Genomic DNA, 224,864 nt, shown 5'->3' with positions numbered 1-224,864 from the left:
AACATGCATTAAAGGGAAGAGATTGTATGCTGGTCATCCCTTTTCTCAGAGGTGCAGATTTAAAAGGGATGAACCTACAGCTATAGAAATTTAAAAAAAAATCTGCAGCACGGTAGTCCATTATTTTACTAGTAAAATTAAATCCTGAGCTGAAATCCTGGAAGAACTGATCAGACGGAATGCATCCACCCCGAGCAGAAAAGTATATTGACAGCCAGGTCAATATTTGCCTTTGTAGGAATGTTGATATATGTCTGTGAAAGGGCAAACAGTGCAAGTGAAAAAGAAGTATCCATTTCAAAGATATGGAAACTTCTGAATGGTTTCTACTGGTAAACACCAGAAACATGACCATATTTGCTAAAACTGTGAACAGATTAACCAACTAACCTTAATGTGAAGACTGCAAGTAAAAAGCTGCATAGGGTTCACTGGCACAAAAAAACCAGTTCTGTGAAAGCTGAATACTTTTGGGGGACAAAAACTGTAGAGCAGTGTTTCTCAAACTGTGGGTTGGGACCCACTAGGTGGGTCACGAGCCAATTTCAGGTGGGTACCCATTCATGTCAATATTTTATTTTGAATATATTAGCTACCATGATATGTGACTGCATTTGGGGAAATATTGATGATGCTACCATGCTATGTGATTGCATTTGGTTACAGACCTGTACTTTGAACAAGCTACTATGTATATTCTTTTAGCAATGATAGTAAATGGGACGTACTCCTGAGTAAGTGTGGATAGGATTTCCGCCTAGGATTGTTAAAAATTTTCCTGCTTAGTGATGTCATTTCCAGTCATGATATCACCTCTGGTGAGTCCTGACAGATTCTCATTCTATAAGTGGATCCCAGTGCTAAATGTGTGAGAACCACTGCTGCAGAGCAATTTTCATATCGCATGATTTCCAGAGTTTGACTCAAGCAGGTTTTGCTGGAACTGCTTGTTTTCTTAAGCACAGCGAGTCCCAGTGATAAAGCATCCCACCAGCAAAGCATAAAGGTAAATGAAAAACAAATATGAATGAAACATCATCAAGAAGGCAAGCATTAGCAAGGAAGAGAATTGATTGTCAGGCACTGAATCCTAGAAAGATGTCTGTAGAAACCTAAAACTTTTCAGCTCTGCTGTAGCAGTTGAAGCTTGATTGATTGCACTAAAATTTAACCAGAAATCCAGATTAATCCTAACAGGTTGAGGGCAGGGTGACCAGTGGAGGACAGAGTGCCTATACCTTTAACTATTGTATAGAAGAGGAAATTTTGGTAGGTGCAGCTCAACATGGAAGGGTTAAAAAGCTGCACCTGCCAAAATTTCCTCTTCTATGCAATGGTTAAAAATATAGGTGCTCTGTTCTTCATTGTATCTGGTCACCCTGGATGAAGGGAAAACTGGAACATAAAGTGAGAAAGACCACAGTGCAGATTTAGCTACAGAAAAGTCAATTTATTATTATTCCTGTTGCCATAACTAAAGACAGATATTGTAGAGCTAGAGAAGATACAAAAGATGGCAACCAAAATGATGAGAGAGCCAGAGGATGCTCCTTACACAATTTTGGAGCTTTTTAGCTTGGAAAAAAGGTAATTAAGGAGAACATGATTGAGACATAAAAAAATTTGCAGGGTGTAGAGAGAATGAAGTTTTTCTCCTTCTCTCACAATACTAGAACCAGGGTCATCCCATGAAACTAACTGGCTAGAGATTTAGAATGAAGTAAGGAGGTACTCCTTCACACTGCATATAGTCAATCTGTGAAATTCATTGCCATAAGATGTGGTGGTGGTCACTAGCTTGACTGACCTTGAGGGAGGACTGGGCAAGTTCATGGAGGACTGGTCTATCAACAGCTTCTAGTCATGATGGCTATGTGCTACCTCTGAGTTTAGTGGCAATATGAGTCCAAGTATCAGTGGCAGAGGAGTAATGGCTAGAGAGATGTCTGTCTTTCTTTTCTGCTTGTGGGCATCTCAGAAATAGTTGCTGGACTAGAATAATCTTTCTCACATTCTCTTACTGCAAGATACACATCACCCCCTTATAAAAGAACAGACTCATTCACATCTATTCTTTTCATCCACAAAGAGGTAGCTACATTCTGTATATTTTCATACATACCTACTATGGCCCACACAGGGGCAGCACAACTGGGGACGCTGCCCACCACTTCTGCCATGGCATGCTGGGAAGAAAAGCCTCTTATGGTGCTCCGTTGTGTGGTTTTTTGAATCCTGGAACTTTGGGACTTCTGGGTTTTAGCTAAAGGGACTGAGTGAATGAAGAAGTTCCTTTTTATATATCCCTGTAAATAAAATTGAAACTCCCGCACTTCCAGAATTGCAAAAACTGCATGATAGAGCAGGGTAAGAAAGCAAATGATCTGCTTCCAGCTTGAGCAAGTGGGAAGTGAATTGCTGCAGCTCATGTTTGCAACAGACTGGAAAGGGGTGGTGGCAGACTTGGGGTGACCACCCCCCTGAATCCACTGCCCCCTTGACCCCCTGGCATTTGCTGCTGACACAAGCTGCATCAGTCTGCTTCATGGCTGGGCCCATTGTGGGCACACAAGGCTCCTGTTCTTCACCAAAGTATTCAGGGAGAAGTGTGAGCTGCAGCAGGGAAATCTTCTGTGGGTGGGGGCAAGGGGAATAGTCTTCACTGCTGCAACACAACTTTGATACAGGACCATGATGGCACTAGAACAGTGTTTTCTCAACCAGTAGTATGCGTACCACCAGTGGTGCTTGAGATGGTGTCTGATGGTACTCGCGGGATCTGTGGACACCTGCTGCCCAACAGCAAGACTAGGAATGTGCCACAAAAAGTGATAGGAGTCTCAGGACAGTGGGCAGAACTCCAAAGCATGCTTTCCTGTGCTTGAAAAAGCCCTCCTGTCCACCCTGAGCCTCTTGCTGGTGTTTGTGGTATTGCATCTCGCCTCCCAACCCAGAAGTATCTGGCAATGATGTCATCGCCAGTTATTTCCAGTGGTACTTCCAGTAGGTGGACCATATGAAGTGGTATGGTGCATGACAAACGTTGAGAAACTGCACTAGAACCTAGTTTTGGATGGGATTTGGCAAATCTTATCCTGCACACAGGGCCTCATTTGTACAAAGGAAGGCAAGAGGGCTTATGCATGGGAAACCAGCTGATGACATAATGCAAAGCCACTACCACCTCCATGGCAACTGCCTTTGATAACCCTATTCCACACTCAATTTCCAACATAGCTTCAGATGCTACATCCCAGTGAGACTTGACTTTACTGTGCTGGATGCAATGACTTGAGGCAATTGATACACGTTTTTCTTTCAGTGCTTTACAGTCTACACACACACACACACAAGTTGATCGGGGAAGGAGGAGTTCCAAATGCCATAGTTGCTAATGCCTAATAATAATAATAATAATAATAATAATAATAATAATAATAATAATACAGGTATTTATATACCACCTTTCTTGGTCGTCAGATTTCTCCTCAGACTTTATTCAAGGCGCTTTACATAGGCAGGCTATTTAAATCCCCGTAGGGATTTTTACAATTGAAAGAAGGTTCTATCTTTCAAGAACCACAACATTTCAGAAGTTTCTTTCTGATCTGGTTTCACATTCTGGCCTCCATCCTCCCACGCTCAGAGCAGATGGAATAACTCGGCTCAGCTTGTCAGCTGCTCCAAGGTCGCACGGTGCCGGTGGCCTCGAACTGGCGACCTGCAGATGTTATATTCAGGCAAATGGAGGCTCTACCCTCTAGACCAGACCTCCTGCCCAGGACCAAGTAAAAAGAAACCAAGGTGTTTGCAGCAAAATTTCAGATAGTCCACAACTGCTCACCAGGCTGGATGTTGAACAAAACAGAAGGAGGGGGAACCAGACACAGCACAAGAACCTGAAAGTAACTGTCTTAAGATGGAATTCAGGAGAAGTTATGCAGACTCACAGGACAATCTTCACTAAATTCCCCAGTGCTTGTGCTGGCACAGGCTCCACGGCATCATGTAGGAGAATTTTGGTTGCTGGAGGTCTCCTCAGAGTAAGGGGACACTTGTTTGCTTGCCCCAGGAGCTGGAATGGGTTAACTCAGACCTGCATCAACTAAACAGCTGGTGCAAGTCTGCATTGATCCATACTGGTGGATCAGGCCTAGAAAGGGGGATAGGATACAGCATGTGCCAGTGCTACTGGTCCCAGACTCCCCCCCCCCGGCCCAATCTGCCCTCTCCACTCCATAATCTCCTGCTCCGTTCCACACACTCCTCACACTTGACCTGGTCCAACCAGCCTATCTTTATACACCAGTACCAGTGGGAAGGCTCTGGTCTTCCCACTGGCACAAGCAACCTTTTCAAAGTGTTTTATGGACTTTTGCAACAGGATAAAGCCCTGGTGCATCACTTGGATAGGTCTGGGGCCTTAACCCATTTCTGCCCAGCCCACGGGTGTACACATTTGATCCTCGTTGCGTATATGCAACATTGGGCAGAAATGTCTTAATTTGATTAGTCTCACTAGGTGCCAGACATTGATTTCAGGATGCATGCAGAGCTACTGGAATAGAGGAACCATGTTGGTTGTTCCCCCACTTTGAGAAAACAAAAGCTAGCAATTACTTGGTTCTGCCTCCAGCACTAATCAAAGCATATTGGCCAGCACCTGGTGGAAACATGGAATAAGTCTGCATATCTCCTGTGCTAGTCTGAAGACTCTATTAAACTGATGGCCTTGGGATCCTAACACTATGCCCAACTTTTCTGCCTCCCCCCCCCACACCTCAGATTCCTTTTGCTTTACTTAACATCCAGCTTGCTTCTCATGACTTCGTGTCGTTGTGGTTGGCGCAAATAAACAGCACAGCTTTTGAATTTTCTCATTCCAAAGAGATCTTCTTCATCTTCTCCTGAGACATGATATTAGTCATCATTCCTGGAAGACAAAGGGTCTGATGTTATCGTTGCATCCTGAATCTCTTGCAGATTTTAGGTCTAAAGTCAACTCTGGCCAAATAAATAAAGCAGAGCTTGTACAAGTGGTGTTTGATCAAGAGCAATTCATATCTGGTTTCTTGGACATAAAAACTGCATTCATTCCATGCTGTGTAAAGAACAAATTGCCACTATGGGTATAAGAACATCTGCTAGAAGAAGATGTTGTACTTACCCTGAATGTATGTTACCTGGATTTTCAGAGACCTTGGCTAGGGCATCACTGCATCTAAGGGGCAAGCACTGTTACAGTCATGTTTCATGTTCTCTAGACCCCTATAATAGTTCGTAATGAATTTCCTGAATGCCTGTCCTAAGAGTACTGCCTGCCTGTAGTAGTCTGTTCAGCGTCCATACAGATAAACCTACAGATTTACAGATATTAAACATGCAGATACCACTATTTCCCTTTACTTCCCAGTTCATTTGTGTTCAAAATCGACTGCAGTGGAAAGTCAAAGATTTGCCAGCTGCACGCAATTGCTCATCTGTCAGCAACATTTGCTGAAGTGCTGCTTCCTGGATTCGATGGCAAGCAGCTATGTATTGTGCAATAAACAGTGGGAAGTTTTAAAGAACATGTTGGTTGAGGCCAGCTCTTTCCCTCGGAGGGGTCTGCTTGTAGGAGCAACCAAATTTTGCATCTGTAGTGCCAAATGGTTGATTTGCTGAACTAATTGTGCCCCAGGCACCAGCAACACTTACTGGTTTGGCTAGTTAGGTTGGTCCCAGGGTACACAGTGAAAAACCTTGCACGGTCTTGACTACTGATATGACTACAGGGCTCTAAATGTGGCAAAATGCAATGGCCATGTGTTGACAGCAAATAGGCTGTCTGTGCCTCAAGTGAATTAATCTGTATAATTGTGTGGTATGCAACCAACAGCTACAAGCATAAATCTTTTTTTTTTTTAAAGTAGTATCATCAGCAGCTGAATTTGTTGAGGGAGTTGGATTGCAGCTGCTCTACAAAACAGCAGCTCTTGTATGCAAAGCATCTCTGACTACCAAATGGCAGAGACACCAAAGATTTCTATGGCCAGATTTATATGGTCACAAGGTACACTTGTGACTAAGGGATTGTCCAAGATAGAATTCTGTTATAGTAAAAGACATTCAGTCTGACCAGTAGGATATTCATGTTTCAATTAAAATTGCAGATAATTATGGTCCTTAAGAAACAAACAAAAAAAACCCAAATCCCACATTCTAGTAAAACAGGACGGGGGCTCAGCCATTATTGACTATTCATCTCAGAACCAGTAGGAGCAACCTTAGTGAGGCTGGTCAACATTAACCTGCATAAATTGACTCATAAGAACATAAGAACAGCTCCACTGGATCAGGCCATAGGCCCATCTAGTCCAGCTTCCTGTATCTCACAGCAGCCCACCAAACACCCCAGGGAGCACACCTGATAACAAGAGACCTCATCCTGGTGCCCTCCCTTGCATCTGACATAGCCCATTTCTAAAATCAGGAGGTTGCACATACACATCATGGCTTGTAACCCATAATGGATTTTTCCTCCAGAAACTTGTCCAATCCCCTTTTAAAGGATTCCAGGCCAGATGCTGACACCACATCCTGTGGCAAGGAGTTCCACAGACCAACCACACGCTGAGTAAAGGAATATTTTCTTTTGTCTGTCTTAACTTTCCTCATAAGGAAGGTGCCCCAGCCCAGTAATCATCTTAGTTGGCCACTTTTGAACCTTTTCCATTTCCACTATATCCTTTTCAAGATGCGGCAACCAGAACTGGACACAATACTCCAAATGTGGCACTATCATTGATTTGTACAACGGCATTGTAATATTAGCTCTTTTGATCTCAATACCTTTTCTAATGATCCCAAGCATAGAATTGGCCTTCTTTACTGCCGCCGCACATTGGGTCAACGCTTTCATCGACTCGTCCACCACCACCTCAGGATCTCTCTCCTGATCTGTCACAGACAGCTCAGAACCCATTAGCCTATATGTAAAGTTTTGATTTTTTTGTCCCAATGTTCATGACTTTATACTTACTTACATTGAAACGCATCTGCCATTTTGCTGCCCATTCTGCTAGTTTGGAGAGATCCTTCTGGAGCTGCTCACAATCACTTCTGGTCTTCACCACTCGGAAAAGTTTGGTGTCGTCTGCAAACTTAGCCACCTCACTGCTCACCCCTGTCTCCAGGTCATTTATGAAGAGGTTGAAGAGCATTGGTCCCAGGACAGATTCTTGGGGCACACAGCTGTTCACCTCTTTCCATTGTGAAAATTGCCCATTGACACCCACTCTGTTTCCTGGGCTTCAACCAGGTCTCAATCCAGGAGAGGACCTGCCCTCTAATTCCCTGACTGTGGAGTTTTTTCAATAGCCTTTGGTGAGGGACCGTGTCGAACGCCTTCTGAAAGTCCAGATATATAATGTCTATGGGTTCTCCCGCATCCACATGCCTGTTGACCTTTTCAAAGAATTCTAAAAGATTTGTGAGGCAAGACTTACCCTTACAGAAGCCATGCTGATTCTCCCTCATCAAGTCCTGTTTGTCTATGTGTTTTGAGATTCTATCTTTGATGAGGCATTCCACCATCTTACCCAGTTTAGGTGCTAGGCTGACCGGCCTATAGTTTCCCGGGTCCCCCCCTTTCCCTTTTAAAGATCGGCGTGACATTTGCTATCCTCCAATCTTCTGGCACTGTGGCCGTTTTGAGGGACAAGTTGCATATTTTGGTCAAGAGATCAGCAACTTCATTCTTCAATTCCTTAATAACTCTTGGGTGGATGCCATCAGGGCCTGGTGACTTATTGATCTTTAATTTATGAATGAGGTCTGAAACATCTTCTCTTTTAACCTCTACCTGATTTAATTCCTTGGTCAGGAAAGGCTGTTCAGGCAGCGGTATCTGCCCGAGGTCTTCTGCCGTGAAGATAGATGCAAAGAACTCATTTAATTTTTCTGCCATCTCTAAGTCTCCTTTTATTTCCCCTTTCCCTCCCTCACCATCCAGAGGGCCAACCGCTTCTCTGGCGGGTTTCCTGCTTCTAACATATTTGAAGAAGCTTTTATTATTCCCCTTAATGCTGCTGGCCCTCATAGACTGTTGAGACTGTTCCTATGAGACTGTTCCTCATAGTCTCGCTTGGCCTCCCGTATCACCTTCTTACATTTCTTTTGTCACAGTTTATGTTCCTTTTTATTCTCCTCATTAGGGCAAGACTTCCATTTACGGAAGGAAGCTTCCTTGCCCTTTACGGCCTCTCTAACTTGGGTGGTTAGCCATACGGGCACCCTCCTGGACTTAGTCGAGCCCTTCTTCCTTTGCGGTATACAATTCTGCTGGGCCTCTATTACTGTTGTTTTGAGCAACCTCCATGCTCTCTGTAGAGACTGGACTCTTTTTACCTTCCCTTTCAACCTCCTTCTAACCAGCCTTCTCATTTGAGGGAAGTCTGCTCATCGGAAGTCAAGGGTTTTATTCCATCTTAATACTTACAAAATGCAGGTGCACATACCCCTTTTTGCTTGCCTTTCTCCATCTAGCCTGATAAATTTGAAAGCTTTCTGCTCAAAGTTGTTTGTCTTTTTGGTTGGCTCTAATAAAGTTATTACTAGAACATGGCTTTTGGGGGTGGTTGAAAGCACATGCAACTCCAAAAGTAGACAAGGCTAAAATTTGTCCTTGATCATAAAGTTCTAAACAAAAGTCTGTATTTTAAAAATAGAATTCAGAAAACATGAAGATCAAGGTATTAAAGTGCTAATGGGGAAAAACAAACAAACAGGATACATCATAGTACTTTGAGGGCAAGACATTAAGGATACAGCGTCCTGTGGCACAAGGTAAAATAATACATCAATCAATACGTGGCTCCTGATCAGATCTTGAGAAAGAATACCAAGCCTGTTTAGGGATTGGGGAAGAACACCATACAGAAAGTACTGGAAGAATGCTTTTGTCTTGGACAATACTATTAAGACTAAATGGGGAAGTACTGTACATTTATTCTCCTCAATTTGGATTTTATATTGGACAAGAGTACCTGTTAATGGGGCTGACATGGGATCTTCCATTTTTAGAGTTGTGTCGAATCTAGTACAGTATAATGGTTACAATTCTTCAAAATTGGAAAGTACATTGTTCCCTGCAGTCTTCTTGCCCAAGCAAAAAAACCTTATAGCTATGTAAAGATATGCAAAAAAGGACTCATGGAAAAAATAGGTAACAAAGCTCATTAGTAATTTTTCCACTGAACTGATGTTCTCCTGCTAGACAATGGACTTCCCCTAAGATGTTACAGTATATCCCAGAGGAAATCCAAAATTACATGATGAAAAGCCACATTTTCTCCTGAATTTGACAGCTTGCCTCTGCAGACAAATGCCAAATACATGAAGAGCAGGAAGAGTGGCCAAGAAGTGCAGGACCCATGTATAGCCAGCATGTTCTTGTTGTCCCTCACCATATCTCAGGGACATAACATACAAAGAGGCCAGCAGTCCAATATAGTTGGTGTCCAGAGCATTCGAATAACTCCTAACAGAGTTAAGTCAGGCTATGATGATGGAAGGAGATAAGCATAGGGGAATTAGATTGCTTCAGGCAGCACTAAAAGTATGCATCTTGTCAAAACATGGAGAAAGGACCCAGCCATCGTTGCAACTTAATATTGTCCACCAATCATTAGAACTCTTTCAAGTAGACACAAAACCCCAGCTTGGATTGAATTATGTTGCTCACGCTCCATAAAATTTTAGGATTTTAGGGCTGTTATGCAACAGAAAATCATGCACAAAATGTACAGTGCAAATATTCTTGTTTACTCATAAAAACAGCAAAAATATTGGCAATTAAATAAACACACAAATTCTTTATCAGCATCTTAGCTGGTTATTCTCAGTTGCTTGAAGTGCACAAGCTTTACAACTGCAGTATATTCCAGTGTTTGGAAAGCCCTACTTTCACCCCAAATGAAGAACATTTCCGATTAAAACTATGCATATGCTATAAGCTTGTTTCCCCATCCCTTAAAATTTGTTTTAAGTTAAAAATTAAGATTAGATTAAAACCACAGCTCACCATTTTCTGCTGATTGTTGCATTCTGCCTCTCACAGAACAATTCACATGTGTTTTATTTATAAATAAATATTTATATTTATATAAATATAAATATTTATTTATAAATATATATTTATATTTATTTATTTATATTCACATGTGTTTTTATTTATAGTCATACACACGCATGGATGACTTGTGTGTGAGACCGATCTGAAGTTCATTTCTATAGAAATGAACAAGAGGTTATTGCAGATACATGTGCACATTAAGGTGCAGGTGTATGTGCGCATGTCAGGGGAGAAAACCCTGCAAGTAACTGTCACTGTTTTAAAGCAAGTCTTCTGGGGATTACAGTAATGTTGGACTAACCTAAGCTTTATTTCAAGTAGACAGAGTATGGGGGGGCCCCCTGATATTTGCAGATCCTGCACCTACAGATTCACTACTCCACAGACCGGGTCTGTGCGCACCCTGCCCCACACTGCAGCATGCACTCTCTGGAGGCAGAGCACATAACTGTGGGGGTGTGTGTGTTCCAGAATGGAATCCCCGTAGATATGGGGGCACACCTGTACCAAGCAGGAGGGAGGCCATATATTACTAGCATGCAGATTTCCTGGTCATGCTATATTACTGCAGCTAATTAAGAAGCAATAATTCAGAATCAATCAAATTCATATAAAGCATTTAATAAGTAATGTAAAGGTATTGTACTACAGATTAACCTTAGCTCTGATGAAGGGCAGGTTAACATGAGCCACCTCCAGCCCATAACACGAGGTTTAGAGCTGTGCCTACAGTAGCTTCTATGGAAGCACATTTGTGTAAAGCTTAGATGGGTGGTATATATTCCTGCACTAGGATAACAGCATAGAAGCAGCTTGAAGAACTCCCCCCCCACCCATGTATACATTATCCATGAGGAGTTTTTGATCCACACCAAGGAAGCATATTCTACATATCTTCATGGCATTTCCACATATTTCAGTGGTGACTGCATGGTTCTTAACTATCTCATATATCAACCAACTCTAATACTATGATTCTATGTGTGTCTATTCAGAAGTAAGCCCCACTGTGTTCAGTGGGACTTGCTCTCAGAAAAGTGTGTATAAGACTGAAGCCTCATAACAGTTTGCAGTAAGACAATGGCCCAAATCCCAACCCACTTTTCCAGCACTGGCATAGCTGTGCCAATGGGACATGTGCTGCATCCTGCAGCTGGGGGGGGGCACTCAAGGAGCCCTCCTCAAAGTAAGGGAATGTTTGTTCCCTTACCTTGGAGCTGCATTGCCCCTATATCGGTGCTGGAAACTGGGCTAGGATTGCGCCCAATGTGACCTAAGCTTTCATGTATAGCATATATGGATTTAAACAAGTATGTTTTGTGAAATGTAACTCCAGTTCGCATATATGTATTTCTGTTGTATAAAAATACCAATCTTTGGATGAATTAAAAATATTCTTCTACATGTAGAAATATGCATTTGGAATATCTAGCTATACAGTTTCCTCGCCTATTTTACAAAGCCCTATTCACTTGAGCCGGTTTGTATCATGCCTTTATTATTCCACGGTTTAAAGTTTTTTGCTTTAAAATCGGTTTTGCAGTATTTTACATATCACAGGGAATAGCGACAGGCAAGTGGAAATAAATGAATCAGTTTGTTGAAGACTTCTCTAAGCATCTGTTTGATATCACCACCTTTATCATCACCTGTACAATTTACTAGACCTTTCTTCCTTCACTGAATCAATGAGGCATCAACAGTTCTCCACCTATGGATACATGAGCAATCTATATTGATATATATATATATATCAATTGGGCAATATAAGGGCAAATATATATATTATATATTTCCTTCATCTAGCATTTTGTTGACACCATCACAGAGTTTCTGCAAATGAGACTTGTAAGATCCGAATGGATTGTATAAGGCAGCCAAAAATTCACAATCTGAGAAGTGATCAAACACATTGTTGACACGTCCGTGAGACTTTGCAGTTAAGTGACGCTGGATGATTTGATGAAGCAGCTCTCTGCACTCGTTCAACAGTTTTGACAAAAAATTCCTGTCAAAGGTATAGTCCACCTGATGGAAGCTAACCACAGTCTTAGCCAGCTGGTGAACCTTCTTCTTGAACTTCTCCATAAGAATGATTTCTTCCTGATTAAACTGGTTATTCCTGTAGAGGATGGCTAACTTGATAACAGTCTTGATGAGATTTTTAATGACCTTCTCGGCCTCTTTCTTGTTTTGTGTGTATTCCCTTGTTACTCTGTAGAGTTCGTCCAACACATCACTGCTAGTATCATCGATCAAAGCATTTGCTATCGATTTGGATGCCATTTTGCCAAGGATTTTCTTCTGGGCCTGAATGGCCAAACTTTTGGAATTGAAGACATCTGTTGCCACTGGAAGAAAAAAATTGAGCATGGATAAGCGACTTCAATTCACACTATATGATTTCAGATTAAGGGCGCAATCCTAACCCCTTATGTCAGTGCAGCTCTGAGGTAAGGGAACAATCATTCCCTGACTTTGAGGAGGCCTCTGTGAGTGACATCCAACTGCAGGATGCAGCACATTCCCCATTGGCACCGCTATGCCAGTGCTGGAAAGTACTGACATAAGGGGTTAGGATTGAGTCCTAAGACAATTTAAATAACCAAAAGTCAATGTAACAGAAGATTTCAATTTTTTTTCAATTTTCTACTTATGTGTCAGATATTTTTTAACCAAAAAGTCAAATCATTCATGAAACCATTAAAATATACTAAAACTAAAACTCACTAGGACCTTAATACTACTGAGGTTAGGATTTGTCTCTAGACATAGATATAATGGCCTACATCACAACACATTCAATGGCAGCCCAATCCTACCTGCGCTGGTGCACTTGGGCCAAGTGGCCTACACCATATCCAGCACAGGTTAGGAAAAGGCTGGAGGTCTCCTCTAGGTAAGGGAATATTTACTTCTACAAAGTGCCCAGATGTTCCAGAAGCAAGAGAAGTAGTTACTTGGTAAAGCACATAAACAGATATGGGAAACATATCATGTAACAAATGTTCAACTAGTTTGGTAGAAAAAACAAACCTTCATTTATAATTTGAGAACTTGGGAAAACTGCAGAATATAGATAATTGGACCCCCAATGTTGCACTGAGACACCAATAGCAGGTGATTGTGTGGTATGCAGGGATGTTTTTGTCTGAACTCAAGCACCAGGTGTCTATGCCTGCGTTGATGTGCCCTCACTCGCTCCCTCGTATCAAGTCCATTAGAAGATTTGCGTCATATTTATAATGCCTAACCTCAAAAGACAAATATTTCCTGCAATGCTCCTGTTTTTAAAAAGTAATCTTTAACTAAATGTTTTTGATAGGAAGTTATCAACTAAATTTTAAGAAATTATAACTATAGATTTTGCTTCAACATGTTTGTACTCAACTCTCATTTCATTTTAAACCAGGCAATGCTTAAAAAAAAAAAAAAAGAACGGTCACATTTGATGTTTTAAAATATCTCTTAACACAAACATTTGTTATGCTTTACTTGGTAGGAAAAAAAAATCCTGTTTCCAATAATGAATTCTATCCCAGTCACCAAACAAATATGTAGCAGCTCATGAAAATACAGTACTTAAAGCACTAAGTATAGACTTCTAAGTTCACAAGGCTACAGCAATAACTAGTTTCTGGATTGTCATTCTACTATTCCATTTTGGATTCATAAGAAAGTTGTGTCAGCAATAACAAGAGGACCTTCAGACTTCATATACATTCATGTTTTCACATTCACATGAGCAACAACTAGTTCATAATTTTTTCCATGATACAGATATACTACATAATTAAACTTATAATTAACACAAAGGTGAATTATTCCCTGAATTCACGAGTCTTGTTACAGCAGTCTCATAAGCCCTGTGGGGATCAGGAGCAGATCATTATCTTTCAACACACTGCAAATGTATCAATGTGACAATGGGGACTGCACTCTGGCTGAAAACTATTGTAGGAACCAACCTTTATATGCATCTCACGCTATATTTAGTCGGAGAACATCTGTCTTGTATTCAAGGCCCATCAATACAGCATCAACTCACCCGTAATGGTTTTGTGGTTTAAACAGAACTGTCGTTGAGCATTTTGGATAGGTTGTATCCTATACAACCCAACAAGTCCACAGGACGCTGCTTATATTTGGTAGGCTCACATAAGAGATACGTAAGGTACATTCCTCTGTATATTTCTAAGGTAGCACAGTCAACACATGATAATTTTAGCAGCTCATTTTCACCCAAGGAGAATTGTTTTTCCGCAAATTGTTCCAGTATGTAAAAAAAAAGAACACATACATGCACCAAAGTTTGAAAACAATCCTCCAGCCTAGACCGTGTTATTCTGGTTGATAGAAGAGGGCTATTTCAGACAAACTCCTCGAAAGTTATGTACATCCAACATACTGGAGAAATACATTGAAGGAATATATATTACCAGCCCACAGAAAGATTTGGATTTTTGTTCTGCAACATCCAGTGCGAATATTTCTCCATCTGAGATAAAAGATTGCCAAATAACCAAATACATATGGATTAGCATCAAATTTTATGTGTATGTCTCGCCTAGAGGAAAATATTTGTTCAGACTACTGGCGGATGAACTGTAAGACTGTATTCCTTGTTCAACTACCACATCTGGGGAACTCCTACAGATCATATTCTGTAACTTGGAATTTTTCCAAGACATCCTACTGTGCTCATGACAAAGATTCTGCTATTAGGCTCAGTCTAAACAGTATATTTTAAACCTCATATAAGCTGTGCATGTCTTTTATATCCTGATTTTCACAGATGAGCTTACTCTAATGCTAGAAAAACCATTGTGATCTATTTTGTGAGCAGCAACTGAGATCACTTAACAGACAACTTTATTTGAATCATATTGCTCTAAGAAAGAGTAAGGATGATAGGGCGCAATCCTAACCAACTTTTCAGCACTGGCATAGCTGTGCTAGTGGAGCATGTGCTGCATCCTGCAGTTGGGTGGCAGTGACAGAGCCCTCCTCAAGGTTAGGGAATGTTTGTTCCCTTACCTCAGAGTTGCATTGCCCTTATGTCAGTGCTGGAAAGTTGAACATAAGAACATAAGAACAGCCCCACTGGATCAGGCCATAGGCCCATCCAGTCCAGCTTCCTGTATCTCACAGCGGCCCACCAAATGCCCCAGGGAGCACACCTGATAACAAGAGACCTCATCCTGGTGCCCTCCCTTGCATAGGGGCTGCAGTGGCTTAACTGGGGGTAATGAGAAGAGTTTCCCCTTACCTTCGGCTGAGCCACTTTGCAGCCCTATCTCGTGCTGGATACAGCGCAAGCCTCCCAGCTTGCCTGTTCCAGCGCAAGATGGTTGGCAACCTTCAGTCTCGAAAGACTATGGTAGAAGCCTACAGCACCCGGTATTCCCAGGCGGTCTCCCATCCAAGTACTAACCAGGCCTGACCCTGCTTAGCTTCCGAGATAGGATTGCGCTTTAAGTCATTCATTTCAGCAAAAGCTTCTTTGGACTACGTCGTCCACTTCATCTGATGTGTGCATGATCCCATTAGCATCTCATGATGAACCTGTATCAAATGAAGTGGATAGTAGTCCATAAAAGCTTGTGCTGAAATAAATTTGCTAGTCTTCAGTATGTTAAAAGGGTCTTTCTTGTTTTTGTTGCAACAGACTGTTGTGGCTTTGAGTAGCCTTCCACCAGCCTCTGCTCTGATAACTGATGCTGTAGTCGGTGAACTCATCAAAGATATTGAAGCCCCAAGCAGCAGATTGAGGTTCACTGCTTATGTCAGATGACTGCACAGAATGCAGAGTTGATATCCCTGAAGAGTGTGCGTGTGTGTGTGTTAGGTGAGGAACGTTCATTGATGCTGTGAGATAAATGATTTTTGGCACGAATAATACAAAAACATTACAGAGTCTGAAAAAGTTTCAAGCAAATCCCATTTACTTGTGCTAACACTGATCCATGCAGGGGTACCTATAAGCATTGTAAAGAATTGTCACAGGCCCCGAAAAGACAGAATCTAAGTGGAACAGACAAGATCCCTCTGGAATTTGTTACTAGGAACACTCTTCAGAAAGAAATTACAGCACATTGAAAATCTATCTCTAGTGGTATTTTTCCCCTTGAGAATATTAACATCTACAATTCCTGCTCATTATACTATCAAATAGTGATAGTCTGACAACATAGTGACATTCATGTTCCCTAGCACACCATGCTAACTCAGTTCTAAACTGTTTCTCATCAGCCCTCACTACTGCATGGTGCTTAATAAAGGTTTTGAAAAGATAGGTTTCCAGTTGATCTGATGGGCAAGGAGTATCTTTGCAGAGAGAGAAATGTCCTCTGTACCGACTATGGGGAACTTTCATCCACATTTACCTCCAAGGTTCTGGTGAACCCTGCTACTTCGCTGAATTGATTTTCAGTTGGCTTTTCTAAACTTTTGCAATTTGAAAACAGCAGTTTCAATTCCTTGAACAAAACACTGAAAGGAAATGCCACTGCTGAATAAGCCATGATAAATGTGTAGCAGTGGGCAACTGCAACGGTGAAGCAGAATACAGACAAACTTACAGCCCAATCCTAATGTGCACTGGAGCAGGCAGGCCAGTGAGCCTGCGCTGTATCCAGCGCAAGTTTGGGGCCAGAAGTGGCGCAGCCCCAGGCAAGAGGAAAACTTTCCCCTTACCCTGTGTTGCACTGCGGCTGGCCCCAATGGGTCTATTTGGATCTGCCAGGGAATGGCGTCAGGATTTGGCATAACTGCTGGATCCTGGTCCTGCCTCCTACTCCCCCGCCCCCGGGAATGCCCACTGCCTGCCTTCTCCCCGCCCGAATCGTCTCCTCCCTACATCCTTCCTGCCCTCCCCCAGAACCCTGCGTCGGCCAACGCAAACTTATCTTGCCAGACCTGGATCCGGTGCAGGGAGGCCAGTGCAACTCCTTGCGCTGGTCTCCCCAACTCTAAAGTGACTTGTGCCGGCCTAAACCGGGGGTTAGGACTGCACCCTCAATTCAATGAATGAGAACTCAAATTCCATTCAAGAAATTAGAAGTGGGTCTTGAAATAAACATTGGATTGAATCCCTTCACTTTATCAATGGTCTGCAGCAAAAAGTAAGAATTTACACATAAATGAGAATGGACAGACCTTCTATATCACTTCATATTGATACTTTTCAATGGAATGTTGAGAAATGCAACTGGGTAATGTAACTGCCAAGCTCATTCCTATATAAACCTCCCCCCATGCAGCTGCAGCCTGCACCATCAGAGTACATGCTTCATGCTCAGAGGGGAGAGGTCCTACAAGTTTCTTCCAGGTAAAGAAATGTTTGTTCCCTTGCCTAGGAGTAAGACTCCAATGCTGCAATAGGTCTACTTGGACCTGTACGAGTGATTTTGCTGGAGCTAGTCTGAGTGTACTCAGGGAGGCAGATCAAGGCCAAGAAAGAAAGCAGGATATTGGAGGCACTGCTGCCACCCTTTTCCAGTCTTCCCCCTGTTCTGCCCACCCCTTGCACCAGCTTACCAGCACTGAGGCTTCTTTGCAGAAAGCTGGCTTGCGGGCACTTGCAGCAGCACGCTGGCGGCATGGAACGGTGGGCTGCTTTTTGCAACCGCCATAAAGAATGCTGCACTGCCGGAACATGAGTTCCAGTGGTGCAGCAGGCCCATAGCATTGGGCCCTGTATGTGCGTATGAGCAGTAAAGAGTTAATATAAATGGGCACTAAAAATTACCTATGGATATGTTCTTCCTTCTAGACAACGACTATCAGATCTGCATTCTCAAATCTGTAAACTTTCCAAATTATATTTACTGCCTTGCAATTTGAATGCTCTTACTGGGCTTTTACTGGTTCATTGCCGAGAGCAACAAATCCACAAATTGCAGAAAGTCCTGACTGAAATTAAAATACACATCACTTATATATCTTATGTAATGTAATGTATGTAATATTGTAATATGTATGTAATGTATGTAATATTGCCCCTTATATTGGAAATACAGAGCTTCACAAATATCTGCATCATACAAAGACTGTGTAGTAGAACACAGGAAGGCAACCAAAGTATATTAAACCAATAATAGTTTGCCCAATTTCTCCACGGAGCTGCTGACAGAGATACAACAGGCCCGTTTGGTGACTATCTGACCAGAATGCTTTTAAATCAAATTTAATGGTACAAAGAAAAAGATCTATCTTGGGGTTAGGACATTTATCACTATAGGTGATGCCAGCCCACCCCATCCCACCCCTGATCACTCATGCTACCATTTCATTTCAAACTGCTACCATTTCATTTCAAACGAGTTTGGGCAGTATTCAATCCAAATATAGGACAACTGATTTACATAGTACTGTATTTTCTCTTATTTACATGAAGTCTATTTTTTTCTGTGCAACAAATAGCACTTCTGAGAACAAAGCAATGAGGAGAAATTAACAGCCTAAATTGAAAGAAAGAAAGAAAGAAAGAAAGAAAGAAAGAAAGAAAGAAAGAAAGAAAGAAAGAAAGAAAGAAAGAAAGATCAGAGATAATATAATAGTGCATTTGGATAGAGATAGGTTAAGGAAGCGGACAAGCAGGAGTAAAGGAGTAAGTAGCAGTGTGTATGAATACCAAGATAAAAGATAAGTTAAGGCAGGAAGGAAGCAAGCAGAAGTGAAAGGAAGAGGAATTAGACCAGAGCACAGTTTACTACAGTGAGGAGAATGCCAAGGGAAATTGAAAAATTGCAAGTGAAACTTCTAGATCCCACATTTCAAGAAGCCAAAGTTTAACAGCCACAAGACAACAAAAATAAAGTCTATAGCAGAGCAGTGGGGAAGAATGACTCTAAGTAAATGCATTCATCTAACTTGTGTTCCTGTTGAAACATCTTGTTGCATCTCACAGCTCCGCCAAGAGGCTTGTGCTGTATCCAGCGCGGAATAAGCAGCTCAGTCAGAGGTAAGGGGAAACTTTTCCCCTTGCCCCTATGGGTCTCCTCAGACTTGCATCACCTCCTGAGGTGGCACAAGTTTGAAGAGAGCGGAGCGTGACCCGCTCCAAACTCCCGGGGAACGGGGGGTTGGGATCCGACATAACTGCTGGATCCCAGCCCTGCCTCCTGCTGCCTGCCCGCCCACCCCTGGGGCCACCCACCCTCCCCCAGCCCAGGAACGCTGGGCCAATGCAAGGCTCGCTGCATAAGCTGGCACAGAGGCTGGATTCAGTCTCTGTGTGTTGGCGCACCTCTGTGTGCCGGTGTGGCTTACACCTGTTGAGGCGCAAACGTGCTTTATGGCATGTTTGCGACTCTTCTGGGCCGGCGCAAGGGACTTGCGCCAGCCCAAGTCCTCCTCTGGATTGCGCCCTTAGTTTAACAAATGGTCTGACTCAGTACATGGCAGATTCCTAGGAAATTATATATCCCAACTACCTGGACTTTTCAAGAAAGCTATTCTGTATCATATACTGCTTTTCAATCAATAAACATGCAAAAGTCTCTATTTCACAGAAGTTTATACAAGTCTGCCTCCTCACACATGCCTTTGTTAGTCAATTCTAATACAGCTGTGGCCTGAGCGGAGAAAAACATGAATCCTTTTGAATTTACAGAAGTCTCTTGCCTGGTCATTACCTCTCCTACAGCATTAGAAAAGTAAGTGTATTAATATTCTACTAACTGCTAGTTTTATTTTATGATAAGCTCTTTTAATGCACAGGGAATTTAAATGGGAATTATAGACTTTCCATTTAAGGTATAGGTTTTCAAGAATTTATAACCATGTTGCTCCAGAATACATTGGCAGCAAAGTAAAATGCTATACATGCAAATTCTAGAATATATGTAAAAATCTTCCTTAAGAGAGGAACTTAACAGAACACACAGAAAGGCTCTAAGCACTCTTTTCTCTCCTTTCTGGCAGAAGTGCTTAAACTTCTTTATTTCTCCATTTAAAAAGTATAAGAGGCTGTGAAGGAAATTTGTCACAGGATGTGGTGAAGGTGTAACAGAGCACAAAAAGGGCTAGAAAAATTAACGTACAATGACGCTGGTGAGGTCTAGCAGTCATTCACACCTGCATCTGTCTGAACCATGCAGGACTAGATAATCTATTCCAGAACTGAACATCTTGCCACTTCATTTTATTTACATAGCCTACATATAACCAGTTTAGCTGGATCTGATGTCCTGAGGCAGAGTTGTATATAGACCCTTATTTTCCCCTGAAACCCACTCACTCATAAGATTTGGAATTAATAAAATTCCTGACACAAACTCGATAATCAGTATTTTTCCCCATACAAATTGTTTAGCGTCCAGATCAGCTGGAACTTCCTCTGCCACACTCCCAACATCAATTTTCTATGTGTAAAGAGAGAACATGAATGTTATTGAGAATCTTCCATGGACTGATGTATCAGTGATTCTTAGTTTGCAACTTACAAGTTGGCTATTACCTCAGGTAGCAGGGGGTTACTACCTTCACAAATAGCATCTTCTCTGTTATGCATAGATCTATAACTAAAACAGAAGAGAAAAGGCTTCTTAAGCAGCTGTCAGATATATCAGCAAATACATGTACATGTCACATAACATCCTTTGGGCCAAGGACAGACCACATATATGACAGTGGTCCCATACAATTGTAATGGAGCTTAAAAACTTTCTGGGTCTTTTGTAAGCTGTGACCAGTGGGTTGCAACTTGATTCTTAGTGGGTCATGGGTCAGCATTGGCTGTGGTACTGCAGGGCATTCTAGTGTGCTACCTGGCCGCCAGTCAATTATGTTTCAGACAGCTCTGAATGAGCCTAATGATGCATTTCAGAGAATGTATCCCCATTGTTAAGTGACGCATACCTGTACTGGAATGAACTGCAAATCTGAATTTCATCCAGGAAAAAAATATATATTACAACATGTTCATCTAAAAAGTGGCATAATGGATTTCCTTTCTGGGAAAGGAGCAGGGAGTGGCAGGAAGGAGGTCAGATTGGGATCAGGTAAGGGAACAGTTTGTACAGCAGCAGTACATGCTGAAACCCAGCCCCCCTCCTGGTTCCCCCACTCAGGCTGACATGCACTTCACTGGCACAGGTTCAAGCAGACCTCATGGATTGGCTTATCCTGTTCAAACAAATGTTCCCTTACTTGAAGGAGGCCTCCAGTGGCTGAAACTCCCATGCAGGATGCAGAGGGATGCCACATTGCCACTGTGCAAGGAGTTGCAGTGAATTGAGCTGTCTATCAGATAAGATTATTCTGGGCTTCTAGATAACTGCCCACCACGGTCATGCTACATTCCAAATACACAGACTCATACGTAGAACTTTGCAACCACACGTAAGAAGCTTATAGTGGTTGTAAGTTCATGCTTTCCATAAACTCCTACACAAGTCACATTTTTGTTATTTATAAAAAGTACCATACTCAAGAAAACACGGCACTTGGGAAGTGGCTACGGGCACAATCCTAACCTACTGTCCAGCACCGACATAAGTGCAATGCAGCTCCAAGGTAAGGAAACAAACATTCCCGTACATTGAGGAGGTTTCTGTGGTAGCCCCCCAACTGCAGGATGCAGCACTCGTCCCATTGGAACAGCTATGCCAGTGCTGAAAAGTGGGTCAGGATTTGGGCCTAATGAACATAAGAACATAAGAACAGCCCCACTGGATCAGGCCATAGGCCCATCTAGTCCAGCTTCCTGTATCTCACAGCGGCCCACCAAATGCCCCAGGGAGCACACCAGATAACAAGAGACCTCATCCTGGTGCCCTCCCTCGCATCTGGCATTCTGACATAGCCCATTTCTAAAATCAGGAGGTTGCGCATACACATCATGGCTTGTAACCTGTAATGGATTTTTCCTCCAGAAACTTGTCCAATCCCCTTTTAAAGGCGTCTAGGCTAGACACCATCACCACATCCTGTGGCAAGGAGTTCCACGGACCAACCACATGCTGAATAAAGAAATATTTCCTTTTGTCTGTTCTAACTCTCCCAACACTCAATTTGAGTGGATGTCCCCTGGTTCTGGTGTTATGTGAGAGTGTAAAGAGCATCTCCCTATCCACTCTGTCCATCCCCTGCATAATTTTGTATGTCTCAATCATGTCCCCCCTCAGGCGCCTCTTTTCTAGGCTGAAGAGGCCCAAACGCCGTAGCCTTTCCTCATAAGGAAGGTGCCCCAGCCCAGTAATCATCTTAGTCGCTCTCTTTTGCACCTTTTCCATTTCCACTATGCCTTTTTTGAGATGCGGCGGAAATGGTGGAACACAAGCTTCGGAAGCAGAATACTCTAGGTGCAAATGCTGAGACCAAAAAAGGAACTCAGGTAACAAGGCTGGGAAAATCCTGTCTAAACTTCTAGAACAGCGTTCATCAAACCACAGCCCACAGGCTGGATCTGGCGCAACACTGAAACCCTTCCCACAGTGAGCAGCTATTTACTATTCTGCCATGCAGCTCACAAAAAGCCCCTGTGATCTCCATTGCGCAACCCTCTCCACAGTTGCGTCTGCCAAGAAAGCCTGCAGGGCTACAGAAGCAACTATCTAGAGCAGGGGTGTCCAAACATTTTGGCAGGAGGGCCACATCATCTCTCTGACACTGTGTCAGCCGCCAGGAAAAAAAGAATTAATTTACATTTCAAATTTGAACAAATTTACATAAATGAATACATTAAAGATGGAACTTATATGAATTAATGAAGGTCTTGCAGTAGCTCAAGGCTTCTAAAAGGCTTTGCACAAAGCAAGGCTGGTCTTTCCTTTGCTGCTGCTGCTGCATTACAGATGTGAAACAGCAAGTAGTGGAGGGAGCCCTCGTCCCACAGCTCATGCGAGATGTTGAACAGTCACCCTCACGCTGAGAGTGGTTGCGTTGGGCCAGTGTGTGCTCCAGCAAGCCTCCGGAGGACCAGCGGCTCATTGGAGACTGGGGGCTTTCTGAGGGCCGAATTGAGAGTCCCTGAGGGCCACAAGTGGCCCCCGGACCAGGGTTTGGGCACCCCTGAAGTGTTGTGCCCAAGAGATCACAGGGGTTTCTAATGAGCTGTACAGTGGAATGGTAAGTGCTGGTCTGAACAGGGACCATTTTTGTGCTATGCAGCAGTTGCAAGTTTGGTGACTGCTGCTCTAGAATACTGCTGTGGGTAGACTGTGCTGGGCTAGAAGGACAACTTCGTGGGACAACCTTTTCATTCTTTTACTAGACAGAAGTTCTTTATACAAATGGTTCCTCCACAGCATGGACTCTTCCTCCATAACAAGCAACTCTAAATGCTACCCTTAATAACTAAAGGCCTCACTTCTGACTAAAGGCAGTTATGGACTGTGCATTATGTTGTTCTGCTTTTAAAAAATGAAAAGTGCACGTGCTTCAAAATAGCAGGTGCCCACTTAACTCAAAAGTGCCCACTCACCTGTAAGAGACTATTTATCCTCAACAAAGCAAAAGGTGCTGCAGTATTAAACAGGTTGCTTCAATATTCCAGTGCTGCTCATACTACTTTGCCCTGCTTCGCTTTTTTTAAAATCACATATACTGTAACCAGGGAGTGTGGGAAGTGCATCCCAATTGCTGTAGCCCCAATCGCTGATGTAGACATCACTGCCAGTTACTTCTAGTGGTACTTCCAATAGGTGGATCATGAAAAGTGGTACGATGGGGGACAAACATTGCAAAATGCTGGTCTAGGGCCTAATCCAGGAAGCTTAACAGAAGTCAAAGCAAACCTCAAACCTGCAGTTCTGACTGGTCAAGAGGCTAACTTCCAAATAGTTATTCAAAACGTCCTCCAAGAGTTCTCACTGGCTTTTAACTGTGGTTCAGTGATCAGTGGCTTTGGGAGACGGCATCTTATGATTGGTCACAAAAACTGAGGACAAAATAAAAGGGACAGCAGAGCCAGTTAAAAATGCTGGGTGTTGGGTTTTCGCGTGATTTGAGAGACACCATTGTCAGGAAGATGTAACCCTTAACTGTGATCAAGACTGAAAAGAGGAAGTGCATAATTGAACTCAAACAATTTGAGGTATTATGACTGTACCAGCCTATGTACTAGGCCAGTTGAGTTAATCAGGTGTCACCACTTAAAGCGATTATTTGATATGTCCTATTGTACCCTGCTACTGGGCAAAGAGGCACGTTTTCAGGGGCTGCTTCTCTTATATTTTGCAGGGGGAGAGTAAATGTCCCTCATCACCCAGCACAGTGTCTTTTCTAATGGCTATTTGCTGGTGATCTTTTGCATCTTTTTCGACTGAGCAAACTGAGTCCCTTTCGACTGAGTCCCTTTTTGGAACAGGGAACCATTATTTGATTTTGTCTATACACCACTTTGTGAACTTTTTGAATCATCACCATCTTCTCCTTCATAATATCATTATCAATACTAATTCTCCACCTCTCAGTAATAAGGCCTAGTGGATTCGGAAAGCAAGCAAACATGCCTGAGTTCAAACTTCAGACAGAGGTTTATTGAGGTTAAGCACTACTCAATCAATGAACATAGGGACACAAGACGACTCCCTGCTGGGGGCCAGATCTGGCCAAAGTTAACTACACCAGCATCCTGTTTCCCAAGATGTCCAGCCAGATATCGCCAGGGAATCCATGAGCAGAGCTTGCTTCCAATTTAATGTGCAAAAGCTTGGGGTGAAAGAACAAAACTGGGTCAAAGTAATAAGCCTATATGGAAAGATCAAACAAGAACATAAGTGCTAAATATGTTCTTTGACCAAAGCACCAAAATATTACTACATCTACCAATTTAGTTCTAAATCATATATTGCAGATTATGTTCAACCACCACTGTTCAATCCTTGGAAATGCAACTTTATCTTGATGAAACTGGAAGTGATTCAACTCACACAAAGAAGGCAATAATTATGCAAAATGCCCACATTAAGCAGTGTAGCTGAACTGTATAATATATGCTTTGTCCAAATTGTGTCGAGAATGGAAAACCAATTGCAGTGTTGGTTAGATGGTTTCAACTGAAACCAGGAAGTGCTGTTACAGTTTTTCAGATCCTGGCTTCATTATTTACGTAGTTTGCAGCCTCAACATTCAGTGGTAAGACTACTGGGGAATCCTTAAGCAGATTGCAACTCATACACTTGCTTTCATTTCATTTACTCTTGCAACCTGAAGCATTAAAATTAGATCTATTAACCCATTTCTCCCACATTTGGTCCCTGTTGCATTTATGCAACATTGGGCAGAAATGATTTAGGGCACAATCCTAACCCCTTAGGTCAGTGCTTTCCAGCATTGACATAAGGGCAATGCAACTCTGAGGTAAGGGAACAAACATTCCCTTACTTTGAGGAGGCCTCTGTGAGTGACACCCAATTACAGGATGCAGCACATGTCCCATTGGCACCGCTATGCCAGTGCTGGAAAGCACTGACATAAGGCGTTAGGATTGCGCCCTTAAATTGTTTAAGCTGCTTAGCTCTAACAGTTTATACTCATACATGTGCACAAAATAGTTCTGTTTCTGTCAGTACATCATGAAACAATTTTAAATAGCATGATAACCACAACCCGCTCTAAACAGCATCAAGTTCGACTTTTGATGTCCATACAACTGTGCTACCTGGACAGATAAGTCTAATAGCTTTGCTATCCTGGGCAGGACATTGCCCTTTTGGCAAATCTTGTAGAGCACAATCAATAATGTGGTTGGGAACTCTACATTTCCTTAACCACAAAGCACTTGGGTTCAACAGATTCCATAAGAGAAAAAGAAGCCTTCCAGCACCAATTTGTGTAGCCCAGCAACTGAACTGTACAAGTTCAGGTACTAAAACAAATAATGGACATTTTCTTGCATAAAAGCACATTTCTTTGCCATTTTTTTAGATTAAATGAAAGCAGTATTCCTAAAATTACATTTATTTTTATAAGCACTGATCTTTGCAATACATTTGAGTTGGGCAGGTACAAACAGAAAGATCTGTAATAGAAAGATAAAGGGTGGGGATACAGTTTGAAATAAATGCCTAGTCTTTGTGAAGTTATAGTAGTTTAATCTCATTGAAGCATTGTGTAATGAAATCAAAGTGCAAAGATGAGTGGAAGTCAATTCTCACTCCTCTGACAGCAACTGATGGCATTTAACAACTGCTGTGTCTACTAGAATACGCACATACAGAAAAAAAACCCGACTTTCAATCCATGAAATGAACTAACTTTCAGCCCTAGTGGTCTATATATGATTGTGTCTGTTCTCCACTTTCCCAACTGTACAATGAAATGGAAATGCATGAATAATAAGACAAGCCACAGACTTAGGGCCCAATTCTATCCAGGTTTCCAGCATTGATGCAGCTTTGGCATTGCACTGGCATCCTTCAGTCTTGGAAGACTATGGTAAGTAACCACTCTGAAAAGTAGTTCTGGAACAGCGTCTAGTGTGGCTGAAAAGGCCAATTCGAGAGTGACAATCCCTTCCACACTGGGAGCAAATGTAGTCTGTCCCTGGTGTGTCTCCCTGGCTGTGGGCCTTCCTTCTTTGCCTCTTTGCTTCAGTTTGTTGGGCAAGTGTCTCTTCAAACTGGGAGAGGCCATGCTGCACAGCCTGCCTCCAAGCAGGATGCTCAGAGGCCAAGGTTTCCCATCTGTTGTGGTCCATTCCTAAGGCCTTTAGATCCCTCTTGTAGATATCCTTGTATCACAGCTGTGGTCTACCTGTAGGGCACTTTCCCTGCACGAGTTCTCCATAGAGGAGATCCTTTGGGATCTGGCCATCGCCCATTCTCACGACATGACCAAGCCAATGCAGGTGTCTCTGTTTCAGCAGTGCATACATGCTAGGGATTCCAGCTCGTTCCAGGACTGTGTTGTTTGGAACTTTGTCCTGCCAGGTGATACTGAGGATGCGTTGGAGGCAGTGCATGTGGAAAGCGTTCAGCTTCCTCTCCTGTTGTGAGCGAAGAGTCCATGACTCGCTGCAGTACAGAAGTGTACTCAGGACGCAAGCTCTGTAGACCTGGATCTTGGTATGTTCCGTCAGCTTCTTGTTGGACCAGACTCTCTTTGATGCAGCTATGCCAATGGGATGAGCACTGAATCTTGCAGTGGTGGGGGGAGGGCAGTCATGGAGGCCTCCTCAAGTAAGGGAATGTTTATTCCCTTACCTTGGAGCTGCTGGAGAGTTGGATAGGACTGAGTCCTCAAACTCACAAAACTGTTTATCATAAGGCAACTCTTTAGTAGAACAAGCACATCAACTTATGCACCCCCTTTCACTTTCCATTCTCTCTCTCTTCTCATTATTCATGAAGTCAAGGAAGCTGGAGACAACATTCTTCCTGACTCCTTAGCTTGCCTCTGCCCACACTGGGTTGCAACACCACTGCTTTGTGCAACATGGAAAAGTACAACAACCAAAAGAGGTGGAAACGTATCAATTCTAATTAAATAAAAAGCATTTTAACAGGAAGGTAATTTGCATGTATCCCTACCATCACCAAGTGCCAACAGATATCCAAGAGTGTTAGGTTTCAGGATATTTAGCTTAAATTTCATTGTGCTGTATCTATTTTTTTCTCCCAATACAGAGGATACCTATAAATAGTTTGTGGGCCAAAATTTAATGGAAAATATAAACAAAGCATATTTCTATTGATTCAGAAGACAAAACACTGTGGTTTGGAAAGCAATCTAGTGGTTACAAGATTCTGCAGTTGCTACCCCCCCCCACCGGTGCTGACGCTGCCTTCTGTTCACGAAGAGACCATGGTCTCTTCTCCTCCTCCCACAACCTCTCTCACCAATGCCTGCTTGTAGCTCTGCTGTGCTCCCACCCCACCCTGAGTGCACCAGCATAGCATTCACGGATAAGAAGAACAGAGTTGCAGATAACAAGAGTGGATGGCAATTCTGCCCCTCACTGTATCTATTCACAGTGAAATTGCATATAAAGAGAACTGACTGTATAAGCTGATAGGTTCTGAGTTCTCTGTAAGCTTAGGAGAGAGATCTTGGGTACTGATGGAGAGCTTGATGAGTCAAGATCCGATCCTATCCTATCCAACTTTTCCAATCCAATCCTATCCAACTTTTCCAGTACTAATGCAGCTGTACCAACATCCAGTGGTAGGGGGGCAGTCACTGAGGCCTCCTCAAGGTACTTGATCCTTGATCAACTTGATCAAGGAACTTGATCCTTACCTCAGGGCTGCTTTGCAGCTGCATTGGTGTGGCGGCTGTGAACAAGCCTGTAAAGCAATTCATGTATATTATCTTAATGTTTTCCTTACAACAACCCACTATGGTAACTTAAGTTTTATTGTTTCCCATACTGAAGTTGAGGATAAGAGGGAGTAGCTTATCACAGGCCATGTAATGAGTTCACAGCAGAGGTGAGAACTGGGGAAATCCAAATTCATAGAACAGTCTCTTAGCCACTAAGCCACACCAGCTCAAAAAGGAAAAGAACAAAAAGAAAAAGGGAGACACCTTTTTGTTGCTGCTACTGAGTGACAGAAACCCTTGCATAGGTGCCACAAGTCACTCTTGAGGTCTATCAGGAGATCCTACCCTTCTGCAATTAAAGAACAATGTAGAAGTACAGTAAAATTGAAGACAAAACAAAAAATCCAAATACAGCAAGCAAACAGCCAATAGAAGATAAGGGACAGCAGGAGAGCAGGCTCAATGAATTTCCTTAGGAAAGCATCACTATCAAGGTGACAGCCCCTTGTAGTTACCTGCCTAACTTAAAAGATGCAGGACTGAAAACAATCCCTGCATCCTGCATCCAAAAGGGATGGAATACTATCATCAGGACCAAAGGCAATGCTTTTGCAAGCAGTAAATTAGGGCCCAATCCTATCCATCTTTCTAGCATCGATGCAATCACAATGCAGAGACTTGATGAGGCCTTTGTGATTGCCCCACCACCACAGAGTGCAGTGTGCAACCCACTGGCACGGCTGCATCAGCATTGGAAAGTTGGATCAGTTTGAGCCCTTCATTAGCAATCCTACCGTCACCTGGGAGTCACCTAGGAGTGAGCCACAATGAACACAGCAGAACTTCCTTCTGAGTAAACATGCACAGGTTTGGCCTACATATCAGTGAAAGTGCCTAATAATAAACAAGCTTCAGACTGAACTGAAATACTCTTTTGCATGATCAGCCGTTTGATTTTATCGTTTGTTTCCTTCCTTTCAGTTTTATTTTCCTCTCAAGATAAGTCATCTCTTCTATCTTACCCAAGACTAATGACAACCTACAATTTTTATTTAGCTCTCAAACATTCTCCAAATATTTAGGGCTATTTAGATAACAGCATAACTTTAAATTTAGACACAACTCAAAACACACACACATTTTCATTGGCACCAAAACAAGTGCTGCTATTCTTCACCTTCATTACCCCCCCCCCCCAAATAGAAACTACACACCCAGTTCCCATGTTTAAGACAGTAGTGACTTTTTTTTTTACAACTGTGCTTTGCACATGTGCACGTACACACAAATACACAACATATGCACACTTTGGAATCCCAAGATGCACAAATCCTTTCACTACTTCTGGCAAGTAATGAATCTCCCAGGACCATCACTGCAAAGCAGACACTGTCTGCACAGTTTAGTGAATTAGCATTTCAAAGACTGCAGTCCTATATGCACTTTCCTGGGAGTAAGTCCCATTGACCACACTGGACTTACTTGTGAGAAGACATGCTCCGGATTAAGCTGTCAGACCACTTTTCAAAGAATTTCTTCTAAGCCTGGTGTCATGTCATGACATGCTTGCTGCTTATTCATTTACTATATAAAAGGGCTGGGACTTGTGCGCTGCCAGAAGAATGCTGTGCTCAAGAGTTGCCATAGGAGAAAGGTTTAGTGCAGCTTACAACTGTTTGAGTTTGGATTCAGGGTTATCCCTTTGTTCGAAGAGGAAAGGGGAGCATGTGGAAGCTCTCAGCATTACAATCATTTATCAACACATTCAGTTATGCTGCAGTTCAGGTCACATGGCTTGAGAGCTCATCAGAAACACACATTTGTTCAGCTTAGCAGGATAAAGATCTATGCTGAGAAGTTTCAGAGGGTGGGGGTGGTGGGCTGCAATGGGACAATGAAAAACCTTCCTGCAGTCATGGAAAGGAGTTCTTAAGCTACCATTCTAAACACGCTGTCCTGGGGGCAAGCCCCACTACCCATAGTGGGACGTGCTCTCAAACATGCATAGGACTGTGTTGTTAGTTTGCTATCAAACTGGTGATCTGGTTAGTTAACAGTAGCCATTTACTGAATAGAAACTTGTCTGGCTTTCAAAGAAGAAAAGGGGGAAAAAATCAGGAAATTCCAATCATGTAAGCATACCTACATTTTCTAAGCTACCCTCCCTTCCCATACCCTTCTCTATACCTTTGGTTCAAATGGCTTTTATACTGAAGATGTCATGAAAACTCTTCTTTGCCTTCTTTCACCAAACACTCCACCCCACACCATCCCAAGATCAAACTGGGAGATAACTGTGTTTTCCTGGAATACTTTCAGCTCTTCCACATGCTCGTCTCTATACGATAGTAAGTGAACTAGTTTGTTCATATTGCCAAGTCTCGTTTCAGTTGTAGTGATACCAATTTAAACACATACACAAATACATCAAGCAGTGTGTACTTGCATTGGAGGGGGGGGAAGAGTTGCCAATACTGAAAAAGCTCCTTCCTAAAATAACGATCTTTCAGTTCTCAGTATTACACAACTTCCTTTTACAAAGGAACAGTGCATCTGAGTTTAAAAAGGATCTTCCCCTTTCCAGCCATCAGTGCTAGCGGAACAAACAAGCATTCAGATTCCCACTTTATTAATACTGTGCAGTGTTTTATAGTTATCTTGGCACAAACAGAAAAGCAAGCCTTGATGTCGAGGGGCTTTGCTGGCTGCATCGCCACTGAAATCTGAAGAGCAGTCTTTGGATGCCTTTGCTTTCTCCCCTCCCCTAAGAACAGTTCAGTGCTACAGTGAGCACAAATCTCCATTCATCATCTTCTGTTCCTGCCAGAAGCTGCTCTGAAAGCAAGGCAGACTTTTCCTGTAAAGCAACACCCCCCCCCCCACCCTGAGAAACTTTAAACAGCCATACCTTCTTTCGATTCATCTGCCTCGGCACTCATGGTTATCTGTCTAGAACAGGAGATTACAGCTGACGTGCGTATCTGAGAAGCAGTAAGTCAACTTCTCAAGAAAAGGGGTAAAAAAAGACAGAAAGAGGAGGAGGCTGGAATTGTAAGAGGAAAAGTTTGGTGAAGTCAACGAATCAGGGCTCAGCCGTACAAATCAGATTCCGCCCTCTTCTGAATGGCATGTGAGGGACTGTCTGGAAAGGAGCACCTTTGCAGACACCCATTTTATTTGCCAAAAGTGTGGCTCATACATTTTAGTCGCCCCGTTTAAGCCGTTGAAAGTGTGAGGTTTTTACTTGTTCCATGTTGTCAAGCTGCCTGCCTGAGAGAAGGGGGGAAAAAGAGCACAAAGTGAAAAAGGAGTTGAGACAAAAGAGCAGAAAGGAACCAGGTTTTAACACCCCATTTCTGACATGCTGAGAAGTAGCAGGGCCTACAGTCTCCCAAAGAGGCACATTTTACACCTAGAATAACACTTTCAACTACCAGGAATGAGCTTTGCGGCAACTGAGATGACTTCACTTTACACAAAAAGCAGCAAGTAGATTATCCAAGAAGAAGAAGACGAAAACACACTACACAGAAAATTATTGAAACAAACTCAGTACTTTTCAATACAATACAAATGCAATACTGTAACAAAAGCATTGTTTCTTCTGTATTTTAATTTTGTGTTTCTGCCTACAGCCTTTTCTTGGTTCATTCAAGTAGCAACTTCTGTCGACATTCATACAAAATATTTTTGCTCTCCATCCAATTATCAGTGCATTACAGGTCTCGGTCCACTGTTGAACCCAAGGTTCCAGCTCAGTTCAAGCATTGGACCAAATCATGGTTTGTGCTTCCAACTCGTATACCAGACAAACCATGATTCAGAGCATCTTGACACTTTCACGATCCTCTTGCCAAGACCTTGCAGCACTTACAATCGGCATGCTGTCTTCAACTGGCTCAGAAAGCTTTTGTAAAGAGCTGCCATTAAAGCCTGATCTTAAAATGCATCCTAAAAATTGGAAATGATAAAAGTGATTGGGTCAGAGCACAGAAATAAAGTAGCAGCTAAATTCATAATTGACCAAGTGCAAGCAACACTGCATGACTGAGACTTTGTTTTCTGATGCAACTGCAGCCCACTCTGACGGATGTAGGATTGCAGTGGCTCAGTGGCTTGCTGCAATTGTGCACTAACATGTATGGCTCAGTAGCAGAGGCGCTGTTCATACAAACAGCAGATGAGACAGCCTTGAAGAAGGAGGAAGTCATTGGGACAACCAGCTGTAGACCAATAACGCCAACAGCAAAATGGCCAGTTGCTAAAGTCTCTTATGGGCAAGATGTTTAACTCCAGACTAGCCTGGATGACATGAATGAATTAGATCAATCTCAAATCTGGTTTTTGGCACAAACTTTGGTGTGCCATACCAGCTACAGCTTCAGGACTTCCCTAGTTCAAATCTTGTCTCTGCCATAAACTCACGGGGTAACATTACACAAGCCACTTTCTCTCCGTTTCCCAGCAGCAATATGGGGATGACCGTACTTTGAGCCAGAACTGTTGTAAGGGCTACAATGAGATAATACATGTGAAGTGCTTTGCATGTTTAGAAAGCACTATACAAATGCTAAGTAGTAGAAAAAGATACCCTGGTTGCTCTGATCTACAACCAACACTGGGAAAGCTAGATCCCATTTAGGACACAGTCCTATCCAACTTCCCAGCACCAATGCACAACCGGTCATGCACTTCATCCTGCGGTGGGGGAGGGCCATCATAGAGGCCTTCTCAAGGTAGGTGAACAATTGCTCCCTGACCTCAGGACTGCATTGGTAGTGGAAAGTTGGATCAGATTGGGTTCTTAGGGCCCAGTCCTCTCCAATTTCCAGTGCTGGTGCAGCCATGACAAAGGGGCAAGCACTGCATCCTGTGGAGGGGAGGCAGTCACGAAGGCCTCTTCAAGGTAGGGGAACATTTGTTTCCTTACCTCAGGGATTCATTGCAGCTGCAATGGTGTTGGAAAGTTGGACAGGATTGGACCCTGAGTCTCCTGGACTGCTCGGTGGCTTGAAGTCATTGACCATGATATTTTATCTATTGACTACGGTATTATCTGCCCAGAAATGGAGTTAGAAGCACTGTTCTTCAGTAGTATCTTGTCACAAAGATTCCAGGTGCTGCTGGAAGATTTCTGGTCCATGGCACTTGGAATGCCACAATATTTTGTCCTCTCTTGCCTTCCTCCCCCTTCCAGTTTATTTAACCTCTATAAGAAAATGACAGAGAATTCACCAAGAGTTTGTGGTAAAGTGCAGCAGAGACATCCAACTCTATTGCCCTTTTTTAATCAGATCAGTGAGTGGCAATGAGTTTGCTGAACCAATGCCTGAAGTTAGTAAACGGCTGCATGATGAGGATTCATAAAATAAGGGCACAATCCTAACCAGGTCTACTCAGAAGTAAGTCCTATTTTGTTCAATGAGGCTTACTCTCAGGAAAGTGTGGTTAGGATTGCAGCCTAAAATTCAATCCAAACAAGATGGAGCTTGTGTTGGTGGAAAATCTGCTTGTTTACGGAAGTGATGTTCAGCCTGCTCTGGAACTAGCTGCAATCCTCTGCAAGAGCTAGTTCACACCTGGGAAGTGCTTTTAAATGGAGTATTTCATTTTTGTTGAAAAACCTATGCTGACTTTCTGTACGTTTCTTAGCTGGTTTTGACCTATAAACGGCCACTTCCAGGAGTTAGGTCAGTAGCTACTGGAGACAGGGTCTTTCCTGTTGTGGCACCCTGCCTCTGCGGCACCCAAAGAAGCTCTGCCTGATACCTACACAGATCTTCTTTAGTCACCAGAGGATGAAAATGTATTTTCCTGGATGTTTTCCAATTAATTTTGTCTTAAATGTATTAGAACATTTTTATGCTCTCTACGTTTTTAATTGTATTGCTTGCTTTATTCAGCAAAATGAAAGTTTCTGCATGCATTATTAGTATTAGTAATACATATAGATTCTGTATGCTGAATCTACATGCATTCTATTTTGCTTAGGTGTCAGATTGGTTTTATCAACTGGAATTGAACAATGACTGTGGTAGATTCTTTCAAGGCACATACTGAAGTAACTCAAGTTCTTGGGTTCCACAAGTTTGTCCTGGCCCTGTAATGATTTTTGAGGATATGCCAGCTATGCTGCGAGTCTTAAGTCTATTTTGGCCTTCTACTGATTTCTTTGTAGAGAGTACAGGATTCAGGGCCAGTGCATAACTGGGACATCTGTTATGATCATTAACAGACTCTGTTCATTGTTCTGTGTACTTTTCCTTTTGTAGCAATTCTAGCTATCATGGGTCACCTTTCTATGAACTTACTTCACACTACTGCATTAAGAATAGATCTGGTGAACACTATGATGTTTCAGTTTGTCCTAATAAAATACAACAACTCGTATTATTTTTAGACTCTTGACTTTCACTGCTGGTAGCTGAAGGCTGTCTGAGCTATCTAAGAACTTAGAGCCCAATCCTATGCTTCCCCCCCCCCCTCCTACCAATGCAGCCGCACTATAATGGCTACTGCATCCTGCAGGAGTGGAGGTATTCTATGCACAAGGGAACAATTACCCAGGTGTAAACTTCTGCAGCGCCTGGCAGAGGGGGGTCTACTTGGACCTGCACTAGCAAAATAATTAGCACAGGTCCATGTGGACCCGCGCCACGGGATTGGGCATGGGAAGTGGGTTAGTATTCAGCAGTCACTGCTGCCATCGAAGCTGCCCCTTTCCCTGACCCAATCTGCTCATCCCTTGCTCCCATCGCTGCCTCATTCTGCCCTTGTTTCACCCTCTCCTCACCCCTCCCACCTCCTCTGCCACCTTATCTCCATCAGTGGCATCTTCTCGCTGTTCTGGAGTGCACATAAAGACTTTGGCCTTCCTGCTGGCATTATAGCAGCATGCAGCTTCGCAAGCTGTTGGAACGCCTTTTACGACTGGCGCTGACTACTTTACAGCAGTCAGCACCAGTGGACGAAATGTGCTGCCATTGGTTTGCCCAGGTTGATTGGGCTGTTATTCTACTTCATGCCTGCTAACTGTGCCTGGCTATTACTGGTTTTGGAGGGTGCTGGTTTAATGATTTACGAAGAAAAAGTTTCAGAGGGGAGTATATTGCCCATTATACAGAGGAGATCTTAGCTACAACGAGGCCTGCTTGTATTCCAACTTAATCCCAAAGCCAGTTTCAAATTATGCTTTCAGATTTCAGTGAAAACAAGAACACTGGCTGGTTCTAAATCACTGTTTTATCAGCAGTGTAAGAGGAGATGAGAGGGTGGAATTCATCTTCCTAGGAGGATGGCAGTACGCCAACTGTTGAACCGTGACTCAGCAGCTTTGCTGAGTTTGTGCTGAGATTAATTAATAAGACTAGTAGAACCAGAAAATTGTTGCCTCGTAAAAATAATACTTTAGGCTACACTGATTGTTGACAACTGTAGTATCAGATTTCACAAGTTAAACATTTACACAATTTCTGACTGTAATGGGTTTTCTGAACAGATACATTCAAAGCTTGTGGGGGGGGGGGAGCCAGTGAGGTTCTGCTCCTCTCCACAAAATCTCTTATCAACTTTGCCACAGTTAGAGATAATATTTGAACAGTCATAAAAACAGAAGTTTCTCAATGAAATTGCTGCATTCCATGTATTTTGACTTCAAATACATCTCAATGGCAGTAAGAAAATCAAAGTGGTTAAGCACAATTCTTTGATATATTTCATGCCCTCACCTTTTCTTTCCAAAAACATGCCAAGTCACTAACAATTAAACATAACGGGATACTCTGCTGAGGGTCAGGAAATTCAATTTAGATAACATCTTATTCATGTCATTTTGCCTAACACAGAAAGTAATTTAAAAAATCCACTACTACTTCTAACAGGCATTTCAGTTTAATGCATATTAAAATGTCCATATTTGCTCTTCTGTGTTGGCACAGCACAGTTCCCTAACAAGTTCTATCCCAGTACAATGTATTATTTGTTAGTCTATTCTGGATCTATTCTGGATCCTCCCTCCTGATTTCAAATTGTAATCAAAGCATTCATGTGTTTTCTATAATATGTCCATGCTTATGGCACAGTCATAAGTAGTAGTCAGAGCTTCTGCAACATTTATGTCATATGAAAAGGTTCTTCAGTAAAACATATTTTTGTCTCCCCCATCCAGATGACTGACTTGGAACAGAATTAAGGACTTGAAATGTAAAATATGGGTCTGAATGTGAACACCAACTTTCATCTGATATCTCAAATTTCAAAGTTATCAAGTTACAATGTATTTGGTATCGTTCTTTCACTCCCGTAATACTCATGGGAATTAAGGTGAATATTGTGGCATACACTAGTAGCCACTGGCAAGCCAGACTATTTCCTAATGAAGGTGCACAGACTTCCTAGCTGCAGTTTCTCCCTATAATAGAGGTTCAACAGAATACATGAAGACTTCTTTAAGGCCTGATAAGGCTCATGGGAAGTTACGAATTTTTTTAGGATGCTTTTTTTCTAGAAAATGTAAGGAAAAGTTAGATTTTCATATAGCTCCTCGATTTCAGTGTGATAAAAATAAACTTAATTGGTTTATGTCCCCACAGATGCAAGATAGGGCAAAATGAAGTTTCATCTGCACCATAGATATTTGAAATAGGTCAGGTAAATTGCCTGCTATCTCATAGGAGACTGAAAATTAAGAATAGCATTCAAGACTTTTGGCTAACTCAAGGGCTTCAATTTTCCCTGTGAGATTTCAGAAACACACACAACTTATCTAAAATAAAACAAATACTTTTCCTTTAATAGATGAAAACACCCCCCACCAATGTCATATTAAAAGTTGTTTTTGAACCTTTTCTTATCTTCAAAATTTTTTTGCAATGAGTAGTAGCATTTTTGTTATTGGCTAAAATTAGGTAGTATTCAACAACATCAAATAATCCCTCCCCCCGAAATCTGCGTAATTCAATAGGCTGATTGAAAATAAAATAACAAACCACCTGCAAGGTCTAGGGTTCACCTTTAGAAAAGGCGCATCTATCAGTAAGCCACTAGGTGGCATTGCATCATTAAGACAGAATGCCCTGTTACATAGCGTTTTTTTCCTTCAAAAACAGGTTTGTGGTTTAGTATACAACGATTGGAAACATTAAGACACTGCAATAGCTTCGGCTTTAGTAAATTTCCTCAAAAGGAAAAGAAATTGTGTCAACACTGAAAATTGTTCTGACAAAACCAGTGTTTTCTTGATTACCACAAATTGTTAATATAATTTTATCTTCTTCACTGATTTCAGCATAACGCACAAAAGCCATTGATTTTCAAATTAAAAACAGAATTTACTCAGAGTCATAAATATCATGCAGGTACGATATGAAGAAGCATTCATATATTACAGCAAGGGCATAATTTAACTCCATTACAGTTAGGAGGAGGTCTAGTCTAGAGGATAGAGCCTCCGTCTGCCTGAAGATAACATCCACAAGGTCACCAGTTCGAGGCCACCGGCACCCTGCGACCTTGAAGCAGCTGACAAGCTGAGCTGAGCTATTTCCATCTGCTCTGAGCGTGGGAGGATGGAGGCCAGAATGTGAAGCCAGATCGGAATGAAACACCTGAATGTAGTGGTGCTTGAAAGAAAGAACCTTCTTTCAAATTGTAAAAATCCCTATTTAATAAGGGATATAAATAAAGCCTGCCTATGTAAACCGCCTTGAATAAAGTCTTGAATAAAAAGACCAAGAAAGGCGGTATATAAATACCTGTTGTTGTTGTTGTTGTTATTATAGCCCTTTCTATTTGTGAACTTTTAAAAAATTTTCCGATTTATAATTCATTTTGACATATGGCTTACAAGTTGTCCAATCCTATTCAACTTTCCAGCACTGATGCAGCTGTGATACAGCCCTTGAGGAGGCCTCTGTGAATGCCTCCCCTCTCCCCCCAGAATGCGGCACATGCCCTGTTGGCACAGCTGCATCAGCACTAAAAAGCTAGATAGGATTGGGTCCCCTTCAGATATACTGAAAACCAGATTTAACTAACCCAAAGCTATTTTGCAGGTGTCTTATCTGACCTCAAAATTCTATTTTTCCTTGTTCAAACCAGATTATTCCAATGCCATGTAACAAAACTTATTCATAGTACAAACAAAGAGAACAAGATCAACAGCAAAATGAAAGTGTTTGGTCAATAAAGGAAAAAGGTGACACTTGTTTTACTACACATTTAGTACCTCCTTGGGGAAGACATTGTACAGGTTTGTATTTTAAAAGCAGTTCAAACTTCAGTTTTGCAATGGAATCACAATGCTAGCTAAATATGTTAGATACATAGGTTTGTGAATACAAAGGATAATTCAAAGCTATTCTCCATCTGGGCAGACAGTAAACAGGATTTCTGGAATCTAACTCTCTTTCTCATCTATTGGATTAGACACTTTCTGCAAGAGTTACAGTCCAATGCTACATTAATCCCCACTTAGTGATGCAGTGGTGCCAGCTATGATGTATCCTGTGGGGGATTTTTGGCTGTTGGAGGTCTTCTCTGGGTAAGGGGACATTTGTCCCTGTAATGCAGGGGTGCCCAAACCCCGGCCCTGGGGCCACTTGCGGCCCTCGGGGGCTCCCAATCCAGCCAGCAGGGAGCACCCAGTCTCCAATGAGCTTCTGGCCCTCCAGAGACTTGCTGGAGCCCATGCTGGCCCGACACAACTGCTCTCAGCATGAGGGCGACTGTTTGACCACTTGCGTGAGCTGTGGGACAAGGGCTCCCTACACTGCTTGCTGTTTCGTATCTGTGATGCGGCAGCAGCAGTGAAGGAAAGGTCAGTGTTGCTTTGTGTAAGGCCTTTTATAGGCCTTGAGCTATTGCAAGACCTTTATTCATTCATATAAGTTCCATCTCTAATAAATTCATTTATGTAAATTTATTCAAATTTTAAATGTAAATTAATTTTTTTTCCTGACCCCCAACACAGTGTGAGAGAGATGATGTGGTCCTCCTGCCAAAATGTTTGGACACCCCTGCTGTAATGGAAGATCAGAAAATCATCAGGTGGATGATGTGGTGTTGTCAGCGATTCCATGTTTTGACAGCTGGTTGACAGCTCTGGGAAGGGCAGGGCTGGCTCCATAGCTGTAATCGATCAATGCCAATGGAGACTCTGATGGACACCTGAGCTTCATTTGACCTTGATGGGACTTTGAATGGACATGGTCTGAAGAGATGGCTCACCTGAGCCTAATTTGGACTTAACAAGGGGCTGCAGGAATAAAAAGCAGTCCCAGAAGGAACACACACACACACACACACACACATGGACGGACCCACACCCACACAGGGAGAAGGGGACTGCCAGGACTCTGCTGGAGCACACAAACAGGAGAGGACTGCCGGGACCCTGCTGGAGGACTCTGACACAGAGGAGGAGACTCTCTGCTGGAGAAGACACAGAGGAGGGACTCTGCTGCAGTGGACTGCTACTGGGAAGATTGGACTGTGCTTTGGAGATTGGACTGTGGACTTTGACTGAAGGCTTCAGACCTTTACCCACTAAGTTAACTAGAGTTCTGGGGAGGGGAAAGCCTCTGGACCAGAGAAATTCCAGGGAGTGTGTTTAGAGCAATAAATTTTGTTAATTGCTCAAACTGATAAGGGGTTCTGTTCATTTTCTTTGCACACTGCAGATGTTGCTCTTGGAGAAGGGGAGGTATTAATTAGCCAAAAAGTTGGCATGGGAGACAGAAATATTTGGACGGGACAGTCCCCTTGATTCAGAGTAAGCTCCAGCAGGTGCAATGGGTCTTCTTCCCCCATCAGCTGTTATTTGCCTTAGGAGAGAGGTTCTTATTGTGTTCCCTCCTTGGGAGAGGACAGATCTGTACCAGAACTGCAGTGCAAAGGCAGAAGAGTTAAACCCGTCCTTCCTGCACACCATGCTCCACAATTCCTCCTGCAGCTATGTAAGCACCTCATAACACATAGACCAAAGGAAGCTTTAATGCAACAGGAGTATTATCCCTTATATCAGGGGTGTCAAACTCATTTAATACGGAGGGCCAAATAGCATTTGTGTTGCTTGCTGAGGGCCAGAAGTGACCTCATTAAACAGGAAATGATGTAATTAACCAAGTCATGACCAGAAATAAGCACTTTTTTCTCACTTAAAAACTCATATACAAATCTTGACAATATTTTCAAGATATGGGACTCTCAAATTATCATGCAGGCTGCCCTTTCAGCAATGAGATTTCAATACAGCTCAGCAGCTGAGAGCAGCTGATGGTGCAAGGAAAGCCGGATGGCCGGATAAAGAGCTTCCATGGGCTGCATCTGGCCAGCGGGCCTTATATTTGACACCTCTGCCTTATATTGTTCTTTAGACAGCATTCTCAGCTAAAATGAAACATTTAGTTAGAAAATGATCATCTATTCACATATATTTCCATTAGGACTATGCATTCCACCTAATATGGACAAGAAATGAGTGAGAGATGTAAAAAGTAGCATTCCAAGACCTTTGCCATATTTATGAAATAATTTATAGTACAGAATCTCAGCCAGTTTACAGGAGATTTGGGATTAATCAATCTTTTGGGAACCTCTGAAAGAGGAAACAAGGAGGTTAAGTTCCCAATTAGTTCCCTGAATAATGAACTAATCTTAGAACACAGTCACAGTAATTCCTAAAAATATCACTGTGTTATAGGAGGCAGAAAGGGAAGTTCAAGATTTGCATACAGCACTACTGCTATGATATTTAGAAGAAAATGCTTCGTATAAAAAAAATTAAAGACTCCTGCTAATGAGATATAAAAAGAACTTAATTCAGACACTTTAGCTTCCATGTGCAAGTCCAAAGTTAAGGGCTCCCCTCCTCATAAAAGCTGAATGGCAATAATACAAATTCCCTCTTCCATTACATTATAACACTTGCATGAGCAGCATAACCTACAAATCCAAAGAAACTAAGTTATAAGAAAATTTACACAGTACTGTATACTGTTTTTCAACAAAGCAGTTCACAATGCAGTTCATACAGCAAAACATAAATAAAAGATTCTCTATCCTCCCCCTGCCCCAATATTCAGAATCTAAAATGATGAAAAGAATAGCAGAAGTCGCTAGAAAAGATTCTATGCTGGGGTTGAAAAGAGACAGTTATTCTCTCTCCGATATATCTACGAGCACTGCTTTAGAAGGTGTCTCTTATATTTAGGTTAATTCAATTGCAGTACTATTCCAGACAAGGTATCACAACTGTCAAATAGTAACCACCAAAGACCAGTCTGCATACCACATGCAAACAGAAGTAGGCTAACTAGCTTTCTACTACACCAGCCTGCCCACAGTCACCATCTAGGTATTCAGAACCAATATGGAACCAGAAGCGACCCCTATATATGATCCCACCTAGAACAAGCAACTTCCTAGTCAAAGAGTAACTGGATCTCCCAACTTATCTGCACCAAATTAGTTTACAATGGAGTTAACCCACAGGTGTCTCGCACAAACAGAAAAGCACTTTTGCCCATGCAAGGTAGCACTCCCAATTTCTGCCAATTTGCCCCTCCTGTGACAGCTCCCCTGCATCCCATCCCATCCCATACTATGTTAGAAGATCCTGTGGTCCTCAAAAGTGGATAACAGCAGTAACCTACAGCAGAAACTAATGTGATGAACTCAAATTGGGCAAAAGGCATCAAGGAGAGCAGAACACTGCTACAGAGTGCAAGAACAGAACACTAGTCAAAGAGGGAAAGTATGATTTGCGGCTCTGATCTCATTTGGAAAGTATGCAACTACAGCATTTCTATTGGTATCAATGGCCAATGTTCATCCATTTGGCATATACATGGACACACTGCAGTAAGCTCTATATTGTGTGCATTTCCCAATTTAGCACTCTGCAGAAACCACCCTCCAACACAGTGTCAGCTGGTGGAAAAACACAATCATCAAGAACAACAGAATTTAAGCCCTAGACAATGGGCCTGGAAAGAAACAGAAACAGAAAGAAAAGCTAGTGAGACTGGGGTGAGTGGGGTGTGAATATACAAACCATTTGCAATAGTTTTTCTTTAGCATGAACTGGGATGAATTAAACATCAGACACAGCAAGGCAAGGTTCCCTTACACCCTTAGGATGCTGAGTTCTATTAAACTAAGTGGGTGAAAGCAGCAATTCCACCCCTTCCCACTTTCATTTGGTATGCTATGGATTCAATTAAAAAATATTCAGCAAACAATTCATGCTGTTGTTTCAACAACCTCAGTAGAAATGCGCGGCAGGCAAAAAATGGACACAGGTTTTGTCCAGAAAACCTTCCAAATAGTCAAATTAATCTTGGGGCCCAATCCTATTCAACTTTCCAGTACTGATGAAGCCACAATGCAGCCCTACAGTAAGTGAACAAAAGTTCCCTTACCTTGAGGAGGCCTCTGTGATTGCCCCTCTACAGGATGCAATGCAGTGTAAGTTACATAAGAACATAAGAACAGCCCCACAGGATCAGGTCATAAGCCCTTTTAGTCCAGCTTCCTGTATCTCACAGCAGCCCACCAAATGCCCCAGGGAGCACACCAGATAACAAGAGACCTCATCCTGGTGCCCTCCCTTGCATCTGGCATTCTGACATAACCCATTTCTAAAATCAGGTGGTTGCACATACAACCATAAAATTGCACATACAAGCATAAAGAAATGTTGGCAGAGCTGCATCAACGTTGGAAAGTTGGATAGGATTGGGCCCTCAGTTAAACTGGTTTTGAAGACAGCGCCTAAGGCTAAATTCACATATACTTAAAATTATATTGTAAATCCCTTAAATCAGTGGATCTCAAACTCACCAGGAGTTCGAGAACCCTGGTAAGTCTTTGCAGGGGCAGAGGAGATGGTGGTGACACGATCGCCAGGATTGCACAGCTGCCAGGAACCAAGAGGCTTTAAAAAAACTTTTCCCTCTCTGTGCTGGCCTCTGAGGGGTGAGGAGAGTTCTCTGTAGGGCTCCCCATGCCTCAAAACAATGAAAAAATGTGTTTGCGGCCCACTTCAGGTTTTGTAACCGCAATCTGGAGGCCGGCGCTGAAAGCAGTAAGTTTTTAAAAGCCTCTTGGTCCCTGGCTGCAGTGCAATCCTGGTGATCAGGTTGCCGCCATTCCCCCATGCCTTAAGGGGGTAGAGACAGGGCTTTCTGGGCTGGTGAGTTGCAACCCACCAGTCTGAGAACCCCTGCCATAAATCCAAAAAATACATACTGACTCTTTAAAAAACTACAAGAGGGTATGCAGGTACCGAGAGCAACTGAAGGAGGACAGATTAATTCTCCCATATCATGCACACTCCAGGGTACATACTCAGTGACTAGAATGTCAGGCAGAATCCCACATTATTTAAATTCTTGTTTTTTCTCTCTTGTTTACCAAGCGCATACATTTGAATTTGCACATGTAAAGTGGACATAAGACATGGGCTGACTACGCTCAAATTGTTTTATTTGCATCTGCAGCATAAAGTTATTTCCCTACTAACTCTTCAAAGGGAAGGGCCAAAACACACCTACAAAGGTGTGCAACTAAATATTGAACCATTAATGATACACACTACCAGTTGATTAGCTGGGTCAGGGGGGATCAATTTGTTATAGAAGAAAGAGTGGCAAAGATATAGGAAAAGTCATCCATCTAGCGTGTCCCTCCATCTTCCTCCCATGTTTCCATTTGCCTTTTTGATTTTCAAAGAGCAGATTTAAGAATCTTGCATTTTCTGATAGACCCAAGAGCTGCCAATGTTTAAGCATAAAGAAACATTGGGCCCCCTCATAAAAAAGGAGATCTGTAACCTGCTGTATTTGACTGAATACTTTGAACCATGTTACTGCTACTGTTCACCTCTCTGCACCATTTTCTACCAATATGCATTCTGTGCCATGGTGTAATATTAACCCCTGATCCCTTCCAAGAGGAGGATCCTATTCGTCCTGCTTATTAAGAGTATTCTCTAGAATTATGGATGGGTTTGCATTTAGCCTACATAAAATTCTACATACATACAAGAAGATTAAGCAAATCTCTTAAACCCACTTAAAACAACTGTTTTGCAGTGTTATGCTTGAGGGCATTAGGTTATTAGCATTCCTTAAAGGCTTCTTATTAAATGATCTACAGTAGTATCCAGAGTTGTTTACTCTGGAGGGAAGGAAACTCTGGATGCTATCTCTCCCTAGAAATTTAATATAGAGAAAAACATATTTGGCAGGTTTTCATTATTTTCTTGCAATATTCTGACAGTGTCCCAAAGATATTCTTACTAGAAAATGCCATGAAATAAAAGAAAATAAGTTGTTCAAAAACTCTGGGAAAATAACATTTTCTGCCTAACAAGGTCTGCCTAATTTTCTTCTTACCTACGCACAGTTGTCTAGCAGAGTTTTGATACCTGAAAAACTGTGTTAAGCAAACAACAAACATTTTGAGAGTTAGAACTTTTTCTTTCCTTGTGAGCAGACTTCAGATGCTTAATTCTGCATATGAAATATCAATCTGTTATTTCCGTTTGTAGAAGTTATCAAACTATCAAATAAGATACTAAATGCTCATACTAAATAAACATAAACCCAAACCCTACTTTTACAGAACCCTACTTTTCCTTCATCACTAGCCCTCACTTGTCCTATTCTATATGATTTTATTTCACTCCTTTAAAACACTTATAAAGATAATAACTTTACAGGGCTAATCTGAGGTGCTTTTCTAGTCACTGGTCACTGCTCTTGACCAGTCTACCACCTTCAAGAGTTTCAGTTATTCTTCCCCGTCCTTCCAGGACATTATTTTTTTCATAGCTCTTCCTGTGCTTCTCCAGCACCATATCCTGTTCTTCCATCCCCATCCCATAACCAATAGTAATCATGAGAATTATGAATTCATACATCATGAGAATTATGAATTCTGTCATAATTATGAATTATGAATTCTTATTTATCAAATAAGTATGTTAATTTTTATTACTGCAAATAAGCCGTAATAGAGAGATTCTTGTGAAATGTCTTGAACTGTATGCAAAATGCATTCTTGTACTTTGTTCTGCAAACTACAATGAACATTCCAAATACTTTTAGGGGCAGCATTTCATTCATGGAAAACATAACTCAATTTGTGATTAAGGCAGGATAGAGTAAGTGTATGCATTTAGCAGATGACAGAAGGCTGAAACTTCTGGCACCCTGGTTGTCATTTGCTAGAAGCAGGAAGTATTTTGCAACAGTCCCTTCCTTTTGACAGTTTTATTGGTATCTGATGACTCCAAGCCAAGTGGAAGTAAAATTGCGAAATACACTTTTGAGATAGCTATTACAAGAGATGGCTGTGGTCTTAATTACTAGTCTTGGAATTTCTATTTCTGGCTAATTAAACAACACATTATCTTCTTAACAGGTTTTGTTTGTACAGTACATTCAAGGCAACAGAATGTTTATACACTAAAGGCAACTAATGTCTAAAAAGTAGGCTTTAAAGTCTAGCTAACTAATGTGTTTAAAGATCAGGATAAACTTCTCTATAAATGTATACGTAATTTAAAACAAAACTTGCTGTGCTTGTTCAGTTCAAGCATCCATTCAATCCAGTGTCCCAAATCCAGCAGTGGCCACCCAGATATCTCTGACAGCTCATATAGGGCATGGTTCACAGCTTCTCTTTGTTTGTTCCCAACATCTGGTATTCAGAAGTATATTGCCTCCATAAACAGAGATTTCATTCAGTTATGGGTAGTAGCTATTGATACAACATGAATTTGTCCAACCTATATGGGTGATCACATCTTACAGCAGTTAATTCAACAAGCTAAATACACGGTGTTTGCAAGAAAAATAAAACTGAACCCTCTTGTCTCTCCTAAACCTACTTCCAGTCTCTCTCATTGAATGACCTCTAGTTCTTGTATTATGGTATACAAATAACATTTTTGCCATTCTTTAGCTATGTCAGCAGAGTAAAAAAGACATCTGCATTTTCAGTTTTCGTCCAGCTTCCCAGCATAGGTTTTCAAAGCAGGTACTGGTTATAAGAAGTATATATATTTCTACAACAACATATTCCAGTTTATCAACATCATACACTCATAGGTCCAATTAATTAAAAACATGATCCATCTCTTGCTCTCTAGTACATATTGAGAATTCACTTTCAATACAAATGAGTGACTGAACTCACTCATTCCCACACCACACTCTGTCCTGTCTCTGCCCCTTCCTCATTCATAACCCCCCACCCAAAAGCCACTTCCTCATTTCAGCCTATCCAAGCATGTGCTGAGAAAACCATACCTATGACTTTGGATTAGCAGCCAACAGACTGATGCTGCCCCTCCCCCCCCCAGGCCAATTGCAGGGTTTTGGAAGGAAGCAAGACTGACTCAAGAGCTTCATCAAATTTCCCAGGATCAAGTTAAACTCATTACAACCACCTTTCAACCAGTTTGCTGGTTGAAAATACTATAGTGCTTGGCCTGGTTGTAGGCATGGTAATATAGCAACATTGGATCAAATAAGCTTGATCCGAGCAAATGGTTTTGCTCCCATGTCCATTCCTGGGGCTAGGACTGAGGGAAGGTAATGTAACAGGCTGCATTCTTCCTATGCCCAGCCCCAGACATCAGCAAAGGAAGTGATGAACACCTGCAGGTACATTAATTTCAGGGAGAGTTGGGTAAGGGGGGTTCCTCTTGACCAAGGGTGCCCAAACCCCAGCTCTGGGGCCACTTGCAGCCCTCGGGGGCTCCCAATCCAGCCCGCAGGGAGCACCCAGTCTCCAATGAGCTTCTGGCCCTCCAGAGACTTGCTGGAGCCCATGCTGGCCCGACACAACTGCTCTCAGCATGAGGGCGACTGTTTGACCACTTGCGTGAGCTGTGGGACGAGGGCTCCCTGCACTGCTTGCTGTTTCGTATCTGTGATGCGGCAGCAGCAGTGAAGGAAAGGTCAGTGTTGCTTTGTGTAAGGCCTTTTATAGGCCTTGAGCTACTGCAAGACCTTTATTCATTCATATAAGTTCCATCTCTAATAAATTCATTTATGTAAATTTATTCAAATTTTAAATGTAAATTAATTCTTTTCTTTTTCCTGGTCCCTGACACAGTGTCAGAGAGATGATGTGGCCCTCCTGCCAAAATATTTGGACACCGCTGCTCTTGACTGTAGTCTGATTTATTGCAAGGGATATTGTCTCTGCCATTGTCAGAGCCTCTGTCTAGTCTCACTCTCCTGTTCTGTCCTAAGTTGTTTACATGCAATTAACCAATGTCATTATGTGGCAGGTAAGCCCCCACAACTTATCGAGCATAGTAAGTACACACTTTGCATCAGAGCTCATGCTCTGTTTGTATCGTTTGCAACAGTGCTCAAAAGCAGAGCAGCCGAGAGCACAGAGCACAGTATATATTTCAATACAGCATGATGAATGGAACAATTTATTTAGCAGAACATCATGGAAACCTACTGGGCTCGCAAGATTAGACCTTCCAGACTTCATCAATATCTATTTGCCAGTCTTCATTTCCAAACATCAGGGCAGGTCACATGAAAACATGACATAGCACAGTCATTGTTTTGCCTTAAAATATTTATTGTTCTTTGCTCCTTAAGGCTCCTTGCACCACAAGCGCAAAACAAAAAGTTACTACTATGAAAGTAAAATCTTAAAATGTGCAGCGATTCTTGTCATTCCTACTATGAGATCTGTCTCTCCGTCACACACAAATGTAATTCTTCTTTTGCTACCACAATACAAGTTCCATTCATTGCAGCACAAACCTTTTCCATTCTGCAAATTTCATAAAGTCTCCCACTAATGAACTTCACAATACACTAATTGAATGATATGTTTACTTTCCTTGAGCAGTGTGTCAACAAATTAGTTTCTAAACCTACTATGCAAATCTTAGGACAACCTTGTTTGCATTACTCCAAGTAAACAACTGATTAAATGACAATATGAAATAGATGCTTCAATTCAAATACTTTCCACCTGTTTTTTATAATGCAAATGCTACTATTTTTTTCCCTTTCTATTACACATATGCTATAAAATCTTAGACACATTCTATTTATAAAAGCTAAAATTGACCAAGAATGGAGCAGACAGAATTTTACAAAAGTGACAGTTGGGGTGAAAGAAGTCCGATGATGCCCAAGATGCCAATGACCATCTCTGAACTCCAACCCTAGTGCAATCGAAACTTTTATATCCATTACAATAACTGCATACAATGGGACAGCCTCAGGAAAGTGTGGATAGGTTTGCAGCCTTAGAGCCCAATCCTATGCATGCCTACTCAGAAGTAAGCGCCATTATACTCAATGAGACTTACTCCCAAGTAAGTGTGGATAAGATTGGGCCGTTACACAACAACTTGATATGTGAGAATTTCAGTCAGATCATGACTTCCACAGAAGGGAAAAACACATTTATATAGACACATGTAAAGAAAGTTCTTATTTTATACAAGAAGTTCAGAAACAACTTCAGCAACAGACAGCATTCAAATTACAGTAACTTTCCTTTGCAGCAACACCAGCAATCCCTACAGTAACTGAATGTCTATTTCTTAATCATGCCACTGGTACAGGAAACGAAGGTTGCAATCCTATCTACTCTCTGTTGGGAGTAAGCCTCAGGGAATGCAGTGGAAATTACTTCTGAATAAACATTGATCTGTAAACAGTATCTCAACACTAATACTGATGGATACATAAGAGGGGTTACACACCACCACTCTACCAGTGGAGAACTGGTATCCCTATAAGGAACTAAAAGGGGAAAAAATCTCTAGTCATAATGGCCGTGGTGTCTCCTGAATCTACACCCTCAGGCAGTAGACTGGTTGGAGGTGCCCATCTCTGTCTACAGCAGCGATTTTCAACCTTTTTCATCTCATGACACACTGACAAGGTGCTAAAATTGTCAAGGCATACCATCAGGTTTTTGACACTGGACAAGGCACACCATGCTGCAGTGGGGGGCTTGCATCATCCATTGACCCTACTAATAAATGACCTTCTCCCAAATTCCTGTGCCACACTTATGGACCACTCACGGCACACCAATGTGCCACAGCACAGTGGTTGAAAATGGCTGGTCTATCGTGTCTCTACTGCTCCCACTTCCTAGAGAAAGGGGAACAAGAGGAAGAAGAAAGGTGGAGGAGACAAGATGATGAGTTAGAACACTGGAGAAACAGACTGGCATATCATCAGGTAAAGGGGGTAGCATCTGGCATGCTACCTCAGGAGACCTTGAGTCGGCCCTGCTTATCCTCACCCCTAACAGTGCCATTCAGAAACTCATTCCCGATCCCAATTGAACACTGGATAACTTCTTTGACTCTTTACTGCCTCTCTTTGGATTCTCCTAAGTACACCTCTATCAAGCATTTCTTCTGTTTGAGATCATCTGCTGTGCTCCGAGGCTTTTTGCCTATCCTATACAGTAATTGCCACACATTTCCTGGATCCCATTGCCCCTTGAGGAATTCTCTGCATTATGATCACAGCTGTAATTATTCTAAAATCATACTTCATAAATACAGACATTGGGATCAGCTACAGAATTCAATAACATGTAAATTCTAGCCTCTCCCCCAAAACCACCCCCAAGCAATGTTCTAACCCTTAAAGGTACAGAGTAAAGTGTGCAGCCATGGGAAAAGAAGATGGGTACTCACACAGATGTGTAAACAGACAGTACAAATATATTATTATGGTGCTTTCAACTTGTTCAAAATTGTTTGGTGTTAGGAGTGAGCACAGAGGCAGCCTACTTATGTGGTTGCATTGCAGTGAGGCTTTTTCTTCAAGGGGGGGGAGGAAGTCTCCTTAAAAAGCGGGGGGGGGCTCAACGAAGGAGGAGCTGTGCTGGGGACAGTAGTCTGAAGTCTAGGTGAATTAATATTTTCAAAAGGAATCTCCAAATGAAAAATAATCCTGCTGAAATGCATGGAGCTTAAAAGCAATTAACTTTAGCTGGTTCTAAGAAATGAACAAATATAGTGAAAGTGTGGGCTGTCCAACACCTAGGATTCTAGGACATCAGCAGGCATTGTGTGGGAAATATTGAGATGTGTTTTATGTTACGAAACCTGTAGTTTCAACAGTGAAATTCATTTGCTCACATGAACTTAACCATAATCAATTCCACCAATTTCTGGTGGAAGCTGAATGCCAAGATTTGCCCTACCAAGTTCCGATTGATGGTTCCGTTGTGGAAAGGTTTTGTTGTGATGTTTTGAGCTTAGAACTGAAATTTAAATGTTCTCAAATACAAACAAGCAAGCAAACAAACAAACCTATCTTTATTCACAAATAGCGAATAGCTTTGGAAATCAGCATTTTGTAGACTTGACCACGCACATGAATGACTTGAATCTCAGAATACAAGGTCAAGATAATCTTATCTATGACATGCATAGCCAGATGAAAGCATTCTGGCAGAAACAACTTCTTTTTGAGTCTCAACTGAAGAATGATGATCTTGCTTGTTTTACATGTTGTGACATATTCAGCCCAGAAACTGAGAATGTTTTCTGCCCTGGAAAAATAGTTTCAGGAGTGTTTTTTCTGACATGGACAATTAAGCAGGAGAAATAAGGATCCTTCAAAACACATTCGATTGCAGTGGCAAAAGACAGCCATCTGAACTTCCATGAGAAGTGATTGACCTCCAATCGAAAGACAAGTTGAACGACAAACATAAGGAAGAGGATCTGGTAGAATGCTACAAGTGTCTGCCAGGCGATGAATTCTTTTTTCTCCAAACATTGCCTATGGCTTGATTTCAGCCTTTGACACTATTTACCTATCTGAGCAATTTTTTTTCAAAGATGAAGTATGAAAAATCCAGCTATATGTCAAACTTGCCAATGAACACTTAAAATCAATGATATTGATTGGGGCCACTACATTGGCACCTGAGTTTGATGACATTTTGACAACAAAACACTAGTACCATACCTCTCACTAATCAAGTAAATTTGTGCCAACCAAAATTGTGAGTTGTTATAAATTAAGTAAAAATTGATGTGACTTTTGATAGCTTACTGACCTACTCCTTTCAGATAGGCCCCTGTGGCTTTGCAAAAGCCATGGCAGGAAGGGAACCAATTGCTGCAGCAAGATCTCACTGGCACCTGTCGGTTGGATAACTTGCAATGGTGCTGCTCCTCAGTGATCATGAGCCCCTTCCTCAGTGAACATGGGCAGGTAGTGGCAGGGGGTCAGGAAGGGCAGCATACTGACAGCCATGCCCCAACAGATATCGGTAATCAAGCACAGAGTATGGTGTCTGTGTGGGTAGGTAGCCCACTGGGTAGAACCCTGTGTCACATGCAAGCCCAATGACTGTTTATGTAGTGTTTCTTTTGATGGGTCCATATGCTATGGTCCCCCAGTCAAACTTGCCTGTTTGCATTGATACAAGTTGTTGAATGCTAGATGGGGTGCCTTTTGCTTGTCTCCTGCTGTGGCTGGATGGTTCGAGAGCAGCTCTGTGGAGTAGCTGGTACATATTCTAGAGCTGTCTCCCTCTCTTCTTCTAACCCCTGCCATGGGCGTTTCTGGACACTCATGCACAAGGTGAGTAACTTGCTGGTTAAGGTAAGACATTTGGGCTTGAATGTATTTTACCTGACTCCCAACCTGTGTCTTTGTACAGCGAGCCACCAAGCACCCTGCTTTTCCTGTATGTTTCTGAGGTTCCCCTTGTGTCTTGTTCAGTCCCTCGCCTGGCATGAGGGCTCCTTCCATCTGGTGAATAGCACCACTTGAACTTGAGCCCTTTGCCATGGAGAGGCTTGTGTGTTTGTTTCACATGGTTGCCTTCTTCCAAGGGAGCTGTCTTTCTGCCCTTGCTCTGCTCAAAAAGGTATTCCGTGGATATGTATGTCTGTGCAAGTGAAATGGAACGACGTGACCCCTGGGTGCAGGAGTTCCTAGGAATTCTTTGCTTTCCCCCCTTTGTTGTTGATGCCACTGATACTTGTAGGAGGTGGGGTGTCATGCCATCCTTGTGATGTGGTACATGTGTGTGGTGTCCTTGAGACATCTTCCCATGGTTGGTGGTGGGTACCTGTGGCTGTTTTGCTCATTCCTAGTGGCTGGCAGGAGGGTGTCACCTCAGCACAGGCCATGCACTTGACTCTGCCCCCTGTTCAGTTTATCCTGGTGGTGCTTCTCTGGTAGAGCTTTTTGGGACTGTCTGATATCCCACCAATGTCACATGGTTGGTCTCTGCTGTCAGGATGCAGCTTTGTGGGTAACAGGCTATGCTGTTGTTTCCATAGACTTGGCATTTGGCCATTGGTGAGCCAGTGTACCACCCATTTGGCATTGCCAGTTCAGCCTTAGGATATGACAGACATCACAGCAGAATCCATGCAATTCGGTGTGTTATTAGAATAGGCTTGAGGAGTAAAGCACTGAGCAAACAGTCTGACACCTCATACCACTTTCCTGCATGTAAACCCAATTGAATACAATGAGACTTACTTACAGGGGTGCACTGTAAGACACCCACCAAACACAGAGAGCCTGTAAATAATATAAAAATATAATTTCGTATTTTAATAAGTGTTTGTAAATAGTATATTTTCAGAACTTAAGCAAGTATTTTGGCCAACACAGCGTTCACACAGTTGCATTCTATCCCATATTTGTCTTACTCCACCACAGAAGCAGTTTATGAAATCTCATATTATAATTAGATCCCAACTTCAAAGCCTGCAGAATGGCACACTTTTATTGCTAAATGAAGAGAAACTTTATTAATGTACCTACGCCTTAATATTTGTCCACTTTGTATTTAAACAAATGTATTTAAGCCTTAAGCAACTATTTATTTCAAATAATTCTTGTTTTCAAGAGAATTATCAATAATTCACATTTTTGTCCAACTCCCAGAATGAGTGGCTACTCCTTGCCTTTAGCTTACTTAAATGGTTTTTCTTGTAACCGATGAAGCAATTGCTGATTTATTTGGATAGAAATAAATACACCCAGATGCTATTTCACCCATCAAGTAGAGAATACAAAGACATCTGCTAGTGTTTTTCTTGTACAGGCTGTAGTTCCCATTTATTGCACATTATCACATTACTTTGCATGCAGAAATACAACCCTAATTCAGATTTTGGTTAATTCTTTTTTTTTTCTCTTGTGAAAGGGAGAAAAGAATGATGAGCAATGAGCAACTCAGCTTCAGTTGTCTGCCGCAAAGGAAGTTGAAAGACTACGGCTGCACTCCTATACTGTACAGTACACACTTTCCTGGGAGTAAGTCCCATTGAACATAATGGGACTTACTTCTGAGTAGACAGTCATAGGATTGCACTGTAACTTTAATACGCACCCAATGTCTAAATCCAAATCACAAGGCTGCAATTCTGTCCTCTATAGTCACACTTACAGGCCTCTGGCCACTAGTTTCCAAGGTGGATAAACATGCGGCTGAAATGCACACTTCAAATGGACATTTTTTCTTGAACTCTCAAGGCAGTTGTATAATGAAATCAGGAAAGCACCGAGAAGAGGAGGCGGGAACTGCCAAGGCTCCAGGTTACCAACCTCTGGAGACACCACAGCAGCATAGCACCTTCACATCTGCACAAACCAACTTGCTGCACCCTTGGGCTTTGAGCTGGGCCACCTTCCTTCTCAGTGGGAACTTGGTGATTTTTACCAGAGCTGTCAATTCTCTCAAGGATCTGGTTCACTTTTAGTGGTGAACATCTGGTCAGCAAAAGAGCACTGAGCACATAGTCTGACACCTCATCATCAACCAAAAGCAACAACAGCATAGTAACATCTTTACGTCTTCCCTTCTTTTTTGTTCTATTACAGCATTCCTCAGCATCTGCCTCTCGCCCGCTGCACCATTTTGCATGGCCCACCTCTGGGAAGTACAACTGGAAGTAATTGGAATGACTTTATCACCAGTTATTTCCATACTAAGAACATAAGAACAGCCCCACTGGATCAGGCCATAGGCCCATCTAGTCCAGCTTCCTGTATCTCACAGCGGCCCACCAAATGCCCCAAGGAGCACACCAGATAACAAGAGACCTGCATCCTGGTGCCCTCCCTTGCATCTGGCATTCTGTCGAACGCCTTCTGAAAGTCCAGATATATAATGTCCACGGGTTGTCCCGTATCCACATGCCTGTTGACCTTTTCAAAGAATTCTATAAGGTTTGTGAGGCAAGACTTACCCTTACAGAAGCCATGCTGATTCTCCCTCAGCAAGGCCTGTTCATCTATGTGTTTTGAGATCCTATCTTTGATGAGGCATTCCACCATCTTACCCGGTATAGATGTTAGACTGACTGGTCTATAGTTTCCCGGGTCCCCCCTCTTTCCCTTTTTAAAGATAGGCGTGACATTTGCTATCCTCCAATCTTCTGGCACCGTGGCTGTTTTGAGGGACAAGTTGCATATCTTAGTCAAGAGATCTGCAACTTCATTCTTCAATTCCTTAATAACTCTTGGGTGGATGCCATCAGGGCCCGGTGACTTATTGATCTTTAATTTATCAATGAGGTCTGAAACATCTTCTCTTTTAACTAAGCAGCCTTAAGCATACGAGTACTAATAGCTAATAAGCATACTAATAGCTACTAAGAGGTCAGACATGACGCAACAAACAAGGGTAAGAGGCTCAGGCTACAATCCTATCCACTTTTTCCTGGTAGTAAGTCCCATTGACTATAATGGAATTTACTTCTGAGTAGACATGCATAGGATTGGGCTTCCAGGGTAGATGGGAGGCTTTTTTGAGTGCAAGAAAAGCAGAACTGAGCCTCCTACACTGTTTGTTGCATCGTATTGCTGGTCTCACTGCCAGGTGGTGGAGGTCTGGGGGGGTCCTGCCATGAGTACCACTGGGCACCACCTCAAGTACCACTGGTGGTATGAGTACCACTGGTTGAGAAACGCTGCTCCATTACTTTTACCGCCCAGCCCCAAAAAGAATTCCAGTGAACTCTAAAGCTTCCCCCTCCAACTTCCAATGCACGTCTACTCAGAAGCCCCAACAAGTTCAAGGGGAGTTGTTGACTTCTAGGGTTTGAGAGAGAATGGCAGCCTTGAAGGACAGTTTCACTAATAAGCAAAAAAGTACTATGAGGGGACTGTTCTTCTAGGTTGCTTTCCAACAGGCAACAGCAGATATCCATCACTTTGGTCTACTCTAGTGGTGAGTCTCGCACAAGTTTGAGGGCTGCTACTGACCAGGGAGTGCAAAGCAGGGGCCTGCAGTGGGTGGGCAGGCAGGTGAGGCAGAACCTTCCCACCACAGTCCTTTGAAAGTGTTCCAGCTGTGTAGGTGCCCAAGCACCTGGTCTGCCTGCCTGGTCCTCTGCCCTCCCTGCTCCGTGTGTGGGTTTTGGGTGCTTCAGCACCTCACACATGGCAGTGGTGCTTTTTGAAGGACTCCAGAGGGGAGGCTCTGACTCACCTGCCTCACCTCACATGGTGGTGGCGCTTTTTGAAGGACTCCGGAAAGGAGGCTCTGCTTCACCTGCCTCACCTCACATGGTTGTGGTGCTTTTCGAAGGACTCCGGAGGGGAGGCTCTGCCTCACCTGCCTCCCCACCCACCACATGCCCCAGGTGCAAAGAGCATCCACAGGGCTGGTTGCACTCCTGAAGCTTCCAGTCACCACTGCCAGCTCAGAAGCCTGCCAGGGCGCCCGCCTGCACCGTGTGCGCACTGCGCCCTTATCCAGGCAGAGACAGAGGCGCACTGCTGCTCCCCTCCAGGCCCCCCGCGCGCGCCCTCCTCGCCAGGCAGCCCCCTCCCTGCCTCACTCACTCACTGTGTATCGCGCAAAGGGAGCGAGAGGGGAACCCGGACAGCAGCAGCAGCCTGGCGACGGCGAGTCTGCCTGCCCTGGAGGCGCGACAAGGGTTGAGACGGGACAGCCGAGGCGGAGCTCGCCGCTTGGGGCCAATGACCGCCCTGCAGAGCGCCGAGGGACGGGCGGGGCGGAGGAGGAGGGCGCAGCAGCAGGAGGGCTCCCCTCTCGCGCACTTTCCTCTCCCGGCTGTGCCCCAGCCTAGGCAGGTCTACTCAGAAGTAAGTCCCACTACAGTCAATGGTGCCTACTTCCAAGGAAGCGTGGAAAGGAGCCTTCAGTAGTTCCCTGTGTAAAGGCAGGGGGCACTGGGTTTCCAGCGCAAGGAAGGGCACAACCCTAAGCCGTCCTGCTGTGGCAGCAGGGACCTGAGGTGGGCGGGGAGGCAGGTGAGGCAGAGCCTCCCCACCAGTTGTTCAAAAAGCACCACCACCGTGTGAGGTGCGCAAGCACTCACAACCCATGTGCTCAGGTGGGTTGTGAGTGGCGGTGGCGCTTTACAAAGGACTCCGGTAAGGAGGCTGTGCTTCACCTGCCTCCCCACCCACTGCATGTCCCTTGTGTCCAGGAGGGCTCACTACTCCCAAGAAAGGGAGTACAGGTGGGACTTCAGTATCCATTGATTTGGTATCTACTGATTTGACTCATTACTGATACTGGTGTTAGTCTTGTAACAAAGGGGAAAAAAGCACAAAAAACCAATTTCCTACCTTTGTGCTGTTAAATAATTATAATTTCATTCCATAGATTCCATTATTCACCCCATCTAGTGGCTGAATGCGGTATAGTGTCTATACCAATACATTCTGATGCAACAATAGAGCAGCAAGAAATCTGGAAATGGGTCTTTAAAGCTATTTGTCCACTGATTTGGTATCCACTGATTTTTTTATCCACTGGGAGAGGATTACGAGGCATGAGTTGTATATAGGATTGCAGCCCAAGTGCATTAAAAGTACAACAAAGTTTTGCAGCCGCTTAAAGGCTAACTTATTTCAGTAGAATCTACTCCGCTTCATCTTGAAGGCACTACAGGTCTCTTATGGGTGCTGCAAGTGACTAGCGCAGCTACACCCTAGAGTAGAGGTGTCCAAACCTTTTGGCAGGAGGGCCACATCATCTCAGACACTGTGTTGAGGGCTGGGAAAAAAAGAATTAATTCACTTTTCAAATTTGAATAAATTTCCATAAATGAATATATTAGAGGTTGAACTTATATGACTGAATGAAGGTCTTGCAATAGCTCAAGGCCTGTAAAAGGCCTTGCACAAAGCAAGGCTAGCCTTTCCTTTGCTGCCGCTGCTGCATCACGTATGTGAAACAGCAAGCAGTGGAGAGAGCTTTTGCCCACAGCTCACGCAAGAGGTCAAACAGTTGGTTGTCACAGTAAGAGCAGTTGCATCAGGCCAGCGTGGGCTCCAGCAAGTCTCCAGAGGGCCGGAGGCTCATTGGAGACTGGGGGCTCTCTGAGGGCCAGACTGGGAGTCCTCTGGGGCCAGGAGTGGCGCCTCAAGTGGCGCCAGGGCCGGGGTTTGGGCACCCCTGCCCTAGAGCAGTATTTCCCAACCAGTGGTACTTGTACTGGTGTCTGATAGTACGTGTGGGACCCTCAGACTCCCGCCACCTGGCAGTGAGGCCAGCAATGCAACATGACAAGTAGCACTTAGGAGGCTCAACTCCATAGGCACAGCTTCAGCATGTGCTTGTTGTGCACTCAAAAAAGTCGTTCTGTCCTTCCGCCCTGAGCCTCTTACCAGTGTTTGTGACATTACATCTTACCTCCCAATCTGGAAGTAACTAGAAATTGACAGTAACTTCTCGTGGTACTTCCAATCGGTGAACCATGCAAAATGGTTCAGTAAGGCACAACACTGAGTAACACTTTCCTAGAGAGGTAAAGTCTGTGCTCCCCCACAGGAGGGCGGGCAGGCAGGCAGACAGACACATGTTACCCCAGTGGCATTGATGACTCCTTGAAATCAGTGTTTAGCTAGCACCTGCGAGGACTAATCAAACTAAGCCTGCCCTTAAAGACTATTAGAAAAGACTATAAGAAACTGGTCTAATTTTCTCTGCCTCCTCCCCTCACTCATGATGCATTGCTGAATCTCCTGCTTAATAAAGCACTGTGGACTAGACTTCCTGTTCAAGGCTGTTGTTTTGGTTGATCCTAATAAAGACAAGGCCAGACTGTAGCTTTGCATGTTGTTCAAATTGACCAATATGCCTCGCTACGTTGTGTTCTCCTTTTGGTGTTTATGTAGACAGCTCATCTTGCTTGGCCAGTTCATTACTAGTTGGTGGTGGGTCACACCCACTGTGATGGGATCATTTTACTTTTGATAATCTCATTTTCATGAGTGCTCATGTGGGCTCTGCATAGTATTAGGGCACACCTGTAGCTTTCATGGCTGGGCCTTGTTTTGTACTAATATCTCTTTCTCCTTCTTTCACTGAACAACTGCCAGGTTCAAATCTATAGGTTTGTACCATAATCCCTCCCTCTCTCTGCCACCAACCTTGTGCAGGTGGCTCCTGTATATGCTTAGAAAGATGTCATTGTTTTCCGTGAGAGTAGTTTCACTAAAGTGTACCATGCATGGGGGTTCTCCCTTTCCATACATGTATTCCACACTAATCAGTGATCACATTCTCTCTTCTGGCATTTAACCAGGCCTGAGGTTGATCGGCAGCCTCATGGTGGACCAACCCCAAAAAATGTCCCATTGATCCATTTTGGGCTGTCTATGTTCTATATCGGGGTGCCCAAACCCCAGCCTTGGGGCCACTTGCACCCTCGAGGACTTCCGAACTGACCCTCAGGGAGCCCCCAGTCTCCAATGAGCCTCTGGCCCTCCGGAGACTTGCTGGAGCCTGCACTGGCCTGATGCAACTTCTCTTAGCATGACAGCCAACTGTTTGACCTCTCGGGTGAGCTATGGGACGAGGGCTCCCTCCACTGCTTGCTGTTTCGCCTACGTGATGCAGCAGCAGCAAAGGAAAGGCTGGCCTTACTGTGTGCAAGGCCTTTTATAGGCCTTGAGCTATTGCAAGACCTTCATTCATATATATAAGTTCCATCTCTAATATATTCATTTATGCAAATTTGAAAAGTAAAATTAATTCTTTTTGTTCCTGACACAGTGTCAGATTTGATGTGGCCCTCCTGCCAAAAAGTTTGGACACCCCTGTTCGATATGATACACAATAGGAGTTCTTGGGTGAGAAAGGTACATGCATGCTTGCTGGTGGCTAAAGAGGTTCCACAGAGTATGTAAGAGACAATATCTTAAGTATATTTTTGTACAGAAGAGAGGGAGGGGTGGTGTTTTAGAAGTAACTATAAATGCCTTCTGTTCTGCTTTTGGCAGGTTTGCACTCTGGCTCTAAGCTGTATGTCGCCCACTTGGAATAGTTTTGTTCAAACATTTATCTAAAATTTGTGCTTATGTGTTTACATTAAAGGCAGCACAACCCTGCTTCTAATTATGTGGTTAGACAAGTGGGAGCGGTTCAGTTTTGCAAAGGTGTTCTCTCAGCGCAAAGGCTCTTCACTTATTTTATGAAATTGGTTCCTTGTCATAGGACAAACATTAGGCAGGCTCAGAGGAAATGAATTTGAAACAAAAGCTCACAACCAAAATAAGGGAATCCTTTAATGTTGTGTTGTTTTACCAAACGATACAGTCCCAGTAATCTTCTGAATCCATACCCATAAGAGAGAATTTTTAGAACAAAGCGCAGTAACATATACTATAGTAACAGCTAGTTTTAAATATTAATAGCTTACAATGAACAGGTTGTTTACTATCACGTGAAAGTAAAGCTGTGAAATTACAAGCACTATTTACAGGGGGAGCAGGAATGTAGATAGTTATGTAGGTATGTGGCATACCTACTACATTGCTTAATCCATTTTTGCCTGGTGTACGCATTTGGTCCCTGTTGCATATATGCAACGTTGGGCACAAATGGCTTAAATTCAGGATGTCTCAAAAATGCACATGTTAGCGAACTGTAATTCATTGTAGAAAATGTGCAACACTTGAACATCCAAGAGAAGCAATTGAAGTAATTTGTAGAACTCTCCCCGCACACATGGTGGTGGATACCTGCAGAAACTTTAGTCCATGTCAGCACTATAGACAACAATGGGGAACATCTTGAGCACTTGGTCTATTTCATTAACTAGGTTACTGGTATACATAACATGCAATATGTGTGTGTAAATAATAGTAAGTGTAAACCATAGCTTCATAAATTTGAATTTTTAAAGTGTGTGTGCATTTTGTTGATGCTCTGTAGTTATAGTGTAGATTTCAATACCTGATTGTGTATAGATTTAATAGATAGGCAGATAAAGTCCTTATTCTTTTCCACTTCTTGCTGATACCTTGAAATCTTTTTCAGGTTAGTGAGGCCAAAAACATGTCTATATGAGTTGTAAGAGACATAATTTTCTTTAATTATATATGGATAGCGGATTTGTATTAGCTGCGAATCTAGGCAGCCTCTATGGGCAAAATGAATGTTAGATCTGAGTAATCTTCTATCTCTTCCATTGATATGAAATTCTGTAGTAATATAGGAGTCAGTGGGAGAATACAGGATATACCAACAATTAATTTGGAAAACAAAAGAGCAGGTATGTTTTCTAGGAACTAAAGCAGGGGTGTCCAAAGCTTTTGGCAGGAGGGCCACATCATCTCTCTGACACTGTGTCGGGGGCCAGGGAAAAAAAGAATTTTTACATTTAAAATTTGAATACATTTACATAAATGAATATATTAAAGATGAACTTATATTAATGAATGATGGTCTTGCAATAGCTCAGGGCCCATAAAAGGCCTTGCACAAAGCAAGGCTGGCCTTTCCTTTGCTGCTGCTACTGCATCGCAGACGTGAAACAGCAAGCAGTGGAGGAAGCCCTCATCCCATAGCTCACGCAAGAGGTCAAACAAGTTGCCCTCACGCTGAGAGCGGTTGCATCGGGCCAGTGCGGGTCCAACAAATCTCTGGAGGACCGGAGGCTCATTGGAGACTGGGGGCTCCCTGAGGCCCACATTGAGAGGCCTAGAGGGCTGCATGTGGCCCCAGGGATGGGGTTTGGGCACCCCTGAACTAAAGGATTGAAAGATTGAGCTGTCCTTAGCAAAGTTATTGCACTGTCCTTTTAATACAGCAGTTCCCAAACTCTTTGGGAGCTTTGGAACCTCTTTGAGGGGGAGGGGCAAAGGCAGTGACCAGAGTGCCAGGATTGTGCTGCTGCCAGGGACCAACGAGGGTTTATGAACTTACCATTAGCAGCACCAGCCTTCCAGGGGGTGCAGGGAGCCCACAGACACACCTGCAGGGCTCCCCAAGTCTCAGAATGTCTAAAAACAGCTATTGTGACCCACTTCCAGTTTCATGATTGCAAATTGTAAGTGGGTCACAATCACTATTTTTAGACATTCTGAAGGTTGGAGTCCTGCTGAGGCGTTCATGGGCTACCCACAACTCCCATGAGACTGTGCTGCTAATGGTGAGTTCAACACCCACTTGGTCACCAGCAGTGGCACGATCCTGGCAATCATGTAGCTGCTTTCCCCATCATCCTACCCCTTAAGGGGACAGAGACAGGGCTTCTCTGGCTGGGGTGTTGTGACCTCCCAGTTTGGGAACCTCTGCTTTAACCTAATTAGGCATTTTTGCCCAGGAGGCATAACTCTTTAATAGGGATTTCTTCTTAGGGCAACATCCTACTCTTTACCCTTAAGTTAGTGATATTACTGCCATTGAGCATTTGAATATGCTTAGTCAGCAGTCTTTCATGAAATTATTAGGCACAGTAAAAACTAATTTTGGACAAACTCCAGAAGTTAGTGGTAGACGGGGGGGGGGGGGGCTGGCGTGCTGTGGTCCATAGGATCTTGAAGAGCCGGACACAACTTAACAGCAGAACAACAAAAGAAGCATGTGTCTAATGAAATGGAGTCTCCAAGACAAATGGCCTGAAGGTCCAACCATCCTGACCTCTAAAGCCTTGTCAAGGTTTAAGGCAGAAGTTCAAAAACATGCAATTCTGCATCTTTGTAAAAAGTAAAGTAGACATAGGTCAGCACACCCCCTTGATTCCATGGATGAAAGGTGGGATATAAGTGTAATAAAGCTACACACTGTTACAGTTAAGGCAAATTAGTATTTTAAATGCTCCCATTGTTAAATGCTTCAGGCAGCTGTCTTATTTGAAAACCTAAAACTTTTCAAATAAAGCTAAGGCTAGACTAGAGAAAAATGGCCGCCCAGCAGGTCACCTTTGCTGGCCGCTCCTAGTTGTTTATATAATTTTTTCTCTTCCGATAGGACCTTCAGATAGGATAGGAAAAAGTTCAAACTAACCCAAAGAGGTTTGTGCAGCAATGAAAACTCATTTCTGGTCATTAAAAGTAATTAACTTATTTCCTTTCCAATTCTCTCTCACCTAGAGACATGTAAAAATGTATCTTATATAAAATAACAAGCTATAGGAAGGGTAGTAAGAACCTGCATTTTGATCTACTTGGACCTGTCTGTTTCTTTCCGTTCTATGTAAAGCTCCTCGCACACAGATGGCCTATATAACACAGGCCAACACACATTTTGCTTACTTAAACGTTACACCAATTCCTGAGTATATTTGGGGTGCTGATTAAAAAAATGGCATCCATTTTGCCATATCATGTTCTAGTTTTGGAGACACGGCATAGCCTCTTTAGTGAATGGTTCAAGCAGCTTCCTCATGAGGAAGGCTACACCATGGCTTCCTCATGAGGAAGCTGCTTGAACCGTTCACTAATGAGGCTATACTATATCTCCTAAACTAGACGTGATAGAGCAAAAACGGATGCCATTTTTGGAATCAGCACCCCAAATTCATATCAAACCACCATAAAGTTTGGGAAAAACTTTTCTGACCCTCAATTTTGTAGGCCTGTGTAATCAATAATGCCTACTGTTCTTTTCCGTATAAGAACCAATGTGAAGACACTTCAAATGAGTTGGGGGGATGACAAGATAAATCTGCAAAGAAAAGTGATCATGTTAAATCATACTTATTCATATTTTATATAACTTCCAACAAGGATTGAGATTAGTATGGCAGAAAGGCAGCACACTTTTCCAAGAAGGGAAAAATTAGCCTGAGCAGGTTGACACAGAAAATGTTTTTTTTCTTTCATGGTCAAATGTACCACTTGCTTCTATAAAGAGAAAATGCAATAATTAATTTGCCTCTACAAGCTGTGGTTGGTTCAAAACTCCTACATGAGCCATTTTCAAAAGTAAATGTATTGCATCATTTGAACATCATGTGTTCCCACTTCAGTTTCCTTTTCAGTAATGTGGTGAACACACATTGTTGCCAGTTACATGAAATAATGATGTGTCAATCATTTTGGGACCAGATCCAAAAGGGGAAACGAGCACACATTTGACAAGCCAGCCAAACAACGTTTTTGCTGCCCATACTCCATAAGACAGAAACTGTCTGTTTAAATGTGAGCATGACTTCTGAAAATCAGAGTTCCTGTGTTGGGACAGGTATTCTTTCACATATATCTCCTCTCTGAATCTCAGCCTTGCTATTTTAGATAGAGAAGCAATGCTCCAGATATGATTGCATTCAACAGAAAAATAGTTGCTGAAAAATAGAAGCTACTCATAGCATTAAGCAGCTGTTAGGCTAGATTGCAGAAATTGGTATTCTGCAATATAAGAAATATGCAGGAAGTCTTGCAGTACCTCCAAGGGATAGCCTAGCCATCAAGTTCACCTGACTCCTGCTTTACCCAATAGCTCAGTGGTATTTCAAGAGCTTTTGTTTGGAAGGCACCAAGAATCACCTTGACAACTGTAGGAGTTAAGTTCCACTGGTTAATAGATGAAGGCTACTCCCACAACTGTCTTTTAAAAATCTAGAAAACCTAATTGTAAACAAGAACCTGCTTCCATATGCAGCAGTTGCTGGATACTGGCAACTATGTGCATGTCATGAGTACTTCAATGTAAAAGATATGCGCCAAGTACCGGTCCTTAAGCAATCGTGCTGAAAAAGAACAAAGCAAAGTAGTGAGAGACACTACAGATACCCTGCACTTGCCTTTATCTGGTCTTGCCTGGTTAAATGAAGGGTCAAGAATGTTTTCAGGCACTTTTCCTAAAGTATAAATGGTCCTAATCTTCTAGCTTGCAGCTTGCCACTTGGGAAATGGCAAAGCAGTTTACAAACAAACAAAACAGATTTTTGTACTTTCTCTTTGTGCAGGGAGTGTCTTCCACTAATGCAACTAGTCTACTCTGCTGTAACAGGAGAAAACCCATTTTCAAAAGGCAAGAACCATTACAGACATAAAAAGAAGTTTGTGTAGAGTTATTTTCTAAGAAGTCTGCTTACAGCATGTGGACAAGATCACATCTCTAATCCTATAATCATCTGGGACAATGACTACCCAAGATTCATATCAATCACCACAGATCACAATATATACACATGTGATTAGGTGGGTAAAAACACCCACCTTTTTAGCCATGTATCAACCACACTACTGCTTTAGCTGTAAACCAATTCAAAGTTTAGACTATACAAGTACAATAATTTAATTTACTAGCTTCTGACCTAGATCAATGGGAGAATGGGGGGCATGGAAGTGAGACATGTTAAATTTCATAGCAACTATGGTATTTTGGAACAATGAGTCTCTGCATGATTGTTTATTTAGGCATTATGGGTGTGTAACTAAATACATCACAATATTACAAAATTTATGTATTAGTTTAAGAGCATTCATGAACATACTCATTTACCCATTTTTCTAGTAGAAGCACAAAACTTTACACAATATTGGAGTCTTGGCAAACTTAAAGTGCAAAAAAGTTACTAAAAATGATAGTATTGCTCAAAATATGAATGAGGTCATATTGAATTTGTTTAACATAAGAGTTATTATTCCACTTGCAAGTAACCTGAACCATAAGTTCTTAGTACGTTTTTCCAGCTGAAATATCAAGATTTGTATCTTAAACATTGAAATATAACTTCCCAAATTTGTCTTTTGAATAAAATGTGAAGGGTGAACACTGTTTATAGAATCAGTGCTTTACACTACAATCCAAAGCATGTCTACTCAGAAGTAAGCTCACCAAGTACACTGGAACTTACTTCCAGGTAAGTGTGTACAGGATTTTAGCAATATACATACATGGAATGAAATGTTCACAGTCCTAAGACTCATAATCCACTCCTAAAATACTTGAGAGGCCTTTAATCTGTCTATAAAGTCAGTGTAATTTTTCTGCAATTTGAGCATATCTTCGTTATTGATTACTTTGCACTGGCCCTACAATGGTCGTATGTCTTAATCTTACATGTACTACTGCAAAATGTTCCAGGATCAGGCTGTTAAAATTATACTCACCCAGGCATGTGACTGGAAAAGTATCGAGTCACACTTGTGGCCTTATTACTGTTATCTAAAACTATAAGTGCCTATTAATTTAATTTGCAAGTAAATGTAAACAAAAAATTATTAAGATCCACTGTATCAAACAGTAGCACTAGATTTAAAAATGATGCTATACATTTTTTTCTCTACAAACAGTGGCATGTTATTGCCCGAATTTAAAGTCAGGTTAAGTGCTTAAAAACTACCCCTTTCTAACTGCTGCTTGCACAAGACTATGCTAAAAGTACATTTAGAATCATATATAAAATTTACAAAATATTAAAATAAGTGTCCTGAGAATATTACAAAATTCATTATACAAGCCCTTCACTTTTGTTTTATTTACACCATCCATACCCAGGCAAGTTCTTTTACATGAAACATTATATTGATACCAATTTTGTTTTCACAAAATATTTTAGCAAAGTATGTCACTTACATCTGAATAACCGGTCCCTTACCTAGTTTATGTATTTTTCAAGCTTTCTAAACTTTTAAAGTAAAATAGTAACTCAAAATAGTTACATGGACTGTTTTAGCACATAGAAAATGTTGAAGGCTTTGCACATTTTTACATTTTGGTCAAAACAATGTATACAATTTTACATTTTGGCAAAAAAAACTTGAAAATTTTCTTTGATATACTTTTTCTTTGATTTTTTCAGGTATAAATCTATAATTTATTTTATACATCAGAATAGTCATTAGCATTCTTGTTTAAATTTGTTTGCTTCAGAAAGGCAATTACAAAGCTAAATGCTAAGCTCTATGTGCTGGAAAAAACCAACATCTTTGGATAAATGAAAACAAGGTCACTGGAAAGAGTAAATAGCATTATTTGTCTGTTTCTTGTATTTTCACTCTCTCTCTCTCTCTCTCTCTCTCTCACACACACACACACACACACACAATTTTACAGAACAAATAGATTTTAATTCGGTATCCTATGCAACACAATCCTATAGCTTGTCCCATGAACACTAAAGCTTCATGTATGAAATTTTTTAATATAATCCTAAAACAATTCTATAAAGGGAGATAGCCTGCGACTACTTGCATATTTTGAAACAGGGCTCAGAGTTAAAAAATATGTGTTCTGTAGATCTCTCAGTTTAAAGAAAAGTCTGCCACTGTGATAGCAGTGATTGAGGCAAGAAAAGTTCCAAAACAAGGTTTATCCTTCAGTCTATAGCTATGTAGACAGAGTTCAATTTATAACAATAATAAACTTGGATTCTGGAAATTAGGTAGTGGTAAGAACACTCCCTCCCTCTACACACATACACATACACACGCACACACATAGCATCCCAGTATAGCATAGGTACCTACTTCAAAGACCAGTTTTCTTACTTTATACAATACAACTCATATTTATAGCTAGGTAGGAGCAGATATTTGGCAACAGACTATTTAACAGGCTAAGAGATGATATCATAAGGCTTTCCTTATGGATTGGTCTTTTAACTTCAGAGAAGAATAAGTGGGAAAAAGACCATGCTTTCCTACATAAGATGAGGCATTACCACAAATGAAAAACACAAAACACATCAGCAACATACATATCATAAATATTTACTGAATCATCTAAGATTCTTTAGGCAAATCAGAAGGAACTTATTAATCTTAAGGCATCAGTGCATCAAGGACTAAAGCTCCAAAAATAAATATAAACATTGGAAAGTGTTACTGTGGTGCTAGCTGTACAATCATCTACCACACTTTATAGTCATTAGCCACTTGTAAAATATATTCCAGTATTAAAACCACATTAGAGCATGAGTTTCACATCATTTTTCAACACTTCACTGAATGAGCTGAATCGATCAGGCAAGATGCGCATTTTTACTGTCCCATCCGCTCCACATGAGAATATGTGATTTGCTGGCCCTGTCTCAATCTGCATGACACCTGTTCCAAGATTTCTGAAAATAGACTGTCGAGAATGTTCATTGATGAAAGTATGAAGAAGACTGAAGCTTGACAGACTCCATACCTGAACAAACAAAAAAAGAAATCCAAGCCTTATTTGTCGGCATTTATGATAAAGACATATTGTTTGTACGATTACATTAAAATTACTTCATCAGTATCAAAATATACACAGTTAAGAAAATACAAAGGAGTTTGGATTCAAGCTTAAGGGGAAAAGGAAAAAAAACTTTAAAGGCTGAGTGAAGTGATAGGATTTGGTAGCAATACTGTAATAAACCTGAAACATTTATTAAAAATATGTCCTGTAGACCTTCTGTTGCCAGAAGCTCTTTGTGCTCATAAAAGGGAGATTCCAATGTCAAAAATACTAGTTGAGATGCTACCTATAATTAGAGGTGTTTGTTTCCAGTGAATAAGATAGGATTACAGCCCAAAACTTACTGAACAATGGGCTTACTTCTGAGTAAGGTAAACACCATTTTCAAACACCTCTACCTATTGTCTAAGACAGGGGTTGGCAACCTTAAACACAAAGAGCCATTTGGACCCATTTTCCGGAAAAAAGAAAACCTCGGGAGCCACAAAACCCTTTTGACATCTAAAATGAAGATAACACTGCATATATAGTTTGCGCTCCCCTCTTATAGGTCCCAGTTATATAATACACTCCCCTCTTATAGGTCCCACTAAAAATCAGGTCCAGACCCACAGTTGGAGAACAACTGTTTTAGATTGTGCACAGGTGACCTGCTTGTGAAGGATACTGTCATTCTTTACTGTCATTTACTTCTGTAAATGCCTTTCCACACAATACTACCTCTGAACAAGACAACTTAGTACTACTTAACACTGTTCACAAAAGTGCTCCTGAACAAACAAGCTAAGAGTTCAAAACTGCATAAAATAAAAGGCATACTAACAGTGATTACTTCCCAACCATGAAATATGCTTTGGTGCTACATATTCAGTATGTTACACATACAGTATACAAACATATACAGAATACCATCTGGTGCAAGGGTTTCCAAACCCCTTTCAAGTTTCCAAGTGAAGGAAATGGGGCTGCGAGAGGGTGAGTGAGTGAGGGGGGGAATGCTGAGTGGGGAGCTTGAAGGCTGTAATCCTGTGCACACTTTCCTGGGAGTAAGCACAATGGGACTTACTTCTGAGGAGATACGCACAGGATTGTGCTCTGAGCTTGGGAGGAGGATAGAGCAGCTGCACTCAATTGCTTGCTTTTGCCTTGGCTCTGTGGGGTCAGGGCTACTTGTTGGAAGGGGGGTCATCAGGGTGTTCAAGCCCCGTTCATTTACGCGCCCTCCGCTACATGGGCAGGCGGCTGGTGCAGCGGCTCGGGCGGGAGGAAACGTGCAGCGGCGGAGGGGGCTCACCCTCGGCAGCGGTGCCGGCTCTTTGGGCAGGAGCTGCTCCGCCAGCCGTTCGCGCCCTCTCCTATGGGGCGCAGCCACAGAAGGCGTGGGAGCTGCACGTGTGTGCTTGGGCTGGTGAGCCCTGCCCCCCCACGGGTTGGCCCCGCACGGAGCCGCAGGAGAAGGCTGAAAGAGCCGCTTGCGGCTCCAGACTGGCAGGTTGCCGACCCCAGAAGAAAACGGAACTGCACTAGTGCAGTACAGCAACTGCGGCTGCAATCCAAAACACACTTTTCTGGGAGTAAGCTTTATTGATCACAATGGGACTTACTTCTGAGTAGAAATGAAAAGGATTGTGCTGTAAAGGACTACAGCTGCAATCCTATTCACACTTCTCTGGGAGCAAGCCCTATTGACTGTAACAAGACTTACTTCTCAGTAAAGCTGCCAATCAGGGCCTCCTTCGTTCGAATGTTACCTCTGCCATGAATTCACTAGGTTGCATCACCAAGTAATTCCCACTCACTTGTACATATTATTTACCTTTACATTTCCTTCAGCTGATCCTGTGACAAAATATTCTTCTGTAGGATCCACAGCAATTGCTTTCACTTGGGAATCATGACTCTGGAAAAACTGTCGTTGTTGCTTTTGGTGAAGATCAATTATGCAGATATAGCCTTTTCTGCCACCTGATAATAGCAGCTGATGTTTAGGAGCATATGCTAGGACAGTTGCTCCACTATCATGACAGGTAAATGCTGAAATCCAAACCAAGAAGATTAGAGAACATACTCCCTTACTATTAATTTAGGAGTCTTGAATGTATTTTTTAATGTCACAATAACAGGAACTTACATGCTGGGTGAAATCACTTGGCAACTTGGTCAGTATTTGGCCTAAAGTTGCAGTGAGTTTTGGAAGCATAGAAAAGCTTGGTCAGAAGTATGCAAAACCGGTTCTTTTTACAGTCACTATTTATGGGATTCTCATGTTTGAAGCTTGCATATTTCAAACCCTTTGACACTTTAATTAGTGCATAGCATATATGCTTAGAATAGACCTGGAATCTAATTATTAATTAACCAATAGTTATACGAAGGCTAGATTTTATCATGTTTGATTTCACCAAGTCCACAGAATCTCAAGTGCAGCTGAAGCCCCTATCAGAAAACTACCAATCAGTGGTTAGGTAGTTCCCCGTTCTCTGCTATGGAGGGAGGGAATAGTTTCTGTGAAAGCCAGTTACTAGATGCAGAAGATTTCACCTCCTTCAGCAGCTGGCTTTTGTGCTTGTATTGCAGCTCATCCGTGTGGGAAAGCACTTTCCAAAACACTAAACAAATAAACGCATTCATAAAATGCATGCACTTGGTTTTACTGAGTTGCTGAATATTTCTCCTAACAGGATGTTGCCCAAAATTCTCTGTTACATGTTTCAATGACATATTGGCCAGTTGTACCCAATATCCTAATTTCATATAAAATAAACAGTGATCAGTCAGAAGAAGAAGACTAAACAAAAGCAAAAGAAATTTAATTCTAGCCAAGATCTTTATTCCCAACAAGGCTAATTAACAAGGGAGTATTGTATGAGAAACTTCACTACAATTATCTGGAAGGTCTTAAATTCTATCTATATACAAATCCAGAGAGTTAAAAAAAATTACACTATTTATACATTTAAACTTACCATGTACTAGGCTACTGGAAGGTGACACCAGAGTATCCCACAGGCAAATGTTCCTTAAAAAAAAAAATAGAGAAAAAATATCTTTTAAGGAAATCTTGACTTTAACCACTCACCATCAGCAAACTTGAATACATTTCAAACGGAGGATTGAGGCAGAGCTTTATTAATTTGTCTTTTAACATTTTTTGCTGCTTTAAAGGTGCATTTTCAGCTTTGAAGGTGGCAGCTTTAGCAGCACTTGACATGCCAATGGTGTCCTCAGCAGCCAGATTCCACCAGGTGCTATATGGTTCTTCTTTAGAATGAGGAGAAAATGACCCTCTGGCACAACAAAGCGAACTTAAAATATAATAGCGAGATTGGAACCATTTCATACTAACTGTGGACCAATTTCACGGTCAGGTCATAAGAATTAAACAACAGAGGATGAAAATCACATCGAAGAACTTAGCATTACTTCCATATATTTTAACCATGTTATAAGCCCACAGCGGTTCCCAAACTTTTTGGCGCCACAACCTATCTCACCCTCCCCAGTGGGTTGTGATGTTCTGCTCCTTGAAGGCCCCCCAAAACTTCTTCCAGGCAGGCAACCCACTTTATTGGCTTCCAAAGATCTCATGGCACGCAGAAGCCTCCAAAATTCACTTCTGGTTTTTGGAGGCTTCCGTGGGCCATTATGAGAAAGCCAGGGTGTAGTAGTTTGAGAGGTGGACTTAGACCTGGAAGATCCAGGTTCAAATCCCCCCTCAGCCATAGCTTCCTGGATGACCTTGGGCCAGTCACTTTCTCTCAGCCTCACCTACATCACAGGGTTGTTGTGAGGACAAAAGGAGGGGAGCAGCTGTGTACACCACCCTGAGCTCTTTGGAGGAAGCGGTATGATAAAAATGTGAAAAGTAAATGAATAAATAGGATTTGCCAGCCTGAAAGAGGCCTCCAGGGCTTCTAATGCTTCGAGAAGGGCTCAGATTTGGACCCATATGGAAGCAAAGGTAGGCAGGAGGGCCCAGGGCATGACCCACCAGGCAAAGGCTTGCACAGGACGCACACTTTGAGAAGCCCTATTATAAGCTGTTGATAGCAAGACTAGCACCAGAAGTATTCAGGTGGCTTGGGTTGACTGGTGACAGCAGAAAGCATACTGCAAGCCCAAAATGACACATGATGGTGACAGAGCATCACCACCAAACCTGGGTCTCCCCCAATCATGCATGAAGGACAGGGTGAATTAAACCACTGGTTCTACTGTACTGTTATTTCTCCCTCTCAAACTGGTGTGTCCATGTGAATGTGCAAGTGCACATAACTGGAATGTGACCTGTGGAGAAAATTCTGGAACCCCCTGGCCTATGCTGCAGCACCCATCCTCATCAATATTCTTACTCAAAATATGAAACATTCTCAGAGATTTCAGATCTCAGTTGGACAAAGAAAAAAAACTGATCAAAAACAAAATCTATGGCAGTTTTGCTATGCATATTCCATGTCTGGAGTAAAAAAAAAAAAATGTAAAAATCTCCCCCTTTCTATGAAGCATCTCCTAAACTATACAATGCCTTCTCACAGATAATACAATCAAAATAAAATCAGTTTTGAGCAGGCACGGTAAGACAGGAAACACTGTCTTCTTTTATTAAGATACCAAGTGTTCTTTTATTGGTGTTCCTACTTTTCCTTCCTATGCTTCCATAGTGAGCAAGAGAAGATATGTATGTACAGTGTGTGCAAGTCAAGTATGCATGGTGAATTTTGAAAAGGAAGAAACAAGCTTTACAGAAGTTATAGTTCAATGTTATCTTCAGAAGAAAACTGCAAAAATGTATCTGAATTCTACAATGCAGGTGCCATGCAACCAAAACAGCTTGTGGACCAAACCCCTTCAATTCAGAAGTCTTAAGGATTTATACTTTTGTGCAATTCTAACAGCAGAGTCAGGAGTAGTGCTCCCTCCCATATCCCCAGCCATTGCAGGCTAGTTTGTGCAGACAGGGTGGTGGATGGGTCACAACTTCTATAGAATTTGAAGTTCTTTTGAGGTTTCCAGCTGATATTGATGTGCTACCCATAAGGGTGGCTGGACATAGCACACAAAGAACAACTTTACCTTCAGAGCAAGTTTGTCACCGTGATCTTGAAACTAGTTTTAGTACCTGTTGTCAGTAGACTGCCCAGCTGTGACTATCAGGGATGAAGAACTGATGAAAACAAAATCATTGGCTGTCTTGTTATGGCATTGCCATGTCTGGAATACAATGCACAATTCGTAAATAAAAGAATAGGAAAGAAAATTTAAGGCAAGATATTCTACGTAATTGCTTGTATTTGATTTATTTAGAAAATGTAGATGTTCTAATAGCTCCCCCCTTCCAATCAGAAAACTTTCTTCAAGAGTCCTTAAAGACTTTCTGGCTTCCTTTCTTTGAACAGCAGACCCTGAAGCCACATATCAACAAGCCATTTTCCAGTTCAAAAGCTGTTTGCCATGTGGCACTGGTGTCAGAGAAACACAAGGGCAACACCCTCTTGTTATGAAACCATTTGCGTAGTTTTGTTTGAATTCTTCTCCCCCCACCCACCATGAATATAATACAGGCCTACAAAAAAAAAAAACCTTTTTTTAGTTGCTGAAGAACAAAAGTAAGATATTTTTGGGGTGCTGAATCCAAAGATGGCATTGGTTTTGCCTGATTTGCTCTAGTTTTGGAGGTATGGCATAGCCACCCTATATGCCGATTCAAGCAGCTTCCTCGTAAGGAAGCCGATGCTATGGCATTGTTATAAGGAAGCTGCTTGAATCAGCATATAAGATGGTTAGGCCGTACCCCCAAACTAGAACCAACTGGGCAAAACCGGTACCATTTTTGGATTCAGCACCCCCAAAATACCCAACAATAGGTCTAACCTTTAAGATAGCAAAATGTGTTTAGGCCTGTGATACAAATACAACTTGACTTGAGGGCCTCTGCAATTTTACAACCACATATATAGTAATAGTAGCATATGCCTGAAGTTCCTGTGTGCATAGGACACAAAGAAACCATTTGTATTTATTATATGGCTGCTTTACTGTTTACCAAGGCTGATTCTCAAGCTTGCTTATAACAATTAAGATAGGTACTTAAGTATCAGGATCAAGTAGCAAAAATAGCAAGAAAGCAGGTTTAAGAAATATTTTTAGCTCACCAGATATGGTTTGGCTGTGCTTCCAGTATTTAGGCAACTTTTCCAGTTTGTTTGATACAGACTTATATATCCATCAGCATCAACAATCCCAAACTGAAAATAAAAATGCATATAGGGAAACAGACTAAGATTGCAATCTTTCTTATATAAACTTACATGGGAGTAAATCCCACTGAACTCAACAGGATTTACTTCTGAGTGGTCATGCCTAGGACTGCGTTTTGAGTGATTGGTTCATGCGCTGGTTCATCTCTCAGGGAGAAAGACAACATAGGGGACAGGGATCATCGTCAGAAAAAGTAACATCAGAAGTTCAGCTAGCCACATTACAATTTTCTTTTATTCCACTTTGCCCTAACTACAAGATCTATTTTTTGCCAAATTCATTCCATCAGTTCTTTTTTAAAGGTTGCCTTTATTTGCCTCTAGGAATCTGTTAGAAAAACTTAAAATTTAAAGGCCTCCATCTTTCTGTGCTCTAAACCGTGGGACCACTATGTAATGAAAATGCTGTCTGTGTTGTGACTGGAGCTTACCATTCTACGTGGTGCTGTGTTATCTTCCCTTTGGATCTCTGCACAAAGTCACTCCAGGCAGCCGTGTGCCCCGATTTTGAGGCAGAAGCGGCTTGCCAGAGTGACTTTGTGCAGAGATCAGAAGATAACACAGAATCATGTGGAACAGTAGGCTCCATTCAGCTAAAGTCAGCGGACACTTTCTGAATTAAGGGCTGAAGTGTACAACTGTAGGATAGGTGTTTATTTTCATTAACAGAATTCAGGGAAAAGCCTAAGCCTAGCAGAAAATGTTATTCCACTTTACAGCCTGGCTGCTGGGCTGACAATTGTGTTGCGTGGAAGTAAAACTATGTTTCAAGCCTCTTGCATTATATCTCCAGTACCTTTATACATCTGTATTCAAAGAAACAAAAGGCAGAGTCATACTGCACATGATTTTACTTCGGCTTGTTCTGGTTACTACAGCTGAAAGACACAGGGCGCAATCCTAACCAATTTTCCATCACCGAGGTAAGGGCAATGCAACTCCAAGGTAAGGGAACAAACATTCCTTTACCTTGAAGAGTCCTCTGTGACTGCCACCCAACTGCAGGATGCACCACATGCCCCACTGGCATAGCTATGTCAGTGCTGGAAAGTTGGTTAGTACTGCACCCACAGTTAAACTGTTTGCCAACAGAAAGCAAGCCATATTTTGAATTAAAAATGAACAAGCTAACTAGCTCCTCAGGCAACATACTGTCCAACACAAAGAGAAATCTCAGAAATGAATTTTTGATTAAGGGTTTATCGTATTTGTAAATGTTTGTGAAGAGCTGTGGAAATCAGTGATATGACCTGTAGGAATCCTGAGATACACTATTTAACAAAGAAGCAAGCCACAATTGCTTTTTCATCATTAACACAGACCACTGTCAACTACCTTATTGCCTTGATAATTAAATCTCATCCGTGTAATCCTAGAGTTGCCACTAGAACGGAAGCATGTGATTTGCTGAGAATGGCCCCACTCAAACATTCTCACACTACCATCCTGAGCACCTGTCAAGTCTGGAACAGAAAAAGAAACCAAATGAATTTTAGTAAGTTTTTTTTCCTTTCTATTATTAAATACAAGGAGGTATTTAAATGATAAAAACTGGCTAACCCATTTCTGCCCAGCCCACAGGTATAAACATTTGATCCCTGTTGTGTATATGCAACATTAAGAACATAAGAACAGCCCCGCTGGATCAGGCCATAGGCCCATCTAGTCCAGCTTCCTGTATCTCACAGTGGCCCACCAAATGCCCCAGGGAGCACACCAGATAACAAGAGACCTGCATTCTGATGCCCTCCCTTGCACTGGCATTCTGACATAGCCCATTTCTAAAATCAGGAGGTTGCACATACACATCACGTCTTGTGACCCATAATAGATTTTTCCTCCAGAAATTTGCCAAATCCCCTTTTAAAGGCATCTAGGCCAGATGCCATTACCACATCCTGTGGCAAGGAGTTCCACAGACCAGCCACACGCTTTTTCATTGGGCAGAAATGGCTTAATATTGAAGAATGAATGTTTAACATGTAGAAGTTATTACAAGGACATTGTACTCAATTACCATTTCAATTACTGTATATATTTATACATCTGGCTAGCATCTGGCTACTTATAGCAGAGTGTGTTTGATCCACTATTACAAGAAAAGCTTTAGTAAGATCTTGAAAGCTACTAACTTGCCAGTGCCCTGCAAAGTATAACACATATTGCATCAAATATTATTTGAAGCAATCTGTATAATTTCTGAAACACTTGATATTTAAAATTTGTCTCAAAGTTGTGCCCATAAAACAGAATTTGAGACAGAAAGGAAAGTATAGAACGCTATGACTCAGTTTGCCTTTAAAAAAGGAAGTATGAATGTACTAGCATATAATGTGTTATCAGCTCAGTCACATACAAAGATATCCCATCTGACATTAACAGTCTTAGTTTAAGATTATCTATTTTGTGAACCTATTACAATCTCTTTCACCTCAATCCATAAAAAGACGTATGCAAGAGAATGTAAAAAGGTATTAGGCACAATTTCCAAATACCATTTCATGATAAAACATCATTCTGAAATCTAAAGAAATCTGTTTGTAAAAGGTTTAAATTGGCTGCTACACTTCAATTTTGATTAGGTACAGATAATCCCAATATTTACCACATAATATTCCGTTGTTCCTTCATATATTCAGACAAGTGCAGCTACAGTTTGCTATATTTCTACAAAATGTTTTCCTTATTTAACAGAAACATTAATATGCCCCCAAAGTATACAACTTACAATACGGTAGTGTTGGGTGGGAAGCCATTCTTCGGACATTATTGATTGCCTTCTTGATCATCTGTTAACCATACAAAACTGAATGGTAAGCTTGACAATCACAAATTACTGAATTAAACTAATTAGTGATGCAAAATGCAAATGCTACCATGTGTGTTTTTCCAGGCTAAATCTTTCCTCAGCATTAGCACACATTTAATACTGACAGAATATAATCCAGGTGTGCACAAGCTTTTGTTTCACAGGTCTAAGGATCCCAACAGACACGCTCTGGACTACAATCTTACCTCTTTTCTTGCCAATTCTTTTCTGATTCCATTAAATTTATTGGAATATTCCTGTATATTGTAAGGTAAGCAAGACAGAGGCAGAAGCAGAAGCATGTAAGAGAGAGGTAAACAAACTTTTACAAAAAATTAATTAGGAATGAAGAAATTCGGTTTTGCATTTAATCAATTACAGACTGAGAAAATGTGTGAATTATTATAGACATTAACTGGAAAAAGTATTTAATTTGCCTTTGGAGAAAGAGCACGTATGTAGTAGACACTATAGAATTGACTAACTGTTGTGGTTATGTTAACATGTATTTTAAGAAGTCTCCTCTACACTAGCACACAGTAATGAAGCTTACTTGAATGTGGCTGGGCTGAATGATACTAATGCAGAATGTGAAACTGCGGGTGAATAAAATTCTGGGGTATAAGAATGAACAGCAGCTTAAATGCCTCAACATTTAATTGATGACAAAGATGCCAACTCTGCAATTACTATTCTTCCAGCTCAGACTACATGCAGTTTGATCCTAGACATGCTTACTGAGATGCATAAGAACGTAAGATGAGCCCCAAGAGCAGGATCAGGCCACAGGCCCATCTAGTCCAGCTTCCTGTACCTCACAGTGGTCCACCAAATGCTTCACGGAGCACACAATACATGGCCTGCATCCTGGTGCTCTCCCTTGCATCCGGAAAATCTTGCTGTGTTCAATAGGGGCTTACTCACAGGTATGTGTGCACAGAACTTCAGTCTTTGTCAGTAGTCACAGACCTTGTAAGCAATGACTGAGAGTTGTCAAACTAGAAAATAAGGAAAGGGAGTGCAAGGGAGTGGCACCAGGAAGCAGGTATCTTTTTGTCTTGTGTGCTCCCTGAAGCGTCTGGTGGGCCACTGTGAGATACAAGAAGCTGGACTAGATGGGCCTTCGGCCTGATCCAATGGGGCTCTTCTTATGAAACACATATGTGTACTTGGAATTCTATCACTGTACTTCTACAGTAGAGTAAGATTGACATAACAGAGCAAAAATGCAATTTAAATGGTGTAGAAAAAAGGTAGATAACCATATCAAGAAACAACTTCTCAATTGCCCTGGTAGGTGTACCAGGAACGGTTTCCATGCCTAACAGTGCTTATTTCTAAAGCAAGGGTGCCCAAACCCTGGCCCTGGGGCCACTTGCGGCCCTCGAGGCCTCTCAATGCGGCCCTCAGGGAGCCCCCAGTCTCCAAAGAGCCTCTGGCCCTCCGGAGATGTGTTGGAGCCCACACTGGCCCGACGCAACTGCTCTCAGCATGAGGGCGACTGTTTGACCTCTTGCGTGAGCTGTGGGATGAGGGCTCCCTCCAATGCTTGTTGTTTCATGTCTGTGATGCAGTAGCAGCAGCAAAGGCCAGCCTTGCTTTGTGCAAAGCCTTTTATAGGCCTTGAGCTATTGCAAGACCTTCATTCATTCATATAAGTTATTCTTTAGTATATTCATTTATGTAAACTTATGTAAATTTTTTCAATTTTAAATGTAAATTAATTCTTCCCCCCCCGGCCCCCGACACAGTGTCAGAGAGATGAAGTGGCCCTCCTGCCAAAAACTTTGGACACCCCTGTTCTAAAGCAAATATTTGCGGCGAAATATGGTACCTTAGCATTAAACTTTGTCGAATAGTGTGCCTCTGCTTTTGCCCTTCTGGTGCAATATATGAACATTACATTGCCTCTGCACAGTACGAGTGCCCTACATTTCACAAACATGCATCTCATCATGGAGGTTATGCATCTATGCCACACTGGAGGGTACGTTAGAATACAAATTGAAAGTATTCACACATGCAGTATGATCTTAGTGTCACAAACCTAGGGGGGTTTGGGCTGCTCAGAGTTCTTGGTTCTCGAACCCTAAAGCCCTCAAGGCCCCCCGGTCCAGTAGTACTGCCACCACCCTGTATGTGCCAGTGCCTCAGTCCAGGGACACTGAGACCCTCTAGGCTTAATTCTATCCCTTGCAGGCACTGAGCGCTTTCTCCAATTAAGGCTTCAGTCCTCAAGTTACTAGACCTCAATGAGCACTTGGTAGCTTGCTGAACGGCTAGCCAGGATTCTGAACCTTTGTCCCCAACAGGCAATGAAACAACTTGGTAAAAGAGATTTTAGTTTATTAAGTACATAAGGTTACATAAAGTTACAGTAAGGCAGCAAATGCTAGAGGCATAAACATCTAGGAAACATATCAGCAATAAAATAATAAAGCTAGCTGGCTATCTCTATTAATCCCTATCTCTCACCTGGGTCAGCTTCTCTTGTAGATCTTTTGGCTCCAGGCTACCTGTGAGGCCAGATGCCCATGGTGGACAATGGACTCCCAGTGTACAGGATCTTGCACCCAAAAACTCTGTCCAAGAAGAACCGGACACACCCCTTGGGCACTTATTATTATACTTCTCATGCTAATAGTACTGAGGTGACTTCATACTTATTCAGACTGTCCAATCAGAAACTTTTGAGGACAGAACCTTCTTGAAGTGGGTCTGGTTGCTAGCCCTCCTAGTGCTTACCCCTCCCAACTGGAGATCCATAGCTGCATTCCATTCCAGAGCCCCTCAGTCTACTGAGGTGTTAAACATTCCAGTGGGTTGTAATTCTTGTTGTCTGTCCTTTCTGGCCAGCAAAGGAGAGACAACAATCTTTTTGTTTGTTGACTCACATTCTTGAAGCTAAGAACTGCTAACCACTTCTCCGTTACTGACTTAGTTTGGTTCAGGCTCCACATGCTAACCTAGGCCTAATATGTACATATCCATGACACTTAGTTAGATTTGTTCACAGCTCCCACAGTATCCAACGAAACACACATGCTACTGAAGAGACTATTATCTTTCCTACAGTAGCATTAACAACAATTTTAAATATCTTTGTGAAGTTCCCGCAAACACCATTTCACATTTACTATATGTACTACTTCAGCAAAAGTGACCTAACAGATAATAAAAGAAGAGTGTTAAGTATTTAAACATTCTAATTATATTAAGTAATTAGTTCCCAAATTTTACATGCTGAAGCTAGTTACTACAATTGTAGTAAACTATTTGTTTGAGAGGGGGGAGGGGGGATGACTTTCAGAAATATAGATAACTTGTCAATCTCTTTTCCTCCATCAAGAAATCAAGGGTCTTAATACTTGATGAGGATTGTTAAGTTTTCAGAACTACAACCAATTACACAGGCTTTGGGGTCTATATACATTCAATGGATTATGCATGTTTCTTTAAAGATGCGGCTTAGTCCTTAGAAACAGTGTTTCTAAGGACAGAATGAACTGAGGAAATCTCAAGAGATGAGAAAGTTAAGGGTTAGCTGGCAGGGTCAGTAGTAGATTAAGATACAGGAATCTGAGCAAAGAGTACATAGAGAAACAAGGAAACAAGTGGCCTGAGGAAAGGAAGACAGAGAAAACAATATAACTAATCTCACTATGAGACTAGCCATGAACTCACTAGAAAACCATATAGTCAGACACTCTCTCCATCAGCCTCAGCTCTTTCATCTCTAACATGCTGATGATAGACATTACAATGTTGTTTTAAGAACTATGTTAAGATAATACAGTATATGTGGAGTATTATATAAATGAATGTAAAAATAAAAGGAAATGGGAAGGAGGAGAAAAAAGAGTGACAGCTGGAATTGGAAATACTTCAGTATCCTGTGCTGATAAGGCAGTGAAATGAAAAATAGGAATTTAAGGACCCCCAAAGAACAGTATGTGCTTAGAGCTGAAGAAAGAAGGGTTCAAGGCAAACATGTTACTATGGAAAAGCTTCATACAAGGTAGGGTTAGCTTTTTATTTCCAATGTGCTTTCAAGAGCTTCACAATGCGTAGAAATCCAGTATGCATCTCTGCTGCTAAACTGTAGCTGATTCATTCCTGCCTAGGAATATGATGAGCTAAGGACAGGCAGAAAGGCATGCCTGTCTAACATGACACCTGACACAAAGAAACTGAAGGGGTGAATCTTTTCTTAGTAAGAGATTATTATCATTATTAACTTTATTTTTACCCCACCTTTGTCCCCGGAGGGACTCTAGGCGGCTTACAAACAAAGGTGAAAACAAATTAAAAAAACAATTAAAAAACAGATAAAAACATATTAATGACATATCATAAAAACAGTAGTCAGATAAAAAAGTAGTCAGGTAAAAGAGCATAGTGCAGCAAATTATAAAACGATCAGGCCTGTAACCAGATGTTAAAAAGGCCAGGAACTCAGAAAGCTTGTCTAAACAGAAGGGTCTTCAGGCCTCGCCGAAAAGTTTCAAGAGAGGGAGCAGTTCTTAAGTCAAGGGGAAGGGATTTCCATAGTGTTGGTGCCACGACTGAGAAGGCCCTATTTCTTGCCGCTGCCCCACATACCTCCCTAGGCGACGGCACTTGTAAAAAGGACTTCTCTGATGACCTAAGAGGACGAGCCGGATTGTACAGGAGTAGGCGATCTCTAAGATACCCTGGTGGCCCAGAGCAGTATAGGGCTTTAAAGGTCAAAACCAGCACCTTGAATTGGGCCCGGAAAAGAATGGGCAGCCAGTGCAGCCACTGGAGAAGCAGACTGACGGAGTCAAACCGCCTAGCTCCAGTGACCACATGGGCCGCCACATTCTGCACTAATTGCAGTTTCCGAAACGTCTTCAGGGGCAGCCCCACATAAAGCGTGTTACAATAATCTAACCTCGATGTCACCGTAGCATGGATCACCGTGGCCAGGTCTGCACGATCCAAGTACGGCCGCAGCTGGCGCACCAGCCGAACCTGAGCGAAGGCACCCCTAGCCACAGCCGCCACCTGGGAATCCAGGAGCAGCTGCGAGTCCAGGTGGACCCCAAAGCTGCGGACCTGCTCCTTCAGGGGGAGTGCAACCCCATTTAGCACAAGCCGATAGTCCAGCACCTGCATCGAGGATTTCCGAACCAGGAGCACCTCTGTCTTATCCGGATTTAATTTCAGCTTGTTCACCCCCATCCAGATCCTCACTACCTCCAGACAGCGCTCCAGGCCCTCAACCGCCACCCTGGAGTCTGGAGGAAAGGAGATAGAGCTGCGTGTCATCGGCATATTGATGGCACCCCACTCCAAACCCCCGGATGACCTCTCCCAGTGGTTTCACGTAGATGTTAAATAGCATGGGGGACAGAATTGAACCGTGTGGCACCCTGCACCTCAAGGGCCAGAGTGTCGAACAGGCATCCCCCAGCACCACCATCTGGGACTGATCCTCCAAGTAGGAGCGGAACCACTGCAAAAAACAGTGCCTTCAACTCAGCCAATTGGCCCAGATGAAATGATTTTTCCCCCTTTCCTATTTCTTCATTTAGAGCCTCATAACACATGACAGCCCTGCAGGTAACAGGGTGGTTATGACATTGGCTAAAAAGCCACAAGTGGCATTGTCAGATCCCAACCAAGAAGACTCCTATACCTTTAATATGTACTTAGAGGCACACATTCACAGCTTTTCCCACCAGTGTAACATAATGATGATAAGAGTCACATCATACGCAACTCCCTTTTGGGTCACTCTTACAAGCATAAGGTCTTTTCAGGAGCCAGGGTAGGAAACAAGCGAGGTCCAATGGACACTGAAGATTAATTGTGCAAACCAAGTTGAACTAAATGGGTACGTATACAATAGTCAGGGAGGAATGAAAGTGAAATCCTGTGTCAGATCCAAGTTACTTTGGTAACTGCAAAACCAACATAACGGGGATCATCATCAAGATCTCCCACCATCTGTGAAAGTAACTGTGTCCTCCAAGAGGAACAAACATCACTGCTATGAGTGGCTCAATGAGAGAGAACTCTGGGGGAAGCCAAGAGTTATCCTCTTTCAGGGTTTATGCTTCTATAGTGTGAAGAATCATTCTAAAATGGAAGCCTGAACCTGTAAAACCCAGACCCAACATTTCTGAAACAGGCCACGTTAGACCAAATCAAGATGGTCTGGACATAGGTATGTAAAAATTACCAACCATTTATTGTTAAAAGTCAGGTAACACCTTTTTGGAGGCTTCCAACAATTCATATACATTTTTAGTAATGTTTTTAACAATTGCACATGAGAGACTAGCCTTACAACTGGCCATATCATCATTGAAGGCTGAGATGGGGAGGGCAAAGACAACCCACTAAGTTCATGGCTTTCTTGAATCAGGACTTCTCAACTAATAAATCATGTTCTTAGTCACTGCACTATGCTAGTTTCTTAATGCTGAATTCTTCTATTGGGGTATACAACTGAAGCTTTGTTTACACAACAAGAATGCTTAGCATGCTTTTATCCTTAACAGTGGTATCAGATTAGAAGTGTATATCCCAGGACTATTATTCTCTATAAATTTCATGAAAAACCTTATTAAGGATATAAAGGGTGATTCTATAACAAGCCACTTACCACAGCTGCACCTCTGCCAGTCTGGGTACTACCAAGCCAAGGCATGTTGATCGGAGTGCCAGGATTGCTGTGAGTATAGGGTGTAGTTCCCTGAATATTTGTCAGGTCATCACGAGCATTTATAACTAAGAAATCATCAGATCTATAAAGGATAAAAGGTATAGTGAGGACTGACTGTACCTTATACGCAGCAAATGCCATTTCTCCCTTCCCTAAAAGACAATACTGCTGTTCAGTCATTCTGTACCCACAACTTCCAGTCTATGAAATACTGTCATGAGTTTTCAATTCAAAATTCCAAAACATGGGTTCCCAATGTTCATCCAATCATTCAGGCAGCCAGGCAAAGGTAAGTCAGGACCCTGAGGCAGCTAAGGAAGCCAAAGGCTGCCAGAGATGCAACACTTCCTTTATCAATGCAGGTCACTGCAATACCAAAGCAAGTCTGCTAATGATATCAGAGAGAGATTGTATAAGCAGAGTAGAAAGAGCTGGCTAAAGTGAACAGAGCCGAAATGTGTAGATAACAAGACTGAGATAAGAGAAACAATCCAGGAGAGAGACCCAAACAACACTGATGGGTCATATTCTAGCAGGACTTGAGCTAACTGAATGCAGAAAACAGGATAAACTTACTCTAAGTTCCCAAGTTAAGTACTGGTTCCGTTCCAGAGGTTTGTCCGGAAGTCAGAACATAGAGAAGTTAGAGCAGCCAGTTCTTGCTGACCTGGCACTACCTTGCCTGGTTAAAGCACCACAATGGAGAGACTGTGCCTATGTAAAAGTGCTGACACGGCCGTACATAACTGACATCCATTTACTAAGGGACCAAGTGCATAAAATACAAGTCAGTGTTGAGAAATCTAGACAAAAGACAAAAAGAAACAGTACCCTTTAGCTTCCATTTCTAAGTCATCATCAACCCAAGCATAGATATGTGTAGACAGAATTCCCGAAACATCTAGTTCCTGAATGTCATGACTGGAAGCTATCGCAATACAATTTCTGTTGGCCTAGAATATAAAATTGCAAGAAAAAATGTTAGCTCCAAGACAGCAGTATCACTATTTAAAACACCTTTAACTTCACTACTACCTCTTTGTTGGTAAAGAAAAAAAAGGTTCCATTCATGCACATAGCTACAAATGTGACTAGGCATTTGCAAGAATCTGCTTCAGACAACTTCACCTGGCAGACTGGAAGTATATATAGTTTGGATAATTTTCATTATAACAATCATTTCCTTGAATTTAGATAGGGAATGAAGCAGGATAAGAACATAGGATAAGTTGTAAGCCTACATTCATCTACTCCAGACACTTATTTTAAAAGTGGCAATCCAGATGGCCAAGGAAGCCCACAAGCAGGGCGTGGCCATGATGATAATCTCCTCTCTGAAGCCAGCTTCTGAGTTAGTACTAGTAAGTTTCTAACAGCCCAGCTTCAAGGGAAGCTGCTATGTAAACAAAGCATGCCCACACACTGCAATCATTTATTCATGATAGTGGCAAGGCTAAAATATTTTAAAAATATAAAACAACTTCAACTGAAACAACTGCAATGGAAACTCCAGTACTTTTATGCATGCAGAAAATCAGCAAACCATGATTACATTAGCAAGAAAACAGTGCTCTCCATTTTCTAGGAACTGATGATTTTTAATCTGAGACTGGTGCCATTATGACAGCTATCCTTCCAGGCCTGAAGGCTTAACATTTCAAAGTAATGTAGGGGAAAAAAAGTACCTGCATACTTGCCTTATTGACAGCAAAAGCAGTAATAATGTCTGAGTCTTTATGGATAATTCTTGCTCTGCTTCCTGGATAGCCCATATCAGCCTCTATCTGTATTTATTAAAAAAGACATTATAGTTGCAATATTTCTATATTTTTAGGTTATGTTGAAAAATAAAGGCCAAATTTTAAGCAAAAATAGATCTTCACTTCTCAATAGAAATATTACTTTCATTAGTCCAAGATGGTCTAGTCTAAAAAAAAAACATACTAGCAATTCTAGTTCTTATCTGCCTTATGATCACCCATTCATTGTCACTTCTTCCTTACATTAACTTCTAGCTAACCTGAAAACTAGAGAAAGTGGAGAAATGTCAATGAAAAATGCACTATGCTTACCTACAAAATATCAAATAATGACTTCATTTCAACCATTTAAATGCTTAAAATCTAGCTAGTGTTACTGTGAAATTTGCTGGGTAACAATGCCCATTAGATCTAAACAAACAATCTTACTACTATAATAGAGTTTTTGGTACAGTACTCAGGTATTAACCTATGAAGAACTCCTCTGTGATCAAGTATACCAAGTATGCATAATGCTTTGCACTTGCATAATACATCAGTTAACCAAAGTACCACTGAACATATCAAACATTAACTGCTCTAGCCCACAAAGATGTTTATTTATAACATAGTTTACTTAATGCATAGGAAACCACTATCACGTACATTGTAAGAGTGATGAAGCTAAAGTTGAAAAACAGCTATACAGGCGGAGCCTCCATATGCATGAATACTACATCCATGGATCTGGCTCAACACAGACCCCGGACCCGTGTAGAGCCGGACTTGGCCCCACCTAAGCCCTCCGGAGGCGACTGAAGATCTTGGGTTTCACCAGGCTTCAGAATGCCTTATATGGCCAAAGAGGTCACTTCCAGTTTCCCTCAGGAAACCTGAAGTCGCATTTTTCGGCCAGAAAAGTCCATTCTGCAACCTGCAGAGGCAGCTGGTGGACACATGCTGCCTCTGGAGGGCTTTCTGAAGCCCACAGAGGCGACCAGCTCAGGTCCCCTTCTGAGGGCTTAAAGAGGCAATCGTGGATTTATTATCTGCAAATTTCAGCATCCATGGAAGGTCTGAAAACGGATCTCCTACAGATACCAAGGCTCCACCTGTACAAATGTTTCTTCATAATCTTTGAAAAGTGGAAAGGGCTCATGAAAAGCTAAACACCTTTCTCATTTAACATGAAAATTCAAAAATTTAAGTATAGAACTTGCTTAGAGAGCAGAAAACTATGACACTATACTCAGCATCCTATCTTCCCAAGAGGTACTTTTATGTTATCCAATTAACTTAATTACTACATAAAGAGATTCTGAATGTAGAACACACACACACACACACACACACACACGTTATTACCATACGTACCTTATTGATCCCAGGTTCTTCCACTGAAGTACTTTTGAAAGATTCACTTTGGTCTTCTAATGACTACATAAAAAAGACAAGATGAAACTAACATGAAATTCTAAGTGGCAAGATGAACAATGATATGGTAGCATTATGAAACAAAACTTCTTAGTGGAACATAATTGCATAATAGTCTAAGCCACTGGTTCTCACACATTTAGCACTGGGACCCGCTTTTTAAAATGAGAATCTGTCAGGACCCACCGGAAGTGATGTCATGGCCAGAAGTGACATCATCAAGCAGGAAAATTTTTTAACTATCCTAGGTTCCAGTCCTACCCACACTTACTCAGGAGTGAGTCCCATTTACTACCATTGTTAAAAGCATATACATAGTAGCTTGTTAAAAGTACAGGTCTGTAAAATTTCCCCAAATGCAGTCACATCCCATGGCAGCATCAAGTCTCATAGATTAAAAATAAAATATTGAAATGAATGGGGATCCACCTGAAATTGGCTTGCAACCCACCTAGTGGGTCCCAACCCACAGTTTGAGAAACACTGATCTAAGCTTTCGTATCTTCTTTCAATATACAGGTGGAGCCTGTTTATCTGCGGATTTTATATCTGTGGATCTGGCTCAACACGGCCCCCCTTGACCTACGTTGAGCCAGACTTGGCTCTACCTGAACCCTTTGAAGGTGACTGGAACTGCACTCCAGTCGCCTCTAGAGGGCTTTCTGAAGCCCACAGAGGTGGCGTGCGTCCACCCCCAGCCTCTCTGGGCTTCAGAATGCCTCATAAAGGCTAAATACTTCATGCAGGGTTAGACGCTCCTGGAGTGGGAATCTAACTCATTCCATCGCTACTAACAAAGGGGTCAAACAGGGCTGTGTCTTGGCCCCCATGCTTTTCAATCTGTTTCTAAACGATCTTGCCCCATCCCTGAAGGAAGTAGATAGCCATTGTCCGAAGCTTGGCGCAAGCCAAGTGCCGCTACTTCTGTACGCGGATGATGCAGTACTGATATCCCTTACTAAGATTGGCCTAAAACGTCTGCTGAATCGCACTGAAGAGTATCTTTTGTCCAACAAATTGCAAATCAATTATGCTAAATCTAAGATAATGATATTTGCCAACAGATGGAAGGCTTTTAAATGGTCTTGTAATGGCAATAAAATTGAGCAGGTTAAGCATTTCAAGTACCTGGGAATCAACTTCCATTACAGGCTCACTTGGGCTTTTCATCGTAAGGCAGTGCAGAACGCATCCAAACTAGCGTCGTCAGCTATTTCCTGTTTCTTTTTTACCTGCGGCAATGGTTATGTTCCAGCCGCTCTGGAGGCGTTTAAGGGAAAGGTTCTTTCCCTGGTTCTTTATGGCTCTCCTGTCTGGTACAAGGCTGTTAACCAACCATTAGAACGCATTCAAGCCTCCTTTCTGCGGAAGATTTTGGGTTTACCCAGGTGCGTTCCCTACTTGGTTCTGTGTCTCGAGGTGGGGTTAATTCGGCTAAAGACAACTGCTTGGCTAAGATTACTGAAATTTTGGTTTAGGATTTTATTTAACCCTTCCTCCTCTGGTCTAATGCACCAATTATTGTCGGATTCAGTCCTGCCATTAGAGATCACTGATCTTCTAACCAAACTCAGGTCAATAGGGCTGGATACTGCAGAGCTAGGCATGATTGGTTGTGATAATGCTTACATAATCGTCAAAGAAAGAATTCTTGATATTGAACAACAAGAGCTGTTTAGTGCCGCCAGAACCACATGCTCTCCACTCTATCTCCATGTTCCAATCAGTTTTGGGAAACCGGCCTCCTTCTTTTATCACCTGGAGTGCCCACAGGCTCGGAGAGCATTCACACTTGCAAGATGTAATGCTCTTCCATCAGCCGTGTTATCGGGCAGGTTCAGTGGTATTCCCTACTTGGAGAGGAAATGCAAGTGTGGTAGGGATTGTATTGAGACCATAACACATACCCTTTTCTACTGCCCACTTCATGATGTTTTACGCAAGAAATATCTAGGCCCTTTGCTAACTAGGATGCAGGGCTGGGAGGACTCAATCATGCTTCAGTCTCTCCTTTCCACACCTGACTCTGAGACCCTTGATAGGGTCGCTTCCTTTTTATCTGGGTAATTGCCAGGCAGAGCTCTGGAACTCTGGGCAGTATGTGAGGAAAAGACTGATGTCTATGTTGTGTTGTCTTTGTATATTTTTGTTTTGTTCTTTCTCTGTATTTTATGCCAATAAAGGTTTTACTGAACTGAACTGAGCCTCATGAAAGCAAAAAAAGCAACTTCCAGTTTCTGGAGGGAAACCAGAAGTGAGTTTCTAATGTCTTGTAAGGCATTAGGAGGCCCAAGGAAGCCCGCTGGCGGGTGTGTGCAGCCTCTGCAAACTTCAGAAAGGCCTCCAGAGGTGACTGGAGGCAGCTCTTGCCACCTTTTGAGGCTTTAAAGTGAATTTAGGTATCTGCAGTTTTTTTTAATCCGCAGGGGATCCACAAATGAATCCCTCACAGATATTGAAGCCCCACCTGCACTCCTAAAAGCACTATGATAAATATAGGTCAAGTCTCTTTATTTGCTGGTGTTTCGTTCCCCAAACTCCCACTGATAAAAAAATTCGCGTTATACAAAACCGGAAATGGTCCCTTTAGTGTTTTTAAATAAGAATACATGTGTGCGTGTGGGGGGCTTCCATTACCTTGTGCGGCAAGCTGGCTGGCAGTCTGGGTGCTTGGGGAAGCTACTTCCATATCGTGTGGCCCCCCCCCATTCACCCTCCATTGTGGAAGCTGCCCCACGGAAGGAGCAGCCGCACCTCATGGTTCCTGCTGGTCTGTCTGTCTGTCTCTCCCCCTCTCTCCCTCCCCCAGCTAGTGAGGGTGAATGGGGGAGCCACACGATCTGGAAATAGCTTCCCCAAGCGCCCAGACTGCCCGCCAGCTTGCCACACAAGGTGATGGAACAACCCCCCCCCCCCACACACACTTATTTCTGGTTGAGAAACAGTTAAAGGGACTTTTTTTGAGCAACTCCACGTGGGTGGCCAGCTGCATTGAGACAAATCCGCGGATGAAAAACCCACTGATAATTAGGCTCAACCTGTATCTCTGAATCAAATTCAAATCTGAATATAACCATACTGGTGGATTATAAATTTCCAACATGGTTTAAAAAATGTTCAAAAACAATGCTTAATTGCTTCTCTTTAATAGCACTGCCCTGTGGTCTTGCAGTCTGTTTTTGCACATACTCTCCAAGCACTTCAAAAACGGTCCTAAAGGTAGATGCTGTAGGTCAGCAGTTATCAAACTTTGTACCGCTATGACAAAACTCATCCTCAATGCTGGGTCGCGACCTGATGTTTGCTATCACAATGCTATCACATTACTGGGTGACATTGGAGGCTGCTCCATATGGACATAGTGGAAATGGAAAAGGTGCAAAAGAGAGCGACTAAGATGATTACGGGGCTGGGGCACCTTCCTTATGAGGAAAGGCTACGGCGTTTGGGCCTCTTCAGCCTAGAAAAGAGACGCTTGAGGGGGGACATGATTGAAACATACAAAATTATGCAGGGGATGGCCAGAGTGGATAGGGAGATGCTCTTTACACTCTCACATAATACCAGAACCAGGGGACATCCACTAAAATTGAGTGTTGGGCGGGTTAGGACAGACAAAAGAAAATATTTCTTTACTCAGCGTGTGGTCGGCCTGTGGAACTCCTTGCCACAGGATGTGGTGATGGTGTCTAGCCTAGACGCCTTTAAAAGGGGATTGGACAAGTTTCTGGAGGAAAAATTCATTATGGGGTACAAGCCATGATGTGTATGCGCAACCTCCTGATTTTAGAAATGGGTTATGTCAGAATGCCAGATGCAAGGGAGGGCACCAGGATGAGGTCTCTTGTTATCTGGTGTGCTCCCTGGGGCATTTGGTGGGCCGCTGTGAGATACAGGAAGCTGGACTAGATGGGCCTATGGCCTGATCCAGTGGGGCTGTTCTTATGTTCTTATGCTGCCAGGTCACACCAGGTCTCTGCAGACGCGTGTGGCCTCTGGGAACCAAGTGCCTCGGGAACTAAGAGCCAGGTAAGGCACAAGAGTTTAGCATCTGGGCGAGGAGAAGGCAAGGAGACCTCTGAGTTTTGGAGAAGGAGAGGAGGAGGAGCAGGAGGAGGAGGTAAGTGTACTCATTCTAACGCTTTGTCTTTCTAACTCCCTGTCTTCTAACCTTACCTTTAAAGCAACCTTAAATCAAAATTGAAAGTTAGCACCTAAGGGAGGTACATAGGGCTACTCTGAGTAGGAGCAGAGTCCTACTCGTGAGTAAGAGCCCAAGGGTCAGGCATTTAAATCAAAGTTGAAAGTTAGCTGCACCTAAGGTAGCACCTAATCGAAGGAAGGGAGGAGGATAAAGTGGAAAGCAGGTTTTTCTACTTGTTTAAATTAAACCTATACTTAACCCAGGTTAAACTTAATCTACGTTAGAACATAACCTAAACAGGTCAGTAAATTGGGACACAGGATCTAGAGAGCAATAAATAATTAAACAAACCCAAATAAAAACTAGCTTGAGTCCAGCCCAAGAGAACAGAACTAGGAGGGAAAGAACCTAGGAAGGGCCAATTCCCAACCCATTAAGAGCCCCATTAGGCTAATCCAAGCAGTCCATTCAGGAGCCTGCAGAGTAGGTCACGCCCATCAGCATCCGTTTGCCTTCCTGAGCTTTTGTAAACTCACCTGGGAAGGCCAGCCCCCTTTCAATCAGGAAGGAAGGAGGGAGGAGGAGCCAGCCAGGAGTATAAAGCTAGGCAGGCCATCGCGTGAGGCTCTCTGCAGACGCGTGTGGCCTCTGGGAACCCAGTGCCTCGGGAACTAAGTGCCAGGTAAGGCACAAGAGTTTAGCATCTGGGCGAGTTCAGCAGCAGGGCGAGGAGGCCAAGGCCCCAGACACTGCCCTTCCTCTTCCCTTCAGAAGAGGGCTGCTATCCAGTGTACGGTTTTTAAAAGGACCCCTAAATAAAACAACAACAACAACAAAATAGCTATGCAGTCAGACAGCCAGCAGCAGGGTGGGGGCTATCCAGTGTTCTGCATTGAGTGCCACATGTATGATTATATGCCTCTGGGGCATAAGTCATGGGTGTGTCCTCGGTGCAAGGAGCTCCAGAGTCTCAGGGAACGTGTCTGCTCCCTTGAAGCCTTGGTGGCCGACCTGGAGAAGCGCAGGCAGCCAGAGGAGGACCGTGGGGAGACTTCCGGGGACGATCAGGCTTCGTCCCAACCTCAGGCGTGCAGCTCCTCGGCTGCCCAGGTGGGAAGTCTCGGGACTGGAGGATGTCATCCTGGAGAGGAGGGAAACAATCCCCTAGGGGGGACCCCTTCTCCAGGGGATGGGCCCGTATCCGAGCGCACTCGGGATACTCCTCGGCGGGAGGGGGGTCGGGGGCTTCTTGTAGTGGGGGATTCGATTATTAGAAACATAGAGAGGGGGGTTTGCGACGGATGTGAGGACCACATGGTGACTTGCCTGCCTGGTGCGAAGGTTGCGGACATCACTTCTCGTCTAGACAGGTTAGTAGACAGAGCTGGGGGAGAGGTAGCGGCTGTGGTGCATGTCGGCACCAACGACGTGGGCAAGTGTAGCTGGGAGGTCCTGGAGGCCAAATTTAGGCTTTTAGGCAGGAAGCTGAAAGCCAGGACCTCAAAGGTAGCGTTCTCTGAAGTGCTACCTGTTCCACGCGCAGGGCCAGCTAGGCAGGCGGAGATCAGGGGTCTCAATGCGTGGATGAGACAGTGGTGTAGGGAGGAGGGGTTTAGATTCGTTAGGCACTGGGGAACGTTTTGGGACAAGCGGGGCCTGTACAAGAGGGACGGGCTCCATTTGAACCAGAATGGAACCAGACTGCTGGCGCATAACATTAAAAAGGTGGCAGAGCAGCTTTTAAACTGATCCCTGGGGGAAGGCCGACAGGAGCCGAGGGGCATCCGGTTCGGGACTCCTCATCCCTATGGGATGAGGATGGGGAGGTTAGAGAACAACAAGACAAAGGCAGGGTAGGAGAAGAAATAGGGAAAGGTAGGGTGATGGGATGTGATAGACGGTTTGGCACAATGAGAGGATGCGGGGACAAAGGAGCGAATAAGCAGCCCATCCTGGGGCATTCCGTGTATAAATGCTTTTATGCGAATGCCCGAAGTCTACGAGCAAAGGTGGGAGAACTGGAATGTCTGGTGACAAGGGAAAATATTGACATAGTGGGCATAACGGAAACCTAGTGGAATGCGGAGAATCAGTGGGATACCGCAATCCCGGGCTATAAACTCTACAGGAGGGACAGGCAGGGGCGTGTTGGAGGTGGGGTGGCCCTTTATGTTAAGGAAGGGATAGAATCCAGCAAAGTAGAGATTGAAGGTGGGTCCTACTCCACCGTAGAATCTCTGTGGGTTAAATTACCAGGCTTGTGCAGCAATGTAATACTGGGGGTGTGCTATCGTCCTCCAGACCAGAAATCGGATGGGGACCTTGAAATGAGGAAACAGATCAGGGAGGTGACAAGGAGGGACAGGGTTGTAATCATGGGGGACTTCAATTATCCTCATATTGACTGGGTCAATTTGTGTTCTGGTCACGATAAGGAAACCGGATTTCTTGACGTGCTAAATGACTGTGGCTTAGATCAGCTAGTCACGGAGCCCACCAGAGGACAGGTGACTCTGGATTTAATTTTGTGCGGTACGCAGGACCTGGTTAGAGATGTAAACGTTACTGAGCCATTGGGGAACAGTGATCATGCTGCGATCCGTTTTGACGTGCACGTTGGGGGAAGAATACCAGGCAAATCTCTAACAAAAACCCTTGACATCCGACGGGCGGACTTCCCTCAAATGAGGAGGCTGGTTAGAAGGAGGTTGAAAGGGAGGGTAAAAAGAGTCCAATCTCTCCAGAGTGCATGGAGTCTGCTTAAAACAACAGTAATAGAGGCCCAGCAGAGGTGTATACCGCAAAGAAAGAAGGGTTCCACTAAATCCAGGAGGGTGCCCGCATGGCTAACCAGCCAAGTTAGAGAGGCTGTGAAGGGCAAGGAGGCTTCCTTCCGTAAATGGAAGTCTTGCCCTAATGAGGAGAATAAAAAGGAACATAAACTGTGGCAAAAGAAATGTAAGAAGGTGATATGGGAGGCCAAGCGAGACTATGAGGAACGCATGGCCAGCAACATTAAGGGGAACAATAAAAGCTTCTTCAAATATGTTAGAAGCAGGAAACCCGCCAGAGAAGCAGTTGGCCCTCTGGATAGTGAGGGAGGGAAAGGGGAGATAAAAGGAGACTTAGAGATGGCAGAGAAATTAAATGAGTTCTTTGCATCTGTCTTCACGGCAGAAGACCTCGGGCAGATACCGCTGCCCGAACGGCCCCTCCTAACCAAGGAGTTAAGTCAGATAGAGGTTAAAAGAGAAGATGTTTCAGACCTCATTGATAAATTAAAGATCAATAAGTCACCGGGCCCTGATGGCATCCACCCAAGGGTTATTAAGGAATTGAAGAATGAAGTTGCAGATCTCTTGACTAAGGTATGCAACTTGTCCCTCAAAACGGCCATGGTGCCAGAAGATTGGAGGATAGCAAATGTCACGCCTATTTTTAAAAAGGGAAAGGGGGGGACCCGGGAAACTATAGGCCGGTCAGCCTAACATCCATACTGGGTAAGATGGTGGAATGCCTCATCAAAGATAGGATCTCAAAACACATAGACGAACAGGCCTTGCTGAGGGAGAGTCAGCATGGCTTCTGTAAGGGTAAGTCTTGCCTCACGAACCTTATAGAATTCTTTGAAAAGGTCAACAGGCATGTGGATGCGGGAGAACCTGTGGACATTATATATCTGGACTTTCAGAAGGCGTTTGACACGGTCCCTCACCAAAGGCTACTGAAAAAACTCCACAGTCAGGGAATTAGAGGACAGGTCCTCTTGTGGATTGAGAACTGGTTGGAGGCCAGGAAGCAGAGAGTGGGTGTCAATGGGCAATTTTCACAATGGAGAGAGGTGAAAAGCGGTGTGCCCCAAGGATCTGTCCTGGGACCGGTGCTTTTCAACCTCTTCATAAATGACCTGGGGGCAGGGTTGAGCAGTGAAGTGGCTAAGTTTGCAGACGACACCAAACTTTTCCGAGTGGTAAAGACCAGAAGTGATTGTGAGGAGCTCCAGAAGGATCTCTCCAGACTGGCAGAATGGGCAGCAAAATGGCAGATGCGCTTCAATGTTAACTTCAAATAAAGTTTTATTATGTCAGTAAGTGTAAAGTCATGCACATTGGGGCAAAAAATCAAAACTTTAGATATAGGCTGATGGGTTCTGAGCTGTCTGTGACAGATCAGGAGAGAGATCTTGGGGTGGTGGTGGACAGGTCGATGAAAGTGTCGACCCAATGTGCGGCGGCAGTGAAGAAGGCCAATTCTATGCTTGGGATCATTAGGAAGGGTATTGAGAACAAAATGGCTAGTATTATAATGCCGTTGTACAAATCGATGGTAAGGCCACACCTGGAGTATTGTGTCCAGTTCTGGTCGCCGCATCTCAAAAAAGACACAGTGGAAATGGAAAAGGTGCAAAAGAGAGCGACTAAGATGATTACGGGGCTGGGGCACCTTCCTTATGAGGAAAGGCTACGGCGTTTGGGCCTCTTCAGCCTAGAAAAGAGACGCTTGAGGGGGGACATGATTGAGACATACAAAATTATACAGGGGATGGACAGAGTGGATAGGGAGATGCTCTTTACACTCTCACATAATACCAGAACCAGGGGGCATCCACTAAAATTGAGTGTTGGGCGGGTTAGGACAGACAAAAGAAAATATTTCTTTACTCAGCACGTGGTCGGTCTGTGGAACTCCTTGCCACAGGATGTGGTGCTGGCGTCTAGCCTAGACGCCTTTAAAAGGGGATTGGACAAGTTTCTGGAGGAAAAATCCATTATGGGGTACAAGCCATGATGCGTATGTGCAACCTCCTGATTTTAGGAATGGGTTAAGTCAGAATGCCAGATGTAGGGGAGGGCACCAGGATGAGGTCTCTTGTTATCTGGTGTGCTCCCTGGGGCATTTGGTGGGCCGCTGTGAGATACAGGAAGCTGGACTAGATGGGCCTATGGCCTGATCCAGTGGGGCTGTTCTTATGTTCTTATGTCTGTTTGCCTCCATAGGTCGCAAAATTCCTTGCAGAAGCAAACTGGAAGTCATGGATGCAAACTGGAAGTTGATCACTTCTGCGAGGCATTCTGGATCCCATAGAGACAAATGGAGTGGGTCACAGGCCCAGCATGACCCAAAAGTAGCCTATAGTGTTTTCCAGTAATGCTATGCAGCATGACAGCAAGCACAGTTTGAGAACAACTACTGTAGATAATGAAGAGCAAACCCTCAAGAAAAAGAGGGGAAAAGGACAAACCCGGGATCAACATGTTTATGCAAAACAAATAAATGGTTTACTGGTGCTCACGTTATGTTACTCTCCAGTATCAGAACTTTACTGCTCATACCTTACTGAAAGTTTCAGAATATTCTCAAAATACTTTATAACAGAGTTTCTCAAACTGTGGATCATGAAGCTGCAACTGACAAGCTGATGACAGACTAGGAAATGCATTGGGCCCTACGGAAAGTGAAACTAAGCCACACTGCACACAGTTACCCAAGAGCAGACAACTGTGCCTAGGTCCATTGCAAGAGCAGGCTGAGGAATCCAATACAAATATTCATTTGGTCCCAATCAAATGAATGCAGCCCCCCAAAATCACCCGAAAAGGGAATCTCTCCCTTCAAGCTGACAAATATATTGAGCCCAATAGAAAGAGAAATTAAGCTTCATGCTTGCATTTACTCAAGAGTAAGCAAACGTGCCTTGGTTCCTGTTGAACGTAAGCCAAAGGGGAATGCAAGGCTATCAGAACGGTCCAGGTCTGATTAACATGGAGCTCAACAATTGTTCTAGAAGGCAGCTCCCCCACCATAGTACAGTAAAAAGAGGCTTGAACTGGTCAGTCTTCTTTTCTGGTCTTGTAAAGCTAGGTGGGTCCTGACAGTGTGTAATTTTAAACAGTGGGTCCTGGTGCTAAAAAGTTTGAGAACCACTGCTTTATAAGGTATCATTTATAAAGTTCACTTATATGCGATTTATACACCTTTATGGGGCAACTGACAACATAGCAAAATATCAAGGAGTAACTCTGCATGAGTTTCTCAGAAGCAAGCAGATACTAAGGATAGAAGGTTGGACACTGAGAGTTATCTGCAGTCTTAAAATACTTTTTCAAGTGTTTGACATCTGAAACTCTGCAATAACTGATACAATCATCATCACTTCATGGCCTTACCAATTAAATTGCACCTATCACAAATGCATTTCTAAAAGTGAAAGTGTATGTAATGGTATGCAATTTTATTATAAACATACAATACACACCTCATTTGAGCACCTTTTCTTTGGAAATATGTTTCTGATGAAGGTTTCTTGGACAACCTCTTGTTTAACGAGATATTGCCAAAGCCTCTTTGCAGAAAGTGCGACGTGACTTTTAGATCTGCAAATGGAAGAGATATGTTTTTTCCTTAGCCATGCTGACGATTTCAGAAGCTATTACTGAAAAAAACCAGAAGTTCTGGTCTGATGCATCCATCAAGACGTACAATAAAATGTCACACTTTCTATGATAGAATCTCATAGATTGTTCTTATCTAAAGTGAGAACACACACAAACATGAGTCATAATATGTGCTTGCTCACGGAACTGAAAACAGACTGGAAACCTGAATGAGAGGAAACGATGGCAGTCTGCTTCTTACATACTTGAAAAATCAGGTGCTCAATACTGCTGATGAAAATGAAGTTGCACGCCACTGTTACATATGCTCATTAAATGGGTGTATTCCATCATATAATGGGAAATGTGCATGCACAGACCAAGAAGGGCAGAATCTTCCAGAGCTTCTCTAGAGCAGAAGGTACACTACTAACAGTTTCACCTGCCTTCCCTCCTATAGAAGAGGAAAGAAAGAGTATGTCTAGTCTCGTCAGTTCCTTCACTGAGTCACCATAGGAACTTCCACTCTTTTAAGGTATGGAAGGGGGAACCACTAGGAAATGGCACAAAGCCACTCAACTAATGTCTGTGTTATATGTAAGTGCTGCAAACTCATCAAGAATCTGCAGTTCATCCACACCACATACAAGAGCCATGGAAAATAACAAGTCACTTCCAATTTTGAAGATAGACAGCACATGCTAAGGTATGTTGAGTAGCATTTTTGGGTTAGAACAATTCAGTCACCCAACCCTTTAAAATCAGGTTAGCTTTGTCTATGGCTCCAATCAGATTGTGAGTCTGGATAGTTAGATGCCAAAAAAGCAACTCTTTCTTGTTGTGCCAAGACTTCTTTCCCTGTTCATCTGTCCTAATGCAGAATGGTCAAGCCTGTGTTCTTCATCCAAGGAAGCTAGGTTAGAAGCTAACTCAGTTTGAGTAACAATGCAGAAAGAAGTTAGGAAGAAAAGAGCAGAAAGCTGATAAAGCAGGGATCTACAACCACGATGAGCGGAGAGAGAGAAAAGCACAGAGAGTCACCGCATAAAGAAGAGTGAAGAGCAAAAGAAAGAAGATTCAAGGAAAAAAATTAGAAAGAAAAAAATTTAAAAGGAGTAAAAGTAAAGAAGGGAAAAAAGTAAGTCACAGAAACAAGGAAGAAGAAAAAAAAAGAGTCACAAGGAGGTGTACAAATAAACCAGCCTATTTCCATAAAAACTATTTGTACACTAAGATAAAACCTGGTTTCCACTTCAGCCTGCCACTCCACTGGATACTCCCAGCAATTCCTGGTCATTTCAAAGCGCTGCAGAGCAGGGAGGCTGCACATTATGCTCTTTGTAAGAAAAGGGAAGCGGGTATGGAGTGCAACCGCTCATTTTCCCACCTACCCTCCCTCCTGGATCGGGGGGGGGGGAGGGGAATAATTACATGTGGAAAGGTGTCATTTGGGGGGATTCAAGTAGTGCAGGAGCATGTGCCACCTCTGACCTGCAGTCAACCAGTGAATACGTGATTGGAAGTGAACATGTTGTACTACAAACATGATTTAAACCTACTATTATATCCAAGTTCCTATGCACCGACATACACACCGTAGTTTCTAATTATAATTTGGACAGTTAATGTGAGTTCAACTGATATACAGAATATAAGACATGAAAAACACAGAAATTACTAAGCGCAAAAATGTGCCTTTGAGACACTTCATGCACACTACTAAAAATACAGTATTAAAATATGTAGGAAAATATTTACTATTTAGCCCATACACACTTGAAAGGGGTGTTTGTAGGTTCCAGAAGGGCTTTGTGACGAAGCAGTGCAGGGCCTGAAGATGAAGCATCTTCTGAAGCATGAATTGAAATGAAGTCATCTGGTGGGCCGCCATGCATCTCAAGTCGTCTGAGAAGAACTTGCTCCCAGCGCTGGAGTATCTTTAGAACCGCATGACACAGGGGGGAGCTAACTGGAAGTTCTAAGTTCAAACATGCACAGTGTTTGTTTGAAACTACAATCTGATCATTAAGTTATTAAAACTTTCTTCACCCCAAATACGTTGTGCCACGGCCACAAACTTTACATCAAGTTTATACTATAGAACCAACACGGGTTTTCTAGTTAATAAGAACTCTATAGTAGAGAAAATTCAACATGTCCGTTTACAGTACAGCTGTGCCAAGACTGCCCAACTGTCTGCTGAGTGAAAGTTTTTCAGTCCCATTCTAAAAATATTTCTACTAAAGTAAGCTCTACTGAGTGGAAACATGTTGCACTTGACAATTATCTTTGTAGTTTAGCTCAGCTGTCTCCAATCTGGAAACCAATATGCAACGGGAAAGGTGTCCCCGGCAAGATGGTGCCTGTTCTGCCAGGGAGTTATCCTTCACTGCTGTTAATCTCCCCTAAACTGAGCTCCAGCTTGCTGCACCTGCCCCCAAATCCAGGTGCAATGGCTACTGGGGTGATGGAACCCAGAAGCAGCAGGCCAGAACTTAGTTTGGGGGAGATCGATGGCTGGGAAGGATGGCTCCCTGGCAGAATGGTAAGCGACATTCATGCGGGAGAGGAAAAAGGTCGGGCGCCAGATTCAGCCCACAGGACAGGGTCTGATTTAACTGAAAGTAGGCCTTCAGCACAAACACATGCATTCCATCTTCTTCTCTGACAAAAAAGAAAAGGTGGTTTGTAAAAAGATGATCAGCTTAAAGGTATTACTGAAAGACTATGACATGACATAAAACAGAAATATTCCTCCAAAAGGGGCTCTGATTTCATTGCATTTTACATTCTGGCTGGCTGTTTTACTGAAAAGCAATGGAACAGCCTCTGTTTATTGTAAGAGAGCCTAAGGAGAAGCAACTCTTTTGATTTTAAGTGACTGCAGCTCACTATTCCATAAATCTACTACCCTCACAGAGCTTTTCACTCACTGCCTCTTGAAATGTTCATTACAATGATCTCAAAAGGATGCTTCCTTTAGATAATGTTCACTTCAACAGCTAGTGAACATAATCTGCTTCCCATCCATTTATAAACCAATCTACCAAGATTATATATGCACCTAGAAAGTGCATATATATGCATCTTGAAAAAAAATTAAACAATTCATTCCTTAAATATTTTATATCATTTGGTATCCCCCCCCCCCAACTTTCAGGAAGATATATCTGCTTTCCCCCCCACACCAATTAGTTAAAAGCTAAGGCCAAAGATCTTTACAGAGTACTAGTGGCTAGTTTTACTCTAAGACAGGAATTTAACACAACACAGTGGTAAATATGCTAAGCACATGAGAAATCTGTGAATGCAGGCTTGACTTACCTTAAAAATACAGAGTAATGAAATTGTATAAAAGACAATTCTTTAAAAAAAAAAAACAATCACAGACATACCTGAAAGATCATGTCCAGCCAAAGGGTAGAATGTCTTCAAGTTACGAAGAACAAGCTGAACCATAGCCAATCGCATCAGTGACCAACTGAACAGAACACACAAAAATAATCACCAAGGAAAATTATCACCAAGCGTGAAATCATGAAAGTTTAACTCCCTGCATTAGGACAACATGCACCAGCCTAAAACCACAATGTATGAAGCAGAACAAAAGTTAAGTTCTTAAATTTGATTTCAAATTTGTCCCAATATCATCCTGCTAGAAAATGTCTTGTAAGGCACTCTGAAGCAATCCACACATATCCATAGTGTCCAATGGATTACCAATTACCAATATCAATATCGGAGTTGAAAGACTAAGAGACAGTGGCTTGCCATGGTCAATCATAAGCTAATGGATAGTTATTACCCCTGCCAACTGGGTAAGAGGCACTTTTTCAAGTGGGTGCTCCTTTTTATTTAGCAGGGGGAGAGTATATAAGAACATAAGAACAGTCCCACTGGATCAGGCCATAGGCCCATCTAGTCCAGCTTCCTGTATCTCACAGCGGCCCACCAAATGCCCCAGGGAGCACACCAGATAACAAGAGACCTGCATCCTAGTGCCCTCCCTTGCATCTGGCATTCTGACATAGCCCATTTCTAAAATCAGGAGGTTGCACAGAGTAACTGGCCCGCCTCACCCCAGCAGTGGCTGTCTACTGGTGTTTTGCATTTTTTAGATTGTGAGCCCTTTTGGGACAGGGAGCCATTAGCCATTTGATATTTCTCTATAAACCGCTTTGTGAACTTTTAGTTGAAATGCAGTATAGAAATACCAATAATACCAATAATAATAATAATAATAATAATAATAATAATAATAATAATATAATTATTCTGGAATCAACACTGGTTCCTACAGTCAACTAGATCTTCATTTATACAATCGTTCTATTAGAGCCTTCTGCCAGAGGTAAACAAGACTCAAATTTGAAGAAGTTCCAAGAATGCTGAGGTTTTCATGAATCTTCTTTCTATGGCAGCCTGCTGTCCTTGTAAAACTACAGTTAGAAAAGGAAATCGTGAAAGGTGTGATGCACATACAAAAATGCTGTGTGGGGAATCTTTGGAAGGGAAGGTTTGTCCCTTCCCTTGAATGTTTACTGTTTCACAGACAAAGTGAAGAGACAGGAAAATTAAAAACAAAACAGTTAAAAAAATAGCTCTCACCTATACGAATTCGAATTAGAATGTTCCTGGAAGTTCCCGCCTGGTGTGAATGCATACTCCTCTTCATCATCACTGCTTTCTTGACTCTCCTCCGAGTCATATTCAACTTTAGTCTGTGATGATGGAAGAAACGGCTAGAAAACAGAGGTAATAAGATGTACTGTGTAAATCCACACTTCAACTCCCATACATTTCACAATACATACAAATACTAAAGGCAGAGGTTCTCAAACTGGAACAGTGTGAAATCCCAGTCAGGGAACCTCTATCATTGTCCCCTTAAAGCGGCGATGTGACCCACTGCTGCCAGGAACAAAAGGGTTTTTGCTATTTACCTGAGGGCCGCTATGGCTCTCCAGAGGGTCTTGGGAGCAGTGCCTCTAAACTGCTGTGAACAGCAAAAAATAAAAAGCTACTTCCAGTTTTCATCACAAAACCAGACTCCTTTTTGCTCTTTACAGCAGTTTGGAGGTGCAGGGAAGCCCACCAAGGGGTCATGGGCTCCCCAGACCCTCTGGAGAGCCATAGTGACCCCCAGGTAAGTAGAAAAAACCCTTTTGTCCCCAGCAGTGGCATGATCATGGTGATCTGATTGCATTGCTGCCCCCTCCCCTCCCCTGCAAGCACTTTAGGTTCACAAACTCTTCCAGAAAGTTTGGAAACTGCTGCTTAAAGGCATTTTTTTTAAATCCCACTTTCTCCTACAACAGATTTCAAACTTTCGTTTATTTGCATTCCAGAGGACTTTTCTTAGGACTTGCTTACAAGAGGTCAAATCAGTAAACACTCAATTCTTATGCCTTTTAAGGTTAGAAATGCAGACAGAAATATCAAGCTTCTTTTCTCCTCTGCATTGAGTTATTTTCTGCGCATCTTGAATTATTTAATCAATTTAGAAACTTCTTTTAAAAATAATTTCACGCCACTCAGAAAGCAGAACACTTCTGAAACATAAAACAAGCAATTCAACAGTTTAATAAGATCAACATACAAAATATTAGCAGATAAAACTCTGCATAAGACCTCTAGTAACCATAGATTAAAACAGCAATGAAAAGTGATTGCCTTTATGTTTCTGTACTTGTGTCAGCTCCTGTTCCTGTTAAGTTGCTAAATCCTGTATGACTTCCCACAATGGTGAAACTGGATAAATTGGATATTTGGTATGAAAAGCACGCAAGCTTCCATGAGTAAGAATGAGAATAGTTCCCTCTATGCAGACAATGTCCTATTAGCTTTCTTACTCGTATCTACAGTTAAGCCAGGGTAAGAGTTTCTTTCTGCATGGTTTTTGCAAATATGGTACTCTTCTGCAGTGGTAGTTTTTCAGTCACTTCATGAACAACGCAAGCAGAATACATCACTTTACTAAACAGGATTACTGATGTGGATTCAAGTGCCAAACACTGTGATAAGTGCATAATCCATGATGTGGAAGCTGCCTCTATATGAGGAATCAATCCCTTTTTCAGTCTTGCCAGCACATGAAAATGGGGAAACAACCAGAGTGCAGAAGGGTCTGCTTCATCACAGATGACTGTAGCCACAGACAGGGTTTGATGTTTCTTTTCATTTGAACATGTTCTACGATTCAACAATATTTGCCCACATGAGAAGAACTGTGCAAACACTTGTGTATTACATGAGCTGCAGTAGGTGGCAACATGTACAGACTGATCTTGAGCCCCTACCAATAAAGTACAGTTGTTGGCAACCTTCAGTCTCGAGAGACTATGGTATCGCGCTCTGAAAGGTGGTTTTGGAACATCGTCTAGTGTGGCTGAAAAGGCCAATTCGGGAGTGACAATCCCTTCCACACTGGGAGCAAGTGCAGTCTGTCCCTGGTCTGTCTCCCTGGCTATGGGCCTTCCTTCTTTGCCTCTTAGCCTCAGACTGTTGGCCAAGTGTCTTTTCAAACTGGGAAAGGCCATGCTGCACAGCCTGCCTCCAAGCGGGCTGCTCAGAGGCCAGGGTTTCCCACTTGTTGAGGTCCACTCCTAAGGCCTTCAGATCTCTCTTGCAGATGTCCTTGTATCGCAGCTGTGGTCTATACAGTAAGGCATGTCAATAAAAGAGGTTAGGTCGATGGACATTGTCTGCTTAGAGGGAACCAATCTCATTCTAAGAGTTACTCATGGAAGCTTATGTGCTTTTCATAGCAAATATTCAATTTATCCAGTTTTACCATTGTGGGAAGTCAGACAGGATTTAGTAACTCAACAGGAACAGGAGGTTAAATGAGGTCACCAGCAACAACAAGAGAGAGCAACAAATATTGAAAGGCTGCCAGTAAGAGATCTTAGCCAGTCTCTCTGAAAAAGGATATTAATTCAATTGGCACAAAAAGAGCACTTTTATTGTGTATTCCACCTATGGCTCTGTTCAGTATCTGAAAGTCACACCTCCCCGATTGCTTGGATTTACTGAGTTTGTAGCTGGAATTTCTTTTTGCTTTGTAAGTGCATGGAAGGGTAGGTGTGTATCTGAGCATGAGTGTAAGGCAGCAGAGAGGGAAACATTACTCTTCTTTTTTGTTCCCAAAGGGCCCAGGACAAGTTAGCACATACTAGGTGCTCATATTCCCCATCTTACAGCCCAATCCTGAGCTGCCCAGAGAGTGGGGTTGCTGCAGCGCCAAAAATAGCTGCTACAGTATCCTGTGAGCCGTGGGCAGCCGCTGCTGCCGCCACCTCAGGACAAGGGGACTTTCATCACCCTACCCCGAGTATTGGAAGTAGCCCTGCAATGGAGCTACTTGATTCTGTGGCGGGTCTTGAGCGGCACAGAACTGAAGAGTCCCATGTCAAGCCACGTGGCCCAATGCAGGACTCAGGAACTGGTGGAGCCAAGCTCCATTAGTCCTGCCCCCCATCCTGCTCCCTCCCCTGCCATGTCTCCTCCTCTTCCCACCTCCCCCCGCTCCAGAACACCTCCCCCCCCATGCACCCACACACCTGTCCAGTGGTCTGGGGGACTGAACGCAGTCCCAGTGCTGTAACTGTCCCAGAGTGGGCTTGCACTGGGCCAGCTGCGGTGCTGGGCCCATGGTAAGGAATCACAAATGTGCCTTATGGCATGTTTGCAACAGTGTGTGTCAGTGGTAAGCCGGCACAGAGGGCTCAGGATCAGGCCCTTAGTGAGGCAAAGAATTTGGATACAAGACATTTGAGGCAGCAGTAGCCTGAAACATGAGCCGATAGTGCTTCTTTTTGAAATTAAATTCTGCTTATTATCAAGGAACAAATCAAACTTCAGCTTGTGTCCAAACAGTTATCTTTACTTATGGCAAATAATCCAAAGCTTTTAAAAAAATTACCTTTGCTATGAAATAGTCCCAAATACTAAGTTCAGGAGGGATAAATTTCTCCTTGTAATTTGGTGAATCTTGCTCTGTCAAAGGGAAAGTAGTCTGTGAACTTTCCTTTGAAGACGATGACTGCTTTGATGACAGTCTAAACCGTTTCTGTTGCTTCTCACTATCATCTCCAGGAGAAGCTACAAAGAAAGAAAATGATGTGTCTTTATTGTAAAGTCTGAAGACAACTATCAGTTATCACTCCCACATTTCGAATTGTTTCAACGAAAATAAAATTTCTTAGTTTCTACACAATGACCATGCTCTATCAATAAGTTAGACCACTGGTTCCCAAACTTTTTAGAGTCCCTAGAGGCTGCTGATTGATTGCCATGGGGTATGGTTATAATGGTGGTAAGGCAGCAGTGCTCCCCCTCCAAATAGCAGCTTGTTTCATCCTTGATGCTCATAGCCTAATCAGCCCTGTCAGTTTTGTGACTCAACAAAAATTGGGTAAAAATTCACTGGTAGGTCCCTGACCCACAGTTTGGGAACCGCTGAATTAAACTGCCTGAGATGCTGTATATGTAGAAAGGTGGTTTGGAAATTTGTAACAAATGACATTCAGAGTTTAAAAACAATTCAGTCTTTAGTTTGCTTCCCCCTCCATGATGGTTCCAAGAACTCACAACTGGATTAGGGGTATCAGTGCAATTCCTGTTAAGCATAGAAATAGTCACTACAACGTACTTTGTCAAAACATAATCTCTTAAATGGACACATAAGTATAAAAAATTCTTAAGAAAGCAACTCACTTACCTTAAGGATTAAAAAACCACATCTGTTATAATGCAAAATCTTTTCAAGTTTGTTTAGGATTTTTTAGCCAGCACAAACATGCACATGCATTGCTTAATAAGGAGCATTAGTCTGAACTTAAGAACAAAGCATATTCTTATGATGAAATGAAGGCACAGAATAATAAGCTTACAGGTAGTATTACATGATACAGAGAATCAAGAATACGTATCTTTTGAATTCTCACCTCTCCACCCACAGCCTGCATTTCATCTAAGGAGTAACCATTATGGATAAGTCTCCTTTCTTTGATTTAGATTTTGCTCCTTAGGTCTTAAACACCAGCAGGAATATAAGAGACGGCCAATAAATTCCAGATACATTGGACTGTATCCTAAGTTTAGTCATGAAAACCAAACTTAAGGTTCAAGAACTTGTGTAAGTGGAACAAAGCTTTAGCAAGGAAGCTTTCCTGCCCACTTCCTACAACATCCCTCTGAAAAACCTCTACATCAGGAAAACCCCAGGAAACTGTTATAGATACCTTACATGAGTGGAGGGGGATGCCTGAGCCCAGTTTCCAGGATTCCCCCCATAACCCCCATGCCCTATCCTCCACCTCTTTCCTAAAGGCCCTCCCTCTGAGCCCCAGGAGAAGCATTTCAGGCGGATGCTGTGAGGAGGAAGGAGCAAGAAAGGTGCAAGCTTCATTCTGTTTGCAAGAGTTAAGAACCTAACCACGGTAGGGAACCAAGTCCTACTAACTCCAATGGAACTTGCTTCAAAATGTCTTAGGATTGCTACCTTAAAGAGTTAAAGACTTATATGTGCAAGACATTGTGAAACGCATGGCAGAAAATGTAAAAAGTTCACAAAGATGTAACATAAAGACTAACAAAACAGACACCAATTCATTTCCCTTAAGACAGATAAGTTTTTTCTCTTATGGAACAGTTACAAACAAATTTTATCTAAAAATTACTGAATAAATCCTAATTTATAAATTCTGATAATTATTCTATTTTTAAAAACTCTGACATGTAAGGTAACAAGAGTCCATTTAAAGGTGGATCAAGTTTAAAGGTGGACTGAATAACAGAGTCCATTTCAAGGTGAAATATGAGTTTTGCAGGTATTGGGACTACAGAGATGTATTCAAAAGTATTCTAAAAAAATTTTTCTTAGAAACAACCATCACAAACTGTATCATGTTTTGCATAAGCAGCAAGATCCCTTATAGCATTCTTTAGCTTGCAATGGAAAACTGTAACAATTAGCACAGCCAATTTGCATTCACTTGTTATCAAAGCCCCAAAACAGCTTGAAATAAGTTGGGTAAGATGCCACAAAACCATTTCTGTATGACAATTCTTTCACTGTTCTATTATACCATCAAGCAACCAAGCACACTAAATAAAGGGTGATATGGATTTCTAGTTGTTTTTTTAATTTGCAAATTTGCTCTGTAAAACTAACTGTGCAATCCTAAAAACATCTACTCAGAAGCAAGTCTTATTGTGTTCAATGGGGCATACTCCCAGGTATGTATGCATAGGATAGCACTTCTTCCTACATCAGTGTTTCTCAAACTATGGGTCGGGACCCACTAGGTGGGTCGCGAGACAATTTCAGGTGGGTTCCCATTCATTTCAATATGTTATTTTTAATATATTAGACTTGATGCTACCATGGCATGTGACTGCATTTGGGGAAATGTTATAGACTTGTACTTTTAACAAACTACTATGTATATTCTTTTAACAATGATAGTAAAGGAAACTTACTCCTGAGTAAGTGTGGGTAGGATTGCAGCCTAGGATAGTTAAAAAATTTTCTTGCTTGATGATGTCACTTCTGGTCATGACATCATTTCCAGTGGGTTCTGACAGATCATTCTGTCCCAGTGGGTCCCGGTGCTAAATGTGTGAGAACCATTGTCCTACACTATTCAGAACTATTCTGTAAGAATTATAGATAAGAGACTGGAATCCAAACTAGTTACCTCTCCCCACAAATTCACAAACCAACTCTCAAAACTTAGAAATCACACTGTGCCCTATTCTGAGCCAACCCTGAGAAATGGTATCATTTGACTGTCATACATAATAGCAAGGAATACTGATCATCTTATATGACAAATTGTCCATGAATCATCACTGGATTTGTCTTCTACATATAATAAAAGGTGTCACTAAAATTTAAATATTCAGATGATTTTCAGGTTGAACGAAAATTTTAGTACATCATGGGGAAGACAAGAAGTTTAATTTAAAATAAATTCTTCTAACAATATGTTCAGTCTTAGGCATACATTAAAAGGAGTTCCACAGAGAATAATAGAGAGATCAGAATGAGAAAATTCTTCTGTGCAAGTAAACATACATTCTTAAGTTTGTTCTCTCCAGTAGTTAAATGCTAGGACATCTGGAACACTCCAGTAAAGACTCAGTATAAGCTCTCACACACAAAAACTCCTCATCTTATCTCTCAGCAATGCTAGTAGTAACCACTGTGCTTGACCTTCATCTATTAATCCCTTGTATATTAGGAAACTTGCATTTCTTGTGCAATCCTGGAGACTGTAGTACAACTACAAATGTTCCTGTGAGTTCTATCTAGACCCTGTGTATTCTTTTGCACTAGCTATACTAGTTTGGAAGTCTAATTCAGCACATAGTATAGGTTTATGAACTGTGGCCAAGATCTATAACATACACATATGTAAAAAAGGGCAATTAAAATGGATAGACAGTGCGAGACCTCAGTTTTAAAAAAAATGTGTGGACAACACTATAAAAGTATCACACAGAATAATACAGTGGAAGTGGAGTGCTCCGTTTTAAGGAAAACTGAGGTTATAAAAATAAACAGCTAAAAATTGGTCAATTATTGAAATTGAGGAAAGAATAAAGAAATGCAAGTGGGAACCACTAAAATTCAGGGAGAACTAGGTCCACAGAAAGCTGTCTCTGAGCTTAATCCCTTCCCCTAACAAATGATTTTGTGGTCAAGGGAATTAAGCTCAGAAGCAGCTCTTGGGTAGCCCAATTCTATGCTTTCCGGCGCCCAGAGGAAAATCAGCACCAAAATGGCTACCACTGTATCCCATGGATACGGGGAAATCGTCAGAGGTCTCCTCTGTCCCCTTCCCCCGAGGAAAGCTCCAGGCCCCACAATAGGGCTTCTCAAGTCAGTGCGGCTATTTTGCTGGCACAAACTTGAGAACCTCTGTGTTTGATACGGATGATAAGATGTGACCCAATATGGAGGAAAGGATGTGGCAGAGGAGGCCTCCATCAGTCCCACCCCACACTCGGGTCAGTTCCCTTACGTTCCCCATCCTACCCTCCCCCTGCCCCCAGAAGCTCACACCACCACCCAGATGTCTCAGTCCCCTCCAGGCATATCCTTCCAGTACTGGACCCAGCGCCAACTAGCATTGACCCAAGGCCGGCGCTCCCTCCTCCCATGGTACCGTAAACATGCTTTACAACACCTAGTGCTGGAGCTCAGCACCCGCACTATGGCCCAATAGGATTGGGCCCTAAGCCCAGTACTAAGGCAGGTTCACAAACTGTCATCTCTAGTTCACTGAAGGGACCACTGGAAGAACAAAGTGAATTGGGCTCAAGAGACATGTCACATAGGGTGAAAAGGAAAACTGGAGAGCCAATACAATTTCCAACAGTTAACCAACTCATTTTCCATGGCCTGAAGGTCAGTATTTATTTTTCAGTTATTTCTTGGCAACATAAGGAAGTGTGTATAACACAAACTGAGTTTAGAAGTTCTACTCTTTTTTTCTTTGGTGGATGCTCTTTTCTACCCTGTGTTCCCCCATTCAGTCTTCTAGGTGTGTAGCCAGACCAGTTTAAAAATATATGGAATTCTTAATATGTGAAGAACAGAGCTCTGAAATTTCAACATAATCACATTGGAGTATATATGAACATAAGAAGCTGCCTTCTACAGAATCTAACCATTGGTCCAATCTAATTTGTCTTCTCTGCCAATAATTTTCAAGCAGAAAACAAATAGTTAGGGCTTTCCCAGCCCCCTTCAGAATTGTTTACTTGTTTTCAGTCTTGAAATGCTAGCTGGTCCTCCATCCCAAAAGGGAAACAAAGATTCTTATCTTTGGGCAAGAATCCTGCTATAGTCAACCTCTGATCCCTTCCAACTAATTCTACAGCTTGCACATAGGTTTTACCCTGAACCATTGCTGCATTCCACTTCATAGTTTATATTTCTTAAGTCCATCAGCAAAAGATGTTGCTTAACTAGAGAATACATATGAGAAATGAGAATTCTACCTGTGTGTAGCATACATATAAACATCTTGGAAAGCAGACATTTTCTGTGGCTCATTGCCTCAAGTACATGTACTTGGCACAGGTGTGATGTGACCATCAGCTATGATCTTGAAAAGAAGTTAGGACCTTAACTCTGATATTTACAGACTTGCTGCTAATTGAAAGCCATAGACATTATGACCTTCAGAGCTAATATAAGCTTATTAGTTATCAAAGTGCAGACAAGTCTTATAAACACCTTTTAAAAAAAAATTCTTATCTAACATCTCTTTAGAATCTTGAACAGCTGGCACACAAACTAGCTTTTAAATTAAAAACACATAAATTTACAGAACAAATTCATTTTATTAATGTCTAGTGCTAACCTTTCAGGTGGTTTCTAATCTCACACACATACCCCTACACACTGTATACTTAAGCTGACTGTAACTGAATTTTTAATGAACACATGGACCAATCCAATTTCCACCTTCTCTAATTCAATGAAGCAGTAAGTTCTACTGAAATATTTTTCTTACTTCCACATGTTTGAGAGATGAAAATAACCAGACAATGAGATCCAAAGTAACAAAGAAATTATCAGAACTACTCTGATAATTCAGATTCTCACAGCTGACATAACAAATGTCTATTTTAGACATAACAAATAACATTACAAATGTTTATTATTGCAGAAATTTACTGTGATAACTTACCAATTATTTAGGTTACTAAAAAATCCAGTTGAATTTTGTGTAGCCACATGATTATAGAGCAATAGTTGATCTGCTAAGACCACTGTGTGTCATTTATGATAATGACAAGTCAATTACAGCCAAGATATTAAGCAGAAGCTTCAACACTAAATTCTTTGGAAATTTTAGATTTTATACATGTAGTGAATTACCCTCCCTTGCTAGTCCTTAATGACTACCAAAACTGTTTTCATTATAAACAAAAGACTACATTTAACACTTAGAAATCCACAGCCAATGGTCATATGACACAAAACAAGCAGTCTGAAATGAACAAAAATATACTGGAAATATTTCTGGTTATTGCAAGCCATGGTCTGCCTTCAGTATTATTAGAGATTGCAAATTGGTTTAGCAGGGTATATTCCAAATGTTGGTGGCCAATACACTTTTTCTTCAAAATGCAAAACGTTTCAACAAGCAAACAACGCACAATTAAAATCTGAAGTCATGACTTACAAACAGAAATTTTTCTTTGTAAATTTATTTCTACAAACGCAAGATCACATATCAGCACTGGATTTAAAAAGCCTAAAACTGAAGCTATTTTCTTGCCTGCAAGTTTGGTAGGACTATGTGTACTGATGGCTGTTAGAGATTTGGTAAACCCCACGCATTCCATGGAGAATACTACTACCTGGTGTGGGCTAGGCATAGGGAAGTGCCTACCTGCCAAAGAGAGAAAACAGACTGCTCTTAGAGTAATAGAACATGACTACGTCAAACATAGGAGTAACTTTTCACCAATCATTTAAAATATTAATATACTTATTGACAAAATGATTTTTCTTATGAAGTTGCACAAAAAATGGTTTTAGTCTATTCAGTACTCTCAAGAATTTATCTGGAATCTTTCATAGTACTATATAATGCAACAATTTCAGTAACACTGGATCAAGTACTTATCTGACTGTGGCAGATATGAGGAAAGACAGTGGGTTGTACCCTAGCCTTTAGAGGAACCCAACTCCATAGTTGGAAGCTCCCTCCAAAAAGTGGAATACTCCATTCCAAAATGACCAAAAAAGAATGCTCTACTCACACAAGGAATTCTTCTGCTCATGCAAAGACCCCTTGCGTGAGCAGAATGCCCCTTCCAGTCACCAAGGAAGCTTCCAAGACAGAATGGTGCTTTGCTAAAGGCTGAGATGCAGCTCAACAAATTTCAGAGAGTCTAGCCAATTTGTGCAACAAGATACTAAGGTTATATAAACAACATTTTAATCTAAGGAAAATAAAGAAAATGAAACAAAACTAACCCATTTTTGTTGCTTGTTGAATTTGTCCTTTCTTGGGAATCTTGGCTCCTCCACCAAAGACTGCAAACCACATTTTGTCATTAAGAGGGTGAGCCACGATCCTGTACAACTCACTGCTGGAATGTGTAGCGAGACCATGAACAAAGAGACTGAGATAGACGGCTGTCAGAATTTCACAGAGCAAAACTGTTATCCCAGATTGGGCTTCTTCTCCAGCACAGTTCAATAAGTGTATTAAAGCGGTCACACCTAGCAACAGAACCATTGGTTAAATACACAAAATTGAAACTATTTCAAAATTTTTCCCAAATTCCTGAAGACAAAGAGTTGTTAAATTACAATAACCATATTGTGAGCTCTTTAGAGCTGTTGATTCACAGAACAAAATGACAGTACCCCCCCCCCCAACCCATGGGACAGGGTGGACTATAGTCACAGTGTTTTTATTTATTCATACACACACACACCGAAGATACCCGCCCATAAGTCGACGCCACAGATAAGTCGAGGGCAGGTTCTGAGCCAAAAATCATGGAATTTTCTATGACCCTCGGATAAGTCAGGGGTTAAACTTAGGGGAGTGTCTGACTATAGTTTTGTCTGATTTTACCCGAGGCCAGATCCTGAAAAATAGCCTACCACTAATTGTTACCTAAGAACTGTAGTCTCTAATTTATTAAAAACACAGTAAAAGATCATAAGACACATTTTTATTCTTTTCTAAATTCTTCACCACCTTCTTGTAAACACTATCAGAGTAAGTGCACTGTAAACAACATACCAGTGGTTCCCAACCTGATATTCATATACTCCCAGGGACACTCAACATGACCTTTAGGGGTACTTGGAAAAGACCCCTTTAGGGGTACTTGAAAAAGAATGGAATAATGGCATAAAAAGGCAGGCTGTGCTCCAGAATGCCTTGCAAGGCAGGAATGCCCTGCAAAGGACCAGCAAGGCAGGTAGCTAGTTGGTTGTGAAAGACCCACCCATAGCTAGTTTTTGGTCATCAATTCATGTATGAACCAGTGATTGAAAACCAGCACAGTAAAAAAGCTGAAACGTAATATGGAAAGTGATCAATCACCCAGAATTTCTCAGCACACTTCTGGTGCAAAACAGTGCAAAGGCAGAGTCTTCTGTTCTTCAAACAGATAAAAAGAGAAAATATGTGATGAATACATGGACTTTCATAAGGAGGAGATGAGGGCTTGTCTTACTAATCACAAACATTTTGCTAATAGGAAGGGTACAATTTATGGAAATGGGCTGCCAAGGGATATGCCAGTAAAAAAGGTTGAACTATGAATCAAATCCACCTTTAAGGTGTCTGGTGTGTTAAGCCAGAAGCTCTACATACAACCCATAACACATGGGAGTGTGCAATTCAATTCACAGCAGAGAGATGCAGCTGCTTATATTTGCAGCCCTTTTTACTCAGAAGCAGACCCACTGCTTTCCACGGGTGTTATTCTTAAGTAATGGTGCACTGAATTGTAGCCTGGGAAGGAGGGTCCCATCCTTTTGTCGAAAAAAACAGACCTGCTTTGTAAGCATTTGCAAAGCAGAACCAGGCTGCAGCAGAAGGAAGGTGATTAAAAGCTTAACTTTGGTTGGAATTTCCCAGTTGCCATAGAAACGATATCTGCCCTGCCTGCCTGCTGCTTGAGAAACTTGGCACCTGTATGCCATTTGAGAAATGAAACTTTTCAGAGTTGAAAGGCTTTGCCCTCTGATTGACCCGGAGATAAGGCGAAGTGATAATTGGAGCTTGATTACTAGGCAAAAATTTCACGTACTATACATGAGTATCTACAGTGTGTGTGTGTGTGTGTGTTAAAAAACATTGTGATTATAGTCATTTCAAAGTGATGTAAATCAACATAAGCAAATGTGATCCTACTTGATACTATGTATGTATTTCTTATTATACCTGTACACATCGGAGAACCCGACTATCCACTGGTACCCTGCCCTGTGTACAAGGTCGTACAAAGGTACATTTTACAACAACGAAGTATATGTTGTCCACATTATGTTTACATGCAAAGAAGTTAGGTGGACAGAATTAGGAACTGTGCTCACATTAGTAATGAAGACTACAGATAGCCTAACTCAGAAAACCTAGGCACTTGAAAAGTAAATATGGGAACAGTCAATTTGTCAGAGAGCTAGGTCTCTCCCATTCCAAACATGATTAAACCAGAGAATGAGGATATCAACACATTACTACCTGGCCACTGAGCTGGTGCAGTATTAGGAGTTACTGTTCCATCTAAGCTTGCTGTTCTTAGAGAATGCTGATGAGAAAGCAGCAGCGTCTGGTAGACTGTCCCAGTGAATTGGTTTGCCTGTAATGAACTATTAAAAAAAAAGATTAAGATCAAATTATATTAACTATACTACAGCACACAGGCTTCATGAATAGCTTGAAAACATGAACTATTAATATTAGAGATAAGATTTTATTTAATTGACTCAGAAGTAATCCCATTGTATTCAGTAAGACTTGGGCTATAAGATATATGTAGAATCCTTTATTGGCAGAAAAACAAACAAATCTACAACTATATACATGGTCAGCCAGATAACAAATCAATTGAGCTGATTGCGCAGCTCAATGAGCTTATATAGGAAAGTTGCCACAGTATCTGTTATTTCCGCCAAAGAATCAGTTAGGAGGTAGCATATTCTTGCCACGTCTGTAAGTCCTCCTCTTGTTCTCAGTATAGGATCCAAATATCTTTGGCAGATCTCAGTGTGGAAGGGACAATAAAGAATGGAATGGACAATGGTCTCAACACAACCCAGCCCACAAGGGCATCGCCTTTCAAAATGAGCTTTCTTATGAAATTTCCCAAAAAGGATGGCTGACAGGAACACATTAAATCTCGCAAGGCAGAAAGCTCTCCTTTTTTGATAAGTGTGCATCGAGTAAAAATATGAGGCTACTTGACCATACAATATAGGAATCTCCAGACTTAAAGGGGAACATGCTCTGTTTGCCATCCTATAAATATCCTGCCTTTCAATGTCAAGAAATCTGCATTTGATGCACTGATATGGCTCTTGATATGGAAGCGAGCCTAAACATTCAAACAACAGCCCGATTGAGTTAATTTTATTTTCCAAAATGGTTATGGCAAGAGGTTGATTATATTCAAGGAACATCATATAGAGCAGGGGTGCTCAAACTTTCAACTTTAAGGATGCTGGACCTTTAACAAGTGTATAGAAGAGAGAATTTCAGCAGGTGCAGCTTGTCATCTGTGGGATGACAAGTTGCACCTGCTGAAATTCTCTCTTCTATACACTTGTTAAAGGTCCAACATCCCTAAAGTTGAAAGTTTGAGCACCCCTGATATAGAGCAAGCTTCGAGGGTCATAGCTGTAATATATGCACAGCCGATATTTGATGGCCATCAGCCAGGCCCTTGTTTCTAACAATGATTGGCCCATTTCTAGACATAAGGCTGCATAAGTTACACAATTTGGAAGACCTAAGATTTTTCGCAGAAATTTACCTTGGACAGACTCAAGGACTTTGTTTAACACCCCAATCCAAAGGGGAATTCCATAAAATAATTGGGGAGTCACCTTTGCATTAAAGGTCTCCTAGGCTGCTGGTATGTAATGGTTCCCTCTCGCATAGAAAAAGCGAGGAATAGACTGAGAGGTAACGTTAGCTACATTAATTGCCATTTTTTGTGAATAGGGCTATAAATTCTATCATACTCAACAGAAATATTTACTTATAACACACGCTTTACTAATGTGATAGTAGCTCAACAGAACCAAATTAAATCAAGGTTAAAAAAGGTGTACTTGACAATGGGTCCAATTTAGTTTTAAAACTGAGTTTTAAGTACAGAAGTAAAATGCATGCAAGAATGGTACTGTAGTCTATATTTTTTGTCTTCAGCACAAAACCTAGCCACAAACAGAAAAATCATACTGAATGGGTAACACCACTACTGTCATAAAATCGCTGTAGTATATGACGGTTTGAAACAATCTGGGGTCACGCAGAGCCCAATCCTAGGCACGTCTATTCAGAAGTCCCATTATAGTAAATGGTTACTATAGTTACTTGCAAGAAATAGATGGATTAGGATTGTGGATAGGATTGCAGCCTTAGAACATAATGCATTGGATGGGATTTTATTCTCTCAAATTCCATTCACTTTAATTGGCATACAAGTATCTCTTTTTAACAACTTCCTTTGTTTAAAAGGACAAATGGGTGGAAATGGTGGAAGAGACTATAGCCACAAACCAGAATGAACCCTTTGTTGTAAGACAACAGATACAGTGACACAGATTAAGAGGCTTTTTTACTTAAATTTTACTTTTTATATTCCTTTGAGGTCAGGTATGACCATAAAAAACAGTACACTTAAACAGAGTTATTGCTCTTGGGTGTGGGGTATGGGTAGTATTTTGTTGTATATCAAAGCTCACTTTTAAAATTTTTTACCTGTAGTTGTGACCTCCACAGAGGGACTGGTATATGCAAGCTGACAAAGATGCTGCCAGCATATGCATTACATGTATCTGAAAGAAAGATTGGCAGAATTCATTACATGTCAAAGAAAAAAAAATCATTTAGATAACCTTAAGATATTCCATTTTCAAAACCATTTTACCAAGTCAAAATACACAAAATGTTGCACTGTCTTAAACATCTGCACCTAATTTGAAGAGGTCAACACCATCACCTAACATCTTTGAGTCAATATACAGTAGTTTTCATCACAGGGGTGCATAAAGTGTAAGCTTTTGGATCATTCAAAATTTAAATATAGAAGTATAAATATGTTGAGGTTTCAAGAAAAAACAGACTACAAAAACATTAAGTGGTTGACTTGCTATATAAAGTTTACTTGCCTTATTATTCTGTATGTCTGGATAGGGTGGTGAATCAAGGTTTACTATGGCATGCAGTATGTCACGTGCCAGGTTATTAAGATGCAGCAATGGATTGGCGACCACAGTTTTTGCACTTGCTGTACAGGCAAACAGAAGTGGTATTGAACTCTGCTCTGATTCAGTATCAGTAGGCAACTGCACTGACTGCTCCTTTACAGAGGAAAAAACAAGAACAGGCATTTGATAGTGAAGGGTATTATAGGATTGAGTCCATCTACTAGCACAACTTTAGTAATAAAAGTGATTGTTTTCTACATCTTCAGTTGTAGAAATCCAGCTAATGTGATTTTTAAAAATGTAGCTGAATGCAGTATGACAATTCCACAACAATAAAGTTCATGGTGCAACTCCTTCCTCTTCCTTTCCCTGGAATATCCAAAAGTAAAAAACCACCAGCACCAACTGGGTGCCTTAGTGCCTAGAGCTGGCACGCTATCCAAGTCTGCTCTGATCAGACAGGGGATTGCAACCCTGGTCCCGGTGACTGGCAGGGAATAAGAGTCTTTAAACTGGCATAACTACCAGAAGCCTAGCCTTCTGACCATGGTTCACCAACAAAACACTTCTCCCTACTGCACTAAAGGCTCCAATTCAAGTTCCAGATCAGACAACCTGGAGGGACTCTGGACTGCAGAACACTCATTTCACATCTGCTCACAGGTACCACAGCTTGGCCTTTACAGTAAAGACTAGGGGGCAGTGTGAGTTCAGTTGTCGCATGTTTCAGCACAACAGGAACTACTATTCTTCTCAAAGAGCTGCCTGGAAATTCTAGGCTCAGAGATTGGGAATAGCTGGATGGAAATTTTCTCATGAGGTAAAACTATCTGGAATCAAGAGATAGGGAGGGGATAAGTGTCTGCACAAGGTCTCAGGATCTTCACATGCAGAAGATCTTCAGTTCAATCCCTGGCAACTCCAAGTAGGAATGAAAAACACTCCGGTCTGAAACCCTAGACAGCCCTTGCCAGTCTGTGCACTGAGCTAGGTAGATCAAGGGTCTCACTCAGAACAAAGCCCTTCATATGAAATGTTAATGTATTACTTGCCTCTTATATTTAAAGGAACAAAAAATTAAGGACATTTCTGAAGTACCACAAGCTGTACGACTACTTTGCCAATAATTTAACCATTCTCCACTAAGATATCATGTTTAGAAAATAAGGAAGGAACTGCATACCTGCTGAGATTCTTGTAGAAGCAAAATCAATTCCATCCTTACAGACGCTAATCCTCCACCATGAGAGCCATGGAGGATACAATAACTAAGAAACATCCGCAAGAGTGATTGGTATTTTATAAGCCACTGTCTCCTCTGAGAATTTTCTCTCTGCTGTGCATCTGGCAGTTCATCAGTTGGTTCATTTAATGGTGTTTCATCCACTATTGGGGCAATTCCTGAATCTTCCGATTCTACATTATAGTCACAGGTCTTTTGAAGTGCTACCACCTCTCTTTCAAGCCAATGATACAAGTGGTACCTTAATTTCCCTCCATCTACCTCATAGCCAGTGGACAATGTACGGAGCTCCACTGTGAGAATCTTCAAGCATGCCCTGAACTTCAGCTGTGCAGAAATGATATCTTCTGATGAGGTTAAAACATTTTCAGCTGCTGCACTACATGTTTCTGTGTAGCTAGAACTAACTTCATTTGGTTTCATATTCACTGTCTCCTGCAAAGGTTTCATTACAACTCCAGGATCTTCACTTTCCTCATCTTTGTCAGTGTCCCATTTCAGTTCCAAAGGCTCATCCTGGAAGACCGTGCTTGGCTGACTCCAATCAAAAGAAAGAGCAGAATCTGAATGTCTATCCAATGACCACTCAGAAGATGATCCTAAACCATTTACTACTGGTTGAGACCAGTCGATACTAGAAGATCTGTCATCCTTTGATTCCTCCAGCACTGGAGAAGTAGGTGAATTGCCTTTACTAGTGTCCATTAGGCTAGATGTTCTTCCTAAAGTTTTTGACTTTTTTACCACTTTAGGCATCTTTGATAACACTTCTAAAGCCAACATGGGACAGCCAGCCTTTAGGTGAGCATATGCTGCAGTAAAAAATAATCTTCTTTCTCCTAAATTGATTTCATCTGCAAGTCCACTTTCTCCTGTTACACAAATCCTGGTAGAAGATAAGTCAGAAGACCCAAAATGGCGTCTCAATAAGAGTGGGTGTGTCCTTAGATAATTATAAAAATTAAATACTGAAGGGTTACAGGTTGGGATGCTACCTTCATCTGTAAAGATACATCAAAGAATAAAAAACTTGCTGTATAAAATAGCTACAATATATTCACCAAATGCTCCAATATTATTCAATGTAACCACAAAAGATAGACCATGTCCCCTCACCTTGCTTTTCCCTTCACAGGATATCACAGAGACTAAAGTTCAGAAATAATAATACAGTGTGACATTATGCTACATAGACTTAAGATTAATGCAATCAATGCCAAATCTGAACAGCTAATTGAGGATCATTTGAAGTTGTTCAAGAACATCTGAGTCCGAACAGTTAAGGTTAGAATGCACATAATGGGAAACTGAGCAGTTAGCATTTCACACAACTGGCCAATCAGTATGTAATTAGCTTGGACATACTTCTTATTGTCTTTGAACAGTGTTTTCCAAACTGTGGGTTGCAAGCTGATTTTTGATGGGTCAAGAAAAGTTTTTAACAAACATTTTTTAAAAATGTTTTGCAAGCTCCTTTGCCAAGTTTACAAAGAAAATCATTAGCTGGAATGCTAACCTGTGGTATAAGTCAATCTTCCAAATTAAAATGTCACATTTTCCAATTTTCTCTAATAATCGGCATGCAATAGATCACATGTAAACCCAGTTTCAGCCTTCTGTCTTGCCTGGAAGTCCCTAACTGCACGTCTTACTCACCGGTTCAGCTTTCTAGGTACCCTGAAATGACTGTACAGGTTTGGGGGAACAGTCTTTGAACTCCATTTCTAGGGAGAGTCTAGGAACTGTCTACACACACATACTAGAAGTAAGCCTCAAGAGCATAGGACCCTGATCATTATTAATTAATAATTTATTTTATTGATTAAATAATATCATTTCTCTTTTTTATCTAGTGGGTCATGATAGATTGACATTTTTAAAGTGGGTCCTAGTGCTAAAAAGATTAGGAAGCACTGTCTTAGAACATACAAAAACATTGAGAAGCTACTATAGAACATTGTTTCTAACAAACAATGAAGGCAGATGTCTCTGTAGGGAGAATTTAATTGATATGTTTAAATCAATGTTAAAGCTGTGACATCTCCAAACACTTTCTATCACATCTAACAGCCTAATCCTATCCTTCGGCGCCCTCTTTCCTGGTACCTAGAGGACACCAAAATGGTGACCGCTATATCCCACAGGCACCAGAAAGACACCGGAGGTCTCCTTGGGAGAAGGGTGCTTTTGTCCCCCTGAGGAAAGCCCCAGGCCCCACAATGGGGTTTCTCACATCTGCGCTGGCTATTTTGTCAGTGCAGACTTGAGAACCTCCATGTCAGGCTTTTCAGCCCGACACTGAGGACAGAATCTGAGGAGGCCCCCTCCAGTCCCACATGCCCCCTGAGCCAGTTCCTCCCTTGCCCTGCCCCCCAACCTGGAACACCTTCCCCCTGCACTAAAAGCTGCCCAGCTGCCCAGAGCTCTTCCCTTGCTCCAGGTGACTGTGCAGCATCCTCCACTGGGTCTCCAACTGGCACGGCCCGGTGCCAGTGATCCCTATTCAGAGGGGGCCATAAACTTGCTTTACAGCATGTTTACAACATCCAGTGCTGGCGCTAGGGCCCAAAAGGATTGGGCCCTAAGATTCACTATTGTAATAACAATTCAAAAGGCCTGTTCAGGTGTTCTTTGTATTTGGGAATGAAAGTAAGCCTCATGCATTCTCTCCCTGGCACTGGCTCAGTCCTAGATCCCCTCATCATGGAACAAATACATTGGAAAAGTACACATTTATTTTAAATGCTAATCACTCTGACTTGCAGTATAAAAACCCATTTCCCCACACAGTAAAGGGAGCAGAGAAGCGACAGGTGAGGAAGTATGTGAGCCCACAGTTTGCTTCCAATTTCACCCTGTATACAAATATCCTGAGGGGATTTTCAGAGATGTACTCTCTACTAAGTGCTGGGTGTGACTAGCAGAAAGTAGAAAATGATTATATCATTCTCTATTTGTGAAATTCTCACCTGTATACTTAACGGCAGTAAATAGGACTTATTTACTGATTTACTTTATAGAGACTGAGAATCTAAACATACCAATTCTAATGTATACTTCACTATCTTTTATTGCTATACCCTGAACAGTCTCTTCAAAGGATTGATTTCCAAAGTTTGAACATTAAAGAAGATATTCAAAATGCATTTAGAGACTTACCTTCCTCAGCCAAAATGGGTTGGCTTATAAGAGTATCAAGAGCATTGCTGTAATCCTCCAAAATCCAATAAGCCATACTGCGAAGGAAAGGATCGATGTGTGCATTTGATGGACTCTCCTTGCTGTGAGACTTGCTTCCCAGAATTCTTTTTTGCAGAACAGATTTGTATGTCCAAGATACTTCAAACTCTGACTCATAAAGTCTTGCTATTACAAGGGCCAGTTGTATATCATTTAGTTTTTCTAGGCAGACCTTGTTGAAACGAACACACAGCTACTTTAAAAAACTGGTTTAATCAGCAAATCAATTCTTATTAAAACAGTTCTCTGAGGTGACTCATTTTCCAGACAACAGAAATGTAGTAGATCAACAGCCCAATCCTAACTTGCGCTGGAACAGGCAGACCAAGTGGCCTGGGCAGTATCCAGCACAAGTTAGGTGCTGGTTGAAGTGCAATTCAGGGTAAGAGGATTTCCACCCTACCTGTGTAAATCTGAGTGAGTAAGGCCAATTGGACCAGGAGTGGGGGTTAGGATGCAGCTTAAGGTGCTACAGCTTATCCTCCCCCACCCAAAACCGCCCTTCCCCATCCCTGGAACACATTCCTGCCACCCTCTCCAACCCCCTGCACTGGACTCCATTGGCCAGTGCTAACTCACGTCTTCCTGGTTCAGATGCTGTGTAGGGAGGTCGGCACACATCCTCGCTCTGGCCTAGCCTACTCACAAGGAGGTGCAAATGTTTGCAACACTCCTGGGCCGGTGCAGGGTCTTGTGCCAGCCCATCTCTCTGGATTGCACTTCTAGTCTACTACCAACAACGTGTTTAATGCTATAACATGAAAGAAAGATGTTCCTATTGCTAGCAATATGAAAGTGCTGAAAGTTAGTTTTTTTTTTCACTTTCCTATTTGACAATGCAGAAGCACAGATGTGCTAAGGGCTATGCATCCTAACATTTCAAATATAAACTAAAATTCAGGCTGTATTTGGACTTTTAAAACTGATTTTGTAACACAATAAAGACATACAGGGAAGCATCCACAGTTTCCATGCTCCAATGCAGGAGTCCTTGCTCTGGTGGAAGTGAAACTGCTACCCACTATGAAAAGAAACTATGTTTCTACAGTAAAGGCAGCAGAAGTGTGGAAACACACATTTTAAACATTTTCATGAATTTAAGAAGTTACCTCAACTGCATCTTTTAGATGACCAGCCAACAAGAAAAATGCAGCAGAATGTTCAAAACGCTGTTTGCCTAACAGAGAAAAGGCATTCTTCAGTGCTGCTTTACGCCACCTGTCTTCAGTAAAATTGTGTCCAAAGAACTGCGTCATCTTAGTATCTTTTAGGGACCTGCAATATAGGAATTTTATATACATCATAATGTCAGGATGAACTCTAATAATCAAGTGACTTGCCATATACATTCACAAAAATACGAGTATCTGCTGGGTATAATGCATAAGTATCACAGGTTGCCCCTCCTCAAAGATCATGCTACCAGTTCTACAGAAGCATCTTGTTTCTGAAAGTTTCCAAGTGCAATGGAAAATAAAAGGTTTCCACCTTGCCAAGGCACTCACATTTATGGCAAATGATTAGATATTTAACATTACATGATTCTAGCATGCACATTAGGGATGATAGCACAACACACACATATTTGGTTGGTTGGTTTCAATTAAAAAAACATTGTTTGCTTCAAGGCATTCTCATAACTAGGACTTGAATATCAGCAAGCTGCTTATGCCAGTTTTTTTCCCCCCACTAGGTGGGAACCTAGTGTAGTTCAGCTAGGAACTGAAGGAAGTAAAGGTGAGGGCGGCGGCTGCAACCAGGGAGGCCTTTGCTCAGCTTCAGTTGCTGTGCCAGCTGTGGTCGTACTTGGATCGTGCAGACCTGGCCATGGTGGATCCATGCCACTGTGACATCAAGGCTATATTATTGTAATGCGCTCTATGTGTGGCCACCCTTGAAGACCGTTTGGAAACTGCAATTAGTGCAAAATGTTGCAACCCATGTAACCACTGGAGGTAGACAGTTCAACTCTGCTGGGTTCCTTGTCCAGCAGCTGCACTGGCTGCCCATTCGTTTCCTGACTCAATTCAAGGTGCAGGTTTTTGACCTTTAAAGCCTTATGCAGCTCAGGGCCAGGGTATCTGAGAAACTTCCTACTTCCATATAATTTGGTTTGTCCCCTCATTTCATCAGAGAATGCTGCTACCCGGGGAGACGTGTGGGGCAACAGCAAGAAATAGGGACTTCTTAGGAGTTGTGCCAACTACTTTGCAGTTGTGCCAACTACTGAGAACTCCCTAACCCTTGATTTACTAATGGAACTCCCTAACCCTTGATTTACTAACTGTTGGAAACTTTCTGGCAAGGCCTGCAGACGTTGCTTTTTAGATAAGCCATTTGCGTTCTCGGTCTTTTTAACACTGGTTTTTTTTATAGGCTTGGGGTTTTTATAAAATTGTTGAGGATGCTCTTTTGATTGTATGTACGTATGTACGTATGTGAGCGAGTGAGCAAACAGTTCAAGGTTTGCAAATCGAGATCAATCACGACAGAGAAAACCCACAAAGGTCACACTGTGTCAACTTTAGCTTCCACTTGGCACCACCCACATAGTGATATTGTCAAAATACAATTGTAACAAGTAAAACAAGAGTAGCTGAATGACTTGTAGGTGGGGCCTTAGAACTATATTACATGAGTTTGGAAATCAGAATTGAATACCATGAACAAATAAGACACCCAGCTTTCTCTACTTCTGCTTGCAGGGTAACTGTTCAGCTCTTACAGTGATACTGCTAACGGCACAAATCAAAGAAAAGTCCAGCTATGTAACTACATATATAACATCAACACCAGTATCACCTGAAAACAGTTATAAGCTCTTGAAATAAAACTGCTCCTTGATGGCAAAAAGGCAACAGCAAAGTTAGTTGTCCATATACACTGAACTACTGCGTTACACACCTGTATAAACCCCAAATCACAGCCTTCTTCTTCATTGCAAGGTAAAATATGGCTGCATCTAGTGGATCATTGTTTCTTTGGAAGGTTGCTTTAGCGACCTGAAAAAGATAATTATGTACCTCATCATTACTAAATTTCATGTAATGAAAAAGAGCATATAAAAAAATCTTTCCAAAATCAACAGTACCATATTGTAATCATCAAATGAAGAATGTTGCAAGATTGTATACTGTAAGCCAGTTTATAGTTTATAAACTGCACGTACCTTCTCAATGCATCTGCGCAAACTATGGATATTTCGAACCCACCATCCTACACCCATAGCTCTGAGTTCTGACCATGTTGGATCATTTTTTTGCATTGCAGGTAGCATGCTTAGTAATTCTTGTTCAGCTACTGAATGAAATGCCCAGGCAAAATGACTTGAAGACAAACCTAGATGACCCAAAAAGAAGATTATGTCTATAGCTGGATAAACTGGAACTAATAATCTACTAAATAGCTAAATGCTTAGAACCTTTTTCCAGTACTAAATGGTTTTACAAGGTTTTGGCAATATGCTCATCATCGAAGACCAGGGCCAGCCTTAGAAACTAAGGGGTCCAATGCAAAACTTTTTTTGCTGGGACCCCCCACCCCTGCTGGCCCCCCTACTAACCAGAATGAGTGGCAGTGGCAAGGCACCAAGGAGCAGCATCATTGCCAACTGCTTGGGGGGGGGGAGGAGAAAGGAATTCAAGCCAATCAGACCAAGAGGCGGGTGGGCAGACTGTCCACTGGTGGTGCTTCACTTGCCACACCCTTCCTCATGATGCCTCGACATGGCAGATTCCATGCCAGAGTGTCAGCGACGGAGTGAGGTGCTGGCTGTGACTGCTCCATACAACGGTCCAGTGTAGGGTCTCCCAGGTGCAGGGCCCAATTTGTCCCAACTGCCCTAAGGACAGCCCTGTCTAAGTCTCTGCATTTTATTGTGCGCAATTTCTCAAATTGATTATGACTTATAAAATAAAAGTTATAATATTTGATTTAGACGTCGCATTACTATATCATGTTTTGAAGACTACTAGTTTAAGTAACCATAAGACAGAAGAATGTGAACTGCTCACAGACACACAAATCTCTGTGAAGCCCCCAAAAGCTGTAAATTATAATTTAGCACAGATCTAAAATAATTGTAGCTGGTATAAGCCAACATATTAAATACAGGTATAACCTAATTATCCACTGATTTTTCACCTGTGGTTTTATCTCAACATGATGAGAAGGGCCCTTTAAATTAAAGGAAAAAGGTAATTTAACACTGAATGACAAACCATCAATCATTCTCTTTCCAAGCACTTAAAACAGTTTTACTCCGAGGCAAGCAATCCCTCCCTTCCCCCTGAGCATGTGAAAGAAAATCATTTTGCATTCTGTCCCAGTTCCAGTTCGTTTCACTTCCAGTTCCAGCTCCAGCTCATTCTTGGTCTAGCTTCAGTTCCAGCTTGTTCTAGTTCTAACTCATCTAGTTCCAGTTCTGGCTTGTTTCAGTTCCAGTTCATTCCAGTTCTAGTACTAGCTCGTTCCAGTTCATTCTACCTGGTTCTGGTTCTAGCGCTAGCTAGTTCCCAGCAGTAGTTCTTTCCCAGTCAGTTCTGAAGGGAACTGGGGTGAAGGAAAGGGTGAAGCCTTTCTAAGCACCTGGAGAGAGACTGATTAATAGATTGTCTGCCTAATGACTCTGTCTTACACCACAAAGGTCAGCAAGGCAGTTTTTGCAGCCCAGCAAAGTGACATTGTTTTTTAAATGGATTTGCTTTAATGTGATTTTTGCCATCCACGTAAGTTCTGGGAACAGAACACTCGCGAATAATGAGTCTCAACCTGTATCATGACAGAAGGTCATCTGTCCAATAGAGAGCTGAGTGAAAGCAGAGCTCCCTTACCACCACCCCCTCCAAGTCTACCTTCCTCAAACATATTACATTTATCTTCATAAATCTTAACATTAACATTTATGTATTGTGACAATGCATAAATGCTTCTTTTTTGGCCACATGCAGCTTCAGATCACAGAGTGGAATAAATTACCTTGGTGAAGTAGTTGGGCTCTGTGAGCAGGAGGCAGTGAAGTTGTCAAAAAAGTGTGAAGACGTACCGCCAAAAGAAATTTTAAACCGCATTCATCAAGTGTTTCTCCTCCTATGAATAAAGATCCAATCCATATAATTTAACTATCCAAGCAAAGCTCTATGACCATTTGGCAATCTTTCCATCACCTTATTGTACATTATTTAAAGTACAATCACTCTTATCTGGCACAAGTTGCTGGCAGCTTCACAATGGAGGGAAGTTAGGTTAAACATCTGTAATAAAAACTCATTTGCAAGCAATGCAGAATAGTCGGTGTTTAGTACTGTGGAATACCACAGTATCCATTAAAATGCTGATAGACACCAGGCACAGGGAAAACCAGGCAGAATTTCATTGAATTTCAAAGCAAAATTATTTTTCCATATATATTTGTACTGAGATTCCATCCAGAAGGAATATTTTTCTGGACACCAAGAAGCTGATGTCTGTATTGTCATTACAGAAGCATGAACTGACCTACAAAATACTGCAGTCAGGTACAACACTAGGTAACTAAGAATGAATTTCTCCTTACCTGATCTCTAAGCAATAAGCATCAAAACCAAAAGCTGCAACCACCCAATTTGATTCAGAGTGAAAAAGCCTCTCAGAGTAGTTGTAAAGCAATACACCTTACCAAAAGTTTCACAGCAGATAATGGCACAGATACTGTTAACTTGTCTAATCAATAACTTCTAATAATGCAAAAAAAAAAAAAAAAAAAAAAGACTTCTACCAACGCAAAAAAGGCTGCAAGACTAATTAAAAACATGTAGGGCTCAAAAGGAGTGAAAAGTTACAGCTTTTAAATTCACAGAGGACCATATATTATTTGAGAAACACCATTCCAAAATTGGACAAAATTATTGAGACTCCCCAAAAGCCATTCCAATCTTCTTGCAATGCGCCTGGAAATTAATAAATTTGGGCCATCAAACTACTTTGGGTCATCATAAACCCCAACCCCTTCCAGAACAGATATGGTTTGATCATTAGTAGGATAAACTCAAATGTGAGAAGTATTGGCCTTTATAATGAAATGAAGCTTTATAAAGCTTAGAGCAGGACAAACTGACACAAGCTGCTGCTCCATTTGTGCCACAGGGCCTCAAGACACCTCTTTTCAAATTATTACTATAGGCATTGCTCCCTCCAAAAAGTCTGTCCCAAAATCATCTCATCTCATAAGACACAATGGAGATCCCACTGGAAGCTGCTGTCATCCTCTCTTCCCTTGTGAGAGTGGGAAGTGCTTTCTGCTCATACACAGAGCACTTTGAATCTTCATCACAAACTTTTTAAAACAGATCATTACAAATCAAGATAAAAATGAGTATCATCTGAAGTAACATTTTTGAAAAGTTGACCATTATATACAAATGTGTGGACTAGGACACACACTTAATCTAATTTAGAAAGCTTACCCTGGTTTCGGTCTCTGCTTTCTCCTATATCAGTACTGGTAATGGCAATTGTGTCAGCCAAGGCCATTAATGACATCTGCTCCATTCTTGTGAGGCCTGGTAAACTGGAGTGAAGCAAGTGACGAGAAAGAACCTGGGCATGCTCTGGTCCAAAATATGCTGGACTGTACTGAGAAAGATCAATGACTTTCGGCTTTCTATCCTCTTCATCTACCTCAAACAAGGCAAGTTCATCTGTATGAAGGTTCGAATTCTGAAAAAGTTCATCATAATTTTCATCCAGCGCATCTTGTTTCTCAGGGTTTCTTTGGTTATTAGACTTCTCTGTACAAGCATATGAACATTCCTCATCTGCAGCAAGCAGTGCATATAAAGGTAATGGTGGCACAGAGTCTATTTCTGTATAGTCTAATGTCTCCGTTCTGCTAACTGTCTTAGTGCTCCCACTAGCACAGATTGAAAGAGATCGATACCGCCTGGGGCCACACTCATTGATGGCAATAACTTCTCCAGCAATACACTTAACAAGATGAGAAAGGATGGCTTTTGCTCTACGTACTTTTCCTAAATCCATGAGTTCCAAAAGTTGAAGAGGATGGTACTGAGGTAAAGTAGGGCATAATGTGTGAGCCGCTTCAAAGAGACCAGAATCTTCCATTTCCAGTGATAGATCAAATACAGTTCTCTTTCCACTAAGTTTCTGAGCCAGACTTGTCATGGACCTGGTTAACGTCCGCTTTGGTGGGTGGGAGCCAGGCTGGTTTTGTTTCATTAAGCTTATTATTGATGGTGTACTCCCGCTGCAAGATTCTACAGTAGTGGGCTCTTGCTTTGAAAAGGGTTGCCATTGAGAATAGACATGCATTTCACACTCCATCCCAACTACAAGGATGCCATCACGAACCCAAGATAAAGAAACTGGTAAAGGGGGTGAACCTTCCACTGATGAAACTAAATCCACACATCGTAACAATACAAATCTAGATGGACATGAAGTTTTAGCATTTTCCCACAATGGCAGTAAAAACATTTCTTTACCAGCTTGTTCTTGCATTTTCCCAGCCAGCTGACCAAACATATACAGCTTTGACTCAATACCTATGGTCAGGATATGCGAGCCATCTTCCCGAGACATCCAATCCAAGTGAACTAAATGCTGTGTGCTGGGTACTATGCTCTCATTCCCATCTGCTGCTGAACTGCTGTCAACACTTAAACAGTCTAGAGTAGGAATTAGTTCATCTAAGTAGAGAGTTTGTTCCAAGATCCAACAAGAGCCTCCTGTAGATTCACATTCAAAAATGCCAACGTTCACCAAAAAGTCCTGAGACGAACGACTGTTTCTGAGTGCCATTCGCCTGTATGCCACAGCTAGACGATTTGTATGGGCACAGCTTATTTCAAGAGGCTTGCCAGGCACATTAAGAGCACTACTACTAAGAAATCCATCTTCAATAAGTAATGGCCACTCTTCCCATACATACATACCACTATTTGTAGTAGTCTCTGATATGCAAGACATGTCTGGCTCCAATGTCTCTTTACACCTCCAAAACCTAACCTTACCATCAGAGCATGAAGTTGCAAGAAGATAAGGAGCACGGCAGACTGGATATATGGAAGAACTACTCAGATGCCCTAAAATTAAAAATAAAAAGCCTTCAGAATACGGGAATTCAAAGTTCTACATCGATTTTGTTAAAGTTAGAATTTCAGCATTTAAGAAAATAAGTCACCCATTATAAATTTCTCAGTGTCTTACACGCTGACATTTGCGATAACATTGCACAGTTTTTAAAATTAAGTTCAAATATTTCTTTTCTTTAAACCAGGGGTGGATAAACCTCGGCCTGGGGGCATTTGTGGCCCTCAGGGACTCCCAATTCGATCTGCAGGGAGTCCCCAGTCTCCAGTGAGTCTCTGGCCCATTGGAGACTGTTGGAGCCTGCACTGTCCTGCAACTGTGCTTTAAGTTGGAGGTGTATCCTCAGGAGTTATTGATATTCCCCTTCACTTTTCTGGCTTAGTCTGCATATCTGGCAAAAGAACATTCATAATTGTTCCAAGTGCATCAATTCATGTCCCCATGCGTTTTCTGCTTTTCCCTGGACATTTTAAACCCCCCCCCCCCACATTGCCTCTGAACAACTTGTGTCTCCATGTGTTTCTGGCTTGGTCTGTATGTTTTCACTGTGCAAGAGTTCATAGTTCTCATGTGGTTTTACATGCCTGTATTATAGTTCTCATGTGTATTATAAATAAACTCAGTAAAATTCATGTTTCATCTCTAAAGTATTGATTTATGTAAATTTATTCAAATTTGAAATGTAAATTAATTCTTTTTCCCCCCAGGCCCCTGACACAGTGTCAGAGACATGATGTGGCCCTCCTACAAAAATGTTTGCCCACTGCTGCTTTAGGCTATGCTTTTGTAAACCAATACATTTTCAAGCTGGCATTACGGTATAATAAACAGCCACACAATCTGACAAAGAGTTCACTTGTATTTTTGTAACTGTCTCTAAGGGCCCAATTCTATCCAATTTTTCAGCACTGATACAATTGCAGTATAGCCCCAAAGTAAGGGAACATTCCCTTACCTTGAGGAGGCTTCCATGACTACCCCTCCACGCACCTTGCTGGCACGGCTGCATCAGCACTTGAAAGTTGGATAGAACTGGGCTCAAAGTCTATTTTCTGGCTCATGATTTACAAACCTGCTGAAGGTTTGATGCTTATTATCTGTACTCCCTCTGGTAAGTTCAGTTCTTGACTATAAACTCTTTCTGAGGAAAGAGAAAGTTGGCTGGTACTTTGAAGGTTCTCTCTGCAGGCTTGGTATTTCTGTGTAAAGGAACAGTGGAGCTTCTCGTGATCTGGTGAAGAATAGAGCTCTTCCTGAGATGCCACCTCAGATGCCTCGGAGTTTATTTTTTCATCTAAAAAATAGACAGTTGTTTTAGAAATATAGCAGAATCACTGTGATTTTTGAAAACTCTAAAAGTCATGTAAATACCATTTTTAATCTTCTCATGACCTGCTAAACATTTACACTGACATATTTTCCCAAAACATTTGCTTAAAATGGCAGGGATATGGTGCTCATGTAATAGCCATTCATATTTAGGTTTGACTGTTTTAATCAATTTCCCCCTCCGGCTGCAGTCACTCGATGATCCTCTGATCCTCAGGAGCAGCTTAATAGGAGGTATAAAACTGGGGTGGGGCAGAAAAGCGAAGTCCTTTATACCAATGTCCTTCCACATACACTTATCTGGATCCACCTAGTCAGTCCATCTGTCTTTACTCACTACACCAAGTGACAACTTACACTAACTTTAGGGTAGTCCAGTGATGGATGCCACAAATGCTGCTTTCAGCTAAGAGACAATTCTGAAGCAAAGCAAAAGAAAAAAAGAAAAAGCTAAACCTTGTACGTACCTCAAAAGTGTACTACAGTTTGTAGTTCTAGATCAGTGTGTTATTTAAATGAGTGAATCTAGCAATTATCAAATGAGGAAATAAAGTATCCACAAAGTAAATGTGCTGTATGACTAGAGAATTCACAATACACATTTTGAAAACTTACCTAGTGAGACTGGTATGGACTTCAGGTGTAATTTCCACATGTGTAAAAATGAACGGCTTTGAGTATACTCAATTACAATTAAATAGAATTTTTCAGAAAACCCATTTTTCTGATGTCCTGTAAAAATATAAATATATTTGTTTTGGGGTACAACTGTTTCACTTATCAACTACCGACTTCTCCTTTCAGAAAATAGCCATGTTAGCCTGTTCTAGCAGAACAAAAAAATAAAAAATAAAGAGGGAGAGTCTTATAGGACCTTCAAGACCAATTTATTTCAGCATAAGTTTTTGTGGACCACAGTTCACCAAATTCAGGAAATAAAATACTCAAGGGAAAGAGACATCAAGTATCCAACAAAACTGACCACAGCCCACAAAAGCTTACACAAAAGTGAATAGGTTAGTCTTTAATGTATTACAAGATGTTTTGACTGCACATTTATTATATACCTTAGCTAACAGCCCAATTCTGTCCATGAAATTCACTGGCAGATCTCTTGATTTCCTGAGGTGAGGCAACTGGTAAGCTCTACACCAGTCATCAGCACAGGTAAGGTGGTGGTGGGGGCAGATACTGGTAACAGCTGGGTCCATGAGATTCAGAGCCCCTGTCCCAGTCCTGACAAACCCCTTTGCCCTGACAGAACCAAGCCAGCAAAACAGTTGGTATAGATTTGAGCAGGCCCATAGAGGACCAGGGAGTGGTGAGGGAGGCAAGTAAAAATTCTCTTTACCTCTCCTGGCTGGTTAGCATCCCTGCATCATGCAAGCCAGCCCTGGATAGGATTGGACCCTTCACTTACAAAATCAGTACAGCCTCTGATGGTGAGCCCCTTGATATTACATAAAGCGTTATGAATGCAGCAGTGATTGGGCTCTCACTCTCTAATTTTGGGCGAATATATCTAGAATATTTACATATTCTGGAGAATTCTGATAGCTTGAGACGTGGTAGAGGGTGCTGCTGTTTGGCCTAAGCAAAAGAATAGGTTCATATCTTCCAATTATATCTTTCTGGATTGTATTATATGCTACTCATGGTACCTTCTTTGAGATTTATCATGATAACTAATTGCAGCAGCCCAGAAGATACCACCACCAAAAAGGGAATTCTGTTTTACCTGAACACTCACCTAGCATAATAATTTTTCAACTGTACAATTAGTTTGAATATAAACTGACTTTAGGAAATAATTGTTTGAAAAACACAACAACCACAATATTCATACAAAGTGCAAACCTTCAAAGGTATATCTATTAACAGATTGATCATCCATGTTCACTGGTAAACAAACATCTTGTCTTTAAAAATGTAAACTGTGTTGTTCAATGGCCACAGGAAGAACAGCAGCAATTAAAGTGATTGTGATAGAATTATCTTGTAAGACACACACCTAGACTCACACTGAGGTATATAGGACAAGAATCAATTTTATTGCCAGTCCTTAAAATACAATCAGCATTGTCTAATGAAATCTAAGCACTCGGGACCCAAATGCAATGCTATGAATCCAATACATCACATAAAATGTATGCAGTCTAACCATTATCATTTCAATGTACTGATGGTTTGCTAAACACATGCACGCTTTACCAGAGTCGGGTAATGTGGTGCTTTTTCCAGACAATCCATTCTGATGGGTATTCAGTATGAAATCTTCTTGAAACACATGAAGTAATTGCATTTTTCCACCATGCTAAATTAAAGAAAACAAAGCACATAAATAGAGCAGAGAAATAATGAGTTTTGGTAGGATATTAATTGGATTGTATCTGAAGTTATCCTTCTAAACATGCAGAATAGCTTGAGGTTCCTGTACAAAGAAATATGAATGAAGTCCTAACAAGTCTTTGAGCATGCGTGCCAACATGCTACATAAGGTTTCACATATAAAACTGCCAGTATCTCACTGTTGTGCCATTTCTCATATGCATGCCTGTACTACTGTTCTACTATGTGAAACAGTGCATTCCATATGCCCTTTTTAGGATACAACTCATAAAATACGTTTTGTCTAGACTCATATGTTGGCAACCTTCAGTCTCGAAACACTATGGTATCGCGCTCTGAAAGGTGAATCTGGAACAGCGTCTAGTGTGGCTGAAAAGGCCAATTCGGGAGTGACAATCCCTTCCATACTAGGAGCAAGTGCAGTCTGTCCCTGGTCTGTCTCCCTGGCTATGGGCCTTCCTTCTTTGCCTCTTAGCCTCAGACTGTTGGCCAAGTGTCTCTTCAAACTGGGAAAGGCCATGCTGCACAGCCTGCCTCCAAGCGGGCTGCTCAGAGGCCAGGGTTTCCCACTTGTTGAGGTCCACTCCTAAGGCCTTCAGATCCCTCTTGCAGACTCAAGCTAAGCCTCAAGCTCTAAGCCTCTAAGCTTAACCTCAAGCTAAGCCTCTAGACTCAAGCTAAATGATTTCAAACAAGAAATGCAGAAAAATCAGCTATGCTTTGCTGCCATTGTCAATAGACATGTAGTTTCTAAGATGATGAACAATTCCTTCTGAGTATTATAAAACAGTATTTTTCACAGAAAAAACAGACAAAAGCCTTACCAGCTCTGTAATGGCATCTAATTCTACAATGCATCCTGGTCTAGCTGTGGACTGCTGGCTTATGATGTTGAAAACTTCACCAACGTATTTCTGCAGAGCCAGTAATAGATGTAGAGCTGTAATTAATATTCTTTTGGAAATAAAATAATATAGCCAACACAGGTACCAAAATTTCTGAGTTACATAATGCTCAACTGGAACGGTGGCTGAGTCAGTTCAAGAAGAGAAACCACCAAATGACGGGATCCCTGATGATCCAATGAAGTGATTAGTTAGCTTAAAGTTAGAGCAACATAATTTCTGTTGAGCAAGTTTATGAAGGAGTTATGTCTAACTCACCTTGATAAATGAATCTTTATGGGAACTCTTATTGAAACTCTATGCAGCTATCCATTCTACTCTGAAGTTGAGTACAACAGAACCAATTAGGGTGACTGTGCACGTAACCCTTTCAGTGTAGGTGATTTACTAAGAAAAAATCATTCTGCAAGATGCTTTTCCATCCACACAGAAAAAGATATTGTATTCTTATATCTTTTTCTCTGCAGACAGGGAGATCAGATAAAGATCCTACAAAGATAGGGCTGAATCTAATCAAATTCAGGAAATTCAGGAAATCCCCCCCCATGACTGCATTAAAGTAGAAAACAACAACAAAACCACAAATCAGAAATCTCTCACATCACATCTGGTTCATCCTAGGTCTTGGCTCTATTTTACTAAAAAATTCTAAGATACACCTGCCCAACATTTTAGGAAGCATATGGCCACTGCCGCCACCTGGGACTCCAGGTGCAGCTGTGGATCCAGGAGAACCCCCAAGCTGTAGACCTGCTCCTTCAGAGGGAGTGCAACCCCACTCAGGGCAGGACGATAGTCCAATATCCGAGCTGTGGATTTCCGAACCAAGAGCACCTCTGCCTTATCCGGATTTAATTTCAGCTTGTTCGCCCACATCCAGCCCCTAACCGCCTCCAGACAGCGATCCAGGACCCCAACCGCCTCCTCAGAATCAGGGGGAAAGGAGAGATAAAGCTGGGTATCATCAGCATACTGATGGCATCCCACTCCAAACCCCTGAGTGACCTCTCCTAGCAGCTTCATGTAGATGTTAAAAAGCATGGGGGGATAAGATGGACCCTTGCGGTACCCCAAACCTAAGAGGTCGGGGCGCCGAACAAGCGTCCCCCAGCACCACCTTCTGGGATCTGTCAGCCAGGAAGGAGCAGAACCACTTCAAAACAGTGCCTCCAAGCCCCAACCCGGCCAGCCGACCCAGAAGGACACCATGGTCGATTCATATATTCACATTTGCTTGCCTGAGCAAGACTTCCTGCTTTTAGAAATATGGTGACAATAATATACTATTTATACAACAGTTGTTGTACAATGAAAATTCATAATATTGTCTAAACACATTTTATTCATTCATCCTGGGACATTTTTATCTGTATGGTGGTCTCTAATACACAAAATAGTGAGGGAGTTGTGGGCACATAGACGTTACTACATTTATTTTCATAATCAATGAAAATAAATGGAAATTATGTTGAATTTCATGGCAACCTTTACAAAACTATATGATGAACAAGATTAAGTTGGTGTTTACTTACAGAAATTCCTGGATTTGATAGTTCACACAGAAGTTTTTTGGCATCTATTATAGCTTGATAGAGTCTTAAATATTGCCCATCACTTGCAACAAAACAAGCACTTGGTGAATTGCAATATGCACCTAAAAGGTAATTATGAACAGTTTCATTTGAATATAATTTCATCTGAATATAAAAAGATGCTCAGACATATATAATAAATTCACTGTTTTTATTCAGTCATCATCAAGAGTTTAGCTTATGTGGCAACCTTTGGAATTTTTACCTACAAGGAAGAATACTCACCTAGGCAGTAACTGGGTATAAGGGTAGGCAGCCATGCCACATTTGAAAAAGCAGATACATGAAGGGAATTTATTCGTGCAAGTTCAGAAACTCCACCAGAAAAAGACAGGGGTCCAACGGGATCAACTCTCCATAGGATAAGTTCACTGTAAACAGAAGCAGGATCTTGTGATGTGCTTCCAGTGTCCTCAGTGTCAAGCCTTGAGGGCAAGTCATCATGTGCTCTTTTTGTGCTAGCAACCGATGTCCTTATTGCATTATGATGAGAGGTTGTAAGCAGCAGTGGTAATACAGAATGACAGGCTAAATCATTGAGGTGGAAACGATGGCCACAATATCGTGATTTGTGGGAAATACTGAGTACAGTTGAAAAAGCAGATTCCTCCGCAAAACTGACTAGCCACTGGTTCAGAGATCCATCCGCATGTTTAGAAATCATCATAACATTTGGGGTGAAGATACTTAATTTTAAACTGCTGGATGATTTACTATGACCTGAAGAGATTAACATAGAGCAGGAACGCCCAATGCTAGCTGGTTTTTGTTTGCCTTGTTGAAGAGCAAGATCAACATTCTTGGTACAAGCATACATCACTATACTTCTGCAAAGTGAGTTTGCATCGCCTGTGGGAAAGGCTACAGGGATTCTGGAAACAAATGACACCTAAAAATAAAAAGGGGAGATAAACAGAATGGAACGTAAGACTCTAGTTAAAATTCTAATTTAACTATTTTAATATTTTATCAGAAAAATCATAGTACCTGTACTTGGCGAAACATGCCTGGTTGGTATTCATCAAGCCAACCTACATGCCATACCAGCAATGACCCATCCATAGGATGAATACTAAACAACATGTCTGCATTTTTATTCCATTCAGACAGTTGTACTTCAATCTCATGATCAATAATGGAAGGAACATAGCTTGAATTTGGAACTGGTTTTTCTCCAACAACCTCTTTCTGTTCCTGATTTCTTCTATGATCTTCTCTACTATTATCAGCTTCTGACAGAATAAAAAAATATTATTGCAAATAGCAGTACCTATATATACTTCTAAAATTCACTTAGCTTTTTTGGAACATTTGTCAGAACCCAAACCAATTCAAAGTAGACTTATGCTATACCATTAGACTTCCATATTTCTGGTTTACCAGGAAGTTCTATATAAACTGAGAAGAAATGCATATTCACAAATATTCAGCGGACACATGTCACTAAGCTTAAACCATGGGGGCTTCCGCTCACGGGTTACTAACACGAAATATTTCAGTTGGATAACTCTCCTAATTAGAGAGAACTAACACATACACACACTATAATTCATAGGTATGGCAAATAATTCTACAAATTTTCTTTAAAAACGTGGATCGAAGGACACCAATTAATTGGAGAAAACAGTTTTATTTTTTCACAGATTTTGGTGTTTTTCAAAGTTATAAGTGCAGAAAGTGGTGTTAGTGTTTATTTCATTATCACCATTTCCTCCCACCTCTATAAGTTACATCAAGAGTAACACAACCCAGAAAGTAGAAGTTAAGCAGGTCTAGCTTCCTTATCTGCCAACTTGGGACCCATGAATTTAACTAACCATGGTTTCCCAACACATGGTAGTGGATTGGACCCGAGTTCCCAGACATGACTGGATGTGTTCACTGGTCACATTTGGAAGCTTTCTGAGACACATGCAGCCTCTGCAGGCCTCAAAAATGTCTCCAGTGGTGTTGAAAAGTCACTTCCTGTTTTTACAAAAACTGGAAGTGCCTTTCTGGTAACTCCAAAGAGTCCTTCTGAGGTCTGCAGAGGATGCATGCGGCCTCTGGAGATCTCAGAAAGCCTTCTGGACATGACCAGAACACACTTCTGGTCATATCTGGGTGCTCAGGTCCAGCCCTCCACCGCAAGTTCAGAACCCATGAGTTAGATTTGTGGGTCCCAAGTCTGAAGATAAGGAGGACTGATCTCAAAACAACTCCGATTGTGGCTGGAAGCAATATTGGACCAACCCGTGGATTCACTTATGCAAGGGGGATGGGGGTTCAGGAATATATCCCCTGTGGATACTGAGGTTCAACTGTAATGGAAAACTATTTTTTCTATTTGATGTAAATGTCTGGTTTTATCTCTATTACAATCTTTGAAAATGTAGTGAACTACATATCATACTATCTAGGACATAACAGTATTTCAGTCTTGGAATTGTTTATTATCATGGCTGCTGATAGCACAGGCCTACAAAATTGAGGGTCAGTAAAGTTTTTCCCAAACTTTATGGAGGTTTGATATGAATTTCGGGTGGTGATTCCAAAAATGGCATCCGTTCTGCACTATCACATCTAGTTTTGGAGACACGGCATAGCCTCTTTAGTGAATGGTTCAAGCAGCTTCCTCACGATGGCTACAAATATTAGAGTTAAATAATACAGAATCAAAATTCCAGTTCAACTGGAATCAAAATCAAATCAAATCAAATCAAAATTCCAGTTCAACTGGAAACCTACAAGCAAAACCTGCAATCAACAGTCTTTCTCTGCTGTTGTCTTCCAGCAACTGATATTTCATAAGTACTGCCTCTGAAACACAGAGATGCAAATAGCCAATGACAGAATTTTCCTTCATAAATTTGTCTAATCTTCATCTAGAACTATCTAAGTTTAGCCATCGCTGCTAACATTACTATCTGCTAAACCACGTACTGAATTAATTCAATACAGCAAGCTAAATAAGCATGTTTTCTGCAAAACACCGAATCATGCAATTTACCTTCTTCAAATTTTGTATCCATCTGATTTGACTCCTCAGCATGGGCTTCTGAAGAGATATGCTCAAACCCCCTTTTAAATTGCTGTAAGAAGACTTCCATTGATAGGGTAAAATGCAATTCTTTATTATTTAGCCAATGCACTACAAAAGGCCCACTTTTTTCTCCATTTTCATTAAGACTCAAAGACATGATGGAAGGGAGCAAAGGAATGTCTAGAGGCAAAAAATAAACTTACATTAAAAACAGAAAGCAACTCACTTTATTTCCCCCCCTCTTTTTAATATACTTAGGGCACAATCCTAACCAGGTCTACTCAGAAGTAAGTCCTATTTTGTTCAATGGGGCTTACTCTCAGGAAAGTGTGGTTAGGATTGCAGCCTTAATCATTTTATCAACAGACAGAGATACACAAGAGGGTACAAAGCAGCCCAAACCCACCCTCTGTTTCAGCAGCAGGCACAAGACAACACTTGTACCACTGTGGTTAACAGCACCCATTTCTAGCCAGCAGAACAAAGCTGTTCACAGCACAGTGAACTCTGCACACACAAGTACTCTAAAACTACAATTGCTACAGAAGTTTACCGGCCTAATTGCCCTCAACTGGCCTCAGTGGTCCTTTAATTACACAACTATACAATGCAGCATAAAATCAAGCTCAAAACTGATTTCTTTAGAAGTAAAGCAAACCCAAGGTCAAACTACGAACATGCAAAGACAACACGAAAGGTGGTTGATTGAGGGTAAGAGACATGTCAAAAATGCATTGCTAGAACCGAAAGGTGCTCCTCGATATTTTTCTTTAAATAACGGAACACTGTGGCATAAAGCGAGCTGTTTTGGAAAAGTTCCTTCAGTTTCAAATGTTTGTCATGTGAAAGAGAAAACTGTGTAAAGAATAAAAGTTCCCTTGGGCATGTGAAATGAGGATGTGTGGTTCTTTGAATCCTGTATTAGAAACTCACTCAATTTATTGCATTATGAAAGAAACTGTTATTACTCCAATTTGTCACCTTAAAATTTCCCATTTATGACTAACCCAAAATATTTTTTTTGAACCGAATATCACAATAATCAGCTGGGAATCCAGCTGTTAGCCATTCACCGTTACATATAGCTACCACATGGCAAACGACCATTAGATATAAGTTCTAACACAGAAGTTCCCAAACTGTGGGTCCGGGACCACCAGTACGCGTAGATTGTGACTCAATTTTTTCTGGGTCGCAAAATTGACAGAGCGGATTAATTTATGTGCATCAAGGGTTAAACAAGCTGCTACTTGTGGGGGAGGGGAGCACTGCTGCCCAATCACCATTATAGCCACAACCCTTGGCATTTATAAGTTAGGCAGCAACCTCTAGGGCCTCTTAAAAGTTTGGAAACCACGGTTCTAACATATTCCAGCTTTGGATTATATAAATAACCACCGGGAAATCTAAATAGATTACAGAGCCTGCCTGAATGTAATAGTCAGCAAAACTATTCTCCCATTCTCTACTTCAATCAAACAGATTTTCGTGATTTTCAATCCAAGTCACCTCCAAGTGCCTTGACCCAGTGGAAATTGACGATGTTCTGTTAATGATATTCAGTGGCAGACAAAAGTCTTGAGTTGATATACTCTATTATAAATAATCAGTAAATGGATGTTTCTTTGCAGGAAAGCTTTTGAACAAGCCCTTTTGTAAACCCTATTAACCATTTGTTAACCAGACCATTTGTACACCTGATTAAAACAAAAAAAAAAGTGTGTTTTACAGAGGAAAATTGGATCCACAATAAATTACAGATTGGAACCTTCTCACCTGTGGCTGGGTTGATGCTGGCAGCAATATGAAAGTGGCAAAGTGCATTTGATTGCAGTGGAGTGTTCCGATGAACTTCATGAGGATCTTGTTGATGTGGCAAATATCCAGTGTGTGCAAGTGCTATAGATCGTCTTCTTCCTCGTCGAAAAGGCTTTAAATTTAACTATTGGAGGAGTGTATATTTTAGATCTGAACAAATGAGTATCATTCAAATGCAGGATCACAATTTATACATAACTATTTTCTGTAGAATTTTTAAATGTACAACCAGTGTAATCCTATGCATGTTTATTCAGAAGTAAATCCTTCTGTGTTACATGGAATTTATTCCCAACACTTAGGTTCCAAACTTAAATAGGTTGTATAAGTATAGCAAGTTTTTAAAATAAAAATAAGTTAAAAATTATACCGTACTGAAGTACATACAAGTTGCAAAAATAAATTCAGGATGATCTGAACAAACAACGTAGCATGGATGTCACTACAGACTATACACATCATGTACGCTTAGTCAAAATCAGATAGCTGAATTGTACCCTCTCACCTCTAAAGCATTTTTCACACTGTCCTTACTAGAAGCATTCCTCTTAAAGTTATTTGTTAACTTCACTGGCTCAGGCCATTGACTGTATCCCCCTCCATACAGCAGACTGTCATTGGGCAGCAATGTCTCTGCCCAGAGACGGCATATATTATCTTTGCAGCATGTCAGCAATACATTGCATACAGCACCACTAGGAAAAAAAAAGTAAATTTTTAATTAAAAAATTAAACTAAAAAAGGTTAGTTTTCAAAAACAGGAATTCTTGAACCCAACATTTTGATAGAATTTGCAGTACTTTTTGGTATAATGTGAATAGTTTTGATGAGGTGCAAAAATAGAAGAATGAATTCTGGGAAATAACAATACTTTTTTTAAACTCAAAGCAAACTATCAAATTCCTATTACTCATCAAATGAAGCACTATGATGCATGTTAGAGCAACAGATCAGAGTGCTTCAGTTTTAATAGTTTCACATACAGGTCCAGACTGATTATCTGGTCCAGACTGATTATCTGATTCAACTGGACCTGGTCCTTCCAAACACGACTGGAGCTGTGCTCTTGTCACATTCAGAGAACCTTCTGAGGGCCATGGAAGCTGTGCATGGCCTCCCTGACCCTCAGAAGGCCCTCTAAAATCTCCACCTCTGGTTTTTGGCCAAAAACCAGAAGTTGCAATTTTTGGCCTTCTGGGGGCCTTAAAAAGCCTTCTGACGGTCAGGGAGGCTACCCAGGCCCTCAGAACACAACCTGAAGCTCTGGTCACGTTTGAAGGATTACAGGGTGCTTGACCCACGGATTTCATTATCTGCGGGTTTCAGCATCCATGGGGGCTCCAGGAACCGAACCACCATGGATGCTGAGGCACAGCTGTATTCCATATTTTACAGGTATATACATTTCCTACAACCACATGTGTGCAACTGTTGGGAAAAATACAGCATATGCAGCTCTCATTCAAAGGCCATCTTCAGATACCATATCTAAAAATCTAAGCCATTAATTTGAGTGGTAACATAAAGAGTTAAATGAAAATCCAATGTGGATTTGAGTACACAATTATTATGGAACTTGGTTGCATGCTTTTCACCAACAACCATATAGTTTGAGACTTTTTATACCATATATAATACAGATTTTTAATTTTTCTAATACTGCATTATAAACCTTCATATGTAATAGGCAGATTGGTTCATGAAGTTTTACTTTGGGCAGGAGGTCTGGTCTAGAGGGTAGAGCCTCCATTTGCCTGAGGATAACAGCTGAAGGTCGCCAGTTCGAGGCCACCGGCACCATGAACGGCGAGACCTTGAAGCAGCTGACAAGCCTAGCCGAGTTATTCCACCTGCTCTTTGGCCGCCCTTCAAGTGAGATATGAAGGAATGTCAGCCTGCGTAGGAGGAAACTGGAGGCCAGAATGTGATAACAGATCATAAAAGATCCATCTGAAATGTTGTGGTTCTTGAAAGTCAGAACCTTCTTCAATTGTAAAAATCCCTATAGCGATTTAGTATAGCCTGCCTATGTAAACCACCTTGAAATAAAGTCTGAGGAGAAATCTGACGACCATGAAAGGCGGTATATAAATACCTTTATTATTATTATTATTAAGAAGAAGACTGAGTGAAAACTGTGGCCTTTTTGGAAAACAAAATCATGTGGCTCCAGAAAATATCATTCATTCACCAAGATACATTTGTTATTCCCTTTACTTGCACAGACCTAGACTGAACAGATACCACTGAACACATTGTCATATCAGAATCACTAGCATGTAGAACACTGGTTCCCAACCTGTGGTCTGGGGACCACAGATGGCTCATGAGATCCTGAGAAGTGGTCCGTGAGGTCTCAGGAAAAAAAAAAAAAAGGCCTTTGATCACCTCCAGTGTCTTGCTGAGCAAGCAATCTCCACCAAAGACCACCAAAGAGGGTGGAGACCACCTGCAGCCACAACCACTTAAGTGTCAGCTGTGGCTGTGGGCTCTCTCTGTCCTCCGTGATTGTAGGGGAATGCTTGGGAGACAGACCACCACAGAGGGCAGAGGCCAGACCACCCATAGTTACATGTGGTTCATGACAATCCCAATTTTTGCTTCAGTGGTCCCCAGTCTCCTAAAGGTTGGGAAGCACTGATCAAGTAGTAAAGACTTGCTTAGAATTAGTCCAATATTTATAGTTAGTCTGGCTACTGGAATTAGGTTGGTATAGTTTTAATAATCATAATACTGCACAAACTTTGAAAACATTCAGAGTTTCTAGCACTGCAAACATGAAACAGTTAGCATTCTCACCGTGGCATGTATTTGCTTGTCTTCCTCCAGGAAAATCCATTAACAGACCTAGGATGAACCAAATAAACAAAGGAGAAACCCACTTCTTGTGTTGTAGTTTCTGGCGTTGTAACTTGAGATGCAACCGCTGATTTCCAGCTATCAGTACTATACCACACCTTTACAAGACAATCATCCTGCCAAGGGAAAATACCATTATGTATCAATGAGGTTCTTTCCAGTTACTGCTTACAGCTCATATCTCATTGATCACTAAGTCTTAAAAAGGCTTTTCAACACACCACTTTTATAAGATTATACAACATGGATCGTTTCCCCCCAAAAAAGAATGCTAAAAAGGGTAACACTTTCTATTTTTCATTCTTCATCAAAAGTCATCAAGTTCAGGCTGCACGTGGTAGCCATTCATTACTTTTAGGCACCATTGATCTTCCAGTCCCTTCCTAGAACCACTTACTGCCAGGCGTAGGGGAAGGCTGACAGCAGGAAGGGTAATTCTGCTTCAGTTTTTCTGTTAAGTCCAACAAGCAGTTAAAAAAGAGGCTCCACCCTTCCCCCCAAGTCTTGTGCCTATACAAAAAGGAAAGCCAGTTTGGATTCTCAGAAATTCTTAATGCATCACTCGCCCTCCACGTTTTCTGCAATGCACACATAGGTCAGGGGGTTCTCCCAGAATAGTCCTCTAAAGCTAAATAGCAGGCACAAATCAAAGCAGCCCTGTGTAATGGCAGGAGACCAAGGAAGGAGGTTAGGATACAGCGGACGGCTGTTCTGCTGATTAGGACCCCCTAACAGGCCTGATCCACCCCCTATTCGGCCCTGCCCCACCCCAAAATGCACCCTTTTTGCCTCCAGACCACCCTCCCACCAACCTGTGTTGCCTGGCGCAACCTTACCTGTAACCTTACCTACAGTTGGGTGGAAGGTTTGGATGATGCATCGGTGGGGCAGCACAGGCCTCCTCACCGATGCTGCTTATGCTCCGGATGCACAAGAATACCTTACGACAGGGGTGCTCAATAGGTGGATCGCGATCTACCAGTAGATTGTGAGGCAAAATGAGTAGATCGCGGAGCCCTGTCTCTCCAAACTGTTAATATGTCAGTTTCGTCTAGTGACTAGACGAAACTGACATATTTAGCTGACACTAAACTGACACTGAAACTGACACTTTAGCTGCTCTTCAGGCATGCAGCAACAAAACTGACGAAACTGACTAGACTCCAGCATGGGCTCCATACATTAAAGGGGGTGTCTGTCAGACGCTTCCTTCCCCCCGGTAGATCTCTGGGCCTTGCTGGGTTTCAAAGTAGCTCTCGAGCCAAAAAAGTGTGAGCACCCCTGCCTTACGACATGCTTACGACACCCTACACCAGTACAGGGACCACTGTGCTGGTGGACCTTCTGGTTTGGACTGTGTTCTGAGAATCAACTGTGCCATCTTACTTTACCTACTCCTAACCCTGCCTCACTTTCCTGTTTTACATGGCTGCTCTCTACAAGTTTCTCCACTAATCCAAACACATTTAATCTCTGGCTTTTTCCCCTTAGTTTTGCACTATGACCAAACACATTTCACAGAAAGCTGTTTGCTCTGGGTCTGGAAAACAACTATCACATGAATGTGCCTTGGGGGAAGGGTTGGTTGCTGTGAAAAGAAGGTATTATTGGACACTTCTGTACTTAAGATCACTTATTTGACGAGCACAAGAACTATGAAGCTAAATTGTTTAGTTACAATAATACTCTTTAACAGTGGTACTCAAGCTCCCTTGACCCCTGTGGCTGTTGGCCATGACTCCCCATCATGTTCCTGAGGGCTGAAAGTGACATCATTAAACAGGAAGTGGCCAAAAATATTAACTATATTAACTATATTAAATATAATATTATATTTATTATAATACAATATTAAATATATATTAACTATATTAATATCAATTATATTAATCATAACATTAATTAAATGCAGATCTTAAAAATATATTATTAATGCAAAGCAATATACATGCTTCATAAATGATCAGCTGCTGATCACTGTTGGAGACAGGATGCTGAAGTAGGTAGATTTTGCCTGGTCCAGGATGACTCATTTTTTAAAACTTTGTAAGCATACCAATAGAATTGTTTTATCAAATGAACTTTGTGAACAACCAGTCTGACCAACATCACACACACACACCACCACCCACACACCCTGTGGACCCCAATCCAACTAGTCATTTCTCCCATTCTCCTTGGATAGGATTGAACCCTTTATTAATTTTATGAAATCAAATTTTTCCAGCAGCTGGTGGGGAAAACAAAAATAGACCATGAAAATATATCAGAGCTGATAAGGGTTTGGTTAGGAAGCTGATTTGTCTCCTATACTAGGAGATGCACAGCTCAAGCCTATGCATGTCTACTCAGAAGTAAGTCCCATTAGAGTCAATGGGGCTTACTCCCAGGAAAGTGTGGATAGGATTGGGCTGGCAATCACTTCATCAATGGCTGATAAGTATTCCCTTCAAATAGCAAGATTCATCACTTTAAAAATACAGCCTTTGCTCTTTAGTCAAACAACAAGATTAATAAATCACTTTAAAAACAGTACCCTTTTTCTGCTCCTGGCCAAGTAAAGTGTGTGCTTTTCTCTCTCCCCCCTTTGCCAACTGCATGGAAACAACTTTAAGACCCCTGGTGACTGGTAAAATAGGAAGTGTTTTATTTGGGAAGGGGGAGGAAAGCGAGAAGGTTTGGAGATCAAAAGGGGGGAGTGGAAGAGGGAGGGGGTTGAGAAGAGAGATTTCACTTTGATGAGAAGCGATCCCAGGCTGGGAACTAGGAACCAACCAGACAAGGATCATCGAGGGTTAAGGACTGCAAGTTGAGCATGCTCGGTACTTGGCAGATGGGGGTTGGCATTGAAGAGCTTTGGAAACAACATGCAGCGAACACAGGACAGGGCAGCCTCGGAGTGGAGGAAGAAGAGGGTGGGGCAGCAGCAGCCACTCTCGCAGCTGAGCAACTCCTGTTTCTTCTGCTTTAAAAAAAGCGCAAACAACGGGCTCGTATTCTGTCCAGGGGTGTGACTGTATCGCTGCGAGGGGACATCCCGCGCCTCCCCTTTGAGTTCCTGGCGCCGCCCTACAGAGCTGTGCCTTACAGTTTGAATAACACTGCTCTATATGGTAAATGAGTTGATATTTTGCCAAAATTGTTTTAATTGGGTGAACAGAAAGGATATTTTGATAAGAAATGGGAAGCTCTACAGCATGACCTAGTTTTAATATTCTTGACTATACCAAATTGCATACTAAGTATAAAGGAGCTCAGATAACACTGCAGCATCAAAACAATTTTTGATTAAGTGGGGTCTGCACAAGCTTGCAAATTTTCTAAGCTAACAAGCACGTGAATTTAAGTTTCTCATTTATATCTCACTTTAACCACACTGGCTTCGCGTTGTCAATTGCCTGTACTAGGATTATTTCCTGAAAGCAAATTTAACCTTGAGTATCATAGCAATTCAGTAGTTTTCTGGGATATTTCATATTACTGGGATGCCTTAGCAGTGGTGATTCTAGGCAACTATTAGATTACTGCCACACTTTAATACAATATCAGATTTTCTATTCAGTTATTTACACATTATCACGTTCCATAACAACATCTTAAAACTGGATGAAATGTGGCATATTCCAGAGAAAGAAAGATTCTAAGTAGTGGTGTCACTAGGATTTGTTTCAGCCAGTGCAGGCGGCCAGGGTATCACCCCTATGATGGACATCCTCAGAAGCAGTGGGTGAGGCAACACCCTAGGCATGGTGATTCACCACTGCTCTGCCCCACTGGTTTTTTGGCTCTAACTTTTGAGAGAGATATTTCAATGCAGTTTGTTTCATTGCATTCTGTATGAAATTACACATCGAATGATACAGCATTTCTCAAACTTCGAGGGAGCTTTACCCCCTCTGTAAGTCCTTGCGGGGGAATAGGCTAGGGCAGCAAAGCAATCCCCAGGATCATTTTGCTAAGGGAGGGCGAGGGGTGTGTTTTGTATTCATATTTAATTAGATATGGCTGCTGGAGTCTGCAGGAGGTGCAGGGAGCCCTGCGCAGCACTCCGCAACGCTTGGAATGTTCAGAAAAAGCAGGCACAACGCACTTCCATTTTGAGAGGTGCTTTGCGCCTGCTTTTTCTGAACATTCAAGCCTCGGGGGAGCGCTATGGAGGGTTGCACAAGGGTCCCCACACCTCCTACAGTCTCCAGCAGCCCTATCTAGTTAAATGTAAGTACAAAGCATCCCCTTCACTCCCCCCCTTAGCAAAGCGATCCTGGGGATCATGTTGATGCCTCCACCCCTTAAAGTGACAGAGGAAGTGTTACATGAACTGGTGGGTCGCGATCCACCAGTTTGAGAACCACTGATATATAACATGATGGTATTATTCAAAAATACCAAGATTATAAAAATTTTGGCCAGTAGTGGTGTCACCCTCCCCCCGTGCACATCACCCAGTGCAACCCACACACACCCTAGCAACTCCACTGATACTAAGCCAGAACGAAATAGCAATAGAAAGGTCTTTAAGGAACTCCGATGGCATCTAACAGAGACCAATTACGTTAAAAAGACATACTAGGTCTTGCCAAAGTTCCTAATTCCTTGGTTTGGAATACTGCCCATAAAACCTGGCTGTATAATAAACCCGCACAATTATCTGTAGAAATTTTTTTCTAGTTCGGAATGTAAAAACAAGTGTCTGGCACACAGAGTCAGTGGTCAGACTGATCAAGCTGCTTTATAGGTGTGCAAACAGAAATTCTTTAATGTTAACAGTTCACCCTTGGTAAGGCTCTAGCAGACTGCTGCGAACTACATAACCAGACCACCCAAGCAGCCTCTGTGATCTATTCTTTGCCCCAAGTCATTGACACTAAAGGCAACTCAGCTGGAGTTGTACAAAAGCCTAGGGAACAGCGCAACCACTGAGCTAGCTGACCCAAGAAGCCTCCAGCAAATGGGATCACTGAAATTCCTGAGTTCTTCTGATTAAACTCAGGGAAGCTTTCCTAATGGACCAAGGGAAAATTTTGACAGACTACCTTTATACACAACACGTTCCAGACCAAACATGCAAAAACCTACATGGAACAGCCTTTCCCATGGATCTAGCACATGTCTGGATATAAAATCCATGTGGGTTTTGGCATCTGTGAGTTTTTTCCCTTCCCCCCTCCCTCCACAGAATAAGCCAAGTACCTTCCTCCACTTCTTAACCTGTGAATTTGGCGTTGATTGTGTGGGTTTGACTATATCATTGGAAACTTGCATCGTTGTCCATTATCTGGAGGTTTTGAGTTCTCAGAGGAGGGACTAGCATGACCTTTCTCCATGGATAAATCCCCGATTGCATGACTATGCAGTTGTAAATCCCATATGGGGCAGGATTCACACTCTCAGATGTGATTTCCCTCAGATGTAGCACACATACCATCTGGATCTAAGTCATTCCTGCAACTCATTTGACTGACAACAGCCCTTCACTTGCCTCGCTCTCAGCACCAAGTACAGTCTTGTATGATAAGAACAGTCCCACTGGATGAGGCCATAGGTCCATCTAGTCCAGCCTCCTCTATCTCACAGTGGCCCACCACATGCCTCAGGGAACACACAAGACAACAAGAGACCTGCAACCTGGTGCCCTCCCAGGGAATCGTTACACACAGAATAGACAGTATTTTAAACCCTATCAAAATTGTTTACCTTCCCTGCTGTAGCAAAAAATTCTCCATCGGGTGAAAACTTCATTAGATGAACTTGGGAAGCAGTTCTGTACAACAGCAAAAAAGTGCATCATGTTAAAACATTACTCAAAACGTCAGAAGTTTATTAACACCGAACTGAAAGCACATTGTTTTTAATGCAGCTAAAAATAGTTTACGTGAGTTTAAACTATTATGAACCTACATTCTCTACAAGATTAACAACATGATAATTGATGCCACTTGTGGGAACTCTGCCAAGGTCAAGATCTCAGAAGACACAGGAGGTTCATCTGGTATGCTGACTTATCAAAATTAATGTTACCAAATGGGATATCTCATAGCATGGCTTAAGCAGTACATGTAACAAATATATTTGCATTTTGTGCACATTTCAACACAATGGATTTCATGTTCCATCAGTGCCATGCATTTAACAATAATCTTTGAAAATCTGTTGAATTGTTACCACAGATTCACGGGACCTTTCACATATATACAGGCTCTACACTGTAGAGACCGAATATAACTGAGAGCTTTTCAAAATGAAGTCCATCTGAAAGAGAAGGCCTTAAGGAAATATATATTCCCCACAACACACAAATACACTTCTGCTTCTTATCATAAAATTAAGTCAAAACAGGAAAACAAATCTCTTGTCCACTAATACTACTCCCTAATTGTCTCCTGAACAAAGGAGAGTACTTATATGGGACAGTCGTTATAAGACTGAATGCACAAAAATTCTAACGCCTTGACTGAAGCTAGAGAGCTTACATTTCTGCTCTCTTCACAGTCAAGGAGAACTAGTGCCTGAAGGTACCACCATGGTTAAGCAGAAATCAGAAAATCCAGCAGTTGTATTGCAAAGATGCCCCAGCTCTGAGGTAGAGCTCCTTTTTGTGGTACTGCCAGTGCTGGAAGCCAGTGAACAGCACCATACAACACAAATATCTACAAGAATCTGGACAAGAAGATGGAAGGGATAACTTGGATCATACTGTATTTCTGTGGAGAAAGGAAAGAATCAGGTACACTAGGGCAGTGTTTCTCAAACTGTGGGTCAGGACCCACTAGGTGGGTTGCGAACCAATTTCAGGTGGGACCCAATTCATTTCAATATTTTATTTTTAATATATTCGACTTGATGCTACCATGGTATGTGACTGCATTTGGGGAAATGTTACACATCTATACTTTGAATAGGCTATTGTGTATATGGTTTTAACAATGATAGTAAATGGGACTTACTCCTGTGTAAGTGTGGGTAGGATTGCAGCCTAGGATAGTTAAAAAATTTTCCTGCTTGATGATTTCACTTCCAGCCATGATATAACATCTGGTGGGTCCGGACAGATTCTCATTCTTAAAAGTGGATCCCAGTGCTAAAAGTTTGGGAACCACTGCACTAGGCAATTATCTTGTATGTTACCTCTTAATATTAATCTAGGTACAACATAGGAACTCAATGTTTGTTCATCACATTCACAAACCTACAGAAATGATTCAAATTATAGCTAGAGGTGGGCGAACATGATTTTATTTTTTCACAGATTGCAGTGTTTTCCAAAGTTAGAAGTGCAGAAAGTAGTGTTACGTGTTTTATTCAAAGGGCATATTTTTATAAATTATAGTCACTTTAAAAGTGTACTAGGCAGGTGATATATGTGTTATACTGTCAGCAGATGCAGCCACAAGCATACAGAGCAGTGATTTTCAACCTTTTTCATCTTGTGACACGCTGAGAAGTTACTAGAATCGTCAAGGCACACCATCAGTTGACAATTGACAAGGGACACTAGGAGGTTGGTGGGTGCTCACATTCCCTAATGGCCCTACTAATAATGACCCTCCCCCAAATTCCCGTGGCACACCTGCAGACCACTCGTGGCACACCAGTCTGCCATGGTACAGTGGTTGAAAATGGATTATATAAATGTATTAGAAAATATGTAGAGTTGTTAGAGAATTGTTTCATTTTTTTGCAGTTTTTTTTTATAGAAAATTGGGAAGTGCAGAAAGTGGTGTTATATGTGTTTGTTTTGTTATCATAAAAAAACCCAATCTCTTGCATATTTATTAATTCAGGACAACATAATCAAATTAAGCGTCACTCCAAGGAGTCTAAAAAGACAGACATCACAATGCTGCTACATTTCTTACTTGCACTGCCAGACAATTCTCCAGTCTTGAGAATTTGCTTTTTCAGGATGTTCATCTTCTGATGAATTTTCAAAGTTAACATTGGACCACAACTGTAGACAACTGGAACCAGTCAATAGACGAGAGCCTAGATTTTTCAATTTGGTAAACATTAACGATCAATTTTAATTTAATGAAGTCATACTATGTACAGTACCATAATGAGTATGCCTGGAACCAGTAACTTTAGAAGATCAACTTGAAAAGATGACCATTAAAGCAAAGAACAGAAATCTTGCAAAACTCCAACATTAGCACAACACATCTCTCAGGAGGAATCACACCTTTCCCATTGGCTACTCCAGTGTCCAGCCCCCAGGGCCTCCCTTCAGCCACAACCAGGTGGATAGACTTGATAAATGGGCAGGTATGAACAAAATACACTAGAATTTTCTGCCTGGCCTGTTTCTGGAAAACAGCCAGGTGCAGGTTACAGAGGTCATTATGGTGGGCAGTACTAGCCAGCTTGAGCAAGCCAGTGAGTGATAGTACTCTCATATTAGGATGAAGAGTGCCTCTTCACTATAGATGCTTCAGAGTATGTGGGAAAGATCAGTCTAGTTCTACCACCAGTACAAACTACTGAGCTGAACCTCACTCAGCCAACAAAACACCATTTTAACTGTCTATTTGGTCTATTGAAGCTGAATGGATCTCCAAAACAGATTACTAAATAATATCTAAAAGTGTTTCCAAAGTATGAACTATCTTCCCCCATCCCAAAAAAATTCCCAAAGTTTGTAATCATCTAAAAATTAAAACTATGCTACTGAAAATTTTTTTAAAAGTACAAAAATATTTCAAACATATAAAATGTTGGTCCTATTGCCCTTCAGTACCGGGCAGCCCAATCCAATGTGGGGAAGCGCCGGCAGCCTCCACACTGCTCCAGCAATGGCTGTCACATACGTGCCATAAGGCACATTGCAGCAGCCAGTAGCAGAGAGGCACCAGTTGGGGGGCAGTGCCAGTCAATGCTGTGCCTCCATGCTGGTGGGAGGACCAGCAGAAGCATGCGGTGGTAAGTATCCTGCCAAGCAGCAGGAAGGCGTTTCTGGGTGGGGGAAGATGGGGAGGAAGCGAAACTGGTCAGGGAAGGACAACCCAGGTGATGGTTCAGGCCTGGAAGGGGGCAGGGCAATGGCAGAGGGTACCATTGAATCCAACCCTTCCTCCTGGCCTTTTGAGCCCAATACAGTTCTCCTTCATTCTGCACCAGCTAAATATCTGCCACAGCTCCAAGTAAACCCTGAGGAAAACCATCGGAGCTACAAGTGTAAGGGTACCAGTGTTCTCTTACGCCAAGGAAACCTCTGGCTGATTCCCTGGCCCCACAGGATACAGCAGCAGCTGTTTAACCCCGCTGTACCATGGGGCAGCTGCCAGGGATAGGATTGGGCTCTGAGAATGCTTTATAATACAGTGTTGGTTAAACCAGTGGTTCCCAAACTGTGAGCCCTGGCTCCCCAGGGAGCCACAGAAACCAGCCAAGGGAGTTGTGGAACTCTGGAAAAAGCCCACCGCCCAATACAATGCATAGGATTATAGCCCTAATGGGGAGCTGTGGCCTATGGCCCTGTAGGTCAAAGGAGCCACCAGTCAAAAATGCTTGGGAACCACTGGGTTAAATAACTAACTAGATAAATAACTAGTTAAAATTGTTAGACTTCAATACTCCTTTCTACATCTCAAACGAACAAATTCAAGATACAGCTTAACATATAAAATAGTTTCAGTGTCTCTGAAATAAAGTTTCTCTCAGTAGGATACACGGGGTGGATCATAACCCTAGAGCAAATGAAAAGTGCCCACACAGAAGTTTCCCTGCCATCTTCTCTCTAATTTCCCCCTGAAAATTCTCTGAGAGGTAAGAGACTCTCTACAGCAGGATGGAGTGTGGCATGGGGGGTTATTGAGAGAAGGCAAAATAGCAAAAATCAAAAAATAGCAAAAGAAGTGCCTGTGTATCAGGAAAGGCGCACATAACCCAGACAAGACAGTGAAGATTCAGGATCAGAAGGTGGATTTCTCCAATACAGATAAACAATTAGATATGGAAACATTTAATTTATCTTATACTTTGTAGCAATTAAGCAATTGTTACTATATATTCTCTTTAAAATGAAGTTGAAATGTCAATATATTGGATATATACCCAGACAAATGTCATGTGTTACTGCTTCTTAACAAATAAGAATTTCTGCACAATACATCTGCACAATAATCCAGTTCTATATTGTTTATGTATACTCAATACTGCAAAGCTGAATTGTAGCAGTCAAGGAAATATTGCAAATGTTCAGCCTCTAAGAACATGAGAACAGCCCTACGGGATCAGGCCATAGGCCCATCTAGTCCAGCTTCCTGTATCTCACAGCGGCCCACCAAATGCCCCAGGGAGCACACCAGATAACAAGAGACCTCATCCTGGTGCCCTCCCTTGCATCTGGCATTTTGACATAGTCCATTTCTAAAATCAGGAGGTTGCACATATACATCATGGCTTGTAACCCATAATGGATTTTTCCTCCAGAAACTTGTCCAATCCCCTTTTAAAGGCGTCCAGGCCAGACACCATCACCACATCCTGTGGCAAGGAGTTCCACAGACCAACCACATGCTGAGTAAAGAAATATTTTCTTTTGTCTGTTCTAACTCTCCCAACACTCAATTTTAGTGGATGTCCTCTGGTTCTGGTGTTATGTGAGTGTAAAGAGCATCTCCCTATCCACTCTGTCCATCCCCTGCATAATTTTGAATGTCTCAATCATGTCTCCCCTCAGGCATCTCTTTTCTAGGCTGAAGAGGCCCAAACGCCATAGCCTTTCCTCATAAGGAAGGTGCCCAGCCCTGTAATCATCTTAGTCGCTCTCTTTTGCACCTTTTCCATTTCCACTTTGTCTTTTTTGAGATGCAGCGACCAGAACTGGACACAATACTCCATTTCCCCCCCCCCCCCCAGTACTATCCTTATTATAAGTGTCAAAGTCTTCACAAATCCTTCACATACATTCAGGAAAGAAGCTGAAATGTCTTTTTATGGGTTATACCAGATACAAACACTAGTAGAATTAAGTCTTCAATATGAAGTCTATGTAGCATGGGCAGATTCATCTCATCCCAAAGGCAAGTTGGGTTGTGTAAATCAGTAGCTACAGTGAAGATGCAAAATTTATTGTACATGTTGGGCATCCCTTATCTGGAATTCTGAAATCCAAAATATTCCGCAAACCTTAACTTTAAGCACCAAACTTTAAGCATCAACATGCTACAAGTGGAAAATTCCATACCTGACCTCATGTGATGGGCATCACAAAATACACAAAATTACTTTTTTAAAAATATGGTATAAAATTAACTTCAGGCTATATGTAAACAGTGTATAAGAAAATTAATGAATTTTGTATTTAGACTTGGGGCCCCATTCCCAAGATGCCTCATTAGGCACATGCAAATATTCCAAAATATGGAAAAATCCTATATCCAAAACACTTCTGGTCCCAAGCACTTTGAATAAGGGATGCCCAACCTGTACTTTGATATTCCAAGGAAGAAATCTTGTTCTAAAGGGTCTCCATGGGTCTCAACTCTTCTAGTCAGATAACAGGTCTAAATTCCAGTTCGGCATGAAAGATAGCAGGAAGAAACTCTAGAGGCAGTTAGACAAACTGAAACAGTATCTGCACTAAGCACAAGAAAGGAAGATCCACAAGTTTGGGGGTGGGGAGCAAGAAAGCCTACAGTGCAAAAAAACAAAAGATGCATCTTACTGTTTCTTTGACCAAAGTCACTTTTGGTCCACCTGAATTACAATTATTACAAAGTAATGCTGTTTAAACCAATTTTTAAAAAATTATAGTACATTATATGTTCTCGCTCAACATAGCAGAAGAAATAAATCCACCCCACCATCACAAGCTCCAATCTATATTTAAATAAGACAATTATACAATAAGATAGAAAGATGAAAAGGCAATTGGAAGAATGGGATAGGAATAAGGAGAATTTGAAAGTGTAGGATATTTGAGAATAAACATTGAGATCTTATTTATAGCAATAAGCGATACATGCCATAGTAAGCCAAAGGTAAAAAGCTCAGAAGCATTTAATTTTGTGCTTACCAGTAGGGTCCCATGTTAAGTTATGCACTACACATTCCAATGAAATTTGACCAGACTTCTGCCACTGATAATGAAGCTCCTGAAGCAAAACATAAAGGGAATATGAACTAATTCTGAAAGTTTAAATTCAGTTGGAAGACTTGCTGTTTAAACATATCTATCTATCATTAAACATTCTTCACCAACTTTGTGAGAATACTTCCACGTCACTAAGAATACTAACCACAAGTTCTAATGCAATTGTACAAGGTTAACAGTGAAACTGGGTTGAGTATAGAATCAGAGGGGCACCTGTGAATAACCGAGATTGCTTGAGATCATAAAAAAAGAGCATTGAATTAGTGCAATAAAGTAATGCAATAACTGGTATCTTGTAAAATTGGCTGAATAGTTCTGTGTGCGACAAAACTCACTCAGACCCTAATGAAATGACCCTGAAAGTGGAGAAGCAGAATCCTACCTCAATCTCTGAGATTTCAGAGAATCAATGTCACAGTAAGACGTTGCTCCCTGGGAAATGTCCCACATGAGAAAACTGAGGAATCAATATACCCAAACCCCTCCCTTAATTACTCTCAGTACAGCCTCATCATTCCAGGAAAAGCTGCAACATTGGGCTCCAGGGAGAAGCCCAGAACCAGCAATGTTTGGCTGCTTAAGATTTTCAATTCATCAGCCTTACTCAAGAAGTGGAGGCAAACAATCACATGATGGTTCAGGACCCAACAAATCTAGAAGATAAAGCAGCCAGCTTCGCTGTAAGTTTTCAGTTTCTGTCTGATAGCTGCTAATGTAACTTCCATGATTAATGGTCTCAAAGCCTGGTAGATCCAGTTTCTTTGCTGGGCTTTGCCATGGGACAGAGCCCATGCTCTTGCTACTACAGACTCCTCCCTTTCTCAAACTCTCAGAGGCAACAGAATGAATGTGGAAGTTAAACATAATGGGTCTAAATCCTGAAGTCATCTTGATTGGAAAAAAAAACTTGCAGAAGGTTGAAATTTCTTTTCTAGAATGCACAATCACACTCATTACATACACTTCCCCTGGAAATCATATTTAACTTTTGTGCCACTGAGCCAACATCCAATGTAATATCTGCTGATCCACTCATTTTCCTTCCCTAGCTCAGTCTCTATGAGTAAACCTACAAAGTTTCCATCATAAGTGACTAGTTCAAGAACATTAAGGAGATAGACCTCAGGCCCTGATCTTCTGAATTCTCTCTAAACCAAAAAGATCAATACAGAGATGGGGCCTCGGTATCCACGGGGAATATGTGCTCAGACCCCCACTCCCCCCACAGATACCAAAAATCATGGATAAGCAAATCAGCTGCTTCAGTCCCTTAAAGCCTCTGAAAGCCTCTGAAGGTGACCAGAGCTGTGAGGAGGCGACCGGAGGGCTTCTTGAAGCCTGAAGAGACTGTGCACATCCTCCATGGCTTCTGCAGGCTTCAAAATAGCCATTTCAGGCTGGAAAAAGTCACTTCCCGTTTCCCATTTGGGCCGAGTCTGGTTCAGTTCAGGTTCACCGAGGCCCCACTTATATGTTTATGCTGAAGGATCCATTTCCAGTCAAAGATTTCAAAAACACAGGGGACTATTAGTACCTTTACATTCTGTAACAACTATAACTGCATATAAAGTACAAGATGTTGCAGACATCCTGTATTCCCACAAGCCACACATTCACACACACAGAAGATAGAAAACAAAAGTGTTGCATGGTCTATAATCACAATTCTTAACACTTAGCACACCCTGACTTTGGTTCACAATATACTTTATGTACAAAAACACTGGCTCATGGTCAGTTTTCTAACTCAATGACAGAAAACTCCAGAAGCATGATGCTAAATCTAACCAGAGATACTATTAAAGCTCCCTCTAGCTACAGTGCTGCCAAATCTGTATAATTACTTCAAGCTTGCTCCAGAATATGGTTTGAAGGCAATAGAATATGATAATAGGAATTCTGAAATACAGCCATTTCAGATCAGCCTAAAAAGACAAGGAAATATTTAAGTGTAATGGAATACGTACAACATTCTAGAAGTATATTTTCAGAAACACATAGGGTTGGATCTAAAAGCTTCTTGCACAAGTGGAAAAGAGATTCTGCTCACACAAAGGAATAGAATGAAAATTTTGCAAGCTCTTCCCACCACCTCCAATTCCAGACTATTCCTGAGGGTTTGCTGACCTTCAGGATCAGCAGGAGAGGGCAAGTTAAGGCTTCAGCACAACAGAATGGGTAAAAAAAAGTCCCAATTTGCAAGTGCAACTCCACTTACAATTCTCTTGATCCAATTCATGGCACTGCATGGGGAAAAGAACTAGCTCGTATATGAAGAGGTCAAGGCAACAAGAGAAGAAAAGAAACCTCTTAATCATTCTGGCAAGATGGCTCTTACTTGCAGAAGGATCCCACAGCCATTCCGCTGCTGCTGCAAGGTTACTTGGTGCTGACTAATCTTTCAGAGTGGCAAGAACTAGATTGTCTGTGAAGCCACTTCAGATGTAGTGCCAGCTCATGAGGGACTATGAGAACGATTAAGAACGTAAGAAAAACCTCGCTGGATCAGGCCAAGGGCCCATCTTGTCCAGCTTCCTGTATCTCACAGTGGCCCACCAAATGCCTGAGGGAGCTCACAAGACAACAGACACAACCTGTGGCAATTGTGATTGCCCTCCCCTGCATATGGCAATCAGAGGCAGCCTGCCTCTAAAACCAAAAGCTTGCACATACCTACTATGACTTGTAACCCGTAATGAACTTCTCCAGAAATTTGTCCAATCCCCTCTTAAAGGCATCCAGGCAAGATGCCATCACTACTTCTTGTGGCAAAGAGTTCCACAAACTAATTACACACTGGGTAAAGAAATATTTTCTTCTGTCTGTTCTAACTCTCCCAACTTCTGTGGATGTCCCCTGGTTCTGGTGTTTTCTGAGAGGGAAAAGAGCGTCTCTCTATCTACTCTGTCCATCCCCTGCATAATTTTTTATGTCTCAATCATGTCCCCCTCAGGCGCCTCTTTTCTAGACTAAACAGGCCCAAACACTGTAGCCTTTCCTCATAGGGAAGGTGCCCCAGCCCAGTAATCATTTTGGTTGCTCTCTTCTGCACCTTTTCCATCTCCACTATATCCTTTTTGAGATGTGGCGACCAGAACTGGACACAATACTCCAGGTGTGGCCTTACCACTGATTGTATAACTGCATTACAATATTAGCTGTCTTATTCTCAATGCCTTTCCTAATGATCCCAAGCATGGAATTAGCCCTCTTTACTGCCACAGTACATTGGGTCAACACTTTCATTGAGCTGTCCACAAGGACCCCAAGATCTCTCTCCTGATCTGTCACTACTGATTACAGATTACTGATCTGATTACACTACTACTGAAAGATCTCAGCATTTAGCAAGCTCCTCTAATATCCTGAGAACTCCTCCACTGAATGGGCAAGCAATGGCATCAGAATCCCAAGTCCCTCAACACTTCGTCCAGGGAGACACCTAGGAAAGTGACACAGATGCTCCCTTGCTTCCTGGCTCAGTAAGAGTGCCTCTGGGCAACGACAATGACAGCTGTTTGAGTCAAGTTGTGCAGAAGTGGGGAAGAGTTACCATCTAAAAAAATCAGCAGAAACCACCGAAGCAGCACATACCGTCCCAATCACTTTTTATACAAACATATCCTATCGCAGGGCAGTAATAAGGCACAGCCTATTGTCCTCATTTACTTCTATGTTTTTTTAAAAATAATCTTCATAGTATGTGTAAGCAGGCTAGCATTAGTCAACACAACAGTTCCAGTGGCTTCATGCCAGCTTGTATGTGGAAATTATGCGACTGTTAGGAGAAGGGTCACTTGCTGCACCATGATCTCTTCTGGCAAGGTCAGAGGGCCTCTTTAGTATGATTTTGATGACAATTCAAAATCTACCCACATGAGAGGGTTCCAGAGACAGAATATCAATGAGGTCTTAAGCTGGTCTACATTCATGACTAACTGTTATTAAGGAGGAGGCTTTTCCTCCACAGAAATATCTTCACTTCCATATTGCTTACTCATACAGTATACTGGGATGCAATTCCCATTCTTCAAATGGCACATGATGCAACCACCTTGCTGAAGCTTAGTTGGTCTGGGTCTGCTTGGTTTTTGGTCGAACACTGCCTGATAAGTTCACGTATACAACCTTGGGTCTATGGAAAAAAGGTGGAATACATATGTAATAAATAATCTACCTATTAAAAGAAAAAAGCAATTATCTGCTGAGATTATAAAATAACAAATTAAAACATACACGGTACTAAAAATTGTTCAGTGAAGATATTAAGAAAGGTGAATCGCTTACACTGTGATGACTGTTCTTCTGCTTTAGGGACTGAAGTGGTTCAAAGATACAAATCAAATTCCCATAGGATGCTGCAATCTAAAACAAATTTTTAAATAAGAAGTGTTTAAATATACAAGTCCTACGTTTACTTTCATAGCTCTATAAGTTAGTTTCCCCACCCCCACAATTCCCCATCTAGGATAAAGGTTTTGAGAGGTTATCCACAGAAAGTCACAGAAAGTTGTTATCCAAAGCAACAGAAAACTCATTCTTCTTGATGTGGTTGCCTGTAGGTCTATAAAGGTCAAGATACATATTTTTTAAAACAGAGTTAAAGTAAATAATCATGTTTGTTCAATGGATGGAGCAAAGTATTTAGAAAGAGCCAAAAAAGTCATCCATATGAAAAAATTCAAGCTTTAGTTAAAAAATAAGAGGAATATGTGTTATAGATCAGATGATCATATTTGTCATGTCTTTAAACTTTTTTTCCAATGAAGTTCTACAAGCAAGGAATGAGAGATCAAGAAAGATAGACACAAAAACAGAAACTCAGTACACCACTTTTAAGATAGAAGATTAAGAACAAGCACCGATAAAATCAGAGGCTCAAAAAATGTATATCCATAGGTGTACATAAAGAGGTATCTATACAGAAACATAGTTAAATTTTGTGTCTGTGTGAATACACAGAAGCATTACTACGACTGAAAAAATGGTTCAAAATTATAACAATCAGGATGATATCACACTTCCATGATCCCCTGAACAAATGCTGGTAACAATTATTTTCATGGATAGCAATAATGTTTTAAGCATGCTTTTCCACACAGAAATCCTCCATTAATAGTGATAAAGACTCAAAAGACAAGAGAAACTGTTACAAGAACAAACTGTATCAGACTGAGCAACCTGCACGTCAACATGACCTAAAAATGCCAACTGAAATTCTGTCAGAGTTACACAGAACCTAAAGGAGAAAAGGCAACAATCACCTACAGAAGTACTGCATTTGTTAATATGAAAACACATACACTCCAATAACTAATAAACAATGAGGCACCCTGTGAGATATCATAAATAAGTGCAATGGCTAAGAAAAGTTCTAATGCTGAAGAAACAAGCCCTATGACTTATTGGTAGATGTGTTTGTTTCCAATGAATAAGACAGGATTACAGCCTATGAGCCCAATTCTATTCAACTTTCCAGCACTGGTGCAGCAGCAATGCAGCCCTGAGATAAGGGAACAAATATTCCCTTACCTTGAGGAGGCTTCTGTGACTGCCTCCCCACTACAGGATGCAGTGCTCGCCCCATTAGCACAGCTGCACTGGCACTGGAAAATTGGATAGGACTTACCGAAGTCTTACCAAACACAATGGCTTACTTCTGAGTAAAATAACACCATTTTCAAACACCTCTATTTATTGTTTTCTTAATACAGGTTTTTCATTTAACATTGACAACAATTCAAATCTTGCAACTGCTCTTTATTAAAAAAAGAAGAGATTGTACTTCTTTCTGAATGATGAATTTCTCTTTCCTAACATAGAGAACAGCTCCCCATGCAAAAGTAAAACCTGCAATATTTTAATTGTTTCATTGCAAGAACACATTCTACAAAACCTGTTCAATATGAACCACCTGCATTTTCTCTCACAGAACACGATTATAAGTAATATTAATAAGGATATTTGTCAAACATCTCAAAAGAATGTCAAATTTTGATGTCATGCTTTAGTTTATGTACGTTACAAGTGTCAGCTAGAAAGACATTAATAGCACGTGCCATCTTCATGAAATATTTTAAAGTTCACATTGTCTTTCCCTTCCAGAAAACTGGAAACGTATAGCAAATGTTGTTGCTTTTCCCATTTTCATACAAATCTTCATTTACCAGTGAAGACCCATGTGGCACTTTAAATATGCAACCCATAGAATTATAGCCAATTTGAGCTCTAATGTCTGCTTACATTTTGCTGATATTGTGTTTTCTAGAAACACTAAAGTCTGCTGGGCCTGCTCAGCTCAAATCCACATGTAGCTCCTCTGTAAATGTGTCATTCTGTAGTGGACAAGCTGTTAAAAACCCAATGGTGTGTTTCAAATTCCCAGATCTTTTAGTAGAAGGATTGATGCTCAGCAGTTGCTGGACACTCCAAAGCAAACTCCTTCCTCCCCTCCCCGATTGGCAGTAACTACTCTTTTAGTCTTTCCATTGGAAATTGAGAGGGAATCTTTGGCAAAATCAGCAACTCCTATTCCTGCCACTCTCAAAGGGGACACACACTCCAATTCGTACATGAGTAACAGACAACACTGCTACTCCCTGTGCTTGGGAAAGAGGGAGTTTGCTGGGAAGATAGGCTCTCTGATGGATAGGGGCTGCAACCAATGCACAAGGACTGACCCTCAACATTTATGCAGTTTCAGTATGTAAAACCCCCAAATGAGAGGAGTTCAGAGAGCTGAAGTGTTAGCAAAATAGCTGGTTTTCCTGAGGAGAAATCTGGCGGCCTACCTGGTCCTGTTGAATATTTTGCCATTTTGGCGCCACTGCACCCAGTACTGCCAGGGAGGACAGAACAGGGCTGTAAGTTCCACTGAACTGAATAGGTTTTACTTCCAAGTACACTTGCTTGGGACTGCACTTTGAGATAACCAAATTGCAGATTATTTTTAAAAGGGGGTGTTAATATTACTTACAGAAATATACCCTTATAACTGCTACCAGACTCTTCTCCTACATGACATCTCCCTTTAATAGTACAGGTAGCCTACTACTTAAGGAGATTCAACATACAGATCTCCCAACTTAAGGACAGCCAAATTGAGCTTTTGTGCAGGTGAAGTCTGTTGACTCCAACATTTTCATGCAGGTGTGATAGTGCTGGCTTTTGGGACAGACATACTGTTGGGTCAGTCCTAACCATCTTCAGCAGAATGCGTAGACATTCACTAGGGAGTGAATTATCTATTTTACAGTAAAACATTTCTACTGTTTTTCAGTCACTACATAAAGTTGTTTTAATTCTGTTTATGATACATAATAAATGAAAGTTTTAATTTCAGACCTTTAGAATAGAGGTACTACCTGTACTACTTCTAGTTAACACTTGCAGAATTAATGCTTTTGAAGTAGCAGGACATTAACTCATTTCATTTTCAAGGTGCTAGTTTTTCATCTTCAAAACTAGAAATTGCTCATATGAAAACAGAGATAGCATCGCTTCATAACAGAACTATATATCAGCTACGAAAAACTTTAAGTCATTCTGTTTTTGTTTCTGTTGAACTCTGTTCCAGTGGCTTGGGGCAAAAGACACTAGTGCTTCGAAGCACAAGTACAGCCAGATTGCCCTTCACAATATGATATCAGGATTGGAATAATAAATAGCAGTCTCTAGAAATGGGACTACATAGTCAGAAAGCTGCAAGCACATTTTCAGACAAAATTTAATAGATTTCTTACAGGTCCTGCGCAAAAAAAATTATAAGAAGTTTGGAATATCTTGCCATCACCACCACCTTGTATTATAAATATATTTATATTTCAACAACTAGACAAAAGTATTTAATGGGAGTACATTACTACTTGATAGCCATCTTGATAATTACTAAAGACAGAAATCCTTAAAACAAAGCAAACACTTACCTTTCCTTGCTGCATAGAGCAATCCACACATCCCACTTGTATATTTCCATGTTTCGCTCCAGGAATTATTTGTAATCTTTCAAAGTCAGTCCCTAGGATCACAATATCACATCCTGATGCATATGCCTACAAACCAAAAGAAAAAAACCAAAATGTTAAATGATCCAACACTTTACTTATCTCAGGGCACAATCCTAATCAGGTCTACAATGGGGCTTACTCTCAGGAAAGTGTGGTTAGGATTGCAGCCTCAATTGATTTATCTGAATGCTCTGTGTGTGTGTGTGTGTGTTGCTTTTTTAACAGGATCTGATATCCTGTTATCATCCTAGGGAAAATCAGACATCATCCTGACATCATCCTAGGGAAAATCATCTACAAAGATCCTGGCTAAGTAATTTTTGAGGGTGAGAAAGTGGGCAGGCAGAAGGGGGCTGGGCTGTGCAGAAGAGCAATAAACACTCCTTACATGGACCTCAGAACAAGACCAGATGAGCCAGACAGGCCATCTTTGGGCCTCACAGCAGTCAGCTAGGTGCCTTTGGAAAGTCTCATATAGGCAACAGCACTCCTGTGTTTTACTCTGTAATTTCTCACTCTCAGAGATATACTGCCCTTCATCGTGGAGGCTCTATTTAGCTATTGTGGTAAACACCAAAGGAGACGTTAAGGTGGAATGGCACATTCAAGATTCTCTACATAAAAAGTGGCACGTGGTATGCTGCGGGTTGGCCACCCTGTTACAGACAGAAATAGCTACACACATCAAAATCTGCCTGTGAGCTTCCACAAGTACTACTAGAAACAGATTGTGGGACTACATGGACCTTTGGCCTGATCTAGCAGGACAATTGTTAGCTTCATCATGCAGTCATGATGCAGGCCACTTTCAAATATCATGAATACAGATCAACTCCTGGGCGTACAGTTTTCTTATTAGGATCAGCAAAATAAAAGTACAGAGATAGTGAGCAAGCTTACATACAAACATCATGCAGTAAGACACCACATGAATTGTACCGTTGAACCCACCCTTCCTGAAAAGCAACAGTGTACATCCTGAACTAAATTGCATAAGGAACAGCCTGTAATCACCTTATTCCCTACCTTCTGCACTGCAAGAATTGAGGCATACATGGGGATTGGGCTGCCCCTCAAAACAGATGCAATATTCTTTACCAGATTTAAAATTTTAAAGGTTTCATTTATTTTTTAAAAAATTTGGGAACTACAGACATTAGATGCAATCCAAATCAGATAAACACAGTAATGTTAGACACGTGTTCCTGGCAAAATATTTCTCTGACGCAGAGTAACTTATTCACACAATGTGACAAGCAACGAAAAGCGAGGCTGTCTCAAAAAATTACAGATATGCATGAGTAATGCAAGTTCTTTGGTTTCATTCAAACAGAACAGAGCTGAACTCAATGCCGAAAGAAAGAAGCAAACACTGTGTCTCAGACAACTACAAAGGTCTTAACGTGCACTCGATCTGGGGTTGGCTTCCTCCACCACAGAGTCCCCAAATGAGGTAACAGACCACCTTCTTACTACCTGGTCACTTGTTTATTAGACAAATAGCACTGGTGGATTATACCCAAAGCATCTCTAGCCTAGAGCTAGTTAGTGCTATTGCTCAACCTTTGGCTTGCTGTCTTTCCAGCCTTATGCTATGGCTCCTCCTTGTCCATTATGGAAGTGAACTGTGCTGCTCACAGTATCTATACTTTAATTGTATTTTTTTTTTTACAGTATGGTTGACTGTGACTTTTGGTCTATCTATGCAAGTAACAACAGGTGCAGCCTATTTATCCACGGAACCGAAAGTCACACACACTTTTGCCTCCTTTGCCCTGCGCTGGTGTCTCACTCCATTTCCAGGCAGCCCAAAACACTGCATAAAGGCTCTGCCTCAGCTAGGCAGGGAAACAGCCCTGGAAGAGGTTCCCCTTGCAAAGGAACAGTAACACTCCTGGAGCCCCTGAGCCAGCAAAGAGGCTGAAGAGGGGAAGGGGGGGCCAAAAACACATGCAGAACATGTAGCCAGAACATGTGCAGCAAGGTGGAGCTCTCTCTCTCTCACTCACTCACACAGAAGCAGGTGCGGTAGCAACAGAGGGGACTGCTTTAAAAAACCCAGGGAGTGTTTGCCAAATTCCCCCCCCCATTAAGATGGTGCAGGCAATCACAAACAATCCCCCCTCCCCATGGTGCAGGCTATCACCAACACAAGCAAGCCTTCCCAATAAGCAAAGTATGAGATATAGCCTACAATATTCTCCACACTTTCCTGGGAGTAAGCCCCATTGACTACAATGGGGCTTACTTCTGAGTAGAAACGCATAGGGCTGGACTCTTAAAAGATCAGCATCCCAACTGTGAAAGAAGCCGGGCAGCTGGCAATGGGGAAGGCTGAGTACAAAGGGGGAGGAGAGGGGATTGATAACAGCTGCCTTCCATCAGTTGGAACAGCAACAGTTTCCTTCCATCCGGAAGTGTCAGGCTGTAGTGTATTTGCATAACTCTATGGAATTTAGCACAACAATTTTTTTGTTAATTGCGCCAAGTCATGGAACGGAACTAACAAGGATAAATAGGCTCCACCTGTACTAGCATTACACAATACTTCATAGAACCTTTGCTAGAAGCCAGATTCCCAGCAGGAAGGCTTAAGTTGGCCTGAAGAAGCCATTCTGGTTATTTCTTTCCCTACCTTTATCACCATTTACCTCTACCAGCTGTCTTCAGCATCCTCTTTGGTATCATTTGAAGGCAGCAGCAAGAGACACTCCTGCCAAAGTCTAGCCACATTTTCCACGCCAGTTGCTAGGACCAGGCAACTCCTCAGTGGTGCAAAGCAAGGGGGAAGAATGGCACACCTATTCATGACTATATACTTTCATTGATTATAACTTTAGGTAAAAACCTTTGCACATGTTCTTGAAAATAAGCCCCACTGAACTAAGTAGAGTTTAAGTAAACTTGGATAGGATCAGAATGTACATTTCCACATGGAATTTCAACACAAGATTTTTAAATACAGTTTGAAGGTAAAGTCAGATGAAGAATTTAAAATCTAGTCGTTGCTGGAGGAATGACGACACACATACACATTCCAAATATCCATACAACAGTTGCTAGGCTGGATCAATAATAAATTGGTGTACATATGTATTAATGAGGCTTCGTGCCAAATTTGCACTAAAACTGGCAAGCCTGGAAAAGAAAATCAAAATAAGTTGGTGGCCAAGGCATTTATTGAAGTTTCTCTTGGTTACTCCTTGTTCTGTTAAAAATAGTAAACCTGCAAATTGCACATCACAGGACAATGACTATTTACAGAAAAAATTGACAAAGGACTTATGCGTAATGTAGCACTGCCTGTTCTGTTAATAGTACCACTAGATTTCCAAAGTCAGTATAAACAACAAATAAGCCTTTCCCCAAATGGTCATTACAGCAAGTGTTATTAAGACAAGCAACAAATGGCCTTCAACTGTGAACACTATTTTATTGGACAGTACCCACAGCGACACTCACAGAAAAATTTTAGCAGCAGTGGTGCACCACAAAGTTGTGTAACTCCTAAAGAGGAAATTTTCAGGAACATAATGAGTTTATGCAACAGACAACTCAATAGCATCTGCTAGCACAAGAACTACTTTGGAACCCAGGTAACTTTCTCCAAGAACAACCCTGAGCAGCATCCTCCAACTTGCGCAAAAACATTACTACTAGTGCAAGATACATCTGGAAGCAGTGGACAGTATGTTATAGAAGAGACTAAAACTACAAAAAGGCAGTGAGTCCGTATAGCCCAGTCCTAGACACAGTTATTTCTAAGGAGAATACAGTATGAATATATGCATAGAAGTATCCTTTTAAAGATCAGACTTTCAAAATGCAGCATGAGAAGTAAACTCCCCTTTTGCTTGAGCTTACAGTGATTATATTGGTTACAATGAAATACCTGAAACTGAATGTACTGTACTAGAATGAAGCACAGGCTTTTCATATATTTTATGTCACTACAGCTTATATTCATTACTGGAATGATTTACCCAGGCAGTACTGATAAATCCCAAGGATCAAAAAATGTGATGCTGGTGTTTGAAAGTATTATTATTAATAACAGTATTTATTATTACTGTTAGTACTGACATTTTCTCCAGTTCTGTACATACCTACTATTTAATGCTAATGTGCTGGCTCCTAAAATATTGATCTTACTGCCTAGGATTCTAAATGTATTATCAGTACTGATCCAGGATTTTTACATGTTGGCTGCAAGAATTACAGCCTGTGTAATTATCAGTGTAATAAGCTCCACAGAAATCAATCAAAATACCCATGCAGCCAAATTGGAAAAAATTTAAAAAACCACAAAAGAATCATAATTCCATCATTAGGACCAACTAAAACGTCACCAAGTATTAAGCAATCTTTCCAATTCACCAGAATGCTTCTTCATACTGGATACTAAGTAAAATAAAATCTATTCAAAAGAAGGAAAGGTGTTGCTGGGCAGAAGAGATAAGACATTACACCAATATGTAGTTCAATTCTATGACTATTTACTTGTAATTAATCTAACCAAATTCAAATGGATTTACTCATTACTCTGCATAAGATTATAGTTTTACAGTGCAATCCTATGCACGTCCACCCAAAAGTAAGTAACATAGAATGGAACAGGCCAGGCTCACAAGTAAGTTTACAGTCTTAATTAGGTTAAAATGTGCTACGTACAAAAAATATCTTATGTTGCACCAATACCTGCTGGGACAGGAACAATAGCTTTTCTACCTTCCAAAATACAAAAACCAGAAGATATTCAGATCTAACTCTAGCAGTGCAAACCAGAGCATGTTTGGGCTGCAATACTACAACTATAGTGTCCAGGTATTTGCGAATAGGGTTACAAATTGGAGCTGCCATGAAGACTACTAAAGTAGTCACATTCCACATCTCACCCTTAACAGGGTGATTGGTCATGGGAGAAAGGAGCAGTTCTTCTACTACAACCTTAGTAGAATGAATCCTCTTCCCCAGCAATAATTTTCTCATAGGAGGGAAATCAATTTTGTCTTGGGAGGGAACACATGAGGTCAGGAAGTTGAACTTTCACTGAAGCAAAGAAAAGGCCTTCCAAGTCACCTCTAGGATAAAAGTGTCCTAAGCTATTTGTGATATAATCACTTCCATGCATTCACACCAACAAGCAGTTACTGTTGACATTACTATGCTCTTGAACTATTTGGTAAACAATGCTTACGCTCACTTATTCGTCTTTCAAAGCAACAAAGAACCTGCCAGATCTTGAAGAACTAGAATTTTACTAGATGACACCATGGAGGAAGGGTCCTTAGTTCACTTGGAGAGCATATGCTTTGCATGTACAAGGTCCCAGGTTAAAGCTCTGCCAGTTAAAGGAGCTCAAGTAGCAGGACTGAGAAAGAAAAGCCTCATACCAGGATCAGAGATGCCAGTCACAGAGTACAATGCCAGGTTTTGATGGGCCAATTATCTGATGTTTATAAGGCAGTTTCATATGCCTAGATTTGGAAAGTGAAAGCATTTTAGTTCTCCTATGTAGCAAGAAGATCTCAGTATCTTAGAAACAAAAGTATACGTTTCCACTCCTACAATTCAGTTCCTTTTATAGTATTTTTTTTAAAGTCTCTTCTCTCAGTCTAGGGTAGACTGCTTTGTTCTGGTCCACATGCCAACTAGTGCAAAAACTACCTAATTTTTGGTGCTGCTGTGCAATAAGTATACCTGTGCTACCGGGTGGGATTTCACAACCCTCAGCATACCATTCTGTCCCCTGCAAAATCAGTTTGCACAACACAACTTCCCTGCAACAGGACTATACTAGCTCAGAGGCTGAACTGCAGGTTGTGACCAAGGAAAGGAGCTGACCCAAACACAAATTAAATAATTCTAACCTCGAATAACATTCAACAAAACATTTATTCTGTAAAAGAATCTCAACTGTGTATGTTTAACATACAAGCCATTTTCAACCAATATGCTGTTCTGGGTATTCTGTTAGCACTTTGAAGTATATTCTGATTATCTGAAACAAATCAGCATACATCCTCAAGTTTTGAGCTATCTGAGATTTTTGCTGACAGCCCCAATGAAAACAGCCCCAAGTATAAACTAAAATAGCTCAAAGAGGCATTCATCAATGGAGTCCTTGTCCCGGCCGTCAATATGTCATAGGACAAGCCTTGATGACTTTGACAGTCCATGCACTAAATCACAACCCACAGAACAGCCTTCTTACAGCTTTTTCACATACAGTAATGTTTTGCACATCATGCTCCATTAACTAAATGCTGGGTTTCACATGCTATGCAAAAAAGGGCAAGTCTTGTGACCTAGGAAATAAAGAGTGATATTTTTAAAAAATAAAGAAATTTCATATTCTGTCTTATCTCCACACATGCTTACCCAGCACTGAAAAGTTTTCCCTAGAACAAGTATGGATTCCTGAATCCAATTTAAGCCTTCTGCGAAGGATCATGGAAGCAACAATTAGAAATTATATACACATAGCTCTTTTAACATTATTTTTTGCAAAATATTTTCTACATTCACTCTTACAGCCTTGCCACATGGCGTATTCTTTTAACTGCAAAAAGAGCTCATGAAAAGTGCATTGAACGTTCACCCATCCAGTGCTGTACTTCCATTTCTGGTTCAACACTGGTATCAGAGTTTAGAAGGGAGAAAAACACTTTTAGGAATACACTGCAGGGAACAAGAAATTACAGTGCCCATCTCCAGCATGCTCCTTTACATTTAAAGGAACACCTCATACTCCTGAATTGCATGTGAACAGGACAGTCATATGACAAGGATCATATTGTCACATCTAGTTTCACCCTCCACAGAAGAATTGTTACATAGCTACATAAAATCACACTTCAAGAGGTACACATATATATGTTATTTTTTTTAAAAAATATGCATTTTACAACCACTGAGCATCAGCATAGATGTCTTTTCCTAATTATTCAATTATGTGAAAACTTTTTTATTGTTATTTTTAATGTTGGTGGAGACACATGCAACTATCACCTTGGCTGCACGGTTCAGACTGTTAGACTTCCTGGCCTTTTTAACATCTTTTTAACATCTCTTAACATCTGCTCACAGGCCTGATCCTTTTCTAATTTGCTGCCCTATGCTCTTACCTGATTAGTTTTATCTGACTACTGTTTTTATGATATGTTATGTTTTTATCTGCTTTTAAATTATGTTTTTAACTTGTTTTAACCTTGTTTGTAAGCCGCCTTGAGTCCCTTCGGGGAGAAAGGTGGGGTAAAAATAAAGTATAATAATAATAGTAATAGTAATAGTAATAAAGACTCTTAACACAATTTTTGAAGCTGCATGAACTTCAGTAAAACTTACAAATTCACATTTGGGCATTGCAGCCAGAACTCACATAACCATCTATGTTTTTCCTGCTGTTATCAAATTTATTGTTGAAAAAGAGTCATTACAAAACTCAGAGACAAGAAGCATAGCAAACTTAGAATATATAAATGCTATAGTCATCCAGTTTCATCAATGTCATCAATGATTTCATAGAACCAGTGTAGTACACTCTCAAAAATACACTAGTAAAGTTTCTGTTTTTCTTAGTCTACCTCTCCAGCAAAACTGACACTCCCAGTATGATGTGGAATAGCCCAATACAGCCAATCAAAACATAAAGTAATTAAGTGGGAGGAGGGTGAGAGAGAAAGAACCCAACAACCTGTGCAGTAGGCATGAAAAACTAAGGCAGAAATATCCTGGAAAATAAGAGCATTTGGAAGTTTAATTAGAAGTTATATCTAGAAACACACCTCATTTTTTCACCTTTTAGTAGTGTTAGGATACAAGAAAATATTCACTGTAAGAACACACTACCAACAAAAACAGTTTTCGGAAATCCCTCAATCATGGTCCACGTTGTTAACTATAAACTTTTTAGGAAGTTTAGAGTTTTCAAGATGACCCTGTCTCTTGACTGCACTATCAATCAGACACTTTTACCAGCATGGAAGCCAGGAATATTGCAGCTCAGAACTGAACGAACAAGTACTGTGTCATGTAAACTTGACTTTCAAGTTTGGACTTTTTGATACATAAGTACAATTGCCAGTGACAAAACATGCAGGTGACCAGCTACAGAAAGAAAGTATGTGTATGAGGAAGGAAAAGATCTGAAGTGTTTCTTATGCCTTAAAAAGGCTTGACAGTTATACATCTATGAGTGCCAAGTATTTCCCTTTATCTTTTTATAAGATTCTACCTCTGGGTTTGTTTTGAACACTTGGACCTTTAAAACTAGTATAATGAGAAAGAAGGTAGCTCTGAGCATGTAAAGAATGCCTTTCCCTACATGCCTGGAATTGAGGCATGCTCAGTACAGACAAGTTTAAACCACAACCTTAACCCAAGGTCTCCCCCCCCCATTTTTCCCCCTTTTTTAGTAGACTAACACCATGTGATGGATTAGTGTCCATCAGATTATGGGTGTACCATTACAACAGTGTAGATCAGCATTTCTCTCAACTTTTATCTCCCGCTTCACCACTTCACATGATTCACCTATTGGAAGGTCCACCAGAAGTAACTGGTGATTGCCAGTTACAACTGAGTTGAGGTGAGATGCAATGTAACAACTAGTAAGAGGCACAGGGCGGACAGGAGGGCTTTTTAGAATGGGCAAAGAGCTCTGCCTACTGAGCCAAGCCTCCTACTGATGTTTGTCACATCATTTCACCCTTCTCACTGCTGGGCAGCAGATGTCTGGGGAGGGTGGTCCCACAAGTACCACCAGACACAACCTCAAGTACCACTGATGGTATGAACAGTTGAGAAACACTGGTGTAGTTATTGTCATGTCATTTCACTTGTGTTGCTGGTGGGCAGCAGAAGCCTGGGGGGTCCCACCAGAAACCAATACCACTGAATGGTACAGGCACTGTCACATCACCTCACTCATCTCACTGCTGGGCAGTGGGTGTCTGGGGCTCCCACATGTACCACCAGACACCACCTCAAGCATCACTGGCGGTACCCATACCACTGGATATTGTCACATCACTTCACTCATCTCACCGCTGGGCAGCAGATATCCCCCAGACACCACTCAAGTCCCACTGGTGGTACCCGTACCACTGGCTGAGAAACACTAGGGTGGTTACTGTCATGTCGCTTCACTCACCTCAGTGGTGGGCAGCAGATGCCTGGGGGGGAGGCCCACCAAACACCACTCAAGTCCCACTGGTGGTAGCCGCACCACTGGCTGAGAAACACTGGGGCAGTTCCTGCCACGCGGCTTCACTCGCCTGGCTGCCGGGCAGGGGGTGCCTGGGGCCCACAGGGACCCCCAGAGCCACCTCAAGCGCCACTGGTGCAGGCACCGTCGCCAGCAGCAGTGGTGGAGGCGGGACAGGAGGAAAGGCCTTCCGAGGAAGCCACATGCCCGCCGCGGAGAGGGCGCCGGCCCGACAGGGCTGGCTCTGCCTGCAGTCCCGACGAGGGCTCGCTGCCAGCTGGGGGACGGACTGGGCGTGCGCGGCGCCTCCACAGCACCGGCCGGTCCCTCCCGTCGCTCTGCCGGGGGGCAGCGCGAGCTCACTCACCGTGAAAGGATGCTCGCCGACGCTCCCCACAGAGAAGCAGCTGTGCCCGGGGTTGACAGCCCCCGTCAGCACCTGGTGCAGGTTCATAGCCCGGCCCGCTCCGACCGGTTGCCCGAGACCCGCTCGCCCCACCAACTGCCAGGGCAAATCGGAGCCGCTCGGCCGCTACTAGTCCCGCAGGAGGAGGAGGTGACGGCGGCACATAGTGCAGGGAAAGACCTCCCCGAGCCCCGCCCCTTCGTGGGCGTGGTCTGTGGGGAGCGTCAACGTTGACACCGCCCCCTCAGGCACACGCAGGCAGGCGGGAGTGCGCATGCGCCCTTTCTTTCCCATTCGCTCTGTCAGGTAGTCTCGTCCTCCGCAATCCGTCTCTACGCACAATAGTCCAAGCGCGCGCGCCTCGAAGTATCGCGAGATCTGTGAAAACCGATGACGTCTTCCACTCGACAGACGCCTTTCACCTTCTGCCTCGCATCCCTTAGTGTGCGCATGCGCTGATGCACAGACCTTTAAAAAGTGTGGCTTTGCTGCTTACGCAGCTGGGCGTGGCTAGTATCACGTGGTTGAGGCTGCCTGGGCAGGAGTTCTGCGTAGGTGTCCTTCCTCGTTAGGTTCCCTAAGGCTGCAATTGTCAGCCACACTTACCTGGGAGTAAGCTCCATTGACTATAATGGCACTTCTGAGTAGACATGCATAGGATTGGGCTCTGAGGCTGTCGTCCTATCCACTCACCTGGGAGTAAGGTCCATGGACTATAATAGGACTTGCTTCTGAGTAGACATGCATTGGATTGGGCTCTTAGGAGCTTGTTGCTGCAGGGTGTGCACCCAGTTGAGGTTTAAGCCCAAAGGGTTACACAAAGCATGGGTGTGTGTGTGGCTGCCTCTGAGGAAGTTGAGATACAAATGATTGGTGGTGGTGCGGTGTAGTGGGGAGTTGCTGAGGTTGCCACTTCTGATTGAAGCTCCTTCTGCAGAGGTCCCACCACCATCCCATGATGTAATGTTGGAAATTTTCCTTCCTGCACTTCAAAATATTTCCTTCTTTACCCCAGGTTCTTCTGGAAGTCCACCTCATCTAACCACATTTCTTCTCCCTTCATGTCCTCCCACCCCACCCTGCATTTTCTCCATGCTCACCTGCTCCACTGCAGTGGTAGTGTTCAAAATTCCCCTCCCCCACGACGAATAATTCCATTTTCCCCCTATTTTGTGCCTATTTTTCTGCATACTTATGTAGTAGATAAAGAGGTGAAAGACAGAAAAATTTTAGCCTATTTTCCATTATATAGCTCACTTTGAGCTACTGACAGCCCAATCCTATGCATATTTACTCAGAAGTCCCATTTGAGTCCATGGAGCTTACTCCCAGGAAAGTGTCAACAGGATTGGGCTGTGAGTTATCCTGTTAAAACCTTTCACCTAACTTAAATGTCACAGATGGTTTCAAATCAAAGAAGCTTTGGAGAAAGAAGTTGGTAATTCACTGAAGATGGCAGAAGCTTTAGAACAGGACTAAAAATTATGGGGTGCAAGTTGCTATTAATGCACTAAGATTAATTAATGCACTAAGTGGGAAAGGCACTGTACATAGCCTGAAAATTACTGGCTACATTTGGAGCTGCATTCTTTTGCTATTCATGTTGAATGAATAACATTAGGTAGTGATCCTTCTGGAGAGATGCTGTGTGACAACTGCTTTGTTGCTCTCATAGTTAACTTATTCCTAGAAGAAACAATTACTGCGCAATCCTAACCCCTTATGTCAGTGCTTTCCAGCACTGGCATAGCAGTGCCAATGGGGCATGTGCTGCATCCTGCAGTTGGGTGTCACTCATGGAGGCCTCCTCAAAATAAGGGAATGTTTGTTCCCTTACCTCAGAGCTGCATTGCCCTTATGTCAGTGCTGGAAAGCACTGACATAAAGGGTTAGGATTGCGCCCTTAAGCACATTAACAGAGTCCAGAATAGTAGTAGTAGAACTTTATTATGGTCATAAGACTAGCCACATATAAAATATCAAAATATATAAGTATACAAAAGTATGCAATATATTATGATTAAGTTTAAAACAATAAAACAGTTTATAATTATCTTTAAAACAGTTCTGAGGTAACCAACCAAATCCTTTTCCTAATGCCCATTGCAGCAGTAAAAAATTTAGTGACACTATATGTAAACATAGGATTGGAATCAGATAACAGTACATACATACATTGTTGCTCTGTGCAACCAAAAAGTCAGCCAATCAAAGGAGAAATAAGTTCTTCACGTATCTTCTTGTAATATATACACCGCAACAGAATGTGTTCAGTTGTTTCTATCTGTTCCATTCCGCATAGGCAAAGGCGCTCTGCCCAGGAGATCTTTTTGTACCGTCCCTCCTGCACTGCTGAGGGTAGTGCATTAAGCCGGGCTATCCAGAATAGTTTGTAACTATTACCAGGACCAGAAACAAAAGATGGCAATGCTAGGACTCTAAGATGAACAAAAAGCCTACCAAACCAACAGTTCCATCATTCTCACTTTGCACAAAACACTCAAACACTTCAAAGACAGCATGAAAGAATTCTCACTTCGCATGCTTCACCTCCTTAAGGTGAAGGTGACCTGCAGATCCTGAAGCCATTACTGGTTGGCACAAAATAACTACATACCCAGCTACCAGACTTTGGCAGCAATCCTAACCAATTTTCCAACACTGACATAAGGGAAATGCAACTCCGAAGGGAACAAACACTGCCCTACCTTGAGGAGGCCTCCATGACTGCCCCCCAAATGCAGCACATGCCCCACTGGCACAGCTATGCCAGTGCTGGAAAATCGGTTAGGATTATGCCCTAAGTGTTACTGGGCCCAATCCTCTCCCACTTTCCAGCACTGATGCATTCATGCTGTAATGAAAGCAGCCCATTAGCTGCAATGAAAGTTTTTTTTCCCCTGTTGTGTAAATAGTATGTGTGTGGGGCAGGCATGATCCAGATTGGCACTGCAATGGGCAGAAGTAGAGTTCAAACCATTCCACTCCAGTTAGGATCATAGACCCCCCCCCCCAATTCTGTTTACATCAGAAAAAGCAGGTATGGTATGGCAGATGATGCAACTCACTTCCTATGTAGTTTAGTCCAGCATAGTTTAGTTGAATTCAGATCCCACTATACTGAAAAAGGAGCCTGAATCTGTGAAGAGTGAGTCCAACTCCACTGCAGAAATAGCTAGATTCATCACTATTTCCCTTTCTAAAAGGAAACCAAAAAGCTACTGGAAATTCCTTTTCAGAAGAGTGTTCTCATTTCTAGTTGTCATAAATGATTACAGTACAGCTGTTCATGATCATATGTTAGTGACTGCTGATATTTAGATAAAGAAACAGAAGGCTTAAATGGAAATGCAGAAGAAAAGCATTTTCAGCTCAGATTTTCCAACAAACTTATCATTTAACAATTGTGTCTCAAATGATATTGAGTAAGAAACATCAGCAGAAAGGGGAAGTTTCCAGTAAAAAATGAACAAGGACTCTTCATGTTGTTACCAAAAGGGCTGTTTTGTTTAGGGGAATTAGTATATTACCCTTTTTGGAAACTTCAGGATCGCAGACTAGATAACAAGATGGTGTAATGCAGAAAATTCCTTTTTGCTTAAAAGGGAGACTGAGAAAAAGACAACTTTCAGTATAAGATTATAGTTTTATTACAAAAGCACAAAGGTAAACATAATGCACATTTCTTGGTTCTAGTTCTTGAATATATTGTACCTAGCTTTCATGGTGGTTGCATGTGGAGGGTATTTGGTGCATCCAAGGAAATTAGGAAAAGGGAAATTTGTAGGGAAGGATTTACGGGGTCCCTGGTTTGTTCTAAACCCAGTTGCTAACTAAAGATGGGGAGAGAAGGGAAAAATAGATGGGAAAGAAGGAAGTGAAAGAGCTTCAGACGCATATAGTTACCTGTCCTGAAAAGCAGTTGGATGGGGGGGAGAGTCCTATGGAGGACCCTCTGCCTTGGAAGGGCAGCCAGAGAGAGAGAGAGAGAGAGAGAGAGAGCGCATGTGCCAGTGAGCCCTCTCTTAAAGAGGGGATTTTCCAAACAGGCTGGGTGGTACTTGGGAATAAGTTCATAGGGAAGTGGATTTGTCAGTTATCAGCAAAATCAATGGGGTCTGTGGCTGGCTTAAACAATACGATGAATCATCAACACAAGAAGGCAGATCCCGTTTGCATAAGGTACTTAAGAGTGATTGAATTACAACAATAAAATGAATACTATGTCAGACTTCTTCCTACAATGTATGATCTGGGAGGTGGATTTGAGATGCATATAACCACAGGGAAGTGGAGGTGACTTGACCTGATTGTGAGAAGTTTAAATGTGTTTGCATAAACAGTGATTGGATTAGGAGACACAGTGATTGGGTTAAACAATACACATTTTTAGGAGACATTTAGGAGACTAGGAGACATTTACTTGTCCCTAGAGAACTGGAAGATCTGTAGCCATGCGCTTGTGACTGGACTTGATTGTGGCCTGTATGTTGAGGTTTTGCCTGCATGATATTTTAGTCCATAATACATAACCAGACATAAAATCGCAAGTAAAAGAGAAAAAAAGGGGATTTTCACATAACAATGTTGCAAAATAATGAAATATTAATGCATGATATCTATTTAGGGAGATATTAGCAGAGCTTGTCAAATGGAGATTATAATTTCAACATTGCAATTAAAATTTTGAATTTAAAGTCTCAATATTAACAAATTAGGGTGCAATTCTAACCAACATTCCAGCACTGGCATAGCTGTGCCAGTGGGGCATGTGCTGCATCCTGCAGTTGGGGGGCAGTCACGAAGACCTCCTCAAGGTAAGGCAATGTTTGTTCCTTTACCTCAAAGTTGCACTGCCCTTAAGTCAGTGCTGGAAATTTGGTTAGGATTGCAGCGTCAATCATATAATTAAATTCAAATTCATGTCTTTTTTGCTCTGATTTTTTCTGTTAGTAAACAAAATTATTTATATCTGAAATTGTTCACTTGTATTGGTAGACCTAGAATATCAGTAGACCCAATTCTGTAAAACTAATGGATACAAGGTTTCAGAAAACACTTTTCCCACCCAATTCCACTACAAAGCCAGAAGTTTTACCAACTGTTATAGGGGTTACATAGTTACACATTACAGAGGTTTGCTAATGTGAGCCAACAAAAATACTGTACTGAGTCAGAGCATTACTCCGTTGTCTACTTCAGCTGGCAGTAACTCATAAGATCTCAGACAGAGTTCTTTCACAGTACCAGCAATCTGATTCTTTAACTGGAGATGAAAGGGATTGAACGGAGGACCTTGTGCAGGCTGAGAATATCTACCACATTCTTCCCTTGCACTCCTAAACATACATGTACGTCCAAGTGAACTCACTGGCACTTGTTCAGAATAAGCATATTTAATATCAGGTTACAAATGTAGTCATAGATCTCACGGTATTGCTTTGCATTTTATTTGGAAATTCCTTAGATCTACATAAAATCTATCTTACAAGAGCACCCTAACTTAAGTAGAGGTGTAGTTTCATTCATGTTGGAACTCTGCTCAGCACTGTAATTACCTAAAACATTCAAGCATCAGAGCCCAAAGACTAGCCTGAACCTACCCCCAGATTCCGCCACCCACCTTCCCAAAATTCTACCACTTCCTTCCCTTAAAAGTGACCTGAAGTGCATCAGCATGGGCTAATGGTGGACAAAGGACCACTTTTCCTCCTCCTTGTAAAGTGGTTCAGTGGGAAGAATCCTGGGAGTGAAAAACCAGCCTTTCTAAGGCCTCCAGCAAATCTTCTGATGCCTTCTAAGGCTTGTTGGGGGGGGGGGTGCGGACCCTTTGCCTTCGAAAAACACTTCTAGTTTTTGCAAAAAACCAGAAGTACCTTGAATGGGTTCTTTAAAAAAAATTGTTTTTTTAAAGTTTTGTCTCTGGGGGCCACATCACAAAAAGTCACTGCAGAGCTGAAGGAGGAAAGTCATTTTCTCCTCCCTTTGTGTACGAGAAACAGATGGGGCAGCTGTTAGTCTGGGGGAGATGGTGGATTGGCATTGTTTATCCCCCACTGACTTGCTGCCTTGCCAAGTCCATGACTTGAAGCAAAGGATTCAAAGAATCAGAATGTCCATACCTGAATGACTTCTTTAAAACTCGTGTTAACATGTAAATAACCTCTTTGCCCAGAAACCCATCCTCTAGTTTCATACCAAAGGGCTTTGTATGCTGTAGTGTGTCAACAGAGCCAAGGAGGCACTATTGGCTTCAAAAGTGTTTGCAATACAAATACAGCCAAACATGGTGAAGAGTTGAAATAGAATAAAGTTACTAACTTACACTATACTGATCTGGGACAAAAATAGAAATCAAGATATCCCATGCATATGCAAGATTTACACCCCCAATTGCATACAATTACTTATAACTGCATGCAGTTCGTTTCTCTGCAGGGATGGCCCTGCCAACCATGAGGCTGGTAACAGGGAGGTTGCACTTGATTTTTATGAGTAGAAAAGCATGTAAGAGAGTGAAGTCAGTTCTGGTGTTCCTGTATTTCTCATTTCAACCTCATCTTCACACTTTTTGTTAAAATGAGGCACACTGCCCCCCCCCCCCAAAATTACAGATGTCCATATCACAGGTGGTTACATCAGCACTTCCATGCAGGCACAGTAGTACCATGCTGGTAGAAGTTAAAACTAGTTGTACTAGTTTACAGTTGTACTAGTTTACAGTGCAATTGTATGCAGGTTTACGCAGAAAGAAGTCCTACTGTGTTCAAAGGGGCTTGCTTCCAGTTAAGTATGCATAGGAACAGTGTTCTCTCTATGCATGCTGCTATGCAGACTGCTTCTATCAGTATGAGCAGCATCTCTAGATGTTAAGGAATGATGTCAGATGTCACCACCAGACTTGCAAAAAACCCGAGCTCCAAGCTGTGTGGAGCTTCGTTTCGAGCTGTGCTGCCACAAAACTTATAGGGAACACTACATAGCATGGCAGCCTCCATTTCCTGTACAATAATTAAGAGTACATTAATCCTGTACAATTATTCTCCACATTAGCCGATTATTATTTCTTTTCACAGATTTTTAAAAATATGCAGTATCATCCTATTTTGATTCAAAAGTCCCTGTTAACTAGCGGATTGAGGACTGCAGCCTTAGTTATTAACTTTAGCTGTAGAGCTCTTATAGTGAAGGGCATCCCATTTTTATGACCTTGGGTTATGATGGTTAGTTTGTACAGGCACAAACTGGAATGCTGATCTATGCAATACCATGTATTTGGACAGAAAGCCAGTGAAAGAAATGTGGCTTTTTCCTAGTAAACCAAGGTGCTAAAATCCTATATACATGTGCAGTACACCTGAGGGGGGACATGACTGAGCATCTGGTGGGCCACTGTGAGATACAGAAGCTGGACCAGATGGGCCTTTGGCCTGATCCAGGGGAGCTCTTCTTATGTTCTTATGACTCAATTTCTGGTAGATCCCTCTAAGCCACCAATGAAAACACTGGTGATGGAAAGATCAGATAACTAATTTCTTCAAGTCCTGAAGTCATTCAAAAATCAGGTGCTAATTGCCCTGCAAACAGCTGAGCTCCTGGTGTTTGCAAGGAGCAGATCTCCAGCAGTTTGCAGTCTCCCTAAATTGTTGTTGGCATCCTTCAGTCTTGGAAGACTAAGGTATCATGCTCTGAATGGTGGTTCTGGAATAGTGTCTAGTGTGGCTGAAAAGGCCGATTCAGGAGTGGCAATCCCTTCCACACTAAGAGCAAGTATAGTCTTTCCCTGGTCTGTCTCCCTGCCTACAGGCCTTCCCTCTTTGCTTCAGTTTGTTGAGCAAGTGTCTTCAAACTGGGAAAGCCCATGCTGCTGTTCTGCCAGATTCCCAATCCAAGCCTCACTTAGGGAACTTATGCCCACTCTAAGCTAATTAGCTCCCCTTTCATTCCCCAACAATCGCCCCAGTTCTCTAGGCAGTACTACTGGACTCCACCACCAGGGTAGCTTGCCTATTTAAACTGCAGGGACCCCTCCTCCTAGTTCTTAAGGCAGCAGTCCTTCCCAGTATAGCAGCACACCTCAGCTCTCCACAGCCTGTTCGAGTAGTCCATTAGTCAGTCTGTTCCTTAGTGAGCCAGATAATCAATTAGCCAGAAGGTCAGTCAACAAGGCAGAGCCATAAGTCAACAGTCCAGTAGGTCCATTAGCCACAAAGTCAGTCAGAGTGTTCAAGTCAAAGGTCAATAAGCTGAGTCACAGTCTGAGGTCAGATTCCAGGTAAGACAGTCAGAGTATCAAAATCAATAAGTATTGATAAGTAAAATCAACAGGTATTAAAATACCTGTATTAAATAAGCCAAGTCAGCCTCCTCTCCAACCTGCCCTCCTTCTACAACCCACACCAAACTCTCCCTTCATCAGGTGCTTTTATGCCTGAGGGCCCTATTGCCTTCAAGTGGCTGCAGCTGTGCTGCACACGCTGCTGGATGCCCAGGCCTTACCCTTGAAGGGGCCACTGCTGACACCACATCTACCTCCTCGACAGATCTTCCACAATTCCAATACAGCTGCACAGCCTGCCTCCAAGCGGTCCGCTCAGAGGCCAAGGTTTCCCAACTGTTGAAGTCCATTCCTAAGGCCTTCAGATCCCTCTTGCAGATATCCTTGTATCGCAGCTGTGGTCTACCTGTAGGGCGCTTTCACTGCATGAGTTATCCAGAGGAGATCCTTTGGGATCTGGCCATCATCCATTCTCACGACATGACTAAGCCAACGCAGGCGTCTCTGTTTCAACAGTGCATACATGCTAGGGATTCCAGCTCATTCCAGGACTGTGTTGTTTGGAACTTTGTCTTGCCAGGTGATACCCAGGATGTGTCAGAGGCAGCACATGTGGAAAGCGTTCAGCTTCCTTGACTGTTGTGTGCAAAGAGTAGTCTCCCTAAATACAGGGAGATAAATGAGCATCCTTTTTTTCTGATAAGTTTTTTTCCCCCAAGCCGCTCAATGACTGGCAGTGGGGGCAGGTGAAGGCAATGTAGTCCCAAAGAAAGGGAACAAACATTCCCTTACCTGGAGGAGGCCTCTGTGACTGCCCCTCTACCACAGGATGCAGTGTATGCCCTATTGTCACAGGGATATCAGTGCTGGAAATTTGGATAGGCCCTAAACCCCTCAAGCCTTGAGGCTATGCAATAGGTACTAAAACCTTTGAGAACCACTGCCTTAGGTGTTAAACCCCATGGGGCACGCATAGGACCCAGCTGCAATGATTATTAGCACAGTCCTATATAGGTGCTAAAGCCTTGGAGAACCACTGCCTTAGGTAGGTGTTAATCCCGGTAGAGCAGTGGTTCTCACACATTTAGCACTGGGACCCACTTTTTAGAATGAGAATCTGTCAAGACCCACCGGAAGTGATGTCATGACTGGAAGTAATGTCATCAAGCAGGAAAATCCTAGGCTGCAATCCTATCCACACTTATCCAGGAGTAAGTCCCATTGACTATCATTGTTAAAAGAATATACATAGTAGCCAAAGTGCAGGTCTGTAATATTTCCCCAGATGCAGTCACCTACCAGGGAAGCATAAAGTCTAATATATCAAAAATAAAATATTGAAATGAATGGGGACCCACCTGAAATTGGCTTGCAACCCAACTAGTGGGTCCTGACCCACAGTTTGAGAAACACCGCATAGGACCTAATGGCAGTGATTAACAGCGTGATCCGATATGCGCGTCTAAACAGGAATAAGTCCAGTTAAGCCATTTCTGCCCAACGTTGCATATACACAACAGGGATTAAATGTGTGCAGTGCGGGCTATAATTTCAGTAGGGGTTTGCTGCCAAGTCACAGCCCAAGCCTATGCATGTCTACTCAGAAGTAAGTCCCATTAGAGTCAATGGGGCTACTCACAGGGAAGTGTGGATAGGACTGGGCTGTCAGTGGCAAAGGGCTGCAGCCTTAATTTTCGTATGCACTTTCTATGCGTGCATGACTGCGGCCACAGCATAACGTGCTGCCTGCTGCTGGTGAAGCCTAAGGAAGCCACCCTCGCGCTAGCAAGCACAGGGCAGTGCAAGCAACCCTACCAGCCTGGGAGCGGAAGGCGAGGAGAAGAACTGAGCAGCTCCCCACATCGCCTTCTGATTGGCTGAGCGAGAGAGCCCGGGAAGCGAACCTTCCCGGCGCCAAGGTCCATTCCAATCACGTGACGGAGAGGCTCAGACGCCGCGCGCGCTTCCAACCGCTCCCGGCGGCGGGGTCCTAGCGCCACCTGCCGCTCGAAGGCGGGAGGTTCTTCTCCCCTTGCCATGGACGACGGGGCGTCGTCGGTGGAGGCTGAGGGGAAGGGGGAGGCAGTCAGCGAGCGCGAAGCGGGGCCGCCCGCAGCGGCGAGAGACGAAAAGGCCGAAGAAGGAGGCGACGGTTACGAGGGCTTGTGGGAGCTGCCCGTCGAGTGCTGCGACCGGAGACCCCAGTGCGGCCGTTGCGGGTGAGTGAGGCAGGCAGGCCGCAATCCAGGCTGTCACGTGGTACTGAGTGGCAGGGGCGCCTTGCTCCCCCTGCTGGTGGAGATGCGCAAGTGTAGCCTGGATGCCCAGGTGGGAGCAGCTCACCCGCCCAAGAGTGGGGGCTGCGTCGAAGTGCATTGGATGCTCCAGTCACTTATGATTGGGTTGCCTTGTGAGTTGCTTCCCCGCAAAAAAGAGTTTGTTACAGTTTATTGTCGTAGAGTTCAGTGTTTTGCAAACTGTGGGTCGGGACCCACCGGTGGGTCACGAGCCAATTTTTGGTGGGCCATGAAAAGTTTTTTGGGAAAAAAACTTTTGCAAGCACCCTTGTCCGACTTGCAGAAGAAAATTATCAGCCGGTATGAGGGTCGTCTTCATACCCCCAAGTTAAAATGTCACATTTTCTGTTGTAATTCGCGTGTGAACCCAGTTTCAGCCTTTTGCTGGCCTGGAAGTCCCTCAGTCCCTTCCACACTGGAAGTGACAATCCCTTCCACACTGGGAGCAAGTGCAGCCTGTCCCTGATCTGTCTCCCTGGCTGTGGGCCTTCCTTCTTTGCCTCTTTGCCTCAGTCTGTTGGGCAAGTGTCTCTTCAAACTGGGAGAGGCCATGCTGCACTGCCTGCCTCCAAGCAGGACGCTCAGATGCCAAGATTTCTCCATTGAAGTCCATTCCTAAGGACATCTTTCTCTCCATTCCAGCCTTTTATGTACCCTGGAATGACTGTAAAGCACTAGTTCTCACACTTTTAGCACCAGGACCCACTTTTAAGAATGAGAATCTGTCAGGACCCACCGGAAGTGACGTCATGATGGGAAGTGACATCATCAAGCAGGAAATTTTTAGCAATCTTAGGTTGGAGTCCTACCCACACTTACCCAGGAGTAAGTCCCATTTCCTATCATTGTTAAAAGAGTATACATAGTAGTTTGCTGAAAGTGAAGGTATGTAACATTTCCCCAAATGCAATCACGAACCATGGTAGCATCAAGTCTTAATATATTAAAAATAAAATATTGAAATGGATGGGGTCCCACCTGAAATTGGATCACAACCCACTTAATGGTTCCCAACCCACAGTTTGAGAAACACAGTGTAAAGGTTTGGGGAGACAGTCCTCAAACTCAATTTCTAGGGAGGGTCTAGCAAATGTCTGCATACTCATACTGTATGTAAGATCTCTAGCAGCCTTGGGAGCACAGGACCCTTATTAATAAAATATTGCTTTTTAGACTTTTTTTTTTGGTCTAGTGGGTCGTGATAGCTTATTATTTTTAAAAAAGTCGGTTCCAGTGCTGATAAGCTTGGGAAGCACTGTTGTGGTCAACTAGTTTATGTTATTTTAGAGCAGTGGTTCTCAAACTCTGAGCACGGGGATCCACTTTTTAGAATGACAATCTGTTGGGACCCACTGGAAGTAATGTCATTAACCTGGATGTGATGTCATGACTGGAAATGACATCATAAAGTAGGAAATTTTTTTAACACCCTCCGTATGACAAAATCAAATTAATTAAGTAAACTTAAAGTTTACAATAAGTTAAAAAATTTATTTAAAATAAAGAAGAACTCTCCTAGCCCTTTTAAGCAGTTGCTGTTCTGTTTAAAAAAAAAAAATTCCTCAAACATCCCAAAGGCTGCAATCCTATCCACAGTTACCCGGGAGTAAGCTCCATTGACTATCATTGTTAAAACATATACATAGTAGCCTGTTAAAAGTATAGACCTGTAACATTTTCCCAAACGCAATCACATACCATGGTAACAAGTCTAATATATAAAAAATAAAATACACATTGAGATGAATGGGAACCTACCTGAAATTAGTTTGCGACCCACCAAGGGTCCTGACCCAAAGTTTGAGAAACACTGATGTAGAGTGTAGGATTACTGTGCTGTGACGTGGCTCAAAAGAAAGATTTAAGTACATCCAGAGGTTGGGTATGCTCAGCAGAATCTTTGCCTTTTTCCTTTTGAGTTACATATCTCTGTGGCATATCACAAACTGCTGTTCACACCTCTATCTGTATCAGAAACTGTTCTCCATGGGGAGAGGAGTGCTGTTCAAAACACAAATTGAATATTCCTTGGCAGCCAGAAGGATTTGGGCAACTGGGTTAACCTCAGTATGTTATATTATTATAGACAAGTCTTTTATACTTTCTCATGCGTACCATCTCCACAACGTTTTGTGTGCAGGTGGTGAAATAATTTAATTCCTGAGTCACAAGGGTTCAAGCTTCCAAGAATCCTGTTTGCTTGTTCCCTATTCTAACATATACCCATGAAATGAAGTACATGTGTATACAGCTATCGTACATGAAATTCACACATTTTTCTTCATTAAAGTGTTACATAAGAACATAAGAACAGCCCCACTGGATCAGGCCATAGGCCCATCTAGTCCAGCTTCCTGTATCTCACAGTGGCCCACCAAATGCCCCAGGGAGCACGCTAGATAACAAGAGACCTGCATCCTGGTTCCCTCCCTTGGTGTTTTCTGTTTATGAAAAGCAAATGTGTAGTGACCCTGTGTGAAAGACCCTTGTGATAAGTGTACCTGTACATTATTTTGTTTATGCTATTTCAGTACTGAAGTCAAGCACTCCTGCATGATTCAGAGTCTCAATTGTTTTGCATTATTATAAAGCAATTGTTAAGACCATTTGGAGTTATGACAGCAAGGGTTTCAGCAGTGGTGTTTCTGAGTCATATAAAAAAAATCAGTAGCATTACTATGGTCCTTTCATTGACATTAAGAGACCTTAACTGAAGTCACTATGGTGTGAGGAATTTTGCAAAGTGTATAGACAGACACTGGGGATAGTGTCTTTCTTTTGCTGCAGTCCTGTACTCATTTACTTGGAACTTAGCCTCTTTGAACTGAATGAGATTTACTTTTGACTAGTCCGAGATAAGATTGTGCTGTAAATTACATTTGAGGTTAAGAGAAGATTGCAATTATATTGTGACTTTATTAAGGCATCTAGTTTCCGGTAGTGGCATATATTAATGAGAATGTACTGCCACCTAGTGAAACATTGTATACCTGAGAAAAATTGTCAGAGAAAATAAATTCTCAACCTTCACATTTAATAAATGTAAACATGTAAATTTTGGAATTAACTTAAGAATGTTTGCAGGATTGACTATAATGTGAAAATAAAGTGAATTTCAGGGTGGGGAAAATTTACCCCACCATTTTGACTATTTTATAATTGTCAAGCAAGCCGCATCTAAAAAGAATATTCATACACCTCATGTCAGACAGGGCACATACCCTACTCACTTGCAAACAATGCCTGTGCAACCTCATAAACAAACTTTGTTGAGCACCTGTTTGTTTGGTACCTGTATAGAGCACTCTAAGAAAGACGTTGCTATAGGGCAGGGGTGCCCAAACTCTGGCCCTGGGGCCACTTGTGACTCTCGAGGACTCCCAATGCAGCCCTTAAGGAGTCCCCAGTCTCCAATGAGCCTCTGGCCCTCCAGAGATTTGTTGGAGCCGCACTGGCCTGACACAACTGCTCTCAGTGTGAGGGCAACTGTTTGACCTCTTGCGTGAGCTGTGGGATGAGGGCTCCTTTCACTGCTTATTGTTTCACGTCTGTGATGCAGTAGCGGCAGCAAAGGAAAGGCTGGACTTGCTTTGTGCAAGGCCTTTTATAGGCCTTGAGCTATTGCAAGACCTTCATTTGTTCATATAAGTTCATCTTTGATATATTCATTTATGTAAACTTATGTAAATTTATTCAAATTTTAAATGTAAATTAATTCTTTTTTTCCCCGGCCCTTGACTCAGTGTCAGAGAAATGATGTGGTCCTCCTGCCTAAAACTTTGGACACCCCTGCTATAGGAAATGGAGAGAGGCAGTTGCATCAAATGCATCCACCTCTATCAGGGTGTCCCTTTATGCAGAGACGTCACCTGGTGAAAGAGTTAATTGCGTTAACCCCGTGATGTAGGATGGTAATGTTTCAGGGGAGAGGCCAGCATAGACTGCATCTAAGGTGGCATAGTTTATGGCTTTACTGCTTCACTGCTTAGGGCTGAGCTGGTTGCACAAGTCCTGATTCCTATGCCCCTTTTTGTAAAGCTGGTTTGCTGTGCTAACATCACAGTTTCATGATGGTGCAATGGTCAGCTTCTCAAGCTGAGAAATCTTGGAACTGATCTTTTAGGAATGACTGGACGAGCAGGGAAGTCCAGTGGTGTTACACTGTGGTATTCTGAGTACTTGGATCCCTCCAAATGAAACTACTCTGGTTCCTGAGTCTCGTCAGGCTAGTTTGGCTTTATCAAACACACACAATTGCAGTCTTAACAGTTCCTTGTTTAATCTTAACTGTTTCCCAATGTGTTCGTGTTGTCTTGGTGGAGTGTGGTTTCATTAGAAACTACACTAGCTCCGGAGTCTAGTCAGCGTCCCAATGTAAGGGCCTTCTTTATCACCAGAGAGGAGGGAATATGAGCTACACGTGAAGGGGATTGTCTGGGGCTATACATCTGTAGCAGTATTTGTGACATGGATGTGTCACAGATGTGACTGGATGGAGACAACAGCAGCTGTAGCACTTTCAGTGAGGGTTTGAAACTTGCTGCAGAGGCCTGGTAACCCAGCATTGAGGACCAAGAGATAGTGTTGCTTCCTTGTGAATAAGTCTCAATATTCAAGTGTTATGCTTGATTTCATGCTTTCATAGCCAGTGCTTCCTGGGCTTGAATTGGGAACTTCATGGCCAATGACCAACAGCCCAATCCTGAGCTGCCCAGGGCGCGTGGCTACAGCGGCGCCAAGAACGGCTCCTGCTGCATCCTGCGCACCTCAGCCTCCCTAGGGCGGTGCCTCGGGAGAAGGGGACTTTCGTCCCCTTCTCCTGGGTAAGGGAAGCAGCCCCGCAATGGGGCTACTCACTTTACTGCAGACCAAAAGGTTGGCGGTAAGGTAAAGGCGTTCGTGTATGGCGCCGAGCCCCACACAAACGCCTTGGATCCGGTGGAGTGGAGCTCCATGGGACCCATCTCCCTTTCTCCCCCTGGCATGCCCCCTGCCTGCCCTTTCTCTGCCTCCCCAATTCCTCCTCACCCTCTTCCCTCCCTCCACCTGCCTCCCCCATCCCCGGAACGCCCCCTCTCTGCCCCCGCTTACCGTGTCGCGGCTTGGCGGTCTGTGAGACCACCGAGCAGCAGAGGACGGGCACCCACCTGGCGCTAGCCCAGCGCCGGGCTAGCATGGGCGCTGGCCCGGCGATAAACCTTAGACATTTCTTACAGCACGTTTGCGACAGTGCACTCAAGCGGTAAGCCGGAGCACCGAGCTCAGGATTGGGCTCCTAGTCTGCTGAAGTACTTGAAACTGTTGAAGTCATCATAAACTCTTTAGAGGCTAAAGTTGTGCTGTACTAGCTAGTGCAGTTAGTAAGCAATATGAATCCTTTGGATTGTCCAATCCTAATTTAGTACTAAGAACCTGTACTTGTCCTGAACATCAGAGTAGTAACCTCTCTCTTTATCACATCAGGTTTTATCTCAAGCCTTTACACTTATTTTAACAGATATATTATTGAACTTTGTCTGTTCCTATTGGTGATTACAATGTCTTGTGGAAACAAGGATGGCAAGAGAACTAAGTGGAGCTAAATGGAACCACTAAGAAGTGAACCCCCTGCTGGGTTTCCATTTCTTGATCCCCCAGAGTGTGCTAAAAATGGAAACCAGGAACTGATACATGTCTAGAATCTCCTGCTGCTCTTGGTGATGTCACTGATTTGACTACTTAGCCCAGTGAGAGATCAAGCCACTGCTCTTGAGCAGTTACCTTTAAAAGAGGAATGCAGAAACAGGAATGGAAAGTGCTTTATTTGGCATTAACAGTATAGCTTCAGATTAATCATATATCTTTCATGTTCATACGTACAACCTCAATTAGATGGCTAGTTTAATTGATAACTGAGAGGCCAGAGTTTGGCGGACTGATCTGCTGCCTCTGATCTTGTCCTGTTGATCCCCCATCCAAGTGAAATATGGTTGTTATATCGTTCTTGTGATGCCATTACAATATATTCAGTACTTTTCCACTCATTACTCTGCCCAACTGATCAGCCAATCTCTTTGGCCTGTGATAGTGCAGATGTCTGTAACACCCTGCTTATCATCAGAAAACCAGCTTTAGGCAAAGGAGATGAGGATCACAGTGACAATCATCTGAGTCCAGATGTCTGAAACTTCTTGCTTATTGGGCGATGTTGGCTTTATCACAACCACAATTACAATCTTAACAGTTCCTTGTTTAAGCTTAACTGTTTCCCAATAAGTTCCTCTCATCATGGCAGAGTGTGGTTTCGTTAGCTTGTTACCACCAGATCCCATACCTCTCTCTTCTGGCCTTTTGTCAAGCTAAGCAAGCCCAAGTCACTCACACACAATCGTTACATAAATACATTCGACCAATACATTCAGCTGTTTGCATGTTGGCATCCTTCAGTCTCGGAAGACTATGGTATTGCGCTCTGAATAGTGGTTCTGGAACAGAGTGTCCTCTCCAGTGCGCAAAGCCTGGGTAAAGTAGATATGGAGGATAGACTGTTACCCATGCAGCAAATCTCCCCTCTCCACGTCGCTGGAATGGTCCAATGGAAAGGCAGAAGCCAATACGGTTGGTTCGAGCGGCGTCGCAGGAGTTGCCAGAACGTGACTGTGTTCAGCCATGAACTGCCTCAGGGACTCCGGCTCCGGATTTTACCTCGAGGTTGACTCCTGAAGCCTTTTCCATAACTGGATGTAGCCACAAGGCAGTGGAGGTTTGGGATCAGTTTTCCTTCTCTCAGATGAGCTGCGTTCCCAGGCTAATGAGTCCCATCTACCCAGTGGCTGTTTAGTCGCCTCTTACGACAAGTACAACCAAACTGAGGGCCTATTCTTATCCCCCAGGGGTATTAATTAATCAGCTCTTAATTGATTGTATTTTCTTATAGGTTTATTTTCAGTGAGTTTATAAGGAACCTATAGACCAGACTGTAACAGTGGCCACAGTGTCATGATCTGGTTGATCATGGTTTTGCTCCAACTCAACTGTGTCATGAATAGCAACCCTTTCTGTAGAACTCTCTGTTGTGGAACTAGAGTCAGTAATGGAATAGATCAGTGGTTCTCACACATTTAGCACTTGGACCCACTTTTTAGAATGAGAATCTGTCAGAACCTACTGGAAGTAATATCATCAAGCAGAATAATTTTTTTAACAATCCTAGTCTGAAATTCTACCCACACTTATCCTGCAATAAGTCCTATTGACTATCATTGTTAAAAGTATATAGTAGCTTGGTAAAAGTACAGGTCTGTAACAATTTCCCAAATGCAGTTGCATACCATGGTAGCATCAAGTCTAATATATTGAAAAGAAAATTTTGAAATGAATGGAGACTCACCTGAAATTGGCTCGTGACCCACCTAGGGGTCCCAACCCACAGTTTGAGAAACACTGGATTAGATGAAGGCAAACAAGTTGAAATTAAATCTAGACAAGATGCTGTCTAGAACTGCTGTCTAGGCACTGCTGACTAGAACTGTTGATCTAGTGGTGAACTGTAGGAGTGTTCTAGGTGGAGTTGGACTTGAAAGAGTAGGTTCGCAGCTATTGTGAACCAGTGCTGCCAGTGGTGGCCATGCGGCCTTGGCTCAGCTTTGGCAGATGTTCCACTGTGCCCATTCCTGGATCTGTTATATATCTAGCTACAGTGACTCATGCATTGATAGCTGGTAGGTTGGATTATTGCAATGCATTTGACTTGAGGTTGTCCGCAAAGACTGCTCAAAAACTTTAACTGGTTCAGAATGTGACAGTCTGGTTGCTCATAAGAGCTAGGGGATGTGAACACGTCATGCCTCTGTTATGTCATATGCCCTGGCTGTCAGTTTGTTTCTGGGTGCAGTTCAAGATTCAGGTGATTTACTTTTCAGAAGGAGAAAATGCAGGTGATTTACTTGGGAAATGTCACAGGTAAAAGCTAGGCCCAAGTCTGAACCCATTTTGACTGTTGAACTGAAGAGGAACAGTTGCTCTTGCCCCTGCTAAATATAAGAAGGCACCACTTTAGAAGGTGCCTCTGCCTAGTTGACATGTTGGAATCCAGGAACTGGTTCCTATGTAGAGAAAGAGATGATTTATTTTACAACTATTGGGGCAGCCGTCCAAATATGAAATAAAGTGAGCTATGAATTAAATCTGTAAATATTTGGCAACAGGATTGGTCTAGTCAGTATTTCCTTACCTAGTGTGCATGTCCTTGGGTTGACTCTTTGGCTTCAGACAACTTAAAAAAATATGTATAGAGAATTTTTTTTTTCCTTTCCACTTTACATCATATATTTTCCTTACATCCTATCTTATTTAGCCTCCTCACTTCTTTATATTATGAAATCCTTGTTTGTATTTAAGAAAGCAAAAAAAAAAATTACTGTCTGAAATTATATCTTATTCATACCTGTTGATCTAGGAAGACATTACTGTTTGCTTTACAGGTTTATCTGAATCTTCCACCTGTACTTGCAAATAACTGCTTTGTGCCTGACAGCTATAAAGCAAGTGAACTGTGAAGCTTAATAAATCAGAGGAGTTTTGATATAAAATGCTCTTCCATGCTCCCTTTGTGACCTGTGAACTTTCAGTCCTAATTGTGCTAACATTTTGTCTGCGCCTCAGGGAGATATGCTCGTCTTGACATTTTCCCTCATGTCAATCTCGAGTGTCATCGTCAAGAGAGATTGATTAAAATATAACTTTTGAGAGTCACAAAAAGGAAAAAAAAATATTTTAAATAACCCATTCATTTCACAAAGACAGACTGCCAACTTAGAGGATGAATGTACTGCCTAATGTGTCGAGATGGTGGAAATAAGCTTTGCATTATATATTGGGGATGTTTTAGTCCCTATTCTTTATGTCCCTAATGGGGATGTTTACAAGCTATCAGTGCTTTTCAGAAGGAGTAGGGCCTGTTCTGTCAATTTTGTGTCACGCAGGGGTAAGAATTACTTATATAGGCACCTTATAGAGTGCTTTCAGCAACTTTCCATAAATTAGATCTGGATATACGCTACTTGGTAATAGTAGGTATTTTTCCTATGAACATTCAGATATGCTTAAGTAATTCTTCGCTTCTGTGAAAGCTGTTATTTTAATAAGCCATCTTGATGTCAATTTTTACATTACCATTCCAAGTACTGTAGCAAGTCCATCTTCAGAAGCCCCATTTGTCTAATGGCAAAATACTCTTATATCCATTCAGTGGTACCGTTCTGTTGGTTTGTATAAACATACTTTCAAGTCTAGTTGCATTTTTGTTGAGAATATTTACATATTTCCAACAACAACAAAAGAATGTTCTCAGAGTGGTTTACACAACAAAATAAATGTGATTCCCTGTCCCAAAGGGGTTTACAATGAAAAGAAGTACAGAGCAATATCTACTGGGAAGAATGCTGTGCTGGGGCAGTCTCCCCAGCCCTCTGCTAAATATGAAGGAACTATCATTTAAGCATTATGCTCCCAATTTCTGTGAAGGTCTGTCCCATGCCCCAGTTCTCTCACCCTCTCCCAACAAAGCACCAGCTTTCTATTCGGTAGGCAAGTACATGGAGAGCCTTGCACCTAGCGTTGTGCATGTGGTCTGCTGCTGTGCATGCCGATTTGTAGAACAGTGAGTATAGGTGTGTTTTCTCCATCTCATAATCGACATGGTAGAACTTTAAAGTTGCAGACAAGAGCAACTAAGGGTGCAATCCTGACTGTGCCCTGGGTCAGCACAAGTCCCTTGCGCCGACCCAGGAGGATGGCAAACGTGCTGTAAAGCATGTTTGTGCCTCCTCAACAGTTGGCTGGGCTGGTGCAGGGATGCGCGCTGGCCCGCAGAGGCTAAATCCAGCCTCCGTGCCGTCTCGGGAGGGGAGGGCTGCATTGACCTAGCTCAGCCAATGCAAGGGTCTGGGGAGGGTGAGGAGGAGACGGGAGGGAGATGTCCTGAGGCAGGGGGTGGGAGGCAGGGCTTGGACTCGGCAGTTATGCCGCATCCCAACCCTGTTCCCCTAGCAGCGCTGGGTGGCTTCAGGTCGCTCCGCTCTCCTCAGACTTGTGCCTCCTCAGGAGGTGGCGCAAGTCCGAGAAGACCTATAGGGACTGCGGTGGCTTACCCATTGTAAGACACTTGGAATGCAGTTAAAACTTCCACAACAATGTAAGCTTTAAGCATATCAAGATACCTGCATAAACTAGAAAGCACATCAATGCTCTGAGTGCGGAATGAGCTTCAATCAGATCATGTACCTCCCTATATGTAAAAAAAACTCACAGAGGTAGGTTCAAATCTGCTTTGTAATAAATTCGTGAAGAATATAATAGCCATGCTTAAGATAGAAGATGTGACTTTGAGAGTTCAAGATGGATCAGGGAGGCAGGAGGGAAGTCCGGTACTTGTCTGGAGGACTTAATCAGTTCTTTGTCAGGGTTAAGACAGACATGAAATCCCAGTACAACAGGAACATCCCAAAGGGAAGAGAATGAACATCCTTTGCATGAGGAGAAAGAGCTTCTTCAAGCACACACTGTACTGCCCCTAACAATATCCACACAAGGGAGAAAGCTACACATCAAGACAGATCAAGAAAATAGGAGGGAAACCAGACAGAGAAATGGAGAAATCAATCTAATGCTCATCATGGTGGAGATTTCAGAAATCCCAGGAGACACAGAACAAGTTTCTGCGGACAAGTTTCTGGAGGAAAAATCCATTACGGGTTACAAGCCATGATGTGTATGTGCAACCTCCTGATTTTAGAAATGGGCTGTGTCAGAATGCCAATGCAAGGGAGGGCACCAGGATGCAGGTGTATCTCTTGTATGCACCGCTGTGAGATACAGGAAGCTGGACTAGATGGGCCTATGGCCTGATTCAGTGGGGCTGTTCTTATGTTCTTATGTACCCGGAGGTAAGAGTAAGAGTTTCCCCTTACCTTTGGCTGAGCCACTTCAGGCCCCAATCTTGCACTAGATACGGTGCAGGCCGCTTAACCTGCCTGTTCCAGCACAAGATACAAGGGTCGCCCAGAAAGTAATGCACCACATTTTTTTTCTTCAACAATTGAAGAACAATGAAACTTACACACAAGAAAGAATGATGTTTCTTCTACACTCCCTATTTTTCCACATAATCTCTGTCCAGTTCTATGGCCTTCCTCCAGTGAGACACAAGGGCATGTATGCCCTGTCGGTACCACTCCTTATTCTGGTCACGAAGCCATTTCTGCACTGTGCGAATCACCTCTTCATCATCCTCAAAATGTCTTCCGTGAATGGCATCCTTTAATGGCCCAAACAAGTGGAAGTCTGAGGGAGCTAGGTCAGGGCTGTAGGGTGGATGGGGTGACACAGTCCAACCCTGTTTAGTGATGTGTTCCAAAGTCCTCAAACTTGTGTGAGGCCAAGCATTGTCATGTTGAATCAAACATTCACCTGGGTTGTTATGGCGCCGAAGTCGCTGGAAGCGCTTCTTGAGTTTGGTTAATGTCTTCACATAAGCTTCAGAATTAATGGTGCTGCCTCTTGGCATCACATCAATGAGTATGACGCCCTCACAGTCCCAAAACACAGTGATCATGACCTTACCGGCGGAAGCAGTTGCTTTGAATTTTTTCTTCTGTGGAGATTGAGGATGACGCCATTCCATCGACTGTCGTTTTGTTTCGGGCTCAAAATGGTGAACCCAGGTTTCATCACCTGTCACAATCCTGGACAAGAACACTTCCCCCTCATCTTTAAAACGTTTCAGCTTTCTGAGAGATTTGTGGTCCACTGTAAGACAGTGTGGAACCCATTGTGCACACACTTTTGAGTAATCAAGAGCACGGGTGATTGCATCCACACTTCCTTTGCTGATTGACAGCTTCAGCGCCAACTGCCTAGTCGTTATGCGTTGGTCCTCGCGAATGAGCACATCAGCAAGCTGCGTCTTGTCAGGTGTGACAGCCGTGGATGGCCGCCCCGAATGCTGCAAATCTTGGAGCTCTGCCAAACCGCCTTCTAATGGCCTCACCCTCTGTGCCCAGCGACTAACCGTACTTCTGTTGACTGCAGATTCTCCATAAACTGTACACAAATGTTTGTGAATGTTCCCAATAGTTTCTTTCTCCGCAGTGAGAAATTCAATGACGACACGCTGCTTGTAACGTACATCACTTACAGACGCCATTTTGAAACACTGCTGCAGCTATGCTATCTGTCTGAAGAAACCAAAAATTTGTGTGCGCACTCCTGAAAATTCAAATAATGTATATCTAAAGTTTCGCATTCGTACCATTACTGTAGGCTGAGAAAAAAAATGTGGCGCATTACTTTCTGGGCGACCCTCATAGAATTGCACTGTAAAGTGATCAGGGGTCTAGAGCAGGGGTCTCTAAACTTTTCGGCTGAAGGGCCACATCAAATATCTGGCACAGTGTCGAGCGCCAGAAAAAAAATTAAATATAAAATTTAAATTAATACATTAGAGATAGAACTTGAATGAATGAATGAGCTCAAATGTCCAGGATTTTTCCAAACACCAGCACAGCCCAAGATATAAAGCACACACTTAAATGGACCCCCATTCTCTCACCCCACAAGCACAACTCTGGTTGTGTTTGATCAGCTAGCCCAGAGGCTCTCAGGGGATCAGAGGCTGACCACGGGCTGGACAGAGTCTCTCCGCAGGCTGCATCTGGCCCCTGGGCCTGGAATTGGAGACCCCTGGTCTAGAGCACCTCGCCTGTGAGGAAACCCTAAAGGGCTTTTTAGTTCTTAGAGGAAAGGTGACATGATAAAGGGTTATAAAACTATGCATCATTTGCAGGAAGTGAACAGGGAGACATCTTTCTTCCTCTCTTATAATGTCAGATCCACTGAAATCAATTCCAGGAGATTCAAAGCATATGTCTTCACACAAAAATAATTTACTGATGGAATTAGCACCTCCCAAGTGTGGTGATGGCCAATAGCTTGGATGGCTTTAAGAGGGGATTAGACACATTCAAGGAGGAGAGGTCTGTTATTTTTTGTTAGTCATGGTAGCTATTATGGAACCTCCATAGTCAAGTAAGGTAACTCTCTTGCCCTAAATTGGGCAGGGGAGGGCTACTGCCAAACTTGGGGCTTGATGATATGATGAATCCCTTGTATTCTCTCTAATTTTTTTTTTTGGCCTATTTTCCTGTATTTTTTGTCACTTTTAACTCTCTAGAAGTCCTGTGAAGTTGGACAGAAAGGAACTGCCTAGGCATAAGCTTGCAGGCAAGACATTACTAGTGAGCAAGAGAAAGAGAGCACATGGGGTTTCTGTATTCAGTTCTCTTCCCATCTGAGATGGCTTGCCTCCTGCTGAGATTGGTATGCACTTAACCATTGGTTAGCAAACCTGTTTGTCTTGGTCCAGGAAGTGGGATGGAGTGACCAGGTAGTTTCCATTGCTCCCATCAGGTAACCTGATGACACCACTACACCCAAGTTATAAAATTCCAAACTCACAGAAAGTGGGGATTGTTCTCTACTAGTTGCCTGACTGACTCATTCGTTGGGTGCTCAGAGAGAAGCACCCACTTGATCAAGTGAGTGAAAGGACGAGGGATTCTTTGACACTGTCTGGAAGCAGTTGGGGCTTGGATGAGAGCTAATATACTGAAATTGAATCAGGACAAGATAGAGGTCCTCCTGATCCAGAAGACCACACATCTGCAACTTCCTCTGGACAGGGTAGCACTCCTTCTGAAGTAACAGGTGCACAGTCTAGGGGTTCTTCTGTTAGTAATTTCAGGTAGAGGTTGTGACCAGAGGAGCATTTGCCCAGCTTTGGCTGGTGTGCCGTCTTCACCTGTACCTGAATCAGTCATATCAGGCTACAGTGGTCCAGAGCCCTAGTAACATCTTGTCTGGATTATTGTAACTATGTGGCGCTGCCCTTGATGATGATCTGGAAGCTGCAGTTAGTGCAGAATACAGCAGTCCGTGTTGGCAGTGGGGCTTGGCAGTTCTGTTTGACCATGATATTTTCTAGTGGTTATGCTGGCTGCTCATTCAACTCTGAGCCCCAAAATTGGTGAGGCCAACAAGGGGCCAACAACCAAGGTGTTGGAGATTACCTTTTAAAGCCCTACATGTCATGGGACTGGGATATCTTAAGGACCGCCTTCTCCCACATAATCCTTCCCATCCCCTATAGTTGTCAGGTAGGACCCTGCTTAGGATACCGCTGCCATCTAAAGCCAAGGGGATGGCAACAAGGCTCAGAGCCTTTTCTGTTGTGGCACCACATCTGTGGAAATAACTTCTAGAAGACCTGAGTACAGCCCCTTATCTATATGGTTTGGGGGGCAGTGTGTGTAAAATGCATTTATTCACTTGGCATTTGCAGAGGGATGATTTCCCTGGTGACTCCTTTAATCATTGGTTATAGCTTTTTGTTATTTTGTGCTGCTTGTATGGGCTTATTTGGCTGTTAGATGTTTTAATTCACTCCTATGTATCATTAATTGATTTTTATTTTATTGTATGTATTTTTATATATTGTTTTTAATCATTTTAAATTGTTCTGTTATAGTTGTACAGTGCTTTGAGCATATAGAAAAGCAAACTATAGATCTTTTAAATAAATAAGCTTTGGGGCAAGCTTATAATGGGTATTTGCCTTGCAGTGATATGCTAGAATTGTCAAGTTATTGTGTTAGGTTTTGTTATAAATTCCCAATGAAGTACTCTTAAGCATTGATGCATACCACCCCTGCCTGTTGTCATGCCTCTCACAGAGAGCACCAGCTACCTCTGTGGAGAGAGGAAGGGAAAAGGAAGAATCTGTGATTTAAACCAAATGTGAGCAGTTCTGCACACTGTCTTCAAACTCCCTCTCCACCTGTCACGTGATGTCCTTTGAGAGACTGTCCCTGTACTTTTCCCAAAGAGAGGATCAGAGACTTGACGGAACACCAGCATCACTGTGAAGAGCTCCCGCAGCTTGAAGGGAGAATGGCACAGGGCAGCTTCCTCCAAGGTAGTGTCCCAGTGCTTGTCATCCTCCAGCAAACCTAATGCTTTGCATGTAGCCTGGAATGTGGGATGGAGAACACCATTCATAGTCTTCCTTTGAAAAGGACATTGGGCCTCAAACCTCATGTAGCAGCAGGTGGATATGATAACATTCAATTTTGTTTGGGTGAATGGTGTACACTCTTCCCAGCAAGTGGTCCTTCTACACTTCTGGCTAACGATCAACATCCTTCCCCCACTTCTTTCTTCTGAACTTGTTTTTTTCTGTTATTTTACTGTTAACTACCTCTTGCCATACAGATTTTAAAAGGGTTGTTAAAAGAGCTGACCTCGGCTTAGTTGCATTTAGGCCTCAGGCCTCTCCAGGCAGTAGCACAGGGGAAAAAGCCAGCCAGGCCTAAGTAATAAAAAGGGTTCTATAATTACCTTCGAATTTAGATTTTCCCCTTTAAGGATTGATTAGGGCAAAATCCTGAATTGTGTTTTGAAGCATATGTATGGGTAACCTCTGTAAAAACCAAGTCGATATCTCATCGGGCCTAAGAAATATTGAGGAATCTGTGAAAACACATTTTACCCCTTTTCACCCCCTTATGGGTTGAATTTCTAAAAATCCCATGACCATCCCTTGCATAATGGAAGAAATATACTCCCTGAATTTCATGTTTCTAGGTCCAGGGGTTTGGGCTGGGCCTTGATGAGTCAGTATGTCAGGACATTTGTTTTTTTATATATAAAATTGAATTACCATGTCCCTTGGCTGAGACAAACTTCAGGAGCCTGTGACTGTAGCAGTGATTAATCCTGTTAATTAATGTCACAACGCTTTTGATCAGCTTTGTCTTCTGTAGTTATACTAAGTTCAGTCTTGCCTTGAGGAGTGTTTTGCCTCTTATGTCATTGAGAAACAGAGCATTTCAGTGCAAATTGGAATTTGGAGAGAAAGTGGAAAGGATTGCAGTTCATGTACTTAAACATTGCTTACATGAAATGTAGCATTTATTTTCCATTAGCAGTATAGTTAATAATGACATTTAAAGAATTCTTCTGTTCCAAGACTTGCATTGTGAACCTTTGAAGTGTGTAGTAGAGCATCTTTACCAACACGTTGGAAGGTGCAAAGATCTATTTCTCTTATAAATATTAGCAATGGTTGGATGCTTTTTGTGCAACCCAGAATGGTGTAGTGTAGTGGTTCTTAAAAGATTTAGCTCTGGGAACTACTTTTTAAAACAATACTCTATCAGAACCCACCTAGGTTTACGAGACTTTTTTTTTAAAGCATATCTGGAAAGAAATAATATTTGTAGTTATTTAAAAGTAATGTTTATTTATTTACTTAATTACAAAAACTCAATCCATTTCTTGTAATGAGGCAACACCTAATAAATTTTAATGAATGCTCTTCTTTTTTCATTTCTCCCCAGAAAAATAAAAATTGCTCTTGCAGTTTGTAAGATAGTTGCTAAATTGCTCTGCAAAGACCTCAGCTCTTGGAGGTAACAAGGTAGCTGCTGAGCTGTTTACAGGGTAATTAGCAGCTACATGATTTTTTGAATAGCCTCATTACTTAAAGCAATTAGTTATCTGATCTTGCTGTCACCTGTGTTTATATTGAGGCTCTGTTCTGGCTTTGGAACCCACCCAAAATCTGGTTGTGACCCCAGTTTGAGAACCGCTGGTATAGTGGTTAAGAAGTTGGACTTAGACTTAGAAGATCCAGGTTCAGATCCCCACTCCATTAAGCTTACTGGGTGACCTTGGACCATTCAGTATGTCTCAGGGTTTGATAGAAGATAGGTAATCCAACACGGTTTGTTTCATTGCATTCTGCATGAAATCACCTTACCAAGATATATAATATGATGGTATTATTCATAAATATACATTTTCCAAGGAGTTTCCAAAATTTTGGCCACTAGTGGTATTATCCCCCTAAGGTATTATCCTACCTAGTGTATTCTGCACCCCCTAGTGATGCCACTGCAGTTGGGGTGCTCAGACTGAGAGGGTGTGGCTTGCCTAAGGCCTCTTATAGCCCAATCGTATATTTAACGCAGAAAGCCAACCACCCTTGGATTCTCTTCCATGATGGCACTCCAAAAGGCACTCCAGCAGCTTGTGACTTAGTGCACTGCTGGGAGTGCAGACAGAAAGACTTGAGCTTTCCCACCTCCTTCCTCATTGGTTTTCCTGCTTCCCAGAGGAGGTAAGATGATGGGGAGGTGGTGGTGGGAGTACGGAACAGAGATGGGGGAGAAACAGGGTGAGGGATGGCAGATTGGGTTTCTGGGAGGGAGGTGGAATCAATGAGTTCTGCCAATAACCTAACCCCATCTCCCAGACCAGATCCTGTGACATGTGTGAACATGGACTTGTGACAACTGTTTAGCTGTCCACGCTGCAGAGGCTTACCTCTGGGGAGGAGACCTCTGCAACTGCCCACCCCCCACATAAGATGTAGTGGTCACAATTTTGGTGCTGCTGCATCAACAGGGGGCAGAGAGAATAGGATTGGGATCTTCATGAGTTCATGACAAAGGCAAGATTCAAATGAGGTAAGTCCTGATTTGCAGGTCTGCCTCTTAGCTAGTACTACCTGATTATTAAATAGCTGGAAAAAGCAGTTGCTACTAAGCGAATCTGCCAGCACCATTGAGAAAAGCATTTGTTTTTGAAAAATTCTGCAAAATCTTTACCTATACTTGTAGATCCCTATCTTGATCTAATAATCCTGATAAAGGTTAGTCACCACTTGCTTTTCTTCAAGCAAAAATCTGTGCTCTCTCTCTCTCTCTCTCTCTCTCTCTCTCTCTCTCTCTCTCATATATCAGCATTTCAATCATGTTTGATATCTCTTTAATCTTAATTTGTTCTGTCAAGTCCTTAAAATTTTAAAAAACCTCCAGCTGCAGGTTGTGGATATAGGATATCCAACCAACTAGAATAATGACATGTTGCATGGGAATAATGTGATAGGGGTTTCAAAAATACTTCGGCAAAAATTTTCAAGAGGCTTGTGTATAAAACAAAGCCACATCACCTAGTTTATTCTTCTTATGCATCTCCTACAAAGATGCATCTCAATTATGTTTTAGAGAGTGGGCAGGAGTAGGTCCACAGTTGGGGCTTAGCAGAGCATGTGCCAGAGTTCTATGCACACACAAGGACCCACACCTATGCACAGTCCATTTGGAAGGAGTGACGGCCTGCTACTGCTTGCTAGAGCCTGTACTCTAGAGCAGTGGTTCCCAACCTGGAGTATGTGTTCCCCCAGGGATACTTGCCAGGACCTTTAGGGGTACTTAAAAAAGAACTGAATAATGGCGGAAAAAGGCAGGTCTGTATGAGAATGTCTTGCGGGGCTGGCACTGCAGGAAGGAAGGCAGCTTGCTGGAAGCCCCATCCACTGCTACTTTTTTTGATCATCAAATTGTGTATTATCAGATATGAATCAGTAGTTGGAAACATATACATTTGAAATAAGAGCAACTATATTAAGTACAAACATTTTGCTAATGTGAAGGGTACAATTTATGGAAATAGGCTGTCAAGGGGTATGGAAGTGAAAACGTATGTTGGGAACAACTGGGCTAGAGGGACATAGCCAGCACGTTTGCAGGAAGCAGGAACTGTTTGGTTCGTCTCTTTCTTCTAACTGCCTGCCTACGTTTTGCATTCCTCGGTTAAGCAAGAAGCTCTTCCTGTGTGAAGAAAATGTGCTTCCACAGCTAGTAAATAAAAACCAAAGTAATGGGGGCGCATAATATTGTACTTTAAATAGAGTTCCCCCATTTCTGCAGGTTTTGTATCCGCGTGGGGGGAATGGAACCCGTGTGGATATGGGATGGGGGGCAAGTGTCTTACATTTATATTAGGCATTTTCCCCTTTTTCATTTTTGTGGATTTTATGTTTTGGATTTTTTCTGTACACTTATTCATTAAAAAGGAGAAGGGAATTAGGGTGTTTTTGTTTTGTTTTTGTTTTTTTCAACCTGGGGTATAATAGTGCTGGCATAGGAAGGAGCTTAGACTAGATTTTTCTTGTGTGGTCATGAACATCCCATCTTAACCTGGCTTCTGTGCCACTGGAGTAAGGCAAGCACTGACTCACAGAGCACACTTCTTTTGGCTTGGCTGTTGCTGCCACTCTGCATGTTTTCAAGCCTGCCCACCCATGTTGTCTCCTCAGACTTGCACCAGCAGGTCTGAGGAGACCCATTGTAGAGCAGGTGGCTTACAGAGGGGTAAAGGGAAGTAATTCCCCTTTCCCCTCCAAAATATCCTGAACCATCCCCTCCAGGATACAGCGCACTTGTTTTTTATGCAGTTACATTGGTGGGGCGGGGGGGGGGGGCGGATAGGAATTGGCTCTTGCAGCCCATTCCTATCCACACTTTCCTGGGAGCAAGCCCCATTGACTCTAATGGGACTTACTTCTGAGTAGACATATATAGGATTGGGCTGTTAGTCTTTGAGAGAGTTGCACTGAAAAAATAATGCTGACCTGTAACCTAGATTGTTCTGTCCTCTAGCAACCAGAAATCACAGTGAGTTTTCTGCAGCCAAGCAGTCTCAACTTTTTTATCTAATTGTTTCACACTTTAGAAAGGTCAGGGTTAGTTTTGGTGGGAATGGGTTTTAGTAACCGTTTGGGTTTGGAGGTTTCCTTTCTTAATGAACATTTCCAAAGTTGGTTGGACTCCTAACAAGCGTACCTCTGAAAACTGCACTGTCTTGTTAGCTTTTTTAATAGAACAGCAGGTTAATTATACACTTCAGTAGCTCAGATCTTTATAGGATGATGAAAATGGCTGTTTGTTTAAAGCCAGATGTGCTCTTTCTGCTAAAAGGGTCTCATTCTTTATGTACGTTGGAGGCCCGTTTCAAACATTGAGCTTCTTGGTGTTTAAACTTCTGAATGCAAAATGTATTCCTTTGTTGAACGCAGTCTTTAATTTTCTTCATGGAAAACTCATGTAGCTACATGTGCCCCATAGAATTCTTCACACAGTATAGAGCAGCAGTTTTCAAACTTTTTCTTCTCGCTTACACTGACAAGGCACTAAAATTGTCAAGGCACACCTTCAGGTTTTTGACAAGGCACACCATGCTGCCAGCGGGGACTCACATCTCTTATTGGCCCTACTAATCAATGACCTTCCTGTGGCCCACCTGTGGACTACTTGCAGCACACCAATGTGCCACAGCACAGTGGTTGAAAATGGATGTTATAGATTCCAGATCCAGCTGTCAGGGTAGGTACTGCTTGGCTCTCCTCAGTACCGAATAAATGACAGGAGAACAAATTATTTTCAGTTACTCAGTGCTCGTAATAACTGCACAGGGTAACAAGTAGGTAGGAGCTCCAGTAAGGAATATACAGTATTCATTGTTAAGAAAAGCAGCGTAGTTACACCTTATTTATGCCTTAGGTTTTCTGAGGTTGAAGCTTACAACTAATCATGACTATGAACCAGTTCTCGAACAGCAGATAATAAATAGCAGATTTGCATTGTCTCCTCTTCCTCCTTCACTCCTCTTCTGATAGCTCTGTTGGTCATTCTTCATCAACTTCGAGTATGTTAGGACATCATATTTTCCAAATGCAGGTGAGAGGATTTGGAAAAATAGCCAAAGATGAACAGTTTTGTTTTCATGTCAGATGCAAAAGTCTATGTGTCGTACTTGCATTTTACCATTGTGGGGAGGCAAATAAAATAAAGAGATGCAGTGGTTTCCATTATCTCTGGGAAAATGAAAATGAAATAAAAAAAAATCTGGTAGTGTAGTAGTTGGAATCTGAGACTAAGGACTTTGGACGCCTGGGGTCAATTCCCAACTATGAAGGTCTTTGAGTGATTACAGGCCCATCATTATCTGTCAGCCTAATCTCTCTCATAGGATTGTTATGACAATAAAGAGGAGGAAGAACAACGTGTGCCATTTCAATCTCCTTGAAGAAAAGGCCAGATACAAATGCAATAAATGAATGTTTCTTCATCTGCTTCTCACTTCCTCTTTCTACTTCCCTTTTTATGAAGAGAAGCAAGTAAGGAACACTTCTGAAACAGCCATTGCAATGCATTTTGGGAAAGATGTTCATTTTGAGATTTGCTTTAATATTTATATATGTAAAATGTGAGGCTTCTACCAGCATGTATTGTTTGTGAGAATATCTTTATTTTGATAAGTGACGTCTGAACATTCAAAGGGGAAAGGGATAATAAATGTAGATTTTAGTTTAATTTTAGTTGGTTTGATTTCATAGCTATAGTTCATTTTCATTATTTTAAAATAGAACTATTAATTTATGATAACTTAATAAATTATGGTTTCTGTGTCACATTTTTCTTAAAACCTCTTACTGTATTTTTATTTTTTCCCCTACCAGGAGGGGAAAAATTTTATTTTTACCAGGTTCACTCGGTATAAAAATTAAACTTTCTCACAATGAACCATAGAGGGCAGTGGTGTATTTTGCTACTGCAGATTTTTCCTTTTTGAAAAAAACAGTACAAAAAAAATTACACAAAAAATTGTTCCTAGGTCTTTAAAAATGTTCCTTTACAAGGATGTGGAACAAGGATTCTTAATTTCTTCTTTTTTTATTTTAAAGACAACTTGCACAGTGCAATCTCAAATTCTCATTTAGTGTACAGTCTGTATTGTATAACTAGTAAAAAAAAAAACTCCCTATAGTAGACAGTTTTTAAAAATATACACAGTAAAAAATACAATATCTCTCAAACCCATTTTTTCAGACTTTTAGAATACTGCTTTCCATCGATAAAGTTATAAAAGAAATGTATTTATAGTTTAATTACATAGCTTGTATTGTGAATTTCGGTGTCTGTGCTGCAATGCATGAAGATGTCTGATTAGCTTGCTGCAACAGGCAAGGCCAAATTCTTTATAACTTTATAGCTCTGGTGCAGCTGTGCCAATGGGGCATGCACTACATCCTGTGGTAGGGGGGCAGCCACAGAAGCTTTCTCTAGGTAAGGGAATGTTCCCTTTCCTCAGGGCTGCATTGTGCTGCACCAGCACTGGAAAGTTGGATAGGATTGGGCCCTTAGGCATTAACTATTTATTTACTCAGTTCATATCCCACTGTTCTCCCCAAAGGTCACTCAAAGCAGCTTACAAAACATAAAACCATGTTTAAAACAATAATTTACATATAAACATTAAAGCAAACTTAAATCGTACTGAAACACAAATCCAGCAGCAGTCGCCTCTTAAGAAAGGGTATAGCCCAGTGGTACTCAAACTTTTCCGGCCAGTGGCTCCCTTGACCCCCGTAGCTGTTCGCCATGACTCCCCATCATGTTCCTGAGGGCTGGAACTGACATCATTAAACAGGAAGTGACCAGAAATATTAACTATGTTAACTACCATAGATAGTAATCAAGCTCCAATTCTCACTTCGCCTTATCTCCGGGCCAGTCAGAGGGCAGAGCCTTTCAACTCTCAACAGGTTAGGCAGGCAGCTGGTTAGTTGCTATAGTTACTTTCCTGGGACGTTTCAGCCAGAGTTAACCTTTTATTCCCCTCCGTTCCCTTTTGCAAAGGCTTTGCATTTGGCAGAGATCAAGCAACAATTCCCAGGCTACAATTCAATGCACCCTTACTTAAGAATAACACCCATGGAAAGCAGTGGGTCTACTTTTGAGTAAAAAGGATTGCAAATATATGCAGCTGCATCTCTCTGCTGTGAATTGAATTGCACACTCTCAGTTGCGTGTTATGGGTTGTATGTTGTATGTAGAGCTTCTGGCTTAACACACCAGACGCCTTAAAGGTGAATTTGATTCATGGCCTGCAGTGGTTGCCAACCTTTTTCACTTGCATATCCCTTGGCAATAATAAATTGTACCCTTCATATTAGCAAAATGTTTGTAATAATACAAGTCCTCATCTCCTCTCTGTGAAAACTCAGACTTCATGTATTCATCACAGTGTTTTCTCTTTTTATCTGTTTGAGGAACAGAAGACTCTGCCTTTGCACTGTTTTGCACCAGACGTGTGCTGAGAAATTCTGGGTCAGGGGTGCTCACACTTTTTTGGCTTGAGAGCTACTTTGAAACCCAGCAAGGCCCGGAGATCTACCAGAGTTTTTTTTACAATGTTCGCGCCATCATAACATATAACATTTATGTGTACAATGTATGTTGGTGTACCTTGCATAACCGCATGAGCCAATATTGCACAACACAACGTTAGCTTCCAAAGTCAACCTTACTCTACAACCTTCTACAACCCACAAACCCTTCCTGCCTCAGGTGTTCTTATATCCCTGAGGGCCCTATTGCCTTCAAGTGGCTACAGCTGTGCAGCACACTCTGCTGGATGCCCAGGCCTGACCCTTAAAGGGGCCACTGCTGACACCACATCTACCTCCTCACCAGATCTTCCTCGATTCCAATACGGGGGGGGGGGGGGAGCAGATCTCTATACAGACCAGTGCAAAAACAGGGGAAAGGTGTGGGGGAGGGAAGATCTCTATATAGACATCACAGTAAGACCAGTGCAAAACCCCTTGCACACAGAACCAACAGATGGAAGTTGGGGGGGGGGGGCAGATCTCCATATATACCAGTACAAAAACAGGGAAAAGGTAAGTCAGCCCCAGTAGAGTCAACGGGGCTTCATCCCAGGGATGCATGGACAGGAGAGCGGCTGCTCTGCCCATCTACTCAGGAGTCAGCCCCAGCAGAGTCAAGGGGGCTTCATCCCAGGGATGCATGGACAGGGGAGCAGCTTGAGAGCAGCTTCTCTGCCTGTCTACTCAGGAGTCAGCCCCAGCAGAGTCAATGGGGCTTCATCCCAGGGATGCATGGACAGGGGAGCAGCTTGAGGGCAGCTTCTCTGCCTGTCTACTCAGGAGTCAGCCCCAGCAGAGTCAATGGGGCTTCATCCCAGGGATGCATGGACAGGGGAGCAGCTTGAGAGTGGCTGCTCTGCCTGTCTACTCAGGAGTCTGACCCAGCAGAGTCAACGGGGCTTCATCCCAGGGATGCATGGACAGGGGAGCAGCTTGAGAGCGGCTCCTCTGCCTGCCTACTCAGGAGTCAGCCCCAGTAGTGCAGCCCAAGAGCAGCCCCCGACGCAGCTCCGACTCTAATAAGGCGCCCTGCCCCCCTTCTCAGACCAGCCTCGCCTCTGCTCTCTGCCTCCACAAAAGGGGGCCAGGCAGAGGGCAGTCCTGCCGCAGAACGCCCCTGCATTACAAGAGCAGCCCCCGACGCAGGGACTGCGGCTGAGGCTCTAACAAGGCGCCCCCAGGGAGGGCTGCGCAGAGGCCACGGCCGCTCACCTCGCTCCTCGCCTCAGCAGCGCTGCCTCTCCTGTGCCAGTTTGGAGAGACAGGGCTCTGCGATCGACTCATTTTACCTCAAGATCGACTGGTAGATCGCAATCGACGTACTGAGCACCCCTGTTCTGGGTGATTGATAAGTTTACATATTATGTTTCAGCTTTTTTACTGCGCTGGTTTTCAATCATTGGTTCATAGATGAATTGATGACCAAAAACTAGCTGTTGGTGGGGCTTTCAAAGCCAACTAGCTACCTCCCTTCCTGCCTTGCTAGTCCTTGCAAGGCATTCTGGAGCATGACCTGCCTTTTTCTACTATTATTCCATTCTTTTTCAAGTACCCCTAAAGGTCCTGTTGAGTGTCCCTGGGAGTACATGAATACCAGGTTGGGAACCTCTGATTTACTGGTATGTTGTTTACAGTGCACTTACTCTGATAGTGTTTACAAAAAGGTGGTGAAGATCAGAATTTAAAAAGAATAAAAATGTATCTTATGATCTTTTACTATGTTTTTAATAAATTAGAGGCTACAGTTCTTAGGTAACAATTAGTGGTAGGTTATTTTTCAGGATCTGGCCTGGGGTAAAATCAGACAAAACTATAGTCAGACACCCCTCTAAGTTTAACCCCCAACTTATCCGAGGGTCATAGAAAATTCCATGATTGTTGGCTCAAAACCTGCCCTCGACTTATCTGTGGGTCAACTTATAGGCAAGTATCTGCGGTACCATAATATAGTTGTGGTATATTAACTATAATATTATATTTATTATAATATAATATTAAATATTAAATATATATTAATATTAATTATATTAATCATATTAATGCATTAATATTAAATGCAGATCTTAAAAATATATTATTAATACGCAGCAATATACATGCTTTATAAATGATCAGCTGCTGATCACTGTTGGAGACAGGATGCTGGAGTAGGTAGATTTTGTCTGGTCCAGGAGGACTCATTTTTTTAAACTTTGTAAGCATACCAATAGAATTGTTTTATCAAATGAACTTTGTGAACAACCAGTCTCACCAACATTACACACACACACACCCCTGTGGACCCCAATCCAACTAGTCATTCTCCTTGGATAGGATTGAACCCTTTATTAATTTAATGAAATCAAATTTTTCCAGCAGCTGGTGGGGAAAACAAAAATAGACCATGAAAATATATCAGAGCTGATAAGGGTTTGGTTAGGAAGCTGATATGTCTCCTATACTAGGAGATGCACAGCTCAAGCCTATGCATGTCTACTCAGAAGTAAGTTCCATTAGAGTCAATGGGGCTTACTCCCAGGAAAGTGTGGATAGAATTGGGCTGGCAATCACTTCATCAGTGGCTGATAAGTATTCCCTTCAAATAGCAAGATTCATCACTTTAAAAATACAGCCTTTCCTCTTCAGTCAAACAACAAGGTTAATAAATCACTTTAAAAACAGTACCCATTTTCTGCTCCTGGCCAAGTAAAGGGTGTGCTTGTCTCTCCCTTCCCCTTTGCCAACTGCATGGAAGCAACTTTAAGACCCTGGTGACTGGTAAAATAGGAAGCGTTTTATTTGTGGAGGGGGAGGAAAGTGGGAAGGTTTAGAGTTTGAAAGGGGGGAGTGGAAGAGGGAGGGGGTTGAGAAGAGAGATTTCACTTTGATGAGAAGCGATCCCAGGCTGGGAACTAGGAACCAACCAGACAAGGATCAGCGAGGGTTAAGGACTGCAAGCTGAGCATGCTCAGTCCTTGCCAGATGGGGCTTGGAGTTAAAGAGCATTGGAAACAACATGCAGCGAACACAGAAGGCGGCAGCCTTGGACTGGAGGGAGAAGAAGGTGGGGCGGCAGCAACCACTCTCGCAGCTGAGCAACTCCCGTTTCTTCTGCTTTAAAAAAAAGTGCAGAAGACGGGCTCGTATTCTGCCCAGGGGCGTGACTGTATCACTGCGAGAGGACATCCTGCGCCTCCTGTTTGAGTTTCTGGCCCCTCCCTAAGGAGCCGCGCCTCACTGTTTGAATAACACTGGTATAGCCTGTAAAATCTAATCAGCAGAAATTAAAATTAATTCCTAAGTAATGCCTAAAAAAGGGCCCTCTCCTGATCTCTGAGACCTCCTCTGTGGCCTTAGTCTTTGTGTGGTAGTTCTGGAGCAACTCTCACAGGGCCCACACAAGTTAAAGGAGCAGGGTCTTTCTGCTGTACCTCCGAAAGCTGTAGAATTAACTTTTTGTTGTACCTCCATCTGAGGTGTTGGCAGACAACGCAGGACCCAGTTGGTTTAATGAGCTATTATTGGCTGGAGTTTGCTTCTGTTATTTGTTATGTCTGGGGAACATTTGTGATGCTTATAAATTTATTTATGTAGGTCTGCTGTTTATGCTTTTGAGGTGCATTTTTTGTTTTACTATTACATTGTAAGTCAAGCTGAGAGTGCTGGTGAAGTGAAAAAATAAATAAATCTTCATGCTTAATGGCAGGCTGCTGTGCACATTTCGCCTTGTGAGTGTGGGAATGATTAATTCATAATATAATTGATAATTATGAAGCTTCTTAAAAATTTATCCTTTCTGATGTGCATTATTAGCATATTTTATTTTTGCATTCTTGGAAAATTATTGCTGAAAAAAGGATGTTAGTGGAGACAGGTGATCTCAGTCTCGCACTGAAGAGACATTTCCATAGGTGGTTACAGGTTGAGCCTACTTATCCACAGATTTTTTGATCCACAGATTTGGCTCTACATGGGTCCTCCAGTTCCCTGTTGAGCCACATTTGGAGCTGAAGCCTCTGGAGCTGTGCTCCGGTTGCCTCTGGAGGCTCTTCTGAGCCCAGTGGAGGCTCCATGCAGCCTCCATGGGCCTCAGAATGGCCTCTGGCGGTCCTAGAAGGCCAAAGGCTGGACATGCCTTTCTAAGACCTGTGGAGGCTGTGTGATGGGCCTCAGAAAGGCCCCCGAAAGTGTCAGAAAGCGACTTCCAGTTTTGCCTTCTGACACTTTCAGGGGCCTTCCGACACTTTTGGGGGGCCTTTCTGAGGCCCGTGGAGTCCTCCAGAGGTCTCCAGAGGCCCTAAAAGGTCATTTCTGGTTTTCATCCAAAAACCAAAAGTGCCCTTCTAGGACCTCTGGAGGCCATTCTGAGGCCCGTGGAGGTTGCACACAGCCTCTGTGGGTCTCAGAACAGCTCTGGACACGACCGGAACAAGGGTCCAGTAACATCTGGAGCTCAGTGGACCCCGAAATTCACATGATTTGGTATCACATGGAATTTGGTATCTGTGAGGGGTCCAGAAACTGAACACAGATAACGAGGGTCCACCTTTATTTTTCTCCCTATTGATTGTAGAGTAGACTATCTTGCTTAATTTGTACAGGAAGTACATCCAGTACCATAGAGTTGGGGTGGATCTTTTGGACCATTTACTCAGATTTCTTGCTCATTGCAGGAAGTCCAGAGTTATATCATCCCCAACAGATGGTTGTCTAGCCTCTGTCTGAAAAACCTTCAGTGAGAATCTACCCACTTTCAAAGTAATTAGCTACACTATGAAGCTGCTGTTAGAGTGGAAAAGAACTTGGAGGTCATCGTTAATATGTATCTCCTCATGTTCAACTGAAATCTGCCTTTGGTAATTTAAGAGCATTAGACCTAGACCTTCCCTCTGGAACATCAGAGAACATGTCTTTACCTTCTTCTATCTTGACATCTCTGTAGATACTTGTACAGGTGGAGCCTCTTTATCTATGGATTCGGCATCCATGGATTTTCCCCATCAGAAATGCCGAACCCCTGGATTGCTCCCCTACAGACCTCCAAGACACTCCTGGAACCTTGTTCTGGTCACACCTGGGAGGTTTTCTGAGCCTCGGAGGGGTCATTCGCCACCACAAGCAGCCTCTCCGCAGCTCAGAATGGTCCCCGGAGCAGTTTTCGGACAACTTCTAGAAGTTGTTTGAAACCGCTCTGGGCACCATTTTGAACCTTGGAGAGGTCACGCGAAGTAGTACTTGGTCTCTCTGAGGTGCAGAACGGCTCTGAACACGGCTGGAGCAAGGCTCAGGTTGTGTTTGGAGCAAAGGTGGGCTCTGAAAACTGCATATTTCATTATCCACGGTTTTCAGTATCCATGGGGAGGGGCTGGGAACATATTTTATGGGGTCTAGGAACGGACTTACATTTTATGTAGTCTTTCCCCACAGATAAAGAGACTTTGCCTGTAGTGCTTTTATGTTCCTCTCCACCAGTCTTCTCTTCTCCAGTCCCTGGAACATCCCCAGTCCTTTAATCTTTCTTCACAGGGCTTTTTTTTTTCTTTTCTTTTCAGATTCTTGACCATTTTCATTGCTCTCCTCTGAACCTGTTCCAATGTATACATCCTTCTTAAAATGCAGCACCCAGAAATAGACATTACATTATACATAATATCAAAACTTATATAAGACCTTATATGTCTTATATACAAGACCTTATATGTCTTGTATTTTAATGTGCTGTTAAGAGTTTCTTTCACTTTAAAATAGATAACAACAACAGGTATTTATATATCACCTTTTGTCCATTGACTCCTTTTGGCTTTATTCAAGGTGGTTAACATAGGCAGGGTTTTTCTAAACCCCCAAAGGAGTTTTTTCAATGAACAGAGTTCTATCTTTCTAGAATGATAGATAGAAAGATCTAAATAGAAAGATCTTTCTATCTTTCAATGACTGACTTCATTCCAGGTGGATCTTCTCACAGTCTGGTCACATTCTGGCTGCCATCTCCTCCCTCAAAAAGACTTACAGAGCCGACTTCTTTTGGCTCTCACGCAAAAGAGCTCTACTCAGCTTGTCAAGGTCTTGTCGCTCCCAGAGCTTCCGGTGACCTTCAGGTGACTTTCAGATAGATATCAATATATGTAAGATATGTCCAAATATTTAGTGTAAGTATGCCTTTTTTTCTTCACCCTGTTCTGTACCTTTAAAAACGGCTTTGTGTAAAGCAGGGGTGCCCAAACCCTGGGTTGGGGGCCACTTGTGGCCCTCGGGGACAGCCAATGCGGCCCTCGGGGGAGCCCCCAGACTCCAGTGAGACTCTGGCCCTCCAGAGACTTGCTGGTGGGACCCATGCTTGCCCAACGTGAGTGCTCTCAGCATGAGGGTGACTGTTCAACCTTTTGCATGAGCTGTGGGGTGAGGGCTCCCTCCGCTACTTGCTGTTTCACATCTGTGATGCAGCAGTGGTAGCGAAGGAAAGACCGGCCTTGATTTGCGCAAGGCCTTTTATAGGCCTTGAACTATTGCAAGACCTTCATTCATTCATCGAAGTTCAATTTCTAATATATTAATTTATGTAAATTTATTCAAATTTGAAATTTAAATTTATTCTTTTTTCCCCGGCCCCCGACACAGTGTCAGAGAGATGATGTGGCCCTCCTGCCAAAAAGTTTGGACACCCCTGGTGTATAGAAATTAAGCAAGTAAACCTTTTCCCATGTTGTATTTCTGGGTAAGAAACATTACCACTTGAATTTCTCTGTCAGGCTATTGTTAAAAGTACAGACCAGTAAAAAAATTAGTGACCATAGCTACAGATTTATGAAAACAGTATTCCTTAGGTGTCCTGATGCATTAAGGCAGCAATCCTGTGCACATGTAGTCAAGTGCAAGTTCCGCTGAGGTTGAGTAGATGTTCATAATATTGGATTATTATCCAATGTTGAACTGTTTTGACTTGGTGTGTCACAAACAAAGTAATGTAAGCTGGTTACGTAATCCAAGTTTAGGGGAACAAAGAGTGCTTGAAAGCATTACTGGTAGCCACTCCTTGAAATAGATATACACAGTATTTTGGAGAAAAGTTGGAGAAACTCAAAGTGAATTAATGTCTGCTTAAATTTGAATATCTTCATGTGAAGTTTTCACCAGGGGAAACTTCACACAGCTGCTTCAAATGATGTGTATGTTAGAAGTATGACGACAATTCCCAAATTAGTCTTGCCACTAGAGTATGGTGCTTTAGTGGTACCTCTCTCTCTTTCCTTCTCTCCCAGAGACTGCATAAAATGTAAATTAAATGTCCATTATACTAAGAAGTAATTGCTGTGTAACTATTTCCTATATTATGCAGTCTGAATTTTTTAAAAAAAGTTATTCACCTCTTCAGTTTTGTAATAATTCTTGTTTTTAATCCTGTTTGGTTAATGCTGCCCTGAAAAGTCTTTTTCAGCCTTTCTATTATTTTTTGTTTTTGCTACTTTACTATTTCAGGGGGAATAAGATGAGATGAGTCTGTGAGAGTTTGTCTTGATTTGGAAAAATGGTGCGAAATTGCGCAAAAGGACACACTCATTTCCAAATTCAGAAAAAAAGCATATTGGCTACTGAAGTTCTGTTTATTTACAGACCTGTTGTGATATTTCTTCCATCAATTCACAGAAGCTCACAGTTAAGTAATATCTGGTAATACAGATGCTGCCACTGTACAGTAGCCTGTATTCAGTTCAGTTCCCCCCTTCCCCAGACTTCATCTTGGGGTCAAACCACTAATGGCATTCCTGGAGAGGGGGGGGGGGACAAAACACAGACTCCCGAATGCCAGAGTAAAATGGCCCCTCCCCCTCACACCTTTTGCAGCTGAAGGCAAGGGGGTAGCCTCTTTACACCTGCGTTCAGGAGCCTACAAAACTTAGCATTTTGCCCCCCTCTCCAGGAATGTCAGTGCAAACCACATATGATTGACTCTTGCATGATTGGTTTGTGTTTCCTAAGTAGCAGTCTTAGATAGAGATCAGAATTTGGACTGCAGTGTAAGAGATGCATTGTGACCCTGATTAGGACTATGAGGGTACATGAGTTGGATCAGAGAGCACAATCCCATCTCCTCCTACTGACTGATCCTGCTTCAACACACATACAGTTGCTATTTAGGAAACGAAAGCCAAGTTTGCATTGACCAATGGCATGTTAATGTATAGTTCGGTCCTTAATGACTTATTCTTAATGGCAAAGTTTTTAAGTATACCATTAGTGCTACACCTTGTTCAGCAAAATGAAGGCACTGTTATTAAGTATCTAATGTCATGGCTCACCACTGAGCTTGCAAACCTGCAGGCACAAGATGCATAAAAAATGTCAACAATCTCAGGTTCATTAGTTGTTGGCTTTCCCTACTATGTCTCTTTGTATATAATTATATATATATAGTTTATGTGATGTCCCTGGCGTGAGATTGGTTTTTAGTGTTCTCTGTATCGTCCAGTGCCATTCAATTAAAATATATACATAATTCAAGTTACCATAAGCCTGTTCCCTTTTGACTTGTGGACAATTTGCATTACCTCTTGTTAATGGGAACTACACACATAAATCTTTTCTTTTTAAAGGAGTTAATAGAACTCATAATGTCCAGTCCTTTTATGTTTGGTATAATTTTATCTGCCTTGTCTGCTTTCCATTCACTATTATCACCCGTCTAGTGGAAGAGAAGATATAAAAGGTTATCAGAGTTCCTACAGTATTAACATATTTGTATACTTTTTCAACAAAAGTTCATAAAGCAAAGTAAATCATAAAAAAAGGTTTCTTGTCCCAACAGAGCTCACAAGAGATTGAAAGCAAAATCAGTAAACAGCCAGCGGAACAGATGCTGTGCTAGGAAGAAAACAGTTGTTTTCTCCCTGCTAAATATAAGAAGACTGCACTTTTAAAGGTGTCTCATTGCTCAGTTATCAGTATTGCAGATTGGGGCCTCTGATTTACCTGGAACAGTTTTCAGTCACCAGTGACAACCTATTTGTGACAAGTCTTTCAGGGATGTTTGGCCTCTGTAGGCTGTGGCTGGTCTTTGTGTGTGGAAAGACCCTTTTCAGATATCTATCTCTTTTCCCCCTAAGGTTCTCACAGAGCATCCACTTAGAAAATGTTTACTATTATTTAAAATTGATATTTATATGGTTCATTTACATTCTACAATGAGAGGAGCGGAACCTCTAATCTCAGGAGAGTGTAACTAATAGCCTCGGAGCAACTTACTCATATAGAATTAGGAAGGCTCCTTCTGATTAGGAACTGAGGCTGGCCTTGCAATCCTACTCATGTCCTCCGCCAGTGCAGTGGCTTCTGTAATGGCCTACAGCAGTGGTTCCCAAACTGGGGAGCCATGGAATCTTCATGAAAGACCCATTACCCTATACAATATATAGGATTGTAGCCATAATGGGAAACCACGGCCAATGGACCCAGCAGATCAAGGGAGCCCCCAGTCAAAAAAGTTTAGGAACCACTGGCCTGTAGTGTTGCAAATGTGTTGTAAAGCACCCTTGTGACAACAGCGAAGCAGCGCAAACATTTTAGTACTGGGACCCACTTCTTAAAATGATACACTTTTGGGACCCATCTAACTTTACGAGACTTAAAAAAAAGTTTCAACTTACCAGCTTAAGCCTCTGTTTTTGTCCTTTTTACTATGGTAAGGGGGCTGTCATCTGGAGTGTTTGCTGAGTTCCAGATTTATCAGATTGGCACCATTCTGGTAGCTGTGCATTCCTCTTTGCCTGACCTTCAACACGAGCCAAGGCACAGTTGTTTACTCACAAGTAAATGTGCATGTGTGGCTCAGTTCACTTTCCATAGGGCTCAATACTTTGTCAGCTTGGAAGAGAGGGGACTTCTTTCTCAAGTGTTTTTGTGGCCTGCATTCATTGGATTGGGACTATTTTGATGACGTTGCAGTTCTCTCAGCCTGCCCTTCGAAATGGACTGAGGCAGTACCTCTTGAGTAGGCACTGTGCATGTGCTGCTCTGTTTCACTTTCCATAGGGCTCGATGCATTTTCCTTGGCAGCTATCAGCTTGTCAGTTTCATGACCCACCAACAATTAGGTTATGACCCACAGTTTGGTAAACACTGCTCTGGAGTGAGAAGGGCCTGTGCCGGCCTGCTGGCACTGCATCTGGAGGAATGGCTGCTGGCAGAAGTAAGAAAAGCCCTAAACAGCACAGGGGCTTAGGTAGGACAGAATGGAGGTAGGGTAAGGGCAGAATGGAGGCAGATCAGGCCCAGGAGGGAGCAGGATCAGCAGAGGAGGCCTCTGTCATATCCAGTCCTCCCTCCTGGGACTCTACATGGGGCTGTCTGGACTTGCACCAGCAAATTAGTTAGCATAGTTCCGAGTAGCCCCATTGGTTGCACTGGAGCATTACCCAGAGTAATGGGAAACATATTCCCTTATCCTGAGGGGACCTCCTGCCTGCTTCTTACCTGTACTTGATACAGCTTGGGCCACTTGACCCAGCTGCACCAGAGCAGGTTAGGATTGGGCTGTGAGTTGCTGAAAACCCTATCCAGAATCATCATCTTCAACCAAGGCTTCCTTTCTCACAATTGCCTGTAATTATAACTGCCTAGCTAGAAACATCCAACTCTTTTCCATAGTATTCCCCCAGTTTTTCCGCTCATCTACAATTGTTGAAATTTGGAGAGTAGCTATACTCAAATTGACTGGTTTAGCCCCATCTTCTGGTTTCTTACAGCTTTGAGTAAATCTCTGTTCTATGTAAGGATTACACCTGGCTAGGCCTGCCCCTGTTATTGATGCACATGTGTACCCTTAGCCTTTTTGCATAGTCAGCATTTTGTCTGCAGTCACAAACACTGAACACGAAGAGAGCTTATCCCTGGCTGATGTAGATTGTTAACACAATCTCTAAAGCCAACATGTTTACAAGTACTAGTGTCATTCGTTTTTCCTCCCAAGAGTTCATTAAGTTGGCTTTGATGTCCAAAAAGTGGGGCAAGGCTATTAAGCTTCTCAGAAACTATAATAGTGCTTTAAATCCCTTTAACTTTAGTGACTCCCTAATGCTGTAACTCATGTCTTTCAGACATTTTGCTGCACTTGTTCAAATTTGGCCTTGTTGAGTTTTGACTGAAAATCATTGCAATCTGATGCTTGTTTGGGAGTAATGTAAAGCGAATTGCTGGTGTCAGTCTAGGTGTCACACAAGACCATTCATGATCAAAGTGGGTATTCGTTGTCACTCTCTCTTGGCAATGTTTAAAAGGAAACCAAAGTTAAAGTGGCTGTGTTGTCCTGCATGAAAGCAAGCAGTTCTTTTCTTTGAACTTAAAGACATTTCACATCTTTTATTTGCACCCTGACATCAAAGTGGCGGTTTTTCATTTTGCAGAAAACTTCAATGTCGTCTGCCTTGACCACCATTCTGGACTACTTTTAAACTGGCTTTCGTTTAAACTGCATTTAAATTGTCTTCTGTTTAAACTTCACATAAACAATGCAGTTCCCCCTCAAATGCAACATTCTTCTTTTTCTCTGTTTTAGAAGCCTGCTTTTCTGTTTAGCTATTTTGACTCCCTGCCTATAGGTTTGCATATGCTTTTTGTTCTTACACCAAAGAAAGATTTATCTGTAACTAGCAAGGCTGGTGCCAGGTTGTACTGGGCTTTGGAACAGGGTGTAATAATGCAGGGCCAGTAATAATACTGAGACAGTACCACTTGTCTAGTGAGGGATGGGGTAGCTGGGAGGAGGAAATGCCTGAACAAGTTGTCTCCACAGCCACACAGGTGTTGTACCTGATTAGCCCCTCAGACAAAGTCTGTTGGCTGAATGCTGCACAAGTTGCAAGTGCTTAGAAATATAGAATCACAATGCTATAATTTCTACTTTTAGCCTGCCGTTACTTCTGTGACAACTCCACAGATCCAATCCACCTAGTGTGGATCCTTACTTGATCCTTACTGGAGATCACCTAAATGAAAGATTGATGTAGGAAAGATTTGTTATGCAATTATGATGAATAGAGTTGTGATTTGAGGTTCTCGCTGTACTATAGAGCAACCGTTAACAACAGATGGATTTGTTTTCTTGTTAGTCTAAATGGCTAAATTATCCCCTGGGGCTAGGGATAAGAATAGGCCCTCAGTTTGGCTGTACTTGTCGTAAGAGGCGACTAAACAGCCACCGGGTAGATGGGACTCGTCAGCCTGGGAAGGCAGCTCATCTGAGAGAAGGAAAACTCTGATCCCAAACCTCCACTGCCTTGTGGCTACATCCAGTTATGGAAAAGGCTTCAGGAGTCAACCTCGAGGCAAAATCCAGGGCCGGAGTCCCTGAGGCAGTTCGTGGCTGAATACGGTCACATTCTGGCAACTCCTGCGACACCGCTGGAACCAACCGTATTGGCGTCTGCCTTTCCATTGGACCATTTCAGCGATGTGGAGAGGAGGGATTTGCTGCATGGGTAGCAGTCTATCCCCCATATCTACTTTGCCCAGACTTCACACACTGGAGAGGACACTCTGTTCCAGAACCACTTTTCAGAGCGCGATACCATAGTCTTCCAAGACTGAAGTATGCCTATGTATGTTTGTAAATGGCAAGTCATAATCTGAGTTTGAAACATGCAGACTTCTTACTTTGGACAATTGGATCATTACATATGAATTAGTTTCACTAAGAAGTTTCACTAATAAGTCATTTAAAAAAAGACTTTGTTTTAAAATTCTTTTAAAAGAAATAGTTATCTGAAATCTTGTTCTTTTTGGAAATTAGATGCATATTATATCCAACAAATAGATGGAAGCAAAGAATAAGAGCACCTGTTTCAATTTTTTTCTTTGCCTTTCTAATTTTTACAAGAAGCATTCAGTAACTTGCTTGTAATTCCCCCCCCCCCATGCTTTCCGTTTCATTTTCCAATGATGATTATGCTGGGAAGAAGAAATGTATTGAAAACGTTCCCCCAGTGTGCTGTACACCTGTGATCATATTATTTTACTACCAACTTAAAAACAAAAAAGCACATACATATGCAAGAGAAACTATATGGTATTTGAAATGTGTCTTAATGAAAGCGTTTACGACTGGAAAATATTTATATGAAGGGGAAAATTAGCAAGCACTTTTATTTAATGAATTTCTGACCAGCATATCCCTTAGGCTTTTGGTATCTAAAACCATTTTACAGTGTAGATGTTAATGTGTACCAAGAGACTAACTAACATACAACCCCAGTTGCCTAACACCAACTGCTGAAAGCTAATTTAAATAAGTCTGTAATCACATCCAAAAATGCCCAAGCCTGGACATTTGCAGACCTCCTAAGGGAGAAAGCTCTAAAACCAGAAAGCAGATGCTGAAAACACATTTCTCTCTCTCTTTTCCTCGGAGATGATTCTTATTTTATGTATTTCTTCTCGATTTATACCCCACCTTTCTTTCCATTAGGAACCATGGCAGCCTAAAATTTGCAGTATCATAAATCTAACAGAAGCTCTTGTAATAAAACAGATAGTTAAAACAATTGGCTCACAACCAATAGGAGGTGACTGTATCCTCTAATGAAAGACAGCTCCCCGTTGAGTGTATAGCAGAATTATATCTGGATTAAGAACATAAGAACATAAGAACAGCCCCACTGGATCAGGCCATAGGCCCATCTAGTCCAGCTTCCTGTATCTCACAGCGGCCCACCAAATGCCCCAGGGAGCACACCAGATAACAAGAGACCTCATCCTGGTGCTCTCCCCTACATCTGGCATTCTGACTTAACCCATTCCTAAAATCAGGAGGTTGCGCATACACATCATGGCTTGTACCCCATAATGGATTTTTCCTCCAGAAACTCATCCAATCCCCTTTTAAAGGCGTCTAGGCTAGACGCCAGCACCACATCCTGTGGCAAGGAATTCCACAGACCGACCACGCGCTGAGTAAAGAAATATTTTCTTTTGTCTGTCCTAACCCGCCCAACACTCAATTTTAGTGGATGTCCCCTGGTTCTGGTATTATGTGAGAGTGTAAAGAGCATCTCCCTATCCACTCTGTCCATCCCCTGCATAATTTTGTATGTCTCAATCATGTCCCCCCTCAAGCGTCTCTTTTCTAGGCTGAAGAGGCCCAAACGCCGTAGCCTTTCCTCATAAGGAAGGTGCCCCAGCCCCGTAATCATCTTAGTCGCTCTCTTTTGCACCTTTTCCATTTCCACTATGTCTTTTTTGAAATGCGGCGACCAGAACTGGACACAATACTCCAGGTGTGGCCTTACCATAGATTTGTACAACGGCATTATAATACTAACCGTTTTGTTCTCAATACCCTTCCTAATGATCCCAAGCATAGAATTGGCCTTCTTCACTGCCACCGCACATTGGGTCGACACTTTCATCGACCTGTCCACCACCACCCCAAGATCTCTCTCCTGATCTGTCACAGACAGCTCAGAACCCATCAGCCTATATCTAAAGTTTTGATTTTTTGCCCCAATGTGCATGACTTTACACTTACTGACATTGAAGCGCATCTGCCATTTTGCTGCCCATTCTGCCAGTCTGGAGAGATCCTTCTGGAGCTCCTCACAATCACTTCTGGTCTTTACCACTCGGAAAAGTTTGGTGTCGTCTGCAAACTTAGCCACTTCACTGCTCAACCCTGTCTCCAGGTCATTTATGAAGAGGTTGAAAAACACCGGTCCCAGGACAGATCCTTGGGGCACACCGCTTTTCACCTCTCTCCATTGTGAAAATTGCCCATTGACACCCACTCTCTGCTTCCTGGCCTCCAACCAGTTCTCAATCCACGAGAGGACCTGTCCTTTTTACTTCCTTTTTACTTGTTCTCATGTAGTTGCCAGCAGCAGCTGGGAATTGTCTATGTACCCAAGTCAGAGAATGAAGGCTGAAGGACAAGAAATCATAGAGCTGGGTATTGGTCTTTTTACTGATGGTATTTTACAAAGAATTTCTGCACTTACTGCCTTTACTTGAAAGATAACTATTTTTTTCTTTTTTTAAAAAATTGGTGTTTTGACCTTGATACTATGTCATGCTAAAAAACTAATATTCAAAATGTAAAATTCTTATCTACAACTCATATGTCACTACTAGCTATGACTGATTCAATAAAAACCCATTTTATTTATTTTTATTACAATATTTCTGTATCCCCTTTCTTGTAGACTCAAGGCAATTTACGTAGGCAGGCTGACTGTAAACCCCATTTTTTAAAAATGAGTTTTTTACAAGTGTTATTCCATGAGAGAAACTCATAGAATCCTCCATTTCTCCAGATGTTTTCCTTTGTGGTGTTGTCCTGGCTGCACAGCTGTTGCACTATATCCAAGCTTCCTCAGGCAGCTGCAAAACACGCCTCAAGTTCGTTCACAGAATATCCAGTTCTTGTCAGTTGATCCTTCCGCACTCCTCCAGATTCCTCTGTTTTGTCAGTGACTTCCAGTCACTCATTCAAAGCTAGACCTGAGCTAATCCTGCTTAGCTTTTTCAGGCAAAGCAATGCCATTTACTGTGAAGAAAGTGGGAGCAAGCGGTTTTGAACAAGACCGGCAGCCCTTTTCTGTTACTTTGCCGCCAGGGCAGGGCCGGAATCTCAAACACCCATTGGCCTGAATGCAAAGAAATCTAAAAGTGCTGCACTTTTGGAACTGGGTTCTCCTGCCTCTGTTTCCAGCATATCCTTAAAAACCTATCCTAATGATCGGGGGACCTTTGATAATTGCATGATATGTGGCGCAGGTGGATGATAGTGGAAATTGCCCGCCTTGCACAAACTCTCTGTGGGAGCCAATCCATTATTGCTCTTCCTTTCCTAACTCTTAGAGCTTTTCAAAAGGAACAGTTTCAAAAATGTGGTTGTGGCTGAGAGAGTCTGCTTCGCTTTTCTTTTTGCACCTCCTCTGTCTGGTTTTCAAGGTAGATAGTGATATGACACTAGTTTTTCGACCAGTTGCAGCTCGTTATTCTGTTATACAGCCATCACATTTATATCTGAAAATGAAAACCTTGTGAGCTTTTGCTGAACTCAGTAAAGATGAATAGATGTAGAAAGATGGACAGAACAAAAAGGGGGGAGACTTAAAAAAATAAGGGGGAGATTTGAGACATAGAAGTGCAGAGAGATCTGTGTTGATACAGAGGAAAGAGATTGCGGTACAGTGCAGATAGATCTGCATGCTAGGGGAAGAGAAAGAGAACAAAGGATAGCTGAGATCTTATAGGTAAGGGTAAAGAGAGAGAGGAGGAGGAGGGAATGGAAGGGGAGGAACCTGAGATATGTAAGACCAGGCCAAGCCCAAAGTAGGAGCCAGAAAACTGATGGGGAAGGCAGGAGAGTGAGGCAACCCCCTCCCCACCACTGAGCCTTGAGGTCTGATTGTGTCCCTGTTGCTCAGCCAGCAACCCCCTTCTTCTAACTCCTGGACCCAGGAGTCAGGCAGTATCCAGGATCCTGAGAGTCATATTTCTCTTACAACAACCTTGTCCAGAGCTGAAGGAAGGAGTGGCTTACACAGAGCATGTGTAAAGCTAAAGGTTGAAAATGAGTATTATGAAGATGAAAATGAAAGAGGAGCTACAGGGAGATGGGTTCAGAGCAACCTGTTGTGATGCAGAGATGAAGGAACACACACTGGCACACAGAATGGTTTCTAAAGAATATATTTAGTTAAAATTGTAGCAGACACCCTTTTTCCTGGGTAATAGTAATCTTGCCCTTGCAGAGTCAAATTATATGTGTCTCATGTGGTAGGGACAGTGTATTTGGTTTTTTGAATTTAAAAAGAAGTTGTGTGAGGCCCTGATCTGATTTGAAGCCATTGTGTGGGGTGTGTTCCCTGTGTGCCAGGGGTGGGGGAGAACTTTGTTGGCTGTCAGTTAACTTCTTGGCATAAACCAAGTTACTGGTTTTACTTTGCAAAACTCTAAACAGTTAGAACAGCGGCTCCCAAACTGTGGATCTGGGACCCAGCAGTGGGTTGTGACCCACTTTTTGTTGGATGGTGAAACTAACAGAGGAGATTAGGCTATGTGCAACAAGGGTTAAACAAGCTACTACTTGGGGGGAGATCACTGCTGCCAATCACCATTATAGCCACACCTCTTGGCATTTATAAATCACAGAGCAGACTCTAGGACAGCAATTTTCAACCTTTTTCATCTCGCAGCACACTGACAAGGTGCTAAAATTGTCAAGGCACACCATCAGTTTTTTGACCATTGACAGGGCACACCATGTTGCTTGTAGGGGGCTCAAATCCCCCAATTGCTCTACTAATAAATGACCTTCCTCAAACTCCCATGGCATACCTGTGGATCATCTGCAGCACACCAGTGTGCCACAGCACAGTGGTTGAAAATTGCTGCTCTAGGGGCTCTATAAAATTTCAGAACCTCTGGATTATAGTGTTTCCTAAGGAGTGCTTTGACCCATCTAAGGCCCTTCTTCAGTGTGGATGAACATTTGAAGAACTTCCACTGTCCAGGTTTTGCAAATGAAAACTTTTCTCCCAGTATCTGAATGAAACAGAGGGCTTGATTTGTGTTGCTGTTTTATTAATTTGGCCTTTGCTAATATAATTTATCAATACTTCATTCAGTCATTTTATTAATATTGTTATAACATGTGTCAAAACATTTCCTCATATACTCTAAATGTTAGTAAAATAATGAATTGATTTACTGCCTGTGCATCTTCATCTTAGATCTATTGTTTTGAATCTTTTATGCGGCAGAAAATGCTTTATAAACAAAGGAGTAATTGCACTGTGCCTTAATTGCAAAGTTGAAATTATAAATTGCTTGCGTTCTTGCCATTGTAAACAAATATGTATTTATACCATCTCTGTAAGCATCAGCATAAATAAATAACACCATTAAAGGTTTTTTTAATGAGATTGTATCATAATAGAAAAATATGCAGTA

General features: G+C 42.1%; 2 protein-coding genes across 3 annotated transcripts; both read right to left on the bottom strand.

The window, feature by feature from the left end:
* Positions 1 to 9,834: 9,834 nt before the first annotated feature.
* On the bottom strand, positions 9,835 to 56,207 carry TNFAIP8 (TNF alpha induced protein 8). Of its 2 annotated transcripts, none has more exons than XM_066613987.1 (2): positions 56,180 to 56,207; positions 9,835 to 12,465 (listed from the first exon to the last, which is right to left on the bottom strand). In XM_066613987.1, coding segments are annotated over exons 1-2 (567 nt in total). In that variant the 5' UTR covers positions 56,181 to 56,207; the 3' UTR covers positions 9,835 to 11,899. The 2 variants fall into 2 exon arrangements, with proteins under 2 accessions (XP_066470084.1, XP_066470083.1); XM_066613986.1 differs by lacking the exon at positions 56,180 to 56,207 and adding an exon at positions 31,236 to 31,327.
* Positions 56,208 to 64,938: 8,731 nt separating this feature from the next.
* Positions 64,939 to 173,396, bottom strand: DMXL1 (Dmx like 1). The gene is made up of 46 exons (XM_066613988.1): positions 173,216 to 173,396; positions 163,560 to 163,685; positions 159,922 to 159,999; positions 155,557 to 155,635; positions 151,397 to 151,523; positions 149,235 to 149,301; positions 143,481 to 143,656; positions 141,187 to 141,376; positions 140,640 to 140,805; positions 138,831 to 139,043; positions 136,829 to 137,073; positions 136,067 to 136,730; positions 135,782 to 135,903; positions 134,169 to 134,258; positions 133,207 to 133,309; positions 131,611 to 131,727; positions 130,739 to 130,960; positions 128,022 to 129,659; positions 126,556 to 126,666; positions 124,748 to 124,917; positions 124,483 to 124,580; positions 122,688 to 122,853; positions 121,498 to 121,750; positions 118,279 to 119,339; positions 117,057 to 117,248; positions 116,647 to 116,723; positions 114,403 to 114,530; positions 112,170 to 112,418; positions 111,466 to 111,579; positions 109,346 to 109,348; positions 105,087 to 105,265; positions 101,771 to 101,904; positions 100,558 to 100,643; positions 98,939 to 99,140; positions 97,045 to 97,162; positions 86,585 to 86,647; positions 85,169 to 85,255; positions 84,303 to 84,424; positions 83,412 to 83,553; positions 76,697 to 76,757; positions 75,304 to 75,431; positions 73,864 to 73,956; positions 72,831 to 72,922; positions 70,678 to 70,730; positions 69,528 to 69,745; positions 64,939 to 67,675 (listed from the first exon to the last, which is right to left on the bottom strand). Exons 1-46 carry the CDS (start codon positions 173,300 to 173,302, stop codon positions 67,451 to 67,453), a joined length of 9,135 nt encoding a protein of 3,044 aa, XP_066470085.1. The 5' UTR covers positions 173,303 to 173,396; the 3' UTR covers positions 64,939 to 67,450.
* Between the last annotated feature and the right edge of the window lie 51,468 nt (positions 173,397 to 224,864).

This window comes from Tiliqua scincoides, chromosome 2 (genome assembly GCF_035046505.1).
Source record: "Tiliqua scincoides isolate rTilSci1 chromosome 2, rTilSci1.hap2, whole genome shotgun sequence".
NCBI lineage: Eukaryota > Metazoa > Chordata > Lepidosauria > Squamata > Scincidae > Tiliqua > Tiliqua scincoides.
This window is presented reverse-complemented; position numbering and strand designations above follow the sequence as displayed.

Coding starts and splice junctions, on each gene's coding strand:
- TNFAIP8 (XM_066613986.1), bottom strand. CDS start 31,266: ATGAGTGCCGAGGCAGATGAATCGAAAGAAG. Junction 12,466..31,235: donor GGCAGATGAATCGAAAGAAG/GTATGGCTGTTT, acceptor TTTTTCTTCCAG/TGGCAACAGATGTCTTCAAT.
- DMXL1 (XM_066613988.1), bottom strand. CDS start 173,302: ATGAACCTGCACCAGGTGCTGACGGGGGCTGTCAACCCCGGGCACAGC. Junction 134,259..135,781: donor TATCAAATCCAGGAATTTCT/GTAAGTAAACAC, acceptor CTGGCTCTGCAG/AAATACGTTGGTGAAGTTTT. Junction 97,163..98,938: donor CCTACAAACACCCCTTTCAA/GTGTGTATGGGC, acceptor TTCCATTTGCAG/ATCTAAAAGTCACGTCGCAC.